The 278,743-nt window shown below is 46.3% G+C and overlaps 1 protein-coding gene across 4 annotated transcripts; it reads right to left on the reverse strand.

Moving 5' to 3' along the window:
- Positions 1 to 6,116: 6,116 nt before the first annotated feature.
- On the reverse strand, positions 6,117 to 207,380 carry CRHR2 (corticotropin releasing hormone receptor 2). 4 transcript variants are annotated; one of them, XM_082192528.1, is made up of 13 exons: positions 207,162 to 207,380; positions 172,530 to 172,623; positions 144,913 to 145,032; positions 74,793 to 74,878; positions 70,280 to 70,386; positions 48,965 to 49,082; positions 42,941 to 43,094; positions 40,997 to 41,057; positions 39,451 to 39,523; positions 27,034 to 27,119; positions 22,790 to 22,925; positions 18,775 to 18,816; positions 6,117 to 6,410 (listed from the first exon to the last, which is right to left on the reverse strand). In XM_082192528.1, the coding sequence occupies exons 1-13, from the start codon at positions 207,228 to 207,230 to the stop codon at positions 6,270 to 6,272; spliced, it is 1,287 nt and encodes a 428-aa protein (XP_082048654.1). In that variant the 5' UTR covers positions 207,231 to 207,380; the 3' UTR covers positions 6,117 to 6,269. The 4 variants fall into 4 exon arrangements, with proteins under 4 accessions (XP_082048654.1, XP_082048656.1, XP_082048655.1 ...); XM_082192530.1 differs by lacking the exon at positions 207,162 to 207,380 and adding an exon at positions 145,165 to 145,264; XM_082192529.1 differs by lacking the exons at positions 172,530 to 172,623; positions 207,162 to 207,380 and adding an exon at positions 145,165 to 145,756.
- Positions 207,381 to 278,743: the final 71,363 nt, after the last annotated feature.

Consider the following 278,743-nt stretch of genomic DNA (forward strand, 5'->3'; position numbering starts at 1 on the left):
AACGGGGGCAATTGGCAGGCCCCCAGCAGGCTCCATCCCACTGGCCGGTGTGCCGGCTGAACTCTGGTCCTTGTTGCAGCATAAATCTGCGGCTCAGGCTTCAGTAGACTGAGCACGCTAATCAGCAGAGAAACGCTGTGCGAACAGAAGTGGCACGAGAGGCTGTGTGAACATATTTACAAGCAGGTTTATTCAGCATAGATCAGGACAAAAGGAAACATGTCTGATCTCCTTCATGTCCAAAGCAAAACAGAAAGCTATACACAAACGGAAGTTCCTAGCAAGCTGTGCTGGACTGTAAACAGACATGTGACATGCAACAATTCCAAGCGGCTAACATTCTCCTTTCCCTTCCTCCCCCACAACAAACACTCTGTGAGGTGAGTAGGGCTGAGAGACTTCAGAGAAGTGTGACTGGCCCAAGGTCACCCAGCAGCTGCATGTGAAGGAGCGGAGATGCGAACCCGGTTCACCAGATTACGAGTCTACCGCTTTTAACCACTACACCACACTGGAGCTGTAGTCCAATGATTTGTGGAGGGCACCAGGGTGAGGGAGACGGGCCTGGTAAGTCTATGTGTTGATGTTCCAAGAGCTGTTTTGGATCCTGTCTGCTATGGGCATCTTGTAGCTTTCTCTCTGAACATTTCTGGAGTGTTTATGATCGGCCAAGCACTCCCAGAACGCTCGTATGCAACTCCCACTCAGCATACACCGGTATAATGCCACCATCCAAGTGTCTCTTTATAACTCTTCAGGGGACTGACTTGATACTTTGCTTTTCAGGATGCAGCTGGCAGCAATTTGGTGACTTGTATGAATGTACCTTATGCAATCTTATGCACCCTGGTAGGTGTGAGGATGATTACAGGCGTCAGAAGAAGTCTTTCATGGTAAATGACAGCTCCTGATCATGCTCATTATCACCCTCTCAAAATGAAAACGCAAATACGTATTGGGAAGACACGTTCAGTGGGGTGGCAGCAAGTAACTTGGAGAAGGCCACACACACTTCTGTGCTTCCGTCGGGCAACTTTTCCACTCACAGCTAGAGATAGGGGACAAATTCAATTCGTTCTACCTTTAACCTGCCCAGTTCACGATTGGTTACTTCAGTACAAGAACTGGAACACAGCCCTGCATTGAGATTTACACCCGTCCAAAGACTGCAAAGCAGCCAAGCAATTAATGGTGGAAACTGCAAGGAGGAAACTTCTAATTCAAGTTGCAAGGGATCTTTGCTGAATCTGAGCAAATGTTCTGGAAAGATGACACTTAAACGATGGGCCTTGCCACATTATACAGTGCCAAATTAGGCATGATATGGAACTGTTTTAAAATTCCTGTTGCGACTGCTCCTGCCAACCTAGCAGTTCGAAAGCACATCAAAGTGCAAGTAGATAAATAGGTACCGCTCCGGCGGGAAGGTAAACGGCATTTCTGTGCGCTGCTCTGGTTCGCCAGAAGCGGCTTAGTCATGCTGGCCACATGACCCGGAAGCTGTACGCCAGCTCCCTCGGCCAATAAAGCGAGATGAGCGCTGCAACCCCAGAGTCTTCCGCGACTGGACCTAATGGTCAGGGGTCCCTTTACCTTTACCTATTACCTCTGCAGTGTTAAAAGAGCCCAGGTATGGAATCAGTCCTCTTTGTTTTTTTAAAAAAAGATATTTATTGAAATTTTCAAAATATTACAAAATTAAAAAAGAAAAAAGAAAAATACAAAATAAAAATAGTTAAAAAGAATTTGCTCTTTCAATGACTTTTCTTTCATTTGCTTATTTCCCGGACCTCCTCGCGCCGCCCTTTTCTGTATTCCTGTTCAGATAGTTAGTTCAGCAAATCCCTCCCCTCTTTGTTTATCCTGGTCTTCAATCTTAAAATATTGTAACATTGGATTTTTACCTATTAATCGTCCATTTTCTCGTTCCCTTATAACATTACAGCTATAGACCACTTAGTTTCTATCCAACATCATTCTAACATTCATTAATTTTACAATATTTCTGTAAATAGTCTTTAAACTTTTTTCCAATCTTCTTCAACCAACTCTTCTCCCTGGTCTCGGATTCTGCCAGTTCCATATAGTCCATCACCTTCATCTGCCATTCTTCCAGGGTGGGTAGATCTTGTGTCTTCCAATACTTTGCGATAAGTATTCTTGCTGCTCTTGTGGCATACATAAAGAAAGTTCTATCCTTCTTTGGCACCAATGGAATCAGTCCTCTTTGGACATGCTTCCAACATGGCCACTTCTGCCTTAAGGAGGAGGTGTGTTGCGGGCTCTCACGACCCCTCCACGTGCGCAGGGGGTGGGTGGCCAGCCCTGCGTAACTGAAGAAGAGAAGAAGAGTTTGGATTTGATATCCCGCCTTTCACTCCCCTTCAGGAGTCTCAAAGCGGCTAACAATCTCCTTTTCCCTTCCTCCCCCACAACAAACACTCTGTGAGGTAAGTGGGGCTGAGAGACTTCAGAGAAGTGTGACTGGCCCAAGGTCACCCAACAGTTGCAGGTGGAGGAGCGGAGATGCGAACCTGGTTCCCCAGATTACGTGACTACCGCTCTTAACCACTACACCACACTGGCTCTCACTGGGGGATTCCCAGCTGCGTCACTGGCCAGGCCGACCAATCTGGTTGGTCTGGGGGTGTGGCCTGCCCGATAAAGTCAGGATGCAGCCAGGAGATCTCTCTCTTTCCGGCTCCCTGCATTTCCGGTTTTCCCACCCTCCTGCCCTTTAAGGTTTTCATGACTTTTGACCTTGCTATGGACTTCGGTTGGTCGCCTTGGATCAATTCTATGCTTCCAGGTGCCATAAGAAAGCTGCAGAGATAGTGCAGGATAGTGCGCACCCCGGAAATGATCTCTTTCAGCTTCTGCCTTCTGGAAGAAGGTACAGGGTTATAAAGACTAGGACTAGCCGCCTGAGAAACAGTTTCTATCCAACTGCAATTTTGGTTTTAAACGCAGTGTATGGTAGTCTCTATGGGAGTATATTGTATTTAATTATGGGGTATCAGAGTTTTTAGGGGGCTAACCAGACTGGGATGGCTGGGATAGCAGGCTTGTTGGTTTCTGAATGTCTGATGCAGATTTTCAATTTTGTTGTTCTGTATGGGACAATGACAATAAAGATTATCGTATCGATGAGGGGCCTGGTAGGAATTTTTCCACTTGGCAAATTGGCACCAGCCACTTGGTTTTCGCCTACCTCGTAGCAAATTGTCACAACTTTTTAAGGTTTGGCGGTTAAGCATTGGAATGTTTCTGGAGAAGAGAAGAGTGGAGGTCGTGCCATCACCTCCCCGCATATGGAAGGGTGTTCTGTTAAAGGATTCTGGGGGGCATGGTCCTGTCCGAAGCCTGGGGAGGTGAGGGCCTAAGGCACGCCCCCTATCAGTGACCCCCAGGGGAGTTCCTAGTTGATGTGCATCAGCAGGATTCTCCCTACTGGTGGTTAACCCTTTCCGGACTCCCTGCAGATGTGCTGGAGTCAGATATAGTCGGTTAGATTCAATGCCTAAGCCAATACTGCTCATCACCTGTAACCAATAAAGTTGTGGCCTTTTTTAGCCCATTAACCTTAAATATTTAAGGCCATGTGTCTTTATTCAACCAAGTGTGTGTGTGTGTGTGTGTGTGTGTGTGTGTGTGTTTCGGATCTTGCCACGCAACCCAAATCGTGTTCCAGCCAATAAACCAATGCTATTCCCGTCTTCTTTCCGGTTAAACAACGGCAAGAACAAAACTCTCCAAATCCATAGAAACCCAAAACAGAAGAAGTGTTTATTATTGAAAATATTTACACCATATCATCAGTGTGACATAAAAAGCCCCCGAGGATTGTCTACTGCATTCCCCAATGCAGACAAGACACTCTTGATGCAATGCAAGCCTCACAGCTGCAGTGTCACCATCATCTTTGTATCGTGTTTCCCTTTAGAAAAAAAAACCAGCTCATTTCTGAGCCTCCATCAAAAGAAGTTGAGAAATCTTTCGGTTGTCCTCTTTCCAGGGAAAAGCAAAGGCCGCTGAAGAAGCTGGTCAGCACTCTTTCAAAGCTCAGTGGTGAAGGAGAGGTGAACAAAAAGACAATCTGAGAGAGAAATACTACAGAGATGGTCCATTTAAAAGCTTCGTCTGCCAGCACCACCAGTATTTAGCACAGAAGGCAAATTCTGCTCCCAACACCTTGAAAACAGCGGAGAAGGTCCGTGTGCAGTTTCTAACCCTCCATTCCTCACATTTCCACCTTTTTTGGGTAGGTGGTGGTGGTGGGGGAGTGTTGTCTTGGAAATTGAAACAGGCTTGTAAATCGCCAAGCTAAGTGAGCTTCACCTCCAGGCCTCTAGGAGAGTAAGATCACAAGGCGGCTAGATATTTTGTTGCTGTTGCATTCAGGTTACCGGTGCTCCACAAATGACGAAAACAGGGACATGAAAGGCCAATGGAGAAACATGAAATTCTTGAGGGCTAGAACCTTCTGCGGGCTGTGATTGGCAACCCACACAGGTGGCAAGGGGATGGGGGAGTAAGGCTACTGAGAAGGATGAGACATTTCCAGACGGGTTATTTCTGCAGGACAATTGCACAGATGCTGGTAATAGGGTGTGTGTGTGTTCTGGCTCCCTGCCTTTTAGGTGGGGCTTCTTTTGGGTGGGTGATGCAATATCCCAGCCCTCCATCCGCAGTATTGTGTAGCTCTGGTAATGTGACTTTCCTTCTGGTAGCTTGGCCCCAGATGGGTGGAATGATGGGTGGAATGTGGCCTTGTCAAAGCTGCAGTCGTTTAGAGGTGGACCCAAGGTGCCATTACTGACCAGTAGCACAGATCCTACAACTTGAAACCACCCAGAATTGTGAGGTCGTGTTTGTGTGCGTCATTTTAAACAACGTTAGAGGTTGAGGGCTGTTCCTAAAACGCAGCATTCTTAAAATAAAATAAAATTGGCACAGAGCTTCAAGACTAGGGTTTCAAGACTGTTCAATAGTAGGGAAAGGACCACCTGGCAGGGATTCCTTATCTGTGATTCCGGCACGGCAGGTGGTTGGTTTAGATGACCGTTGGGGTCTCTTCCAACTTTAGATTTCTTTGGCTCTAGGCCCAGAGCTCGCTGGGAGCAGATAGGCTTGCATCAACCTTTAGGAGGTCCTTGCATCAAGGCAGGGCTAGGAGAGGCCCCAATCCAAAACCCTGGACAGCCGTGGCCGGTCAGTGTACACAATACCGCCCTAGATCGACCATTGGTCTGCACTGATGCCAGGCAGCTTCCCATGTTCCTAACCACGATTCCTGCAGTCAATTTTGGTTTATAAATAAAATAAATAAGGCGGCAGACCTGTGCACACTCACTTGGGATTTAAAGCTGAGTAAACTTGCATAGGATTGGCTTGTTAGTTTTCGAAAGGCAATGGTCTCTCGCATATGATCCCTTCATTTAGCAGGATCCCCAGGAAACAGAAGTTCAGGGTCTCCCTGAAATGAGGGTAGGTTCCCTGTTACAGTGGGGTTGTATGGGCCCGTCCAGAGATTCCCCATGACGGCCTTGGCCCAGTATACCTGAAGGAGTGTCTCCACCCCCATCGTTCTGCCCGGACACTGAGGTCCAGCTCTGAGGACCTTCTGGCGGTTCCCTCCCTGCGAGAAGCCAGGGAACCAGGCAGAGGGCCTTCTTGGTGGTGGCACCTGCCCTGTGGAACGCCTTCCCACCAGATGTCAAAGAGAAAAGCAACTACCAGACTTTTAGAAGACATCTGAAGGCAGCCCTGTTTAGGGAAGCTTTTAATGTTTGATGGACTATTGTATTTTAATATTTTGTTGGAAGCCGCACAGAGTGGCTGGGGAAACCCAGCCAGATGGACGGGGTATAAATAATAAATTATTATTATGGTTGCAGTTCTCCTATTTGGGTTTTCAAAGCATAGGGTATTTCTGGAGGGGAGAGTGTGGGAAAGCAATAAATGGAGAAGACAGTAAGGGCTGTGGCACTCCCTCCGAAGGTTGTGGACTCTCCTTCCTTTTTAAGCAGAGGTTGGGTGGCCATCTGTCATGGATGCTTTAGCTGCGATTCCTGCATTGCAGGGGGGTTGGACTAGATGACCCTCAGGGGTCTACCACATGGACGAGGAGGAATTGTGACAACCAAGGGGTTAAAAAGAGAAAAAAGAACACAGGGAGAAAGAGTATTTTTCTGGTGTAGGAATGAGTATGAGGAGAAGGAGGAAAGAGAACAAAACTCCATAGTCAGCTGGTGGTTGGCTGGGGCTTGTCACACGGCTGCCGTCTGTTTTATACTGTGAAAACTAATCCTTGTCGGAGAGGTTGGGATGGACATGGCTCGGGCCACGCGGACGCGAAGGGAGTGGTGGTCTTGCCAGCGGTGCCATCTCTTCCGGGCTGCAGAACGTACCTAGTGGGAAGGAGAGAGAGAGAAAGAAAGAGGGTGAAAATCAGCAGTGAGTCAACGGTGTGATGCAGCAGCAAGAAAAGCTAATGCAATTCTAGGCTGCATCAACAGTCAAGGGAAGTGGCAATTCCAATCAGTTCTGCCTTTGTCGGACCCCACCGGGAGCCCTGTGTCCCGTTCTGGGCAGCCAAGCTGGAACATGTGCAGAGGAGGGCAACCAAGGTGATCAAAGGTCTGGAAACCAAGCCTGATGAGGAATGGTTGAAAGAGCTGGGTATGTTTAGCCCAAGGAAGAGGAGTCTGAGAGCAGATACGATAAGCACCTTCAAATATCTCGGCAGAAGAAGACTGGAAAAAATTTAAGGACTATTTACAAAAATATTGTAAAATTAAGGAATGTTGAATGATGTTGGACTGAAATTAAGTGTTTTCAAGCTGTAATTATGATAAAATGGTTTTCTATTTGTAAGTAAGAATTTAAAGTTATAATAATCTAAGATGTTGGAGAGAAAATAAGGTGTTTCTTTTTTCTTTCTTTTCTTTTTAAGCTGTAATGCTTTGAGATAAGGATTTGCTGTATAAATAATTTGAATTGGATATACAAGAAGGGGAGGTACGAGGAGGTCCGGGAAATAAGTTATGAGAAAATAAGTTGTGAAATTTATGTGTTTTTAATGTTTTTATGTTTGCTTTTTTCTTTTTGTTTGTAAAAAAATGGAAACTCTAATAAATATTTTTTTAAAAACAACAACAACAAATATCTCAAGGGCTGTCACATGGAAGAGGGAACAAGCTTGTATTTTCCTGCTCCGGAGGGTAGTACTAAATATCAGGAAGAACTTTCTGACAGTAAGAGCTGTTGGACAGTTGAATGGGCTTCCTCAGGAGACAGGGGTGTTGCGTGCAGAGGGACAGGGTGGCCGTAGCCCCAGGCACATGGCCGCGATGGCTGGCTGGGCTCCCTCAAGCAGGCCGTGCAGTGTGGCCCTGTGAACTCTCCATGCCCCAAGCCTGCCTGGTGGTGAGACAGAGGCCCCAAGCCTCCACACCCAGCCCCTGGTCCTGCCTGATCCTGCCCCCCAACACCAATAAAGGACGCAGTGCCACAGTCAGGAGGCAATAGATTCTCCTTCCTTGGAGGTTTTTAAGCAGACATTGGGTGTCCATCTGTCATGAATGCTTTAGTTGAGATTCCCGCATTGCAGGGGGCTGGACCAGGTGAATCTGGGGGTCCCTACCAACTGTGCGGTGGGACGCGGGTGGCGCTGTGGGTTAAACCACAGAGCCTAGGACTTGCCGATCAGAAGATTGGCGGTTCGAATCCCCGCGACGGGGTGAGCTCCCGTTGCTCGGTCCCTGCTGCTGCCAACCTAGCAGTTCGAAAGCATGTCAAAATGCAAGTAGATAAATAGGTACCACTCCAGCGGGAAGGTAAACAGCGTTTCTGTGCACTGCTCTGGTTCGCCAGAAGCGGCTTAGTCATGCTGGCCACATGACCCGGAAGCTGTACACCGGCTTCCTCGACCAATAAAGCGAGATGAGCCCATAACCCCAGTGTCGGCCACAAATGGACCTGATGGTCAGGGGTCCCTTTACCTTTACCATCTGTGCAATTGTACGAGACTGTGTGTTAGAGGTAATTTCTTTGCTTTGGGGAGGAGCTAACCTGGAGGCCAACTGAGCAGAGGGACATCCTCTCATAGCCCCGTGAATCTTGGTTGTGAGACTAGGATTTGGTCAGGAGAGGGGAGAGCTGTGGCTCAGTGGGACAGTGTTTGCCTTGCATGCAGGAGGTTCCTAGGTTTCATCCCCAATACCGCCTCTAGGTAGGGCTAGGAAAGACCATGGGGAGTGCTCTGTCCATGTGGACCAAAGGCAGACTTGCTGATCCACCTTTTTTTTTTTTGCCTCCGGCATGTCACCTCCAGAAGACTGCATGTGAGCAAACATGGGCCTCGGAACTAAAAAGGTTCCCTGCCCCTTAGCAAACGCCTTGCTGAGTAGCGATGCCCTCCTGGTCCTACAAATCTGGTGGTTCTGATTTCTGGCGGATGCTTTCGTAACCGCATGTCTCCTTCCTGAGCGAGGCCTGAAAAGCTTCTCTCAACAGCGCTGTGCGGGCAGGTGGGTAGCTCATCAGTTAAATCGTGATTCATAACGGGCTATTATGACAAGCAAGCTCCCAGGCTGCTGAATTCGTAATAAAAGTCATGCGTACAATGAGGCAGATTGTTGCTTGGTGCTCCTAGGACATTCTTGCTATTGCAAAACCTGCTGCTTAGAGAGAGATTTTCCAGGCTATCAATGCTGCACATTCACTCACTCACAGCCCTTTATGGCTGACTCCTCACACAGTGTCTTTCTACAGTTGAATGAATAGCTGATTGCAAGTTCAGGTTTCTCAGAGCTGGCATATTGGGACTACAAATGAAATCAGCCACCTTGGGTGATTCCTTCTCTGCGGAATCGATATTTCCCAAAGATGAGAACCGCATTCCACACTGCCTTATTTACAGTGTCTATTGTCTAGTCCCAAACTTGGGTCTCTAGCTGTTTTTGGACTACAACTCCCATGATCCCTAGCTAGCAGCACCAGCGGTCAGGGATGGTGGGAGTTAGACTGGTTAGTTGCTTGTTGCCCAAATGTCTCCAGGCGACTCGGAACACATTTAGAAACATAAACACATTGCTGTTTAACAGATTCATTCAAAACACCTGCAATTTGCACACACAGCATACACAAAACAGCAGCACCCCACCCTCAAATGGCAACAGAAAACTTTGGCAGCACATAAGAACAGGGTTGAGGGACATTGGTGGCGCTGTGGGTTAAACCACAGAGCCTAGGTCTTGCCGATCAGAAGGTCGGCGGTTTGAATCCCTGCGACCTCGCTGCTCAAGCCTTAGCTGTGCAACTCTGATTAACATGTTAACATCTGGTCCTCTAGCAGCACAGAAATACTGTATTTTTCGCCCCATAGGACGCACCGGCCCATAGGACGCATCAAGTTTTTTTGGGGGGAAATAAAGGGGAAAAAAATATTTCCCCCCAGGCACTTGTGGGGCCGGCAGCGGGGAGAAGCGCTCTTCTCCCCGCAGCCCGCCTTCAGATCAGGTCCGGGGACAGCGGGGAGACGCGCTGCGCCTCCCAGCTGTCCCCGGAGCTTGCGGGGCAGGCAGCGGGGTCTCCCCGCCGTCAGCCTCCAAACCACTTTGGGAGACAGCGGGATGGCGGCGTTCCGCCTCCCTCTGTCCCCCGACCTTGTGGGGCTGGCGCTGGGGCTCTCCTGAAGCCTGGAGAGCGAGAGGGGTTGGTGCGTACCGACCCCTCTCGCTCTCCAGGCTTCAGTGAAAGCCTGCATTCGCCGCATAGGACGCACACACATTTCCCCTTCATTTTTGGAGGGGGAAAAGTGCATCCTATAGGGTGAAAAATATGGTAAGCATAAAATCCAGCTTCTAAAAATCCCTACACACACACACACACACACACGATTGGATTGCTGTATTTCTATTTGAATGCAAGTGGCTTTGGATACTTTTAGCTGAGAAGAAGCTGGCATAGTCATTTGCCAACCAAAATAAACGACCATTATTATTTTATCTTTTGCAACGGACTGGAAGCTGTGATGACACCTCTGAGGCGAGAGTTCCAAGCTTCAAACCTCTTGGATTTGATCAGATATAGAGCCTGACTCTTCCGTGACCTGAAATGTGAGCTGCAGGCCATGTTTAGCACCTGCTAAAAAGAGCCTGCGGTTTGCTTTTCAGAGCTCCTTCCTAACAGAGAGGAGAGAGGGAGGCAAAGCGGGTGTGAAGTCACAATGGAGAGAAGAAGAAACTGCTTCTTCTTCCTGATATTCCTCTCCATTATCTCTCTCATCTAGTCTAATCTTCCCTGGCAGCTTGAAGGCAGAGGGGCAAGGATGGTTAGCAGCCAAGGCAGAGAGATAACCTTAAACAACAGAAAAGGACAGAAAGCCCATTTTTGTGTGGTTTCCAGCTGGTAGGGGAGATTAGTTAGAGGACAAGGAATGAATGGATGTGCTTTCTGCCCTGCAGAGCTGTTGGTTACAACTAAGGCTCAATAATGATGGAATGGCAGGTATTGCTGAACAATTCCCCCCTTCTAGTGTTTTGAATCACCAAGGGATTTGCCCCCCTGCTTCCTCAAGAGAAAATACATCAATTATGGGCACCACATAGATGCTTATCTATAAACACCGCTGTTATAAATAAAAAAGCCAGCTTGCTTCAAATGGATCGGAGGAGAAATGGCAGGACTCCTCTTTCTCCACGGCTGGAAAGTGGCTGTCGCTCTTAATTCACGCTAGGAGGAAACAATTGAATCTGCTGGCGAAACGTCAGAAGTAGTTGATCTGCAAGATTGTTTTTCCAGTCAGATGAATACGATGTATTCCCTTGGCATGGAAAATAACTGCCCCGTTTCCCAGATGTGATGGGAGCAGATAAATCTACCCTCCAGCTGTCTGTCTAGGTTAGCCTTCAACAGGTGAGTGCCCTGCAGATGTTTCCGTTGCCAAATCCCATCAGTTCAGTTTTGCTGGTTCGTGCTGGTGGGATTTGCAGCACAAAACTTCTGGAAGGCACTGCCTTTGCAAAGGCAATTGTATAATCTCTCCTTTCTAATTTGTAAAGAAAAGGCTTTTGTTTATTTTAAAGTTTAGTCTGCCTTTCGATTAGACGCTTACAAGGCAGCTTACAAAAAAACAAAGTTAGAAGCAGCGGACACTAAAGGCAGCTTACGTAACAAAACAAAAATGAACCCTCTTCCCACAAGCACATAAAATGTTAATCAGCCCAAAACCTGGTTATAGAGAAACGTTTTCGCCTGGCGAAAGGGGAGGGAAATTTTAAAAAGTATACCCGCGGTGCTTAAAATGGCACAGGAGTATAGGAAGCCACCTTATACTTGCTGGAGTTTGGCAAATATATTGGAGTGGTGTGCCAAAATAAACAGTCTGGCAAAAGCACATCAAAGTGCAAGTAGATAAATAGGTACCACTCCAGTGGGAAGGTAAACGGCGTTTCCGTGCGCTGCTCTGGTTCGCCAGAAGCGGCTTAGTCATGATGGCCACATGACCCGGAAGCTGTATGCCGGCTCCCTCGGCCAATAAAGCGAGATGAGCGCCGCAACCCCAGAGTCGGCCACGACTGGACCTGATGATCAGGGGTCCCTTTACCTTTTTAAGGCTGCCTGGTGGGGACTGGTGAGAGAAAGCAAGAGGACGCCCAATGCCTTGTGATGAGAGACTTCACTTAGAATGCGTTTTGAGCCTCTTGGTCAGAGGCGGCCAATATGGAGCCTGGATTTAAACTCCTATCAGACGCCGACAGCATGGCCGGTGAACAGGGATGAGGGGTGTTGTGGTCCAGGAACATTTGTAGGGCACCATGTTGGTTTGCCCCTGCATTAAATTGATATGGGAAAAAGGAAGTTAAAACTGGCGACAACAGGACCGCCTCCTGTTCCAGGCTGAAGTCTGCAGGGTTTGTTTTAGAGCAGTGTTTCCCAACCTTTTTTGGGCAAAGGCACACTTGTTTCATGAAAAAAATATCGAGGCACACCACGTTACAGCCCCATGACGTCAGCGCGCAGCGTCACGCCGGGAGGGACGCACGAAGGAGGGGGGGAGGGCGAGCGGAGGCAGCGGCGAGCCCCGTTCTTCCCCATCCGCCCCTTTCCGTGCAAGGAGCGCGAACAGGTGTGAGAAGGGGGTCAAACCTGCGGGCCGGCGCCGGGGAACCTCCAAGCTTGGGGGGGGGGAGGAGGCAGCAAAGCGAGGCAGGAAGGAGAGCGCGGCTTGGCTGGGTGAGCTTTGGCAGGGGCAGGGAATGAGACGTGCGAGGCGGGCGCTGCGGATGGAGGCGCTGCCCGCCGAGCTCGCAGGCAGGCAGCCAGGCAGGCAGACGGCGAGAGCCCCGCGCTGGGCGGCCTCTCCTCGCCGCCACCGCCCCGCCTCTCGCCGCCCGACTCGCCCGCCTCCCTCCGGGGACGGCGCCCCAATCGAAAATTTGACTTAAAAAAAAATATTTCGAATTTTTTAATTTTTCCCACGGCACACCAGGCAACATCTCGCGGCACACTAGTGTGCCGCGGAACAGTGGTTGAAAAACACTGTTTTAGAGAGTCCAAGCTATGGGACCTGAGTGTTCAGGACCACGGCCAGCTCATTCTGGGCCTGGGAGCTCCATGCAAGCAAGCCTAAGTACAGTGGTGCCTCGGGTTAAGTACTTAATTCGTTCCTGAGGTCCGTTCTTAACCTGAAACTGTTCTTAACCTGAAGCACCACTTTAGCTAATGGGGCCTTCCGCTGCTGCCATGCGATTTCTGTTCTCATCCTGAAGCAAAGTTCTTAACCCGAGGTACTATTTCTGGGTTAGCGGAGTCTGTAACCTGAAGCGTATGTAACCTGAAGCGTCTATAACCAGAGGTACCACTGTACTGATGGAAGGGTGTTCGAAGCTCTGTTTCCTCAGAGGGTAGCTCTTTTGGCTTAGAAAGCCCTTTCCAAAATAGTAAAACATCTTGGCGGTCCCGGGCCACAGGGAGGTTAGGCTGGCCTCGACCAGAGCCAGGGCTTTTTTGGCTGTGGCCCCGATCTGGTGGAACGCTCTGTCACAAGAGACCAGGGCCCTGCGGGACTTGACATCTTTCTGCAGGGCCTGCAAGACAGAGCTGTTCCACCAGGCTTTTGGCCAATGGTTGCCATTAATTTGACTCTGAATTGATTTTAGAATGAATTGATTATAGAATGTATTTCAATTAACTGATTGTGATTTTATGTAAACTGTGTTATTTTTACTGTTGTTAGCCGCTCTGAGCCTGGCTTCGGCTGGGGAGGGAGGGATATAAGTAAATTATTATTATTATTATTATTATTATTATTATTATTATTATTATTATTAAAGTTAAAGGTCATCCGGCTGACTCCAAACAGGAGTCCACAAACCTTACGACTATTTCTGCTGTACAAGGCCAGACACACTCCTCCGAACAACTCTGTGCAGTATGCCAATAATAATGGTAAGGATAATATTCTGAATATCCTCATCAGCGTACATCGTTGTTGTTTTTTACCTCAAGGGCACAGAAGAAAGATCCCCGTCCTAAGGAAATTAAACCTAAAGTTTGCAAGGCAAAGGGTGAAAACCAGCACATGTCCCCATTTCACAGATAGGGAGCTGAGGCCCAGAGCTATATGGGCCACAGAACCAAGGGACTGTCTGCATCACTGCATGGGGAAATTGAACTCAGGTCTCCTTGCCTCCAGCCCACTGCTTCAAACTACATCTCATCTTGACTATATCTCATCTTGCATTTAGCATGGTGGTTTCTTATTTTTCACTGGAAAAAACTTACATGAGGGATTCCAGCTCCGATACCTGAAAATAATAATAATAATAATTTATACCCCGCCCTCCCCAGCCAAGACCAGGCTCAGGGTGGCTAACACCAGGTATAAAAACAAATTATTAAAATACAACTTAAAAACAAGATTAAAATACAACATTAAAATGCAGCCTCATTTCCGTAGAAACTCTAATCAAAAACTTTTTGGGGATGCAAACGTCAAATCTTCACCAAGGCCAACTATCCAGACTGGTCCTATATGTGGGCCAGAAAAAAGCCAGGGAAGTGCCCAAATAAGAGTTCCATCACAGAAGGAGAAAGGAAAATGGAAAAGAAAGATGCAAGCAATTTTCTCCTTCAGCCTGTTCTCTCTCTCTCTCTCTCTCCTCAGCCTCTGGCAAACTTTTTGAAGTGCACCCGGGGAATGGAAAAGAAGTGCAATTTGCCTGTGATGGCACTGACACTGAAAGTGCAGCAGAGATTCTGGGAATGGCATAAAACTATATTGAGAGAAGGCAGGTGGTGTTGCAAAGCACCCTGGAGAGCCCTGCAGAAGGCAGAGCGATGGATCACAGATGCTGAGGAGGAGGGCGACTTCACAAAGCAAAGGTCCTTTGGATGCAAAGGCTAAACCTCTGTCCCACGAGGCTTTCACATCCACCGCTGGCCTCTCCCCATTCCCTATCCCCAGGTAACCGTGCCCTGGCAGCCCCTTCTCCTTGCCATTGCCATGGAGAAGGGGTGGTTTGCATCAGGAAAGGACGGAAGGGGAAGGGAAGGCTTAAACCAAACACTCACCTCTTTTCCTCGAACACCCTCCCAACTGCTGCAATTTCATTATATTTCAAAAATTCATCCTACTGCTCTTCAGCACAACAGCATTTTGTTGTAAAAACCACTTCCGACATCAGGAGGAGGTGGTGTTGCAGGCTTCATGCCCCCAACACGTGCGCGGAGGCTGGCTCCCAGGCCCTGCGCGATCAGGGGAATCCTGGGGCCATGTCATCCCCTGAGCCAGCCAATCGGTGTGTGGCTTGCCTCATTTAAGGCAAGCGCAGCCTGGGATCTCCGTCTTTGGCTGCTCAGCTACGTTGGTTTTCCCACGCGCCCGCCCTTCAAGGTTCCCCTTCTGACCTTGCTATGGACCTTGGTTGGTCGCCGTTGAGGGGCCTGGTAGGAATTTTTTCCACTTGGCAAATTGGCACCGGCCATTTGGGTTTTTTTTGCCTACCTCGTAGCAAATCGTCACAACTTCTTGGTTTGGCGGTTAGGCATTGGTCGGGGTATTGCTATGTAGATGTGTTGGGGGAGCACCATCACCTCCCCCAAATGTTGAAGGGTAGTCCGGTAAAGGATTCTGGGGGGCTTGGCCTCGTCCAAAGCCTATGGAGGTCAGGGCCTAAAGTGCGCCCCTGAACAGTGACCCCGGGGGAGTCCCTAGTTGATGTGCATCAGCAGGACTCCTCCTACTGGTGTTAACCCTTCCTGGTCTTCAAGCAAACAGGCTGAAGCCAGATAGTCAGATAGGACCAATGCCTAAGCCAATACTGCTCTTTTCCTGTAACCAATAAAGTTGTGGCCAATTTTAGCCCATTAACCTAAAATAATGGTGTCATGTGTCTTTATTCCTACCGGGGAGAGGCGGGAACTCGCCAGGCAAATTATAAAACAGGGTAGAGGAACCTTTTCAAATTCCAGGACTACATCCCACGGCCAGCTCAGGAGGACAGGGTATAAATAAATTATTTATTGTTGTTGTTGTTGTTGTTGTTGTTGTTGTTGTTGTTATCCAGGCAAGCAAGAAGCATTATCACAGTCCAAGAGCACATACTAGCTAGACAAAAGCACTCAAAGAGACCCTGGAGCATGGATGATGAGAGGTGGCCCTCATGAGTGTGTGTTTGTGTGTGTGTGCATGAGAACAGGCCCCCTGGTGGGACATGGGTCTTTGGCATCTGGACAAGCATTCCAACCCTTGGTGCGGAACCCCGACAAAATAACATTATCTTGTTTTATCCCATCTTCTTTCTCTCTCTCCTGTGTCTGGAGTGACTCACATAAGTGTGCCATTGATGGACTGAACAATGCAAAGAGGCAGCGGCAGCCTGGTAAGCTGGAGAAAGCCGCCAAATGTGGTGGGTTGACATAGGAAGGACTTGCCTCCCTATTTGTATGTTTCAAGAAGCCTTAGAATAATTGCAAGTGCCAAGCAAGAGGCACATGGAAAAGGCCTTTCTACTTTGCACAGGGCGGCAGGTGGAGAGCAGGGAATCATGCGGGCAGAAAGGGAAGCAAATGAGTCCCGAAATTATCGCAATCAAATGCTGTTATACCTGGCTAATGGGATGGAATGGGTCAACTCAGAAAAGGCAGAATGGAAAGAGAAAAACGGTGCTGTTGCTGATGGCTCTGAAAAGTCCTCCGCACAGGGAGAGGGGAGAAAACTATTAGGGTGTTGCTCTGCTTGAGTGGAGGGGATGAGCGCACAATTCATGGCTCCGTGAAGGAAGATGGGAAACTTCTCCCCAGAGTGCAAAGGGATTAAACGGCCTGCAGTGAGGAAATGGGAGCAAGATGTGTGTGCATGTCTGTATAGAAGCCAGCTTTAAAACTCTTGTTAAAGCAAATGGTTCTTGCAAAGTTCTTGCTCGGCAAATGTACAAACAGTGGAAGATGTTGTTGCACTGTCAGCCAGAGAGTCGGGGAGCTGTTTTCCCAGAGAGTGCACCACCACCAGAAGATCATGTAGGAAGTTGCCTTTGTTGTTGTTTAGTCCTTTAGTCGTGTCCGACTCTTCGTGGCCCCATGGACCCGAGCACGCCAGGCACTCCTGTCTTCCACTGCCTCTCGCAGTTTGGTCAAACTCATGCTGGTAGCTTCAAGAACACTGCCCAACCATCTCGTCCTCTGTCGTCCCCTTCTCCTCGTGCCCTCCATCTTTCCCAACATCAGGGTCTTTTCCAGGGAGTCTTCTCTTTTCATGAGGTCGCCAAAGTATTGGAGCCTCAGCTTCACGATCTGTCCTTCCAGTGAGCACTCAGGGCTGATTTCCTTAAGAATGGATCGGTTTCATCTTCTTGCAGTCCATGGGACTCTCAAGAGTCCCCTCCAGCACCAGAATTCAAAAGCATCAATTCTTTGGCGATCAGCCTTCTTTATGGTCCAGCTCTCGCTTCCATACATCACTACTGGGAAAACCATGGCTTTTACTATACAGACCTTTGTTGGCAAGGTGATGTCTCTGCTTTTTAAGATGCTGTCTAGGTTTGTCATTGCTTTTCTCCCAAGAAGGAGGCGTCTTTTAATTTCGTGGCTGCTGTCACCATCTGCAGTGATCATGGAGCCCAAGAAAGTAAAATCTCTCATTGCCTCCATTTCTTCCCCTTCTATTTGCCAGGAGGTGATGGGACCAGTGGCCATGATCTTCGTTTTCTTGATGTTGAGCTTCAGACCATATTTTGCGCTCTCCTCTTTCACCCCCATTAAAAGGTTCTTTAATTCCTCCTCACTTTCTGCCACCAAGGTTGTGTCATCTGCATATCTGAGGTTGTCGATATGGAAGTTGCCTTATTCTGAGTCAAATACCTGGTGTAGCTCAGTATTGTCTACACTGGCTGGCACAGGCTCTCCAGTGTTTGGGGCAGAGGGTATTCCCAGTCCTACCTGGAGATGCCAAGGGGAGGGGATTGAACCATGATCCCTCCCTGTAATTTTGCATTTGCTATATCCATTTACTCCAGTTTCCTGGTGTGCACGCTTGTTTGCTGCATCTGAACTCTACTTTTTGAGATGTACCATATTTTTCCATGTATAAGATGCCCCCATGTATAAGACGACCCCTATTTTTTTAACTCCAAATTAAGAAATTAAGTTGTTTAGCTTTTTTGGGGGGTGGGGGAGGTAACTTCCGCCAATCGCTCACCCGCCTGCCCCGCCACTGCCGATCACTTGCCACAACGACTGCCGATCTCACACCTCTCCACAGCCACCAATTGTCTGCCCGCTCACCGCTGCCAACATCCCACCCACCCACTTGCCGCAGCCGCCAATCGCCTGCCCAATTGCCGCAGCCACAGCCAAGCGCCAGCAGGCCTTGCCGCAGCCACCAATCACCCGCTCAATTGCTGCTTCCAGTCTCCTGCTTGCTGCTGCCATTAATTGCACATCCCTCCTCTGCATTCACTATCTAAGACAACACCCAATTTTTGCCTATTATTTTTAGCAAAAAGCATTGTCTTATACACTGAAAAATATGGTATACAGTGGATGCTCGGGATGCGAACGTGATCTGTGCGGGATGCACATTTGCAACCCGCAGCTTCTCAACCCGCGTCTGCGCGCACACAGGTTGCGATTCGGCACTTCTGTGCATACGCAAAGTGTGATTTAGCGCTTCTGCGCATGCATGACTGCAGAAACTCAGAAATAACCCGTTCCGGTACTTCTGGGTTTCAGTGGTCTGCACCTCGAAAAAACGCAACCTAAATCGGCTGTAACCCGAGGTATGACTGTATTTCAAAGCAAAGGTTTGGAGTGTAGATATGGATTCAGAATGTTTTGCCAGATTTTTTTTTTTGGGGGGGGTTAAGATTGTGCATATCAAGGGGCTGTGAGGATAACATCCATAATCGGATGTATGTTGCAGATCCTCCAAGCATGCTGAAAATCCTGAATTGACCCAGTCCAGCAAGCTATGAAGCAACTGACTTGCCTGGTGTCTCAATCTCTCCTTTGTAGATTGGAAATAATTTCATAGAATTGCAATGTAGGAATCTTTTGCTCAACCTGGGGCTCAAACCCACAACCCTGAGATGAAGAGCCTCACGGGTTACCGACAGAGGCTTCCCTCATAGAGTGGCTGGGAAGACAAACATAACCAAGACCAGATGTTCCTTTTTCTATTAGGAAGCATAACTTCTCCATTTTGCTAAAAAAAAAACCCCACCAACTTTTTACTAATGGATGGTGCAGACAGAGAATAATGAAACTTACCTCTCCATTTAAGAAGCAGTAAAACACAGACACAAAAAAGCCCTAGAAGAAACAGAAAGACATTGGTATGAGGTTATTTTTCTCACGTTGCAAAAGACGATAGAAAGATGCATGAAAAAAGGCTGGAATGTCTGGGGTTGAACATCACAAAGCCCTCGCTTTTTTCACTTCTGATGTCGCTCAGCCAATATTCCTCTGCCAACAAGTTGATTCTTGAGTCGTCGCTTTATTGAGATACATCTCAAAGTAATGCTGTGTTATCTAGCAATCCTTAATATTGTCCAGATTAGGGGTGCCTAACTTGGAGACCCCCAGATGCTGTTGGACTAGAACTCCATTCGTATGTTCAATTAAAAAAATAAAGTATCCCATCTCCAGCTAGTCTCCAGGTGGCTATGAGAGAGCAATAATAACAGAGTAAAACAGAATAAAACAAACACTTCTGATCATGGGCCTTGTTGCTTTGAGGGCCACAGGTCAGCCATGCCTGGTCTAGATCTATGGCTGGCTGTTCATAAATTGGTTTGGGGCACAAATCTCTTTCAACGGACATTACATCTTGGAAATCATGTATATATCACAGATGGTTGAAGATAAAGCTCAACTCCACTTCTATAAGTGCTATGTGAGGTTGCCTTAAGGCGACACCATTGTCTGATCTACCTTGGCATGGTCTACCCTGACCATAGCTGTCAACTGTTCCCTTTTTTAAAGGGAAATTCCCTTATTCCGAATAGGATTCCTCACAAGAAAAGGGGGAAGTTGACAGCTATGACCCTGACTGGTAGCGATTCTCCAGGATAAAGTGCAGGGATCTTTCTTATAATCTCTTACGGGATTATACATAACTGGAGATGCTAGGATCTGAAGCTGTGGCCTGCTGTGTGCAGATCAGGTGCCCTGAATTATGTTTTTTCCTAACTTTGTGGCCATTTCCTTGCAACTGGAAAGATGCAAAACCTCTCAGGGAATGTTTGTTCGTCGTATCTAAATGGTTTTGGATTGCCTTGACATTCCCCAGGAGCTTCTGCTGCAGTGGGTATCCCAAATGTGCTTACATTTTCCATTCTGGGCAAAATACAATTCACTTTAATTCCCCCCCCCCATTTTTTCATTCTTAAGTTCAGTTCCCCACATTTGTTGTTGTTGTTGTTATCACCACCACTATTATTATTATTTATTATTATTATTTATTATTATTATAATATTATTATTATTATTATTATTATTATTATTATTATTATTATTATTATTATTATCATCATATTATTATTATTATTATTATTATTATTATTATTATTATTATTTCCACTTACTTGCCAAGTAAGTGGTTTACATGTATAAAACCAATTCTTAAAAAACCCACACAATTAAAATACACAATATAACAGTTTCATCAATAAATTAAAATAAACATTCACAACTAAAGGAGATGCTATCAGCATTTTAGAAGTAGAAGAAGATTTTGGATTTGATATCCCGCCTTTCACTCCCTTTAAGGCGTCTCAAAGCGGCTAACATTCTCCTTTCCCTTCCTCCCCCACAACAAACACTCTGTGAGGCGAGTGGGGCTGAGAGACTTCAGAGAAGCGTGATTGGCCAAGGTAACCCAGCAGCTGCATGTGGAGGAGCGGAGACGTGAACCCGGTTCCCCAGATTATGAGTCTACCACTCTTAACCACTACACCACACTGGCTAATTTCTCCCAATGGACACTCATTTGTAAGCAATTTTGCCTAATATACACAAGATTGCAAAGCCATTTTCCCAAGTGTGATGCATTTTGTATGAATTTCTGGTTTCCACAACTAAGAAAAGCTTCCACATCTCAGGTTGTAGGGGAAGGTAGATGAAGGACTCCATAGTGGAATGGTGTTTCCAAGCTGGTTCAATTCTGACTGCTGGGTGCCCAGAGCTTTACAAACTCTTTGAATGCCAGCGCCTTGAAACAAACTGGTCACCAGTGCAACTGGTACGAGATCAGTGCGCCATGTTCTGATCTGGCTCTTGACAGAATCCTAGTATCTGCATTCTTGGCCAACTAAAGTTTTATTAAAACTAACTTTAAGGGCAGTCCTACACAGACTATAGGGAAGTGGGTGGCGCTGTGGGTTAAGCCACAGAGCCTAGGACTTGCTGATCAGAAGGTTGGAGGTTCAAATCCCATGATGGGGTGAGCTCCCACTGCTCAGTCCTTGCTCCTGCCAACCTAGCAGTTTGAAAGCACATCAAACTGCAAGTAAATAAATAGGTACTGCTCCAGCGGGAAGGTAAACAGTGTTTCCGTGTGCTGCTCTGGTTCGCCAGAAACGGCTTAGTCATGTTGGCCACATGACCTGGAAGCTGTACGCCGGCTCCCTCAGCCAATAAAGCGAGATGAGCGCCGCAACCCCAGAGTCGGCCACGACTGGACCTAATGGTCAGGGGTCCCTTTACATTTTACACAGACTGTATTACAGCAGTCCAGCCTAGAAGTGATTAGGGTGCAAATGATTGAGGCAAGTTCTATTTCCCAGAGCTGGTGAAAGGCAATAGAGACTGTCAGGGAACTGACATCAGAGGAAAGGGAGGTGGTAGGGCTCCCAGAGACTGGGAGAGAGTCAGCAGCTAAAGCAGGGACAAGGAGGGGGAGCGAGGGGTCTCTGGAGGAGGATCTCAGTAATGCTGAGAGAGACGCAGCAGCCCAGGCAGGAAACAGCAGGGGAGAGAAAGGGGTGAGAGACACTTCCAGCGAAAATAGCGGGGAGGTGTCAGAAGCAACTGCAGGGAGACCCATGCTGCGCCGGAAGCTGCCACGTCGTGAGTCCAGGAGACGCGTTTCCGTTAAGGAACTTCTTTGCTGGAAGCGCTTCCGCAGGCAGCCACTGTCAGACTCTACTAGTGACTAGAGCAGACATGTCTGAGGAGCTCTGTCACACACAGAGGTTTGTGGGGCCGCACAAACTCTGAAGGGGCACAATTTTAAGCACAAGCAGCTAATCATCCCCTGACAGAGACCACCACTTCCAGCTGATCAGCCAGAAGAACCTCTGGATTGAGAAAAATGCTCAAGCTGTGAGCCAGGTCTCGGTTCCCTTTTTCATGTGAACGTGTTACTCGGGAACAATCAGGGCAGAGAAATCTTAGCTAATCTTGAAATGGCCCTAACCAAAAAGTAAAACCCATTTGATTCTTGTCTGTATTTTGACAACTTAATAGCAGATGCTTTGGAGAACATTCACTCAATAATAAAATAATAAAAAAATAATATAAATTTTTATTTATACCCCGCCCTCCCTGGCCAGAGCCGGGCTCAGGGTGGCTAACACCAAGAAAATTACAATAAAACATAATAATCAAACAAACAAACAAACAAACAAACAAACAAACCAGTTTATTAAAATATGGGTTAAAATACAATTTAAAATGCAGCCTCATTTTAATAGTAGCCCAAAACCATAAGGGGAGGGAAACATAAGGGTCAGACTGAGTCTAAACCAAAGGCCAGGCAGAACAGCTCCATCTTGCAGGCCCTGCGGAAAGATGTCAAGTCCCGCATGGCCCTGGTATCTTGTGACAGAGTGTTCCACCACGTCGGGGCCAGTACTGAAAAGGCCCTGGCCCTAGTTGAGACCAATCTAACCTCCCTGTGGCCCGGGACCTGCAAGATGTTTTTGTTTGAAGACCGTAGGGTCCTCCGTGGGGCATACCAGGAGAGGCGGTCCCGTAGGTACGGGGGTCCTAGGCTGCATAGGGCTTTAAAGGTTAAAACCAGCACCTTAAACCTGACCCTGTACTCCACCGGGAGCCAGGGCAGCTGGTAAAGCACTGGATGAATGTGATCCCGCGGCAAGGACCCCGTAAGTTATAACCCATCCACAGTCCGTGAGGTATTTCTCTTGGCTATCATTCCTTGTCAGTCACACTGACTGCGAGCTTTAGCGGTCAACAAAGTGACACACTTGTCAAAGCTGAGCAAGTTTAGGCAATTACCATGACTGTGCCCATTTTGTGTTTTTCTTTTAACACCCCTTACCTGAAAAGACTGCAAGAAGGAATTGAAGTAGATGAAAAATATCTGGGAGATATCATCTTCCCCGGGGTTGACGAAGAAAAGCATGTAGGTAATACCCAGAAGAGGCAGAAGAACTAATGTTGCTTTGACGGCCTTCCTGTTAAGGGGAGATCAAAGGGGGAAAGTTCACAAAAATGGCAGAAAATGAGAACATTGATGGAGGGCAACATCTCACCAATGAAACACTGAAATTGCATGTTTAGTGAATGAGACTGGATTTGCCTGACTTGTGGTAGTTTCTAAGCTATGTGTGGGATGAAAAGCCACCCAAATTCCAGAATTTCAGACAATGAGACTCAGGAGATTCCCAAATAGCTTGTGCCATCATTTGTTCACCCACTTTTTACAGAGAATCTGCACAACGTTATAGCCAAACGTTCAGCCTGCTTTATCGCTTCATGTTCAGGGTGGCTGGGAGTTTAGGGCTGAAGCCAGGGAGTTGAAACCTATGAACCCAACAATGTTGACTCTGATCTTGCCCAAGTCAGTATCGACACAGCCAGGGATAAATGAGTCGGAGAATTTCAGTTTCTTGTCTGGTTCACATTTTTCCAATCTTAAACCTATTTCCCCACATTTCCACATCAGTTTGAGATTTATAAGAAAGTAACTGGGAAAACTAACCAGAGTTTTAGTTCTGATTTATCCCAATAGAAACATTTTTTTTGCCTAATATACACATTTTTGCAACACAGTTTTCACCGTTATATGCATTTTTGTGCACATTACTTGGCCAGAGAACTACACTGCAAAATTCAGAGAAGGGTGAATTTTGAATGGTGGCTGTGTTTTGGTTCACATATTTGTTCATGGAGTGCAAATTAGGTAGGTTTACCTCTAAATGTGAACTGAATTGAATCTCCCCCCATATCCCTAACTCTGTCCAAAGAATAAATGGAAAATAATAGATTTAAAGGTCTGGGTATTTTATTTTTTTAGGTCTCTGCTAGTGCTAAAAAAAGGAGACTCAGTGGTGCCAGGCATACCACTCCCAAAGCACAGTTCTCCAATTCAGGTGCTACCACTAAAAAGGCCCTGTTTGCACTTGTGAAACTGGGCATTCCTCTGCAAGGTCCTAATTCACTTCCCTCGGTTACACGTGTGGTAAAATCAAACTCCCAAAGAGCTGATCTATACATTTCACAATGTAGTGGTATAATCCTGGGACTGTACCACTTAAGGATATGGGTGGTGCAAATCATCAGCTTAAATACTCTACCAACTCTTTCCCTGTGAAAAATTAGGAGGTTGCAAGCCAGGCTTTCCTCTAAACCCTAGTTTTCTATTTGCGAGGAGTTCTTAACCTCAGACATGCAACCCCAACCCCTGCTTTCTGAAATGTTACAGCCCTCGGAGAGCTGTGCCATGTGTCTCCTCTGTTCCCCATAATTTGACTCTGAGATGCTTCATGTTGCTATAGCCCAGATTTCTACAGTTGGGTCTATAGAGCTAGGTATCGCTTGCTTAGTTTGCTAACACAACCTTGAGCGGAGCTCTTCAGCAGTTCAGGTTCAGCAAAGTTTATCTTAACTTTGCAAAAAAAAAAAGGGGGGGAGGTGGGAGAATAGAGGACTTGTAAAGAGCAGATCGGCTTATTTTAATTTGCTTGCCTTAGAGCTGCTTTGCAAAGCATTAGCTGGGATCTAGCAAGTCAGCTTTCGGAACATTTAGCTTAATTGCCAATAAATTTGATTCCAAAACTCGAAGGAAGGTGGAGCTGAACAGGGGGAGAGAGGGCAATTTAGATTGCAAAGCGAGAGTGAGGGAAATGGGTCTTAAAGGCAAGGTTTTTCTTGCATAGAGAGGGAAAGTCAGCAGAACTAAATATAAAATATGAGATAGAATGAGACTGACAGTCATCTGATCTCTTGTAGCAAGGAGGGGCAGCCTGCGGTCTTCCAAAAGACTACAACTCCCATCATCCATGACCATTGATGATTATGGCTGGGGCTAATGGAAGTTGAAGGGACATGGGTGGTGCTGTGGGTCAAACCACAGAGCCTAGGATTTGCCAATCAGAAGGTCGGCGGTTCGAATCCCCGTGACGGGGTGAGCGCCCCTTGTTCGGTCCCTGCTCCTGCCAACCTAGCAGTTCAAAAGCACGTCAAAGTGCAAGTAGATAAATAGGTACCGCTCCAGCAGGAAGGTAAACAGCATTTCCGTGCATTGCTCTGGTTCGCCAGAAGCGGTTTAGTCATGCTGGCCACATGATCCAGAAGTTGTACGCTGGCTCCCTTGGCCAATAAAGCGAGATGAGCGCCACAGCCGCAGAGTCGGCCATGACTGGACCTAATGGTCAGGGGTCCATTTACCCCTTTATCTTTAGTGGGGGTTCAGAGTCCAAGAACAGGTGGATGACCCCTTGTTTCCCCCCTAAGCAAATGCACATTTTGCTATTACGAAATATTCTTAACCTGAGCCATTCTACGACACACAAACCGTCTATAATTGAAGGAGGTAATGTTAAATGAAGAGGTAGCAATTGGCAGTGATGTTTTTCAGCCTGATTCCAATCACAACTCTCTATTGAATTTTCTTTATAATAACTGGTGTCTTTCGCAGTGAAATGAAACCTCGACACCCAGTTGACTTCATAGTGATTAAGGTGAAGGAGTGTTGAAATGACATGTTTAAGCAAATGAGCTTTGAGTTTGCCAGACTGATTGGCAATTTCTAAGGTGCGCGGGGGATGAAAGGCCACAGGATTTCAGAGGCTCGAGGGATTTCCAACTGGTTTCTCTCAGATTTCAGAACACAACCCAGCGGCATGGCTTCACTTATGTGTAAGAAATATGTTAGTCATGATTTTATTTATTTATTATTTAATCCTGTATAGACAGACTTGGGTTGTAAAGCCATCTATACATTTGTAAAGTAAACAAATAACTTGTTTTCTCCTGCTCTGGAGGGTAGGACTCAAACCAATGGCTTCCAGTTACAAGAAGGGAGATTCTGACTAAATATCAGGAAGAACTTTCTGATGGTAATAGTGGAACAGACTTCCTAGGGAGGCTGTGGACTCTCCTTCCTTGGAGATTTTTAAGCAGAGGTTGGGTGGCCATCGGTCATAGATGCTTTAGTTGAGCTTCCTGCATTGAAGGGGGCTGCACTAGATGACCCTCAGGGTCCCTTCCAACTCTACAACCCCACAATTCTGCAATTATATTACTCTATGAGGCAGTCTCCTGCAAAAACATGGGAACCACCTTACATCAAGCTGCCTTATATCAAGTCAAACCATTGGTCCATCTAGTTCTGACATGTCTCCAATTTCTTTTCAAACCTTTTATTGGCATCACCTACAAACATCCAAGGGACGTGGGTGGCGCTGTGGGTTAAACCACAGAGCCTAGGACTTGCCAATCAGAAGGTCAGCGGTTCGAAATCCCGTGATGGGGTGAGCTCCTGTTGCTCTGTCCCTGCTCCTGCAAACCTAGCAGTTCGAAAGCACATCAAAGTGCAAGTAGATAAATAGGTACCACTCTGTCGGGAAGGTAAACAGCATTTCCTTGCGATGCTCTGGTTCGCCAGCAGCAGCTTAGTCATGCTGGTCACATGACCCGGAAGCTGTATGCCGGCTCCCTCGGCCAATAAAGCGAGATGAGCGCTGCAACCCCAGAGTCGGCCGCGATTGGACTTAATCGTCAGGGGTCCCTTTACCTTTACAAACATCCAAACCAAATCAATACAGAATTATCACTTCCCCAGTGGCACAAAACATTTGCTAAATGAAAGGAGGCAGAGCAGTCTATCATCACATCTTTAGGTCTCCAGGCAGAACGGGTGTCTGCAGTGTATTTCGATGACAAAAAACCAAATAGAGATATTTAGCCACTAACTTGGTGAGCTCCTGATCATTCCCCAGTAATAGAAAATGTATGACCTCCGACTCTGGTTTCCATTTGGGGATACAGAGTTGATCTAGAAATTGCTGATGGAGATCAGCATATAGTTTACAACTGAGAACCATATGTGTAAGGGTTTCCACCAGGTGGTCTTCACATGGGGAAGTTCTTTCTCCTTCCACCCTGCCTGAGAACGTTCTCCAATGGAGGTTTGATGGATTTGAATTATGGCTGGCAGCAGTTCTCCAGTTCTCTCCCAGCGCTCCCTGGAGATTGCTGGGAGCTGATCCTGGGACCAGTGATTGGTTGGGGATATAAGGGGAAAGGTGATTTTTTTCAGCAGCGCAGCACTCAGCTTACCTGTACTGTATTGTTTCTGAAGTCGTCGACGCTCTCAGCTTTGTCATTAGAATTCTAACTATGTTAAACAGGAAAACAAAATTTATCTGCAAGAAAAATGGGGGAGGGGGAGAGAGAGGAAACAAGATCAGTGCCGATAAACACGTACGAGGCGCAACGAAATGATCGATGTGTTTTCTGCGGTGCAGGAAGAGCTTCTCCTCTTGCAAGTTGTGATACAATAAAGGGAGTGAAAATTAAATTGGCCTTCTTCCTGGAGAGCCGTTGCTGGAGTCTCCCTCTTTTCTACCTGTCTGAGATGAGTTCCAATAAAGGAGCAATATGTTCAGGTGGAATGAAGGCACGCTCATTCCAATCCTGAGCCGCAAAGGGCATTGAAGAGGCAGTTTGGGGAGGGGCCAGAGAAATGGTTATCTGAAATCCGAGCTGGCAACTGGCAACTCCCCAAAGTAATTTTATTTAGCCCTGGTGACTCTCCTGAGAATGTCTCCTAGCTGTAAGAATCAGAGACTCTGCAGTTCTGCCACTTGCTTTCAGATCTGTGCCTGCAACAATAGCACTGTGCTGAAATATGTCTTCCAGTTTCTGCCGAATTTTCTTCCCCTGTGAAAGAGGCTCCTGTTTTTCTGCTTGTATGCCTTTAGAACAGGCATAGGCAAACTCCGGCCCTCCAGATGTTTGGTACTACAATTCCCATCATCCCTAGCTATCAGGACCAGTGGTCATGGATGATGGGAATTGTAGTCCCAAACATCTGGAGGGCCGGAGTTTGCCTATGCCTGGTTTAGAATTTCAGTAGGTCTGGGGATCTGAGCTCACTGTTGTGAAGTGGCCATGAATAGTGGGAAGAACTACCTTTACACTGTTAATCAGGATTCTGCACCCACTGAGCATGCTCAGTCACCAATGAGCTGGGTTCTGGAGGTTTTAACACACATTCACACACCTCTAGATCATCCCCCCCCCCATATCTTTTGTATTTCTGCAAAACCTTGAGCCTGCTGATCTCTCCCTCTTTTTGTGACTGGATGGTGGCATGCGGACTATTACAGGAACGGCACTCACACCCTGAACATCAGAAACAGCAAGACCGCAGATAGGAGGGACAAACTGCAAAGGATGGCATTTGTACTCTGCTTGTGAAATCTCAGCAGGCATCAGTCTGGATGCAGAAGGCTTGACCAGGTGGGCAGGCCAGCTGGACCCTGGTCTGCTCCCGCAAGCTACTGCTTTTGAAGGTATGTCCCCTTGAACTGGGACATGAGAGCCAAACGCCCCCCCAGGCCCTTTCTCTCCAAAGCCTTTTGTGAGATGACACCCAGTAGAGATATGAGAGACGTTTGGAATAACAGATTTGTCTGAGTATAGTGATCTTTACGATCTGAAAGTTCCTCTTCAGAAGGTTTGCCTCAAAGGCAGGAACTGATAAATGGAAATGACAGCTCCAAACTGATCGTATTTATGCCAGAGTACCATTGCTGTATGCCTCGGGGATGTCGTTCTACTTAAGCCAAGAACTATTTGTTTTGCTGGGGCTCGGAGGTGGAAGTAATTACCAGAACCTGTTTCAATCTAGTACAGCCAAACCAATTCAGGACCCTGGTCAGCTCCCAGTGGATCCTGCGTGCTGAGCTGTGGTGGACGTTGTTTCAGCAAAGGACCAGAATAATTTGAAGGCTTGAGAAGACGACGACTGCAAGGACTACCATTCCAGCCCCTCCCAGTGCCTCTCTTCCAGGTCATAGAATAATAGAGTTGGAAGGGACCATGAGGGTCATCTAGTCCAACCCGCTGTGACGCAGGAATCATCTGCCCAATGTGGAGCTCTAACCTCTGACCCTGAGATTAAGAGTCTCGTGCTCTACCAATCTCCCTGCAATCTTTAAAGGACTCATAGTGGAATCAGATTACATGTTGGTGGAACAGGGGAGTCACCCTCAGAGTCTAAGGGTGATGGAAGAACCATGTCCTCCGTCCTCAGTATAAAAGCAGGTACCAAGGGCTCTTAGCCCTGAGTAGGGTGGCTTGGGATTCATCTACCGTAAGTCCTCCTCAGGGCAACCTTGGGGCTCGGATGTAGGGGATACGACACCGACTGCTGCTTCTCCCTAGGAGACCTGTGTGTTGCATGGTTGAGGGGTGAGTTCTGCCTGGTGCATTCTTCTTCTTCTTCTTCTTCTTCTTCTTCTTCTTCTTCTTCTTCTTCACACAATGGGGAAGCATTGAGCCCCTGAGCTATAAAAAAAATCAGGACAAGGTTCCAGCAAGAGCTTATTTTCTAGTTATCAAAAATGGTCCCCTCTTGCAACACACGAGGAGGTTTCATGTGCATGCATGAGTCGTTCTGCATCCTACTGCAGACAAAAATGTTCCAGGCGCATTGGTTTGGGAGGTGGGGAAGGAAGAATGATGCAAATCAACAATGGCGGTAACTCGGCAGGTTTTGCTGGAGGAGGAGAACTTGCTGAGGCGAGGAAAATGAGGCTGGAGCAATAATGAAGTCCTTTCGGTCCTTGGAGGGGAATAAAATGCAGGATTCCCCTCTTCATTACAGCAAGGTCTCTTTGCTGATTCACCATAACTGAGAGACTGAAAGGCTCTTGGAAATGGAGTGGAGAGCAAGGGGAAAGGGAAATTCGCCACTCTCTTGATCCTTCTGTTCTCTGGCTGTGCCTCCCCAGAGCCGTCTTTCCCATTGGTGTTAGTGGTTCTGTGCTGGTCCTGTGGGTTACCCGAGAGGTGAGGTCCAAGTCCAGTCCATGGTCAAAGGTGAAACATGGAGGCAGTCCATAATAGCTGAAGCTGGGTGCAGGGCAGGGAGTCGGGTGAAGTCAGGGACAGGCATGCAAGAAGGAAGCCAGGGTGGGTCAGGAGCTCAGGCAGGAAAGCAGGACAGGGCTCAGGCAGGAACCAACAATGTTGCTCCCGCAACTTGGGACTGGGGCTGGCCAAATTTTATGTTACTTTTTGTTTATGCAGAATCAGTAGTGCTACAGTTCCTGAAATCAGACACCGAAGTGAGCTCAATTTATGTGTTCTGACTTAAATACATTTTAGAGGCAAAATGCTGAGATTTCATTAATGCCGGAATATCAGAAAGAGGCAAATCTACAGCAGTGCCCCCTCTCATAACCTGAAATCAGCAAAAGGAGAAGTTCGTGGAGAAGAAGAACAAGATCAAGAAGAAGAAGAGGAGGAGTTTGGATTTGATATCCTGCCTTTCACTCCCCTTCAGGAGTCTCAAAGCGGCTAACATTCTCCTTTCCCTTCCTCCCCCACAACCAACACTCTGTGAGGTGAGTAGGGCTGAGAGACTTCAAAGAAGTGTGATTGGCCCAAGGTCACCCAGCAGCTGCATGTGGAGGAGCGGGGAAGCAAACCCGGTTCACCAGATTACGAGTCCACCGCTCTGAACCACTACACCACACTGGCTCTCTAAGGAAGTCTAAGGAAGGCAAGGAGAGGCTGAAGAGATCTCCTTCTTCTCTTCCTCCTATCAGAGGCAACAAGAGCCAGGATTCAGAGAGCTCTAATCCTTTACGCCAACAGGCTGGTGCTAGAGCACCATAGTTCACAACAATGTAGAGCAGCCTTGATGCTTCCGAAGGGTAGCACCCAAGAGGGGCAATATATATTTTCATGCCACCATATTATCTCTATCTGTCTTCTTGATTTATTTTCCGATCACCCTGCTCAGTACTTTTGCTTTCAATGTTCTGCTCAATTTCTTTAAAATGGATTTTTAATTGTATTTTTATAGCACATGTTTACCTCTTGCTTGCCGGTTAATGATTGTCATTTCCTGAGAGTTGCTTAGAGAATTTGTTAAATTAGGGGGCTCTAAGATGAGTAAGCAAATAAATAAATAAATTGAGATTCAAAGAGCTAACTAATGCTTTAGGCCAGATACCAGCAATTTAGTAACGATAATAATTCATTATTTATACCCCGCCCATCTGGCTGGGTTTCCCCAGCCACCATCACACTATTCAATGCTGTTTTTTTCTTTGACAACCTGGTCCAGAATGTCCTCCATTCAGGTTTTGGAGTTGGGGGCGGGGGCGATGCTTTACAGCTGACTATCTGTGCTTTTAAAATTGCTGTTATGAATCAGTTACAAGACCACGAGCCATTTCCTAATTGCTCTCTTAGCAGGAGACGCTTTCTTAGTAAGCAAAGCTATTATCCTGAATAATCATCCTTTGCCGATGTATGAAAAGTAATGCCAAGCCCAAATCCTGTGATTTGATAACCCGAGCTCTTCAGCGTTTTGTCAGCCTGACCTCGCTCAACTAATGGTCTCCTGACCTCCAGATTCCTTCTTCATTTGCCTTTTCAGATTGCCTTGCTGTTCTTGAGTAAGTCTCATTTCCTTTGAAGAATGATACGCATCCCAGAAAGAATCCCTTTTAGGATTCGCGGAACCATTTTGAGACATGAGCCAACAGCAGGCAACTCCTTCTAGCATTGTTCCTTCTCCTCCCTGCTGTGTCCGACAAGGGCAAACATCAGGAGCAGGTTGGCAATAAAACACCCGGTATCGGTGAAGTCAACTCTTTGTTCAAAGAAACCAAAACAGGCCTAGTGATCACAGCAACCCAGTAGGTTCTGCCCCAATGAGGCAGTTGTGAGGGCTGAAGGTCCCTAACTTCCCACCGCTAAGGCTCCTTCCCCAGTTTCTTCCCCAGCAGCCTAAGGCTCCTTCATCTAGTCTCTCTTTGCTGCACCATCTTCATTTCTCTGCATGTTCTGTGAGACCAGCGAGGAGGAGAGCTGGTCACAGCAGGAGGGAAAGACCTCCCTGGCTTTTTCAGCAGCCTGCCTCCACTCTGCCTCTTGGTCCTCTTCCTCACCAGCCTCTGCTTCTGGACTGCTCTCTGCCACAGCCTCTTCCTGCTCATGAAACCCTGTTGCCTCATCACCACCACCACCATTTATATATACCCCACCCATCTGGCTGGGTTTCCACAACCACTCTGGGCAGCTCCCAACGGAATATTAAACACACAATAAAACATCAAACATTAAAAACTTCCCTAAACAGTGCTGCCTTCAGATGTCTTCTAAAAGTCAGTTAGTTGTTTATTTCCTTGACATCTGCTGGGAGCGCGTTCCACAGGGTGGGCACCACTACCGAGAAGGCCCTCTGCCTGGTTCTCTGCAACCTCACTTCTCGCAGTGAGGAAACCACCAGAAGGCCCACAGAGCTGGACCATAGTGTCCGGGCAGAACGATGGGGGTGAAGATGCTCCTTCAGGGATACTGGGCCGAGGCCGATTAGGGCTTTAAAGGTCAGCACCAGCACTTTGAATTGTGCTCGGAAACGTACTGGGAGCTAATGTAGGTCTTTCAGGACTGGTGTTATATGGTCTTGGAGACCACTCCCAGTCACCAGTCTAGCTGCCGCATTCTGGATTAGTTGTAGTTCCCGGGTCACCTTCAAAGGTAGCCCCACGTAGAGTGCATTGCAGTAGTCCAAGCAGGAGATAACTAGAGCATGCACCACTCTGGCGAGACAGTCTTCAGCCTTTGACACTTCCTGCTCCCAGTCTTCTTCCACTAACCACTCCAGTTGTCCCACCACCAAGCCCCTGGCTCGTAGCCTTCATGGGTTCCCCAGCTCGTGTCTCCCACCATCCCTCTGTATCTAGCCAGTCAATGACAGCAACCCTGAGCCTAAGGAGGAGGTAATGGACAGGCAGTGCCACTCCTAGACTAGTTTTATAAGCTAGAAGGTGGGGAGCCACAAATGGACTGGCAGAGGGCAGATTGATGCTGGCGGGGCAATGCCCAGTTCACTCTAATGGAGCAACCTCAGATGTTTCTCAGCATCTATTCCTTGCTCTTTGGGGCAGTGGTGCAGGCTGGGCTCAAGAGGGAGCCAGCTAGATCCCTGCTTTGCAGGGGGGTTGGACTAGATGGCCTGGGACTCAGGCTTGGACTCAGAACCAGAGGAGTCTCAGTCTGCACCAGATCCTTTGCCTCAGGCATCATCTGAACCAAGTCTGGGGCCTGATTCTGAAGAGCCCCAGTCTGCACAGGTTCCCCTGCAGCAAACACTAGCTGGGCCGAGTCAGGGGCTTGAGCCTGCCCTGGCTCCAGATGCGGGGATGACCTCGTTGCCTCCAGCTGGAACATCACTTACAGCTGCTCCACTACCAGTTGGGTCAGGGGAGGCTGGGGCGGCCTTTGGGTCTAGTAACCCACCGATATCTCCTGAGCTGCAGAGACTAAGGTCTGAGAGAAGGAGAGACCTGACTACTCGCAGGAGGGGTGCTCGCCTTCGGGCGAGACAGGGAGGTGAGTCACCGGGGGATCAGGACCGGCCGCTACCCCGACAAAGATAAAAGGCTGTCGGGCCCTGCCCCAGGTTGCAGGAGCAACACTGCTGTATGCTAGATCCTGCCTGAGATCCTGTACCTGTCCTTGCCTGGTTTCCTGCCTCGTATCCTGCCTTGGCCCTGTCGGACTGACCTCGTATTCTGGGCCGGTCCTGGACTGCGTTTCAGTGGTTATCCCTGGGCCCAGCGCACCTTTCCAGCTTTACTATCCTACAATTCGAAGAGAGCAGGCAGCAGCAGCAGGGAGTAGCTTATGCAGTCAAATCATGCCTGTGAGCCTCCCCAAACCTGATGCTGGCACCAAAGTATATTGCCTTGCAGGTGTGATATTATGCAATATCACCGAAGCAGGTGCAAAGGAACATCTCGGTCAGTCTGTGCAGGCCAGAGATGAAGGGAAATGAAAGCATCTGTGGGCTAGAGGCTAGACCCGTGGATCGCGTGCATTATGAGTCAATTAGGCCAAGTCCTCTGGGAAGGGGGGTGAGGAGGGTGGGGTCTGAGTAACTGGAAATACAGAGCACTAACAAGCTCTTCCTGCTGCCCGCAAATGCCACGGAGTGATTCAGAACCTGCGGCGGCTGCCGTTTGTTGCAATTAGTCAGGTGGCGTTGGGAGTACAAGGGACAGCGCTCTTTCCCCTAAGGCCTGGTGCAACGGCTCCGCACATCATCTAAATCCCCATAACCTTTAGTCTGCTTGCCAGGGGTTCTGGAGATGGAGACCGTCAGACAGAATTGTGCAGTCCAGGCCGCTCTGCCAAGCTCCAAGCCAAAAATATATATTAAAAATCCACGCTACAGCTGGTCAAAGGCCACTGGTTTTCTGGGCAACACTGTAGTGCCACCAAGAAATTAAGAAATTAAGAGGAGCACAGTTTTCCTGTTCTACTGGCCATGAAAGCTGTGTAGCTGTCTTCGCTGTCAGAGGCAGCATGCTTCCATGCCCTCCAACATTTCTCAGATGAAAATAGGGACATCCCCTTCTGCATCAGGAAGCTTCTCCCATGTCTGATGTCTATCACAAACATAGATGCCATACGCACATTGACATTGGCCACCTCAAGCCAATTACAACCTCCCTGCCAATCCTGCCTCGCAGGATCGTTGTAAAAGAAATGATCGAGGGAAGGATAATATGCAACACCTTCCACAGATACGTGGAATGAAAAAAGCTGCCTTGAGTCCCTGTCAGGGGAAAAAGTGAATAATAATAATAATAATAATAATAATAATAATAATAATGGCAACACTGAGAATGATCAGGAACATACCAGAGAGTAAATCCTATTGAACTCAGTGGGATTTAAAAAGGTGAAGGGACCCCTGACCATTAGGTCCAGTCGTCGCCGACTCTGGGGTTGCGGCGCTCATCTCGCTTTATTGGCCGAGGGAGCCGGTGTACAGCTTCCGGGTCATGTGGCCAGCATGACTAAGCCGCTTCTGGCGAACCAGAGCAGCACATGGAAACGTCGTTTACCTTCCCACCGGAGCGGTACCTATATCTACTTGCACTTTGATGTGCTTTCAAACTGCTAGGCTGGCAGGAGCAAGGACCGAGCAATGGGAGCTTACCCCGTCACGGGGATTCAAACCCTTGACCTTCTGGTCAGCAAGTCCTAGGCTCTGTGGTTTAACCTACAGTGCCACCCGTGTCCCCAGTGGGATTTAGTTCTGAAAAAAATGCTCCATATTGCAGTCTAAGGCTTCCCTGTCTTTACCCAGTTACCTGGGAGTAAGCTCCATTGAATGGAACTTACTTGTGAGTAGACAGTGTAAGGCTCAGTACAATCAAGGTATAAACATTATTCCACCCATTTCCTAAGACATGGCTGGCTGCGGAAGAAATGCAATGAAATAATTTAAAGCGGACCTTTTCCTTCAAAATTATAGGCAGGGCTTCGTATACACCAGACTTACACCCTCACCTTCGGCCTGGTCTAAAAGTCCACTTATTATATTTGTGATGCTCAAAGAAGACTGAACGGAGGAGCGAATGGCAAAACCACATGCCTCCCCGCTGGCTCGTTTTGAATATTCATCTTGAAACGTGAGCAACTTGCTTCCGGAAGAGTGGCAAGGGATGAGGAAACGAGGGATCTTTGCAATCAAGGAGCTATTTTGCGAAATGTTTGGAAATATATCCGAGGAAGAAAGTGGGGCGGGCCGGAGAACTCCACACAGCCTCCCCAGACAGATGCACCTGGGAAGAGTTCTGTTGGCGGGCATTGTAAGGATACCATGATTCCTTGCTCTCTTTTCAGAGGCAGAGTGGTGTAATGGTTAGAGCAAGGGGGCAGAGGCAACATGGTGACCTTCAGATGGACCCCAGCATCAATCAGCCTCAGCCAGCATTGCCAATGGTGTGATGAGAACCGTGGTCCAACAGCATCCGAGGTGGGACACTTTGGTTATGGTCCTCCGCCTATGTGAATTATAGGGAAGCCAAGTTACAGGGAACCAGGCAGAGGGTCTTCTCGGTAGTGGCGCCCGCCTTGTGGAATGCCCTCCCACCAGATGTCAAAGAGAACAACAACTACCAGACTTTTAGAAGACATCTGAAGGTAGCCCTGGTTTTTGTTGTTGTTTAGTCGTTTACTCATGTCCAACTCTTGGTGACCCCATGGACCAGAGCATGCCAGGCACTCCTGTCTTCCACTGCCTTCCGCAGTTTGGTCAAACTCATGCTGGTAGCTTCGAGAACACTGTCCAACCATCTCGTCCTCTTTCGTCCCCTTCTCCTTGTGCCCTCCATCTTTCCCAACATCAGGGTCTTTTCCAGGGAGTCTTCTCTTCTCATGAGGTGGCCAATGTATTGGAGCCTCAGCTTCAGGATCTGTCCTTCCGGTGAGCACTCAGGGCTGATTTCCTTCAGAATGAAGAGGTTTGATCTTCTGGCAGTCCATGGGACTCTCAAGAGTCTCCTCCAGCACCAGAATTCAAAAGCATCAATTCTTCGGCGCTCAGCCTTCTTTATGGTCTAGCTCTCACTTCCATACATCACTACTGGGAAAACCATAGCTTCAACTATACGGACCTTTATCGCCAAGGTGATGTCGACAGCTTTTTAAGATGCTGTCTAGGTTTTAATGTTTGATGCAGTATTGTATTTTAATATTTTGTTGGAAGCCACCCAGAGTGGCTGGGAAAGCCCAGCCAGATAGGCGGGGTATAAACAAATTATTATTATTATTATTATTCTTATTCTTATTCTTATTCTTATTATTATTATTATTATTATTATTATTATTAGTGGTGGTGATAGGGGCCTCATGGGTCACCTAGTTCAACCCCTTGCAATGCAGGGGTCGGAGCTAAAGAATCGCTGACAGGTGGCTGCCCAACTTCTGTTTAAAAACCTCCAAGAAAGGAGATTCTGTGACAGTAACCCTGAAGAACCGCTGCCAACCAGTGTTGACTGACCCAGATGGACAAATGGTTCCGACTCGACACCAGGCAGTTTCCTGTGTTTCTAAATATACAGGCTTACCGCTCCTGAAACATGGAGATCCCATTTGTCTGCCAGGACCAACAGCAATTCATAGACATGTTTAGAGCTGATTGGCACTATCGAGCAGAAAATTGACGGGCTGCGTTAAATTTGCTAAAGTGAATAATTCCCAAGCCGTTCTAAGCCATTCCGCCTTCCGAGGCTTCCTGGTGGTCTGTCTTGCAGCGGTTAAACACATACAACGAAGGTTCCTGTAAACCGTCGTGTAGCGCTGTCTTAACACAATTAAGGGGAATCTGGTGCCAAGCGTGTTTCAAGGAACTCATTAAGTGCATTTATCATCGTTTCCCACAAATCAGCGGCTCTTTTACGAGTCTGTTGCCTATCGTAAAAAAACCCAACCTTTTATTCACTCAGCAGTATCAACCCCTACCATTATGATTTCCATAAATAGAGTGACAGAGGCCACATGTCACAGTTTTTAAAGCTCTCTCTCTCTCTCTCTCTCTCTCTCTCTCTCCCCCCCCCCCAACTTCTAACATTTGGTGCTATAGCACAGAAAATGTTCCGGGACCTACTGATAGCTTAAAGTAGACCCACAAAGCATTCTGATCCCCATTTTCCAAAGCCACTTCTGAGCTGGGGGGGGGGGAGGTTGCGGTCTTCATCTGCTCCCAGCCCCAGACCTAGGGGAATCCTCGGCCGCGTCATCCACCCAGCCAGCCAATCGGGTGGCTGGGAGGTGTGTGTGGCCTGCCCTATTTAGGGCCGGCACGGCCGAGGCTCGCCCTCTTTTCGCAGTGCCAGTTGACTCCTGTTTCCCACCCTCCCTCCCTTTAGGCAGGCTCCTTGACATTGCTATGGACTTCGGTTGGTCGCCGCAAGGGGCCTGGTAGGAATTTTTCCCAATTGGCAAATTTTTAGCCATTTGGTTTTTCGCCTACCTCGTAGCAACTCATCACAACTCCGTGGTTTTGGCAGTTAGGCATTAGTTTGGGAGGGTTAAGTGTATTGGGGGGGAGGAAGTGCCATCGCCTCTCCCCACAGCAAAGGGTAGTCTGATAAAGGACTCTGGGGGGCGTGGCCCTGTCCGAAGCCTATGGAGGTGTGGGCCTAAGGCACGCCCCCGAGTGGTGACCCCGGGGGAGCTCCTTGTTGATGTGCCTCAGCAGGACTCCCCCTACTGATGGTTAACCCTCGCTGGTCTTCACGCAATTGGCTGAAGCCGGCTAGTCGATAGGACCAATGCCTAAGCCAATACCGCTCATTCCTGTAATCAATAAAGTTGTGGCCTATTTCGCCCATTAACCTAATACTCGGTGTAGCGTGCCTTTATTTCTTCCAGGGGGAGGCGGGAACTCGCCACGCAAATGGACAACTGTGTTAGCAGAGAAGACTGGTCTTTTTTTGGCAAATGGAGCGCTTGCTCCACCAAAACAGACAGGTGTGAGCTGGCTGATGGCTGACTGAGGTCTGTAACAGACCATTTCCCCTCTCTGGATGTAAACTGGTGGGAACCAACAACCAAGCGGCTCCGTTTCCCCTTGCCCCGCGATAAGCAAGCAGCAGACAGTGGAGAGAAGGTGTTTATTATGAGAGAGGGCAGGGAGCCCAGTCTGCAGGCGGCTCACTCCAATCTCTTTCTCTGCAGTTTGAACTGCTAAGGATGCTTTTATGCAAGGAAGAGAGAGGCTCTGCCTGGAATGTCATTAAGAGCTTATTGGCCTCCGCTGGTTTCTGCTTCCTTCCTGGCCTCGCTTCTCACCTGGGCTGACAATATTGTGTCTGCGGAGCCTTGGAGATGGCAAACCGGCCAATTAAGTCGTCTCGTTCCCGGCTGAGGAATGATCAGCCACCAAATCCCAAGGCAACAAGAGAAGGGCTGCTTTTGAGGTAAAGCAAAATGAAAAAGGTTGGCGGTGTGGGGGGGGAGCAGCAGAGAGGACTCTTTCCTGCAGCTGCTGATGGGCCTGAAAGACATCTTTGTGCCGTTAGGTGGTGGTACCAGGATCATAGCGTGCAGCCTTGCTGGGATCTCCTGTGGAATTGGTTCAAAAAACTGCATATGCATGCCAAGCCTTCTGCTGGAAGCTGCCCAGAATGGCTACAAAAACCTACCCAGATGGGTGGGGTATAAATAATAAAATTATTGTTGTTGCTGTTGTTATTATTCTGTGGTCTAAACCACAGAGCCTAGGGCTTGCCGATCCGAAGGTCAGCTGTTTGAACCCCCGCGATGGGGTGAGCTCCCGTTGCTCAGTCCCTGCTCCTGTCAACCTAGCAGTTTGAAAGCACATCAAAGTGCAAGTAGATAAATAGGTACCGCTCCAGCGGGAAGGTAAACGGCGTTTCCGTGCGCTGCTCTGGTTTGCCAGAAATGGCTTAGTCATGCTGGCCACATGACCCGAAAGTTGTCTGTGGACAAACGTTGGCTCCCTCGGCCTATAGAGCGAGATGAGCGCGCAACCGCAGAGTCGTCCGTGACTGGACTTAATGGTCAGGGGTCCCTTTACCTTTACCACTCTGTAAACACGGTCAGGTCACATGAAAACCTTAAATCCAGGTAGAAATTGAGACAGGTGGAGACAAGCCTGAGGAGGCTTCCAGTGCCGTTTTTTCCCCTTACCAGCAAGACAAGAATCACTGGTCCTTGGTAGATGTAGTCTATATACTTCCCCGATTCCTTTCCAAACCAGCACCTGCAAACAGAACATCATTTCTTAAGCTTGTGCAAATCTCACTGTGGCGTTTGCCTCCTAGGAGGGTCATAAGGGAAGGATTAAATGAGTGTGATGTGATTGGCCAGAGAGAAACTGAGGGGAGGAGTTAGAGGTGGAGAGGTGGAGTTGTGTGAAAGTCAGTTGAGAGTGGGGAGTTGGTGAAGGAAGAGGGAGGATATAAGTCTTTGGGTTGGTCGTGTTGTGTGGTGAGAGAGTGAGAGGAACTGTTAGGTGGAGTCAGATAGTTGGGATAATCAGTTTGAAGATAGATAGATAGATGATAGATAGATAGATAGATAGATAGATAGATAGAACTTTATTCGGCTATAAGCCCACAAGGTAAAAACCAATCAATAAATAAAATAGCATTTTACATTCTAAAATATCAACTAAAATATTTCAACGCATACTCTCCTTCACATTACATACAATCTCTAGATGTACCATATTGTGGCCTTGATTATAAAGGTGGTGGATAGAGTTTACTAGATTTTAATAGTCATGCAGCATTTCATGAAGTCTTTTATATGAAAGAACTGAATTCAGGAATCTGGCAACCTGTAATGTTGTATAAGAATCAATGTCCTGGAGTAGGCAGTTCGAAGTTGTTAGGAACGTATAGGACAGTAAAAGAAACTAAGATTAAGAAACTGCCAAGAAAAATTAACTGAAACCATAAGCTTGTTCATCCCTATAAAATAAACTTGATCATTTATTAATGTTAACAACTGTCTGGACTCCGTGTGTACCCATGAGAAACGGGTTGGTGGCAGCGAAGAGGCAATCACAGTGGTGGCACAGGGATCAATAGACCGTCAAACGTCCGGGGACCCTGTGTGATCGCCACACTCAACTATTAACTAAACTAGACTAAGGCTGGCTTTGATCTTGAAGGATTGCACACAACTAAATCTTCTGAGATGCCACTTCATTTTTCAGCACAATTGCGCATGGGAAAGGAAACGGGTGAATCTGGTGTGTGTCCCCATTGTATGCGCTCCCTTTCAACAGAGATGGTAATGGCAGATTGCAAGTTTCCAACAGCCCTTGCAATGTGCATACATAGTCACATGTCTGAGGTGCACTCCTCACTTTCAAGTCTGCTGTGGAGATGAGGAGATATTTTCCTCCTTCAGAGTTTACACATGCTCTCACATGTCATCCAATTAACAAGCGTTTGGCTGGTTCCTAGCAAAAGGATGAGGTGAGGAATCGGGAAGAAATGGCCATCAAACAGCTGTTGGGTACTTGAAAATATGTGGCGACTCCCTTCCTTCAAAGCACCCAGCTCTGAAAACTGACAGATAGAATCCTGTCCATCCTACCGTTGTGACAATTTGCACTTTCCATTGTCCCTGGTTAGAGCGCATGCACACAGATGCTGGCGCCTGCTCAGGAGCCTTTTGACTCAGCTGCTCAGTCATGAGAAATGGATGAAAAGGTTTTACTCACTGCTCGTTTTCATAATGCAGCTTGCAGACAGCCCAGGCGATAATAATTGGACAAGGAATACCTGCAAAAGCAGTGGGGAAGGGGGGAAAGAGAGATGGTCCAGGGAGCTTTGACAAATTAGTGTGCCTTCTCTGTGCTGTTGTGCAGCCCCCTTTGCACACACACACACACACACACACACACACACACACACACAAACCCCATGGACACCTTCACCCCCTTTCGTACCTACCATAGCTGTCAACTTACAGATTTGAAAATAAGGGACCAGAAGCCTTGAAAATAAGGGATCGGCAGCCAAAATAAGGGATTTTGCTTAGCTTATACCAGGGGTCTGCAACCTTTAAGACAAAAAGAGCCACTTGGACCCGTTTCCGAAGGAAAAAAACCTGGGAGCCGCATTATAAAAATAACTTTTTTATCACTTTTTAATTATTTCTTTGTTTGACCCCTCAGAATTACTCCTCCTCATAGAAATAAACGTTAAATTAACAAGTTACCTTTTTTTGTGTGTGTGTGTTCTTCACTCCCCTTCAAAACAGTGACCAGCGTACATGCCCCCTTTCAATGCAGTGACCAGCGTACATGGCCCTTACAATGTAGCGGGCCGGTGGGCGGGAAGGTGACGTCGGGACAGTGTGTGACTAACGCACGCACCGCCCCCATGCGACGTCACAGCTAGTACAGCGCCCGCCACAGTGGGGAGTGTCAGGGCGCACAATGCGCCTCCTCCCCCTCGCTAGTATCCGCCCTAGAGCCGCGGCAAAGGTGTAAAAGTGCCACATGCGGCTCCGGAGCTGCAGGTTGCAGACCCCTGGCTTATACATAAATCCGCCACTGATGGAGCCATGCTGCTTTTGCTGCCACTGACTGTGTTTTGCAGGGGGGTTGGACTAGATGATCCTAAGGGTCTACAACTCTGACCAAAGAAGATTGGCAGACAAAACTGATGAACGATGTCGAGATGGCAAAACTTACAGGCAGAATTAGAAACCAGGAAGAGGACCTCTTTAATAAAGAATGGGGAAAGTTTATAATTTAGTTGAAAAGCTATTATAAAGAGTTACATGCATTGGTAGGATTGACAGAAAACTTGTAGTAAAAATTTGAACTATGGACGGACAAATGATTAAAAAAAATAGAGTTATGAAAGGGATGCAGAGGGGGAAATCACTATATGAAGATGCTGCACTGGGTGGAGGGGATGCTAAGCAGCACATCGGGGCTGCTGTCGTCCTGGTGCAAGGAGTTCCATCAGCCCTTCCCCGCCCGAGGGGGGGGGAGGGAGAGAGACTCTCGCCCATGCCGCCCGCAAGCCTGGCATGAGATGGTTGCGGCGCCACAGCGGCCGCTGAAGCGGCGCCCTTCTCCTCTTCCTCCTCCCTCAGGCCGCCTCCTCAGCGGCCGCTGCCGCCTCCGGCTTCCCCTGGCAGCGCAGCGGAAGTCTCACAAGAGAGGGGCTGCCTGCCCGCCCGCCGCCACCCGTCTCCTCACGACACGCCCCTGAGGGGGGAAAGGGAGAGATGGAGACGTGGCAGCTCGTGTGCACACGCTCCCTAGCGGCGGAAGACCCCGAGCCACTGCTTCGCTCCTGAGCCGGGCGAACATGAAACTCGGGAGATTTAAGGGACATCATCAATAAGGGACATGGAGCTGGGATAAGGGAGTTTCCCGCCAAATAAGGGACGGTTGACAGCTATGGTACCTACTCCTTCTCCCAGCCACAAACGCCCACTTGACCACTTCAATTGGCAGATTTGGCACTGCTACTGCTGCCCCATAATATCTGTTCTGCATTTGTAAGGACTTGGGGTTTTTTTTAGCGTGGCAGCACCAACACTTTGGACCTCCCTGCCTATTGATATCAGGCAGCTGGCTCTTCTCTGCGAGACCTAAAAACATTTTGTTGTTGTTGTCTAGACAAGCCTACAGTGTGTTACTTACACCATCCGATGAAGAGGAAAACCCACTTCCTCAGCTTGTCTGTCGAGTAGGTCATGACGATGGCCGTGTGCAGGTAGCAGCCTTCCACAAACATCCAAAAGAAATTGGTCACCACAAAGTAGTTGAAGATGGCTGTGATGCACCGGCACCACAGCTAGAAAGGGAAGCAGAAGGGAAGCACACGTGAGGCCTACAGGGCAGGTGAACACTTCCTCGTTAAGTTTAATTGGTTTAATTGACACTGAAGTGGGAATGGCTATGTGTATTCATGAAGGCTTTAACACGGGGTTTTTCCATGGGGCTACACTGATGGCAAGAATAGGACTCTGAACTCTAATGGAGTCGATAATGAACTATGGTTGTTTTCTGCTAGCTAGCACAGGAGTGTTTAACCTTAGATCACATGAGAGGTATTGAATTGCAAACCTGCCCTCTTGGAAGGGTGGCATCTGCCAATTTTTTTTGTTCCCAGACTCTGTGAGATATAAATGAAGCTCTCCAGGTAAACAGCCTAAAACAGGATGCCGGATGGAATACAGGCTGTGGGGAGAATCAGACCTCTGCTTCTAGGTCTGTTGGAATTATTTCTGTTGGAATTATTTCATATTTTGTCAGGTACTTGGAGCGTATGCCTTGGACTGGCGTATGTCTTATAGAACTGTTTGGATGTATCATTTGATGTTTCTGTTATGGTATGAAGAAAGTTCTGCAAGTAAAGTTCTTAATTAAACTAACGGGCCTTGGCAATGTTTTTATTTCAAAAGGAGTTCGTTTTTATGCATCCAGTTGCTTCAAACTGTGCAATATTAATATCTGTAATATTCCTGACCTGCTGGGATAATTCAGCCTAAACAAGACTTTTTATTGTGCGCCCGCAATATACAAGTGAAAATAATTGCAGAAATCTATTTTGCATTTTTCACATTGACATGTCCTTCAATGATCACAGCAGCCTTCTAAGGTGAGCTAGGCTGAGAGATCCATGATAGACTTAGGGTAGGGTTTGTTTGGTTTTTTGGGGTGAGCAGAGTCTGCCAGGTCTTATCCATATATACCAGGCATAGGCAAACTCGGCCCTCCAGATGCTTTGGGACTACAATTCCCATCATCCCTGACCACTGGTCCTGTTAGCTAGGGATCATGGGAGTTGTAGTCCCCAAAATCTGGAGGGCCTCATATATACCTTCAGGTAAGCACCATTGAAAGCAATGGAACTTTCTTATGAGTAGACATATATAGGATTGCCCTATTTCTCATGGTGTGGGGCACTAGGTTTTTGAGAATGCACTGATTCCCTGCTCCCTAACGAATGGAAATAATATCCACCCAACCCTTTGTCTGTTGAGAATCAGCAGGTGTTGCCCACAATATTGGAGCAGATTTTTCCATCCGAAGGGACTAAAAATGCCACACTGTGTTAGATGGACCAAGGGTCTGAAATGTTATAGGGCAACAGCCTAGGCTCCTAGATCTGAATGACTCTATTTGAAAAAGAATTAATTAAAAATTCATTATTATTATTATTTTAAAATAGTTTCCGCTTCAGAAAATGAAGAAAATGGCTTAATTCCCTCCAGACTCGCAAGCTCACAGCTCACGAAGCATGTGATTAGACATACCATTCCTTAAACAGGTACTAATCAATTCTCCTTTTCGGAGAGACATAAAATTATACAGCCAGCTGATTAAGCTGAGCTAAAAGAGAGGCCTTGTCTTGTCTCCCCGAGGAACCCGAACTCTGGGCTTCATTTGCACAAAACACGAAAGATTTTCATGCGGGGGGAAATAAGTGAGGGCTGCCTACCCTCCCTCTCTCGCCCATGCAATTAAAAGGCAAATAATGAGCTTCTCGTGATCAGTAGATAAGTTCATTTCCATTCTCAATTTACCTGGAACTCATTTAAGAGGCAAATAAATCGCTTGGGGGAATCAGGTCAATGACCCATCTTGGTCCAGCATCCTAGCTATATTCAGATGGGCTTTGACACCATCTGCACTATGTACTGGATAGTTCAGCTGGTTAGAGCGTGGTGCTGATAACGGCAAGGTTGCAGGTTCGATCCCCTTAAGGGACAGCTGTATATTCTTGGGTTGGACTAGATGATCCTCAGGGTCCCCTCCAGCTCTACAGTTCTTTGATTCAAAGAACTAGGATGCCACTTTATGCAGTCATGGCTTACACCAAAGAGAATCCTGGGAGCTGTGGTTTGTTAATAATAATAATAAAAAAAATTATTTATACCTCGCCCTCCCCAGCCAGAGCCGGGCTCAGGGCAGCTAACACCAGTAAAATTACAATAAAAACATACCGTATTTTTTGCACTATAACACTCACTTTTTTCCTCCTAGAAAGTAAGGGAAAATGTCTGTGCGTGTTATGGAGGGAATGCCTACAGGTGGCATGTCTACGGATTTTCCTCCTCTAAAAACTATGTGCGTGTTATGGTCGGGTGCGTGTTATAGAGCGAAAAATACGGTAATAGGAAAAAAACAACCCAATTTAAAATACAGGTTAAAATGTAATTTAAAAGGCAGTCTCATTTTAAAAGTAGCCCATAAATCAAAACCATAAGGGGAGGGAAGCATAAGGGTCAGACTGAGTCCAAGCCAAAGGACAGGCGGAACAGCTCTGTCTTGCAGGCCTTGCGGAAAAATGTCAAGTCCCCCAGGGCCCTAGTCTCTTGTGACAGAGCGTTCTACCACATCGGGGCCAGTACTGAAAAGGCCCTGGCCCTAGTTGAGACCAATCTAACCACCTTGAGACCTGGGACCTCCAAGGTGTTGTCATTTGTGGACCTTAAGGTCCTCCGTGGGGCATACCAGGAGAGGCGGTCCCATAGATACATGGGTCCTAGGGTGCTTACAGCTGGTAGGTGACCCCCCCCCAGTCCCCTCACAGAGCTACAATTCCCAGAGTCCCCTGGGAAGAGGGATTTGTTGTTAAACAACTCTGGGAACTGTAGTTCCGTGAGGGGGATGAAGGTGGTGGTTTCTCTTAGCAACTCTCAGTCCCTCTAAGAAACCACATCTCCCAGGAGTCTTTGTGAGTTGGGGGGGGGGGAGCCAGGACTGGCCCAGAATATTTGCCAGAGGGACATTGTCCAGGATAACAAAAGAAAAGGAGAGATGAGTGAAGGCAGAATGAGGTGAAAACCATAATTCTGAGGCGTTGACAAGGAGGGGCTATAATTCAGTCTGGCACAATCCTATTATTTAGGACTGGGCCCTGTCTAAGAGGCAGGGGTTATTTATAGAAATGATCTTTTCTGGGGGAGAAAAGATTAATGGATTGAATTTGTTTCCCCTTCCTTCTTCTCAAGGTACCATCAAAACCTGGGTGAGGTGTAGCGTCATAAATTACTTTAAAGTTCTTGTAAGGATCAGACTACTGGGGGGGGGGGAGAGAAAAAATGAATGCATATAGCAGGGTCTAAAACTTTGGGAATAAGATGCATGTGTGTGTGTGTGTGTGTGTGTGTTCAGTACATATAAAACAAGCGAGGTCTGCAACAAAATGTTGCAGTGCAGAGTACTTCTGCTTAGAGTGCCAGCCAGCCAGCCAGTCTCTCCCAGGGCGGTCCATTCCATTCCTGTTATGTTTCTGAGTCCCTCCATAGCTCAGTGGCCATAGCCTGGCAGCAGAGGACGTATCCTGCATGCAGACGTTCCAGCTTCAGTCCCCTGCATCTCTGGGTAGGGATGGGAGAGACCCCTTCTGAATCTACGGAGAGCTGCTGTCAGTGTAAACAATACTGAGCTCAATAGACCAAAGGTCTGTCTCAGTGTAAGGCAGGCATAGGCAAACTCGGCCCTCCACTGATAGCTAGGGATGATGGGAGTTGTAGTCCCAAAACATCTGGAGGGCCGAGTTTGCCTATGCCTGGTATAAGGTTGCTTCCTAGGTAAGCCGCAGTGTCTGGACTCAGCCTTAAGGGTAGCCCCATGTGGAACGCATTACGGCAAACCAATCTTGATGTTGACAATGCACAGATCACTGTGGTCAGGTCATCCCTGTACAACAACGGCCTCTGGGGCACCAGCCCAAGCTGGAAGATGGTACGCATAGCTACTGTGACCACTTAAGCTGAGACCCTCCCTGCCTGCAGACTGTCTCGCCAGAGTGGTGCATGCTCTGGTTATCGCCCGCTTGGACTACAGCAATGTGCTGTACATGGGGCTGCCTTTGAAGGTGACCTGGAAACTGCAGTTAATCCAGAATGCAGCAGCTAGACTGGTGACTGGGAGTGGCCACCGAGAACACGTAATACTAGTCTTGAAAGACCTACTGTACATTGGCTCCCAGTACGTTTCCGAGCACAATTCAAAGTGTTGGTGCTGACCTTTAAAGCCCTAAACGGCCTCGGCCCAGTATACCTGAAAGAGCGTCTCCACCTCCATCGTTCTGCCCGGACACTGAGGTCCACTGCTGAGGGCCTTCTGGCAGTTCCCTCACTGCAAGAAGCCAAGTTACAGGGAACCGGGCAGAGGGCCTTCTCAGTAGTGGCACCCGCCCTGTGGAATGCCCTCCCATCAGATGTCAAGGAAATAAACCACTATTTGACTTTTAGAAGACATCTGAAAGCAGCCCTGTTTAGGGAAGTTTTAAATGTTTGATGTTTTATCATGTTTTTGATATTCTGTTGCGAGCTGCCCAGAGTGGCTGAGGAAACCCAGCCATACAGGTGGAATATAAATATATTATTATTATTACTACTACTACTACTACGCAGGTGTACGCCCAGATGTCACACCAGCTCTGTAAAGGTGAGCACTACCCTGTCTCAAGCAGCCACCCTACTAGGCTGGGGAAGGCTTCATGGAACCATAATACTGTAGAGTTGGAAGGGGTCGTGATGCCCATCTAGTCCAACCCCCTGCAATACAGGAGTCTTTTGCCCCAATGTGGGACTCGAACCCACCACCCTGAGGTTAATAGTCTCACGCTCTACCAACCAAGCTATCCCATCTGAAGTCCTCGGAACCACCTGCCCGCAAGGCCTCTGTCTTGCCAGCATTCAACTACCGGGTCCCTATCCAGCCTCCCACTTTGAATTCGCTGTGCCTGAACGCATGAGTTTCCCCGCTTCTTTTCAGCACGGATTGTTTCAAAATGAGTTTTCAGCATCCTTGCATCATGAGCGCTCCAGCCCGTCCGGCTTACAAGCATTCCTCTGGGCCAATCAGGTGGCAGGGCTGTGCAGGAGACCGCGTGGCATGTGTGGTACCCAGCTCCCACCCTGTTGCAGACTAGAGCATCACCCGGCCCCCCAAAAGTCAGCCTGGAACACTGTAACCCAGGATGGATTGCATAGCAAACACAGCCTCTAACGCAGGCAGGCAGGCAGGCAGGCAGGCAGGCAGGCAGGCAGGCAGGCAGGAAGGAATAAATTTTTATTTATACCCCGCCCTTCCCAGTTTAGAAAACCGGGCTCAGGGCGGCTAACAACCAATTTAAAACACTTAACTGATGCAACAAAAAACCAGCATAAAATACAGTATAAAACGTGGATAACAATAAACTCAAAATTCAGAAATCAATTTAGGAGGGAAAATCCATCCAATAAACATTAGATAGTCACCAGGGCTAGCTGGCTAAATTAGTCCTATTTAGGCCAGCGAGGAGACCAGGGGAGAATTAGCTGTGGGATCCCAGAGTGGGTAATCTTCATAAAAAGGGGAGGGAGAGGGAAGGAAGGGGAATAAAAGATCAGGCTAAGAAAGCCAGGTGGAATAGCTCTGTCTTACAGGCCCTGCAGAAGGAAGTTAAATCCTGCAGGGCCTGGTCTCATGGGACAGAGCATTCCACCAGGTCAGAGCCACCACTGAAAAGGCCCTGGCCCTGGTGGAGGATAATCTGACTTCCTTAGGGCCCGGGACCTCTAAACTATGATTATTCATGGACCTTAAGGTCCTCTGCGGTGCAGACCAGGAGATGCTTTTCAATTCCTACTGCTTTGGTTGGTCTGCAATCCCTGCATTGCCAACTGCAACATGCTTAATTCTATGATGATGATGATTTAGTACCTCATTGTTTTCGTGGATGTCGTGATCTATCATCTGCAGCAAGAACCACATCACATTCCTCAGGATGAAGGTGGTGATCAGATTCCAGTGGATAATATTCCGAAGGCATCGAATGCTCCTAAAGAGGCAGAGGCAAGAAGAAATTTAAAGAATATTTAGCTAAATATTGTGATATAAGATAATTAGAAAATTCTTGGAAGTAACAAATAGGCTTAGGGACAGAAAAAGAAGAGGTGGTAGTAAATATTAAGGATTAGAATATTAATAAGACTGCAGAATCTTCACACTCGCCCCTGCATTCCTATGTCAAGATTTTTTTTTGGGGGGGGGGAATTAGACCAGGATCCGCTGGATCAGAGTGATTTGCAGCAGCTCAGCAAGGATTCCGACTCTTTCCTTCTTCTAAATTCTGCTGGCAGAGTGGCATTCTCAACAGACACTGGAACTGAGGCTTCATGTCCAATGTTCATGGGTTTCTGCGAATCATTTTGACTGGGGGCCAAATTCCATCTCTCTGGTGGAAATGGTCAACAGAGCACCCATTCCTGGTAGGAGATCAGAGCTGATTTGGGTTTGATGAGGCCCTGCTCCTGCCAACCTAGTACGTTAAAGTGCAAGTAGATAAATAGGTACTGCTCTGGTGGGAAGGTAAACGGCGTTTCCGTGCGCTGCTCTGGTTCGCCAGAAGCGGCTTAGTCATGCTGGCCACATGACCTGGAAGCTGTACGCCGGCTCCCTCGGCCAATAAAGCGAGATGAGTGCCACAACCCCAGAGTTGACCATGACTGGACCTAATGGTCAGGGGTCCCTTTACCTTTACCTTTACACATGTCCACCACATATGATAGTATGACCCCTCCTCTTTTTTGCATCTCCAAGGTCACCCAGGGAGCTTCATGACTGAGTGGGAATTTGAACCCTGGGTTTCTCTGGCACTCTAACCACTACACCCCACTGCCTTCCTAGAGTACTTCTGCTGTGGAGCAGCTTTATAAATCAGGGAGGTAAATAATATGGGGAAAGCAAAATGTCGCTTAGAGAAGGATCTGAAATATTTTCCTTGAAGCTTGAATCTTTATTATTATTCTGGATTGTTTAATGTGGTGTTTTCATGAGTTGTGAACCACTCTGAGATTTCCCCCCTTTAAAATATGAAGCGGCGTGGAAATGAAATTAATTATAACAATAAAATTAAGTATAATAAACAAACAAACGAATCAGGCTTAATATAAGGAGGTCAGAACATCCCTTTCTGAGTGGGAGTTTTCAGCCTCGCAGGAGAATTTTGATTTGTTCATTTCTTATGGCATGCTAGCAGATCTCTCGCAGTACACAAACGAAGAATTGCTGGGATAGGCTGCAATCTGCAAACCGTTGGCTCCGGAATAATTGTCTGCACTTTAAGAAGACTACTGTGAAACCGCTTCAGAATTAATGGCTTGTGCAAGGCAGCTTCATTCCTCATTTTCCAGTTACTAAACATTTTGCATAAAGAGCACAGCATCAGTGTCTTAATGAGGTGGAGAATGGCTCCGAGATATTATTTCCCCAAACTTTCACACTCCACAATATCGAAGGTCTTTTCAACACCCACCGCGTATTGGAGCTCAAAAATTATATTCCAAGGGCGGCTGCAGCTCTATCTCTCTCTGACTGTGTGCATGCGCACACACATTTGTGTGTGTCTCTCTGTGTGTGTTTGCAACAGCACAGCCTGGGGGCATTAGAAGTTTCATTCCAATTAGGTTTTGCAAAATTATCCAACAGGAGAGAAGGTGGTTTTCTTAAAAAGCTCCTTGCAGCTTCAGATGCACTGGATTTTTTAAATTATTAAAAAAAACCCCACAAATTGAAAACATGATTTGCACCGAAAGCTGCAGCAAAGGTGAAAACTGCCATGTTCACTGCCCTTGGCTAAAAAATAATGATACGTCTGGGTGCCAAATCGAAATCAAGCAACGCACGACACAGAAATATACACACATACACAGAAATATTGCAACAAGGTGAAAAGAAAAAGTGGAATGATAAGACAAGCCATAGGTAAAAAAAAGGTAAAAGGTAAAGGACCCCTGGATGGTTAAGTCCAGTCAAAGGTGACTATGGGGTTGCAGCGCTCATCTCGCTTTCAGGCCGAGGGAGCCGGCGTTTGTCCACAAACAGCTTTCCAGGTCATGTGGCCAGCATGACTAAACCACTACTGGTGCACGGAGGACCATGACGAATGCCAGAGCACATGGAAGCACTGTTTACATTCCTGCCGCAATGGTACCTATTTATCTGCTTGCACTGGCGTGTTTTCGAACTGCTAGGTTGGCAGGAGCTGGGACAGAGCAACGGGAGCTCGCTCCGTCACAGGGATTTGAACCGCCGACCTTCCAATCAGCAAGCCCAAGAGGCTCATTGCCCCTCTAGTTCAAACAATTCTAAAATATGGATGCGCTTTTACTCTTGCAAGATTGACTGTATTGCCCTCGGCTGTACTCGAGGGACGATTCCAACAGATTCCACATGAAAAAAGCTTATGTCCCTGTGGAGATGGCAGGACCGAATCGGTGGCGCATGCCCTTCTGGCTTGCACGTTTCATAAAGACTTGAGGAATGAGATTGTCACCCCTCTTTTATTGTCCATTCTGGGTCGCCCAGCCACTTCCGCAGTGTCCTTTCTCTTGGCAGATCAAGATGAGCAGGTGACAGCAAAGATTGCAAGGTTTTTAGCTGGGGCAATTAGAATAAGATCCACTATTTGACTATTGATTCAAAACCCAAAAATGTATTTTATATAATTGACTTTTTATTTTTATTCTCTGTATATCGTATTGTTGTTTTATTGCTATGGCCGATGATTGACGCAAATAAAGATTCACTCACTCACTCACATTGCCAGTCCTATCCTGTGTAACAGTTTTTCAGCAGATTTGCAACAGGCTCCTTTGCTTCCGACTTTCAGGCATCTTTTGAAGACTTGTTAAAGCTGACAGAACTTGCAGCTGTTTAGATTTTATTTATTTATTAGCCAGTCATCATGTATATATTGTAGCACACTGCTGTGCTGTATTGCATGAACTGGCAAGCTATAAATACTTTTATAAAAAGAAGATTGGACGTTTTGCAGGAAGGAAAGTGACCAGGAAATACAGGGGGAAATGGTGTGTTTCCTTTGATGCAACGTCACAGATTAGAATGCATGCTCACCAAATAGCCCACATTGTGTAATCGCCCTGCAAACCAATCAGGATGTATGCTCAAAATAATAATAATAATAATAATAATAATAATAATAATAATAATAATAAATATTGCTGTTCCTATTATATTTTATTGATACCCTACTTACTCTGGGTGGCTTCCAGCACAGATAAAACACAATAAAATGTCAAATATTAAAAACTTCATTTGGAAGTTCCCTGGGTTTCTTTTTTTTTTTTTAAAGATATTTATTAAAGTTTCCAATTTTTTTGCAAACAAAAGAAAAAACAAACATAAAAATATTAAAAAACACTTAAATTTCACACCTTATTTTCTTGTGACTTATTTCCCCGACCTCCTCATACCTGCCCTTCTTGTATACCCAGTTTGAATTGTTTGTACAGCAAATCCTTATCTCAACATCTTAGATTATTATAGCTTTAAATTCCTGCTTACAAAAAGAAAGTCATTTTATCATAGTTACAGCTTGAAACCACTTAATTTCAATCCAGCATCATTCAACATTCCTTAATTTTACAATATTTTTGTAAATAGTCCTTAAATTTTTTCCAATCTTCTTCTGCCGACTCTTCTCCCTGGTCCCGGATTCTGCCAGTCATTTCTGCAAGTCCCATACAGTCAATCAGCTTCATCTGCTATTCTTGGAAGTGCCCTGGGTTTCTCTGGCCAACATTTTCAGCCTCTCCCTAGGAACAGAGCTGTAAGGGTTTTTCTCTTTTCTTGTTTTCTTCCTCCCTTCTTCCCCATCCTTCTTTCCCCTATCATCAGATTTGGGCAGCAGCCGAAACTTTTTTCTCTTTTTCATTTCCCCAGATCTTTTAAAAACTTTGACTGAATTATTTAGGCTGGCTCCGGAGCAAAGTTGTTGTGCTTTGTTCTGCTGCTGTTGGTTTTATTGGTTCATTTTCTTTGTTAGATTGTTTTTAATATGTTCTGCTCTGGTCCTCCCAGAGCGCATTTAAAAAGATTTTCTTTTATGGAAGGTGTGCGGCTCAAAGAGATTAAATTGTTAATTAGTTAAATATCGCCACTACATAGGTGTTTCCTTCCAATAGTTTCTAATTCCTTCTCTGTTTCTTTTCTTGTGATATAAAACTGGAGAAATACTTCACTATTATATCTCAGAAGATTTACCTTGCATTTGTAAGAGTAATTCTGCAACTTTTTTGTGGGTTTTTTTTTTTGGCATTTGTACCCATGCGAAAGGCTGGGCTGGATGAATCCCAAGGCGGAATTAAGATTGCTGGAAGAAACAACAACCTCAGATATGCAGATGACACAACATTGATGGCAGAAAGTGAGGAGGAATTAAAGAACCTTTTAATGAAGGTGAAAGAGGAGAACGCAAAATATGGTTTGAAGCTCAACATCAAAAAACAACAACCCTAAAATCATGGTCACTGGTCCCATCACTTCCTGGCAAATAGAAGGGGAAGAAATGGAGGCAGTGAGAGATTTTACTTTCTTGGGCTCCATGATCACTTCAGATGGTGACAGCAGCCATGAAATTAAAAGACGCCTGCTTCTTTGGAGAAAAGCAATGACAAACCTAGACAGCATCTTAAAAAGCAGAGACATCACCTTGCCAACAAAGGTCCGTATAGTTAAAGCTATAGTTTTCCCAGTAGTGATGTATGGAAGTGAGAGCTGGACCATAAAGAAGGCTGATCGCCGAAGAATGGATGCTTTGGAATTCTGGTGCTGGAGGAGACGCTTGAGAGTCCCATGGACTGCAAGAAGATCAAACCTCTCCATTCTTAAGGAAATCAGCCATGAGTGCTCACTGGAAGGACAGATCCTGAAGCTGAGGCTCCAATACTTTGGCCACCTCGTGAGAAGAGAAGACTCCCTGGAAAAGACCCTGATGCTGGGAAAGATGGAGGGCACAAGGAGAAGGGGACGACAGAGGACGAGGTGGTTGGGCAGTGTTCTCGAAGCTACCAGCATGAGTTTGACCAAACTGCGGGAGGCAGTGAAAGACAGGAGTGCCTGGCGTGCTCTGGTCCAGGGGGTCACAAAGAGTCGGGCATGACTAAACAACTAAACAACAACAAAAACAACCCTGAGGAGCTCAGGCTAATTTTAATTGTCCATTCTTCCTTTTCTCCCACTACTGGTGCGGTGGAGAGAAAGTGACTGGCCCAATATCACCAAATAGTTTTGTGGGTTGATTTATCGCCAACATCTTTGTTAATATATACCTCCTTTCCTCCGAGAAGTTCGAGGGGACCTGCAGATCTCGTCTCCCATTTAATCCTCAGACCCTCATAACAACCATGTGAAGTAGCTTAAGCTGAGCGACAGAAACTGGTCTGAGGAGAAATGTTAGAGGGAATAGAGTCATGTGACTCCTGAGACAAGGAGATAAGTAACTAGACGAGCTTTAGAAGAGATCTGAAGACAGCCCTGTATAGGGAAAGTTTTTATGTAAGTTGGAAAAAAGGGACGTTGGTGGTTCTGTGGTTTAAACCACAGAGTCTAGGACTTGCCGATCAGAAGGGCACCGTGCGTGTGCGCAGAAGCGCTCTATCATGCTGCACATGTGTGCAGAAGCGGCACCTCTAGATGCGGACTTTTTTGGGGTATGTACGGACCCCTGGGGGACGCGGGTGGTGCTGTGGGTTAAACCACAGAGCCTAGGACTTGTCGATCAGAAGATCGGTGGTTCGAATCCCCACGATGGGGTGAGCTCCTGTTGCTCGGTCCCTGCTCATGCCAACCTAGCAATTTGAAAGCACACCAGTGCAAGTAGATAAATAGGTACCACTCCGGCGGGAAGGTAAACAGTGTTTCCATATGCTGCTCTGGTTCACCAGAAGCGGCTTAGTCATGCTGGCCACATGACCCGGAAGCTGTACGCCGGCTCCCTCAGCCAATAAAGCGAGATGAGTGCCGCAACCCCAGAGTCAGTCACGACTGGACCTAATGGTCAGGGGTCCCTTTACCTTTTTTATGTAAGTTGGAAGCCGCCCAGAGTGACTGGGGCAACCCAGTAAGATGGGCAGAGTATAAATAATAAAATTATTATGAGGATGGAATAGGGTGTCCCTATTTTCATCGGAGAAATGTTGGAGGGTATTTGGATGCAGACCTACAGAGATCCAGGCATATCACCTGCCCACAGCCGATCGTGTGATGGAAAGGAGCTCAGGCCAGCGGACTGGATTATGAAGAGACTCGGCCCTTTTTTTAAAAAAGCAAACTGAGCTATTTTGCACCTGCTGAACTACGGCATCAACTGCATCTTTCTGATTTTGCACCTCTCTTCACCTAGCAAAACACTTCCAGACTCAAATAATGTATCAGAACGTAGTCATATTTCAGGGTAAAATACATTTAGAAATACGTGTTTTATGATCAATTTCAGAGTGGAACTTCTTTTTGAGCCCCACATATTATCTGCACAAAAGCGACAGAGAATATATATGAATGAATGTACACAAAATTGACTCGGACCCCAAATAGACTGATTTGTACTTTATAGAGGAGATACAGAAGGTTCCACCCACCGAAACATCTAGAGATGATTCATTGGGCATAGTAAATATTGTGCATCCTTTATAATCATTTTTGCAAAAGGGATAGATGGCTATAGGAATCTCCATTTCAGTCTAACCCACACAGACTTTTTCCCCTCCCTGATTCCTGTCTCACTCCTTCACCTTGGCCTGACTTGAGCTTTACACCCGGTTATGTAAAAACATGCTTCAAAAACAATTACAATGTCATACTCATGCGTTATAGGGATACAATGTGTGCATAGTGCAATGTACACATTGCATACATTGTGCAACAAATGCATTCTGACTTTTAGAAGACATCTGAAGGCTGCTCTGTTTAGGGAAGTTTTTAATGTTTCATGTTTTATCTTGTTATTATTCTGTTGGGAGCCGCCCAGAGTGGCTAGGGAAACCCAGCCAGATGGGCGGGGTATTATTATTATTATTATTATTATTATTATTATTATTATTATTAAGTAGTTCCCCTGGTCACAAGGACCCTTCCTGTCTCCTCCAACCCACCAAAGTATCACTCCCATTCCTCCACTCACTGCATTAAGCATTCTAAGGTTTGGCTATGGATCTTAGGGAGAGTGGGTGAGTTTTAATTCCAAAATAATATCTTTATTGATTTATGTTTGTGAGTAATCATGTTTTGAGCAAGGAAACCTTAACCTAGCAGCAAACTGGATTTCCATTCTCCCTCTTGCACATATTCTAGGCATATTGGCCAATAGATCACGTTGCCTTTGACGATGCACATATTTTATACACCTACAGGGACAAAGGACATGGCTGGGCTAATCACAGTGAAGGAACAAGCTTAAGCGCCGCATAAACAACAGAATCCAATGCATTGCCCAGTGTGGTGTAGTGGTTAGAGTGTCAGACTAGGACCTGGGAGACCAGGGTTCAAATTCCCACTTGGCCATGATGATCACTGGTGACCTTGGGACAGTCACTGCCTCTCAACCTAACCTACCTAATTGTGGGAATTAAATAAGGAGGGACAGAACCATGCATGCTACCCTGAGCTCCTTGAAGAAAAAGGTGGGATATAAATCCAATCATAATTAATTAACCCACGGCCGATTATGTATAGCTTATGGAAGAACCTCACAACCTCAGATATGCAGATGACACAACCTTGATGGCAGAAAGTGAGGAGGAATTAAAGAACCTCTTAATGAAGGTGAAAGAGGAGAGCGCAAAAGATGGTCTGAAGCTCAACATCAAAAAAACTAAGATCATGGACACTGGGCCCATCACCTCCTGGCAAATAGAAGGGGAAGAAATGGAGGCAGTGAGAGATTTTACTTTCTTGGGCTCCATGATCACTGCAGATGGTGAAAGCAGTCACGAAATTAAAAGACGCCTGCTTCTTGGGAGAAAAGCAATGACAAACCTAGACAGCATCTTAAAAAGCAGAGACATCACCTTGCGAAAAAAGGTCCGTATAGTTAAAGCCATGGTTTTCCCAGTAGTGATGTATGGAAGTGAGAGCTGGACCATAGAGAAGGCTGATCGCCGAAGAATGGATGCTTTTGAATTCTGGTGCTGGAGGAGACTCTTGAGAGTCCCATGGACTGCAAGAAGATCAAACCTATCCATTCTGAAAGAAATCAGCCCTGAGTGCTCACTAGAAGGACAGATTGTGAAGCTGAGGCTCCAATACTTTGGCCACCTCATGAGAAGAGAAGACTCCCTGGAAAAGACCCTGATGTTGGGAAAGATGGCGGGCACAAGGAGAAGTGGAGGACACAGGACGAGATGGTTGGATAGTGTTCTCGAAGCTACCAGCATGAGTTTGACCAAACTACGGGAGGCTTGGAAGACAGGAATGCCTGGCGTGCTCTGGTCCATGGGGTCACGAAGAGTCGGACACGACTAAACGACTAAACAACATGGAAGAACCTGAGTGCAAACTGAGCAAGTGTGCATTTTTTTGGTCTCATTTACGTATTTTTGGTGTGCATACTTCCCAGCCTTAAAAAAATAAAACAAATCTTGATCATGGAATCATAGAATCATAGAATCATAGAGTTGGAAGAGACCACAAGGGCCATCGAGTCCAACCCCCTGCCAAGCAGGAAACACCATCAGAGCACTCCTGACATATGGTTGTGATGCTTAAATAAGCAACTGAGACGGAAGTGGGTCCTTGAAACAAGAAGCAATTCCACATGAGACAGAGCTCAAGTGCCCTGGAATTCACAAATCCATTATCAAAACCCATTTGAGTTGCATTCCTCAAGCATCTCTCATTAAAAAGCAGGGAGTGCAAATCGGGAGAAGCCTAGCACTTCTACATGCTGCTGAATTTCCACTGGGAAGCGAGTCAAGAAGATACACCTCTCCCTCCTCTCTTTGAAATTAACAGGAATGGAACGTGCTCAAAGGGGCCGATCAAGCTCACCGATATCTCCACCCAAGTCCGAAATCCATTGCTCCCGGATTTCTGTGGCAGCCTGCCCAAATGACTCTGTTCTGGCAATGACACAGATCATTAAAACACACGATTGCGGTGGGGTGTGGGGAGGAGGCCGGGTGCCGTGGGGAGTGCCGTGCACCAGAGCGCCCCACACATGGGGGCAGTGCTGGATTTGCGTATAAGCTAAACATGCTATAGCTTAGGGGCCCCACTCTCTTGGGGGCCCCCAAAAAAATTAAAGGGGAAAAAACTGGATGTACATTTCCAAAATATAAGATAAAAAAGAAATAAAATAAAACCTACATATAGCAACAGTGTTTTGTGTTGTGTAGGCTCCTATGATGTAAGTAATGAGCCCCACCTGCTAGCCTGCTCCCTAAAATATCACCCAAGATTCCCTTGTGACTGCACACTGCCAGGCATGCTCTGATCCTAGGTAGACCTACACACAGAAACCCCCCCCCCCACTATAAATAAGCCAGAAATTAAATTGTTATAACAAAAGGAGGAAAAAACTGGTATGGAAAATCGCTTAGAGTTTTGTTTTGCTCTCTGGCGCCATCTGATGTTGCATGCTTATAACACCTTCAGAACACTGTTTCTTCACTAATGTAGCTGAGTCCCCCGTGTAATATGTCCACCTTTGCTAATCTTCGCAGCAAGGTGTTGAATGGTTTCTTTAAATGTAAAGGTTCATCATTGTTCCACTCCATGTGTATGTCTTTAAGGGGCCGGAGCAAGGGCCAGAGCAAGATAACGAGACCCAGCTTTACAGCTGTGAAACATAGCAGGTGCTGCTGAGTTGTATTTGATTAAGGCGTGTCAGCATTTGGGTAGAGTATATAAGGAGCAGCACCTAGCTCTCCCATTACCCTGGGGGATGGGTTGGTGGTTGGGTCTGGTTTGGTTTGGTTTGTTGACGTATTTAGTGTAAATGGAGTTTTTGTTTTTCTTATTAAAACCTTTAAGTACTTTTTGAGTCCTTTCTTTTTAATGCATGATCTCCCCAGCAAGCTCTCTGCAGCGTTACTATACTGCAAAAAGCCAACATCTTTGGTTATGGGCCCAGCTGCTGAGTGGATGACTGCATATTTTTGGACTCTGAGAAAGGTTTGAAAACTCCTTCTCCTGTTAGCGTAGTTTTTGTGGGTCTGGAAGATATCCAGAATGGTTGACCGGGTTCCTGAAGCTGAGAAGGTTCTGGTCTTCCCACAGCTAACAGATGAGAACTATAGTTTATGGTCTTTTCGGGTGGAGGCGCTTTTGACCTCTAGAGAAGTATGGACCTATGTAACTGATGACCCTCCTGACCCTGTAACTAATGCTTGGTCGAAAGGAGATGCAAAAGCCAGGGCGATAATTAATTTGGCAGTCAGCGACCAGCAAGTAGTCTATATAAGAAATAAGAAAACTGCCAAAGAAATGTGGGACAGTCTTGCAGCAGTGCATGTAAGAAAAGAGTCAGCGTCTGCATTGACGTTTTTCAAGCAGTTGTACCAGACGAAGTTGCAGCCTGGTGGTGATTTGGCAGCACACTTGAGACGTCTGGAGGCAATACGCGGCAAATTAATTCGAAGGGACATGGAGGTACCTGATATTCAGTATGTTTTTATCATCCTTTGTTCCCTTAATGAGGACTTTGATGGTATAGCTAGCCAGATATCTGCCGTTCCACCAGCACAATTAACTGTGGAAGGGGTAACGGCAAGATTAATGGGCGAGTTGGATAGACGGGAGGCTTGTGCCATAAGCACTCCTGTTTCCAGAAAGAATGAGGAACGCCATATGCAAACCTGTGGTGATACAACTGCATTTAAAGCTGCAAAGCGTTGTTGGTTCTGCAATAAGCAAGGACATTTTGCAAGGGACTGCAGATCCAAAAGAAAGCAAAGTACTCCCAAGCCTGTTTCTGTTCGTCAAAACGAGCCGCGAGCTTTTCATGCTCGGACTACAGATCGTAAAAGAATTAAAGGTGCCAAGTGTAATTCTTTTATTGTCGACTCAGGTGCATCCCAGCACGTCTGCAACAATCGAAGCTTGTTTATTTCTTTCGAAGAGGAAATTGGTAATGTACATTTAGCCAATTCACAAGTCCTGCAGTCGCTTGGCAGGGGTACTGTTAAACTTGACTCTTTAAACATTACAATAGCGAACTGCATTTACTGCCCCTCAATGGACAATTTATTATCAGTAAGGTGTTTTGCTCGTCAAGGCATAACTGTGCGTTTCTTAAAGTCAATGTGTGAGTTTTTCGAGGGGAACAAACGTCTATTGTATGCCCGGGAATCTAATGGTTTATATAGACTGTATTTTCGAACCTACTCCCAATCGCCTATAAATTGCAGAGCAGCACAGTCAAGCCAGGGGTTGAGGAATGTAAGACCACATTCTGGGTGTGTCCACGTGGCGCACAGAACTCTGGGACACCTGAATTTTGCTGATGTAATTAAGACAAAGAATATTGTCAATGGCCTCAACTTAAAACCATGCAAATTCTTTATGCAATGTCTATCCTGTTGCAAGAATAAGATTAAGGTTGCACGCAAGGGTAGGTGCTCAGATAGGAAAGTAACTGAGCCATTTAAGCGTGTACATTGTGATTTAGTTGGGCCACTCCCACCATCATTAGGAGGTTCTAAGTACTGGCTTACCCTCATAGACCAGTATAGTAGATATTGTTGGACTTATGCAATAACTGAGAAGTCCCAAGCATTTGAGAAGTACAAGGTTTTTTGCAACTGGGTAAAAACACACTTTAACAAACCTATTAAGAACCTGTTTTCTGACCGGGGCGGGGAATTTGTTTCTGAGGATTTTGAGAAATTCCTGGAAGCGCAGGGGACTACTCATGAGTTATCTTGCCCCCGAAGTCCCTGGCAAAATGGGCTTGTTGAAGTTGTGCAGCGTGACCTGCAGGCAGGGGTTAAAACTTATCTACATGATGCTAATCTGCCCAAAACGTTTTGGGCTGAAGCACTCAATGCCTTTTGTTATGTTAGAAATCGCAGTTATCATTCTGGTTTAGATGTCACCCCCTATGAGAAGTTGTTTAAAAAACGCCCTAATCTGAAATACCTACGCATTTGGGGTTCAGATGTAATTATGCATTATCCCGCTAAGCAGAAATTGGGTGAACATAGTGTGCAGGGGAAATTAATGGGCTACCAGCAGGGGGCGTACAGAATTTACATACCAGCAACTGGCAAATTTCATATTACCAGAAGCATGATACAAACTGTAAATTGGAATGGTGTTGCAGTTTTCCAGGATACTGATGGTATGAATGATACTGAGGAAGAGGAGGAAGAAGCAGCAGCAGGAGAAAATGGTGCTTCTGAATTAATGGGGAAAGACAAAAAGCCTGTTGAATCTGATAATTTGTTTAATTTAAAGTCACAGGCACCTGAGGGGAGGTTAGATTCTCTTGAGTTTTCTGACCGTGAGCTTAGCCTACAGGCACCTCTTCAGTCTGACAATGATGATTTACAACCTGAAACTAGTGGTTCACTTAGTCCCATTAAGTCTGAGGAGTCTGACTCTCCTTCCGGACTGAGACGTTCAGATAGAAAGAGGCAGAAGCCACAACGATTTGCAGATGAACACTTTAATATTGTGTATGCCAATAAGGCAGTTTTTGAGCCAAAAAGCTACAATGATGTTCAGAATTTACCTAAGCACCAAGCTGTAAATTGGTATAAAGCTATGAACTCTGAGATAGCTTCTTTAAAAGAGCATAACACTTGGTCTCTTGTACCACAAACCCCAGATATGAGACTTATTGATTCAAAATGGGTTTATAGAGTTAAAATGAATGACAAAAATGAAGTTGTAAGGTACAAGGCAAGACTAGTTGCTAGGGGCTTTCAACAAATTCCAGGCGAAGATTATGATTTGTGCTATTCACCAAGTGTAAAATATGAAACAGTTAAGCTTTTGTTAAAAGATGCATCACAACGTGGACATTCTGTTTATCACCTAGACATAAAAACTGCATATTTGTTTGCAGATTTAAAAGAACAAATTTTTATGCGTGTCCCTGAAGGCATAGACGCTGCTGAAGGTTTGGTATGCAAATTAAATAAATCCCTTTATGGTCTGCACCAAAGTGGAAGGAATTGGCACCAAACTTTAGCAAAAGAATTGCTAGATATTGGTTTTTCACAAGGAAAGGCAGACAATTGTGTGTTTATAAAGGAAAGGGCAAACTCTGTAACAAAAATATGTGTGTATGTAGATGACGTGTTAATTTCTACAAAAACTAAACAGGAATATGAACAGGTAGTTTCACAGTTACAGAAGAAATTTGATGTGGTGGAATTAGGCATAGCTAAAAATTACTTATCCATGCAAATTGAGAAAGGCAAAAATGGATCTTTTCTGGTTCATCAAACTGCAAAAATTGATGATCTAGTTGAAATGCTATGTTTAGAAAATGCAAATGGGAAGGAAACGCCTATGGTGTGTGGTTTCACCTTTACAGGTGAAGATAAGCCATTTCCTAACAAAACTTTGTATCGTTCTGCTATAGGCAAGCTAAATTTCATTCAAAGAATCTCAAGACCAGATATAACTTATGCTTTTCACTTTCTGGCAAAATTTGTGGAAAAGCCCACTACGCAATGTTTCTCTGCTCTTAAGAGAGTGGTAATGTACCTTAAACATACCAAACATTATAGGTTGCAATTTACATCAAGTATTGACAAAGGTTTTGAAATTTTCTGCGATGCATCTCATGCAGTAGAACAAAATAATTGCAGGGGTGTGTCTGGTATGGTGTTTTGTTATAACGGTTGTCCATTTGAATGGAAGTCCCAGACACAAACCATTATTTGTCTCTCCACAACAGAGAGTGAATTATGTGCATGCGTTCAGGCCACTCGTGACGTAGAATGGTATCTGCAAATATTTGCAGACCTACAGATGCAAGTAACACTACCAGTAAGAGTTTACCTTGATTCCCAGAGTGGACTTGCTATCCTGTGTTCAGAGACCAATACTCAGCGCACTAGAGTCTTAAGATTACGTTTAGAATTTGTAAAGAAACTAATTGCTGATGAAATGGTTATATTTAAATATGTTCCAGGTGACAATCAAATTGCAGATATTTTTACTAAAGCACTTCCAAAGGTTACACATGAAAAACATGTACAAAGTATGCTTTATGTTTTTGTTCCACAATGATGAACTGCAGGGGATATGTTGAATGGTTTCTTTAAATGTAAAGGTTCATCATTGTTCCACTCCATGTGTATGTCTTTAAGGGGCCGGAGCAAGGGCCAGAGCAAGATAACGAGACCCAGCTTTACAGCTGTGAAACATAGCAGGTGCTGCTGAGTTGTATTTGATTAAGGCGTGTCAGCATTTGGGTAGAGTATATAAGGAGCAGCACCTGGCTCTCCCATTACCCTGGGGGATGGGTTGGTGGTTGGGTCTGGTTTGGTTTGGTTTGTTGACGTATTTAGTGTAAATGGAGTTTTTGTTTTTCTTATTAAAACCTTTAAGTACTTTTTGAGTCCTTTCTTTTTAATGCATGATCTCCCCAGCAAGCTCTCTGCAGCGTTACTATACTGCAAAAAGCCAACACAAGGAACTCCTGATAACCTTTCAAGAAACTGGTGGATTCCTTATTGTACAGTTTTCTCTGCTTTACAGGGGAAAGACATGATACTGAAACAGATTAGATTGTAGATTTCCTTATACGGTACAAAGCTCAAATGGATTTTGTTAAAAGACAGACCCCAAAAGGCAGAAAAGTTTTTGGCACACACAAGGCTGGCGAAAGGTTGTGCGGATTCCGCAGAGCCAGAATCAATATTAGGAGCTCTGTATGGAACACTGAATTTGAGAGAGACAGAATGAAGTCTCAAGGATTTTTTTCTGAGCTTCAAGATATGAATCCACCCTGGTAAAGGTAAAGGTAAAGGAACCCCTGACCAATAGGTCCAGTCGTGACCGACTCTGGGGTTGCGGCGCTCATCTCGCTTTATTGGCCGAGGGAGCCGGCGTACAGCTTCCGGGTCATGTGGCCAGCATGACTAAGCCGCTTCTGGTGAACCAGAGCAGCACATGGAAACGCTGTTTACCTTCCCACTGGAGCGGTACCTATTTATCTACTTGCACTTTAGGCCCAACCCAATCCCAATACTGGCTAGAGAATTGTGGTGCTTAGCTGCAAGGTATACAGTGGGACTTCAAAACATCTTTTCCCCCCAACCCCAACCCTCCACAAATTGTGCTTTTATATTTAGTAAAGCAGCAACATAAACAGATTCTGAAGAAACGACTGTAGAGTTAAAACATTGTAATTTCTTTCCCCTTCCTTCCTTCCTTCCTTCCTTCCTTCCTTCCTTCCTTCCTTCCTTCCTGACATTTCTATAGAACTCAATTTAATTGCATTTCTAAACAGTGCCCATAAAAAAAACAATCCACAGAAAATGGGACAATTTCTTAATCTTAATCTCCAGGTTCCCAGGATGAACCTTTGACCCTCCTGTGCAAAAACTCCTGTGCAAAACGTGTCCCGTGTACTTTTAACCTTCCAGAGAACAAGTTTGGCCTTGCTGTGCAAGCTGTAATATACAGGGATTTTATTTTTTAAAAAACATTAAGCTACACAGAGCAGATATTCATCCGCAGCCTGCAACAGCTGTTGTAAATCTGAATTCTCCATCCAACAAGCAGAAATTCCTCCAGCAAGGGTGGGGAAGTTTGGCTTCCTATGAACATATAAATCTGCCTTATACTAGACAACACTGTCACCCTACTTTGACCGGTTGCAACTTGCCCCAATCTTTCAGGGATCTTTGCCCACAGTGACTGCTATTTTTTTGAGAAACCCCTGCATCTCCCAGAACAAGTTCAAAATGGCTGTGCAAAGCATTAGCTTTCTGACATCCATCCATACCCAACAGCGATTTTAGCATTGCTCCTTCTAATCGCAAAACACAGGTGGTGTGTGCCAACGGAAACAGAGCCAAAAGGGACAAACAGACAAACAAACCTAAAGAGAGGATGGTGGCGAAACCCCAAAGAGCCCAATGAGGACTGAGGATATTCCGCAGCCACAGAATTTCGAGTCTGCCGGAAAACAAAAAAATAGGAGCAGAATGGCTTAAGCTCCTCACAGCATTCTTGAAGGAGGGAGAAATCCCGAGTGGCAACACTCCTGCTGCAGATTTCGTTGCACATCTCACTTGCTGTCATTATGCCACCAGTGTAAATCAGTTGTATTAGCAGTCACTTCATGGTCCACCCCCGCCACTTAATGGATCCAAATGGTTTCCAGAAAGTGGTAAGGTAAAGGTAAAGGGACCCCTGACCATTAGGTCCAGTCGTGACCGACTCTGGGGTTGCGGCGCTCATCTCACTTTATTGGCCAAGGGAGCCGGCGTACAGCTTCCGGGTCATGTGGCCAGCATGACTAAGCCGCTTCTGGTGAACCAGAGCAGCACACGGAAACGCCGTTTACCTTCCCGCCGGAGTGGCACCTATTGATCTACTTGCACTTTGACGTGCTTTTGAACTGCTAGGTTGGCAGGAGCAGGGACCAAGCAATGGGCACTCACCCCGTCACGGGGATTCGAACCGCTGATCTTCTGATCGGCAAGTCCTAGGCTCTGTGGTTTAACCCACAGCACCACCCGCGTCCCTTCCAGAGAGTGGTAGGGGATGCTTTATCCCATGTTGATGGCCTTTCAGCTGATTCCCTGGTGGCCCGCCGGAATGCGGAGTTAATCAGGGCTACTGACTGTCTGGCTCCGAAGCGCCCTCTTTGATTGCATGGAGACCGGACAGCACTATGATTTTCCCCAGAGCTGAGGGAAATGAAACAATTGCTGAAACGGCTAGAGCGCTGGTGGTGGAAAACTCATTCTGAATCTAACCGGACACAGGTTAAAGCTCAACATTGAGCCTGCCAAGTGGCGATGGCAACGGCGAAGACGACCTTCTTCACCACCTCTGTTGCATCTGCAGAAAACAGCAGCAGGGACTCTTTCAGGTGGTTCGCAATTTAACAGAACCACCTGCACCACCAGGGCCCGGTAAGGGCCCCAAGATCTCCTGCAATGATTTTGCAAAGTTTCTTTTTTCTTTTTTGCAGATAAAGTCGCTCAGATTCAGAAAGAGGTAGATTCCACTGTGGGAGCAGGGCCAGGGCCGGAGAGTGCTAGAGTCCTGTCTGGTCAAGTTGTGTGGGATCAGTTCTAAGCTGTTACCTCTGAGGATGTGGACAGGCTGCTTGGATGAATGAAACCGACCACCTGTCTCCTTGATCCTTGCAGTAGCCATAATTATATTTGTGGTGTATGGCAAAAAAGAGAGAGAAAGGAATCCATGACCAGAGGGGGTAGGGAAAGAGTGGGGCAACATCAATGGGGCTCAATTGTCCACTATGCTAATCTACTGCTGCAATGAACTCCTTGTCATCTGAACATGGTTATTTGGAGGTGAAGAAGACATTACAATCAAGGAGACCAAGGGCTACCACTATTCCTGCCTCAAAGGAAGAGCATCATGGCAAGGGAGAGAACAACTCCATCTATTGTCCAGGAAAAGAAGCAGCGGGAGGGAGTTTGCTTTGCCTCTCTGTGCCAGAAAGGCCGCTTGCAAGAACTGTGCAACTAAGAAACGATGCCTGGGTTTGCTTTTTTCTTCCTCCCTCCTCCATCCCTCCTCCTCTCGTGCCATGTCTTTCAGAATGTATAAAGGTAAAAAAAGGTAAAGGTAAAGGACCCATGGACAGTTAAGTCCAGTCAAAGGTGACGATGAGGTGTGACACTCATCTCGCTTTCAGGCCGAGGGAGCCGGTGTTTGTCTGCAAACAGCTTTCCGGGTCATGTGGCCAGCAGGACTAAACCGCTTCTGGCATAACAGGATGCCAGGACAAGTGCCAGAGTGCATGGAAATACCGTTTACCTTCCTGCTGTAATGGTACCTATTTATCTACTCACACTGGTGTCCTTTCAAACTGCTAGGTTGGCAGGAGCTGGGATAGAGGAACGGAAGCTCACCCCGTTGTGTGGATTTGAACCGCTGACCTTCTGATCAGCAAGCCCAAGAGGCTTGGTGGTTTAGACCACAGCTCCATCTGCTCCCAAAAGGTATACCAAACAGTGTGGAGCCTTGCTTTCCTTAAAACAATAGTGTCCCCAAGCCCCTCAGAAGCGCCTCTCAATGTGTAATCGGTGTGTGCCATACCCTGGCAGCCTTCATGCTGGAATGTTGATGTGCCATCTTGCAAAGTAGCCTTTTATTGACATGGTGGGGAAACTTTTTCAGTCCTTAGGGGGAATCCTTTGGGGAGGCCACCTGTGAATGTTGGCAGCCCGGTGGACATTAAGCAGCTACAGTGGTACCTCTGGTTGTGAACGGGATCTGTTCCAGAGGCCCGTTCACAACATGAGCAGAATGCAACCCTTGTCTGCGCATGTGCGTGTCATTATTTGCTGCTTCTGCACATGCGAGTGACGTCATTTTGTGTGTCTGTGCATGCTTGAGTGGTGAAACCCGGAAGTAACCCTTTCTGGTACTTCCAGGTCACCATGGGATGCAACCTGAAAACGCTCAACCTGAAGCAAATGTAACATGAGGTATGACTGTACTGAGAAGTCAGGGGCAAAAGCCCAACTATCTCCATCCTTCCAAACAAAAGAGTTTGCCACATTTCAAGGACACAATCTGCCCAAGCCAAAGCACATCCAAGGCAGCTGTGGAGCAGTGCTGGTGAAGGGTGTGGCCTCAGAAGAAGGGGTGTGGCCTGAGCAGGGGGTGTGGCCTAGGGAGAGCTTTGGGAGGGGGCAGACAGAGGGGGTGGGGTTTGCATTGGGCTGCTGTGTCCAGTTCTGCGCAACACAGTTCAAGAAGGACACTGACAAACTGGAACGTGTCCACAGGAGGGCAACCAAAATGGTCAAAGGCCTGGAAACGATGCCTTATGAGGAATGGCTAAGGGAGCTGGGCATGTTTAGCCTGGAAAAGAGGTTAAGGGGTGATATGATAGCCATGTTCAAATATATAAAAGGATGTCATATAGAGGAGGGAGAAAGGTTGTTTTCTGCTGCTCCAGAGAAGCGGACACGGAGCAATGGATCCAAACTACAAGAAAAAAGATTCCACCTAAACATTAGGAAGAACTTCCTGACAGTAAGAGCTGTTTGACAGTGGAATTTGCTGCCAAGGAGTGTGGTGGAGTCTCCTACTTTGGAGGTCTTTAAGCAGAGGCTTGACATCCATATGTCAGGAGTGCTCTGATGGTGTTTCCTGCTTGGCAGGGGGTTGGACTCGATGGCCCTTGTGGTCTATTCCAACTCTATGATTCTATGATTCTATGAGCCTGAGGTTCCCCACATCTGTCAGATGATTTTATCTTTCTGCCAGAAAGAAACACACAGCCATTGCATGCCCTGCTTAGCCTGAAACCTTTGCTGCTGAATGGGCTGGTTCTTCCTGCTTGGATTTGGCAGGATGATGAATGAAAGGGCATCTGTCGGCCACCTGGGCAGAACGAGGTCCTAACCTGGCTGCTGCCCCTGTGTGTGTAAAAGAGTCATGTTTTCTGCAAGGACAGCAGCACCCCGGCGGTTCATAACCCGCCCCAGGCATATTACGCCACATGAAGGATCACTGAGAAACAGCTTCTCTGCAGGAGCCGCCCTCCCACTTTTCAGCCTGCTTGTATTTTTTTGCAATGGCATTTACTCGTCTCTTTCCACTTCATCAGCAGTTGGCAGAGCAGCTGCTATTGTTGCCCCGCAGATCAGCAGACAAAGCGACTCAGGAGAGAAAGAGGAATGAAGTTGTTCAGCACTAATCCTCTTCCCCCACTCCAGTTCTTCTCGCAGGAAGCCAGAGGACAGAGTTGAGTGAAACTGAGTTCTCTTGGTTTCTCATTTTTCTAGCCTTTAGTTCATTGCTTCACATTTCCACATGAGTTTGCGGTATATATATTTTTTAGGTTCCTCATGAAAATGAACCAGCATTTTGGTGCAAATTTCTCTGAACGTGCACATTTTGGTTAGCGAGATTGCCTGATGTGCCCATTTTGCAAAGGGATTTTCCCTAATAAAATGCATTTGCAAAGAGATTTTATTAATTCCTATTAATGCACATTCTGCCCCCTTAAATGCATTTTGTGCACATTACTTGACTGGAGTATTTATTATTATTATTATTTTATTACATTTGAATACCAGCCTTTATCTGCAGATCTCAGGGTGGTTCACAACATAAAATACAATATAAAAACACAAAATGTGCAATGAAAACAAGAACAAAACCCACAAATCAATAGACCTCCCCCTCTCGCAAACACATTTAAAAGGGCTAGAAGAAGTCAACAAGCCAAAGTCCTGGCTGAAGAGGTACTGCATTGCAAAATTCAGAAAAGTGCAAATTTTTGGAGAATGGCTGTGCATTGTTGCAGAAAGTGAGAATTCAATAGGTTCAGGAACAGAATAACACCCCACGCCCCCAACCTTAACTCCTGTCATTCACCAGACCTGGAAGTCCTTCAAGGCAACTGAGGGGAAGGCAACAACTGGGAATAGCAAGCTGTAATGATCTTACTTGAGGAGGGTTTTGCATGGTCTTCTGTTAGCTAAAGGGGATACTTTTTGAAGGATTTTTTCTACTTCATACTAATGTCTAGGCTTGTGCAGTGGGGTTGCGGAGTTGCAAAATATACAGCCGCTTTTCTTTCTGTCTTCCCCATAGTAGCTGCAGAGACTGTCTGCAGTTGAAAAAAGTTTGCTAAGCGAGTTTGTAAGGGATGCGGGTAGCGTTGTGGGTTAAACCACAGAACCTAGGACTTGCCGATCAGAAGGTCGGCGGTTTGAATCCCGGCGACGGGGTGAGCACCCGTTGCTCAGTCCCTGCTCCTGCCAACCTAGCAGTTCGAAAGCACATCAAAGTGCACATAGATAAATAGGTACCACTCCGGCGGGAAGGTAAACGGTGTTTCCGTGCGCTGCTCTGGTTCGCCAGAAGCGGCTTCGTCATGCTGGCCACATGACCTGGAAGTTGTATGCTGGCTCCCTTGGCCAATAAAGCGAGATGAGCGCCGCAACCCCAGAGTCGGCCATGACTGGACCTAATGGTCAGCGGTCCCTTTTCCTTTACCTTTAAGGGAGTTTGCTAACATGTCTGCAAGCTGCACAGCCAGGGCTGATTACTCACCTCAAGCACAGGAAGAGCAGGAAGGCGATGATGAGCGCCCCTACAGAAATGCAGTGCCCCAGGTAGTTTATGATCATGGCAACCTGGTAATAGAGAGCAGGCTTCGTCTGGGGGTGAGAAAACAGAAAGAGAGGTCTCATGAGCAAAGCAGTCTGAATCTATGGACCTGAATCAAGGCAGGATGGCCCATCCTATGGCCCTTAAAAGATTGCTGGACTCACTTGGGAAGACAGGCGAACTAATAGCAGTGGAAAAAGCAAAGATCACCAGTGTCGAAGCAATGATTCTTCAACACCAACTTCGTTGGACTGGTCATGTTGTGTGGATACCTGGTTACCGTCTTCCAAAGCAACTACTCTATTCTGAACTTAAAAATGGAAAGCGTAGTGCTGGTGGTCAACAAAAAAGGTTTTAAGACTTTCTCAAGGCAAATCTTTAAAAATGTAGTAAAAACACCAACAACTGGGAATCACTGGCCTGCGAGTGCTCCAGTTGGAGAACAGCCTTTACCAAAGGTGTCATGGGCTTTGAAGACACTCAAACTCAGGACGAAAGGAAGAAACATGCTAAGAGGAAGGTACGTTTGGCAAACTCATAGAATCATAGAATCACAGAATCATAGAGTTGGAAGAGACCACAAGGGCCATCGAGTCCAACCCCCTGCCAAGCAGGAAACACCATCAGAGCACTCCTGACATATGGTTGTCAAGCCTCTGCTTAAAGACCTCCAAAGAAGGAGACTCCACCATGATCAGCTCCCACCTGGTAACCTATATCTCCACTGTGGAAGGACGTGTGGATCCAGAACTGGCCTCCACAGTCACTTACGGACTCATTGTTAAAACTATGTTTATGGAAGACAATCTTACTCAGCTATGAGTGATAGCCAAAGAAAGAAGTCCCAGCCAGTATGATCAATGGCCTGAGATGATGCAAGTTGCTGTTTACTGCTGAAGGTCTCGAAGGTCAGAGGTCCTTCACCTTCGCATTAAGATATGGCGAATCAGTTGAGAAAGTGGTAACCCACCTATATCACCCTATGCAGCTTGGCCAACTGAAAGATTGCATTGCCTTATACCAGTGTTTCTTAAACTCGGGTCTCCAGCTGTTTCTGGACTCCAGCCTCCATCATCCTTGACCACTGCTCTCCCCAAAGTGTCCTGGGAGCTGTAGTTTGAGAGCCAGTGTGGTGTAGTGGTTAAGAGCAGTGGACTTGCAATCTGGTGAACTGGGTTCGATTCCCTGCTCTCCTCCACATGCAGCTGCTGGGTGACCTTGGGCTAGTCACACTTCTCTGAAGTCTCTCAGCCCCACTCACCTCACAGAGTGTTTGTTGTGGGTGAGGATGGGAAAGGAGAATGTTAGCCGATTTGAGACTCCTTCAAGTAGTGATAAAGCGGGATATCAAATCCAAAAACCAAAATCCAAAATCCAAGGGTTGCTGAGAGTTGTCAATCCCTCTTCACAGGGAGCTTGGGAAACTATAGCTCTGTGAGGGGAATGGGGATCTCCAAACAACTCTCCACACCCTTCCTTAGCAAATTACAGTTCCCAGGATCCTTTGGGGGGGAGGGAAGCCATGATGGTTTAAAGTAGTATTATAGTGTATGGTGTGAATGTGGCCCTATGTGATTGCCTGGGATTCGGATTCGGAGGCTGAACCTGAGGAATGTCCCCCCCTCCAGAACCAGCTGATCCGGGGCTGGGGCATGAGCCTGAAGGGTCCTCACCTGTGCTGGATCCTCAGGTGCAGGCATCAGCTGAGTCTGCTCTGGCTCCTGAGGTGATGGAGGACCCATTGCCTGCAGGTGCTCCACTCTCAGCCCCGTCAGGGGAAGCTGGGGTTGCCTCTGGGTCCGGTAACCCTCCAGCCTCTCCTGAGCTGCAGAGGCTCAGGGCAGAGAGGCGGAGGGAAGTAAGTTCCCACAGGAGGAGTGCTCGCCTCCAGGCCAGAAGAGGTGAGTCACCTGTGGACTGGGGCCGCCCTATGCCTCGGAGGAGATAAAAGCCAGCCAGTCCCAGGTTGCGGGAGCAACATTGTTGGTGGCCTGTTCCTGCCGGCACCCTGTCCTGCTCTTCTGCCAGAGTTCCTGACCTCACCCGAATCCCTGCCTTGGACCCAGCTTCAGCTTTGACGGACAGTCTCCATACCGCACCCTCGACCTTGGACTGGACTTGGACCTCGCCGCATGGTTAGCCCTCGGGACCAGTACACCCTAGTTTGGCTCACCAGAGACTTCAACGGTTAATATTCATCCAGGGGTGCCAACTTGAATAAAATATTTTTTTTGGGGGGCGGCAGGTGAGCCATGCCCCACAACAAAATGAGGCATGCACACAACATTTGAATAGCAATGCCCATTAACTTTGGAGGAGGCCATCAAATATTTTATTGGGGGGAACTGAAGGGACCTTGGCCCCTAGGAGTCGGCTCCTATGTATTCAGCCCAGTTTGGAGAGGAAAGTGGGGGAACCCCCCCCCCGCTCTTTTATCATTTGGAAATGGGCTGGTTGCATCTGGTCAGCCTAGAAAATAATATATTCCATCCATAGAGATTAAAAAATGAATAATAACAAACGGCAGGAAAAAGGTCATTGGAAGCGAGCTAAATCGGAGCTTTAATCAAAACTGGAATGACGGGGAAGTATTTGGTCATAAACCCAGCCCCCCTCCCTGCTTCTCTTTCTCATTTGAGATCTGAGCAGGCATTTGGGAATATTCCTCTGCTTTGATATTTATAAAGCACTTTGGCAAACCAATGAGGAACTACCAGACAAATATCTTCATGCCTTTCAAACACCAAGCTGGACTTCTGGGAATGTTTCTGCTCCTGACTGCAGAAGAGAGAGAGTCTTCAGTGCTCCCATGACAGAAAGTATTGAACATAAACTGATCAGATGTGACTAGCCCTGTGACAGGAAGCTGTTTGGGCATAGCTCCCCCATGTTTGTTTTTCCGATGCAAAAAGCGGCAGAAAGTTGTGCGAGGGGTGTTAAGTATAACAGTTTAATTGTACACTGAAATGGAAACAACTCTGTATATGCTCTCTATGCGTCTTGCTAAGGGTTTGACACTGGAAATTTCCATTGAGCTAAATTAGAGAGCTCTCTGAGCATCTAAAGGGGTGCTAATCAGCTTAGGGTTTACCTCTGCCCTGCTCTCTTATGTGTTGTTTAACTTTAGCTCATGTGAGTGGTTATTCAGTCACAAATCTCCATCTTGAAGGGAGCTGTCTTTCTCTGAAAGCCACAGAGAACAAAGGATGTGATAATGGTCTCTCTTCAGGAGAATATAGTCTTAGGCTGGTATGCAGGCTAGGAGAGAGACAGAGATTTGTTTTTAGCCCTGATCATAGCTATGTTATGTTTTTAAGAAGCTGAACTGATGCTTTGACAAGTGTATGATCTATACAACTATCTGGATGTATCATTGATTGCTTTGTGTTGGTGCTGACCTTTAAAGCCCTAAACGGCCTCGGTCCAGTATACCTGAAGGAGCGTCTCCACCTCCGTCATTCTGCCCAGACACTGAGGTCCAGTGCCGAGGGCCTTCTGGCGGTTCCCTCACTACGAGAAGCCAAATTACAGGGAACCAAGCAGAGGGCCTTCTTGGTAGTGGCACCCGCCCTGTGGAACGCCCTCCCATCAGATGTCAAAGAGAAAAATAACTACCAAACTTTTAGAAGACATCTGAAGGCAGCCCTGTTTAGGGAAGCTTTTAATGTTTAACAGGTTATTGTATTTTAGTGTTTTGTTGGAAGCCGCCCAGAGTGGCTGGGGAAACCTAGCCAGATGGGCGGGGTATAAATAATAAATTATTATTATTATTATTATTATTATTATTATTATTATTAATAATTATTATTAGTGTCTGTTTTTGGAACAAGTTTTGTGAGTAAAGCTTTTGAATCAATAATAATAATAATATCAGTAGTAGTAGTTCTTATTTATTAGTTTTATTACATATTACATTTATTACATATTTTTATATGTGATAAGGGGTGGGGAGAAAATCTGTGTTAGAAAATCAGGGTAACCCCTGAAGGAAGCTGGCTGAAATTGTGCTCTTGCTACTGTCCACTAGACCAGAACATTTGGAGGGTTCCAGGTAGGGGAAGCCACCATAAACATCACCCATGGAGGGTGGTCCATTAGGGCAAATAAAAAGGATACCTTCCCAGCCCTACCTGGGGATTGAACCTGGAACTTTCTGGGTACAGAACACATGCTCTACCACTGAGCTATGGCCACAAAGAGGGAGAGCTGCAAGTGTATTCCATACTGTGAGCAGGAGTGGTCATTGTACTTGCAAGTATGGGAAGCATAGCGATGCCTTCAGATGGCTTCAGAGTGGAGACCACCAACGTTCTTAAGGTGTGAAATTGCCCCTGAGGCATTGCGAAGGAGGAACCCAAGTCTTTGGGTTGGAGAGGACAGGGAGCTTGCCGGGTTTTTTCCGAAAACTGACAAACTTCATGCAACAAGAATGCGGAAAGCCCAGAGAGATACAGACCTCTTCAACCAGAATCGGCTCACACTGGGAGTAGTTGGCCTTGGAGGCCCAGGTCCCGTTCCCCATGCATTCTCGGTAAACATTTCCTGACAGGAAAAACCAGAAACAAAATCAGATTAATCACCATCATAATAAATTTTATTTATACCCCGCCCTCCCCAGCCATGACCGGGCTCAGGTAAAAAAATCAATTGATTAAAATACAACTTAAAAACAAGACTAAAATACAACATTAAAATGCAGCCTCATTTCAGTAGAAACTCAAATCAAAAAGTTTTTAGGGGATGAAAACGTCAAGTCTTCACCAAGGCCAAATATCCAAACTGGTCCTACGTGGGCCAGAAGAAAGCCAGGGAAGTCCCCAAAAAGGAGTTCCATCACAGAAGGAGAAAGGAAAAAGGAAAGAGGGGGAGGGGATCAAGTTGATTCCTAGCCAAAGGCTTGGCATTGGTTTTCAACAACAAACAATGACATTATTATTATTATTAGTAGTAGTAAAAGGTAAAGGACCCCTGGATGGTTAAGTCCAGTCAAAGGCGACAATGGGGTTGCGGCGCTCATCTCGCTTTCAGGCCAAGGGAGCCGGTGTTTGTCCGCAGACAGCTCATGTGGCCAGCAGGACTAAACCACTTCTGGTGCACGGGACACCTTAACAGAAACCAGAGCGCATGTAAGCGCCTTTTACCTTCCCGCCACAGCGGTACCTATTTATCTACTTGCACTGGCATGCTTTCGAAGTGCTAGGTTGGCAGGAGCAGGGACAGAGCAACGGGAACTCACTCTGTTGCGGGGATTCGAACCACTGACCTTCTGATCAGCAAGCCCAAGAGGCTCAGTGGTTTAGACCACAGCGCCACCCACTCCCCATCCATTATTATTATTAGTAGTAGTAGTATTACATGGGGGAAATCTCCCCCACCTGTTCAGGCAGGTAAGGCAGCAAATGAATTTATTAAGTTATGTAAAATATCCATACGCTACTGTAATAATAATAAGGGTTGCTCGTGCGTAAGTTGCCGCCTCTCCTGGCTATGTTGCCTGGTTAAACCTTTTCTGTCTGGACAGCCCTACACTTCGTGGCTGTTCAGTCGCTGGCAGAATCCGCCAGTGGGCGTTTCTTAAACCTTTTCCAGCATAAAAGCTGTTTGATGCCAAGTCTCCTCCTACTCTCCCTGCGCGGAAGTCTTCTGCGCAGGGTGGGCGTGGGTAGCGGAGGACCCGTGCTCTCCCCGCTGGTGTCCAGCGAAGAGTCCTGGAGCCCCCTCGCCGATTCCCCCATCTGCCCCCCTTTATCCCTGGTGTTACGCTGATTTCCTTCCCCAGCTGATAGCTGCCTCTCTCCCTGCTGGACCCCTCTCCAGCATCACTTGGGAGCCTTGCCTCCGCCTCTGGCTCCAATGTCAGTTCCCTGACAGCTACTTTTCAGGGCAAAGGCCTCCCCAAATAATTCGCCTCAGGGGTGGGAAACTGGCAGCCTGCAGAGCCGATATGGCCCACAGTCTCTTCCTCTCTGCCCCTCACCAGCTCAGCAGTTAGGCTTGACAAAAGTCTTCTGTTCCAGCCAATAGGTAGGCTTTTCCAAATCTTTTTGTTTTTTGCAGGCTGCAGCTGGGGGAAGGAAGGATTAACCCTCTCCCCCTGTTCACGTATATCTACCAGGGCCAGGGCCTTCTCAGTGATGGCTCCGACCTGGTGGAATGCTCTGTGCCAAGAGATCAGGGCCCTGCAGAATTTAACTTCCTTCCACAGGGCCTGTAAGACAGAGCTATTCTGCCTGGCTTTCAATTTGAACTTAGCCTGATCTTTTATTCCCCTTCCTTCCCTCCCCCTCCCCTTTTTATGAAGATTACCCGCTCTGGGATCCCACAGCTAATTCTCCCCTCGTCTCCTTGCTGGCCCAAATAGGACTAATTTAGCCAGCTAGCCCTGGTGTTCACTAATGTTTATTGGATGGATTTCCCCCCTAAATTGATTTTTGAATTCTGAATTTATTGTTATTCATGTTTTATACTGTATTTTATGCTGTTTTTTGTTGCATCAATTAAGTGTTTTAATTTTGTTGTTAGCTGCCTTGAGCCTGGTTTTCTGAACTGGGAAGGGTGGGGTATAAATAAATTATTATTATTATTATTATTATTGTTGTTGTTGTTGTTGTTGTTGTTGTTGTTGTTGTTGTCCTTGGATGCATTTAAGTAGAGGTTTGCCACCAGCCATGTAAGATTCCTGCACACTTCTATGATTCTATAAACAAACAAAAAAGAACGCCTTAAACGAGCGATTGAAACACCATTCCATAGCTCAGCATAACACTTGTGTGATATCAATCTGGGTGCTAAGAAGATATGCCTTGAAACGGGTGATAATGTAAAACCATTAAAACTGAAAGTGGAGAATAATATCTGGGCTTTTTGTTTCTAAGCTAATGTAGATGAGTCTGACGATACGATACGATACGATACGATACGATACGATACGATACAATACAATACAATACTCTTTATTGTCATTGTCCCATACAGAACAACAAAATTGAAAAAATCTACATCAGACATTCAAAAACCAACAAGCCTGCTATCCCAGCTAACCCCCTAGAAACTCTGATACCCCATAGTTAAATGCAATATATGCCCATAGAGACTACCTAACACTGTGTTTAAAACCAAAATCGCATTTGGATAGAAACTGTTTCTCAGGTGGCTAGTCCTAGTCTTTATAATCCTGTACCTTCTTCCAGAAGGCAGAAGCTGAAAGAGATCATTTCCGGGGTGCGCACTATCCTGCACTATCTCTGCAGCTTTCTTATGGCACCTGGAAGCATAGATTTGATCCAAGGTGGGAAGAGTGTACCCAATTATTCTCTCCGCAGTCTTTACAACCCTGAACAGCATTGTTTTTTCCCTGGCCATGCAGCTCCCAAACCACACACACAGACCATAAGTTAATACACTCTCAACAGTACAATGGTGAAATGCCATCAACGGGTCCTTTGAGAGATTGTTTTTCCGGAGGATTCTCAGAAAATATAACCTCTGCTGTGCTCTCTTCATCAGGTATTTACTGTTTTCTCCCCAGGTTAGGTCAATGCTATTGAAGGAGATGTTCTTGTTGCAATAAATAAAAGGATTCTAAGGAAAACAGGAAAAAACCTAGATAGATAAATAGGTACTGCTCTGGCGGGAAGTTAAACGGCGTTTCCGTGCGCTGCTCTGGTTTGCAAGAAGCGGCTTAGTCATGTTTGCCACATGACCCGGAAGCGGTACGCCGGCACCCTCAGCCAATAAAGCAAGATAAGTGCTGCAACCCCAAAGTCGGTCACGACTGGACCTAATGGTCAGGGGTCCCTTTACCTTTACGGACCCCAGGAAAGAATTAAGTTCATGTCCGGAGGGTCCACTCTACTTCCAAATTATTGAAGGTTCAGAGTGAATCTGTGGGAGGGAAATGTCTATCAGTGGGGTGGGAGTTCCACATATACGGACCAGCGCCAAGGAGCTGAGCTTTTTGCTCTGATTGGCTAGTGGCTGCCCCTTCTTTTCCCCAGAATTCCTCTCAGAACAAGGTCCTCTCAACCCCAGAATAGCCACAATGCCTCTTTTAAACTAAGTGGTCTGTAAACGTCACGGTGAAACTGAAGCAGAGAGGAGAGGTCTAGAATGGAAAGAAGAAGATGTTCCAACAAAAGAGTAGTAGGTTTTAAATATATTGGACTATTTGGAGATGGACAAATAAGGGACGCGGGTGGTGCTGTGGGTTAAACCACAGAGCCTAGGACTTGTCGATCAGAAGATCAATGGTTCGAATCCCCGCGACGGGGTGAGTTCCTGTTGCTCAGTCCCTGCTCCTGCCAACCTAGCAGTTTGAAAGCCCGTCAAAGTGCAAGTAGATAAATAGGTACCACTCCGGCGGGAAGGTAAACAGCATTTCCGTGCTCTGCTCTGGTTCGCCAGAAGCGGCTTAGTCATGCTGGCCACATGACCCGGAAGTTGTACGCCAGCTCCCTCGGCCAATAAAGTGAAATGAGCGCTGCAACCCCAGAGTTGGCCACAACTGGACCTAATGGTCAGGGGTCCCTTTACCTTTAAAAAAGAGGCAAATATAAGAGACCCAAAAGATGAAATGTTTGTGGAAGACTGGATACCCTTTTTTGGATTATTTGAGAAAATTCTATATTCATATGAAATTTCTGGCAGGACTGGAAGCATAGGCAAAGGGATTGAGATGATAAAGGAATGTAATGTGGGGCCTATGTTACAGAAATAAGTATAGTGAATGCTCGGGTTGCAAACGTGATCTGTGCGGGAGGCACGTTCGCAACCCGCAGCGTTCGCAACCCACAGTGCCGTGTCTGCACATGCGCAGGCTGCGATTTGGCGCTTCTGCGCATGTGCAAAGCGCGATTTGGCGCTTCTGCGCATGTGCGACTGCCGAAACCCAGAAGTAACCCGTTCTGACACTACCGAGTTTTGGCGGGTCCGTAACCCGAAAAAACGCAACCTGAAGCATCTGTAACCCGAGGTATGACTGTACTGCATTTTAGGCAGTAGATTAAAGGATTTGAAGAGAAACATCATGGAAATAAGGCTGGGAAGTCAAATGCTAAGGGGATATTGTATGGAAACTGAACTGAATTTGTTAAATTGTGTGAAAATGAATAAAAAATTATCATAAAAAATAGAACAGACCATTTAAGATCTTTTTACAGGAGAAAGAAAGAGAAACTTAAAGTTCTGTTTAGCGCACTCACCATAAATCAGAACACACTCTCCTGCTCCCATAAGAGTTGTGCCATCATTATTCTTTTCAAAAATAAAACTTTCAAACATTGATCTGCTTTGCCTTTGAACAAGCTGTACTGAATAATTGCGGTCATTTGGATAATGAAGGCAAGGGGGTGGGAGGTTATTGTTTTCTTCTGCTCACTGATATATTGAAGTTTCCCCCTGACTGATTTCTCTGAAAGCAAACTAATAGCATCAAGAGCCTTTCTGCTAAATTGATTGCCAATTCCCTTGCCGGCCTCCTCCCGTTGGGAGTATCAGATCACCCACAGGAATGGGAATTCAGGCTTGAACATTAGGAAGAACTTCCTGACAGTAAGAGCTGTTCGACAGTAGAATTTGCTGCCAAGGAGTGTGGTGGAGTCTCCTTCTTTGGAGGTCTTTAAGCAGAGGCTTGACAACCATATGTCAGGAGTGCTCTGATGGTGTTTCCTGCTTGGCAGGGGGTTGGACTCGATGGCCCTTGTGGTCTCTTCCAACTCTATGATTCTATGATTCTATGATTGCTTAACGGCACAGAAGTTGCTAACGCAGGAGTGGTCACAGTTGCAAACATGATGCAACTTGTCAAGAATCATAGAACCATAGAATTGTAGAGTTGGAAGGGACCCCCAGGTCCAGGGTCTTGCAGTCTCGGGGAGGGAAGAATTTCAGCTCGTGAACAGCTGAGTAGGGGCCAAACAGATATTGCTACTGAGCTTATTAAAAGACCTTTATTTTTGCCCTTCCTCCCAGCTCCAACTGAGGGGTAGCGAGGGAGTTGACAAGCGCCATTTTCCCTGTAGTGTTGTATGGAAGTGAGAGCTGGACCATAAAGAAGGTTGATCGCCGAAGAATGGATGCTTCTGAATTCTGGTGCTGGAGGAGACTCTTGAGAGTCCCATGGACTGCAAGAAGATCAAACCTCTCCATTCTGAAAGAAATCAGCCCTGAGTGCTCACAGGAAGGACAGATTGTGAAGCTGAGGCTCCAGTACTTTGGCCACCTCATGAGAAGAGAAGACTCCCTGGAAAAGACCCTGATGTTGGGAAAGATGGAGAGCACAAGGAGAAGGGGACGACAGAGGACGAGATGGTTGGATAGTGTTCTGCATGAGTTTGACCAAACTGCGGGAGGCAGTGGAAGACAGGAGTGTCTGGCGTGCTCTGGTCCATGGGGTCACAAATAGTCGGACACGACTAAACGACTAAACAACAACAACAATTTCCAAAGTGAAGTCGCCTAAGGCAGCTTAGGTCCAAGCTATTTGAAAGACGGCATCCCCTCATACAAAGGTGCCTGGGTTTGGAGATCGTAGTGGGAGGACCTTCTCTTGGTTCCGCCACCCTCACAGGCATTCTTTTTAATATAATAATAATAATAATAATAATAATAATAATAATAATAATAATAATAAGTTTAATTTATATCCCACCCTCCCAGCCAATTTATATCCCACCCTCCCAGCCAAAGCCGGGCTCAGAGCGACTAACAACAGTAAAAGTAACACAGTTTCCATAAAATCACAATCAGCTAATTGAAATACATTCCAAAATCAATTCATTCTAAAATCAATTAAGAATAAAAAAAATAATAGAATTTTATAGGAACATGGGAGAGGGTCTTCTTGGTGGTGGCTCCCAGACTTTGGAACTCCCTCCCTAGAGAAGCTAGGCTGTCTTCCCCCTTGTTGTTCCAACAGGCTTTTGGGAAGATGATGTTTTTAAGGGAAGGGCTGGTGCCATGAGGTTTTTATAGTATTTATTGGTATGGTATATAGACTCAAAGAAACATAGAGTTGGAAGGGACCCTGAGGGTTATCTACGAATCTCAGCTAGATAGATAAGCAGGCAGGCAGACAGACAGATAAATAAATAGATAGATCTAATCACTGGGGGGGACACACAGGGGGACGCAGACCCCGAAACATTTTGTAAATCTTTGTACTTTTGCCCATTTACTGTATTTATTTTCCCCGATTTGAACTGTGATTTTCTTGAGTCAAAATATGAGTACCCCTAAACATTTATTATTTTTAAAGAAAAAAAAGAACTGGTTTTAATTCTATCATTGTTTTTAATTCCCCCCCTATGTTTTTGGCAGTTCTTATCTGTAGACTTTGAGTCCCTGTTACTGAGTCCCTGTCAGGGAAAAAGGCGGAGTAGTAGTAGTAGTAGTAATAATAATAATAATAATAATAATAATAATAATAATAATAATAATGTGCTTTTTATGTGGGTACATTTCATAAGCACATAAGAAAGGTCTGCAAGTTCAGGCCAAAGACTCATCTGGTTTCAGCATTGTGTGCTGACTATGCTCTGCTTTCATAGTCCAACCCACTGCAATCATACCATCCAACATTTCTCCAATGAAAATAGGGGTGTCATATTTAATAATAATAATAATAATAATAATAATAATAATAATAATAAGTAATATTTATACTCCGTCCATCTGATTGGGTTGCCCCAGCCACTCTGGGTGGCTTCCAACATATATAAAAACATAATACAGTGGTGCCTCGCAAGACGAAAAGAATCCGTTCTGTGATTCTCTTCGTCTAGCGGTTTTTTCGCCTTGCGAAGCAAGCCCATTGACGGATTAGCGGATTAGCGCTATTAGCGGCTTTTAGCGGCTTATCTGCTGATCGGATCAGATGATAAGCGGCTTAGCGGCTTAGAAAAAGGGAGGAAAAGGGAAAAAAAACCAGCAGGAACTCGCAAGACATTGTTGTCTTGCGAAGCAAGCCCATAGGAAATTCGTTTTGCGAAGCACCTCCAAAATGGAAAACTCTTTCGTCTAGCGAGTTTTCCGTCTTGCGAGGCATTCATCTTGCGGGGCACCACTGTAAAACATTAAACATTAAGAAACTTCCCTATACAGGGCTGCTTTCAGATGTCTTCTAAAGGCTGCAACAATAAAATTATTATTATTATGGAATAGGACGTCCTTATTTTCATCAGAGAAATGCTGGAGGGTATGCTTTCTTCTATTATCAATCAAGGGACAATATATATTGCGACAATATAAAAACAAAATTCACACAGCATTGCCGGCGAAAACAGTAGATGGTTTTCAGACGCTTTTGGACCGAATTGATTTTTTTTCCGGGTGTGTGTGTGTGTCTATAATTCTGGGTGCCTTTCTTTGCCTTGTGATTCTGTACACACCTTTCCTGCACTTAATATTTGAATGACGCCTGGCATTTTCCAGCCTCCATCTCTGCTCCCAAGCGATTAAACGGAGGATTTTGTCGAGATAGGATTTAGCCGAAAATTCATTTTCTTCAGCTGAACGCAGTCAGAAGCACTGCGTTAAAATTGCTTTCTGGAATATTAGATTTGTTTGCTGACAGTTGTAAAAGATAGTTTTGACAGGAGTTCATTCTGAATCATATTCTGGCACCAGGAATAGATTGGGAACCTCAAAATATGTATACACACACACACACACACACACACACACGATAATTGCAAGGAGAAAAAAATTGAATCAACTCAGTTGCCACAATTATTTAAAACACCTCCTAGTGATAGGTTCCATTTTGTAATCTATTTTTTTAAAAATTCTTACAATCCAACTCGCTCAAATTATTTTCCACGCAGGGGGGGAAATCAAGGATCCATTTTCTAGCTGATGAATATATTCATGGCGAAGCCTCTGCAATCTCATTTTTATGGTGATTAGCTTAAATTCAGAGGAGAGGAAGTTTCTTGAGCTAGAGGCAGATAGCACTTTCTTTTTTCTCAGAGTGATGAAGGCGGTTCAAGACAGAGATCAGCGTTTGCGATTACCCACTTCTGCCTCTGGCCAAGCGGGTCAGGCAAGCTTTCGTATTGTTTCAAAAACCTGCCAACTTTGCGTGACCAGAGAGAGAACAATGGGGCAACAGCCCATTTAGCTGCGCCCCCTGTTTTCACAGTGGCTGACCAGATACTTGTAGAAAGCTTGTAAGCAGGACTCAAGCTCCGCAGTATCCTCATGCAGGTGAGTGGCAAATGCTGTCTCTGCTGAATTCTTGCCATCTATCCTTATCCCATAGAGGGACGCGGGTGGCGCTGTGTGTTAAACCACAGAGCCTAGGACTTGCTGATCAGAAGTTCGGCGGTTCGAATCCCCGCAACAGGGTGAGCTCCCGTTGCTCAGTCCCTGCTCCTGCCAACCTAGCAGTTCGAAAGCACGTAAAAGTGCAAGTAGATAAATAGGTACCACTCCGGCGGGAAGGTAAACGGCATTTCTGTGCACTGCTCTGGTTCGCCAGAAGTGGCTTAGTCCTGCTGGCCACATGACCTGGAAGCTGTACGCCAACGCCCTCGGCCAATAAAGCAAGATGAGCGCCGCAACCCCAGAGTCGGTCATGACTGGACCTAATGGTCAGGGGTCCCTTTACCTTTAAGCTACTGAAGGTAATGGGGTCCTTTACATGTCAAGCTGTCCTTTGTCAACAACAAATTCTCACTGTTTTTTGTGTTGCATATATGCTATATGGTAATTTATGGACCTAATAGGTATCTAAAGCCATTTGCACTTGTAGAATGTAGGCACCCTATATAGAGAAAGGAGCAAAGCAGTGATATTTTAGAGAGCAGGCTAGCAGGCCCATTACTTCCATCACAGGAGCCTACACGACACAAAACACTGTTGCTGTAGGTAGGTTTTATTTTAGTTCTTTTTTATCTTATATTTTGGAAATGTACATCCAGTTTTTTTTCCCTTTAATTTTTTTGGGGGCCCCCAAGTGAGTGGGGGGCCTAAGCTATAGCTTGTTTAGCTTATACATAAATACGGCACTGTTTGTGCTTGCAGATTCCCTACAGGCATCAGATTGGCCAATGTGACCATGTGTCAGGGGGCTGTCAGGCTAGCCCAGGGGTCTGCAACCCACGGCTCCGGAGCCGCATGTGGCTCTTTTACACCTTTGCCACGGCTCCGGGGCGGATACTAGCGAGGGGAGGAGCCGCATTGTGCGCCCCGACACTTCCCACTGTAGCAGGCGCTGTACTGGCTGTGACGTCGCATGGGGGCGGTGCATGCGTTAGTCACGCACTGTCCCGACGTCACCTTCCCGCCCGCTGTCAGATCGCGGCTCCGGAGATATATTTGTTTTAAATGTCGCAATGGTTTTGCGGCTCGCAGGTTTTTTTCCCTTCAGAAACGGGTCCAAGTGGCTCTTTTTGTCTTAAAGGTTGCAGACCCCTGGGCTAGCCCAAGTCATCCCCAGGGCAGGGGAGCACAGGAGGCACAGAATGCGGCTAGCCTTTTATTAACAGAAAAGGACAACACAGCAGAGTCTTCTGGTTTGTCTTAATTCAGCAGAGATGTTGCTGAAACTGACCACTGGCCCTGCCGTTCCCCCTCTAGCCTCTCGCTCTGGAAGAAGGCGAAGAGGATGGACTCCGCCTCTGAACCTGCCTGGCCTATTGCTCAGCAGTGTGCAGGACTCTCCTTGATCAAGGTATCAGAGGGGAAGGAGCGCCAGCAGGACTGGGACTGTCCTGCTGCTGGGTAGCGGGGTCAACCTCTGAATGCTCTCGACCTGAGTTTGTGCTCACACTGCGACTCTCAGCCTCTAACCCTGTCCTGGAAGGTCCTCCTCCTTCTGACCCTCCTTAATCACTCAACTCCCCTGCTTCTAGCACCGCCCAGGTCATCCCTTCCTCAGACTGCTCCCCAGTGTCCCACCACCGTGATCCAGGGTCCAAATCATCTTCTGTGTCATCCCTGGGCAGGCAGCTCCCACCACTCTGTTAGAATTCCTGCTCTATGATTGCAGTCATGGGATTGTTGTCTTTCACAAGACGGTATATGTTTTGACTCCACAGAGTGGGAAGTGATGGAAACAGGATGTTTGTGTTACTGTGTTCCGTGAAGTGGGACTATTGACCTTTGTTCTTTTTCTCTTTGCTGTCTGATGCTAGAGAGAGAGGGAGCCATGTTGCAGTGCTCCCTGTGTGTTTATATGTAAATAAAGTAGATTAGCCAAAATGCTGAGTTGCTGAGGTCTGTCACGCAAGTTGCACAAACTCTGCAGATCCCTATGTGTGCTGGTGTCGGTTGGCATCAGTCGCTGTGATGTTTGGGCAGAAGAAAGCTTATGAAGCTCCCGAACGCGAACGATCATAAAACTTAGGGAAGTGCTGGGTGAGATCCCATGGACAACAATACTAAAAGGAAAGGGAGTTCATGATGGCTGGGAGTTTGTTAAGAGGGAGATACTAAAAGCACAACGTCAGGCAATACCAATGAGACGGAAACATGGAAGGTGCCTAAAGAAGCCAGGGTGGCTATCTAAAGAACTTTTAACTGAATTAAGATTAAAAAAGGATGTGTACAAAAAATGGAAAAGGGGGAAAACCACCAAAGAGGAATTCAAACAAATAGCCAGCACATGTAGACACAAAGTCAGAAAAGCTAAAGCACAGAATGAACTCAGGCTTGCTAGAGAGGTTAAAAGCAACAAAAAAGGCTTTTATGGGTATGTTCGTAGCAAAAGGAAGAACAAAGAAACTGTGGGGTCACTCAGAGGAGAAGATGGTGAAATGCAAACAGGGGACACAGAAAGGGCTGAACTACTCAATGCCTTCTTTGCCTCAGTCTTCTCTGATAAAGAAAACAATGCCCGACCTGAAGAATTTGGAGCAAATGATTCAGCAAAGGAAACACAGCCCAGAATAACTAAGGAGATAGTACAAGAATATTTGGCTAGTTTAGATGTATTCAAGTCTCCAGGGCCAGATGAACTGCATCCAAGAGTATTAAAAGAACTGGCAGATGTGATCTCAGAACCACTGGCAGTCATCTTTGAGAATTCCTGGAGAACAGGCGAAGTCCCGGCAGACTGGAGGAGGGCAAATGTTGTCCCTATTTTCAAAAAGGGGAAAAGAGAGGACCCAAATAATTACCGCCCAGTCAGTCTGACATCAATAGCAGGGAAGATTCTGGAGCAGATCATTAAGCAAACAGTCTGTGAGCACCTAGAAAGGAATGCTGTGATCACCAATAGTCAGCATGGATTTCTGAAAAATAAGTCATGTCAGACTAACCTGATCTCGTTTTTTGACAGAATTACAAGCCTGGTAGATGAAGGGAACGCAGTGGATGTAGCCTACCTTGATTTCAGCAAGGCATTTGACAAGGTGCCCCATGATATTCTTGTAAAGAAGCTGGTAAAATGCGGTCTTGACTATGCTACCACTCAGTGGATTTGTAACTGGCTGACTGACCGAACCCAAAGGGTGCTCATCAATGGTTCCTCTTCATCCTGGAGAAGAGTGACTAGTGGGGTGCCACAGGGTTCTGTCTTGGGCCCGGTCTTATTCAACATCTTTATCAACGACTTGGATGATGGACTCAAGGGCATCCTGATCAAATTTGCAGATGACACCAAACTGGGAGGGGTGGCTAACACCCCAGAGGACAGGATCACACTTCAAAACGACCTTGACAGATTAGAGAACTGGGCAAAAATAAACAAGATGAATTTTAACAGGGAGAAATGTAAAGTACTGCACTTGGGCAAAAAAAATGAGAGGCACAAATACAAGATGGTTGACACCTGGCTTGAGAGCAGTACATGTGAAAAGGATCTAGGAGTCTTGGTTGACCACAAACTTGACATGAGCCAACAGTGTGACGCGGCAGCTAAAAAAGCCAATGCAATTCTGGGCTGCATCAATAGGAGTATAGCATCTAGATCAAGGGAAGTAATAGTGCCACTGTATTCTGCTCTGGTCAGACCACACCTGGAGTACTGTGTCCAGTTCTGGGCACCACAATTCAAGAAGGACACTGACAAACTGGAACGTGTCCAGAGGAGGGCAACCAAAATGGTCAAAGGCCTGGAAACGATGCCTTATGAGGAACGGCTAAGGGAGCTGGGCATGTTTAGCCTGGAGAAGAGGAGGTTAAGGGGTGATATGATAGCCATGTTCAAATATATAAAAGGATGTCACATAGAGGAGGGAGAAAGGTTGTTTTCTGCTGCTCCGGAGAAGCGGACACGGAGCAATGGATCCAAACTACAAGAAAGAAGATTCCACCTAAACATTAGGAAGAACTTCCTGACAGTAAGAGCTGTTCGACAGTGGAATTTGCTGCCAAGGAGTGTGGTGGAGTCTCCTACTTTGGAGGTCTTTAAGCAGAGGCTTGACAACCATATGTCAGGAGTGCTCTGATGGTGTTTCCTGCTTGGCAGGGGGTTGGACTCGATGGCCCTTGTGGTCTCTTCCAACTCTATGATTCTATGATTCTATGATCGGCCAGGAGGGAGGGAACACGCCAGTCAGGCATGTGTCTCTGCCAGGGTCCTACTCGAGTGTACGCTGAACTACTGACACACTCTTCCACATCCAGCCATGGGAAGCTGGACTAGATGGGCCATTGGCCTGATCCAGCCAGGGCTCTATATGTTTGTTGTTGGCGGAGCCCAGTGGAAAACCCTGCCATGGGGTGTTTTGAGAGCAGGGCAGGGCAGGGCAAGACCTGGCACAATGGTCAGACTCGAGTTTCCTCCTTCCCCACTCTCCATCACAGCCGCCACGAGTGTTTGGGCTGCAGATGCGCTGGTGGTCCTAGCGCTGTCTGTGGATTTCACCATTAAGTTCTGATTCACCCATTACGTCAACGAGTTCCTACTGGAGTTCCCAAAGTCTGAATTCGCCCGTCACTCAAATGTTTCCGGACAGTGGGGCAGATCTACTAAGAAACGAATGAAGCTTAAGCTTCAGGGCTCCTAATCCCAGAGGATCCCCAGAAGTGACTTCAGTCCACATTGCTTGAACAATTTAGGTCTAGGAGACCCAATTTGAGTTGCAGGACTCACATTGATCAGTTTTTTTGTTGTATATACAGTGGTACCTTGGCTTTTGAACAGCTTCGTATTCGAACAACTTGGAACCCGAACACTGCAAACATGGAAGTAAGTGTTTGGGCTTGCGAACTTTCTTTGGAAGTCAAATGTGCTCTGTTTTGAGTGCCACACTTCTGTTGTGGGTGCTACAATGAGGTCTGTCTGTTTTTGCTATTTGTTTTGCGGTTTTGTGTGTGGCTTTTTGTTTTGTTTTTGTGACTGTGTGGAACCCAGTTCAGCTACTGATTGATTGATTGTGTGACTGCGGAAACAGATAAAAGATGCAAAGCCAAGAGAACCATTGACAGAACAACAATGGAGGTAAAGAAGCAAATTATTTCTAAGCATGAAAGTGGTGTCCATGTAAGTAATCTGGCAAGTGATCTGTTTTAGGGGTTGTTTTTAAAAAGTCTGGAATGAATTCATCCATTTTGCATTACTTTCTATGGAAAAGCACACCTTCATTTTGGAACGCTTTGGTTTTGGAACGTACTTCTGGAATGGATTAAGTTTGAGAGCCAAGGTACCACTGTATTTCAACAAAGTTTGAGAGTCCGTAGCACAGATGTCAAGGTGTGGTGATCTGTTGTGGAACAAGCCCATTGAAGAAGATTAACAGTGGTTATCCAAAACTCATTGCTGGTTGTGAACGGGCTCCCATAACGCTTCAAGCTTCAGGGCCTCCAAAATGTAGGTCCGCTGCTGCTTCCAGTCAAGCACTTCCAAGCAAAGAGGTACCCCAGGTTTGGAATGGCTGCGAGTGATTTTATCTGCCTAGCATTGAAGACATTGCATGGGGGGGGGGGCTCTGGGATGGTGTATTGACCCTGTTGTCGGAGATGAATTCTTGCCACCCACCTTCCATCCTCACTAGCAAAATTCCCCCGAGAGACAGAAAGTCAACAAATGGAGCAACTCTGGCCAAATTATCTGTGGCCGCTGCTAGATGGTCAGTGCTGATTTCAACACTGTCTCAGTGATACATTCAGAGAGCGATGCAAATGCAGAAATGTGTACTTTAAAATGACTTCAGCGTACCTTGCATTCCAGCTACTTAGGAATAATCTAATTATGATCGGGCGAGGCGAGGGTGCAGGGTACGTGCCAATTATTTTTATTTTTTGACAAGGGTTACATATCTAGCCGCCTCAATTAAGATGAAAAATGTAATCTACCTTCAACCATGCATGACAGCGAGCCTGTGTAAAGACAGCAGTGATAGATTGGCAGAACTGATAACATTTGCCTCGGGAACAAATGCCGGCAATTAAAAGTGTGCTTTGCCAGCTTAAGGGCAGGTGGTTAGTTGACCCCAAGGCAACTACTTGTAGAAAGATGTTGTTGTGATTGCAAATTGCCTGGACTTGAGACAGATTGGCTTCCTAACCTCCCGGAAAACTACGAGTACTTTTCTCACAGCACATATTTATGCCAGAGCTAGGTTGCTCTGTGGGGCAGACTCCTGTCAACAAGGAAAACCTTTGTTGAAAGAACTGTACCGGCAGCTGAGTTCAATGTCTTCAGAGATTCAGTTACAGATAGGTAGCCGTGTTGGTCTGCCATAGTCAAAATAAAAAAATTCCTTCCAGTGGCACCTTAAAGACCAACTAAGTAAGTTCTTGGTATGAGCTTTCGTGTGCATGCACACTTCTTCAGATACACTGAAACAGAAGTTGCCAGATCCTTCTATATAGTGAGAAGGTGGGGAGGGGTATTACTCAGAAGGGTGGTGGGAATGGGAGATAGGCAGATAGCTGAGATGAGCCTGTTGACGACTCTTAACGACTGCAATGGGTCTTACAGGAAAAGGCAAGGGGTGAGAAGGTGAAAAATGGCTTAGTCATGTATAATGAGATAAGAATCCAATGACATTTTTCACCTTCTCACCCCTTGCCTGGCAACTTCTGTTTCAGTGTATCTGAAGAAGTGTGCATGCACACGAAAGCTCATACCAAGAACTAACTTAGTTGGTCTTTAAGGTGCCACTGGAAGGATTTTTTTTATTTCAGAGATTCAGGACAGACAAGAGAAAGTACTTCACCAGCACACAGATAAAATATGGGATTCACTTTCGGAAGACACAGTGTCGGCCGCCAACTTAGATGGCTCCAGCAGAGGATTGGACAAACCCGATTGTTGGTATGTTGGACCAGAACCTGGGAGACCAGGGTTCAAATCTCTACTTGGCTGTGAAGAACACCTGGTGGCCTGGGGCCAGTCACTGTCCCTCAGCCTAACTTACCTCACAAGGTTGTTGTGGGGCTAAAATGGGGAGGGGGGCAGAATCTTGTACACTCACCTTGGAGCTGAGGTGGGATTATAAATGCATAGCCTCCTAAGAAAAAGTCCTAAGAAAAAGTGAGGGACGCGGGTGGTGCTGTGGGTTAAACCACAGAGCCTAGGACTTGCCTAGGTCAGCGGTTTGAATCCCCATGACGGGGTGAGCTCCCATTGCTCGGTCCCTGCCCCTTCCAACCTAGCAGTTCAAAAGCACGTCAAAGTGCAAGTAGATAAATAGGTACCGCTCCAGCGGGAAGGTAAACGGCGTTTCCGTGCGCTGCTCTGGTTCGCTAGAAGTGGCTTAGTCACGCTGGCCACATGACCAGCTGGCTCCCTCGGCCAGTAAAGCAAGATGAGTGCTGCAACCCCAGAGTTGGTCACGACTGGACCTAATGGTCAGGGGTCCCTTTACCTTTATTCTGTTACCACTGTTGGAAGCAGAATTGTTGCCTCTAACACTTGCTAGGAATTACAAGTGCGGAGAGTGCTGTTGCATTCAGGTTCTAACTTGTGGAGTTCCCATGCGTTGGCCAATGTGAGGACAGGCTGCCAGTTATGCCCCCCCTGGTTCCTGTGTTCAGTTGAGGAGGCCTTGCTGCTGCTCCCAGACCAGTCAGTGCTTCCTGACAACAAGGCCTTGACAACATGGCTGCGCCAGCATCATGGAAATCCGTCCCCTTGGCAATGAGACAGGCAGCTGTAATTCTGTGCTGTAGATACCTGCTGAGAACCTTCTTTTTTACACAGGTCCTCTCTAGCTGATTTGTTGGTTTAAGATAGTTTGCAGCCGATAAAACAAGACTGGAGGACTGTGTGTGTGTGTGTGTATTTGATAATGTACTTCAATAAATAAATATTGTGGGTGTTTTTTTTACCAACTAGAGGGCTTCTAGAAACCTATAGCTGGCCCCAAGTGTGGTTCTTAAATACCTATGAATGCATCACCTGTGAAGACCAGATCAATGCCCCCCAGAGGGCTTGCCATATTTTATTTTTTATTATTTTATTTATTAGATTTATATACTTCCCGTCATCACAGTTTGCAAGATATACTCTGTGGAGTGTGAAACGCAATGCATACCTGCAGCCATTTGTTCATTTTGGGTTGGATCCAGACTACGGTAAGTTAGTTGAATTTAGTCCCCACTGAAATCAGTGGGAAAGGCTGGTTATGACATAAGATAAGGCCCATTGATTTCAGTAGGAATTACATACAACCAACTCATGGTCTGGATCAAAACCATGGCATTTGATGCAAAAGTAAGTGATCATCTCCTGCCTTGGTTGGGCTGCCTCAGCGTGACTCAGGCGTTGGAAGGGGGGAAACTAAAAACTGTCAGAAAAAGCATTAGAAGATGTTGATATAAACACCATCTCCAACTCCTCGAAGGATTCTATCAACAGTGTCTCTGAAATTTTTTACACATCGTTTGGGAAGACAGGTGAACTAATGCCAGTGTACTGGAAGAAGCAAAGATCACCAGTGTTGAAGCAATGATTCTTCAACATCAACTTATTTGGACTGGTCATGTTGTTTGGATGCCTGAAGATCGTCTCCCAAAGCAACTACTCTATTCCAAACTTAAAAATGGAAAGTGTAATGCTGGTGGTCAACAAAAGAGGTTTTAAGACTCTCTCAAGGCAAATCTAAAGAAATATAGTATAAACACTGACAACTGGGAAACACTGGCCTGCGAGTACTCCAGTTGGAGAACAGCCTTTACCAAAGGTGTCCTGGGCTTTGAAGACGCTCAAACTCAGGATGAAAGGGAGAAACGTGCTAAGAGGAAGGTGCATTTGGTAAACCCTCACCGTGATCAACTCCCACCTGGAAACCTATATGCCTACTGTGAAAGGATGTGTGGATCCAGAATTGGCCTCTACAGTCACTTATGTACTCAATGTTAAGACCGTGTTCATGGAAGACAAACTTACTTGGCTACGAGTGATCGCCAAAGAAGAAGAAGCTATGGGTTCCAAGCAGAGATGAAGTAGCTCAGTGGCAGAGCACGAGATTCTTAATCTCAGGGTCGTGGGTGATCACCAAAGAAGAAGAAGGTGGATTTTTCTCTTGATCAAACAAGGTCTGCGTAATAGATGTACACCCTGATCTGGGAGAGAATATTTGCTAAGGAGCGATTATTGTTGGGAATACACCAAATAGCTTTTCCGAGGTTGGGTTCTGAGCAAACATTTAAGGATAGGCCACATGTTTCTATAAAGCAGGGCTGGGGAAGCTTTCCTTTCAGCGTGAGGGCCATATTCCATCATCTGAAACCTTCTGGGGTCCACAGCTAGTGGTGGCAAGATGCAAAGGTGGACACAACAACCTATTTAACTCTTATTTTTGTTTTGTAGGCGGTATTCCAGCCACACAGAGGTTCCTAGATGCCCACACCTCTCCATCCAGGCCATCATAATATTCAAGGACACATTCTGGCCAGCTTAAGACACTCAAGGAGGGTGCAGAGCCACAACAAAGCCTAGGAAGACAAAACATCTCTTGCAGGGAAAGGGAAATTAATCATCAAGCAAGGAAAAAAAGAAGAAGGAATCTGCTTTGAAGACAAATGAAATCCTTTATGGAACACCTCCCTGAAACAACATTTCCATCTGCAGTGTTCATGCCTAATTTTCTTTCTAAAGATGAAAGTTATATTATAGATTCTGCATCCCTGGCCTCCTTTGAAAAATCAAATTGCTTTGCCTGTGTAGGACTGTGAGACTGCCTCTAATTGAAGAATGTTCACTTAGCGTAACTGGAAAGCAGAGGAAGGAAGGGGAAGAAACAATGGGCTGCTGGAATTCAGATTGTTCAGTTGAATAGTAATCCACACCATGTGTGTGGTTCAGTGGGAGGCATTAATGAATAATAAAGTGCAGAACTGCAAGGCTTTTGCATCAGGGAAAGGTCCCCAGGTCCCATCTCTCTGATGCTGTGTACACACAATAGATTCTTCTCCTCAAAGAACTCTGGCCCCACAGAGTTACAGTTCTCAGCAAGTTTTAATAAACTCTAGAAGCCTAGGGATGCTCACATGAGATGCCACAGGAACTCGGATGGTACCATGATTGTGGGATGTGACACATAAGTAGCAGTCAAGTACAACATTCCTTGTTTTCCTAGAGTGGACATGTGAGGGAATGCTTGGTCCAGCCAGCTGAAAACTTCCTGTTTCCTCCTGGCTGGGACATACTTCCTTTGCATGTGCCTAGAGGTGGGTGTGACCTTACCTGTCCAGGTAACAAAAGGACAAAGTACACAGCACTCTCTCTCTCTTTGACTTTCTCCATCACTGGAGCAGCTTCCAGCCAACAGAGGACATTAGGATTATCCCTATATGGGACAGATCCACATGTAACAAAGTCTGCCTTCAGGGATCCAACTGTGAACTGAATGTGAGTAAACTTCTTTTATATACTTTACACAAGATTGTGGTGTATGTTTTTCCTTTAAGAGAGATATAAGGGAACTTAGGTAAAGGGACCCCTGACCATTAGGTCCAGTCGTGACTGACTCTGGGGTTGCGGTGCTCATCTCACTTTATTGGCCAAGAGAGCCGGCGTTTGTCCACAGACAGCTTCCAGGTCATGTGGCCAACATACCTAAGCCGCTTCTGGCAACCAGGAAATGCCGTTTACCTTCCCGCCGGAGTGGTACCTATTTATCTACTTGCACTTTGATGTACGCGGATGATGCGGCCCTTATTTCCTTCTCTTGTGTGGGTCTAAGAAAACTTTTACGAGCTCTTACAGAGTATTGCGAAGCTGAACACCTAATAATAAACTACACCAAATCAAAAATTATGGTGTTCTCCAAGAGAAAACTCCGACATAAATGGAAAATTAATAACCAACCTATTGAGCAAGTAACATCTTTTAGATATCTTGGAATAATTTTTGATGAGAAGGGATCTTGGTGCCATCAGATTAAGAATTCCATTGTAAATGCGCAAAGATCTTCCAGAGCTATCATAAGATTCTTTTATAGAAAAGGAGGTCAATATGTTCCCGCTGCCTCCCAGGTCTTTGTTGCAAAAATACTTCCGCAATTGACCTATGGCACCCAGATATTTAATTGTCAAAAACTCAAGTCCCTGGAATCTGTACAAACTAAATTTTATCGTTCCCTACTAGGGTTACCTACCTGTGTCTCTAACACTGCCGTTAGGCTGGAGGTTGGCCAACTCCCTATTAATGCCAGGATATGGATCCTGAAGATTCATTTCTGGCTAAAACTCATATTTTTCCCAGTGGGAGTGGCTCCATTGACTCTACTAGACCCGTTCCAGTCTAAATGGAGATTGTCGCTCTATGAAAAACTGAGGGGCCTGGGGCTTTCCTCACAAGAACTTATAGCCTCAGGCTTTGAAAAGGCTAAAATGATGGTGAGCCAGCGAATAGGAGATGTAGAGCTTCAGGACCATATGAGCAAGATAGATAAATATCCAGCTATCCAAGATTATGGAAAAGGGTTTAACCTAACCCCATATTTGATGGACCTACAAATCGCAAAATATAGGCGGGCGTTTACCCTTACTAGATTTGATGTATTGCCATCTGCCTTACTAAAGGGCAGATACGAGGGCACACCCTATGCTGAACGAGTTTGCCCATGTGGTCTGAAGGAGGTGGAAACGGCTTCACATGTGCTGTTACACTGCGACCTTTACGGGGATATCAGGTTACTGTTTATTTCCCCTATCGTTCAGAAATTTCCAGGTCGATCTGAATCTCAGCGGCTGAAAATCCTACTAGGAGACAAAAACCCAGAAGTAACATTGAAAGTGGCCAAGTTTTCTGCGGCCGCGATCAAGCGGAGGGCATTAGCTGTAAAAAAGTAAAAGATCTGACCCCTGGATAAGCCCCCCCTTTTTTAAGCCCATACATATACTGTAGTGCATATATGAGTATGTATATGTGTGTGTGTGTGGGTGTGTGTGTATATGTGCATTGTTTTTATGTATAATTTTACAATTTTTAACTGACACCACCATTCCCTTGTAAATTATTGCTGCCTTTTATGTTTTGTTTTGTTTTTTCCTTTCTTCTGGTCTATGACCGTAATAAATTCATTCATTCATTCATTCATTCATCTACTTGCACTTTGATGTGCTTTCGAACTGCTAGGTTGGCAGAAGCAGGGGCCGAGCAATGGGAGCTCACCCCATCACGGGGATTCGAACCGCCCACCTTCTGATTGGCAAGTCCTAGGCTCTGTGGTTTAACCCACAGTGCTACCCGCACCCCCCATAAGGGAACTTACCAGGAACCTAATAGTGAGAGGCTTACACAAGCCTGCAACCAGTTATCCGCTGTGCATTTAAAACGGGAATGTGAAGCTCTGCTAAGTAAAGGACTTTGCTGGTGCAAGTTAGGAAGGATATTAATAAACAATATATCCTCTCCTGCCTCCCTGAACATTCCCACAATGATAGCATCCCAGAACTGGCACACTGAGCAGGACTTACCTCACTGGGGTAAGTCAGAGAGCACAAAAACTCTTTCTACTCTGGGAAACCCTTTAAGCTCTCCTCTCTGCCTTGCTTGCATTTAACACACACAATTACAAACATCTGGCCTTCAACCGCACAAGGTTGAAATAGCACAAGTTAAATGAACGCAATGTGGTCGTACTGTATCTATCTGGAAAGTTCACTCCCTGCCAGAGCCTCACATCTTCTTCCCAAAGCACATGTCTTGTTTACCCAGCACTGCAAGGGCTGTGGGGAGGGTAGCAAATGTTCGCCTCGCACACGACAGCATATTACCAAGGTCCGTTCCTGCCGAGAGCATGAAATTAATGCACCAATCCACCAGCCTCTCTCTTTGATTATTTTCTTGGTTGGGATCCATTTTGGTTAACGAAAGCAGATATCATTAGTAAAGCAAGAAAGTGTGAATGACTACATGGCTCTTCAATATATAAGTTACTGCAGAAACAAAGCCAAACTTTTGTCCAAACTTCAGAAAGAAAGAAAAAAGCAAGGGGAAAAAAGCAAAGAAGAATTGAATCAAAAACACTTTTTATTTTCTTGAGCTTTTCCAATCAAAAGGAGAAACTCACTGTTAGCAAGATGCCAAAATATAAAACAAAAGCAACTGAACGTCTACTTTGCTAATATCAAAACTTTCTACAGAATAATGAAATTTATGTTTTTGTGGTTTGTTTTTTTCAAGAGAGCTGCCAATTATACTCCCAGCACAGGTTGCAATAATAATAATAAACGATTTGTGGTCTGGGAAGTACAATCACAACAGAGAATTCTAAAGAACAAAGAAATTGAAAGCAAAGCAAAGCAAAGACTACACTTATAAATATATAGCCACAAAGGAATCAAGAGAAGATTTACATATCTGAAAGAGGAAGAAACAGTATTGCAGATCATAATGCAATGCCCTTTTCTTCCAAGATTAGAAGTCATCTGTTCTTTTACACCAGTATAAAACTGAAACTACTCTGTTATTTGAAACCCTTCACAGCTGCAGAATCAAAATCTAGGTGAGCTTGTGACCTAAACCACAATTTTTTGTGGATTGTTTACATTCTGGGTACTCTGTTCACAACAAGGAGAAAACATGTTACAGGTGATCCTTCAACCTCAAACACTTCTTTGTGAGTGAAGGCAAAGTTTTGTAGCCGAACAAACTTCAATCAACGCTCCAGTACTCAAGTTGAAAAATATGTTTGGAAGGATAAATTTAAAAAGATACTGGAAGCAACTGTTTATGAAATAATGAGGCTGCAAACTTCATTGGGAGGAAAAGCCAATGAACTCAGTAAGACTTGTTTCTGAGTAAACATGCTTACCTGATGCAAACTGTAGAACCTGGCATTGGCGATCAGAATGGCAGCAACTGAATTCAAGGCACTATTAGAAGAGTTGACTATATATTTGCTTTGGTTATGATCAACTGGCATCTGATGGAGCTGAGAAGGTAAAGCTTTGATGGTTCAGGAAAGCAAGAATAGTGACCTGAGATGAAAGAAGCCATAGTGTGTGTGTGATTGGATTACAGGGTTGTACCAAAGACTTCCTTCCTTTACCTCCCCTGGAAGAAACTCCTTCTGAGGAACTGTTGGTTGCTACCTATGAGGAGGGGCCCTAGCTCACTGGTCAAGCACATCTTTGCTCAACAAAGGTCCCAGCATCTTTGGTTTCAGGATCACAGGTAACTGGAGGAAGACATAGAGAACTTGGAGAGTCAGGGTCCTGTGGAACATGACCTCTGGAGGATGACTGGTCTGGAAACCAAGCCATATGAGGAACAGTTGAAGGAGCTGGATATGCTTAGCCTGGACAAGATTATGGGGAAGACATAAAAGTAGACTTCAATAATCTGAAGGGCTGTCCTGCAGAAGATGGAGGAGACATGTTCTCTGATGCTCCAGGTGGCAATACAGTGGTACCTCGGTTCTCAAACTTAATCCATTCCGGAAGTCCGTTCCAAAACCAAAGCATTCCAAAACCAAGGCACGCTTTACCATAGAAAGTAATGCAAAATGGATTAATCCATTCCAGACTTTTAAAAACAACCCCTAAAACAGCAATTTAACATGAATTCTACTATCGAACAAGACCATTGCTCCATAAAATAAAAGCAATAAACAGTGCACTGCAGTCACACAACCAATCAATCAGTAGCTGAACTGGGTTCCACACAGTCACAAAAACAAAACAAAAAAAGCCGCAAAAACACAAAATAAGTAGCAAAAACAGACCTCAGCACAGCACTCAAAATGGAAGTGTGGCACTCAAATCGGAAGCATAACACTCAAAACGGAGCATGTTTGGCTTCTGAAAAAAGGTAGCAAAGTGGAACTCTTACTTCCGGGTTTGCAGTGTTTGGGTTCCAGGCTGCAGCTGACAGAGAAAATTACAATTTCACAAAACTGTATCCTTTTGATGATCCCATTTTCTTTTGAGTTTATGTCCTAGCTAAACTGAAAAGGCCTTTGCCTTCCTTCCTTTATACAGTACAGAACTAGTACTGTATGCAGTGAATACAGTGGTGCCTCGCAAGACGAAAAGAATCCGTTCTGTGATTCTCTTCGTCTAGCGGTTTTTTTGTCTTGCGAAGCAAGCCCATTGACAGATTAGAGGATTAGCACTATTAGAGGCTTTTAGCGGCTTTTAGCGGCTTATCAGCTTATCGGATCAGCTGATAAGCGGCTTAGCGGCTTAGAAAAAGGGGGGGAAGGAAAAAAAACCCGCAGGAACTTGCAAGACATTTTCGCCTTGCGAAGCAAGCCCATAGGAGATTCATTTTGCGAAGCACCTCCAAAACGGAAAACTCTTTCGTCTAGCGAGTTTTCCGTCTTGCGAGGCATTCGTCTTGCGGGGCACCACTGTATCCGTTTCAGAAAACACAAACACACACACACAAAATAAACTTTTAGAATCTATGGTGGCCATTGTATGCACAAAATGAGAACCGGCTCAGCATGGCAATTGTGATTAATCTTCCATTGTTTTCTAGATAGATGAAAGAGGCTATTGGAAGGCGTTTAATGAATAGGAAAATTAGTCAAAGTCTTAATAAAGAAAGACACTGAAAAATGATTGTATGTAATCACATAATATTATGATGAGGGCTGATCTGAAGAGCCAACTGATTGTGATCGGTTCAGGATGATGACATTGGGTTGCAATTATTAAGATTGCTGTGATCCTTTGACTGGTGAATAGAGATCATGTGTGTATGAAAACATTGCTTTGGATGTGATTCTTTGCAGCCTCCTCCTTAGTTTTAAGGCTGTCCCTATGCACATTTGCTTCTCAATAAAGGCCTATCTTTTCGCTTAGAGTCTGCATCTTTTACTTTGGGGTTTTTTTTGGGGGGGGGGGAGGGAGGAATACCTCCAGTCTAGGAACCCCTTATAAATTTCTCCAACACACTCACACTGTGGCATCTAAGGAGTACGAATATAGGAAGAACCCATCTAGTATCAGAGAATCACAGGATTGTTGAATTGGACGTGACCCCAAGGGTTTTCTAGTCCAACCCCCTGAAATTCAGGAATTTCAACTAGATCATCCATGCCAGATCGCCATTCAACATCTGCTTAAAAACCTCCAAGGAAGGAGAGTTCATACCTCCTGAGGGAGACCGTTCCACTGCCCAACAGCTCTCACTGTCAGAAAGTTCTTCCTAATGTTTAGTTGGAATCTCTTTTCTTGTAACTTGAAGCCATTGTCTTGTCCTACCCCTCCAGAGCAGGAGAAAACAAGCTTTCTCCATCTTCCATGAGACAGCCCTTGAGATACTCGAAGATGGGTATTATATTTCCTCTCCTTGAGATATTTGAAGATCTACTCCAGCATCCTGTTCTCACACTGGCCAACCAAAATCATCATCATCATCATCATCATCATCATCATCATCATCTATGTCCCACCCATTCGCCTGGGTTTCCCCAGCCACTCTGGGCGGCTCCCAAAAGAATATTAAAACACAATAAAACATCAAACATTAAAAACTTCCCTATACAGGGCTGCCTCTGCCTTCAGATGTCTTCTAAAAGTCAGATAGCAACTGCCGTGCCGGCCTCAAGCTCCCATGCAGCACAGAAGCCTACCCCCTGGCACCAGCAGCCACTGTGCCACCCTACAGGCCCCTGTGCCACCCGACAGACCCCAGTGTCTTCTAAAAGACAGGTAGTTGTTTATTTCCTTGACAACTGATGGGAAGGTGCCACTACAGAGAAGTGCCTCTGCCTGGTTCCCTGTAACCTCAATTGTCACGGGGGGAGGGGACCGCCAGAAGGCCCTTGGAGCTGGACCTCAGTGTTTGGGCAGAACAATGGGGGTGGAGACGCTCCTTCAGGTACACTGGGCTGAGGCCCTTTGGGGCTTTAAAGGTCAGCACCAATGTAGGTCTTTCAGGACCGGTGTTATATGGTCCCGGTGGCCACTCCCAGTTACTAGGCTGGCTGCTGCATTCTGGATTAGTTGTAGTTTCTGGGTCACCTTCAAAGGTAGCCCCACGTACAGTACATTGCTGTAGTCCAAGCAGGAGATAACCAGAGCATGCACCACTCTGCTGAGGCAGTCAGCAGGCAGGTAGGGTCTCAGCCTGTGTACCAGATGGAGCAGTTAAGACAGCTGCCCTGGACACAGAATTGACCTGCACCTCCATGGACAGCTGTGAGTCCAAAATGACTCCCAGGCTGCGCACCTGGTCCTTCAGGAGCACAGTTACCCCATTCAGGACCAGGGAGTCCTCCACACGTACCTGCCCCTGTCCCCCAAGAAAAGTACTTCTGTTTTGTCATGATTCAACCTCAATCCGTTAGCCACCACCCATCCTCCAACTGCCTCCAGACACTCACACAGGATCATCTAGTCCGTCCACCCACCTACTTCTGTTCTTGTCAGGATTCAACGTCAATCCGTTAGCCACCATCCCTCCTCCAACCGCCTCCAGGCGCTCACACAGATGTTCATGGGAAGCCCACAAGCAATACCCAATTACAACAGCACACCAGTGTTCAGAGGCATCAATAGCCACCAACAGCCTCACCCTCCATGAATTCATAAAACCCTCTTTCAAAGCCAACAGACTTGGTGGCCATAATTATAGCTTGTGGGAGGGAATTCTGTAGTTTAATGACATCAAGTTGTTAACAGTAGTCACCTACATCTGGCATGGCAGTGAACAATATCATCTCCCCACACTACGCATTCTCATGTCACCACCCAGTGACGGTGACTCTGTCCACAGTACCACATCCATGCACACTTTTTCAGTGCGACGGTTTTTCCAAAATAAAATAATAACTGCAGAGTCCGACAAAGGTGGGAAGATGGAGTGGTAGAAGACAGTGTTCAAGCATAAATGTTCTTCCTAGGAATTCAAAGGAGGGAGAGGTTTTGATCTCCTCCCGAAATTCTATATATCCCTAATTATTTGCTCTATGCAGCACAGAGTGTTCTGTCAGCACATTCGGCGACAATATAAGAAAGAGAAGAATTAAATCAGCTCCCTTTGTGAGCTGCGCTTTATGATGTACATTTTATTCAACAGCAAGAGCAAATTCCGGGACTTAATGTCTCTCTGACAGCCCGAGTTGTCTATAAATCAGGCCCTAGTCTTCAGTGTCGTGGCAATAAAACCAGTTTAAATGACTCACCTCTTTTGTAATAGGCTTTGGAATGAGGGGCAATGCCGTGTCAAGCCCCATAATCTGAGCTCGGGCAGTTATGCCAGGATTCCCACTGGTTTGGGGGATTCTGTGCCCCACATACTGCCTTAGCACTCCCCACTGACTAGCTGATGCAGCCTTAATGATTCAATGTATGCAAATGGGCATCCTTTGCATAATCTCTGCACATCCGGCAATATACAATTCCGATGGGGGCGATTGGAAGGGCAAAGAGAATCCACAGTTTTGTCCTTGTTTTCTCAGTATGCTACCAACTGGCTATAAAGGTGTGTACTGAATTTGCATTTGATAACTCAATACAATGCTTGGCATGATTAAATCTGGTGTTTAATTTTAGTCGCCTTCAAGCCTGCTAAAGGTAAAGGTAAAGGGACCCCTGACCATTAGGTCCAGTCGTGGCCGACTCTGGGGTTGCGGCGCTCATCTTGCTTTATTGGCCGAGGGAGCCGGCATACAGCTTCCGGGTCATGTGGCCAGCATGACTAAGCCGCTTCTGGCGAACCAGAGCAGTGCATAGAAACACCATTTACCTTCCTGCCACAGTGGTACCTATTTATCTACTTGCACTTTGACGTGCTTTCAAACTGCTAGGTTGGCAGGAGCAGGGACTGAGCAACGGGACCTCACCCTGTTGCGGAGAATCAAACCACTGACCTTTTGGTCAGCAAGCCCTAGGCTCTGTGGTTTAACCCACAGCGCCACCTGTGTCCCTGCTACATGTGGGTTTAAAGTGCGAAGGGACATGGATCAAACCCTATCCTGGAAGTCCTCACGGATCCCAGCTCCTCTCTCAATATTTGGGCACCGAGGAGAATTCTATTCTCCCCCCCCCATTCATTCATTCATTCATTCATTCTTTTCAAGTTTATACATTTCACTATTTTATACATTTCACTAATTTTACATTTTACATTCATTTTGACATTTCAAAACTTGACTTCCACCCCCTCTTCCTGCAGCTCCTTAAATCTGTTTTTAATATCTTCTGCATATCCAAATTAACTTATTTTGCTCATTTATTCATCTTCTTTAAACATATACTCTTATAAAACTGTAGGTTGTTACAGCCAATGTTTTAATCTGTTCATAATTTATCTGTAAATATTCAATAAACCATTTCCATTCTTTTATTTAAAAAATTATTTATGGAATTATAGGTACAGAAGTACCTAAAATGTATAGAAACTTATTCATGTATGCTACTACAGCGGCAATAATGTTACTTGCCCCAAAATGTAAAGAAGCAGAAGTCCCAGTAAAGGAAGAATGGATACAAAAACTTATGGAATATGCATAAATGGCAAAACTTACCAGAAGAATAAGAAATCAAGGTAACTGAGTGGAATTCTAAATACATTAATTTAACACAGAATACTCATTGCAAGCAGGAGCAATCAAGGTTCTCAACTGCAGGGAGAATTCTGACCGCATTCACTGGAAAACAGTAGGAATATATTGGCAAACTTTCTGGTCTGCCCCAGGTGGTGGTGCCGGCCAGGGGGATAAGGTTTTAGCCTCTATGTGTGTGTATTTGGCCGGGTGGGATGGGGGGATGTTGTTGTTGTTGTTTAATTGTTTAGTCGTGTCCAACTCTTTGTGACCCCTTGGACCAGAGCACGCCAGGCATTCCTGTCTCCCACTGCCTCCCGCAGTTTGGTCAAACTCATGTTGGTAGCTTTGAGAACACTGTCCAACCATTCCTGTCCTCTGTCGTCCCCTTCTCCTTGTGTCCTCCATCTTTCCCAACATCAGGGTCTCTTCCAGGGAGTCTTCTCTTCTCATGAGGTGGCCAAAGTATTGGAGCCTCAGCTTCAGGATCTGTCCTTCCAGTGAGCACTCAGGGCTGATTTCCTTCAGAATGGATCGGTTTGATCTTCTTGCAGTCCATGGGACTCCCAAGAGTCTCCTCCAGCACCATAAGCACAGATTCCAGGGCATAAAATCAGGGGTCGGCAACCTAAGGTTCCTGGGCTGGAAGCGGCCCACGAGCCACCCCCGAACCAAGCCGCCCACTTGGCGAATCCCTGTGCACTGTGCTAAACTGGTGCAGCGCTGCGCAGGGACTCTCTTCCGCGGCTCCAGAAATCGGTTCTGCACATGCCCATACACTGGAAATTGTGTCTGCGCATGACCGTGGCACCGGAAATCGCCTCTGCGTATGCCCAGACACCGGGAATTGCTTCTGTGCAGGCACGATTTTCGGCGTCTGGGCATGTGCAGAAGCGATTTCTGGTGCTGCGGACATGCACAGACGCAATTTCCGGCCTCGCACTGTGCCAGCCGGCCCACGGAGGATCTCCGCGGGAGTGATCTGGCCCATGCTCAGTAAGCCTTGCTGACCCCTGCCCAAGACCATGCACTGCAAGTCCCAGGTCAGAATCCAGGAGTAAACGATGTCAAGTCTAGCAGAGATCAGGTTAGAGCTGAACGTGTTTAGAGGAAGCAGAGGTTTGTAAGCCAAATGAGCAGGATGGGTAGTAGGTCCCTGGAGAGCTCCAAGCGAAGCCTAGCTGGTAGCCACACAGAGCAGTTTACAGTGGTGCCTCGCAAGACGAAATTAATTCGTTCCGCGAGTTTTTTCGTCTAGCGAATTTTTCATCTTGCAAAGCACGGTGTCGGAAAAGTTTTGGAAAAGCTTCAAAAATCACCAAAAACCTCAAAAAAGGCTACCACACCGCGTTCTATGAGTTGCTCCTCGAAGTCAAGTCGCAACTGTATTAACGGTGTTAAGAAAAAGGAAACAGACTTGCAAAAAACGCACGACGTTTTCGTCTTGCGAAGCAAGCCCATAGGGAAATTCGTCTTGCGAAGCAGCTCAAAAACCGCAAAACCCTTTCGTCTAGCGAGTTTTTCGTCTTGCGAGGCATTCGTCTTGCGGGGCACCACTGTACTGTTGCTCCAGAAAAAGTTATAACAGTGTGCAACAGGCACTTTTATAGGTGCCACTTAATATCCTTCCCACATCTATAATACAGTGGTCCCTTGGTTCTCAAACTTAATCCGTTCTGGAAGTCCACTCCAAAACCAAAGCGTTCCAAAACCAAGCTGTGCTTTCCCATAGAAAGTGATGCAAAATGGATTAGTCCGTTCCAGACCTTTAAAAACAACTCCTAAAACAGCAATTTAACATGAATTTTACTATCTAATGAGACCACTGATCCGTAAGATAAAAGCAATAATCAATCGACTGTACTATAAAATAAATAAGACAGTATTGTAGATTATCAAAATTAAAATTACTTTTTTTCCTTACCTGCACTGATGATAGTCTTTTATCCATTTCCGCAGTCACACAATCAATCAATCAATCAATCAATAGCGGCTGAACTGTGTTCCACACAATCACAAAAACAAATTAACCGAAAAAGCCTCAAAAACAAAAATGCAAAATAAATAGCAAAAACAAAAGCACCAAACTTAATCCATTCTGGAAATCCATTTGACTTCTGAAATGTTTGAAATATTTAAAAATCAAGGCGCAGCTTCTGATTGGTTAAGGTACCCCAGAAACAATAGCTGACAGAAAGCTACTGATTCATAGTACAGTTTTAAGTCCGGCAGGGCAAATCCCCCCCTTTCCTTTACATCAGTTAAAATCTTGAATTTTATTCTGGGTTTTTTGCCCTGCCAGACAAACTTCGAAATATCTTTCTGCCACCTCTTGAAACAATCCATCTTATCCACAATTTGCAATGTTTGGAATAAAAACAACATTCTAGGCAAAACATTCATCTTAATAACAGCAATTCGGCCTAACAAGGAAAGCTTCAAATTTAACCATATTTCTAGATCTTTTTTTACTTCTGTCCAGCATTTCTCATAATTATCTTTAAATAGATTCACATTCTTAGATGTCATATTAATCCCCAAGTATTTCACCTTCTTTGCCACAGTTAATCCTGTTTCATTCTGGTACCGCTCCCTTTCAGTAACTGTTAAGTTTTTCTCCAATACCTTAGTTTTTTGTTTGTTCAGCTTAAATCCTGCAACTTGACCAAATGCTTGAATTAGTTCTTAAAACCCTTTTCGTACTAGTGTCTGGCTCTTGTAAAGTAAGTACCAAGTCAACTGCAAAGGCTCCAAAAAACATTTTAAAACCAGAACACTTACTTCCAGGTTTTTGGCATTTGAGAACCGAGGTACCACTGTGAGACCTGCAGGTATAGGGCGGTATACTACTACTAATAATAATAATAATATCAGTCTTTTAGTGTAGCAGCACCTATGCACTGGAATTCCCTTCCTCTGGACATCAGGCAAGCATCTTCGCTATGCTCTTTTCATAGCCTGCTAAAAAAGTTTTTTTGTTAGGCAAGGCTACCCAGACATGTAGAATGTCGATGTATGTTGTAATCTGTTTTCAGTTTAATGCTGATTTTAACTTTTGAACGTTTTAAAGAGTTGTTTTTACCAATAATTTTATTGCTTTATTCTCTTTCTAAACCACCTTGAGGGCTCTCTCTCCCTCTCTTACAATCAAGTGTTGGATAGGTAAAGGTAAAGGGACCCCTGACCATTAGATCCAGTCGTGGCCAATTCTGGGGTTGCGGCGCTCATCTCGCTTTACTGGCCGAGGGAGCCGGCGTACAGCTTCCGGGTCATGTGGCCAGCAAGACTAAGCTGCTTCTGGCGAACCAGAGCAGCACATGGAAACGCTGTCTACCTTCCCGCTGGAGTGGTACCTATTTATCTACTTGCACTTTGTGCTTTTGAACTGCTAGGTTGGCAGGAGCAGGGACCGAGCAACGGGAGCTCACCCCGTTGCGGGGATTCGAACCGCCAACCTTCTGATCGACAGGTCCTAGACTCTGTGGTTTAACCCACAGCGCCACCCGTGTCCCCTCAAGTGGTGGATAAATTTCAATCAATCAATCAATCAATCAATCAATCTTCCAATCAGAAGCAGCACCCCCTCTTTTTTCTAGAAAAACAGGTATGACCTCTGCACACCCCTCATTTCCATTCATTTTTCAATCTGTATCTATCTATATACATTGGCAGCCTTTCTTCTCCAAGGAGTTCTGGTCTGTTGGACAAATCTGTGCTAGAACAAATTGCAAAAAAATAAAATCAATGGGTGGGGGCATATCATTAGATGCAGAATCTACATCAGTGGCGAGCTTGTTTGAAATACAGAAATAATGAAATTCTCCTGGGAAGCTAGCCGGCTTAGACTGAGCAATTTTTAAGAAGACGTGATCTTTCTAGACAGCGCATCTTTGAAGTCAAGAGGTGGATGTATTTGGTAAGAAGCGTACCTTCCAAATGGAGCCTCAAAGAGCAAAATGGATGGATTTACAGTTAGGCATCTTTCCTGGACATGTGTAACTGATCAGAATGCTTTCAGCACCTGCAATGACTTAGCCATTAACGCTCAAAGCATATGGCTTCTTCTTAGGATGGATGGAACACATGGGCAAGGACTCAGCCAGACAGTCCATTAGTAAGCAAGGCAGACATCAATGCCTAGAAACTGACCTCTATGGCGGTAATTGCTAAAGTAATAAATGGGGACTGGGAAAGTCCCCCTTCTGCCCTCTCTTTTTTGGAATTACAGTTCCAAACTGGGTACCAGTGGAACACCAATGTCTACAGAACCAACCTTTATCCCATCAACTGTCTATGTTCTCAAGAGGAGCCGATAGTTAAGGACGAGCTTCTATTTGAAAAGGAATGACCGCTCCCCACATTAAATGGGGGGTGCCCTTTGCGTGGTCGCACACAGCCCCCTGGACCCTATGCGGCACCATTAGCACAGGCTTGGCTTCGCCTCCCCCCAGGTGGGATACCTGGAGGTCTCCGCCTACCTCAGTCAGTTGCCCAATCCCGCCTGGGGAGGCACTGCCAAGGTGATGAGGCCAGGTAGGGGGAGGGACCACCTGCCCACACAATAGGGCGGAGATCTTACCTGGGAATCGTCAGTTGGTTCCAGAGCTTCTCCCACCCTACCCACCCTCAGTTAAGACTTCTTTTGCAGGTTACCCTTTTCTCCACAGGTACGCGGGCGCTGCTACATTAAGGTCGCTGTGGAAGGGCTGGAAAGGAATTCTCCTGCATTGGTAGCTTTGCCTTTCCCGTAGCAAAACGTCACAACTTTGGCGGTATCAGGCCTTGGGCGGAATCCTTCCGTCTATCTTCCCTAAATGGGAGAGGGCGTGCAGCGGTGACCCATGCCCCCCCCTTTGCGGCGGCGATACCAGGGTTCCCCGGTAAAGGGGTTCTTTGAGGGGAGGCTTTGGCCGTAACTCCTAGAGGTTGTCATTGCTCTCCCTGTGATGGTGGTGTAACGGGGGTGGGCTCTCTCTACTTGAACATATATTCTCCAGAGCCAGCCCAATCCCCCACATACACTCTGGATAGCCCTGATGTTCCCTAGATCCCCGTCGGGGGACTGGGAGGGATAAATGCCCAATGCCTGAGCCAAGGTCTACCCACATCTGAAACATAATAAAGTTGTGGCCAATTTTAATCCCATAGCACGTTGTTTTGAGTCGTTATTCCACATGAGGGCCACCCAGGGTTTGGTGGACTCCGCCTGTCCATGCAAATCAAAGGTTGCTTGAATGATGCAGGTTGCAGAGAATACCCCCAAACTCTTGAACCTTGAGAATCTCTGGCCAATTTTACGAACGTCCCAAACCCCAGGAATGCAAAAGTTATTATTTTAGATACCTGCATTCCACCTGCCCATTGAAAGTTCCCAAGCCCATCTATTACAATATATCAGAATAGAAGGGAAACAACGAAATTGTTACCCATAAACACCAGTAAGTGAAGTAGGCTAGATCAGCCAAATGCACATCTACCTGAGCATCTTTACTGTGGCCAACCAGATGACAGTGGGAAGCAGGACATGAGCAATAAAACTGCTAGCACATTTGCAAAGCTAAGCAGGGTCCAGAATGGTTTCAAATTGGATGGGAGACCCATGTATTGAGATGCCTGCATTGCAGGGGGTTGAACTAGATGACCCCTGAAGTCCCTTCAGACTCTCCCGTCCTATGATTCTATGAAGGCCACAGCGTGATTGCGATTGCCAGAAACTGGAATGTGCATTTATTTTACACAGTCCTTGGCTGGAGACTTGCTTTGCAAAACTCAGGGATGTACAAATTATGAAGGACGCCTGGGCTGGGTTTTGTGCCTATCAGGAAATGCCTATCTGGTAGGTTCACCTTTCAACGCAAATTGAATCAAAATTCTCCCTGTCCCTAATTCTAAGCCTTTTCCTTGGAAGTGTGCCAAGGTAGTACCCCATATTCCCCATTAATGGAATAGAATGTGAAAGGTTTCTTTCCCTCTCAGTGCTTCACGTTTGGCACTTGTTTCCATAGTAATTTTGTTGATTCCATTTCTGCTGTGCAATTATTGCCGCGTTCTCCACATTTTTTTTTAAAAAAGCAACATCTGGAAACGAAGAGAAACAAAACCGAGAGGTGGCGGGGAGTCTAACGAAGTAAAGCGATAACAATGTCTCTAATGAGGATGCAGATATCTCTCTCAAAGATCATTAACTGCAAGGCCTCCTTTTATTCCTTTGATAGTGCTGTATATTGTACATTTTGATTTAACTTTTACTGTACTGTGGATTGCTCAGAGTGCCTGATTGTAGCTGGAAATTGGAGTCATAAGCTGTATGAATGCATGAGCAATAAATTGGTTTCCACTGTGGAAGGAAAGGAAATGAGACGGCAAAACTTACTGTGAACTAGGGATGGAGGAGACATTTGATTCAGTCCATGTTTAAAGGTGAACCTACTGAATTTGCACTTCTGAAAATGCATGAACCTCAAAATTTGCATTGAATTTGGCATTGCAGTTCTCCAGCCAAACAATGTGTAAAAAAATCTGCACATAACAAGCGGTAAAGGTAAAGGTAAAGGGACCCCTGACCATTAGGTCCAGTCGTGGCCAACTCTGGGGTTGTGGCGCTCATCTCGATTTATTGGCCGAGGGAGCCGGCGTACAGCTTCCGGGTCATGTGGCCAGCATGACTAAGCCGCTTCTGGCGAACCAGAGCAGCGCATGGAAACGCCGTTTACCTTCCCACCGGAGTGGTACCTATTTATCTACTTGCACTTCATGCTTTCGAACTGCTAGGTTGGCAGGAGCAGGGACCGAACAATGGGAGCTCACCCCATGTGTACAAATCTGCACATACTAGGTGTTAAGTGTGCAACAGTGTAGATGTTGGCAAAATTTTCCATACGAAAATGCCTTTTAGAAGAACAATTGCTTTGCAAAAATGTCATATTAGGCAAGAAGAGCATAGAAACATTTGCATATTATGTGATTGCAACTCGTTTGAACTGCTTTTAATTTTTGCATTTTGAATTGTTATGACCTGCCCTAGGATCTTTATGCTGAAGGACAGATAATAAATCAAAACAACGCTGATGAATTTTCATGAGGACTTTAGATAAGAAATAAACTGCAAACTGATGTGTAAATATGGAGAAATGAAAAGACTGGGGAAAAATGAAAAACTGAAACTTAAATTGGCAGATCCTCTCATTCCTATTCCCAAACAATGGCCAAAATCCTAAATCCATTGGATTTTTGCTGCTATCTGAAACTATGTCAGTAAAAAAAAAGCAAGGGAAAGAAGAGTGTGACTTTGCAATACTATATGCACTTAAGGCCCCTCCCAGCTGATCTGCGTAGACCATTCCACTGCAAACATTCCATGATGTCACAGCAACTCAGCCCATCACTGCCCTTTCTACTAAATGCACTATGCAGTATCCATTGGTTCTATTGGGTGGGTGTTTTAAGGAGCTTTCAGAAGCCAGAAGGATAGAAATAGGGGAGGCGGAAGAGATTCTGACTTGCAGTCAATGCTAGACATACTCAGAGTAGACCCATTGAAAGGAATACCTATGGCTAACCTGGGTCTACTTTGAGTGGAACTGAGTGTGCTGCAACCCTGTAACCAGCAGCTCAAGCAAGGAAATGTGAGGAACGCAGGTGGAATTTTGATATTTACAGTCCTGCTCATGTGCCATGTTTATTCTACAACTCTTGTCGGCTTTTTGAACTTTGAAATTCCCCCAGAATGATACAAAAGGAATTGCTTTCCAGCCATAAATGGAGAGGAGAAGTTACAATAGACACAGACTCCATCAACAAAACAAGATATGCCCTTGGAACAGCTTAAATACTTCGGAAATGAAAGCGCAGAACGCTAATGCTCACTGCAGCAAACACGGGAAACAGGTGGTTAGCATTCTTAACATCCCAATAACCCTGAAAAATTATTTCCAGCAGTCATTTATATAGGATAATGCTAGAGACAAAATGAAACAGAACAAACCCAAGGCCATACCTGCAGTCAGGGTGCAGGGTTTCTAGTATCTATTAATCCAGATGTCTCAACATTTTCCATCCGTTTTGTAGAAAACAAGCTCATGGCCAGGTGGCTCCTAATCTGAGAAAATACCCTAACTGAAAATAATCGCATCAGTTGAAGCCTGATGGCTCAGTGTGAAGGTTACGTTTGTTCGTTGCAAGTTGGTTTATGTGACTTACCGTATTTTTCGCTCCATAAGACACACTTTTTTCCTCCTATAAAGTAAGGGGAAATGTGAGTGCGTCGTATGGAGTGAATGGCGCTGCGCAGAGAGGTAGAGCTGCGCAGCGCCCCTTCAGCGAAGCAGGAGGAGGAACGGAGCCCCTTCTGTTCCTCCTCCCACTTTGCTGAAGGAGCACTGCGCAGCTCTCCCTATCTGCACAGTGCCTCTCCTTCGCTGCGCTGCGCAGAGAGGGAGAACTGTGCAGCGCCCCTTGAGCGACGTGCCTGCCTGGAAGCCGGAGGAGGAACAGACGGGTCTCCGCAGGAGAGGCGCTGCGCAGTTCTCCCTCTCTGCGCAGCGCCCCTTCAGCAACGTGCCTTTCCTGGCTTCTGCCTTAGCCATGCGCAGCCTCTTCGGGCAGAGGGAGCCTTCAACCCGCTGCCCTGACGAGGCTTGGTGCAGTTATCCCAGAAGCCAGAACAGCCACACGGTATCCCAGAAGCCAGATCCCTCTTGCTGTTCTGGCTTCTGAGATTCAAAATATTTTTTTCTTGTTTTCCTCCCCCCCCCCAAACTAGGTGTGTCTTATCATCTGGTGCGTCCTATAGAGCGAAAAATACGGTATGTATCACTTTACCCAACCAGAATGAGTCCTGATGCAGTTTACAAAGACAAGACAACGCCAGTCCTCATGGGGCTCCACTTTCTACATCCTTGCCTTTGGAGAATTGTCCATTTATTTATTTGTGCTTCCTGTATCTTGATCCACAAGAAGACCGCTCCTCTTATTCCTCGACTGCCAAGCTCTACTTGGGAGTCTTTGGTGAGGTATTTCTCCAAAAGCTTTTACAAAGTCTCATTGCGCAATATATGGAACAACTGATTGGTTCAAAATTGAGAAAAGAGTACGACAAGGCTGTATATTGTTTCCTTGCTTATTTAACTTATATACATAATTCATCATGCGAAAGGCTGGGCTGGATGAATCCCTAGCCGGAATTAAGATTGCCGGAAGAAATATCAACAACCTCAGATATGCAGATGACACAACCTTGATGGCAGAAAGTGAGGAGGAATTAAAGAACCTTTTAATGAAGGTGAAAGAGGAGAAGCTCAACATCAAAAAAACGAAGATGATGGCCACTGGTCCCATCACCTCCTTGCAAATAGAAGGGGAAGAAATGGAGGCAGTGAGAGATTTTACTTTCTTGGGCTCCATGATCACTGCAGATGGTGACAGCAGCCACGAAATTAAAAGATGCCTGCTTCTTGGGAGAAAAGCAATGACAAACCTAGACAGCATCTTAAAAAGCAGAGACATCACCTTGCTGAGAAAGGTCTGCATAGTAAAAGCTATGGTTTTCCCAGTAGTGATGTATGGAAGTGAGAGCTGGACCATAAAGAAGGCTGATCGCCGAAGAATTGATGCTTTTGAATTCTGGTGCTGGAGGAGACTCTTGAGAGTCCCATGGACTGCAAGAAGATCAAACCTATCCATTCTGAAAGAAATCAGCCCTGAGTGCTCACTGGAAGGACAGATCCTGAAGCTGAGGCTCCACTTCTTTGGCCACCTCATGAGAAGAGAAGACTCCCTGGAAAAGACCCTGATATTGGGAAAGATGGCGGGCACAAGGAGAAGGGGACGACAGAGGACAAGATGGTTGGACAGTGTTCTCGAAGCTACCAGCATGAGTTTGACCAAACTGCGGGAGGCAGTGGAAGACAGGAGTGCCTGGCATGCTCTGGTCCATGGGGTCACGAAGAGTTGGACATGACTAAACGACTAAACAACAACAACAATTGCGCAATGCCAACTGCTTGCTTGTTGACACTAGAAAAAAGGTTAGCGAGGCAGGATTTGATCTTGCCGAAGCCATGCTGCTTCTGATTCAGCAAGGCTTGTTCTTCTCTATGCTTAATCATTCTCTCTTTAGCAATACTTTCCACCAGTTAAGATAACCTGCCTGCAATGACCAGGATCCCCTTAGAACCCTTTTCAAAATCTGGTGTTGCCCTGGGCACTTTCCAGTCCTCAGGTACAAAGCCTGATAGTAGCGGGAAAGTTAAGATATTTTTGTTAGCAGATCCGCAGTTTTACATCTGAGTTCCTTAAGACCCAGAAAAATGGAGTGAGAATAATAATAATAATAATAATAATAATAATAATAATAATATATTTCTACCCCACCCATCTGGCTGGGTTTCCCCAGCCACTCTGGGCGGCTTCCAGAAAAACACTAAAATACAATAACCTGTTAAACATTAAAAGCTTCCCTAAGCAGGGCTGCCTTCAGATGTCTTCTAAAAGTCTGGTAGTTATTTTTCTCTTTGACATCTGGTGGGAGGGCGTTCCACAGAGTGGGTGCCACTACCGAGAAGGCCCTCTGCCTGGTTCCCTGTAACTTGGCTTCTCACAGTGAGGGAACCACCAGAAGGCCTACAGAGCTGGATCTCAGTGTCAGGGCTGAACGATGGGGGTGGAGACGCTCCTTCAGGTATACTGGGCCGAGGCCATTTAGGGCTTTAAAGGTCAGCACCAACACTTTGAATTGTGCTCAGAAACACACAAGAGCCAAGTCTCAGCTTCCTCTGCCTGAGTCTGCATCTTAGCAGACAAATACAGACTGATAGGCACAATCTCTGGATGATTGCAGGGAGAAAAAAATAACCTTGTAGGGCAATTTCCTCAGAATGCACTCTTACACTTTTTGTGCAGTCGTGTCATTCATGCTCATAATATTACTTGAAATCTTTCACTGAAGAAAAAGGAAAAGAATAAATAAGCAAAACCGTTTTTTGCTGAATGGAATCACTCTTGCCTGTTGCAAGGAAGCTTCTAGATTGGGGAATGAAGGGGAAAACATTTATACTTGAATGCAGGGCCGGATTTAGGTTTGATGCAGTCCTCAGCTGCTGAAGGCAATGGGGCCCTGTATATGTCCAGCTGTCCTTTGTCAACAACAAATTGTCACTGCTTTTTTAGTTGAATATACGCTATATGGTAATTGAAGGACCTAATAGGTATCTAAAGCCATTTGCACATAACAAAATATGTATTTTATCAAAGTGATTGCTGAACTGAAATGCAGTTAAGAAGAAGTACGGTATATTAGTAGTGAAAAACAATTAAGAAGAATTATATTAATAGTGAAATAATTATTAAGCTCCAACTTAACATGGTTTTTTTATTCATAACAAACTTAATACAGTGGTAGCTTGGGTTACAGATGCTTCAGGTTACAGTCGCTGCTAACCCAGAAATAGTACCTTGGGTTAAGAACTTTGCTTCAGGATGAGAACAGAAATCATGTTCAAGTGGTGCAGCAGCAGTGGGAGGCCCCATTAGCTAAAGTGGTACCTCAGGTTAAGAACAGTTTCAGGTCAAGAACGGACCTCCAGAACAAATTAAGTACCGTACTTAACCCAAGGTACCACTGTAATGCAAATACATTGGCATTTGGAAATAACAAAAGTTCCTTTAGAAACACAGTTTACAAAGACTGATACAGTGGTGCCCCGCAAGACGAATGCCTCGCAAGACGGAAAACTCACTAGACGAAAGAGTTTTCCGTTTTGGAGGTGCTTCGCAAAACGAATTTCCTATGGGCTTGCTTCGCAAGACGACAATGTCTTGCGAGTTCCTGCTGGTTTTTTTCCCTTTCCCCCCTTTTTCTAAGCCGCTAAGCCGCTTATCAGCTGATCCGATCAGCAGATAAGCCGCTAAAAGCCGCTAAAAGCCGCTAAAAGCTGCTAAAAGCCGCTAATAGCGCTAATCCGCTAATCTGTCAATGGGCTTGCTTCGCAAGACGAAAAAACCGCTAGATGAAGAGAATCACAGAACGGATTATTTTCGTCTTGCGAGGCACCACTGTAATCTAGTCTCTAGAAACTTGCTAGAACATGTAATAATAGGCATAAATATATGAGTCAAACTACTAATGATTATAAATAGCAGAATGTAGGCACCCTATATATAGAAATGAGCAAACCAGTGATATTTTAGGGAGCAGGCTAGCAGGCGGGGCCCATGACTTACATCATGGGAGCCTACACAACACAAAACACTGTTGCTGTGTGTCGGTTTTATTTTATTTCTTTTTTATCTTCTAATTTGGAAATGTACATCCAGGTGTTTTCCCCCTTTATTTTTTTTGGGAGCCCCTAAGAGAGTGGGGCCCTAAGCTATAGCTTGTTTAGCTAATATGTAAATCTTGCACTGTCCGTGAGAGGCAGGAATCAGTTTGATTGGGGAACTGATTTCAGAACTTCACAAGAAACTTGATTTCTAATCAATTAGCGGCAGGGGGGTGGGGGGCGGATCAGGAGAGGCAGTGATTGTCAAAGTATCCCTAATCATTATAAGAGAAGAGGCAATTATAGTCTTTTCTTTTCTTTAAAAAAAAATGCTCACAGAAGCTGAACATTTTAAAGTGACATGAGGGGAGAATAAAGAGAATTAGTGTTTGCTTTTGAAAGACCTGAACTTTGCTTTCAATCTATTACTCTGCTGCGAAACCGCTCAGCTACCTAATGATAAAAGGTGCCTCATAACAAGAAATGCTCCAGAAAGGAGAAAAGGTCATGCACACAAATTCTCCTGTGGATGCTAAGTAGGAAAATCACGTCTCTGATAGGCGGCCAGGGACGGATTTAGGTTTGATGAGGCCCTAAGCTACTGAAGGTAATGGGGCCCTTTATATTTGTCAACCACAAATTGCCACTGTTTTTTTGTGTTGAATATATGCTATGTGGTCATTTATGAACCTAATAGGTATCTAAAGCCATTTGCACATGTTGCCATGCAGTCAGTCCATGAGGCACCCTATTTATAAAAATGAGCAAACCAGTGATATTTTAGGGAGCAGGCTAGCAGGAGGAGCCCTTTACTTACAACACAGGAGCCTACATAACACAAAACACTGTTGCTGTATGAAGGTTTTATTTTATTTCTTTTTTATCTTATGTTTTGGAAATGTACATCCAGGTGTTTTTCCCCCCTTTAATTTTTTTGGGGCCCCCAAGAGAGTGGGATCACTAAAGGGACGTGGGTGGCGCTGTGGGTTAAAGCCTCAGCGCCTAGGGCTTGCCGATCGAAAGGTCGGCAGTTCGAATCCCCGCGGCGGGGTGCGCTCCCGCTGCTCGGTCCCAGCGCCTGCCAACCTAGCAGTTCGAAAGCACCCCCGGGTGCAAGTAGATAAATAGGTACCGCTTACCAGCGGGAAGGTAAACGGCGTTCCGTGTGCTGCGCTGGCTCGCCAGATGCAGCTTTGTCACGCTGGCCACGTGACCCGGAAGTGTCTCCGGACAGCGCTGGCCCCCGGCCTATAGATGTGAGATGGGCGCACAAACCCCAGAGTCTGTCAAGACTGGCCCGTTCGGGCAGGGGTACCTTTACCTTTAAGAGAGTGGGACCCTAAGCTATAAATGTCACGTCACAGATCCAGGAAATCAATAACACAAGAGCGACTGAGGCAGGGGAATCAACTCTGCGCCCCTCAGTGTGCAGCAAGTGACACGTTGGCTTCAGTGAGTCGGCTCATAACCGTTTCCAAGTCATCATTATTATCCAACTGCGGAAGACAATCAAAGCAGAATTGTGCAATTTCCCATTGATTCGCAAGCCGCATTTATGATCTCTACCCAACATGGATTGATAGGCATGGAGCCTCAAATGAGAGGCACAAAATCTGCTTTTTGATGCTGATGCCTGCCGTTTGTTCCTTAAACTGCTTCATTCAGGGCAGTTAAAGGACTTTTTGTTGCAGTGTATAGTTAAACTGCAGAACTCACTCCCATGGGAGACAGTGATGTGTTGGCTACCAGGCAAATGGAGAATATTACCATGTGTGGTGGACGTGTGATAAAGTAAAGACATTTAGGGAGTCAATTTACAATGAACTTAAGAAGATATTAAAATATACCTTCCCCAAAAAGCCAGAGGCTTTTCTACTTGGCTTGATGGGAAAGGAGATTAAGATAAAAGATCAAAGATTATTCATGTATGCCACAGCCACTGAAAGGACTTTGTTATCCCCAAAATGGAAATCATAAGAAGTTCCCACCATTGCGGCGTGGCAGACGAAAATGACGGACTAGGGGGAGCTAGCCAAACTGACCGGAAGGATTCGGGATCAGGATGATCAGAGATTCCAGGAAAATTGGAGTAAATTTATTGTATATTTTACTAGCAGGACTGAAGTAACTGTGAAAAGATAAAATGCGCAATTCGATTTGGTGAGGGATCCTGACTGAAGGCAGGAAGGGAAGTCATAAGCTCGGCAGAGCAAAAAAAAATTATATGTTGATTAATGTATTGTAAGAAAGAATGTGTTAAGAAAATAATAAAAAATTATTGGCAAAAATAAAAATAAAAAAAAGATTGCCAAGGCTTTGCTCTGCCTCTACAGTCAGAGCAGTGACATAGCGTGGGTTGCCAGTGCCCGGGGCTGCGTGGAGAGTGTGGGTTGGAGGGAAACGGATGGAGTATGCATGAGAATTCAACTGCCTAATGGCGTTCACGTCACCCAGGAGATCGCAGCCACAGAGATAAGAAGAGTTGTTCTGTTGCCTGGAGAAGCCACTTCCTGGTTCATGTGGGGAAATTTTGCACCCTCTAACAATTTTGCGCCTGGGGCAACTGGCCCCCCAAGGCTACACCACTGAGTCGGAAATAGCGATGCTCCCGAATACAAGTTGCTTGCAGGCGTCCCGGAGGCAGTTGATTGGCCAGGATGCTATATTAGATCTTCTGGTATCCCTGTCAATCGGCCTCAATTCAGTATACAGAACCTGCTTTTGAGCTCCATGTCACTCAAGCTGTGTCAGTATCCCTAATTTTATTTTGTTGTTTGCACTCACAGTCGGATAAAGGAGTTTGCAGATACACTCCCCCTGAGCAGGTTAGCGTGGAGGCATTCCTGTTACTTAATATTTTTATTCTTATTATGGGTGCAATATTCCTTTCCAATTATAATTAGAGCGTCCCTAAAGAGGCTCTCTGGTGCCTGTGTTGCAATCTTCTCGGCACCAGGCTCCCAGCTCTCCCCACCTTGCTTTTCCAAGGCACCTTATTTATTAAATTTATACCCTGCTCTTCTTCCCAAAGGAGCCCAGGCAAGGGGTATTGCAAAGTCCTCCCAAAGTGCATTGCAAGGAAGAAATGATCGACGGGAGCTCACCACCTCCTCCAAGTCTTTTATTTTTGTGAAACCATGCCATTTCCAAACAGAGAAATCTCAATACAAAGCAGCTGTGCTGAATCCATTATAATAACAACAACAAAAAAGTCTATGGTGGGAGGAAACAGCTGTCAGCTCGCTTTAATATTTCTCCCAGATGGCATTGATAGCTTTTGCTTGTGGATTAGGAAAACTGGCTTTGGCCATTTGGAATGCCAGATTGCCCATCCCAACGGGTCACCCAACACACCCAGCTCCTCAAATCAGAGGTCATTTAATTTCAAAAAATGGGAGAGATATAGGTCCCAAGCCTTATCTCATGCAAAGGTAGCAAATGCATGCATATCTCCTTAAAAAAATAAATAAATCTTTATTAATTTAAAATCAATACATTTATGAAAAACGGACGCACATACAAGTAAACAAGCAAACAAATAACAGAAAAATCAAACAAACCACCACACTATAAGATATAAGAAGAGTAATATAATTATCATCCTATATACTTCTGGTATTGAACACAATTATAAAATTTATAGAAAAGAAATTTAAAACTGACTTCCAATTAATCTCACTGTACAGTGGTACCTTGGGGTAAGTACTTAATTCGTTCTGGAGGTCCGTTCTTAACTGAAACTGTTCTTAACCTGAAGCACCACTTTAGCTAATGGGGCCTCCCGCTGCCGTCACGCAATTTCTGTTCTCATCCTGAAGCAAAGTTCTTAACCCAAGGTACTATTTATGGGTTAGCGGAGTCTGTAACCTGAAGCGTCTGTAACCTGAAGCGCATGTAACCCGAGGTACCACTGTACTTTGTCTATCCATTACTTTATACCGCACCGTTACATATTTCTTATATAATTTCTTTTCACCTCCCTACAAACTTATATTTATCCAATACAGGGATCAGTCTAATTCTGCCAAGATGTTTCCTTTTATTCCATAGTTGTCTAAATATTCTTTAAAGATTCTCCAATCCTGATAGACTTTTTGTTTTGGTTGGCCTCTTACTCTCCCTGTTGCTTTCGCATGTCTCCTTTTACCAACGCTCAGAAGGTCATGTGTGCTGCTGGGCAGAGTAGTGGTGGGAGAAAGCCACTCGGGGGCTTGGGGCGGCACGCCCAGGGCCAGGACGAGCCGCCCATAGGGGAGGGATGAGGGTTAGACGAGCCGCCCATGGGGGTGGGCACACCATGGGGCCTCCGGAGTCTGCCCATCTTTTTTATTTTAAAGATATTTATTAAAAGTTTTTAAGGTATAACAAGAAAAAAGAAAAATAAACATACAAAATAAAAAACAGTTAAAAACACACATTAATTTTCAATAACATAACTTCCATACACTTATTTCCTCGGACCTCCTCATACCTCCCTTCTTTGTATTCCAGTTCGATTTGTTAGTTCAGCAAATCCTTACCATTAAACTTTTACCCATTTGTAAAACCTCTTTTTTTCATATCTCTTAAAGCATTACAGCTGGAAACCGCTTAGTTTCTATCCAACATCCTTCTAACATTCATTAATTTTACAATGTTTCTGTAAATAGTCTTTAAATTTCTTCCAGTCTTCTTTCACCGACTCTTCTCCCTGGTCTCGGGTTCTGCCAGTCATTTCTGCCAATTCCATGTAGTCAGTCACCTTCATCTGCCATTCTTCCAAGGTGGGTAGATCTTGTGTCTTCCAATACTTTGCAATAAGTATTCTTGCTGCTGTTGTGGCGTACATAAAGAGAGTTCTGTCCTTCTTTGGCACCAATTGGCCGACAATGCCCAGGAGAAAGGCCTCTGGTCTATCTCCTCCCACTCAGCCGCCCTACAGCTGGGGGTGTGGAGGCAGCGGATGGATCATATGGGCAGCATGGAGCCTATGTGTGCCCAAGCCACTGCGTCTCTCCCAGGAGAGACACATGGCTCGGGCACACTGCAGGCCCCGTGGTGCTGCCTGGCATTTTGTCACCCCACCCCCTCAGTGGTGATGCCCAGGGCAGATCACACCTACCGCACCCCCCTTCCTCCACCCCTGGGGCAGAGGAACCAGGCAGAGGGCCTTCTAAGCAGTGGCACCTTCCCTGTGGAAAGCCTTCCCACCAGATGTCAAGGAAATAAAGAACTAACACAGCTTTTAGAAGGCATCTGCAGGCAGCGCTGTATCGGGAAGTTTTTAGTGTTTGACATTTTTTAATGTTTTTCTATGAATGGGAAGCCACCCAGATGGGCGGGGTATAACAGCAGCAGCAGCAATACTTGCCCATTATGGTGCTGGAGGAGACTCTTGAGAGTCCCATGGACTGCAAGGAGATCAAACCTCTCCATTCTGAAGGAAATCAGCCCTGAGCGCTCACTGGAAGGACAGATCCTGAAGCTGAGGCTCCAATACTTTGGCCACCTCATGAGAAGAGAAGACTCCCTGGAAAAGACCCTGATGTTGGGAAAGATGGAGGGCACAAGGAGAAGGGGACGACAGAGGACGAGATGGTTGTACAGTGTTCTCGAAGCTACCAGCATGAGTTTGACCAAACTGCAGGAGGCAGTGGAAGACAGGAGTGCCTGGTGTGCTCTGGTTTCCACGCTGGTCATGGGACCGAGACGGCTCTGGTCGCCCTAACAGATTATCTCCACAGGCAGCTGGATCGAGGCGGGTCGGGGCTGCTGATTCTTCTAGATCTGTCAGCAGCCTTTGACATGGTCGATCACGAACTCCTGGACCACCGCCTTGCCGACGTGGGGATCCAGGGCACAGTCCTTCAATGGCTGTGCTCGTTTCTCTCTGGTCAGGGACAGAGGGTGGCGCTTGGGGGGGAATTGTCATCGCGCCACTCCTTGGTGTGTGGAGTGCCTCAGGGTGCGATTCTCTCCCCGATGCTTTTTAACATCTTTATGTGCCCCCTCGCCCAGCTTGTCCGGAGTTTTGGGCTGGGTTGCCATCAGTATGCTGATGACACCCAACTCTATCTGTTGATGGATGGCCATCCTGACTCGGCCCCAGACACACTGACCAGATGTCTGGAAGCTGTGGCTGGATGGTTACGTGGGAGCCGGTTGAAGTTAAATCCTTCGAAGACAGAGGTCCTCTGGCTGGGGCGGGAAGATATGGGATCAGGGGGGCAACTCCCATCTCTTGCGGGGGTGCAATTAGTGCCAGCACCGTCCGTTAAGAGTTTGGGTGTAATCTTCGATACCTCCCTCTCTATGGAGGTGCAGATTACAGCTATAACAAAGGCGGCATTTTTTCAACTCCACCAAGCTAAGCAGTTGGCCCCTTATCTCTCTCGCCCTGACCTAGCCACTGTGATCCATGCGACGGTCACCTCCAGACTGGATTATTGTAACTTGCTCTATGTGGGGCTGCCCTTGAGACTGACCCAGAAACTCCAGCGGGTGCAGAATGCCACGACGAGACTCCTTATGGGGTCTTCGCTGCGAGATCACATTCATCCGGTACTATACCATCTGCACTGGCTCCCGGTGGAGTACAGGATCAGGTTTAAGGTGCTGGTTTTAACCTTTAAAGCCCTATACGGCCTAGGACCCTCGTACCTACGGGACCGCCTCTCCTGGTATGCCCCACAGAGAAACCTACGGTCTGCAAATAATAACATCCTCAAGGTCCCAGGCCTCAGAGAGGTTAGGCTGGCCTCAACTAGAGCCAGGGCCTTCTCGGCTGCGGCTCCAATCTGGTGGAATGCTCTGTCACAAGAGACTAGGGCCCTGCAGGACCTGACATCTTTCCGCAGGGCCTGCAAGACAGAGTTGTTCCGCCAGGCCTTTGGTCAGGGCGCAGCCTCACTCCCTCCTCTGGCAACCTGCACAGAATTTTGCTTAATTGGTTGCCATCAATTTGATTTAATTAATTTTTATAATGAAATATTTTTAGATTGTGTGACTATTTGACTGTTTGATTATTTGATTGTTGTTAGCCGCCCTGAGCCCGGCTTCGGCTGGGGAGGGCGGGATATAAATAAAATTTATTATTATTATTTATTATTATTATTAGAGGACGAGATGGTTGGACAGTGTTCTCAAAGCTACCAGCATGAGTTTGGCCAAACTGCGGGAGGCAGTGGAAGACAGGAGTGCCTGGCGTGCTCTGGTCCATGGGGTCAGGAAGAGTCAGACATGACTAAACAACTAAACAACAACAAATTTGCAGAATGGGTATAGTAATATGACAATAACCTTGCTGGCTCAAGCCAATGGCCCATCAAGTCAAAACCAAACTGTAGTTGAGAGTCCTGCCATCCACAGAGGTCATGAATGAAGTGTTGACTTCACTGACACCGGGCGTTTTAATCCCGACCTGCCCCTGACTCCAGCTCCTGACGTTAGGACATTGGATTGTGCAGGTGTCTTGCTGGAGCATGGAGCCACTTCTCATGAGCTCTCTTCCTCTCTTCCTCCCAATCATCCATGCTCAAGGTGCAGATGTCAAGGAGATGGGTCAGAAACAGGGTCCCACTGCTTCTTCAGTGCAGGGGTGTCCTACACATGTGTAAAGCAAGAATAGGACCTACGGTGCATCTTCTGGCCAAGCCTGAACCTGATAATCTGATAATGGACCTTCACTTACAAGTATCATTAATCTCCCGTCATTAGAATGTACTTTTCCTCCAAGCACGAAACCTGTTTGGTCATGATGTGTGAGTCTACATTTCCTGTGTAAATGTGCAAAAGTCTGATTCAGTTGGGAAATGCATGGGCATGATCCAGGCGAAGATGAACCTTTCACTTTATTGCTTCTCAGAATAATCTGAGCTGTTCTACAAGATTGCAGAGATATTGCCATTGCTGCGAGAGCTCATTTATTTTATTAATAAAAGGAATTAATAATGTAACACAAAATTTCTAAGACGATTCTGCCAGAAGTCTGTCTAAGACTGGTGCCTTATCATTTTTTTCATCCTCTTATAACAAGGAGATAAGTCCTGATGAAATTGCTTAAGATATTACTACCTTGGTTTGAAATGAAGTGCACGACCATCTGAGAATTAGGATTGCTTGGCGGGGAGGGACTTTGAAAGAGTGATCTGAAACTTACAGCATGTTATTCCTTGAAGGAGAACTACCTGAAAATGATATACAGATGGTATTTAACTCCGAGTAGGCTTTCTAAGATGTATAAGACTGAATCAGATAAGTGCTGGAGATGCAAAGAGGTTGAGGGCACATTCTTTCATATGTGGTGGACCTGCAAAAGGGTAAAAGTGTATTGGGAAATAATTCATAATGAATTGAAAAAAATGTTTAAAAGCACTTCCCCCCCAAAACCAGAGTCCTTTTTGTTGGGGATAATTCAGATGGAAACTCCCAGGTGTCAAAAAAAGGTTATTAATATATGGTATTATTGCGGCCTGTGTTTCATTAGCTCCAAGATGGAAAATGAGCGAAGTCCAAACTAAAGAAGAATGGCAACATAAACGGATGGAATATGCGTCGCTTGAGGACCTAACGTATAGAATAAGAGAACAAGAAGAACATACGTTTAAAGAAGATTGGAAAATGTTTATTGAATATATGGGAGGAAATTATGTACACTTGGAAACATTGGCAGTATTAAGATAAAACAGTGTAAATAAGTTTTGATGGATGCAATAATGGAATACTGAATGGTTTAATTTATGTAAAATGTGCAGGGATTTATGATATGAAAAATGAACCATTGAAAGAGAAGAAGGGAAGTTTTTGATATGTTAAAGGTAAGGTAAATGGACCTCTGACTATTAGGTCCAGTCGTGACCGACTCTGGGGTTGCAGTGCTCATCTCGTTTTATTGGCCAAGGGAGCCGGCATATAGCTTCTGGGTCATGTGGCCAGCATGACTAAGCCGCTTCTGGCGAACCAGAGCAGCGCACGGAAACGCCGTTTACCTTCCCGCTGGAGCAGTACTTATTTATCTACTTGCACTTTTGATGTGCTTTTGAACTGCTAGGTTGGCAGGAGCAGGGACCGAGCAACGGGAGCTCACCCCGTCGTGGGGATTCGAACTGCTGACCTTCTGATTGGCAAGTCCTAGGCTCTGTGGTTTAACCCACAGCGCCACCCGCGTCCCAGTTTTTTGATATGTTAAGTTTGGTTAAATGAATATTCTAAATTGTTACACACACACACACACACACACACACATGAATTAGGATTGCTTCATTGAATTGATCAGGGCAAGAAACAAAGGCATTGATTATACTTTTCAATGCATATTAAATTCTCATGTGACCATCTTTCAAAGCACAGGTGTGCAGTCAGTGTACTAGGGGGACAAGGCTAGTTCCCTAAATGTTCCCCTGGCATCTTGTTCCCAAAGCCTGGGAAGTTTCAGCCTGGCTTAGAGAAGAGGGTGAGATGCTCACCTGTGTTACGCTTCCCCCCCCCCAATTGCCCCTGCAATCTGGCGCCTCTGGCCCTGTTCCCTGCACAAAATTTCACCATTGCTTCAAAGATGTCATGGGAATCCACCAGGTAGGGAAACAGCGCGAGAAAGCTAAAACAAAATATGTCGCAATTTGGTTTCCAAAATAGAAAGGGGCAGCCAATGTAGGGCCCTCCAGATGTGAACTGCAGCTCCCATCAATGGCAGTAAGCATGCCTGATAGTCAGGGATGAGGGACCTAACATCTGGAAGGTACCACACTGATTATCCATGTAGCGGAAAACACCAGAGATGTGATAGAAAGGGGGATAAGGTTGAAAAGTACAAATTGAGGAAGGTTTGGGATAGGAGGGATTTGAAAGGTAAGGCCGAAAGGAGGAAAGGATGAGGCCTTGTCTACAGACACAGCATAATGAAGTAGAAGAATCCTACCTTGTGCCTGGTCTATTTCCCTTTCCGACTATTTTCCTTAAACTGCTCTGAACCAGGTTATCTGAAAGAGAGTCTTCTCAGACTGGAGGATGAAATTGATGGACTATGCAGAATTAGATAAACTAACAGGAAGGAGTCGAAACCCGCGGGACCAGAGATTCTCAGAAGACTAGAGTAAATTTATGGACTATTTGAAAAGTAATTGTGATGAACAGATTACGCTAGTAGGTTTGCAAGAAGTTTTGTAAGGTGAACTATTCGAAATATTGCAAAAAAGACAATATGGAGAATTATTAGTTAAAGATATTAAAGGCAATATGAACTTTAAAAATGCATAATAGGTGATAAACAATGGGAAATCATCGGAGGCATTGACGGAAGTCCAAAAATATTGTATAGGGTGAGAAGTTATGTTGTATGAATGTTGGAATTAATATGTTAAAAAAATAATAAAAATGTATAAAAAAAGAAAAAGAGTGTCTTCCCCTCCACTATCAGGTAGGGCCATTACAATCAACAAGCTTGATCTGTGAGTCACAACAGAGGTCCTCTACCCATCTACCTTCTCCTCATTCTGATGTTTTCTCTCTCATCCCCATCCTGGCATTATTATGTACGGTATATGGTAATCTTAGGGACGCTTGCTTTTAGCAAACACTTGTCTGTAGCATTTCTTTCCACATCTAGATTGCCGGGGTGCCGTCAATGTTCATAGAGGCAGGAGAGGATCTATTGTTTATTAATATCCTTCCTAACTTGTGCTGGCAAGTTCCTTTACTTAGCAGAGTTTACATTCCCCTTTTACATGCAGAGAAGGTAGCTGGTTGCAGGCTCGTGTAAGCCTCTCACTATCATACAATTCCGTATTGAATTGTATGTTCCTGGTAAGTTCCCTTTTATCCCTCCTAAAAGAATAAAGACACAGCAATCTTATTTAAAGTCAGTAAAAGAAGTTTACTCACATTCAGTTCACAGTTGGATCCCTGAAGGCAGACTTAGTTACAGATGTGTTCATGTGGATCTACCCCATATGGAGTTATAATCCCATTGCTTCTGCTATCTGAGAGCTAGCAGAGCATTTCTAGCTAAAAAGCTGGTCCAACAAGGAAGGAAGTGAAAAAGAGAGGGTGTGTCAGCATGCCTTGTCCTTTTGTTACCTGAACAGGTAAGTTCACGCCCACCTCTAGTCCCATGCAAAAGGAAGGATGTTCCAGCTTAGGAGGAAACAGGAAGTTTCGATTGGCTGGACCAAACATCCCCTTGCATGTCCGCTCTAGGAAAACAAGGAATGTTGTATTCGACTGCTCCCAGTGGATTACATCCCACAGCCACACAGTGCTTCAGGGGTTTCTGGTTTGCATTGTGTCACCTTGTATGGATCTCTCTTTGACTCTGCTATGCCTCAAACCCCTCAAAAGCCACCTCACTTCCGCTCAGGATTGGGGATTTGCTGGAAACTGATGAGCAGCCCCATTCAACGCATTTTCTACAAGTTTGCTCTATAGAGTCGAGCAGCTCCTTGTTACACAACAACAGCATGTGTTCCTTCTGTTGCCAGCTGCCAGACATATTGATATCAAGGGAGCCTTCTATCAAAATATGAGCATCATCAGCATAAACTAAAGCAATAAAATCAAACTATTTAGAAAAATGTATTGCAGGCGCTGGAGAACATCATGTAATCTCCATCTGGTGGACATTATAAAAATGGTCACTTAGTAAAGGCATTTTAAAAGGAATTTCAATGACTAGAACAATTCAAAAGCCCATTTCAAACACTTAAAATACCCAAAGAACACAATCCTCTATATTATCTATTCCTCTTTAAGCAAGCCTATTAAAAAAAGACATTCTGATTTTGGTCAATGCGACCTACAGTCGTCAGCTTATAATGTATTTTGACTTCTAAAAAAAATACCTTCCATTAAAAAAAAAAACAGTTACGCCATTTCCACAGTGGTGTGTAAGCTATCCTTGATTAGTATAGTGATTGCATTGCTTTTCTGGGCTGACGTGTATATGGAGAGCCAGTGTGGTGTAGTGGTTAAGAGCGGTAGTCTCATAATCTGAGAAACTGGGTTTGATTCCCCGCTCCTCCACATGCAGCTGCTGGCTGACCTTGGGCTAGTCACACTTCTCTGAAGTCTCTCAGCCCCACTCACCCCACAGAGTGTTTGTTGTGGGGGAGGAAGGGAAAGGAGAATGTTAGCCGCTTTGAGACTCCTTAAAGGGAGTGAAAGGTGGGGTATCAAATCCAAACTCCTCCTCCTCCTCCTCTTCTTCTTCTTCTTCTTCTTCTTCTTCTTCTTATATGAGCAGTTGTTGCTTTTTAAAATGCCAGATTCCAACCAGTGACATATTTGCTTATTTGTTAGACTTCATCTGAATGGCACGCTCCCAGAGCCTGTGATTAATGCTTAATGTGCCATGCTTCATGACATCACTGCAGCTCGCTCCTGTGATGTCCCCAGGGACTACCCTTAGGTCACAGGCTTGAGCCATGAACTCTCAGGCTGCAGACCTGCTAAGTGTCTCTATTTTCCAGGGGCGGTGCCAGATTTACAGAAGCCATGTTGAGTTTGAGGGGTCAGTCTAGATGATGCCCTGAGTCCCCTTCCAATTCTTGGGATCTTGTATCTGCCAGGGGTATTTTGCCAAACTATTCCCTTTGTTTTAGCAACTGCTTTGGCTGACTGGTTAAGCATCACAATTAGCTCTATGCCATAGAAAAAAACAGTCAGTGGCGTAGCGTGGGGGGTGCAGGGGGGCCCGGCCACACCGGGCGCAACATCTGGGGGTTAGGGTTAGGGTACGCAAATCCATGGGTTAGGGGGCGCAAATCCACGGGTTAGGGGGCGCAAATTACTTGCCTTGCCCCGGGTGCTGACAACCCATGCTACGCCACTGCTCCAAGTGTCCCTATTTTCCAAGGACGGTCCTGGTTTCTGATTTGAATCTGAAATGTCTGGATTTTCCTTAGGACATCCCTATTTTGGAGATATGTTGGAGGGTATGGAGTTATGTAACCGCCCCCCCCAACCAAGGAGATAAGTAACTATACAACCTTCAGAAGTCATCTGAAGGCAGCCCAATACAGCGATACCTTGGTTCTCAAATTTGCCTTGGTACTCGAACAACTTGGAACACAAATGCTGCAAACCCGGAAGTGTGTGTTCTGGTTTACAAACTTTTTTCAGAAGCAGAATGTGCTCCGTTTTGAGTGTTACGTTTCTGTTTTGTGTCACATTTCCGTTTTGAGTGTTACACCTCAGTCTGTCTGTTATTTTGAGGTTTTGTGGCTTATTGTTTTGTTTTTGTGACTGTGCGGAACCCAGTTCAGCTACTGATTGATTGATTGATTGATTGTGTGATTGCAGCACCTTGTTTATTGCTTTCATTTTATGGATCACTGGTCTTGTTAGATAGTAAAATTCATGTTAAATTGCTGTTTTAGGGGTTGTTTTTAAAAGTCGGGAACAGATGAATCCGTTTTGCATTCCTTTCTATGGGAAAGCATAGGCCTCGGTCCTGTACACCTGAAGGAGCGTCTCCACCCCCAACATTCTGCCCAGACACTGAGGTCCAGCGCTGAGGGCCTTCTGGCGGTTCCCTTGCTGTGAGAAGCCAAATTACAGGAAATCAGGCAGAGGGCCTTCTCAGTAGTGGCACCCGCCCTGTGGAATGCCCTCCCATCAGATGTCAAAGAGATAAACAACATGTTGTTGTTTAGTCGATTAGTCGTGTCCGACTCTTCGTGACCCCATGGACCAGAGCACGCCAGGCCCTCCTGTTTTCCACTGCCTCCTGCAGTTTGGTCAGACTCATGCTGGTAGCTTCGAGAACACTGTCCCACCATCTCATCCTCTGTTGTCCCCTTCTCCTTGTGCCCTCAATCTTTCCCAACATCAGGATCTTTTCCTGGGAGTCTTCTCTTCTCATAAGGTGGCCAAAGTACTGGAGCCTCAGCTTCATGATCTGTCCTTCCAGTGAGCACTCAGGGCTGATTTCCTTCAGAATGGATAGGTTTGATCTTCTTGCAGTCCATGGGACTCTCAAGAGTCTCCTCCAGCACCATAACTCAAAAGCATCAATTCTTCGGCGATCAGCCTTCTTTATGGTCCAGCTCTCACTTCCATACATCACTACTGGGAAAACCATAGCTTTAACTATATGGACCTTTGTATAGTTTGTATAGAAGGCACCCCTGTTCAAGGAAGTTTTTAATGTGTGACATTTTAATGTATTTTTAATCTTTGTTGGAAGCCGCCCAGAGTGGCTGGGGAAACCCAGCCATATGGGCCAGGTATAAATAAATTATTATTATTATTATTATTATTATTATTATTATTACTACTACTACTACCACTACTACTACTGTTGCAACCACTGACAGAGGGAGGGACCTGTTCTCTTTCGCTCTGGTGTCTACCCCATAGCTTTCAATGGGGCAGAACTGACAGCCCCCCCAATCCCTTCACACCATTTTCAAATGCCCAATGCATTCAGAGGAAGGTCCTGTCTTAAAAATTCAGGAGAAGCCATTAGGAAATTAGAGCATGCAGGACTGAGAGATTACAGAAAGGCCCTCAGGGGCTGCGCTGAAGTCAAAAGGTGTGGAACACTCTCAGAACAGCCTTCAGGCAGGCCGCTTGTAAAACAGACAGGCTCTTTAATTATCAGAACATGTTCTGTAACCGCTTTATCTGAAAATGGCTTCAGGAAAATGCCCGCCCCCCCCCCCATCGGTTCCTAGAAAAGTGCTTGGTTTTTCCATCAGCTAATTGTAACTTGCACCACCAAAGCAGGGCGGGGGGGGGGGTGAGAATATCAAATGTTCTTTATCAAAGAACAACGATGAACCGAATTCTACTTACATTGGCATAAAATGTATTCCTAGAATGACACACGCCTCTTGCTTTGATGATGAGGGCTCCAGTTTCGGCTTTTCTGACATATTTTCCTTTTTGTCTTTTCCCTCTTGCTCTCCACGTATAATAAAGGGGATACATTTCCCATCAAGGTGAAAAGCTAGCGGGAGAACACATCAACCAATGGTGGTTGCCGGTTATATTTATAGCTAAATTCTCAGAATGAGGCAACGTTTTGGGTGTCTCTGCAAACCTCTCTCTCTTTCATAACGCCTGGGAAAATGGGTTAGGGATTTTAAGAGTAGTTCAGTCAAATGGAGAGGGTAATGAACCAGGTTATGGAAGGCACCAATTGGCTTATATCTGGGATGTCAGCAACATACCTCAACCCTGCCAAAGCATAAATTTTAGTGAATTTTCTGGCTGTGGCAGGAGGATAAACATATATGTGCCACAATTTTTTTTAAAAAAGATGGACAGGTAACCTGATGCACATGGGAGAGCAAAATCAAGCGCTGATCCGATGTTTAGCCTTAATAAACTACACCTCCCAGAATTCTTTGGGGGAAGTCAATGATGGTTTGAAGTGGTATCATAGTGCTTTAAATGTATGGTGTGGCTGTGGCTGATGCCACATTGTAAGGTAAAGGTAAAGGGACCCCTGACCATTAGGTCCAGTCGTGGCCGACTCTGGGGTTGCGGTGCTCATCTCGCTTTATTGGCCAAGGGAGCCGGCGTACAGCTTCCGGGTCACGTGGCCAGCATGACTAAGCCACTTCTGGTGAACCAGAGCAGCGCATGGAAACACCGTTCACCTTCCCGTCGGAGTGGTACCTATTTATCTACTTGCACTTTGACATGCTTTCAAACTGCTAGGTTGGCAGGAGCAGGGACCGAGCAATGGGAGCTCACCCCGTCGTGGGGATTCAAACCGCCAACCTTCTGATCGGCAAGTCCTAGGCTCTGTGGTTTAACCCACAGCGCCACCCACATCCCTATACCACATTGTACCTGTTTGCAGATATCTCTTCCTCTCACACAGCCCAAACTTGTTTCTCACCTTTGAGCCAGAACCATGTGGTTCCATTGAAAGGCTCCTCTATTAGGACACAGCAGAGCAATTTTGCAAGTTCCCATCCCATCTGCTTCCCCCACTTTCGATAGCTCTCTCTGCCCCCACCCCTCGCCACCGCCACTCCCCTGAGATGGTTTGCTTTGAGAGTTTATTAAATTACCAAGAGGCGTTTCAATGCCAGCTCCAATCTGTCGCGGCCGGAGCAGATTGTGTACATAACGCAAAATGCTAAAATAAGCACAGAAAACCGAAAAGTAAACAGAATCTTGACCTTGCGGGTGACGGAGGCAAATAGCAGATCACAAAGCATGGGGGGAGGGGGGAGATGTTTGGAAAGGTTGCTCAGGCAGGAATGGGTGAGATCTGGCGTTTGTCCACAGACAGCTTTCCCGGTCATGTGGCCAGCATGACTAAATCGCATCTGGTGTAATGGGACACCGTGACGGAAACCAGAGCGCATGGAAACGCCGTTTACCTTCCCGCTGCAGTGGTACCTATTTATCTACTTGCACTGGTGTGCTTTGGAACTGCTAGGTTGGCAGGAGCTGGAACAGAGCAATGGCAGCTCACCACCGTCACGGGGATTTGAATTGCCAACCTTCCAGTCAGCAAACCCAAGAGGCTCAGTGGTTTAGACCACAGCGCCACCTGCGTCCCCAAAGTAGGGAAATGGCCCGTGCCATTTCCACTCACACAGCCCTCTCTGTCCTCCACCATGGCCAGGGCCTTGCAGAGCCAGGCAGAGGCCTGGGCAAGGTAGATAATGGGTGCCCCCTTTTGTGAACCACCACCACCCCTTTTATGGAAAAAGGCCTAGAAGAAAATCTGGCAAAAAAAAATAGTTATCAGTCCAAGAAACACTGGGGATCATTAGCATGCAGTAAAAACAAAACCTATCTAAAAATTCATATTGAATTCCTTTAGATCAGAAAGCGCGGCAGAGCCTGGATTCCTTTCTCACATTTTCTTGCTCGTTCAACTATATTACGCAAGCACTTTCCCACAGAGAGGTCATCAGATGCAGCTTGAATGGGGGAGAGTTTCAGAGCAGACAGAAGGAAGCTCTTCGTCATCCAGGACAGATCTAAACTGTGGCATTGGCTCCCACAAGATGTAGAGGCAGGCTCAGTTTAAGAGAGGTTTAGGCAAATTCACGGAGGACACAAGTGCCGAGGGCTGTTAGTCACCAGGGCCATGTACCCATGCCTTGGAAGACCAGTTGGTGGGGGAACAAGCTCAGGAGAGAGCTGTAGCCCTTCACACCCTGCTTGTGGGCTCCCCGTCTGGTTGGTTGCTGTGGGAACAGGACGTTCGGTGGGCCTTGGGCCTGCTCCAGGAGGGCTATTCTTGCCTTCTCAATGTTTCAAAGCATTGGAACATTTCCCTACACGTGGGACTGAAAACAGCTTACTGGAGACTGAGGTTGGCATGCAAATGTAGCCGGCCCCACTGTCAGGTAGAGCGAGGCAGTTGCCTCAGGCGGCAAAAGCAGAGGGCGGGGGGGGGGCTATTAAGTTGTGGGTTGACATAGCAGCCGGCACAGCGATTTCTTCAAGTAGCTCTTTTATTCTGGTAAGCTGGAAATAAATTCACTACACTACATAACAGGGGCAACAAAGTGAGGAAGGACAGAATAAGGTGCTTAGTAAGATGCTGTCCCATCACCATGGTTGGAGTGAGAATGATGTGTCAAGCTGGTCCGGTATGTATGCTCTATCATCTATCTATCTGTCTGTCTGTCTAGCTATCTATCATCTATCTATCTATCTATCTATCTATCTATCTATCTATCTATCTATCATCTATCGAGAGCCAGTGTGATGTAGTGGTTAGAGTCTCAGACTAGCACCTGGGAGATCAGGGTTCAAACCTCTACCCAGACATGAAGCTCACTGCTCAGTGACCTTGGACCAGTTACTGCATCTTGTGGGGTGTGAAACACAAAAAGGGGAACGTTACTCTGCTAAATCATAGCACAATTTGGAAAGGATATTATTAAACAACACACCTGTAGTGGTTGGGAGTTACTCGTGCGTAATCCTGCTCCGTTTGAGCATCGGATTGCCTGGTTAAACCCTCCGGACTGCACAGCCCATCTCAGCATGGCTGCCCTTAGTCACTCGTAGAATCTGTCTGTGCGCGTTTCTTAAAGCGCTGCCAACATAAGAGTTGTTTGACGCCCAATTGTCTCCGCCTCTCACTGCGCGGGAGTCTCCTGTGCAGCGTGGGCGTGGGCAGCGGGGTGCTTGGGCTCTCCTCACTAACTTCCAGCGAAGAGTCCTGGAGCCCCTGCACCTCCTGGTCCCGTTGCTCTCCTGGATCCCTGGTGTTACACTTATTCCCTTCCCCTTCTTCCCAGCTGAGTCTCCCCCTAGCGCTGGGACCTTCTCCTGCAGAATCAGAGACCCTCTCCTTCTCCTGTGCCTCTGATGTCAGTTCCCTGACATCCACCTCCCTCCCAGGGCCCCCTTCACCCCCACCTTCGACCTGTGGGCTCTATTGTGGCCTCTTCTCTGGTCGGCGAGCCAAGGAAACCCCGGAATGAGCTGTCCTCCTCATCTGTGGGTGCGAAAACCTCTTCCCACCTGCTAAGGTTCCCACCCAAGGAATGACTCTCCCAATCCGATTCTTCTTCGGATTCTGGAAACCCTTCAAAACTCTCTTCCTCCTCTGTGGTACCGAATTGTTCCTCCAGAATCGCTCTAAGGGCTGGGGCTTATCTGGGAACCGTCGGTGGAACACTTCCACCATATGCTCATCGCCAACTGCCTCTGCGGGCACCCACGTGTTTTCCGACCAGGGCTCTCCTTCCCACGCCACCAAGTACTCCACTTGCCGACCTCGCCACCTTGAATCAACTATCTCTGCGGCCGAACTTTGGTGTTCCCTTTCTTCTACCTGTGGTGGTGGCGTGACTTCTACCTCCTGCCCCTCGAATTCCCGCCCCTCTCTGTGTGGTGAGAGTTAGGACCTGTGGAACACGGGATGTATTTTCATGTTGTCGGGCAACCTGAGCTTGAACGCCACGGGGTTTATCTGTTGTATAACTTCAAATGGCCCCAGTCGTCTGGGCTGCAACTTCTTGCACCCTCCTTTAAAGGGTAACCCTTGAGTGGACAGCCACACGCGATCCCCCACCCTTATGGTTTCCCCTTCCCTTCTCTTCCCCTTCTTCCCAGCTGAGTCTCCCCCTAGCGCTGGGACCTTCTCCTGCAAAATCAGAGACCCTCTCCTTCTCCCGTGCCTCTGATGTCAGTTCCCTGACAACACCCTTTCCTGCCTCCCTGAACATTCCCACACATCTCACTCTAGCCTACCTGTTGTGGGGACTGAATGAGGAAGGGTTGAATCATGTGACAACCTTGGGGGAAAAGGTGGCATATAAATGCTATAAACAAATAAATAACCACCACATTTATAGCCTGCCTTTCCTACAAGGAGATGAAGCTGGCTTACATCGTTCTCCCCTCTTTTTATCACAACAACCCTTGAGGAAGGTTAGGCTTCAAGACAGGCCTAAGGCCAGTCAGTGAGCTTCATGGCTGAAAGAGAACCTCAGCCTCATTTCAACCTGAAGCAGTTGGCAAATGCCTTGTTTGCCTCAGGCAGTGAAATGTCTTGGGCCAGCCTTGGACTTCAAAACAAAACAAAAACCATCATTTTCCTTTTTTTAAATAATATTTTTTTATTAATTTTAATATATAAATTATAAAACGTACCACAAAACTTATCACTTATACAATCTTTTTAGACTTCCATCAGCACCTCTGATGATCCACCGTTTTAACCACTTCTTATGCATTTCTTAACTTTATATTGCCTTTACATCTCTTAACAAACCACCCCCCCTTTTTACAATACTTCTAATAATACTCCTCACAGAACTTATTGCAACCCTTCAAATGTCGTCTGTTCTTCACAATTACTTTTCAAATAGTCTGTAAATTTACTCCAGTATTCCGTGAATTTCTGGTCTCGCCAGTTTCGAATCCTTCCTGTTAGTTTATCTAATTCTGCATAGTCAAACCATCATTTTCCTAACGAAGCATGGCTGATTTCACTTCTGCATTCAACCCCATGCCAATGAGAACTTTGTGTTTGTAACCGCATGCAAGAGAGATCTCAGGGATACATTCTTCACATGCATATCTGGATTTTTGTCTCGACATGCTAAAAAACAGGACGGGGGGAGCGGATGCAAGCCCTGTACCTCCGTGCAGTGGGGGGGGGGGAGCTCAGCCTGGGAAGCGATCTGCCGCAGCTCCCATTCAGCAGAGACAGATGGCAAGAGCTGACCTTGTGGCTCTGCACCTACAGCTCCTGGGGAAAAACACCTAGCAACAACCATTCATGCTTTTGTCAGCTCAAGGCTAAGGTACTTGTCACACGCTGCCCTTGAAATCATCTCTCGCGCTTCCATTCACTGGTGGAGAATGTGGCAATCTGCTTCCTGGTGGGCTTATGCCAGTGGATGTGTGTTATAGGGGTTCCTTCAGCAGCTATGATGCCATATTGCTGTAGGTTGTGGTTTTTTAATAACAAAATTGTTTACTACGGTGTGGTTAGCACAACTCAGATTTTAACAGCTCGGTTGGTTAGAGCTTGGTGATGATGACACCATGTTTGCAGATTTGATCCCCGTATGGGGCAGCTGAATATTCAGATTGGACAAGATGATCCTCAAAGTCCCTTACAACTCTGTGATTCTCTATGAAGTGTCAGGAGTCCAGTTCCTGGCTTGATGACACAGTAAAGGTAAAGGGACCCCTGACCATTAGGTCCAGTCGTGACTGACTCTGGGGTTGCGGCGCTCATCTCGTTTTATTGGCTGAGGGAGCCGGCATACAGCTTCCAGGTCATGTGTCCAGCATGACTAAGCCGCTTCTGGCGAACCAGAGCAGCACACGGAAATGCCGTTTACCTTCCCGCCGGAGTGGTACCTATTTATCTACTTGCACTTTGATGTGCTTTCGGGTTGGCTGGAGCAGGGACCGAACAACGGAAATTCACCCCATTGTGGGGATTCAAACCGCCGACCTTCTGATCGGCAAGTCCTAGGCTCTGTGGTTTAACCCACAGCACCACCTGCATCCCAGATGACACAGTAAGCGTAGTTAATTAAAAAGGATGATTTGTCAAAATAGCTTTGGATGGCTCCAACACAGCCTCCTGGCATCATCAATCACGATGACCCTTCTGAAGACCCCTTCCGGTTACAGAAGATATAACTTTCTCACTTTCGCCTCTTGCTTTATTTCCGGTCTAACAGCCCTCCCCTTAGCCGACTCTTAGGAGGGATTAGATCAGCTCCAACCTCTTCCCATCCTGACAAACTGCTTCCTCCTCTGTTTGAGCCAGTTTGCACTTCTGGAGAGCGTTGGCTGGCTTCCGGCCCGCTCTCAGCCATTCCCTTATCAACAGGCATTCCAAGGGGCAGGGGAGTTGGCACTAGCCAATGCTCTTCTGGCATGGCAGTTAACCCTCTCTGTTCCTGGCTGCTTTCTTCAATTGTCTGCAAACCTTCACTGGGAGCTGGCTCATTCATGACATGAAGTTTATGAGCGCAGGCAAGAGTCAGGGAGCAGATGTCTGTGGTTGGTACTACAGGCCTGTGTCACTGAACTGGGGGTGAGGATCAGCTTTGCCACTCCCAAGATCTTCTGATACAGCCCTTCTCTCAGTTCCCCTTTCACTCCCTCCCCAATATCTGAGGAATCACAAAATTGTAGAGTTGGAAGAAACCCAAAGGATCGTCTAGTCCAACCCCCTGCAATGCAGAAATCAGAGCTAAAAAACCCCTAGCTGGTGGCCCTCTAACCTCTGTTTAGAAACCTCTGGTGAAGGAGGGTCCACTACTTTCCAAGGGAGTCTGTTCCACCTACCAGCAGAAAGTTCAGTAGCTGAAACTGCCTTTCTTAACATTCGAATCTGTTGGTTCAGGTCCTACCCATGGAGCAGCAGGAAACCGGTTTGCTCCATCTTCCATGGGACAGCCTTTTAGTCATGAAGGTATCTTGGTACCTTCAGATGCCCCTCTTCTGGGCTAAGCACACCCACCTCCCTCAATTGTTTCTCTATTGGGCATTTGGCTAGGACATAGGGCGGCGTCTTCTTGGTGTCTGCAGCCAGAATTTGGAAGTCAGCTCTTCCTAGGACCTTCCCTAGTAGGCAGTTATGTATCTCCAAAGGAGAGTACCAAGAGAGAGAAAGAGAGAGAGAGAGAGAGAGAGAGAGAGAGAGAGAGCACTCACCATTTGTATAAAATTTATGTGTGATTGTTTCTGGGAATGGGGTATCCTGGAATAGGGCAGAGCTGCCTGGCTGGCTGGAACTCTGAACAATTCTGAACACCAACACACTGCTATATAATTATAATAATACTTTATTATTTGTACCCCGCCCATCTGGCTGGGTTTCCCCAGCCACTCTGGGCGGCTTCCATAGAAACCAAAAAACCCTAAAATATCATACATTAAAAACTTCCCTGAACAGGGCTGCCTTAAGATGTCTTCTGAATGTCAGGTAGTTGTTTATCGTTTTGACATCTGATGGGAGGGCATTCCACAGGGCGGGCGCCACTACCGAAAAAGCCCTCTGCCTGGTTCCCTGTAGCTTTGCTTCTCGCAAAGAGGGAACCGCCAGAAGGCCCTCGGCGCTGGACCTCAGTGTCCGGGCAGAACGATGGGGGTGGAGATGCTCCTTCAGGTATACTGGGCCGAGGCCGTTTAGGGCTTTAAAGGTCAACACCAGCACTTTGAATTGTGCTCGGAAACGTACTGGGAGCCAATGTAGGTCTTTCAAGGCCGGTGTTATGTGGTCTTGGCGGCCGCCCCCAGTCACCAGTCTAGCTGCCGCATTCTGGATTAGCTGTAGTTTCCGAGTCACCTTCAAAGGTAGCCCCACGTAGAGCGCATTGCAGTAGTACAAGTGGGAGATAACTAGAGCATGTACCACTCTGGCCAGACAGTCCACGGGCAGGTAGGGTCTCAGCCTGCATACCAGGTGGAGTTGGTAGACAGCTGCCCTGGATACAGAATTGACCTGTGCCTCCATGGACAGCTGTGAGTCCAAAATGACTCCCAGGCTACGCACCTGGTCCTTCAGGGGCACAGTTACCCTATTCAGGACCAGGGAGTCCTCCACACCAGCCCGCCCCCTGTCCCCCAAAAACAGTACTTCTGTCTTGTCAGGATTCAACTTCAATCCATTAGCCGTCATCCATTAGCTGCTATTTCTTATATAAACAACAACTACACTTCTACTAGTATTACTACTGCCCATAATAATTCCCAAACTGTTTCTTCTCATTACGATGCTCCATGTTTTTTTTTTTTAAAAAAACCTATGTTTCCTTGGCAAGCTCTGGGAATCTAGGCTAGGAGAAAGAGAGGGGAGGGAGAGAGACAGACAGGGAAGTTTCCAATGTTTCTCAAATATTACATTTACCTACCTGGCATATAATAAGCCAGGTTAAAAGGTTCATTTGGAACCACAAATTTCTCCGTAATCACAGCACAGCCATATAATGGCTGTCCCATCGCCTTCCTCCTGGCTCCTCAGTCACATATATCTGAAATTATTTCTGATGCGAGACAATTATATCTTTCAGTAACCGGGGCGGGTTTTTGTTTCACCTCCCTCCTCGTTTGTTCCACTCATTAACAGAGAGGGAGACTCTATAAAATCACAGCTCCCATTTTCCTTTATGAATCACCATTTACTTAAGAGCGCTGAACCCCATGCTGCATGCTTAAGGATGTCGTACGGTAAAGAGTAATTGAGAGAATCACCCAAAAGCAATTTGTCTCCATCTCTTGCAGTTAAGAGTTCAGCCAAAGCGATGTGTCAAGATCTGAAAGTTCAGCAAGGGAGAACATTTAAGAACAGAAGGAGAGCCTGGCTGCTGGGTGAGACCAATGGCCTCTCTAATCCTCCATGCCCATTCTCACAGGGGTCAGCCATATGCCTCTATTGGGAAACCCGCAAGCAGAATTCGAACACAGGAGCCACTCTCCCCTCTTGTGGTTTCCGGCATTGTGGAGGCAGAAAAGAGGCTGGTAGCCATTGCTCTTCTGAACAGAACTGGGGTGGCCAACAATTAAGGTAAGAGCTGACTGCACCCAGCTAAATTTCATCAGTTAAGCCCACTGAACATTTTCCTGCTTTGCGCTATATGGAATGGAATTATGATGATGATGATTATTAATTTATTTTATTTGTATACTTCCATCGTACATCTCAGGATGGTTCACAGCACAAAGGGCGGTTCGCAACGTAATTCACAACATTGGAAAGTCTATACGTCGTACCTTATAGAGAGTTATTACAGTTGTACCTCGGGTTACAGATGCTTCAGGTTACAGACGCTTCAGGTTACAGACTCCGCTAACCCAGAAATAGTACCTCGGGTTAAGAACTTTGCTTCAGGATGAGAACAGAAATTGTGTGGCAGCGGCGCGGCGGCAGTGGGAGGCTCCATTAGCTAAAGTGGTACCTCAGGTTAAGAACAGTTTCAGGTTAAGAATGGACCTCCGGAACGAATTAAGTTCTTAACCCGAGGGACCACTGTACTATGCAGAATTGAATTTTCTTCTGACCATGTACAAGAGACAACTTCAGAATTGGCTCTTCTGGGTAGAATCCAGAAGGGCTTTGCATTTAATTAGGAATCCTAGCTTCTCGCCACGGTTCCCATTTCTGAAAACAGCATCACAGAGCATGCTACTTGACCATACCGGTGCCTGGTCCATTAAGAAATGGAGCTCACTTTCCATGCAATGCCCAAAGCAGTTTTGGGTGCCCACTGCAATAGTGCCCTATATGATGACAGGCTCTGCCATAGCTCAGGTGTAAGACGTAATACGCTACTCACTGATCTGCCCTTTATATTGGGATCCAAGAGATCGCAATATCAAAGGCCTGGAAACGATGCCTTATGAGGAATGGCTAAGGGAGCTGGGCATGTTTAGCCTGGAGAAGAGGAGGTTAAGGGGTGATATGATAGCCATGTTCAAATATATAAAAGGATGTCACATAGAGGAGGGAGAAAGGTTGTTTTCTGCTGCTCCCGAGAAGCGGACACGGAGCAATGGATCCAAACTACAAGAAAGAAGATTCCACCTAAACATTAGGAAGAACTTCCTGACAGTAAGAGCTGTTCGACAGTGGAATTTGCTGCCAAGGAGTGTGGTGGAGGGCACAAGGAGAAGGGGACGACAGAGAATGAGATGGTTGGATGGTGTTCTTGAAGCTACTAGCATGAGTTTGATCAAACTGCGGGAGGCAGTGGAGGACAGAAGTGCCTGGCGTGCTCTGGTCCATGGGGTCACGAAGAGTCGGACACGACTAAACGACTAAACAACAACAACAAGCAGAGGCTTGACAGCCATATGTCAGGAGTGCTCTGATGGTGTTTCCTGCTTGGCAGGGGGTTGGACTCGATGGCCCTTGTGGTCTCTTCCAACTCTATGATTCTATGATGGCTGATACCTTTGCTGACTCTAGGAAGCAGGCTTAGTATGGCAGAAATTGTTCATTTGTGTGTGTGTGTGTGAGAGAGAGAGAGAGAGAGAGAGAGAGCGAGAGCGCGCAGGGCCGGATTTAGGATTGATGAGGCCCTAAGCTACTGAAGGCAATGGGGCCCTTTATATGTCCAGCTGTCCTTTGTCAACAACAAATTGTCACTGTTTTTTGTGTTTAATATATGCTATGCGGTAATTTATGGACCTAATAGGTATCTAAAGCCATTTGCAAGTAACAAAATATGTATTTTATCGAAGTAATTGTTGAACTTATCTTATGTTTTGGAAATGTACATCCAGTTTTTTTCCTTTCAATATTTTGAGGGCCCCCAAGAGAGTGGGGCCCTAAGCTATAGCTTGTTTAGCTTATACGTAAATCTGGCACTCTGTGTGTGTGAGAGGGAGAAAGAGAAAGAGAAAGAGAAAGAGAAAGAGAAAGAAGCTAATAGTTTTGTGATAAATAGAGAGGCACATTATTCTCTGGCTGCAAGAAAGATTAGAAAGTGGCAAGAATGTTGCTTGCCCCAAAATGGAAAGAAGTAGAAGTCCTGGCAAAGGAAGAATGGATACAAAAACTTATGGAATACGCAGGAATGGCAAAACCTACTGGAAGAATAAGAAATCAAGATAAACTTTTTATAAAAGAATGGAAATGGTTTATTGAATATTTACAGATAAATTGCCAACAGATGAGGACATTGGCAGGATTATTGTAATAACCTGCTGTTTCATAAGACTATATATATTTAAAGTAGATGAATAAATGAGCAAATTGAGTTCATTTGGATATGCCGAAGACATTAAAAATAAATTTAAGGAACTGCAGAAAGAGGGGGAAGGATGTCAAGTTCTGAAATGTTAAAATGATTGTAAAATCAGTGAAATGTATAAACCTGAAAAGTGTGTGTGTGTGTGTGTATGAAAGATCAGAAAGCGAGAGCTAGATGGTATTGCAATAAGTTGTGCAGGAGATTCGGAGCTTCAACGTGGGTTAAGCTAGGTATGAGCTAGCAGGTAATATTTATGAATTCTGACTCTTTCTTCACATTGTTGGTGCCTTGTTTTATGTAATTACTGTATGGTATGACCTGCAGCCTGGCAAATTGCAGTGGCTGAAATGGCTACGGCCTTTGGTGGATGCCATAAACTCTTTGGTTTGGTAGTAGTTACTGAAAGACCTCTCCTCCTCTTATGAATTTGTCCGGTCCTCTTTTAAAACCGCCCAAGTTGGTGTCCATAATTGCCTCCTTGAGGAGTGAGCCTTAGATCACGTTTGTAATGGATGAGTCAAGGAGGAGGCGTATCAACAGCAATCACCAGTGACAGCTAAGTGCAAGCAACATGTTCAGAGGTGTGTGCTACTGAATACCAGACAATGAACATGACAAAACAGGGGGGATCTGCTACTATAAGCTTCCTGAAGACATCTGTCCTAAACTATTCCTGAAAACTATTCCTGAATGGATGCTTTTGAATTATGGTGCTGGAGGAGACTCTTGAGAGTCCCATGGACTGCAAGAAGATCAAACCTCTCCATTCTGAAGGAAATCAGCCCTGAGTGCTCACTGGAAGGACAGATCCTGAAGCTGAGGCTCCACTACTTTGGCCACCTCATGAGAAGAGAAGACTCTCAGGGATGCCGCACTTCAAGTTTTGGGGAACTTTGGCCCTCCAGGTTTTGCTGAACTACAACTCCCACAACCCCTGGCTGTTGGTTATGCTTGCTGGGACTGATGGGAACTGTAGTTCAGCCACATCGGGAAGGTCAAAGGGTGCCTCACACCTTCCATAGTTGCATCTTCCACTGCAGAACCTGTGATGAGCAGGTGGGGTTAGAGTGGTTGACCTCCAAGGTCCCAGTTCCACCACTTGAAAGGTAAGTAAAGGACCCCTGGACGATTAAGTCCAGTCAAAGGCGACTATGGGGTTGCAGTGCTCATCTCGCTTTTAGGCCGAGGGAGCTGGCGTTTCTGTATAGACAGCTTTCCGGGTCATGTGGCCAGCATGACTAAACTGCTTCTAGCGCAACGGGACGCCGTGATGGAAACCAGAGCACACGGAAACACCGTTTACCTTCCCGCTACAGCGGTACCTATTTATCTACTTGCACTGGTGTGCTTTCAAACTGCTAGGTTGGCAGGAGCAGGGGCTGAGCAACGGGAGCTCACCCTGTCACGGGGATTCAAACCGCCAACCTTCTGATCAGCAAGCCCAAGAGGCTCAGTGGTTTAGACCACAGCACCACCCGCGTCCCTTCCATAACTCCAGGCAACATTCTGCAATCAGGTCATCTTTTCGAAGTGGCCAATACAGTGAGATAAACTTGTCCTGTAATACGTGTCCAGGTGTCTGGCACATTGGTTCAGAGGTCTGGGTTCCTGCTGTCTACTCACAACGCATATAAGCATCTCTTGGGGAAATCACAGGTTTGGCACAGGTAGCTCCTACTTCACGAGATAACCACAGATTCCCCGCACTTGCCATTGCTAGCAGCTCTTAATTTGAACCCCATGGACACACCTGAGCCGAGCCCCATCATTCGTTGCCAGATCTGGGGTTTACTCCTCACAATGCAAAGTAATCCAGAACGGGAGGTGGTCCAGAATTAGCAGAAAAGACTTTTTGGTCTCTGGACAGGGCTAAGATGCCTGGACACGTTTTGATTCAGTTAAGTACTGATTGGGTTCTAGGGTGCTCAGGTAAAAGCATGGGAAATTCCCTGATGATCCTGTCCCCCAGATATTTTGCAAAGCAATCAGTCGGTTGAACATAATGATTAAAGATCTTACAGATTTCCACTCAAAGATGATTTTGGGTCCTGGTAAACAACACTTTCCCCTCTGAAACCCAAACCCTGCCCAATTTCTTGCCCAATTTCACCACTAGATCAAGATATATCTCCAAATGCTGACATTGAGAAGTGGCTATTGCTGGTCCTGGAAGAATTCTGTCAAATTCAAAAACCTATTTCCCTGCCATTCAAGCACAACCACACAATCAAATACAGTCACATTCAGGTGACTGTATCAACAGCCTGTGTCAAAATTTTCACATTTGTCTGTGATGATCAACACTCACATGATATACACTCTTATATAAAGTGCTTGGGGCTGATTGTCGCTGGTTGACCGACTTCTAGTAGCTGAAATCTGGGTTATGCGATTTCCAGGCAGATCTGAAGCACCGAACGGTCAAAACTCAGGAGCAGAGAGGGCTCTACTCTTGCCCAGAGCAAGCAAAGCCGCATGCATATTGAATCGCATCGTTCACCATCTGCACGCTTGATTTGCTTCGGATCGGGGAAGGCGTTTTATCCCCAGTAGCAACCCGGAATTCGCACCTACTTGCAGACACCAAGACATTTGCCCAAGTTGACCACTAGATCAAGATACACCTGGCGAAAGGGAGTGTGCAAAACACACTTGAATATTCCCAAGTGACTACAGCCGACCTTAGATACTTCCTAAAATAGATATAATGCATACACCCCGAGAAAGAAAGGATTCCACATGACAACACACCCAGTGGCTCTTCTTACTTCTTAATTATTTTACTGCGCCGTTTGAAAGCACCCAGCTTCCGCTTCTCCCCACGGGGGAAAACTGAAATAAGTCAATGAACTCTTAGCAAGCCAAACTTAACATGGGAACGTAATTTTGCATCTGTCCTCTTCTGGAACGAAACTCCTCGTTTTCCAGGAAAACACTAAAGGCGGAAACAGTGGGGGGGGGGGGTTACACACGCCTGAGACGTTCATTTCGCCTTGTTTTAAAACTTGTCTTCAGTACTGCTCTTAAAACTATTTTACCTGTTATTGTGGTTTGCCTACCTTGAGACACGCGTAACAGGCAAGAGATAAATAAGCCAGCAGTATTGACTATAATATCTATCATCTATCTATCATCTATCTATCTATCTATATCATCTATCATCTATCTCTCTATCTATCATCTATCTATCTATATCACTATCATCTATCTATCTATCTATCTATCTATCTATCTTTCATTCTGCCACTGAGTTTCCACCAGGACCCATTCCCACCTGCACCCCAAAAGCCCGGAATTCATCCTCCAAGAAAAGCGAAGGCGCACAAACAGAGAGTTGGCTTGGCACTTACTCGTGGTGTTGTACTTGACTCCGTTGAGGAACTCGGGGCAAGGTCTCTCCACCAGCTCCCCGGCGCTGGTCTTGGGCCAGCAGGTCCCGATCTGATCGGTGGTGGCGTTGCAGTAGGGACCTTCAAGTTAAAAGAGAGAAAAGGGAGTGACTGAAACCATCCGCGCTCCGTGCGCCCGGGCGAAGCCGCGCCGGGACCCTCACACCGAGAACCCCTCGAGAGACTCTCCCGGCCCTCTTCGCCCTCCCCTACCATCAAATCCATCCTGCAACAAATCGAGGAGACTGCAGTTCGCATCCAGCTCCTCGATGAAGTACTGGAGGACGATCGTCTCGTTCATGGTGGTCCCGTTCTGGAAGAGGAGGAGGAGGACGAACAAGCTGGGCTGGTGTTCCAGGTTCCTTTCTCCCGTGGTTTTCTTTTGCCTCTTCCCCCTTTGCCAGAGAAGCAAAGCCTACTGGCTACATTCTCTCTCCCTTCCTCCCTGCTTCTGTCTTTTGGAGGGTGGGTGGACCCGACACAGAGAGATCTTCCCAAGCGCTCCTGCTTTAAACAGCAGCTCAGGAGCCAATCAAATCACAGCCGGTTTCTCAGTGAGGGTCTTTCTGCTCTCTCCTGCGCCTCCCTCCTGCTGACATTTGGCTGCTGTCTAATCCTGCTCTGTCCTGGCTATTGAGAGTAAGAGGAGAGGGGAGTCTCTCTCTCTCTCTCTCTCTCTCTCTCTCTCTCTCTCTCTCTCTCTCTCTCTCTCTCTGCGCCTCTCTGTATTGGCTTGATTATCCCTTAAGCGACAAACATTTCCTGCGAAATCGGTGAGAAGCGGTTTCAAGGCGTAGCGCAAGACGAGACCAACCTCCCCTCGTGTCTCTGAAACCGAACTGACTCTTCCCTGCCAGGGAACCATGAGCATCGGTTCCTCCCCGCCCCCGTCAAACTGCTGCAGATCAGGAACCTTGGTGGGCAGCATCTCTCAGTGGCAAAGGATAAAGCACTCTGCACATGCCCCGGGACGCTCGTCTCCCCAGGCAGATTGCAAGCACGGGGAGGGAAAAACAGCCCCGCAGCTTATGGCAGAATTCGAGCTGATCTGAGGGAAATCCGTTTTTAGGGTTTGCTGGGTGTTGCAAGGCTCGGGAGATCTCTTCTCCCGAAGCTGTAGAAGGGAAAGGCAACAGCCAGAGGGGAAGCGATGTAGCTTAGTGGGGGTGGGGCATTTGCTTCGAATGCAGAAGCCATCGGGTTCAATGCCGATGCGGCAGTGTGGTGTAGTGGTTAGGGCATCAGACTAGGGTCTGGGAGACCAGGGTCAAATCCTCACTTGGCCACGAAGCTGGCTGCCTCTCAGTCCCTGCCTCTCAGCCTGTTGTGGGGATTAAATGAGTTGGGGCAGAACCATGCATGCTAGCCTGAGCTCCTTAGAGAAAAAGTCAGGATATAAATGCAATCATAATAATTAATTATAGCTTATGGAACAACCTGAACGGAGCAATTTGTGCATCTGTATTGTTTCTGCATTATTTACGCGTTTTTGGTGTGCACAATTCCCAGCCTTTAAAAATAAACAAACCTTGATGCTAAATAAACAACTGGGATGGAAGTGGGTTCTGGGTGCAAGAAGCAATTCCACATGGGAAGAAGCTCAATTGCCCTGGGACCCACCTCTCAGGATTGTTGTGGGGATTAATTGAGGATGGGGAGAACCATGTGTGACACTTTGAGATCCTAGAATATGAATGCAGTAAATAAAGACAGTGGTACCTCGGGTTAAGAACTTAATTAGTTCCGGAGGTCCGTTCTTAACCTGAAACTGTTCTTAACCTGAAGCACCACTTTAGCTAATGGGCCTCCCGCTGCTGCCGTGCCACCGCCGTGCAATTTCTGTTCTCATCCTGAAACAAAGTTAGTAACCCAAGGTACTATTTCTGGGTTAACAGAGTCTGTAACCTGAAGCGTCTGTAACCTGAAGCGTCTGTAACCAGAGGTACCACTGTACTAGGGAATCCTGAGCTAGAGAAATCAAGGGTCTGACTTTGTAGAAAGCAGCTTCCTGTATTCCAATGTTCTAAGGGGCTCATTGCCTTCCCCCAGCACTGAGTGTGCCGGCTTCCCTCTGGCAAACATCTGATCATGCTGAAATCCAGGAGAGCTGTGATTAATGTAGGCCACACACCCACATTTCAGGGCCTCCACACTCTGTGTTTTCTCTATAATTCAGGAGGGACATGGAAGACAGGGAGGGAGTGCTAAGCCTGAAGTGGGGGGTGGGGTCTTCTAACTCCAAGGGCCACACTGCTTTCTGGGCAACTTTCCAGGGGCCGCATGCAAGTGGGCTCTGAGGCAAAGCAACCAATGTAAATGTTAAATGTAAAGGGACCCCTGAACATTAGGTCCAGTCGTGGCCAACTCTGGGGTTGCGGCACTCATCTTGCTTTACTGGCTGAGGGAGCCGGTGTACAGCTTCCGAGTCATGTGGCCAGCATGAGTAAGCCGCTTCTGGCGAACCAGAGCAGCGCACGGAAACGCCATTTACCTTCCTGTCGGAGCTGTACCTATTAATCTAATTGCACTTTGACGTGCTTTTGAACTGCTAGGTTGACAGGAGCAGGGACCGAGCAACGGGAGCTCACCCCGTTGCAGGGATTTGAACCACCGACCTTCTGATCGGCAAGTCCTAGGCTCTGTGGTTTAACCCACAGCGCCACCCGTAAATGTCACTTCTGTACAATAGGCTCATCTCAATACGCTGGTCTCTCCATCCAGGCAAACAGAAAAGCACGGTGAGAGCTGCAAGTGTGCCCATTTCATTTGCACAAAAGCATTCTGTGAGGGTGCAAAGCAGGGCAAGGGAGGGGTGTGGCCTGGGGGAGGAGGGGTGTGGCTTGAGAGAGGGCGCATGGCCTCTCGTCTTCCCACCCTTCCTGGCGACAGGAGGGAGCCGGAAGTAAATCACAGAAAGAAAGCTGGAGTTAACTCCTCATTAGCAAAACAGGATCCGCACAGGAGTGTCAGGTCTAATGAGCACAGCAACTCAGGTCTTGCCCCAATGAAGCAGTTGCTGGGACTAAAAACTCCTGCCTCCCCACAGCCAGATATCTCTCCTCCTCTCCAGGGTTTTTCCCCCAAGCAATCAGAGACTCTGTCTGTGTATCTGTTTTTGCTCCTCGTGCTTCGTGCCTCTCCTGGTCCCAGGAAACCAGGGGGAGGGGAGCTTGTCACAGCAGGAGGGAGAGACCCCCTTGCTTCTTCACCAGCCTGACTCATCTCTGCCTCTTTGCCTCCTTCTCCCCTGCTTCAGCTTCTGCCTCTGATTCTGGACTGCTCTCTGCCACAGCCTCTTCCTGCTCACTAAAACCTGTGAACTCTTCAGGTTCTGACACCTCCTCTTTCCAGTCTCTTCCTCTGACCCCTCATCATCATCATCCCACCACCACTTCCTTGGCTCTTAGCCTTCTTCTCTTGAGGGTTTCCCAGCTGGTCCCTGTGGGAATGTTCAGGGATGCAGGAGAGGATATATTGTTTGATTATAGCCTTTCCAACTTGTGTTAACAAGTTCACAATTTAGCAGAGTAACATTCCCCCTTTTAAACTCACAGAGGATGCATTTGCTCAGGCTCGCTAAAGCCTCTATAATAACTGTTCTGGTATTTCCCCCTTATTCCCTCCTAAAAGATAAGACAAGACACAGTCTTCTATAAAAGTATAAAAAGAGTTTACTCACTCACATTCTGTTCACAATTGGATCCCAGAAGGCAGACTTATCTTAGAAAAGTAACATACACCTGGAAACTATCTCATAAGGAGACAGTCCCTTTGTCATCCCTTGGCTGGAGCACATGTTGCTTCTTCGATGCATGTAGTCACAGAGAGAGAGATGGCTGCCCTGCCCTGTGCTTTGGTCGTTACCTGCACAGGTGAGGTCATGCCCACCTCTAGTCACATGCAGAGGAAGTCTGTCCCAGCCCAGAAGGAAACAGGAAGTTTACCTGCTGGCTGGACAAACATTCCTCCCCCTGTGTAAACATGTTCACTCTAGGAATGTTGTACTTGACTGCTCTTGTGTTTCACATCCCACAGTTCCTCCCACCATTCCTCTACATCCAACCAGCCCATGACAGGCAACGGCAGAGGAAGCCGCTCGGGTGCCTGGGGCGGTGTGCCCAGGGGCAGGGGGAGCCACCCATAGGAGCCACCCACTCGGCAGCCCTACGGCTGGGGGGGGAGGAAGTGGGTGGGCCGTTTGGGTAGCATGGAGCCTGCGCGTGCCCAAGCCAGGAGAGACGTGTGGCTTGGGCTCGCTGCAGGCCCTGAAGTCAGTGCCACCCGGCATTTTGTCACCCCCTCAGTGGTGACACCCGGAGTGGCCCGCACCCACCGCACCCCCCTTCCTCCGCCCATGATGATGTTAGGATATTTCCATTCCACCTTAAAAGGGAGCAGGCTTTGTGAGTCAGAGGGTCTGCATATTTCCTGTTTCACAGGATGTTTCTGTTGTGTCTTTTGTTTTCACTCTCTCTGTGTCAGAGACACTGAAGCAGGCAGTCATGTTTTTCTTTGTTCTGATCAACGCAGAATAAAACTTATAAATAATGCTCTCCTGAGTGCGACTTCTGCTGTGCATTATCTGCTGATAGAGAGTGTGCATCGGCTCTAGAATGTGGCAGGCTATTTCTGGAGCTCATGTCACTAATTGCTGATACTGCGTCCCTACGGGAGATCGATGGATCGTCCGGCAGCCGGCTTGGGGGCCATGATGGAGTTTATCTCCCTGGCAGTATCCCAACAGATGACAGGTAGAAAAGACTTGAGAAGCACCTTGAACACAGCATGGCTGCTCGCCTCCCTGCCCTGGGGTGGAGAAGACAAGCAGCAACGTTTTGAGGAGTGTCCTGGCTCTTCCGGAGTTAAGTGAGGGCGGGGGGCATTCTAGCAATGGTGAAAGTTGGGGGGCAGGGAGTGGAACATTCCTGCTTCACCTCAGATGGCGAAATGGCACGGGCCTCCCCCTATCTCTGAAGCAAGGAATTCGAAGATATTGACAGCACTGTTCCCTTGCGTGGCAATGCCCTGCACTACTAGAGTCTGATCACGGGCCTCACTTCCCCTTGTTATCAACAGAGAAGGAGCACACAAGGGCTGCTTGGTTAGGGTTACCAGACGTCCCTGGTTCCCATGGACAGTCCCCAAATCTGCAAATCTGTCCCCGGACAAATTCCATCCCTGGAATGTGGCCAGATTTGCAAATCTGAATCCGAGACCAGGGAGAAGAGTCGGTGGAAGAAGACTGGAGGAAATTTAAAATTTATTTGCAGAAACACTGTAAAATTTTTGAATGCTGATGACATTGAAATGAATTGAAGGGGCTCTAGCAACAAGGCAAAAAGTATGAGGGGATTAATAATAGATAAACTAATAGATTATGAATTTGCTGAACCAAATTTAAAAAGGGATACAAAAATGGGAGACGTGAGGAAGTCAGGAAAATAAGTTAACTAAAGTGGAGAGATTAAGAAAGAGGGAAATTTTGTTTTTCTTGTATATGTGTTTTTTTCTTTTTTTGTGTTTAATGTTTGTATTTTTGTACTCTGTATTTTTGTATTTTGTATCTGTTTTGCTTTTGTTTTTTCTAAACTTTTCTATCGATAAAACCTAATAAAATATTATAAAAAAAACACAACAGATTTGCAAATCTGTCCCCGGGAAACGTGGCAGCGGCAGCCTCGGCAGCCCAGAGCCAGCCTGGTAGCACAGTTGTCTCTGGCTGGTTCCGGACTGCTGACTGCCGCTGCCACTGCCAAAGGGGAACCGGGGACACCGAGCGGTACAGATCTCCTGCCCCCTTCTCCCTTTGTTTTGACTGATGGGGGAGGCTCGGGAGTTGCGGGTGGGCGGTTGTTGCCCAGGAGGGGCGCAAGGCATGTGGTTTCTCTGCCAGGCAAAGTGCAAAGCCCTTCTTTCGCACCCTGTGAAACATAAATGCGCAGAAATTTTTAAAAACTGGGCAAGGGCGCACCACCTGCCCATGACTCCTGAGCCGCCCCCAATCTCCTGTTTCCTTCCCCATTTGTTTTGACAGATTGGGGGAGGCTCAGGAACCATTGCCCAGGTTTTTTTTAAAAAAAACTCTGTGCATTTATGTTTCACAGGGTGTGAAGGAAGGGCGTTGCACCTTTATGCAATATGCATGTGTGCTTGGACCCAGGGTCTTTTGCCTCACCACCCCTCACTACTGACACCCTGTTGCTACTCAGCTTCCAAAAAAAAAAAAAAAGAGTGTCCCCAGATTCATTGGAAAAATAACAACTGGTAACCATATGTTTGGTTGCATTACACAATTATGCCATGGGACAGAGACTCGCCTGAGAGTTTACAAGGTGCCTGCTGGTTGCTAAGTGATAGTGTCCTGCCCTCCCAATTACTAAGCCTTGCACCTTTCATCGCACACTGAAATCCCACAATGTTACCCGCTATGCATGTGCATGGATACATATTGCAACGAGTTCAATTAGCTAAACGGCTTGAATAATGAGAGTGTTTTGATGGGATTAGATCCCTGATGTGGGGCTGCTGGCAGTGGCATCACCTCTGGGTCATGTTAACACGAGGGAGACCCCACTGAAAGGTGTGGGGCATTGTAAGAAGGGGAATGCCTTGGGTAGCTAAGCCGGTGTTCATCTTTGTAATTTTGGCTCAGCATTACCCAGCGTTGGGAATTGAAATGTCAGCCGGGGTTCCGTGAGGAATGTTCTGAACTTAAGTCCTGCTAGATCATGGGTAGGCAAACTAAGGCCTGGGGGCCGGATCCAGCCCAATTGCCTTCTAAATTCAGTCCGTGGGTGGTCCGGGAATCAGTGTGTTTTTACATGAGTAGAATGTGTCTTATTTAAAATGCATCTCTGGGTTATTTGTGGGGCATAGGAATCCATTCATCCCCACCCCCCAAAAAATATAGTCCAGCCCCCCACAAGGTCTGAGGGACAGTGGACCATCCCCCTGCTCAAAAAGTCTGCTGACCCCTGTGCTAGATCATATCAAACCACCTGGTCCAACATTCTTTCTTCCTATTGGCTGAAAGGATGCTTCAGAGAAGTTCACAAGCAGGGCATGAAGCCAATAGCCCTATTCTTCCATTCCCACCAAAGCAAGTGGTGCTAAGAACATAGGAGGAGTCTGCTAGATGTAGCCAATGGCCCATCTAGACTTGCGTTCTATTCTCACAGTTGCCAGCCAGTTGCTTGAGGGAAAGCTATACGCAGGAGCCAAACACAGGAGCCCTCTCTCCTCCTGTGGTCTCCAGAAACTGGTACTCAAAAACATTACTGTCTCCGACTGTGGAGGCAGAGCATGGACATCATGGCTGGTACCCATCAGTAGCCTTCCCCTCCATGAATTGGTTCAATCTTCTTTTAAAGCCATCCAAGTTGGTGGCCATCAGTGCCTCCTATGGGAGTGTTCCACTTTCTCAATGCCATACATTGTTTCATGAACTTCAATAATGCCATTTTTCTACACTAACATGTCCCAGATGCTGCAACCTTTCCTCATAATGGATCTACTCCAGCTCCTTGATGATGATGATGACGACAACAACAACAACAACAACAACAAGTACAACAACAACAACAACAACAACAACAACAACAAGTACAGTCATACCTCAGGTTAAATATGCTTCAGGCTGCATTTTGCGGTGACCCAGAAGTAACGGAACGGGTTACTTCCAGGTTTCACCGCTCGCGCATGCGCAGATGCTCAAAATGATGTCACGCGCATGCGCAGAAGCAGCAAATCATGACCCGCGCACGCGCAGACTTGGGTTGTGTTCTGCTCAGTATGCGAACGGGGCTCCGGAACGGATCCTGTTCGCATCCAGAGGTACCACTGTATTCAATTATGGGGTGTCAGAGTTTTTAGGGGGCTAACCAGGCTGGGATAGTTGGGATAGCAGGCTTGTTGGTTTTTGAATGTCTGGCGTAGATTTTTTTCAATTTCGTTGTTCTATATGGGACAATGACAATAAAGATTATCGTCTCGTAACAACAATAACAACTTATTTATATGCCACCCATCTGAGTGGGTTTCCCCAGCCACTCTGAGCGGCTCCCAACAAATTAAAACACATTAAGACATCAAACATTAAACACTTCCCGATACAGGGCTGCCTTCACACGTCTTCTAAAGGTTGCATAGTTCCTTATCTCCTTGACATCTGATGGGAGGGCGTTCCACAGGGCGGGTGCCACTACCGAGAAGGCCCTCTGCCTGCTTCCCTGTAACCTCACTTCCTGCAATGAAGGAACCACCAGAAGGCCCTCGGAGCTGGACTTCAGTGTCCAGGCAGAACGATGGGGGTGGAGATGCTTCTTCAGGTATACTGGGCCAAAGCCATTTAGGGCTTTAAGACATAACTCCGTGCCATCCAATATCCTTCCTTCCTTTGATTTTGATGAGGTTGTATCTCATAATTTGCATACAGAATGTCAGGTACTGGAATGAGGGGGACTGGACTGAGGAGGAATGGTGGAGACCGTGCCCCCTCCTCTTGAACCTTCCAGATAAGGGGAAGATATTGATTTGCGGCAGTGCTTTGAGGAAGGTCACAGCTCAGAGACAGGTGAACAGAAGAGTTGGGAGGAGTTGGGAGAAGAGAGGGGAGAGACAGAGCAGCCAGCTGACACGTTATCACTGGACAGCATTCCTGACTTCCCTTCTCCCAGAACCCGGCGTGCATTGAAAGTGAAAGAGCAAAAGACTCAGAGACAATTAACCCCTGGTGGCCACCGTAAAGGGAAATGCTGTTGCTAAGAAGGGAGTGTGGAGGAGCCCAGTTGGAGCAACGCCATTGTCCGAGTGGTTGCCCCTCTGTATATCTCTGTGAATTGTGAATAAATACATTGGTAAGAAGAACGTTGAAGACTCCCTGGAAAAGACCCTGATGTTGGGAAAGATTGAGGGCACAAGGAGAAGGGGATGACAGAGGACAAGATGGTTGGACAGTGTTCTCGAAGCTACCAGCATGAGTTTGACCAAATTGCGGGAGGCAGTGGAAGACAGGAGTGCCTGGCATGCTCTGGTCCATGGGGTCACGAAGAGTCAGACACGACTAAACGACTAAACAACAACAAGAACAACGTTTTGTTTTTCCATTTCCGGCATCCAGTCGGGAAGGAGGATGATTGGAGTCCTTTTGAAGTCTGACACAGAAGATCCCAGGTGCAATCCTAGTTTCCAAACAAGACTGGGAGAGTCCTTTCTCTGAAACCACAGAGAGCTCCTGAGAATCAGTGTGGACATCATAGCTGCTAGTCAGGATGGTTATATTCTGTCTCCATAGTTGCAATGCTTCTGAATGCCTGTTGCTGGAAACTGCAGGAGGGGAGAGGAACTTGAATTCTGCTAATGCATTTCCTACTGGCAATTGTTCAGTCCCTGTGAGAGCAGGGACCTGGAATAGACAGGTCATTGGCCTGATCCACCAACATCTTCTTATGTTCTTAATGAACCGGATAGACCAAAAGTCTGAGGCACCTTCCTGCACTACTTGCTGTGCTGGGCCCGGGGTTAACCCATGAAACGCAGTCCAGGACGGGTCCAGAATCCGAAGGCTCCGCTAGGAGTCAGACCGACAGGGTCAAGGCAGGACACGAGGCAGGAAACCAGGCAAGGACAGGTACAGGATCTCAGGCAGGATCTGGTATACACCAATGTTGCTCCCGCAACCTGGGGCAAGGTCCGACAGCCTTTTATCTTTGTTGGGGTAGTGGCCGGTCCTGATCTCCCGGCAACTCACCTCCCTGTTTTGCCCAAAGGCGAGCACTCCTCCTGTGAGTACTCAGGTCTCTCCTTCTCTCAGACCTCAGTCTCTGCAGCTCGGGAGATGTCAGTGGGTTACTAGACCCAGGGGCTGCCTCAGCCTCCCCTGACCCAACTGGTAGTGAAGCAGCTATAAGTGATGGCCCAGCTGAAGGCAATGAGGTAATCCCTGCATCTGGAGCCAGGGCAGGCTCCGGCCCCTGACTCGGCCCAGCTGGTGTTTGTTGCAGGGGAACCTGTGCAGACTGGGACTCTTCAGGATCAGGCCCCAGACTTGGTTCAGATGATGCCTGAGGCAAAGGATCTGGTGCAGACTGAGTCTCCTCTGGTTCCGAGTCTGAGCCCGAGTCCCAGGCCATCACACTCGCTGGTGAAAGCTGCAAGGTCCCAGAATCAGGGACCACCAGCCAGATCTTAGGCAAATAGAATAGCAACTTTTTGACTCCCAACACTACTGATGAAGAGCAGTTTGGCCATCACTGAAAATACAGGTGGGAGCTCAGAGGGACCCTTCATCTCTGAAACAGTCAGGTATTGCTTATGTTCTTGGTTGTCACAGCCTTATCTAACTCCCTTCCTTGACGAGCGCTTGTCTTTTTCTTAGCTGACAAGCTGGCATCTGCAGCGCAAGCAGATTCCTATTACGGAATGAAAAATGACAACCTGGGAGGGTTTGTCAAGGAAAAAATAAAAACAAATAAAGTGTCAATATGCAGATTCCTCGCAGTAATTCTTCACGCTGCAACAAAAACGGGAAAGAAATATTTACTGCTTTCAGAAGAAGAGACTGCAATAGGGCAAATATTTTATTTTGTTTTAAAGAGAATGATTCACAACAACACCCTGGCTATATTTTATCCGGGGGTGAGCACATTTTGCCATTCCCCAGTCCTATAAAAACTGTGCGAGTGAATCCTATTACATGAGAAGAATTATGTTAGTCGTGCTGGGAAACTATAAAGAAACTGCGCCAAAATGATATCTGGGCACAACATTGTCAATTTTTGAAGCTAACCCATTAAAAGGTGCTAAGAATGAATGCGTGAAAAACCACTATATTGAACCTTGCATTATTCCACCCTCATTTTTCTATTAGCTTCTTTGCATTTTAAGTAGCACTGCAGTTTTTGTGATGGTGTTTTGGCCTAGGATGCAGTGAATACACAGTGTGAAGGGCAGACACATTTCCCCAACCTGGGGGCTGCCAATATTGCGTACTCCAGGTGTGGATGGACTTTGAGTCCCATCATCCCTGACCATTGGCCATGCTGGCTGGGGCTGATGGAAGGTGGAGTCCCACATCTGGACCCTCTTTGCTACGCCTGGCCCTCTCCATCGTCGCACACGCAATTGGGTCAGAGAAAACGTGTTCTCCCTAGCAGAGAGCGCGTGGCGTGTTGTGGTGGGGGATACAAGCCACCCCATTGTTGCTGGGTGGATTTGTGGAGCGACCCAGGCAGTGAATTGGTTAATCGGGTCGCTGGGGAGAACTGCTTGTTGCCAATTTTGAAGGAGGGGTCAGAGGTTTTAAATACTGGTGGCCCAACTTTGAGCATTCTCTTGGCTGCTTTCACCGGATCACCTGCCCACCCTCCCTGTATTGGGGGGGGGGGTGTTCGCTTGACCTTGCTATGCCTGTCATGGGGTCGTCCGCTTTGAGGCAGGGGCCTGGTAGGAATTTGTCCATTTGGCTGATTGGCTGGTGCCATTTGGTTTTGCCTACTGGTTAGCAAATCGTCACAACTTGTAAGGTTGGCGGTTAGGCATTGGTTCAAATTGGTTGGTGGAGGGGTAAGTGCCTACCCCTCCAATGGTGGTGTGGAAAGGGAATTCTGTTAAAGGAATCCAGGGGCTTGCCATTCTTTTCATCCTTGTCCCTGGCATCGGACTTGGGTCGTGCAAGCCACCAGGAGCATGAGGGTGAGAAGTGAGGGACTGAGGCCCAGCTTCATTTTCTCCCCAAAATTTGTTTCCCGCACTGGCTTTTGCTGGAATCCGGAAGTCAGTTCTGTCCCCTGGGCAAGGACAGATAGTCGGAACCAATGCCTAAGCAAACACTCACTTGGATGTATTTAAAGAAAGTTGTGGCCAAAATCATGCCAAAAACCCAAACCAAAATTGATGTGTGATGTGTGAGTTATTGGGGGGGGGGTGGCTTGGGGACCTCGATACGCAAGTGCATTGCAAAACTAGGGAGAATATGATTTGCAGAAGTGCGCCTGCAATACAATTTGTGCATTGTTTCAGGATGTGCCAAGGATTCGGATCCACAACAAAGTGGCAATCAAACCAAAGTGCTGCCCTAACTCTCCCCCCCCCCTCCGGGGTCCAGTAATTCTTTTCTTTTCTTTTTAAAATCAAAGTTGTCAGCTATCCTGTGGAGTTATGTCGGCTGAAGCACCGGCAAGGCGTTATTATGGAATTAGTGATTCTGCATGATGAATTCCACATAATTAAGCATTGGAAAATCGATCTCTGCAGATAAGAGTCAGATCCATTTCCTTGCCATTAAGAAGCTGTTATTAGAACAGCTCCGACGTGACTTACCAGGCGACGCAGGAACTTTGGGATAAAGAGAAAGGGCAACCCAGGGGCCATATTTGGGGAAACACATTTGTTGCAGCAGGCAGAAAGATAACAAGCATCTTGGCAATGGGAGCTTCTGAAATGAGTGGAAATTGCAGAGGTGCTAATCTGGTGTTGGCCCTGTTTCAAAACTGCCAGTTCCATGCAGTGCTCTCTCCATGGCCACCACAAAATAGAAGTCCCCAGCATGTTTGGAAGCCAAGCCTTATGAGAAACAGTTGATACAGCGGTACCTCGGGTTACAGACGCTTCAGGTAACAGACGCTTCAGGTTACAGACTCTGCTAACCCAGAAATAGTACCTCGGGTTAAGAACTTTGCTTCAGGATGAGAACAGAAATTGTGCAGCAGTGGCGCAGCGGCAGTGGGGGGCCCCATTAGCTAAAGTGGTGCTCCCGGTTAAGAACAGTTTCAGGTTAAGAACAGACCTCCAGAATGAATTAAGTTCTTAACCCGAGGTTCCACTGTATTGTTATTGTTGTTGTTGTTTAGTGGTTTCCGACTCTTTGTGACCCCAAGGACCAGAGCACGCCAGGCACTCTTGTCTTCCACTGCCTCCTGCAGTTTGGTCAAACTCATTCTGGTAGCTTCGAGAACACTGTCCAACCATCTCGTCCTCTGTCGTCCCCTTCTCCTTGTGCCCTCCATCTTTCCCAACAGCAGGGTCTTTTCCAGGGAGTCTTCTCTTCTCATGAGGTGGCCAAAGTATTGGAGCCTCAGCTTCAGGATCCATTCTTCCAGTGAGCACTCAGGGCTGATTTCCTTCAGAATGGATAGGTTTAATCTTCTTGCAGTCCATGGGACTCTCAAGAGTCTCCTCCAGCACCAGAATTCAAAAGCATCCATTCTTCGGCGATCAGCCTTCTTTATGGTCCAGCTTTCACTTCCATACATCACTACTGGGAAAACCATAGCTTTAACTATACGGACCTTTGTTGGCTAGGTGATGTCTCTGCTTTTTAAGATGCTGTCTAGGTTTGTCATTGCTTTTCTCCCAAGAAGCAGGCGTCTTTTAATTTCGGGACAGCTGCCACCATCTGCAGTGATCATGGAGCCCAAGAAAGTAAAATCTCTCACTGCCTCCATTTCTTCCCCTTCTGTATACCTTTCCCAAAGAGCCAGAGGCATTTTTGCTCGGCTTGATGGGAAATGAGATTACGAAGATAGACCAAAGACTATTTATGTATGCCACAGTTGCAGTGAGGACTTTGTTAGCCCCAAAGTGGGAATTACAAGAAATTCCTACTATTGCGGAGTGGCAGGAGAAGAGGATGGGTTTTGCTGAGTTGGCCAAACTGACTTGCAGGATCCAAGACCAGGACGATCAGAAATTCCAGAGAGACTGGAGTAAATTTACTGTATATTTAAATGAAAAGTGTAAAAATTTGAAGACACTAGCAGCGTTGAAGTAAATCCTACAATGTAGAGATACTGTAAAGAGTTAGAATGTGCAATTGGATTTGATATGGGATACTGGTTGAAGGGAAGTCACAAGCTCAGTGGAGAAGGGGGGGAAGTATATATGTGAATTAATGTATTGTTTGAAAAAGTTTGTAAGGAAAAATAATAAAAAGATTATATGTAAAAGAAAAGAAAAGAGAGAAACAGTTGAAGGATCTGAGTATGTTTAGCCTGAAAAAGAGGAGATATGATGGCCAACTTCCAAGATCTTAAGGGCCATCACATGGAAGATGGAGCAAGCTTGTCTTCTCCTGCTCTGGGGGGTAGGACTCAGACCAGTGGCTTCAAGTTACAAAAAAGGAGATACCAATTAAACATCAGGAAGAAGTTTCTGACAGGAAGAGCTGTTTGGCAGGAGAATGGTCTCCCTCAGGAGGTATGAACTCTCCTTCCTTGGAGGTTTTTAAGCAGATGTTGGGTGGCGATCTGGCATGGATGATCTAGTTGAGATTCCTCCATTTCTAGGGGTTGGACTAGAAGACCCTCAGGTTCCTTCCAAAGCTACAATTCTATGATATGTGTAAATAAAACCATATATCCCAAAGGCACCACCGTCTCCCGTGACCTTCATCCTGAGGAAACCGAACCCCTGAAAAATGCAAGCACCCCTGGAGTTTCCTGTCACTTGGAGATTGAGGCGCACGCCACAATATTTTGAGAACCATCTTTGATGGAGAGAGAGAGAGAGATTAATAGTGGAATAACTTCTGAGACTTCAAACATTTGCTCTCAGAATCACTTGCGTCTCAAGCCAGATGGTCTGATCTTCAAACTCATCTTGCTGATGGCTTTTTCACAGTGCTCATGTCCATCTCTTGAAGATAACCTCCCTTTCTGGGAAAAGCCAGAGAGTATCTGGCTAGGGGTCCCTCTGAGAAGAAAATTGTTGCTCCCAGCACCCTAGTGAGGGCTTTTATCTCATTAGAAACTGGGGAGGTGTCTCCATCTGAACGATGAGCAGTATTCTCTTCTCCCCCACCGACCCACAATCCATGGAAATTTAGATTTTTCATGCCAGCCACTGGAGGTTTCCCAGCGGGTTTTGCAAATACAAAGGAGCACATCACAGATTGTTGCAGGGAGGGGAGAGTGTGGGGGCTGTGGGTGGATGAGGAGGAAAGCAGGCTGTGCGGAAGCAGCATAATTCACGCTTATAAAGTTTCAATCCTTCAGCTCGTGTCAAGGTCTGCAAACACGCAAATCATAAGCAGTTTTTGTTTTGCTGCAGAGTGTTGCTGTCTTAGTGAGAGCGAAGGGCGCCTCCTTTTGCAAATAAGGGATTGCACAGAGGTTGGTCTTAAGGTGGCCACTTTCTTTTCTTTTAAAAGATATTTATTTGGTTTTTAAAATTAAAATAGTTCTCTTAAAGAAAGCTTTGTTTTGTCTCGCCTGAGCATCAGGGAGAGGTTATACTTTTGCGATTACTAATAATACTCGAAGGTATCGTAATAACATGAACTATATTACAATTTCGGAGGCTTATGCAGAACTTGGGTGGAGAGATGCTTATTTGTGGGGCTTCTGATTTCGGCATGGCAGGGGACATGAGAAGACGGTGGACTTGGAAATTCACCTTGTAGCCATTTACTTAGAAGGAAGCCAAACCTGACATCACTAGGAAAGTCAAGGGATTCCAGAAGAAAATGGAATTCAGACCAGGTTTCGGTTCAGGCAGACTAACCAAAATATGCTGTGGTTTCTCTCTAACTTTTGCCTGGCTGGAATATATCCTTTGTAGATGCTCTCCAGCATGGAGGATAGTTAGGAGTTTGTGAGTGAGTGTAAAAACCAGCCAACTGTACAAATACTTATTATTATTATTATTGTACATTCATGAAGATTTGTACTCATGATGGTGTCGGGGCAGTTAGACGCGATCCAGCTTTCAATACTGTTTTTGCACATCCAAAAGTTTCAGGGCAGGTCTTACAGGTGCTGTCGGGAGAGGTCCAAAAACAGTAGAAGGACCACCATTTCCCCATTCCTCTTCTAAGCGAAGAATGTTCTTCAGCCAGTGTTCTTCAGCCTGGGGTCCCCAGATGTGGGTAGACTACAATGCCCATCATCCTTGGTCATTGGTCTAAGGAGGCTGTGTATGGTGGGCCTTGCAGCCCACCCACATCTGGGAACCCCAGGTTGAAGAATGCTGTATGGTGCAAAATCACGTGAGGCCACCAGTTTGCTGGAACTAACCAGATCTGGGTTTGGTCAGCTTGGATGAGTGACCAGGGCCATCTTACCCATAGGCAGTAGGGGTGCAGGGCACCCGGGCGCCGGGCTCTCAGGGGTGCCAGGCTGAGAGTCTGGAGCCCTAGAGTTGAGTCCGGGGAAGAGCCCGTCTGTTGGTGGAGTGCCGCGGCGGGCTCTTCTGCTGCGGGAGGCTCTGTGCTACAAGTTTGGGGGCGACCACAAGCCAGTGAGACAATGAGGCAGCTGGCTGACTCCCCCTCCTGAACTCCTGGGACTGGGACTGGGGCAGGGTGGGGCCGGGCTGATCTTTGCACCCCAGCGCCGCATATGCTTAAGACAGCCCTGTGGGTGACTATCCAGAAACCATTTGCTTTGGGTTCTATGATGGAGGAAATCTGGAATATAAACATAATGTGGTCCTGCAGGTGTTGGTGCACTTCCAGCGTGTCAGGGAGCAGACAAGGAGAACAGGTCATTGGCAGATCAAAGAAAGAAACAAAAGTGCTGGCTAATTTACAGTTCATTTGATTATTAAGGAAGCTGAACAGAGAACACATGGAGACTTCTAAGGATTGCTCCTGCCTAGATGAAGCAGTTGCCCGGACTGGCTTATAGCTCCCCCTTCATTCCTACCCCTGTGTCAGGTCCCTCCCTCTGTCTATGGCGAGCCCCAAGGGACCTATGTCTGCCTGGCTCTCTGCTTGGCAACTGTCAGGATGCTGTCAGCGGCTCCCGGCTGGTTGCCCAGGAAAGTATAAGACAAGGAAAAGTTTCTTACTGTCCTTTTTTATTTCAGTCTTTACAGAGAGAGGCTATAGAACCCAGCTTCTTGGATAATGGCGTTGTCCTGAGTGAATCTCCATGCCCCTGTCTCTCCCACTTCCTCATTTGTCACTTCTACAGGTGCTGCTATGTCCCCTCTGTCTTTGAGCTCTTTGCTCTCCTACTTTCAAGGCTCGCCGGCTTCTGGGAGATGCTGGAATGCTTTCTAATGACAACGTGTCAGCCGGGTGCTGTTCCGGGTCTCCCAATATTTCCCAGCTTTTGAATGGATATAACATTCAAATTGAGGCATGGGGAAGATTATGGAAGGAGGACTTGAGGTTTACTGTATGCTATACATTGAAAGAAAACTTTATGAAGATGCTTTATCGTTGGTATATAACACCATCAAAGTTAGCAAAAATGTATAGAAATATCTCAAGCAATTGCTGGAGATATGGAGAGGCAGAAGGCACAATGTGACATGTGGTGGAATTGTAGGGAAGTTTGGGGAAACGGTATATAATAAGCTCAAAAAAGTATTTAAGTTCTCCTTTGCAAAAAAAAAAAAAAAAAAAAAACCACCCCAAAAACCAAAACCTGAAGCATTCCTTTTGGGTATAATGGGCGCAGATATTCCAAAAAGGGTGAGAAAGATGTTATTTCTGTATGCTACATTCGCAGCAAGAACTCTAATAGCCAGAAATTGGAAGGGAGATTTAACTCTGACTAAACTGGAATGGCAATAGAAACTGTCAGCATATGCAGAATTAGCAAGGATGACAGAAAAATTAAGGGACCACACAGTTCAAACGTTTATGAGAGAATGGGACATGCACAGAAAATATCTCAGGGAGCATTGTAGAAACCTGAATTCGTTGGCAGGTCTGGAGTGACTTCTGTAGGAAAGCAGAAAACCTTAAGAATTTAAGAGAATTGGGATTTACTTTGACCGATAAAGATAAGTGCGGTATGCTAAAACTACTTAGGACCCATGATGGGGTGATTGGAAGTCGTTATAGAACCTATGTATGAAGAAAGTATTTTATCATTTGGTAATGTGCATTATTCTTATGTTGGCGGTTTGTTTTCTTTTTGGATTCAATAAAGCATTAAAGAAGAAGAAGAAGAAGAAGATTCCTGTCCGTTCCTTGTTCTGGGGCACCTGCCTGTTTCCTCTTCTTCATCATCCTTCAAGCTACCAGACTCCAGGACTTCCCTTCTCTAGGGTTTGGCTAGTTTCCCACCACCAGGTTCCAGGATCTAAATCCTCTCCCTCTGTGCTTTCCCTGAGGGGCTCTTGGTTTGGCAGCTACACCTCCTCATCCAGCCATCACCTGACACAACATCTATCAGCCGTAGCAATCATGGTTGGTGGTCAGGGATGATGGCAGCTGTAACCCGGCAACTTCTTGTGGCATGCAATCCACTGGGAGCAGTCAAATACAACATTCCTTGTTTTCCTAGAGTAGACATGCAAGGGGATGTTTGGTCCAGCCTGTCGAAACTTCCTGTTTCCTCCTGGGCTGGAGCATCCTTCCTTTTGCATGTGACTAGAGGTGGGTGTGACCTTACCTGTCCAGGTAACAAAAAGGGCAAGTCACGCAGCAATCTCTCTGTCTCTGACTTCCTTCTTCATCAGCCCAGCTTTTAGCTAGGGACTGCTATGATAGCTCCCAGGTAGCATAAGCACTGGATTATTCCCCCATATGGGGTAGATCCACATGTACGTATTTGTAACTAAGTCTGCCTTCAGGGATCCAACTGTGAACTGATGTGAGTAAACTTCTTTTATTGACTTTAAATAAGATTGTTGTGTCTTTATTCTTTTAGGGGGGATTAAAGGGAATTTATCAGGAACTATACAATTTAATCTGAGGCAGACTGAATTGTATAATAGCGAGAGGCTTATGGAAGCCTGCAACCAGCTATCTGCTGTGCATGTCAAAGGGGAATGTAAACTCTGCTAAGTAAAGGAACTTGCTAGCGCAAGTTAGGAAGGATATTAATAAACAATAGATCCTCTCCTGCCACCCTGAACATTCCCACACATTTGAGGGCCAGAGGTTCCCTGGTTATGCCTTGGCAAATGGGCCACCACTATTCTACAAGGGAAGAAAGGACTATAATCTAACCACCAAAGAGAAAATTATTTTCTTCTGCTATGCAGGTTTTTTAAGGGGTTTTCATAAGAATAACTAATCTGGACTAAGCTGTATTTAAAAGATCTGAGCAGTCCATCTCTTTTGAGAGAAGCGGGGGAAAGGAATCTCATGGGTCCGCCATTTCCTAACACCTTTTTTAAAAAATTTACTCTGCATCTGTTGTGTTGCATATATCACCTCAGAAACATTTTTGCACATTCTAGAATTCCCCAAAAGCCTTTTAGGACTTGACAGATGAGGCAGAAAAGAAAATTAGGGTGGGTGGGGGAAAGGGAGAGAAGAGTGGGTCCTTAAAGCTAACTTTTATTTTCTCATCTTTCAGCATGCTTGGACAATCTAGTAATTCACTGGAAGTGTCACATTTTTGGGGGGTGAGATTAAAAAAAATAAAAATCACTGTGGGTTTCTCACCCCGTTTCCCTAAGTGTTTCTGACAGCTCGTTTCATAGCATTGTGAAATTCAGAGGACAATAGGAACTGGTGGCTCTGTACGCCACAATATAAAGGCAGCCAAGAAGAGAAACAGGGTGAAACAATTGGGGAATGTCGGGACACAGGATGGAAGTCCCATGGAAAAAACTGACCAAGAAAAACTGACAGAACTAACAGCATGTTCCTAACCGTGACTGTTTCTCTCCCTCTCTCATAATAGCATTCAATGGACATTCAATGAAGCTGAATGCAGGGAGATTTCGGGCAGACAAAAGAAAGCATTTCTTGACACAGTACATAGCTAAACGGCGGAACTCCCTGCTTTAAGATGGCCACTACATCAGATGGCTTTAAAGCAGGATTATAGACAAATTCATGGAAGATACGTCTATAGATGGCTACCAGCCTTGATTGCTGTTTTCTGCCTCCGCTGTTGGAGGCAGTGATCACAGAACTGCAGAACTGCAGAATTGTAGAGTTCGGAGGCTTAGAGTGTCGGACTAGGACCTGGGAGGCCTGGGTTCAAATCCCTGATCAGCCATGATGCTAGCTCAATTACACTGAGCCAGTGATAGTCTCTCAACCTAACCTACCTCACAGGGTTGTTGTGAGGACAGAATGCAGGAGAAGACAACCACAAATGCCAGCTTGAGCTCTTTGGAGAATAATAATAATAATAATAATAATAATAATAATAATAATTTGAGAGTCCCATGGACTGCAAGAAGATCAAACCTCTCCATTCTGAAGGAAATCAGCCCTGAGCGCTCACTGGAAGGACAGATCGTGAAGCTGAGGCTCCAATATTTTGGCCACCTCATGAGAAGAGAAGACTCCCTGGAAAAGACCCTGATGTTGGGAAAGATGGAGGGCACAAGGAGAAGGGGACGACAGAGAATGAGATGGTTGGATGGTGTTCTTGAAGCTACCAGCATGAGTTTGATCAAACTGCAGGAGGCAGTGGAGGACAGAAGTGCCTGGCGTGCTCTGGTCCATGGGGTCACGAAGAGTCAGACACGACTAAACGACTAAACAACAACAACAACAACAACAACAACAATAATAATTTATTTATACCCAGCCCATCTGGCTGGGTTTCCCCAGTCACTCTGGGCAGCTTCCAACAAAGTATTAAAGTAGGTAAAGGTAAAGGGACCCCTGACCATTAGGTCCAGTCGTGGTCGACTCTGGGGTTGTGGCGCTCATCTCGCTTTATTGACAGAGGTAGCCGGCATACAGCTTCCGGGTCATGTGGCCAGCATGACAAAGCTGCTTCTGGCAAACCAGAGCAGAGCACGGAAACACCGTTTTCCTTCCCGCCCGAGTGGTACCTATTTATCTACTTGCACTTTGACGTGCTTTCGAACTGCTAGGTTGGCAGGAGCAGGGACCGAGCAACGGGAGCTCACCCCATCGCGGGGATTCGAACCGCCAACCTTCTGATCAGCAAGTCCTAGGCTCTGTGGTTTAACCCACAGCACCACCCACGTCCCTCTAAGTATTAAAATACAGATACTAAAATATAGGGATAGAAATGGAATTAATGATGATGATGATGATGATGATATAGAACACACAAATGCAGATTAAAGGTTAAAACATATTATGCATGCAAGATATGAGGAACATAAAAAGAAGAACTTGAGAAAATTAAGGCTTTTCAGCCTGACCTTGGATATCATAAAAGAAAGCCCGGGTGTGTGTGTGTGTCAAAATGCTTCTGCAATGTGGGATCAAAAGCAGCGAATATAAATATTAGGAAGAGGAGTGAGGGGAAGGGGGCTCCAACCTGCTGATCTGTAAGTGGGAGAACCTCCCAGGACCTGGCAGCACTCTGAGCAGATCCAAATAGGGCCGAGAGAAAGCACTGGAGAGAGGTGTAGGAGTTAGAAGAAAACAATCAAATTGAACCAGAGAGCAGGGATATCATGGCTCTGCTGAAGAATGAAGCAGGATGCCTCCAGCGAGGGAATGTGAAAATTTCCCAGAGCTACTCTAATTGCAGAGGGAAAAGGGGGTGAAGTTCAAGAGAGCAACACTCAACTGGTTCGCCAGAAGCGGCTTAGTCATGCTGGACACATGACCCGGAAAAACTGTCTGTGGACAAACACTGGCTCCCTCGACCAGTAAAGCGAGATGAGCGTCGCAACCCCAGAGTCGTCTGCGACTGGACCTAACGGTCAGAGGTACCTTTACCTTTACTCATAAAGGAAATCAGCAACCAAACAGATGCGGGGCAGAGGGGAACTGAAGGAAGAGACAGAAATCTGTTCCATGCTATGCTGCAAGGTAACCTTTCAAAAGTGCTTTGCGCAGATTGTTGCTAAAATTCAGGATCGATAGTGCTCCAAAAGCATCAAGACACTTTATCCCTCCCATTTGCAAACACGTTAGATTGTAAAGTTAGCGAATGGAGTGCGTGTCAAGTTCCAGTCTTCCATGAGCGAACGATGTTGCCAAGTTTTGAAAATCAACACCTAGGCGCCCGAGAAAGTGAGGGAGCTTTACGGAGCGAGGAAGAGTTGCACGTACAAAAAGAGAAAAAGGAAATCAATGGACTGGTTCCGTTCACCCACACAATACAAATGCACTTGAAAACCCCCTTTGTCATTTTTATTTTGGGAAGCGAAAAAGGCTGCGTGGCTGAAAGGGGAACATTCTTCAGTTGAAACAAAGGTCAGTCTTGTTCGTGAGAAGCCAGGCAGATTGAGGGCAGAGCAGAGCAGCGTTAAAAGGCATAGATCCTAAGACCAAGTAGTTCTTCAGCACTACTGATGCGCTCTTCCCCTCTCCATCTCACAACGACCCTGTGCGGTAGGTGAGGGTCACCGAATGAGCTTCATGGCTGAGTGGGGTTCTGAACCCTGGTCTTCCAAGTTATTGCATTGTTTTATGAACTGTGGCTTGCCATTGTTTTCTTGATTATAGTTTAGATATTATTGTAACTGTTGAGTGGATTTCTGTTTAACTTTTATATGTTGATATTATTATTTTATACTATTCTAATGATTGTTGAATGTTACTTTTTTGATGTTGTTGTTTAGTTGTTTAGTCGTGTCTGACTCTTCATGACCCCATGGACCAGAGCACGCCAGGCACTCCTGTCTTCCACTGCCTCCCGCAGTTTGGTCAGACTCATGTTTGTAGCTTCGAGAACACTGTCCAACCATCTCGTCCTCTGTCGTCCCCTTCTCCTTGTGCCCTCCATCTATCCCAGCATCAGGGTCTTTTCCAGGGAGTCTTCTCTTCTCATGAGGTGGCCAAAGTATTGGAGCCTCAGCTTCACGATCTGTCCTTCCAGTGAGCACTCAGGGCTGATTTCCTTCAGAATGGATACATTTGATCTTCTTGCAGTCCATGGGACTCTCAAGAGTCTCCTCCAACACCAGAATTCAAAAGCATCAATTCTTTGGCGATCAGCCTTCTTTATGGTCCAGCTCTCACTTCCATACATCACTACTGGACTTTTTTTTGATGGAGATTGCCTATTTTAAAGTTATGTTTTATTATCACATTTTTGTATTGCATTAGATTGTTATAAGATGTACATTTTTTGTTTCTTCAGCTTGTAAACCACCTTGAGTATTGTAAGATAGAAAGACGGTATACAAATTAAAAATGATGATGATGATTTCATAAAGTGGTTCTTGTGTGTCTTGAATGCAGCTGGCTCACAAACACACACACAATCCTGGTTTTCTTTTAAAATCATAATGGCAAATGTCTGCCCTCTTGCCGAGAGAGGTTGGAGAATTCTGATAAACACTAAGACAGGAGCAGAAATTGTCCGTCTTTGCTTAGCCATCTGGCGTCCGGAACGGAAACCAGTCTGACAAATACAACTGGTACTCACTGCTGGTGTTGCTTGCAGTCCGTAAACGGTACAACATTGATTCCACCCCCCCCCCAAATTGTATCATGTTCCCTTTGCATTGCAATGAATGTGGTGGAATAAGTTAATGACAATGCAATATATGCAATTAATTGCTTGTGTTCTGCACCTAATGTAATTTTTTTGCAGCACACAGAGAGGCAAAAAATGTAGCTTTTGGCAGAAGTGGAACTGCAGTGGAATGGAAACAGTATTGCGTGCAGCGGGTACAGGTTGGGGGGTGGAAATTGATGCCTGCTTACATCCCTACTCTTATGCACAAACACATATACTTGCTGCAGTCATTCTACAAGCTGACCATATGGGTTACACTATTTTTCATGCAGATGTTTTGCACAGGGTTGTACAGCGGTACCTCGGTTTAAGAACAGCCCTGTTTACGAACTATTTGGTATATGAATGCCGCAAAACTGGAAGTAGCATTCCGGTTAGTGAACTTTACCTCTGTCTACGAACAGAAGCCGAATGGTGGAAGGGCACTGGTGGCGGGAGGCCTCATCCGATGTCAAAGAGATAAACAACCAACTGACATTTAGAAGACATCAGAAGGCAGCCCTGTTTAGGGAAGTTTTTAATGTTTGACATTTTAATGCATTTTTAATCTTTGTTGGAAGCCGCCCAGAGTGGCTGGGGAAACCCAGCCAGATGGGCAGGGTACAAATAATAAATTATTATTATTATTATTATTATTATTATTATTATTATTATTATCATTATCATCATTAGGGAAAGTGTGCCTCCGTTTAAGAATGGCTTTGGTTTAAGAACAGACTTCCAGAATGGATTAAGTTCATAAGACGAGGTACCACTGTACAGGCATCTGGTTTAACCTCCTCCTCAATGCAAAAATCCAGAGTTAGTACAGTGGTACCTCGGGTTACATACGCTTCAAGTTACATACGCTTCAGGTTACAGAATCTGCTAACCCAGAAATAGTACCTCCGGTTAAGAACTTTGCTTCAGGATGAGAACAGAAATCGTGCTCCGGCGGCGCGGTGGCAGCAGGAGGCCCCATTAGCTAAAGTGGCACTTCGGGTTAAGAACAGTTTCAGGTTAAGAACGGACCTCTGGAATGAATTAAGTACTTAACCCGAGGTACCACTGTATATCCTCAATGGATCACTGCTCAGCCTCTGCCTAAAGACCTCTACCACCTCTCCAAGCAGCTAGTTGCATTGTCAAACTACCCTTCTCCATAAGAATTTCCCCCTAATGTTCAACTGAAATCTCCCCTCTTGTAACTAGGGTTGGATGAATCTGTCCTTTTTTGGTTCTCTCCGTTTCTCATTTTTCCGCTCTTAAAATACATTACTGAGGCAATCTGCAATTTCCCTTAAAAGCAAACAAACAAGCCACAAAATCTCCACAGTACAGTCATACCTCGGGATAAATTTGCTTCAAGTTAAGTATTTTCGGGTTGCACTCCATGGTCAAAATGACATCACGCACATGCGCGGAAGCGGCGAAACACGATCCGCGCACACGCAGACGCATGGATGTGGGTTGTGTTTGCTTCAGGATGCGAACGGGGCTCCGGAATGGATCCTCTTCACATCCCGAAGTACCACTGTAATGTCTCAGTGGCCTGCTGTGAATTTCTCCTAATAAACACTTCGTATTCAATTTCGAGAAATAGAAACATTTTTTGCCAACCATTTCCCCTAATACAGTGCATCTTTGAAAGTTATGCTCACCATTACATGAATTTTACACACACACGTTGCGCACGATACATGCATTTTTGTGCACACTGCTTGGCTCGAGAACTGCATTGCCAAATTCAGAAAAAGCATGAATTTTGAAGGCTGGCTGCATTTGAGTCCAAATATTGCAGTGGTGGCCAAACTCGGCCCTCCAGCTGTTTTGGGACTACAACTCCCATCATCCCTAGCTAACAGGACCAGTGGTCAGGGATGATGGGAACTGTAGTTCAAAAACAGTTGGAGGGCCGAGTTTGGCCACCACTGACATATTGCTTTGGAAAGTGTGAATTTGCCAAGTTTGCCTTTGAATGCGAACTAATTTAGTTATTTGCCTTCCACCATCATACAGCAGCAAGAGGAATTTAAAAAATAAAATAAAATCCATCAGTTGAGAACTAAACCATTTGCCAGGATTGAATGCCAACGCACTTGGGAAGTTCCAATTTCATGGGCAGGGAAGCATAACAGATTTGTTTGTTGCAAACTACATTGCAGTTTTATTGTGGTGTTCAAAATCTTATTTAAGAAGACCACAAATCTGAAGCCAGGGTGGAGAGAATGAAGAAAGAAGAGCGCTTAATTTGGAAGAGAAAGCCAAACGACAACAACAAACCACTCCGCGATGAATAGTCTTTTCATCTGGCTTGTCTGGAAGGAAAATGGTGTTGCATTTAATGAAATTAACCGATAAGAAATAAGCTGTAAGCTTTCCAGCAGTTACCCAACGGAATGAATAACTGTAAAGGAAGAACTCAGGAAATCAGCAAACTATTGCAGTGTTGGCGGGTGCAGACAGGGACCAGCCCGCAGAAATGGCACTTCCATTCAGACCCAGAAGTCGGGTGGATCGGCAGCTGAGTTTTATTTGGACACTGGTGATCAAAGGACAGTGTGCTCCTGGGGGCAGAAGGCCAACTTAGGGGGCATGGGCAGGCTGTCTTTAATGCCTTGCATTTGGATAAAAAAGGTAAAGGGACCCCTGACCATTAGGTCCAGTGGTGGCCAACTCTGGGGTTGCGGCGCTCATCTCACTTTATTGGCCAAGGCAGCCAGCGTACAGCTTCCAGGTCATGTGGTCAGCATGACTAAGCTGTTTCTGGTGAACTAGAGCAGCGCACGGAAACACCGGTTACCTTCCCGCTAGAGTGGTACCTATTTATCTACTATTTATCTATTTATCTAATACCATGACAACAGAAAAAGTATAACAAGAAAGATTGGAAGTTTTTTTTGCAATATATATATATATTATTTGATAGATATAATGTTGTATAAATCTTTGGTCTTTTTTCTTCTTTTTTCTTTTCATCATTGTTTCAAAAATTTTCTTTTCCCCCTTTCTTTTTTCTTTTTGTATTTAAATCTGAAATACTTTCCTTCGTTGTATGATTGTATCTTTGTATTTTAAACCAATAAAGATTTAATAAAAAAAGAAAAGAAAAAAGAAATGTAGGGAATTTAAGATTGGAAAATGAGAGAGAAACCAAGATTGACAGATTTGCCCATCCCTAAAAGTGACATTTTGACGGGACATGCATAATATAGGTCCCCTTCTTCCAAGAGAAATATTCCCCTTTAGGGTCATGAAAGGTGGCTTCTGAAGGTATTCCCAGACTATTTTCAAGCACCACCAAATTCAGAGTTTGTGCAATTAGAGCTGATTTGCAGCTTCTGTGCCACAAACCCTGGGTGGATCGAGCCGGGGGGGACGACCCTATAAATAAGTCAGAAATTAGATCGTTATAACAAAAGAAAAAATCTCTATTGAAAATCGTGTTTTAAAATTTCTTGCTCTCTGGCACCCCCTGGTGTTGCATGATTATAATGCATTCAAATCACTGTTTCTTTACTAATGTAGCTGAGTCCTCTGTCCTTGCCCACAAACCGGTCTTTCCGAGATAAGGAAACTGACATAAAAGCCACTGGGAATGGGATGACGCTTGCTGGATGCAACATGGAATAACCTCCCCAGAAACAAATCAGAATGATTTCTCAGCAACTAGCCGACATACTTTAACCTCCCTGCAAACTTTGTACAAACGTATAGGGATCAAATATTCCATAAAACAGGTCATCTGGAAGTAGGGGAAGGAGAAGAAATTTTATTCAGTGCACATTTAAATCCAAATCTATCAAATTTGCCTTTTTCAAAAGAATGTGAGAACTAGCAGGGGAAAGCGAAAACAGCATATAAAAATGCATTATATTGGGAAAGATTGATTGCAAAAATGCTTACATTAGTCAAGGCTCCATATAAAATTTGTTTACTGGGAGAAATTTAACCCTACGATGCTTATAAATTTGCATGAGATGTTTAAAAGAGAAAGGAAAGCAGATTGCTGCAAAAGGTGGACAGCTGGATTTATGATTGGTTAAATGAGAAACTGAGAGAATCGAAATGGAGTCCATAGACAAGGGCAAGAAGGGAACAGCTCTAACCCATTGCATGTCTCTAATACTTGATATTTAGAGGTAATATGGCTCTGAATATTCAGGTTCCATTTCACTATCATTGCCAAAAAATCCCACAACCGACTGAAATACCTCTCTGCCGCAAATTTCCCTAAGCCAGTGGGCATCCCCTACTAATTAGACACTATCTCAAGGTCATTATTACCTGTCAAATTGTGATGGGAGGACCATTCTTCACAGTATCTCTCCAGCAGAGCGGAGAAGGGCAGGCTTGCGGAAGAATCACAGTGCAGAACCAGCTGAGAGAAAGGAAGGAGACAAGAAGATTTGTTAGTAGGGAAACTGAAGGGAGGAAGAAGAGAAAACACAAGATTTGTTAGGGGAAGAAGTGTTGTAGAATCAGAGATTAGAGCTGGGGCAGACAGGATATACTCTAAATCAAACCAAGGGGTGTCTGGTGATTGGGCAGTGGGCCCCCAAAATAATAATAATAATCCCCAGATCCCCAGCTTTCATTTTTAAAAGAGAGTGAGTTTCTAGCCTTTCTAGAACCTGAAATATGACACAAAATGTACAGGTACTATTACATTTACCCAATAAATTAGCCTTTCAGTGTCTTACTCTGGGGAGAAAGTTACGTGGACACTCATTGCCCAACCTTTCTTCCAAGGAGCTCAAGGTCATAACTCTCCTCCTCCCCATTTCATCCTGACAACAACCCTGTGAGGTAGGTTAGGTTGAGAGTGAGTGAGCAACCCAAGGTCACCCAGGGAACTTTGTGGCTGAGTACAGGTAGGTGTACCTAGGTAGATTTTACTTTCTTGGGCTCCATGATCACTGCAGATGGTGACAGCAGCTACAAAATTAAAAGACGCCTGCTTCTTGAGAGAAAAGCAATGACAAACCTAGACAGCATCTTAAAAAGCAGAGACATCACCTTGCCAACAAAGGTCCGTATAGTTAAAGCTTTGGCTTTCCCAGTAGTGATGTATGGAAGTGAGAGCTGGACCATAAAGAAGGCTGATCACTGAAGAATTGATGCTTTTGAATTCTAGTGCTGGAGGAGACTCTTGAGAGTCCCATGGACTGCAAGAAGACCAAACCTATCCATTCTGAAGGAAATCAGCCCTGAGTGCTCACTGGAAGGACAGATCCTGAAGCTGAGACTCCAAGACTTTGGCCACCTCATGAGAAGAGAAAACTTCCTGGAAAAGACCCTGATGCTGGGAAAGACTGAGGGCACAAGGAGAAGGGGACAACAGAGGACTAGGTGGTGGGACAGTGTTCTCGAAGCTACCAGCATGAGTTTGACCAAACTGCGGGAGGCAGTGGAAGACAGGAGCGCCTGGTGTGCTCTGGTCCATGGGGTCACGAAGAGTCGGACATGACTAAATGACTAAACAACAACAACAGGTAGGTGGCACTCATCCTTCTTCTGATAGGAAATGTTCTGTAGGAGGGAGGGGGCCAAAAATAGGGGGTCAAGGAGGGTCAATTTGGGGGTTTGAGAAATGTCCCTAATTTCACCTGAGGAATGTTAGAGGGTATGTTATATGTCTTTACACACTATCCAACCCATTCCCCCATCACTTTCCTAACTAGCATTGCCATATTTCGAGGAACAAGAAAGAGGACACATTTGGACTTCATACTTCTTCTTTGGCGATCACTTGTAGCCAAGTAAGATTGTCTTCCATAAACACAGTTTTAACAATAAGTCTGTAAGTCACTGTGGAGGCCAATTCTGGATCCACATGTCCTTCCACAGTGGGGATATAGGTTTCCGGGCGGGAGCTGATCATGGTGTGGATTTACCAAGCGTGCCTTCCTCTTAGCACGTTTCTCCCTTGCGTCCTGAGTTTGAGTGCCTTCAAAGTCCATGACACCTTTGGTAAAGGCTGTTCTCCAACTGGAGAGGTCTCAGGCAAGTGTTTCCCAATTGTTGGTGTTTATACTACATTTTTTTAAGATTTGCCTTAAGAGAGTCTTTGAACCTCTTTTGTTGACTGCAGGCATTACACTTTCCATTTTTAAGTTCGAAATACAGTTGTTGCTTTATCCCTCCCCCCATTTTTTATTCATTTTATAAAACAAATAAACAATACAAACAGAAATACAAACAATACAAACAAATTCTTGTCTTATTCTTATTTTTTCTAAACATTGTTAGGTGAGCTTCCCCAAGTCCCCCCTATCTGATTTTCATTTTACCTCATCTTCAGCAGTTTCATATATCATAATTTTTAACCATTTTTTTAAATCACACTTAGTTTTACCATAAAAATATTCACATTTTATCACTTACAAATAATACTATTTTAAAATACACTATCATCTACTTCTAACCCTACAGCCTATATCCACTTCCAGAGCTATTCTAAGATTTAAATATTAACATATTTTTTCAAATGTTCCTTAAACTTCTTCCAATCTTCTTCCACCGTCTCTTCTCTCTGGTATCCCAGTCAGTTCAGCAAGTTCCACATAGTCCATCATCTTCATCCGCCATTCTTCTATAGTTGGTAAATCTTGTTTCTTCCAATTCTTCACCAATAATATTCTCGCAGCTGTTGTGGCATGCAGAAAAAAAGTAACATCCTTTTTGGGGATTTCTCCCCCTGCTATACCAAGTAAAAAGGCTTCTTCTGGTTTCTTAATAAATGTGTTTTTCAACACTTTTTTCAGTTCATTATAGATCCTTTCCCAGAAGTCTTTTACCTTGGGGCACGTCCACCACATGTGGTAAAAGGTTCCTTCTTTTTCCTTACATTTCCAGCATTTATTATCATGAGTATGATACATTATTGCTAGCTTTACTGGCGGAATACAGTTGTTGCTTTGGAAGACGATAATCAGGCATCCACACAACATGGCCAGTACACACACACACCCTGCTGCCAGCTAAGCCCGAGAAAAAGGCACAGGGGTTTGGCTCCAGGCTGTGGAGCTACCACAGCCCAGAGCCAGTTAAAGGATCCCCCAGCCCGGCGCTGGTTCGAGAGTGAGCTGGGGGACCAATGGTGCCGGCTCAGCTGGGGAGTGTCCCAGGCACATGCCTGCCCAAGCAAAAAACAAAACAACCCCCCCCCCATTCATTTCTTGAAAATTGTAAACGTCCGCCCAGGTGGAGATGTTCAACCTTAAGGCAAGAGATGTTAGATATAATATAATGTTTGAAGATTGGGGAAGGTTGTGGAAGAAAGGGGTTACGTTTACTGCATGTACGATGTTAATAATAATAATAATAATAATAATAATAATAATAATTTATTATTTATACCCCGCCCATCTGGCTGGGCCTCCCCAGCCACTCTGGGCGGCTTCCATAGAAACCAAAAATACAGTAAAATATCACACGTTAAAAACTTCCCTGAACAGGGCCGCCTTAAGATGTCTTCTGAATGTCAGGTAGTTGTTGTTCTCTTTGACATCTGGTGGGAGGGCATTCCACAGGGAGGGCGCCACCACCGAGAAGGCTCTCTGCCTGGTTCCCTGTAACTTGGCTTCTCGCAATGAGGGAACCGCCAGAAGGCCCTCGGCGCTGGACCTCAGTGTCGGGGCTGAACGATGGGGGTGGAGACGCTCCTTCAGGTATACAGGACCGAGGCCGTTTAGGGCTTTAAATGTCAACACCAACACTTTGAATTGTGCTCGGAAACATACTGGGAGCCAATGCAGGTCTTTCAAGACCGGTGTTATATGGTCTCGGCGGCTGCCCCCAGTCACCCAGTTAAAGGAAAATGTTATGAACATGATGTAGAGATGGTACTTAACCCCTGTAAAACTAGCAAAGATCTACCACAAGAGTGATAATTTATGTTGGAAATGTAAAGAAAAAGAAGTTACTTTTTACCATATGTGGTGGACGTGTCCCAAGGTGAAAGACTTCTGGGAAAAGATTTATAATGAATTGGAAAAAATGTTGAAATATACATTTATTAAGAAACCAGAAGCCTTTCTACTTGGAATAATAGGTCTGGAATTGCCCAGGAAAGATGTCAGATTGTTTTTGTATGCCACAACTGCAGCTAGAATTTTACTGGCCAAAAATTGGAAATTACAAGAAGTACCAACAGTGGAGGAATGGCAGATGAAGATGGTGGACTTTTTGGAGCTAGCTGACCTGACCGGAATAATCCACGACCAGAAGGAGGAGGAGTATCAAAAGAAGTAGAAGAAATTTAAAGACTATTTAGTTAAATATGTTAAGATAACTTAAATAGAAAGACTTGTGAGTAACAGATTGGTTTAAGATTTAATTATGTGAAATTGTATAATATCATGGACAGAAGTCAAAATGAAAAGAAAGAAAGATGTTAATTGAACAAGTAAATTTTATATGAAAATGGTGTTTGAAAACTGCTACAAAGAGCTATATGGAAACTCAGCCAGAGGGATTTGAGGAAGTCATTTAACAATGACAACAAAAGAGGATTATAACAGTTAAGATCAATGTTTTTCTGTTTGTTTGTTTGTTTTTTCTTGGTATTGTAATGTTTCTTTTTGTTGCTGTTATGCTTGTTATAATATTGGAAAATTAATTTAAAAATTGGGGGAAAAAGAGATGTTGGACCTTGAAAGGAGGACAGGCCTGAGAAAACCCAGATATATGGCAATCCTAAAGTAAAGGTAAAGGGACCCCTGACCATTAGGTGCAGTCTTGGCCGACTCTGGGGTTGCGGCGCTCATCTCGCTTTATTGGCCGAGGGAGCTGGCGTACAGCTTCCAGGTCATGTGGCCAGCATGACTAAGCCACTTCTGGAGAACCAGAGCAGCGCATGGAAACGCCGTTTACCTTCCCGCCGGAGCAGTACCTATTTATCTACTTGCACTTTGACGTGCTTTCAAACTGCTAGATGGGCAGGAGCAGGGACCGAGCAATGGGAGCTCACCCCATCGCGGGGATTCAAACTGCCGACCTTCTGATCGCCAAGTCCTAGGCTCTGTGGTTTAACCCACAGCGCCACCCGCGTCCCTAAATGGCAATCCTACCTAACCACAAAGTGGCCTTTAAGAAAACAAGGTGGATTTGTGGCACTTGGGTGGCAGAATGCTTTTGTAGACCTACATTCCCAGTATGAATCTGAATCCCTCCTGCAAATCACCAACAGTCTGGAGACGAGAAGTCATAGAGGTCAATGTTCCTCATTGCAGAATGCATAGCTGGCTGTCATTCACCAGAGGCTAGACACTGTGAATGCCAACGCTGCTGCTCTTCTGCAATTTCATATTTAGTTTTTCATCAGCGACATCTGACACATGCTTGAAACATTCTGGGCTTAGTCTCCAAACAATGAAGGATTCCTTCATGCGTGAGTCAGTGGGCAATTTAAGGCGTCCACCCGATGCACAAGGTGGAGGAACGACGACTAATTTTGCTTCTCGCGAAGTGCTCTGAATTATGGTCCACCGAAAGCTCTCGGCGGAGCTAGCCTTGGGAACAATTCAAGGCGCCGTCCAGCTCTGCCTATAAAATTATACATCTGAGATAAAAAGAGATCAATTGCTATCTTGCAGGGCAATTACGGGACGATCAGATGCTGCCTTATATGAAATTACACGATGCTGCCAACAGAAATTTGGGGCAGACAAAAAAGAAGCAGCACTTATTCACATAATGCCAGATGAAAGGATGGAATTTGATGCCGCCAGAAATGGCCGCTGGCTTAGGACCAAAGCAGACAAGATGATGGACAACTGAGGTCCCTCTTTCTCTTATTAAGTATTTGTGCATGCTATATCCAATTTGCATGTTTAATTGGGGTTTTAAGCCCTAATGAAATATATTGTTGTGGCAGAGGAGTGGGAGGGAGGAGAAAGAGATGCACACAGAGAACCTAGAATCATAGAATCATAGAGTTGGAAGAGACCACAAGGGCCATCGAGTCCAACCCCCTGCCAAGCAGGAAACACCATCAGAGCACTCCTGACATATGGTTGTCAAGCCTCTGCTTAAAGACCTCCAAAGTAGGAGACTCCACCACACTCCTTGGCAGCAAATTCCACTGTCGAACAGCTCTTACTGTCAGGAAGTTCTTCCTAATGTTTAGGTGGAATCTTCTTTCTTGTAGTTTGGATCCATTGCTCCATGTCCGCTTCTCTGGAGCAGCAGAAAACAACCTTTCTCCCTCCTCTATGTGACATCCTTTTATATATTTGAACATCGCTATCATATCACCCCTTAACCTCCTCTTCTCCAGGCTAAACATGCCCAGCTCCCTTAGCCGTTCCTCATAAGGCATCGTTTCCAGGCCTTTGACCATTTTGGTTTCCCTCCTCTGGACACGTTCCAGTTTGTCAGTGTCCTTCTTGAATTGTGGTGCCCAGAACTGGACACAGTACTCCAGGTGAGGTCTGACCAGAGCAGAATACAGTGGCACTATTACTTCCCTTGATCTAGATGCTATACTCCTATCGATGCAGCCCAGAATTGCATTGGCTTTTTTAGCTGCCACGTCACACTGTTCGCTCATGTCAAGTTTGTCTGTCTCCATCTATGCATTTAAATCACTATGATACCATTTTAACAGCCTTGGTCTCCCCCAAAGGATTCTGGGAATTGTGGTTTGTTAAGGGTGCTGACAGACCTCAATTCCCTTCCCTGAACTATACTTCCCAGAGTCCCTTGGGAAATGTGTGGGGAGTGTTGTTTTGTTTTGGTGTTATTGTGTCATGCATTTAGTTTTTTTAATATACTGTAAACGGCTCTGTGATGAAGGGGAGTATCTAAATTTAATAAATGATAATAACAATAATAATTGCTGTGGTTTCCCTCAAAGAATTCTGGAAGCGGCAGTTTGCCATGGATGCTGAGCGTTGTTTTAAGCGGCCCCCATTCCCCTCAGAGACAGGGCAAAATCTAGTGGGTGGGGCAGGGGGCAGGGCCGGACTTGGGTGGGGGGCATTGTGCGTGTGACTTCATGCACACACGATGGGGGCCCCTCATGTTGGGCGCAACTTGGCGCTGCTGCTCAGAGCACTGCTATTCCCAGAATTCCCTGGGAAGAAGGCTTGGTTGTTAAGCCACTCTGGGAATTGTAGCTCTGTGAGGGAAAACAGGGTGGTGTGCATGTCTGCAAACAGCTCTCAGCACCCTAAACAGACTACAGCTCCCAGAATCCTTTGAGGGAAGCCATGGCTGCTAGCAAGGCTGCTCTTACTCCTTAGTAACTGTTGATATATATTATCGCTGTGCTGTGTATTTTGGGTCTATGGAGCACAATAAAGCTGTGTGTGTGTGTGTTTAAAGTGGCATAACAGTGCTCTAAATGTGGGGGGTGGACATGGCCCTTGTCAACTACCTCGGGTGCCATGACAGCAAATGGGTGTGGGAATGTTGAGGGTGGCAGGAGAGGATATATTGTTTATTAACATCCTTCCTAACCTGCGCTAGCAAGTTCCTTTACTCAGTAGTTATATTCCCATTCGCCGCAGCAGCTTCATCACGCTGGCCACGTGACCCGGAAGTGTCTGCGGACAGCGCTGGCTCCCGGCCTCTAGAGTGAGATGAGCACACAACCCTAGAGTCTGTCAAGACTGGCCCGTACGGGCAGGGGTACCTTTACCTTTTATATTCCCCTTCTAACATGCACAGCAGATAGCTGGTTGCAGGCTCGTGTGAGCCTCTCACTATTATACAATTCAGTCTGTCTCAGATTGAATTGTACGTTCCTGGTAAATTCCCTTGAATCCCTCTTAAAAGAATAAAGATGCCACAATTATTCAAAGTCAATAAAATACATTTACTCACATCAGTTTGCAGTTACACATTTGTAACTAAGTTACAGATAGGTAGCCGTGTTGGTCTGCCATAGTCAAAATAAAAAAATTCTTTCCAGTGGCACCTTAAAGACCAACTAAGTTAGTTCTTGGTATGAGCTTTCGTGTGCATGCACATGTGTATCTGAAGAAGTGTGCATGCACACGAAAGCTCATACCAAGAACTAACTTAGTTGGTCTTTAAGGTGCCACTGGAAAGAATTTTTTTATTTGTAACTAAGGCAGGCTTAGTTACAAATATATACAGTACATGTGGATCTACCCCTTATGGGGGAATAATCCCAGTGCTTCTGCTGGCTGAGAGCTAGCAGAGCAGTCCTAGCTAAAAGCTGGTCAAACAAAGAAGGAAGTGAAAAAGAGAGGGTGTGGCAGCATGCCTTGTCCTTGCGTTACCTGGATAGGTAAGTTCACGCCCACCTCTAGTCACATGCAAAAGGAAGGATGCTCCAGCCAGGAGGAAAACAGGAAGTTTTCAACTGGCTGGACCAAACATTCCCCTGCATGTCCACTCTAGGAAAACAAGGAATGTTGTACTTGACTGCTCTCAGTGGATTACATTCCACATTTGTGTGTGGATTCATATGTTTTGTACCAGCAAAAGATAGTGCAAGAAATTAAGTTGTCACTAAGAATGCATGCGGGACGTGGGTGGCACTGTGGGTTAAACCACAGAGCCTAGGACTTGCCGATCAGAAGGTTGGCGGTTCGAATCCCCGCAATGGGGTGAGCTCCCATTGCTCGGTCCCTGCTCCTGCCAACCTAGCAGTTCGAAAGCACATCAAAGTGCAAGTAGATAAATAGGTACTGCTCAGGCGGGAAGGTAAACGATGTTTCCGTGCGCTGCTCTGGTTCGCCAGAAGCGGCTTTGTCATGCTGGCCACATGACCCGGAAGCTGTACACCAGCTCCCTCGGCCAATAAAGCGAGATGAGTGCCGCAACCCCAGAGTCGGTCACGACTGGACCTAATGATCAGGGGTCCCTTTACCGTTACCTTTAAGAATGCATGCAATTTGGGGTGTAAAGGATGGAATGTTACAAACAACATGATTGACAATACTTAATGTTTGCTCAGGCAAGCATGGCTCGTAAGTAGATTTTGTTGAAAGTTTGGTGGATTTTGGAATGGCTGCCAGAATGATTTGGACCAGAGCAGTCCTAGCTAAAAACTGGACAAACAAAGAAGGAAGTGAAAAAGAGAGGGTGTGGCAACATGCCTTGTCATTTTGTTACCTAGACAGGTAAGGTCACGCCTTCTACCACATGCAAAAGGAAGGATGCTCCAGCCAGGAGGAACAGGATGTTTTGATTGGCTGGACCAAACATTCACCAGCATGTCTTCTCTAGCATTACAAGGAATGTTGTACTTGACTGCCTCTCATGGGTCACATCCCAGAGTGGGTGCATAAATATAATAAATAGGGGAATGCAGCCCTCAAAGTGAAAAGGGTTATCTACCCCCGACTTGACTCGAATCGTAAACAACTTTTTAAAGTTCCAGGCAAAGCGTCCATTCCCACCCCCTGCCTCGTAAATGGAGATTTCAGAGTCTGAATCTCAGTTCCTTAATCTTTCACTTCTCAATGAGCTGTTAAAAAAATGAAGTATCTTGCCAGCGGGGTGAGGGGAGTATGAACTCTATCCAACACTTCTATTTGTGATATCAAAAGCCGCTTTGGATAATCCTTTGAGGTATTTACGGTGGTAGAGAGGCAAATGAGATGTCAGATTAAAGCACAGGTTTGCAGAAAGCGGTGCTTTTTGCCACTTTGCCCTCAAAACAAGACAAGAGGCAGGGAAATGGGGACACAAATATAGGCTGAGTTTTTAAAATAATCCATAGCTAGTTGCTATCATCGGCTGCGAGAGGTTTGCCTTCGCAATATTAGAAATTAGACTTCAGTGGTGTTACGGAATATTCACAAGCATCTCAACTGCTCTGTAGCTTGAAAGATGAACCATGCTGCTACCCAAGGACCAGTGCAAGTGAGTACAATTGGTGGAAAGGGGTGAAGCAGGGAAGGGAACAGGCAGGACTGTCGAAGCATCACTAAACTGTCAGCAGTGAATACTATGGCAGCAGAAAAAGAAGGAAAGTTGAGGCCTCCTTTATTGGTTCTACCAGGACAAAAATGCCCTTTGGATCCTCCTCTCTCACTGTATGTTGACAAACGTAGAAATACAAAATCCCATAACTTCCTCCACTGGGGTCTGTTAAACATGGCTGCACCAGAGAGCTTGGCGAGACCAGCAAGTCCCTCTCCATCAAACTGGCCACTTGGATGCACCACAACCTTCTGCTATAGCCACCCAACCTGGGCGTTATGAAACCTTGCGGAAAAGTTGGGACCTGAAGTTGCTTGTTTTCCTCCTCCCTCCCCATTCCTTTTTCCTTTTGTATCAGAAGGCTGGATACTTCTTTCCTTATCTTTGAGGGGGTTCTACTTCTCTGTAACATCTGAGTCCAGGACAGGCCGTAAATGATCTTGAGGACCAGGAAGCTGAGCTTGACACCTGGGAAGACAGAGACACTGGGAGTTGGTAGCCCCCATTCCAGCGTGTTTCAGGTTCTGGATGGGGCTGTACTCCCTTCAAAAGAACAGATTTGAAGGTTCTGTCTTTGTTGCTGGAGGCTCAAGTGACTAGGAATGACATTTAGCAGCTTCGGTTGGTATGCCAGCTTCAGCTGTTCTTAGACAGGGGTAGCCTGGGCACAGCGATTAATGAAGTGGCAAACTCAAGACTCAATGATTGCAATGCGCACTATGTGAGGCGACCATTGGTTCTGTCCCAGAAGCTCCAGATGGTGCAAAATGTGGCAGCTAGCGATGGGGACAGACAGTTCCCAGCACATAACTCCAGTGATCAAAAGGCTGCACTAGCTGCCTATATGCTGCCAGATCAGGTTCAAACTTTTTGTATGAATTTACAAGGTGCTAACAATTCCATAGAATCAGAGTTGCAAGGGACCCAAGGGTCATCTAGTCCAACCCCCTGCAATGCAGGAAAACTCAGCTAAAGTCTCCATGACGGATGGCCACCCAACCTCTGCTTAAAAACCTCTAAGGAAGGAAAGTCCACCACATTCCGAGGGAGTCCGTTCCACAGCTGAGCAGCTCTTACTGTCTGAAAGTTTTTTCCAACTGTTAAGTTGGTATATCCTTTCTTGCAACTTGAAGCCATTGGTTTGAGTCCTACCCTCCAGAGCAAGAGGAAACGAGTTTGCTCCATCTTCCATGCAACAGTGTCACAGTCCAGTCTACGGGTGATCGAAGTCCCAGCTGAGGGCGTCGGGACTGGGGGAAAGATGGCGGGGTGGGAGCAGGAATGAGAGTCCAGGAGCCAAGAAGCCAAGAGTCCGAGGGCCAGCGAGCTGGGAGTCAAGAAGTCAAGGGTCCGAGGATCAAGAAGAAGAAGAAGAAGAAGAAGAGTTTGGATTTGATATCCCACCTTTCACTCCCCTTCAGGAGTCTCAAAGCGGCTAACATTCTCCTTTCCCTTCCTCCCCCACAACAAATGCTCTGTGAGGCGAGTGGGGCTGAGAGACTTCAAAGAAGTGTGACTGGCCCAAGGTCACCCAGCAGCTGCATGTGGAGGAGCAGAGACGCGAACTCAGCTCCCCAGATTATGAGACTACCGCTCTTAACCACTACACCACACTGGCTCTCAAGAAGCAGGAAAGTCAAGAAGCCAAGGTCCAAGGATCAGGACGCAAGAAGCCAAACACAGCAAGGCAGGAAGCGTGTTGCTGTGGCAAAGAGCCAAAGGGAAATGCTGCCCTTATATCCCTTCCCAGCTCTTGCCACCAGGCGCTGTGAGTTACCAATCGGCCTCACCTGTGCCTTGCCTCTTCAGAACAAACTTAGGAAGGCCCCAGTCCTGTGAAGCCTTAACTGGTCACAGGGCCTGGCTCCTGCACACACTCCTGACAAACAGCCCTTAAGATATTTGAAGATGGCTATCATGTCTCCTCTCAGTCTCCTCTTTTCCAGGCTCAACATACCAAGCTCCTTCAACCGTTCCTCATCAGGCTTGGTTTCCAGACCCTTGATCATCTTGGTTGCCCTCCTCTGCTCACATTCCAGCTTGTCAACGTCCCTCTTAAATTGTGGTGCCCAGAAATGGACACAGTATTCCAAGTGTGGTCTGACCAAGGCAGAATAGAGTGGTACTATGACTGTCCTTGATCTGGACACTCTGTTGAATTTGGGTCCATGATACCTCAAGGACCATCTGAGCCCTTATATCCCTGCTTGATCACTCAGCTCTTCAAAGGGGACAGTGTCTGAGGTCCTCACTGGCTCGGATGCATGACACAAATGCACCAGAAGAAGAAGAAGAGTTTGGATTTGATATCCCGCCTTTCACTCCCTTTAAGGAGTCTCAAAGTGGCTCACATTCTCCTTTCCCTTCCTCTCCCCCCACAACAAACACTCTGTGAGGTGAGTGGGGCTGAGAGACCTCAAAGAAGTGTGACTGGCCCAAGGTCACCCAGCAGCTGCATGTGGAGGAGCGGAGACGCAAACCCGGTTCCCCAGATTACGAGACTACTGCTCTTAACCACTACACCACACTGGCTCTGTATGTTCACTAATGTGGGTCGTTTCGTGGAACTTGTTTTCCAGTTGAGGTCAGACGAGGTCGGACAGGTCCACCTCCCTGTAGAACTTTCAAGACCTACTGAAGACTTTTAAAAATGTTCCCGTAGACCTTTAAATGGAATCCCTACAGTTTTGACTCATTTTTAGCCTTACTGTACTGAGTCTCTCATACACGGCTTCGGAACAACTGTGATTAATCTGTGTACAAAATGTTGAAATAAATAATAAAGAAATGTGATTTTTTTAATAAAAAAATTCAAGAATAATCTTTAGATCAGTGGTGTGTGGTCCGTGGACTAGGGGGACTAAGCTAGGCCCCTAAATGTTCCCGGTAAATTAGAGTATTCAAGTATTAAAAACCTGGTGCCTCTTTTCCAAAGCTGGGAACTGTCTGCCTGGCTTACGGAGGGAGGTGCAAAGCTCATGTGCACAAAATTGCCCTCACCCAATTGCCCCCGCAAGCTGGCACCTCTGGCCTGGACTCTTCCCTTATGAAAAATTTCACTGCTGTAGATGTATATTTTAATACCATTTAAAAGCGAGTTTTCCCTGAAAACAGTGCTTAAATGCATTTCAGACTACAGTGGTACCTTGGTTTACAACCATAATCCATTCTGGAGGTCCGTTCGTGAACCAAAACAGGTTGTAACCCAAGGCACACTTTCACCAATGGGGCCTCCAAATTTTTTTTTGTTCGTAATAATAATAATAAAAGGGTTAAAATAATAAAAAAAAATTCCTTCCAATAGCACCTTAAAGACCAACCAAGTTAGTTCTTGGTATGAGCTTTCGTGTGCATGCACACTTCTTCAGATACAGATTATTTTGACTATGGCAGACCAACACGGCTACCTATCTACTAATAAAAGGGTTGTAATCCAAAAAAAGGGACATGCACTTCCGGGTTTGACATGTTTGAAACCCAAAATGTATGCAAACCAGATTGTCTGCAAACCAAGGTACTACTGTACAGTGGTACCTCGGGTTAAGTACTTAATTCATTCCGGAGGTCCGTTCTTAACCTGAAACTGTTCTTAACCTAAAGCACCACTTTAGCTAATGGGGCCTCCAGCTGCCGCTGCGCCACCGGAGCACAATTTCTGTTCTCATCCTGAAGCAAAGTTCTTAACCTGAAGCACTATTTCTGGGTTAACGGAGTCTGTAACCTGAAGCGTATGTAACCCAAGGTACCACTGTATGCCTAAAACTTCCAAGAATTGCATTGCAAATCTGTGCCAGATGGTTCACTTGTGACCTGTGCAATAATCTGTTCGCAACGTTTCAAAATGGAATTGGCAGCAATCGATATCTCCAAGCAGCCCCACCCTCTGCCTGTTGGATTTATTCCCAAAAGTCTTTTTACACTAGGAAGGGAGGAAAAAAGCAAAGAGTCCTTCTGCCATTGCTGGCTTCTGAAGCAACTCTGGCCACCGCTCGTCGCTGAACTGTCGAGCTGCATTTAAAAATTGCTGCAAACCAGCCGCGGCACACCCTGTTTTACACGATCAATGAAATGAGGAGAGAGAGAGAGATGCTGTACTTCAAAACGCCCGGTTTAAATTACATCCCGCTCATGCAGCTGTTCACTTCACGAGGCTGCTCTGGAGAGCACAGAGACTGCTCAGCTTTCACAGCGAGAAGAGGAAGGGAAAGGTTGAATGTCAGGCTTGCTCAAGGGCTCGGCTCCGGCTCCTGCAGAGCGCGAGAGGGCCTTTTCCTTACGCACGCAGAAAGCACTACCGTTCTCTCGCTAGGAGACAAGCTACACCAACAAACAGGGGCTTCCATGTTTCACTGTTCTTCCAAAATCTGTCGTGAGAGAGGCAGAAGGTCGCTTCGCACCAGGAGCTGAAGATGGAGACAGCCGTGGGATGCAAACCATTCTCCACTCTCTCCTAGGAGTCTTTTGCCCTTGGCCCAGAGACTGGCGGGGTCTTCTCCCATTTCATGTAAGGTCAAAGTTCAGGCATCGGAAGCTACCGTATTTTTCGCCCCATAGGGCACACCGGCCCATAAGACGCACCTAGTTTTTTGGGGGGAAAATAAAGAAAAAAAAATATTCCCCCCCAAGGCGCTAGGCTGGGGCGGGAGAAGCCTGAGCTTCCCCCGACCCCAGCCCCCAGAACAGGCTGCTCTCCGCAAGCCATGGGAGCCCTCCCGCGGCTTGCACAGAGCTACCCGAAGCCCCGGCGTGACTGCTCAGCGTGCTGGGTAGCTTCCGGATAAGAGGCAGTGCTGCGCAAGCCGGGGGAGGGCTCCTGCGGCTTGTGCAGAGCTACCCGAAGCCCCGGCACGACTGCTCAGCGCGGCGGGGCTTCGGGGTGCAGGCAGCGCTGCGCAAGCCCGGGGAGCCTGGGGGGAACTCCCGTGGGCTCCCACGGCTTGCTTGCGGATGGCTTCCTGAAGCCTAGAGAGCGAGAGGGGTTGGTGCGCACCGACCCCTCTCACTCTCCAGGTTTCAGCGAAAGCCTGCATTCGCCCCATAGGACGCACACACATTTCCCCTTCGTTTCTGGAGGGGAAAAAGTGCGTCCTATAGGGCAAAAAATACGGTACTCTCTTACTACTGCTTCTGCCTTTTGCAAATCCCAGATTTGAAGTACCGTATTTTTCGCACCATAGGACGCACCGGACAATAGGACGCACTTTGTTTTAGAGGGGGGAGAACAAGAAAAAAAATTCTCCCCCTCTCTGCCCAGCGCCTCCTGCCGCTTCACTGACGGGGCGCTGGGCAGAGAGGGGGAGAACTTCCCCCCTTGTTTTCCCGCTTTAAAACAAGGTGCCATTGAAGGTGCGTTCAGGCAGCTACCTTGGAAGCCTGGAGAGTGAGAGGGGTCGGTGTGCACTGACCCCTCTCACTCTCCAGGCTTCAGGTTCCTTTCGACCTGCTCTTTGGGGCTGGCGGGGGGAAGCCCACCACCAGCCCCAAAGAGCAGGTCAGGGAGCAGCGGAAAGGCGCAGCGGAGAGGCTCCTGCCTTAGCCGCGTGTCACCTCTCCAGCCAGGAGAGGGTCGCGGGGCTATGGCGTCTTCGCTCCATAGGACGCACACACATTTCCCCTTCATTTTTGAAGGGGAAAAAGTGCGTCCTATAGAGCGAAAAATACGGTAATAGCTGATCCCCACTCTCTCTCTCTCTCAAGCTCTCTGGGCTTGCAAAATGATTCATTGCCTATTATTTACAATATTTATACCAGTGGGGTGTGATCCATTCTGGCAATCAGGGCACAACCCTTTTGAGTGGAATGTCAAGCAATTGTTTTCACCTCCCCTCAAAGTCCTACACATCCTCCACTTGAATTTCAAGAGGAACCAGGAGACATATCTGGCCAATCGGCTCTCTGGAAAACTCAACCAAATTTTGATTCAAAAGTATTACTGTGGCCAGGAGGTCCCACTCATCTGTCTTAAGGAAGAAAAAAGGCATGTGATAGTAAACTTGTATTTTGACGGAGCTACTGATTCTTAGCCCTGGTTGTGCAGTTTTTCTTTTGTCACCCTGGCAATCTAGCCATAGTATATAACGCTAATAGGTCTGCTGCTACAGTTAGACTCAGGAGCCAGTTTGTTCTGATGACCTGTTCTGAGCATGCTCAGAGCCAGTTTCCTTGAAGGCCACACCTACACAACAGCAAAGCTTAGGTCCCAGTTTTCCTGGCTGGCCTTGCTGCTTGTTTTTTTGTTTTTACTCCTCTCACTATGTGAGGGAGCACCACTGTTGTTGTTGTTGTTGTTGTTGTTGTTGTTGTTGTTGTTGTTGTTTTAAACTTATACTATTTTGCTGGAAGCCGCCCAGCTAGATGGCTGGGGTATAAATATGTTGTTGTTGTTGTTGTTCAATGCCTGTGAGAACTTAAAAAAATTCCTTCCAGTAGCACCTTAAAGACCAACTAAGTTAGTTCTTGGTATGAGCTTTCATGTGCATGCACACTTATTGACTTGGCATTCCACTGCAGGGACAGCTCTGCTGGGTCCTTTTACAACACTAGGTGTGCACTTGGAGAAGCTTCATCTGGTTTTAATTTATACTACAAGGACCCAAGAGTCCTGGCATTTGCTTCCTAGGGATACCTGAAAGGGACAGTTATGGATGTTTAAATAACTTGGAGCACCTGAGGCTGGGAAGCTGCTGCAGCTAACTAGGTCTTGACCTAATCAGAGCCTCCATCCACGTCACTCTGAGCTTACTAAAAGAAAAAGAGGAAATAATGAAAAAGGATAATAAATAAATGCTGTCCCGCTTGGCAGAAAGAGCAGAGAAGCATTTCCTTTCCCAAAGCAACAGCCACCATAAATGTGGAAGAGGACAGCTTGTTTTATGCGGAGAGGCCACCGTTTGGTGGTAGACCACATCCTTGGCAAGAAAAACCTCCCAAGTTCAGTCCCTGACATCTCTAGTTAGAAAGATCAGTTAACAGGTGATGGGAAAGTCTCCTCTGCCTGAGACCCTCAAGGAGCCACTCTGAGCAGATGATGCTAGGATAGAACAGCTTCTTGCAATTCCTGTTTTGTGTTTGAGAGTCTCCCAATTCTCCTGCTTGTTGCTCTTAGGAGAGAAGGCCCACAGCTTTCCCGCAGAAGGTCTCAGGCTTCATTTACAGGCAGCAGAATCGGGAAAGGCCCTCTCTGTCCGAGTCCTTGGAGAGAGCTGCTCTCCAGGCAGAAGAAGGTTAGACCAGAGTTTCCCAAACTTGGATCACCAGCTGTGTGAGGACTACAATTCCCATCACCCCTGACCATTGACCCTGCTAGCTAGGGATGATAGGAGCTGTAGTCCAACAACAGATGGAGACCCAAGTTTGGAAAACCCTGGTCTAGATCAGGCATAGGCAAACTCGGCCCTCCAGATGTTTTGGGACTACAGCTCCCATCACCACTGACCACTGGTCCTGTTAGCTAGGGATGATGGTAGTTGTAGTCCCAAAACATCTGGAGGGCCGAGTTTGCCTATGCCTGGTCTAGATGATGTCCTGAGTCCCCTCCAGTTCCTGGGATCCCATAGAATCGATAAGAGCAAGCAAACCAGTCCCTTTGTCTCGGCAACGGCTTTGGCTGACTAGTTAAGCACCATGATTAGCATAACCAAAGAAATTGTTCTGTGCCATAGAACAAAGGGATGGGCCTTTCACCTTGTTGCTAGGTAGGAGAACAATAGCCAGAGATGCATCAATGAGTTGAGCTAGGAGCAGATTGGAGACACAGAGACATGCATTATCTGTGCTGGATGGAGAAGCAAGATCTTCTGGGGTGTTAATCCTGGGAGTTCCTCCCGTCTTATGCTAAGGTTGTATATATGTATAAATAAAACCATGTATCCCAAAGACAGCCCAGTCTCTGTTGCCCTTCATTCCAACGTGGGATGTAACATCACTGTAGAAGTCAAGTACAACATTTCCTGTTTCCCAGAGTGGACACACAGGAGAGTGTTGCTCCAGCCAGGAGGACTTCCTGCCTCACCTGGTCTGGAGCATCCTGCCCCTGCATGTGACCAGGTAGATGGGCGTGACCCTGGCAGACCCTACAAAAGGGCCAGTCACACAGCCATCTTCCCTTCTCCCTTCTCTCTCTTGACTCTTCTTGATGTTCTTATGCTGTCTGCTGGCTCTCAGCCAGCAGCACATGGGCTCATTCCCCACATGAGATCAACCCACACTCTCTTCTGTAACTACAAGCTAAAGCCTACCTTTGGGAGCATACTGTGAACTGAATGTAAGTAAACTTCTTATTACTTTTCAGAGAAGACTGCTGTGTCTTTATTGTTTTTAAGAGGGAAATAAGGGGATTTTAAAAGGGACGTGGGTGGCGCTGTGGGTTAAACCACAGAGCCTAGGACTTGCCGATCAGAAGGTCAGCAGTTCGAATCCCCGTAATGGAGTGAGCTCCCGCTGCTCGGTCCCAGCTCCTGCCAACCTAGCAGTTCGAAAGCATGTCAAAGTGCAAGTAGATAAATAGGTACCGCTCCGGCGGGAAGGTAAACGACGTTTCCGTGCACTGCTCTGGTTCGCCAGAAGCGGCTTAGTCATGCTGGCCACGTGACCCAGAAGCTGTACGCTGGCTCCCTCGGCCAGTAAAGCGAGATGAGCGCCACAACCCCAGAGTTGGTCACGACTGGACCTAATGGTCAGGGGTCCCTTTACCTTTTAAAGGGGAATTTACCAGGAACAATCCAAGCCAGACTGGATTGCTTAACTCAAGAGATTCTAACGAATCTACCAACTAGCTTCCTGAGCTATACATGGAATGTGCTCTACTACTAGCTCACTAGCGTGAGTGAGAATCACATTTAATCAATATACCCTCTCCTACTATCCTCAACATTCCCACAATTCCAAGCAAAGTTAACCCTGAGTAAGCACTGGACCCCTCGCCAAATCTCTCACCACTTGGATATGGGGGGGACACACATGCCAATAAACTCCCCCCTCCAGTTATGCACACAAAACACCAGTGTGTCTCCAGTGATTCAAAGCAATGGCGATTAGTCCATGGCATTCCAGAACCATCGGCACGCCAAGGCAGAACCCGTTCCAGCTTTCCAAGCCCCTGATTGTCTCCTACTGGTGTGAAAGTTAAAAGGGGACACACAATTCATTGTTAATCTCCATCTCAACTACTCCGTATTTACTCGCCCTTCAAAACCGTTCAAAGAAGGCTTTCAGTAATTCAGCCAGGATTACTCTGAACTTTGTAGCGCTTTAATTAGTCTTATTTACTTAGGAAAAATAAGGCTACGGAGTTTGGTAGCTCCTGTTGTTTAGCGTCTATAAATACAGATGGGTTCCTAAGCAAGGGCACTGAGTGAAGTGCACTTAGCCTTCATTGCAGCAGAGATGAGAAACAGTGATTTTGTGCTGTTCGTTTTTACGGGGGAAATGCCACCGTAACGGATGACATTACCGTGCAATTAGTCCCTATTTGTTCACCCTCAAGGTTAAAACTGAGTTTGTGCAGCTCCATGTGAAGAAGAAGCAACTGTGAAATAATGCATTTCATTGCAGCGACTTTTCTCCGCAGAGTTTGGGGGACACATGGGGCAAAATGGCCGCCCATCCCTCCAGAATGAAACAGGATTAACTGTGGTTAAGAAGGTGAAATACTTGGGGATTAATATGACATCTAAGAATGCGAATCTATTTAAAGATAATTATGAGAAATGTTGGACAGAAGTAAAAAAAGATTTAGAAATATGGTCAAATTTGAAGCTTTCCTTGTTAGGCCGAATTGCTGTTATTAAGATGAATGTATTGCCTAGAATGTTATTTTTATTTCAAACATTGCAAGTTGTGGATAAGATGGATTGCTTCAAGAGGTGGCAGAAAGATATTTCGAAGTTTGTCTGGCAGGGCAAAAAACCCAGAATAAAATTTAAGATTTTAACTGATGCAAAGGAAAGAGGGGGATTTGCCCTGCCAGACCTTAAACTTTACTATGAATCAGCAGCCTTTTGCTGGTTGAAAGAATGGCTACTTCTTGAGAATACAGATATTTTGGATTTGGAAGGTTTTAACAATGTATTCGGATGGCATGCATATATATGGTATGATAAGGTCAAAGGTCATAAAGCTTTTAAAAACCATATCATCAGGAAAGCTTTATATAATGTTTGGATTAGATATAAAGATTTGTTGGAAAATAAAACCCCAAGGTGGTTGTCGCCGATGGAGGCGAAAGCTGTGAAGAAGCTTAATATGGAGGCCAAATGGCCAAAATATTGGGAAATTTTGGAACAAGAGGGTGATAAACTGAAATTACAGAGTTTTGAGAAATTGAAGTTTAAAGTACGAGATTGGCTCCATTATTATCAAATAATGGAGGTTTACAAACAGGACAGGAAAATTGGCTTCCAGGTGGAGAAATCAAAATTAGAAACAGAACTGTTAGAATCCAATACAAAGAATCTGTCAAGAATGTACAACTTGTTGCTGAAATGGAATACACAAGATGAAACTGTTAAATCAGCCATGATTAAGTGGGCACAAGGCATTGGTCATAACATTATGTTTGCTGACTGGGAACAGTTGTGGACTACCGGTATAAAATTTACGGCATGCAATGCCTTAAGAGAGAATATTATGAAAATGATTTATAGGTGGTACATGACCCCAGTCAAGCTTGCAAAAATCTATCATTTGTCTGATAATAAATGCTGGAAATGTAAAGAAACTGAAGGTACATTCTTTCACCTTTGGTGGACGTGCCCAAAGATTAAAGCCTTTTGGGAAATGATATATAATTAAATGAAAAAGGTACTTAAATGTACCTTCTCTAAGAAACCAGAGGCTTTTCTCTTGGGCATTGTCGGCCAATTGGTGTCAAAGAGGGACAGAACATTTTTTATGTATGCTACAACAGCAGCAAGAATACTTATAGCAAAGTATTGGAAGACACAAGATCTACCCACCTTGGAAGAGTGGCAGACTAAGGTGATTGACTACATGGGACTGGCTGAAATGACTGACAGAATCCAAGACCAGGGGAAAGAGACGGCGGAAGAAGATTGGAAGAAATTTAAAATTTATCTTAAGAAACACTGCAAAATTAATGAATGCTAAAATGTTGTGGTTATATAAAGTAAGGGATTACAGCTGTTAAAGATTAAGTAAAAGTAAAAAAGGGGATAAAATTGGATAAAATCAAGGGGAATAATTTGCTGAAACAATTTTGGGAATCGGAATGCAGAAAGGGGAGGTATGGGGAAGTCGATGAAGTAAGTCTAAGGGAAAAAAGGAGAGGAAATTATATGTGTTTGTTTGTTATTGTATGTATATTTTTGTCTTGTGTGTGTTGTATGTCTTTTTAAAATTTGTGATAACTTAATAAATATTTATTTAAAAAAAATGGCCGCCCATCCCTAAGGGAACCCACTGTCAACATGTTGTTGTTGTTGTTTAGTCGTTTAGTCGTGTCCAACTCTTCGTGACCCCATGGACCAGAGCACGCCAGGCACTCCTGTCTTCTACTGCCTCCCACAGTTTGGTCAAACTCATGCTGGTAGCTTCAAGAACACTGTCCAACCATCTCGTCCTCTGTCATCCCCTTCTTCTTGTGCCATCCATCTTTCCCAACATCAGGGTCTTTTCCAGAGAGTCTTCTCTTCTCATGAGGTGGCCAAAGTATTGGAGCCTCAGCTTCAGGATCTGTCCTTCCAGTGAGCACTCAGGGCTGATTTCCTTCAGAATGAATAGGTTTGATCTTCTTGCAGTTCATGGGACTCTCAAGAGTCTCCTCCAGCACCATCATTCAAAAGCATCAATTCTTTATGGTCCATCTCTCACTTCCATACATCACTACTTAGAAAACCATAGTTTTCACTATATGGACCTTTGTTGGCAAGGTGATGTCTCTGTTTTTTAAGATGCTGTCTAGGTTTGTCATTGCTTTTCTCCCAAGAAGAAGGCATCTTTTAATTTCGTGACTGCTGTCAACATGGCTTCCCCTAAAGAATTCTGGGAGCTGTAGTTTTTTTTAGGGTGCTGAGAGCCATCAGGGTCTTTTCCAGAGAGTCTTCTCTTCTCATGAGGTGGCCAAAGTATTGGAGCCTCAGCTTCAGGATCTGTCCTTCCAGTGAGCACTCAGGGCTGATTTCCTTCAGAATGAATAGGTTTGATCTTCTTGCAGTTCATGGGACTCTCAAGAGTCTCCTCCAGCACCATCATTCAAAAGCATCAATTCTTTATGGTCCATCTCTCACTTCCATACATCACTACTTAGAAAACCATAGTTTTCACTATATGGACCTTTGTTGGCAAGGTGATGTCTCTGTTTTTTAAGATGCTGTCTAGGTTTGTCATTGCTTTTCTCCCAAGAAGAAGGCATCTTTTAATTTCGTGACTGCTGTCAACATGGCTTCCCCTAAAGAATTCTGGGAGCTGTAGTTTTTTTTAGGGTGCTGAGAGCCATTATTAGGAGATCCCTATTCCCCTCACAGAACTACATTCCCCTGAGTTCCCTGGTAAGAAGGATTGATTGCTCAACCACTCTGGGAATTGCAGAATTGAGCACACTGCATTTTCAAAATAAAAAGAATAGGAACCTTCACCCACAGATTCTTTCATGACGTGTTTTGCCACAGTATACTATGATGTTTGCATTGTGTGTTTTGTGAGGGGAACAGGGGGGGGGTCTCCTATCAATACTTGGGCACCCTAAGCAAACTACAGTTCCCAGGATTCTTTGGTTCCCAGCATACCTGAAGGAGCGTCTCCACCCCCATCATCCAGCTGTCTGATGTTTTATCATGTTTTTAATATTCTGTTGGGAGCTGCCAAGAGTGGCTGGGGAAACCAATCTGGTATAAAGTCGTACCTCAGGTTTCCGTATAGGAAAATAAAAATGCTGTCCATCTTCTTGTATCTAACTAAATTAAGATCTTCCCTCACTACAGTGGTACCTCAGGTTACATACGCTTCAGGTTACAGACGCTTCAGGTTACAGACTCCGCTAACCCAGAAATAGTACCTCAGGTTAAGAACTTTACCTCAGGATGAGAAAAGAAATCGTGTGGCGGCAGCAGGAGGCCCCATTAGCTAAAGTGGTACCTCAGGTTAAGAACAGTTTCAGGTTAAGAACAGACCTCTGGAACAAATTAAGTTCTTAACCCAAGGTACCACTGTAAATTTATACCCGACAGTGGGAATGTGTTCTATAGTTAAAGTCAGTGTTTCTCAAACTTTGGTGTCCAGCTGTTTTTGGACTACAACTCCCATCATCCCTAGCTAGCAAGACCAGTGATCAGGGATGTTGGGAATTGTAGTCCAAAACACCTGGAGACCAAATTTTGAGAAATGCTAACTTAAGTTTGTGGCATATAAAGGAATACTTTATTTTTGTCTGTCCTGAATACTGCAGCATTCAGCTTTGTTGGATGTCCCTGAGATGTGGTGTTGTGAGAGAGGGAGAAATATTTTTTTTCTTTGTCCACCCTTCATACATCAATGTGCAATTTTGTACACTTCCATCAGGTCAACTCTTACTTGCGATTTCTCTGAACTAAACACCCCACTTTCCTCACAATAAACAGTTTTTCACTGGGATCTTTTCGTTGGGAGAACTGTCCATTTATTCTTGCTCTCGGCTTCCTGTTGTTTAACCAGTTCCTGATGTGCAAGAAAATTTCCTGGTTTTGCCAACACCTCATATTGATAGAGAACAACATACCACACAGTGGCTTTTACAAAACAAAATTCACATCTCAGAGGTCCCAGAGCTGTCTGGCAAATCCGTTTGGCACTTCTCAACCAGACAAGGAGGCCCTAGGCACTACTGCAGACCTTCATGAATATTTACTGTTTCCAAAGCACTACAAAATGCTGGCCTGGATAATCTCTATTTTTAATGGGTTTTCTCTTTCATTTAGCCTACATCTTAAAAAAAAAAAACACCACCCCAAAAACACTGAGAACAAAACCCATGTTTAAATTATTCAGGAGGCACTCTTGTACATCTCAGCAGATTCAAGAAGAATAGCGTTAATTTTTAAAAACTCGGGAAGGTCAACTGGCGGTTAGGATATCATCCACCCTCAGGTATATTTTGCTAAGCCTCCCCTAAGGTAAAGGTGAAGGGATCCCTGACCATTAGGTCTAGTTGTGGCCGACTCTGGGGTTGCAGCGCTCATCTCGCTTTATTGGCCAAGGGAGCCAGCATACAGCTTCCGGGTCATGTGGCCAGCATGACTAAGCTGCTTCTGGCAAACCAGAGCAGCGCACGGAAACGTCGTTTACCTTCCCGCCAAAGTGGTACCTATTTATATACTTGCACTCTGACGTACTTTTGAACTGCTAGGTTGGCAGGAGCAGGGACCGAGCAACAGGAGCTCACTCCATCACAGGGATTCGAACCACTGACCTTTTGATCGGCAAGTTCTAGGCTCCTTGGTTTAACCCACAATGCCACCCGCATCCCATAAGCCTCCCCTAGGTACCATCTTTTTAATATACTTTTTTATTTATACTTTTCAAGTTTATATTTTTCACTGATTTTACAGTCTTTTGACATTTCAAAATTGACTTCCTTCCCCCTCTTTTTGCGGTTTCTTAAATTTATTTTTAATATCTTCTGCATATCAAGATTCATTTAATTTGCTCATTTATTCATCTTCTTTAAATATATACTCTTATGAAACTGCAGGTTATTACAATAATCCTGCCAATGTTCTTATCTGTTTACAATTTGTCTGTAAATACGCAGTAAACCATTTCCATTCTTTTATTAAGAGTTCGTTATCTTGATTTCTTACTCTTCCAGTAAGTTTCACTATTTCTGCATATTCCATAAGTTTTTTATATCCATTCTTCCTTTGCTGGGACTTCTGCTTCTTTACATTTTGGGGCGAGTAATATTCTTGCTGCTGTAGTAGCATACATAAATAAATTTCTATACAGTTTGGGTAGTTCTGTCCTTATAATTCCCAAAAGAAAAGCTTCTGGGTTTCTTACAAACATTATTTTAAACATCCTTTTTGTGGGATGTAAACACAGGAGCAGTCAATTACAACATTCCTAGAGTGTACATGTTAGAACATAGGGAGGGATGTCTGTCCAGCAAGCAGGTAAACTTCCTGGGGACAGACTTCCTCCGCATGTGACCAGAGGTGGGTGTGGCCTCACCTGTGCAGGTGATGACAAAAGCACAGGGCAGGCAGCCACTCTCTCTCTCTGCCATCTTCCTTCGATGAGGAAACATCTAAGGATGCTCTCTTGGCTCCCAGCCAAGAGAGGAGATAAGGTCTATCTTGCTACAAGATAGATTCTGAATGTATGTAACCTTTTTAAGCTGTCTGCCTTCTGGGATCATATTGTGAACAGAACGTGAGTAAACTCTTTTATACTTTTATAAAGACTGTGTTGTGTCTTGTATTTCAAGAGGGAACAAAGGGGAAATTACCAGAGTAATTATTATAGAGGTTCTAGCGAACCTGTGCACACGTTACCGTTGCGAAATTAAAGGGGAATGTTTATAAACTCTGCTGATATTTTGGGAACTTGTTAGCACAAGTTGGATAAGGATATAATTAGTCAATATATCCTCTCCTGCACCCCTGAACATTCCCACACTTTTCATTTCATTATATATCATTTCCCAGTAAGCCTTAACCCCCACATATGGCAAAAAGAACCTTCTTTCTCTTTACATTTCCAACACTTATTTGATTTAGATTTATACATTTTTACCAATTTACTCAGTGTTGAATACCATCGATATATCATTTTCATATAATTTTCTCTTAGACTATAACATGCTGTAAATTTTATATCCATATTCCACAATGGTCCCCATGCTTCCATGTCCCCTAGGCACCATCCTTGATGGAAAGGAAAATAAGACAGGAATTAACTGGCCTGCCGCTCTATACATTTAAAACAACCTTACAGCACTTTCAAATGCCATAACAATAACAACAATTTATACCCCACCCGTGTGGCTGGGTTTTCCCGCCAATCTGAGTGGCTCTCAACAGAATTAAAAACACGATAAAACATCAAACATTAAAAACTTCCCTGAGCAGGGCTGACCTCTGATCTCTTCTAAAGGTCAGATAGTTGTTTATTTCCTTGACATCCATAGGGCAGGTGCCACCACCGAGAAGGCCCTCTGCCTGGTTCCCTGTAACCTCACTTCTCACAGGGAGGGAACTGCCAGAAGGCCCTCAGAGCTGGACCTCAGTATCTGGGCTGAATAACACGGGTGGAGACTTTAAAAGAGGCTCAGACTAATTCAATATTGCTAATCAATGTAAGTAAAGTATATAATCAATGGCGAATAACTCCAATGACTCTGTTCTACCTCCGTTTGTTGGAGGAAGTATGCTTCTGAATGCCACCGGAGTCGTGACCACACTAGGAAGATGCAACTGTTAAAGCTGAAATTAATCCAACATAAATTTACCCTCAGGTAACAGTTCTGAAGTGTTTAAAAACATTAAATGACTAGCAAGCAGACCTCCAGCACAGTCAAAATCTAGAAGCAAACCTTCCCCTTTTAACTCGGGTGAAGCTGTACATTTTTACTCCTTCGCTGGTCTTCTATTGGGCCAAAAGATCAAGCTGGCTACTGTGTTAAAACCCTCTTTTCTTTGAGCACATTCAAAGAGCTCTCCCAGAGCAGCAGAACAAACACACAGCCAAAACTCAAGAGGTCAAGTGTTTGCCAGAAATCCCATTAATAGACACTTATTCCTCCAGCCACTCATTCATACCAGGAGGGAAATTGGGGTGAAATTCCAGCTTAAACAAGCCTCATAACCAGATATTATAGCTCGAAAAAGCTTTACCTGCATTCCAGCTGTACGGGATGCCCTGCAATATGTATTTTTGACAGAGACCAAGGATTCATCTTTTCATTTTTTCATACTGTCCTATCAGATGCCTCCAGGAAGCCCAGAAATGATGTGAAGAACATGAGAACCTGCTGGATCCGGCCGATGGCCCGTGTTGTCCAGCATCCTGATCTCACAAGGACCAGCCAGTTGCCTGTGGGAAACCGGCAAACAGGATTCGAACACAAGACCCCTCTAACTCCGGTGAGAAATTTCCTAAGAGGCTTAGAGATGTCTCCTGCTGTGCAGGAGGAACTACTTCATGCAGGAGCTACTCACAAGTAAGCCTCTTTCCCCAAATATGTGTACCTATTCCCCTCCCAGGGCTATAATTCCCATAGTGGTTTAACAATCTTAGAATCATAGTATCATAGAGTTGGAAGAGACCACAAGGGCCATCGAGTCCAACTCCCTGCCAAGCAGGAAACACCATCAGAGGACTCCTGACATATGGTTGTCAAGCCTCTGCTTAAAGACCTCCAAAGTAGGAGACTCCACCACACTCCTTGGCAGCAAATTCCACTGTCGAACAGCTCTTACTGTCAGGAAGTTCTTCCTAATGTTTAGGTGGAATCTTCTTTCTTGTAGTTTGGATCCATTGCTCCATGTCCGCTTCTCTGGAGCAGCAGAAAACAATCTTTCTCCCTCCTCTATGTGACATCCTTTTATATATTTGAACATGGCTATCATATCACCCCTTAACCTCCTCTTCTCCAGGCTAAACATGCCCAGCTCCCTTAGCCGTTCCTCATAAGGCATCGTTTCCAGGCCTTTGACCATTTTGGTTGCCCTCCTCTGGACACGTTCCAGTTTGTCAGTGTTCTTCTTGAATTGTGGTGCCCAGAACTGGACACAGTACTCCAGGTGAGGTCTGACCAGAGCAGAATACAGTGGCACTATTACTTCCCTTGATCTAGATGCTATACTCCTATTGATGCAACCCAGAATTGCAATGGCTTTTTTAGCTGCCGCGTCACACTGTTGGCTCATGTCAAGTTTGTGGTCAACCAAGACTCCTAGATCCTTTTCACATGTACTGCTCTCAAGCCAGGTGTCACCCATCTTGTATTTGTGCCTCTCATTTTTTTTGCCCAAGTGCAATACTTTACATTTCTCCCTGTTAAAATTCATCTTGTTTGTTTTGGCCCAGTTCTCTAATCTGTCAAGGTCGTTTTGAAGTGTGATCCTGTCCTCTGGGGTATTAGCCACCCCTCCCAGTTTGGTGTCATCTGCAAATTTGATCAGGATGTCCTTGAGTCCATCATCCAAGTCGTTGATAAAGATGTTGAATAAGACCGGGCCCAAGACAGAACCCTGTGGCACCCCACCAGTCACTCTTCTCAGAGAACTGTCCCTCTTCACAGAGAACTCTGGGAAATGTGGCTCAGAAGGAGGAACAGAGAGGTCTCCTAACAACTCTCAGCACCCTGAACAAACTACACCTCCCAGAATTCTTTGGGGAAAACCATGACTGTTTAAAGTGGTACACTACCGCTTCAATGAGAGCTGGACCATAAAGAAGGCTGATTGCCGAAGAATTGATGCTTTTGAATGATGGTGCTGGAGGAGACTCTTGAGAGTCCCATGGACTGCAAGAAGATCACACTTATCAATTCTGAGGCAAATCAGCCCTGAGTGCTCACTGGAAGGACAGATCCTGAAGCTGAGGCTCCAATACTTTGGCTACATCATGAGAAGAGAAGACTCCCTGGAAAAGACCCTGATGATGGGAAAGATTGAGGGCACAAGGAGAAGGGGACGATAGAGGACAAGATGGTTGGACAGTGTTCTCGAAGCTACCAGCATGAGTTTGACCAAACTGCGGGAGGCAGTGGAAGACAGGAGTGCCTGGCGTGCTCTGGTCCATGGGGTCACGAAGAGTCAGACATGACTAAACGACTAAACACCAACAGCAATAGCTTCAACAACACATGTGGTATCCAGGGCACACTGTGTTCCTATTGCATACTCAGATACCAGGGATGCAGGTGGCTCTGTGGTCTAAACCACTGACCCTCTTGGGCTTGCCGATCAGAAGATCAGCAGTTCGAATCCCTGCAACAGGGTGAGCTCCCGTTGCTGTGTCCCAGCTCCTGCCGACCTACAGTTCGAAAGCACGCCACTGCAAGTAGATAAATAGGTACCGCTGCAGTGAGAAGGTAAATGGCATTTCCATGTGCTCTGGTTTCCATCACGATGTCCTGTTGTGCCAGAAGCGGTTTAGTCCTGCTGGCCACATGACCCGGAAAGCTGTCTGTGGAGAAATGCCGGCTCCTTCGGCTTGAAAGCGAGATGAGCGTGGCAACCCCATAGTCGCCTTTGACTGGACGTAACCATCCAGGGGTTACCTTTTTACCTACTCAGATACCTTGAGAAACTACATTTGCCAAGACACCTTGCTGATTGCACCCATTCACAAGCTTATTCTGCATTTTGTGTTGAAGAAATTCAAGAAAACCGTGCTCATCTCGTAATATAATTGAACATGACAAGATGGGGAATATTTGCATTATGAACTGTATAAATCACTACGTGGAATCTGACACTATTGAGTCATGGCCAATCCTGAACGGACCCATCAGGAAAGGAATAAGAGCCATTCCACGCATGACACAACCACCAAGTGTACATTCAATGAAGAACTGCAAACTTTCTGATTCATGTACCCTGATGATACATTTGTTTACATTTTGTTACATGTAAGTTACATTTTGTGCGCATCTGAAAACAGAAAGTCAATTCCTTAAGTCAAAGGCATGTGAACTGCTGCAAAGTGATGCCATTCCCCAAATATTTTTTTGTTTTTCCAGAGCTGCAGAATATCTTCGCCTCAAACTGTCAAACCATCGCCACAGATTAAGGTTTCATCAGAAATTCAAATTCAGCCTACATTGTTTCACACAGTGGTGGGGATTTATGCCTGGTTATAATTTGTGTGTTTTATTTTATTTTAAAAACACAACCAAATCCAGCTTTTGCACAGAACTGCAACTTGGTGGGGGACTGTGGCTCTCCAGATGTTGTCAAAATCCAACTCCCATCTGCCCCAACCAGCATGGCCAACGATTGGGAATGATGGGAGTTGTAGTCCGACTAGGTCAGAGGCTCCTCCACCCTTGCTTGCAGATATATCTTATCAGAAGGTCCATTCCATATGATATAGGAACAGGGTCTTCACTGTGGTAGCACCTACCTTTTGAAATCCCCTCCCATTAAATATTATTCAGGTGCCATCTCTACTGTCTTTCTGGAACCCACTCAAGTTCTTTCAACATGCCCCTTAAGCAGAGATATTTATCCCTGTCTACACCCACATTGGAAGTGTTTTTAATTGTTTTCATACATATGGATTTTGAGATATTTTTATTGTATTATTTAATCACTGATGTGTTTGACACCCTGGCCTCCTGTAGAATCACAGAATTGTAGGCTTATTTACACATATCACAGAATCATAGAATTGTAGCATTGGAAGGGACCCCAAAGCTCATCTCGTCCACCCCCTGAAATGCAGGAATCTCAACTAAAGCATCTGTCAGGGAACTGCCATCGGAGCCAAGAGTGGGGGTAAGGCTCCCCGACCATGCAGGAGAAGGGACCAGTAGAGGGAGAGAGAACACTCCCTTTGGGGAAGGTAATCAGCGTGACACCGGGGAGGAAGGGGATCAGGGAAGGACTTCAGAGAGAGGGCTCCAAGACTCTTCCACAGAGACCAGCAGGGAGAGTCCAGGACCTCCGCTGGCTACGCCTACTCTGCGCAGAAAGCTTCCACGCAGGGAAGCTAGGCGGAGACTGGGCGTCAAGGAATTTTTATGTTGGAAGAAGTTCAGGAAACGCCCACTGACGGATTCTGCCAGTGACTGACACAGCCATGGAGAAAGGGCTGTCCAGCCAGGGAAAGGTTTAGCCAGGCAACGTTGCCTAGAGCTTCAGCATCCTTTACGCACGAGCAACCCCAATTCCCATTACAGCATCCATGACAGATGGCCATACAACCTCTGCTTAAAAACCTCCAATGAATAAGAATCCACCACCTTCCGAGGGAGACCATTCCACTGTCAAATAGCTCTTACTTTCAGAGTTCTTTCTGGCGTTTAATCGGAATCTCCTTTCTCGTAACTTGAAGCCATTGGTTCAAATCCTACCCTCCTGAGCAGAAGAAAACAAGCTTGCTCCATCTTCCACGTGACAACTCTTGAGATACTTGAAGATGATTATCATATCTTCTCTTCGCCTCCTCTTTTCTGGGCTAAACAGACCCAGCTCCCTCAACCATTCCTTTGGGACCTCTTTCTAAAACTCTGGAGCATGGGTAGGCAACCTAAGGGCTGGTTCTGGCCCAATTGCCTTCTAAATCTGGCCTGCGGATGGTCCGGGAATTAGGGTGTTTTTGCATGAGTAGAATGCGTGCTTTTATTTAAAATGCACCTCTGGGTTATTTGAGGCGAAAGGAATTTGTTCATTTTTTTTCCTTCAAAATATAGTCCGGCCCCACAAGGTCTGAGGGACAGTGGACTGGCCCCCTGCTGAAAAAGTTTGCTGACCCCTGTTCTGGAGAGCCACTGCCAGTCTGTGTTGACAGCCAATGGGAGCCTCTGAACCCCCCCCCCAATTTTCCTGGACTCCAACTCCCATAAGCCCAAGCCAACAAGGCTAATGGTCAGGGATGATGGGAACTGTAGTTCAGAAACTTCTGAAGGTTCACATGCCTCACAGGTTCCACACTTGGAGACAGTACCAAGCTAAAGGGATGAATAATGTGAGTTTCTATAAGGCAGTTTCCTATGTTCCAAAACAGACATTAAGCTTTCCTAATTGCTAGATTAAAAACAAACCCCAGAATTTGCATTAAATATTAAAATTCCATTACTTCCAAAGTCTGGTCCAAATCATTTTGGCAGCCATACCAAAATCCACCGAACTTTCAACAAAATCTACTTACGAGCCATGCTTGCCTGAGCAAACATTATGTATTGTCGATCATGCTGTTTGTAACATTCCATCCTTTACACCCCAAACTGAATGCATTCTTAGTGACGGCTTAATTTCTTGCACTATCTTTTGCTGGTTCAAAACATATGTATCCACACACAAATGTGGGTTGCAATCCACTGAGAGCAGTCAAGTACAACATTCCTTGTTTTCCTAGAGTGGACATGCAGGGGAATGTTTGGTTCAGCCAGTTGAAAACTTCCTGTTTTCCTCCTGGCTAGAGCATCCTTCCTTTTGCATGTGACTAGAGGTGGGTGTGACCTTACCAGTCCAGGTAACAAAAGGACAAGGCATGCTGCCACACCCTCTCTTTTTCACTTCCTTCCTCGTTGGACCAGCTTTTTAGCTAGGAATGCTCTGCTAGCTCTCAGCCAGCAGAAGCACTGGATTATTCCCCCATATGGGATAGATCCACATGTACATATCTGTAACTAAGTCTGCCTTCAGGGATCCAACTGTGAACTGATGTGAGTAAACTTCTTTTATTGACTTTAAATAAGATTGTTGTGTCTTTATTCTTTTAAGAGGGATAAAGGGGAACTTACCAGGAACATACAATTCATTACTGAATTGTATGATAGTGAGAGGCTTACACAAGCCTGCAACCAGCTATCTGCTGTGCATATTAGAAGGGGAACGTAAACTCTGCTAAGTAAAGGAAATTGCTAGCACAAGTTAAAAGGTAAAGGGACCCCTGACCATTAGGTCCAGTCGTAATGACTCGGGTTGCGGCGCTCATCTCGCTTTACTGGCCGAGGGAGCCAGTGTACAGCTTCTGGGTCATGTGGCCAGCATGACTGAGCCGCTTCTGGCAAAACAGAGCAGCACACGGAAACTCTGTTTACCTTCCCGCCAGAGCAGTACCTATTTATCTACTTGCACTTTGACATGCTTACGAACTACTAGGTTGGCAGGAGCAGGGACCGAGCAACGGGAGCTTACCCCATCGTGGGAATTCAAACCGCCGACCTTCTGATCGGCAAGTCCTAGGCTCTGTGGTTTAACCCACAGCGCCACCTGCATCCCTATTCATAAGCGCAACTTAGGAAGGATATTAATAAACAATATATCCTCTCCTGCCACCCTGAACATTCTCACAACGAACACATTTGTATTGTTGACACTTTTCAGTCTCTTCCCTTTGTCCACCAAATCGCTATTCTCATGAGCAACACATACCTTCAGGGCATGGAATAATGGAGCTAACTTCTTAAATATCTAAGCAGATATATGGGCCTGATCCGCACCTGGGCAGGAGACATCCTAGCAGCTCTACGTTGTGGAAGAGGAATATATGTTTGTATACGTCATGCAGGAATGCAACCATCCATTTATTTAGTTATAGATTACAAAACCCATAGTGCAGTGCAACCAAGAGAAATGGAACATAGGGAAAGAAACCCAAAGAACTGAAATCGACACACAATCGGAACCAGCTGAAATTATCAGCCACACCACTGTGGGAGCACAACAACAAAAATGGACGGCTTCCAAAAGGTTTGGCTCATACATATTTCCTAAGCCAAGTCCCAGACTCTCTTCACAGCACACAGACAGCATCACTGGAGAGCCTCGAATCATGTGCCCAGAAAGGGCAGGTCTTCTAGCAATAGTGGATCATTCCACCCTGGAAAGCCATCTGAACCAAGCACAATGGAGCATGGTCCTTGTTAGCAATGTAATCTACTGACACAACCTATTATGTAATAATAATTGCCTCCTATGCCCATCTCAAGGCAATGCGCAGACTGCAATAAAAAACAGATCTGCAAGCACTGAGCAGTAGACAAATTTAATAAAGGATAATAATAATTTTTAAAAGATGCATCTTCAGTGTTCACCCAAAACCTGTGCAGTGAGGGTGCCTGATGTACCTCCACAGGGAGAGATTGCCACAATTTAGGGGCTGCTGCAGAGAAGGCCCTGTCTAAAGGATGGCAGTGGATCTACCACAAGAGACCCCTCTGCTGATTTTAACACCTGAGAGGGTCTGTAGGAGAGGAGGCTATCTCTCAGATATTTGGGGCCTAGGTTTGGGTCTTAGGGACCCCCAGTTCAAAGGAAGTCCCAGTGTGAAAAGGTGCAGTTGCTATCGCCGCTGGGAACAAACGAACAAACTTCATCACAGGCTGAAATCCGGATGTGATCATCTTTTTAGGGTGCAAGGTAGTTAATTATAATAACCCTAATAGTTATGAAGGGGGCTTAATTCAAAGCACACCAGAGCTGAATCCCAGGGCTTGGGGACTTGTCCCTCACCCCATGAGCAAGGTGATTATTAAACCTATCTAAAAAGAGGTCCTCTGTTCATGTGCAGAGTGTTTTCTGTTCTTCTTACTTCAGGGAAGGACCACCAACTTTGGGTGTGTTGTGGAGGCAATTGCACCTCAAAGCAAGTAGGGAAAGATTGCAGCGAGTTCCCTGATTGTTTTTTTTTTTAAAGAAACTGATTAAAAAGGGGGGGGAAAGGGATTTCTATGGAGACCCCTCTAGCCCAGAATCTTGTTCTCACAGCTGCTGGCCCTACCTCACAGGGTTGTTGTGAAGATAATGTGACGTGTGTGTGCATGCGTGCAGAAACCATGTGCACCACCTCAGGGCGAAAGCAAGGCATAAATATAGAAAGAAAGAAGGTGGCAGGTGCCCACAAGCAAGACAACAACCCTCTCCTCAGCTGCATTAAAAGCGGGTTAGACTGGATGACCTTTGGAACCCCTTCTAACTCTGCAATGATAGTATGAAATAAATAGCCCTAGCGTTCCTCTGTGCCCTGCAATTTGCTCCCCACTCCCCTTCCTTCGGGGGGGGGCAATACCCCCTTCCTGCTACCTATGGGCCTTCACCCCCCAGCCCCCAACTACTGGGGATGGGACAGCAAGCCAGGCGTCGCAGACACGTGTACCAGAGCATCCTCGTGGCGCGCGCAAGGTCCTCGGAAACATCTCCAGGTAAGGCTTTTTTTGGGGGGGGGGGACCCGGAGAGCCGCTGCCGGTCCGTGTCGACACCACGGAGCTGGCCGGACCAACCAACCAGCTTCGCAGGTCCCTAACTGCAGGTGTGAGCTAGGTGCGCGCGGGGGGGGGCGGGTTTCCCCGTAGAGGCGCCTCTTCCTCCCCTCCCCCCCAAAGAGACCTCTCTCCGGCCACTTACCGGCAGCAGGAAGAAGAAAGCGGCGGGGAGCGCTCGGGGGCTGCGCGGCTGGGCCGATCGCCTCCCCATGAGGACAGTCCCCGGTGCCGGCCGTCCTTTCCGCCTCACGCCCGGCCCGAGCGCGTCGGCTCCGGCAGAGGCAAGCGCATCGCAGGCGCCCGGAGCCGCCGCCGCCGCTAATAAAAGGCCAGTCCCAGGCAAACTAACTTCCTCTGCTGCCGCAGAGCCGCCGCCTTCTCCTGCGCTCGCTGCGCGCTCCGCCCGAGGCTGCCTCGCTCAGGTCCCCCCGCCCGTGAGCATCCAGGGGGAAGCAGGCGCGAGAAACTCCCGTTGCCTTCGGTTGCAGGGTCCTCCCTCTTTCTCTCTGTGTGTGCTAAGATCACAGATGAGGAAGACAAGGGGACCTCTGAGCAGGTGCAAAGGGCCTCCCCACCCCGCGCCTCCAGAAAGCTGCCCACTGACCCGGCGTCGTGGTGGCACTTCTCACGCGGGCGAGAGCGCAGGTTTTATGGAGAGCTCCTGGCTTCAGGAAGCAGGGCTGGGGTGGGGAAGGTATTCGGAGAGAGAGCGGGGTGTGGGGGCTCCTGGGCACGTGCAAAGCGATCTCCCCTCTCTCCACCGAAGCACTACAATCAGCCCATTCGCGGACTGGGGTGTATGAGTTGCCAGCAGGTCAGCCTCCGCGGGTATCTGGAGAACAAGAAGAGCCCTGCAGGATCTTGCCCATCTGGTCTACCAACCTGTTCTCTGCAGATGCCCATAAGAAGTCCACCAGTAGATTGTTTCCACAGCAAGCAGGGACCCCAGAAGCTCTTGGGGTCCAAGGAGGAAGACTTAGACCGGCGCAACGCAAGCCTAGGCAGGTCAATGCCCAAGCTGAATTCTGTGGGGTTTACTCTCAGATGAACTATGTTCGGGATTGCAGCTCTAGAGAAGCAAAGGGTTCATCTGAGCTTTGGGTCCCTAGAGCAGGGGTCAGCAAATTTTTTCAGCAGGGAGCCAGTCCACTGTCCCTCAGACCTTGTGGGGGGCTGGACAATATTTTTTTTTTTGGGGGGGGGGAAATGAATGAATTCCTACACCCCACAAAAAACCCAGAGATGCATTTTAAATAAAAGGATACTCATGGAAAAACACGCTGATTCCCGGACCATCCATAGGCTGGATTTAGAAGGCAATAGGGCCGGATCTGGCCCCCGGGCCTTAGTTTGCCTACCCATAGGTAAAGGTAAAGTGGCCCCTGAACATTAGGTCCAGTCGTGACCAACTCTGGGGTTGCGGCGCTCATCTCGCTTTGTTGGCCAAGGCAGCCAGCGTACAGCTTCCGGGTCATGTGGCCAGCATGACTAAGCCGCTTCTGGCGAACCAGAGCAGCACACGGAAACGCTGTTTACCTTCCCACTGGAAATACACCTATTTATGTACTTGCACTTTGACGTGCTTTCGAACTGCTAGGTTGGCAGGAGCAGGGACCGAGCAACGGGAGCTCACCCCGTCGCGGGGATTCGAACCACCAACCTTCTGATCAGCAAGTCCTAGGCTCTGTGGTTTAACCCACAGCGCTACCCATGTCCCTTGCCTACCTATGCCCTAGACCAAATAGCCTCTCAGCACATACAGAATGCCTATATTGTTTCCATCAATTAAACTGCCTCTCCTCTGGGGGAAGCCTGTTCTGTGTGTCTCCCCCCCTTTCATCCTGTCCTAAAGTCCTGCCCTGATGGTGCCACCACGACAGATTACTGCCCACCCAAAGGCAAGGGGAGCCCAGAAGGAACAGGTTCCATTGTCAAACTGTTCCACACACGTTCAAAGTGTTGGTGCTGACCTTTAAAGCCCTAAACGGCCTTGGTTCAGTATATTTGAAGGAGCGTCTCCACCCCCATTGTTCTGCCCGGACACTGAGGTCCAGTGCCGAGGGCCTTCTGGCGGTTCCCTCACTGCGAGAAGCCAAGTTACAGGGAACCAGGCAGAGGGCCTTCTTGGTAGTGGCACCCGCCCTGTGGAACCCTCTCCTACCAGATGTCAAAGAGAAGAACAACTACCAGACTTTTAGAAGACATCTGAAGGCAGCCCTGTTTAGGGAAGCTTTTAACGTTTGATGTATTACGGTATTTTAATATTCTGTTAGAAGCCGCCCAGAGTGACTGGGGAGGCCTGGCCAGATGGGTGGGGTATAAATAATAAATTATTACAGTGGTACCTCGGGTCAAGTACTTAATTCGTTCCAGAGGTCTGTTCTTAACCTGAAACTGTTCTTAACCTGAAGCACCACTTTAGCTAATGGGGCCTCCTGCTGCTGCCGCGCGCCGCTGCACAATTCTGTTCTGACCCTGAAGCAAAGTTCTTAACCCGAGGTAATATTTCTGGGTTAGCGGAGTATGTAACCTGAAGCATCTGTAACCTGAGGTACCACTGTATTATTATTATTATTATTATTATTATTATTATTATTATTATTATGACATCCTATTACTTAAGCCCACCAGACCTAGTCCTGCTCTCCGGGGCAGCAGAAAGCAAGGCTTTCCCCTCTTACGGATACCAGAAGAGCGGCCCATCTAGGCCACCATCCTGTTCTCACAGTGGCCAACTAGATGCCTGTAAGAAACTTGCAAGCGGGACCTGAGTGCAAGGTCCCGCTCCCTTCCTGTGGCTTTCTGCAGTTGGCATTCAGAAGCATTTCTGCCTCCAACCATAGAAGCAGAGAATAGCCATCATGGCTAGTAGCCTTCCTCCTCCCCAAATATGTCCTCCTGTTCACGGGCTTTTCCTATATTTTTGCAGGACCTTAAAAATGCCAACGTGAACAACAGGAATGCCAGCAGTAAGCCTGCCCCCAATTCAGCCATTTCGGAGACTGAAAGGAGGTCACCAGTACACCAGCCGCCCTCCAGTAATGGTGGTGGCGGTGGCAGCTACAGCAACAACAACCCCACCTCCGTGGAGACCAATGGGACTGGCGCATATCACAGAGATGCTTTGATCAACAAGACGGTAGATGACCTTCCAGAGGGAGTGGACCCCACCAAGAAAGAGGTAGGTGAACACACACACACCGAATATTGTTTACCTTGCCGATTGAGCGGCGCACTCCCTGGTCGTTTCTCACACTGTTTTCACCCAACCACTGTGGCTAACATCGCTGGCACAGGAAGCAGCTATGTGAAAAGGGCAGCTCACATGAACAACACAATGAGGCACTTAAATGACACATTTGAGTGCAGTCAGGAGAGGGTGTTGGGAATAAGTCGCACAGAATAAGGGAGGTTAATGTTTTATTAAAAGGAACAAGGTCTGTTCGGGAGCACCAGGCCTAAGGAGCACAGCAATCAGGTAGGTCTTGCGCCTATGAGAGCCAGTGTGGTGTAGTGGTTGAGAGCGGTGGACTCGTAATCTGGTGAACTGGGTTCGCTTCCCCACTCCTCCACATGCAGCTGCTGGGTGACCTTGGGCTTGTCACACTTCTCCGAAGTCTCTCAGCCTCACTCACCTCACGGAGTGTTTGTTGTGGGGGAGGAAGGGAAAGGAGAATGTTAGCCGCTTTGAGACTCCTTAGGGTAGTGATAAAGCGGGATATCAAATCCAAACTCTTCTTCTTCTTCCAATTCAAAACCCTTTGTTGTGTAAGGAACTGAGTCACTTTGGAACTTAGCATCCCCCCCCCAAATAAATAAATAAACTTCCCTTTTGTGACCTGGGACCCCTTTTAGAACTGAAGGAGGGTCTTCCCTAGTCATCTCTCCCTGACACCCTCTGCTGCAAAGTCCAGTATTGATACTTTTACAGAGGAGCCACTATCCCACTGCCCCTAGTGTTTACCCAGCTGCTATATAAATACTTCAGTTAGTCAGCCTCTGTTCCCGAGAAGAATTCCGTGTTGAAAGGAAGCCTGTCAAAATATAAATCCTCCTCTTGTTTTCTTAAAAAAGAAACAGGTTCTAAGCTCACTATTATTAGAAATGTTTCGTTATCTTTTATTTATTTATTGAAGGGAGGGTGGGATGCCGCTGCTGCTGCTGCTGCTGCTTTTAACTGATGGAAACAAGGTTTGGTTTGGATTTCAGGCTTCGGCGGAAGGAAAAACAGAGGCATGGGGCAACCTCAAGGTGAAAATGCCCTGTCTTGTTTTGGAATCTGAGGATGAAGCCTGAAGATATGGAAGAAGAAGAAGAGTTTGGATTTGATATCCCGCTTTATCACTACCCTAAGGAGTCTCAAAGTGGCTAACAATCTCCTTTCCCTTCTTCCCCCACAACAAACACTCTGTGAGGTGAGTGGGTCTGAGAGACTTCAGAGAAGTGTGACTAGCCCAAGGTCACCCAGCAGCTGCATGTGGAGGAGTGGGAAAGTGAACCCGGTTCACCAGATTACGAGTCTACTGCTCTTAACTACTACACCACACTGGCTCCAGAGAGCATCCTTTTCCTTGGAGAAGTATGGGCATAGACGTTTATCCCTTACTCCATCTGTCTCAGGAGACAATAGAAGGATGCACCTTGAGGAGTAAAGTCAAATTACCAGAGAGTTACAGCGTCTGCTGCGGCTGTAGAGACTGATACAGGAGAGACATGTTTTGTTGCAGCTGGAGCAGATGAAGGCGTCCAATTGCGCTGCTGCAAATGCACTATGGGGTTTCTTCCCTCTGAGCTCCTCCCCGCAGTTATTCCTCCTCTGATCACCGCTGTGGATACACAACCTGACTGTCTGCCTCCAGGCACTGCGGTCGGTTGTCTGCAAGGGGTTAACGTTGTCAGCCTTCACATTGCAGGCATCTTTGCAATGCAGAGTTGGTCTGCCAGCAGGCCTGGTGCTTGAAGCCAGCTCCCCACAGAGCACGTCCCTGGGGATCCAGTCTGTGTACGTGAGCAAGCCAGTACATGACCAAGTTGATCCCTCACAGAGTTAGAATTCCCAGCATCCCTTCACAAACTACAGTGCCCAGAATTCTTTGAATGGGGGCGGAGAGAATGTGCTTCAGAGGTGCTTTAATGGTACAGTGTGAATAATAATAATAATAATAATAATAATAATAATAATAATAATAATAATAATAATAATATATTTATACCCCACACATCTGGCTAGGTTTCCCCAGCCACTCTGGGCGGCTCCCAACAGCACATTAAAAACACAATAAAAGATCAAACATGAAAAACTTCCCTAAACAGGGCTGCCTTCAGATGTCTTCTAAAAGTCAGATAGTTGTTTATTTCCTTGACATCTGATGGGAGGGCGTTCCACAGGTCGGGTGTCACTACCTGAGAGCCAGTGTGGTATAGTGGTTAAGAGTGGTAGACTCCATGGGATTCTCAAGAGTCTCCTCCAGCACCATAATTCAAAAAGGACTCCCCCTACTGGTGGTTAACCCTTACCGGACTTCAAGCAGATGGGCTGAAGCTGGATATAGTCGGTTAGGACCAGTGCCTAAGCCAATACCGCTCTTCATCTTTAACCAATAAAGTTGTGGCCTTATTTAGCCCATTAACCTTAATAATTGTGTCATGTGTCTTTATTTCCACTGGGGAACTCGCCACGCAACAGGATGCTTGACTAGACGGGCCATTGACTTGATCCAGCAAGCTATTCCTATGTTCTTGTCCAGCTCTGAGGGCCGTCTGGCAGTTCCCTCACTGTGAGATGTAAGGTTACAGGGAACCAGGCAGAGGGCCTTCTCAGTGGTGGCACCCGCCCTGTAGAACGCCCTCCCATCAGATGTCAAGGAGATAAACAACTATCTGACTTTTAGAAGACATCTGAAGACAGCCCTGTTTAGGGAAATTTTTTAATGTTTGATCTTTTACCATGTTTTAATGTTCTGTTGGGAGCCGCCCTTTCTTTCAAAAAAAAAAAAAAAGAGAGAAAAGAACAATAGGACTTTCGCAGTTTGGAAAGTGACAAGAAAATGCACGGGAAAATGTTGGGCCAATGAATGCTTAGTGGGAAGACACGGAAGAACCTGAGAAGCAAATCAGTGCTCCTAGTCATACAACTGTCCGCATAAACAAATTGGAATGAATATTCAATGAAGACCAGACCAATGAAGATGATCGCTGAACAAACAGGTCACTGAGAGCAGCACTGAGTGTGGTGCATACACAGGAAGGACCCATTGCTCAGTGCTTTACAGATGAGCATATTCAGTTGGAGAATTGTCTCTCATTGCCCCAGCCTCACCCCTTTCTTCCATGTATTGCATTTCAAAATAATAGGGTATTTCAATTATGGGCATCAGGTCTTTGATGTCAACGACAAGTGTTTCCAGGCCACTCATGCATTCATTGTCCGGGCAGTTTCGGGGGGGGGGAATTTTCCTAAGACACACACACACACAGACCGTTATTTCAGGAAAGTGTTGCATTCATTATTAATAGAAGCCCTTGAGCTCACTTTCTTTACAAGCTGAAATTATTATGTTCCTGGTTTCAAATGTCATGGGCTGCGGGCTGTTCTCTGTGGCTGAATGGCTGTTTGCTAAGGACAGACCCACTCCAAATCTGCCAGGCTAAAGCCTTCCTATTAGGGAAAAGCACAAACCTTTATTTTGGTCCCCATTTAACCACGTATAGTAAAGCTATGGTTTTCCCAGTAGTGATGTATGGAAGTGAAAGCTGGACCATAAAGAAGGCTGATCACCAAAGAATTGATGCTTTTGAATTATGGTGCTGGAGGAGACTCTTGAGAGTCCCATGGACTGCAAGAAGATCAAACCTATCCATTCTGAAGGAAATCAGCCCTGAGTGCTCACTGGAAGGACAGATCCTGAAGCTGAGGCTCCAAGACTTTGGCCACCTCATGAGAAGAGACGACTCCCTGGAAAAGACCCTGATGCTGGGAAAGATGGAGGGCACAAGGAGAAGGGGACGACAGAGGATGAGATGGTTGGATAGTGTTCTTGAAGCTACCAGCATGAGTTTGACCAAACTGTGGGAGGCAGTGGGAAGACAGGAGTGCCTGGCGTGCTCTGGTCCATGGGGTCACAAAGAGTCAGACACAACTAAACAACAACAAGGGGGAGTCCTGCTGATGCACATCAACTAGGAGCTCCCCCGGGATCACCGACTGGGGGTGTCCCTTAGGCCCTCGCCTCCATAGGCTTCGGACAGGGCCACACCTCCCAGAATCTTTTACCAGACTACCCTTCAATATGCGGGGCAGGTGATGGCGCTATCTCCCTTCTTCCATCTACAGAACTAAACCAATGCCTAATCACCAATACCAAGAAAGTTGTGATGATTTGCTACGAGGCAGGTGAAAACGAAGTGGCTGGTGCCAATTTGCCAAGTGGAAAAATTCCTACCAGGCCCCTCAACAGCGACCAACTGAGGTCCATAGCAAGGTCAAGGAACGAAAGCCTTAAAGGGCAGGAGGATGGGAAACAAGAACAGCTGGTAGGCGGGAAAAGAGGGAGATCCCTGGCCGCACCTGCGTTAAATAGAGCAGGCCACGCCCCCAGAGCCAGCCGATTGGCTGGCCAGGGGGTGATGCGGCCAGGGATTCCCTCAATCGTGCAGAGGCATGAAGCCCACAACACCACCTCCTTTGCAGGGCGGAAGTGGCTTTCTCACAGTGGCCAACCTGGATGTTTATGATAAACCAGCAAGCAGGACCTGAACTCAAGACCAACTCTCCCTCCTGTGGCTTCCTGCAACTGATATTCAGAAGCTTTGCAACCTCTGCCTGTGAAGGCAGAGCAGGGACATCATGGCTAGTGACCACTGACCATCTCCTCCTCCTTCCGCCATTTTTCAAAACCATGGAAGCTGGTGGCTAACAGTGCTTTTCATGGGAGCAAGTTCCACAATTTGGCAATGCCTTGCTTGTTTCCCAGAAACATCTGGCAGCCAGAATTTGAAACAGGGTGAAGGACATGATGAGAAATGGGTAAGCTGTGCGGCTCCCCAGAATTTGCTGGACTCCCTCTCCCATCATCCCTGACCATGGGCCATGAAAGGTTGAGGCTGCTGGGATTTGGAGTCCATCTGGAGAGCTGCAGGTTCTCAATCCCTGGACTAGCAGAGAAACCAGTGACAACCCTTCAGCAAGGCCACTTTTCTTTATATTTATCACCTTGCGCTCTTATGCGCTCTTATGCCTCTGTTGATTAGTTACTGGATGTGCTTTTTTTTCAACCTCACCTTTTCCTGCGTCCGTCCTAATGCCAGCTTAATTAGATTTAAAAGGGAGCTTTGCAACAGCTCAGGAGAAGTGAATAGGTTTGTTTGGAACTGTTGATGGATGGAAAGAATGTGATTAATAAAAGGCCGTCGCTGGGCTTTCCAGGCTCACAATTACATGCAGGGAAAGGCAGATTGTGGATCACAGCAGCTGATACGGGCAGAAATGATTATGTTTGCCACAAAACAGAGGGAAAGCGAAGGTTTGACACAGGAACATGCATGTGTGCACATCATCCAACCACTTTTTGGGAAGCCAAAGGCAAGGACCCCTATAGCTACTTGGAAACTGCAGGATTCTTGTGAAAACATTAAAGTTTATTATGCCACAAGCCTTGGTGAGTTAGAACCCACTTCATCAGGATGGAATTTTCTGACAGTCTTGATGTAGAACTTATCCGCATGGATTTCTTCTTCTTCCCCTATTTCCTTCTCACTTTTTAATCTTGACAAATAGTGAGTCCTCGCACCAAGTTCTTCTGAAAATACAATCATTTTTTTTATTTTTTTATTAAGTTTCCATTTTATCATATTTAAACACATCCTTATTATGCTATTTACTTATTTGCTCAATCGAGCTTCAACTTCCTTCATGGTTTTCATAGTTCATTATTACTTCATAGCATTTATACATTTTCCAATTTACTGTACGATTCACTCCCCCCATTTATCACAAATTTTAAAATAAATATAGGTAAAGGTAAAGGGACCCCTGACCATTAGGTCAAGTCGTGACTGACTCTGGGGTTGCGGCACTCATCTTGCTTTATTGGCTGAGGGAGCCGGCGTACAGCTTCCAGGTCATGTGGCCAGCATGACTAAGCCGCTTCTGGCAAACCAGAGCAGCGCACGGAAACGCCCTTTACCTTCCCGCCGGAGCAGTACCTATTTATCTACTTGCACTTTGACGTGCTTTCAAACTGCTAGGTGGGCAGGAGCAGGGACCGAGCAACGGGAACTCACCCCATCGCGGGGATTTGAACCACCGACCTTCTGATCGGCAAGTCCTAGGCTCTGTGGTTTAACCCACAGCGCCACCCGTGTCCCTAAAATAAATATTAAAAGGTGCAAATCATTGTTGTAAGTTTTCTTACAACAACCCTGCTAGTGTTGTTAATTGTTTACAGTTGTCCTTCAAGTATTGTACACATTTGCTCCAGTCTTTTTGGAAAGCTGGATCACGCTGGTTTCGGATTTCTCCGGTCAGCTTTGCCAATTCTGCATCTTCCTCTGCCACTCTTCTAATTAGGGAATTTCCTGTTGCTTCCATTTGGGGGCTAAAAGAGTTCTTGCTGCTGTTGTCACATACATAAAGCTAAAGGCAAAGGGCCCCCTGAGCATTAGGTCCAGTCGTGACCGACTATGGGGTTGCGGCGCTCATCTCGCTTTACTGGCCGAGGGAGCCGGCGTACAGCTTCCGGGTCATGTGGCCAGCATGACTAAGCCACTTCTGGCGAACCAGAGCAGCGAACGGAAACGCCATTTACCTTCCCACCGGAGAGGTACCTATTTATCTACTTGCACTTTGATGTGCTTTCAAACTGCTAGGTTGGCAGGAGCAGGGAGCGAGCAACGGGAGCTCACCCCATCACGGGGATTCGAACCGCCGACCTTCTGATCGGCAAGTCCTCTGTGGTTTAAACCCACAGCGCCACCCGCGTCCCTACAGAAACAGTTTTATATCTCTCTTTGGGATCTCTTCCCCTACTATACCTAACAAAAATGCCAATTCTTGCATACGATATGCATGATTATACGTACGACTTAATATTATATTTGCACTTATCCATCATCGCACTGTCAGCCATGCGCACATCAGGAGTGCCAGCTTGGCTGCCCGGGGGCTGTGGATGCCATGAAGTGTGCATGGCCCTGGCAATGAAATTTGTGGGTACCCGGGCACCCAGGGCCCAGGGAGTTGGCTAACCTCCCATGATCCTCTATCATCATCACTGCTGCCACTGGTAGAAAGGAGAAGGCATATACGGTGGAACCTCGGGTTACAGACACTTCAAGTTACAGACGCTTCAGGTTACAGACTCCGCTAACCCAGAAATAGTGCTTCAGGTTAAGAACTTTGCTTCAGGATGAGAACAGAAATTGTGCTCCGGCGGCGTGGCAGCAGCAGGAGGCCCCATTAGCTAAAGTGGTGCTTCAGGTTAAGTACAGTTTCAGGTTAAGAATGGACCTCTGGAACGAATTAAGTTCTTAACCCAAGGTACCACTCTATCTATCATCCATCCATCTATCTATCTATCTATCATCTATCTATCTATCTATCATCTATCTATCTATCTATCTATCATCTATCTATCTATCATCTATCTATCATCTATCTATCTATCTATCATCTATCATCTATCTATCTATCTATCTATCTATCTATCTATCTATCATCTATCTATCTATATCTATCTATATCTATCTATCTATCTATCTATCTATCATCATCATCTATCGTGTTGTTGTTGCCATCTGTCTGTCTTGGGAAAGAATGGAAGAATGCACCTTTGCAGATGAACTCAAACTGTTGGAGAGTTACAGTATCTGCTGTGGCTGTAGAGACCAATATGGGAGAGACATGTTTGGTTGCAGCTGGGGCAGATGAAGGCGTCCAGCTGTGCTGCTGCAGATGCACTATGGCATCTGCAAGACATTCCCACATGGTGGGGTTAACGTTGACAGCGATCGAGCCAAGTTTGCATACATCTTTGTCATGCGTAATCTGGGTCTTAATCCATTTAAAATGGATGTTGTTGGTGTTTGTTTGTTTATTTATTTATTTATTTATACCCCGTCCATCTGGCTGGGCTTCCCCAGCCACTCTGGGCGACTTCCAACAAAATATTAAAATACAGTAATGCATCAAACATTAAAAGCTTCCCTAAACAGGGCTGCCTTCAGATGTCTTCTAAAGGTCTGGTAGTTGTTGTTCTCTTTGACATCTGGTGGGAGAGCGTTCCACAGGGTGAGCGCCACTACCGAGAAGGCCCTCTGCCTGGTTCCCTGTAACCTCACTTCCCGCAATGAGGGAACTGCCAGAAGGCCTTTGGCGCTGGACCTCAGGGTGGAGACGCTCCTTCACACTCTCCTTTCCTCCATCCCCACTCTCCTTTCCTCCATCCCCACCCTTAAACCTTCCCCCTTTCCTCTCACCACTCTGCCCTTCTGCTGATGGGGGGGGGGAATGCCATCCCAAGTCGATTCCCAGCGTACTTCGTTCCGAGGCCAAAGAGTTCTGCTCACAAAAGGAGACAATAGACCACAAGCTTAAAATAAACCCAGAAATGACAGGAGATAACAATGACTAAAACACATCCTGTCACTTATTTAAAAAAAAAAAAATAGAAATGAGAGGCGAATGGCAGAGCTAGTTAAAAAGAAGAAGAAGCCACATCTCCCTCCTCCCCACCCCCCCCAAAAAAAAACTTCCCTTGGATAGATTTTAAAATAGATGCAACTCAGAGAGCTGAATTTGCTTTGGTACCCTGTTGGGCACAAATGGAGGCACAGCAAAACTCAACATGCGCACACACCATTTGTTTGCTGCTAAGGGATGCTTCCAGATCTAGACTGGAGGGGAAGAAATTGGTGGGTGTGGGTGTGTGGGAGAGAGAGAGAGAGAGAGAGAGAGAGAGAGAGAGAGAGAGAGAGAGAGAGAGAGATCCTCAGATTTTATTACTGCATTCACACTAAGGTTACCAGATATTTTTCAATGAATCTGGGGACACTTTTCAACTTCAATGGATTTTGTATGGGGTGGGGACTGATGATTAAATCCGGGGACTGTCCCTGAGAAACGGGGACATCTGGTAACCTTAATTCACACCCCACCTTTCTCTCTTTCTCCCCCTCTCCCTACACGTAGGCTTAGAATCCAAAGTCGTAAATATGAAGAAACTAAGTAAGGGACCATTTCTTCTTCTTCTTCACCAGTGGGACCTCTTGTGTGTGTATGTGTGTGTTTAAACTCTGTTAAGCAGTCCTAGTGATGTGGGAATTCAACAGGACAGGTGGTGGCAGTGGGACTGGGTAGCTCTAGCTTCCAACTTTTGAACTCCACTATAAACCAATTAATTTTTTAAACCCCAAGAGCTTCGCGCCCTCCTTGAGTGCAGCTGCCTGCCTGGAACGGTTTCTTGAACTGTGATAATGTACCTTTCTTGCCTGAATGGAAGGATGTTCATGAGCATAAAAATCTGACTTTTGCATTGGTGGCTGAAGGCTACTACACAAAGCTATGCATCATAACCGCCAATTTTGCTTTTGGCTCCAGCCACCACTGGCTGACGGTCCCCACAGAAGGTTCCTTATGGCTGAAAGAGAGAGGATAGGTCTTCCTACTTGTTGGGTTTTGGTAATTTGGTGAAAGAATGAAAGAAAAATTCCACGGATGCCTAGATCCAGGTTTGGGGCAATTACTCTTTGGTGAGAGAACCCCAGGAGAGATTTTAAAACCAAAAAACATCCAGCGAAGTAAAGCATGGAAATATAGGCTGTTAGACCTTTAAAATATGTCCTCCTAAGTTGCTTCCAAAGTTTCTCACTCTTCGTGACCCCATGGACCAGAGCACGCCAGGCACTCCTGTCTTCCACTGCCTCCCGCAGTTTGGTCAAACTCATGCTGGTAGCTTCGAGAACACTGTCCAACCATCTCGTCCTCTGTCGTCCCCTTCTCCTTGTGCCCTCCATCTTTCCCAACATCAGGGTCTTTTCCAGGGAGTCTTCTCTTCTCATGAGGTGGCCAAAGTACTGGAGCCTCAGCTTCAGGATCTGTCCTTCCAGTGAGCACTCAGGGCTGATTTCCATCAGAATGGATAGGTTTGATCTTCTTGCAGTCCATGGGACTCTCAAGAGTCTCCTCCAGCACCATAATTCAAAAGCATAAATTCTTTGGCCATCAGACTATATGGACCTTTGTTGGCAAGGTGATGTCTCTGCTTTTTTATGATGTTGTCTAGGTTTGTCATATACTTTCTTAAGTTCATTATGCCTGTTGTCATGGACAAAGACAACCCGCATAATGAACTTAGGAAAGTATTTAAATACACGTTTCCCAGAAAACCAGAGGCCTTTCTGCTGGGTTTGATGGGGAGGGAGATTAAGAAAAAGTACCAAAGACTATTTATGTACACCACAGCGGTGGCAAGAAATATGCTGGCCCCAAACTGGAAATTAGAAGAAGTTCCTACCATTGTGGAGTGGCAGATGAAAATGATGAACTATGCGGAGTTAGCCAAACTGACCGGCAGGATTCGGGATCAGGATGATCAGAAATTCCAGGAAAGTTGGAGTAAATTTATTGTGTATTTAAAGGAAAATTGTAAGAATTTTAAAACACTGGCAGGGCTGAAGTAACTCCTACAATGTATAAGATAGATATGAGGTTAAAAATCAAAATACGCGATGGGAGAGAATAAGGGATACCCGCTGAAGGGAAGGAGGGAAGTCGCAAGCTCAGCAGAGCTAAAAGTGCATATGTGGTTTAATGTATTGTAAAACAACTGTGTTTTTGTCCATGGAGTTTTCTTGGCAGGGATACTGGAGTGGCTTGCCGGTTCCTGCTCCAGGTGGATCACGTTTGGTCAAAACTCTCCACAATGACCTGTTCATCTTGGGTGGCCCTGCATGGCATAGCTCATAGCTTCTCTGGGTTATTCAAGCCACTTCGCCATGGCAAGGCAGTGAAAAGCTATGGTTTTCCCAATAGTGATGTATGGAAGTGAGAGCTGGACCATAAAAATGGCTGATTGCCGAAGGATCGATGCTTTTGAATTATGGTGCTGGAGGAGACTCTTGAGAGTCACATGGACTGCAAGAAGATCAAACCTATCCATTCTGAAGGAAATCAGCCCTGAGTGCTCACTGGAAGGACAGATCCTGAAGCTGAGGCTCCAAGACTTTGGCCACCTCATGAGAAGAGAAGACACTGATGTTGGGAAAGATGGAGGGCACAAGGAGAAGGGGACGACAGAGGAAGAGATGGTTGGACAGTGTTCTCGAAGCTACAAGCATGAGTTTGACCAAACTGCGGGAGGCAGTGGAAGACAGGAGTGCCTGGCGTGCTCTGGTCCAGGGGGTCATGAAGAGTCGGACACAACTAAACGACTAAACAACAAACAACAACAAAAAACGACTGTGTACAGAAGACAATAAAAAATTATTGATTAAAAAAAAAGAAACAAGCATCACAACTTACAGGCAGGAGACCTCTGTGCATGTTCCCAAGTCGGGCTTAGGAGGCACACCCATGGAACATGGAAGAGCATCATGCACAGATCATCCCTCGCAAAGCCTGCACAGTGACTGGAGTTGGCTGTTGCCGTGCATCACTGTGAAGTCCAAGTCTTTCTGGCATCTTGACGGCAACAGCTAATAGCGGATTCTTGGAAAGCTTCTCCGCTTCTGCGGAAGAGAGGTTTAATTGACAAATGTGTAGTCACCAGAGCTGCCTCTGGGCGAGTAAGGCCCAAGCAGGGGGAACAAGCCCCTCTGTCCTGGGACTGAGATGGCAACCGGGCAGGAAGGCAGGCAGGCAGGCAGGCAGGGAGGGACTTGGAGGGATTAGGCAAAAATAGAAACAAAACCTGCATACTCTAAGGAAAGACAAAGAAGGTTAATGACAACCTGGAAGCGGCAATTCAGGAGGGGCCGACGGAGGAGGAAATTAAAGCCGGCTCGCTGGAAATTGAAATAAACATGTAGGGTTTATTTTCATCCAATAAGCATCTCTAGGAATAATTTAGCCATCCGCTTCTGTTTGCAAATTGGACGTAGGTAGATTATCATTTCCCCCATTTCCCTTTTATGCTTATTTATAGCAGCCACGTACTCAGGGATGGCACCAGGGCCTGGTGACCTTGGGCAGCTGCTGGGGTCTCTGGACTGCCCTGGACTTTGCTGGTGTCTTACCACCTTCTGAGTTGGAGTCACCGCTTGCCAGGGCCTGGTTGGATGAAGTGGTGGAGTGGTGGAAGGCACCAACCAGGGGACCCCCCCCCCCACCTGAAACCCCAGAGAAGGAAGGCTCAGTGGCAGGGCATTGGTGGTGGGACACCAAGGAAGAAGGTAAGGAGGAGGTGATGGATGCTGAAGGGGCAACAGGGCTTTGTGAGCAGGAAGAGAATGGAAAATCTTTAAAGAGTACAGTGGTACCTCAGGTTACATACGCTTCAGGTTACAGACTCAGCTAACCCAGAAATATTACTGGGTGTCAGGGAACTGCCACCGGAGCCAGAGGGAGAGGGAGGGCTCCAGAGGGATTCCGGAGAGCGTCCTGGGAGGGAGAGAAGCAGCACATCTTCTGGGGAAGGAAAGCAGCGTAGCACCAGTGGAAAAGGGGGGCAGATGGGGGAATCGGCGAGGAGGCTCCATGACTCCTCGCCGGGGACCAGCGGGGAGAGCACGGGTCCTCCGATGCCCACACCCTCCCTGCGCAGAAGGCTTCCGCGCAGGGAGACTAGGCGGAGACTAGGCGTCAAAGAGCTTCATTGCTGGAAGAAGTTCAGGAAACGCCCACTGACAGATTCTGCCAGCGATTGAGACAGCCACGGGCGAGTGGCTGTCCAAACAGAAAGGGTTCACTCAGGCAACCCAGCCAGTTGTGGCGCCGATTTACGCCCGAGCAACCCCTAGAACCATTACACCGGGTTAAGAACTTTGCTTCAGGATGAGAACAGAAATCGTGCTCCGGCGGCGCGGCAGCAGCAGGAGGCCCCGTTAGCTAAAGTGGTGCTTCAGGTTAAGAACAGTTTCAGGTTAAGAACGGACCTCCGGAACGAATTAAGTACTTAACCCGAGGTACCACTGTATTTGGAAAAGCATTACAATAACAAATATCTCCTGGCAGAAATAGAATGATCCTTGTAAAACAGCAAGTATAATGGTTTTATATATATATATATCTGACAAAAACAAAGAAAGAAATACAATAACTTGGAACTGTGTGTGAAAAAAATTGTAGAAATAATAATACAATAAGTCTAATCGGAAGCCAAATGTGTTTGTTTTGTTTTCCCTTTTCCCTTTTTTCGCTTCGCCTCACTCCCCCCCCCCTTCTTCTTCCTCTTTTCTTTTCTTTTTGTGTCTCCTTTCTTGTTCTTTCTCTTTTTGATATGTTAAGAAAGAGAGAAAGGGATAAAAGTGCAATATGAAAACTTCAGTTAAAGTGATGTTGTGTAAATTTTCGGTTACTATTTATATATTGTGAAAATTGGTTAAGTGCAATGAATTGATGTCGCAACTTCTGTGGTTTTTTTTCCTTTGTTGAATTCTAAATAAAGTATTATTTGGGGGTGGGGGGTGGGGAGGAAGAGCCGGTGACAGGGAGAAGTTCGGACTCCGAGGCTGTACACTGATCCTGGGACCTCTTGAATGCAAAGCAGGTGTGATGGCCTGGGATTTGGACTCGGAGGCTGAACCTGAGGAATCTCAGCCTGCACAGGAGTCCCCGCCTCCAGAACCAGCTGAGCTGGGGCTGGGGCATGAGCCTGAAGGGTCCTCACCTGCGCTGGATCCTCAGGTGCAGGCACCAGCTGAGTCTGCTCTGGCTTCTGAGGTGATGGAGGACCCATTGCCTGCAGGTGCTCCACTCTCAGCCCCGTCAGTGGAAGCTGAGGTTGCCTCTGGGTCCGGTAACCCTCCAGCCTCTCCTGAGCTGCAGAGGCTCAGGGCAGAGAGGCGGAGGGAACTAAGGTCTCGCAGGAGGAGTGCTCGCCTCCAGGCCAGGAGAGGCGAGTCACCTGTGGACCAGGGCTGCCCTGTGCCTCGGGGGAGATCAAAGCCGGCCAGCCCCAGCCCCAAGTTGCGGGAGCAATATTGTTGGTTTCTAGTTCCTGCCTGAACCCTGTCCTGCTTTCTTGCCTGAGCTCCTGACCCACCCTGGCTCCCTCCTTGCAAGCCTGTTCCTAAGTTCACCCGACTCCCTGCCCTGCACCCAGCTTCGGCTACTACGGACTGCCTCCACGTTGCACCTTTGACCATGGACCGGACTTGGACCTCGCCTCTCTGGTAAGCCACAGGACCAGCACAGCAGGTGTTCTATTGCTGAGCTCAGGGGGGTGCAGGGGGTGCGGTCCACCCTGGATGTCATCCCTAAGGGGCTGACAAAATGGCACACCGCGGGGGCGGCACTTACCGCAGGGCCTGGCCCACAGCGCGCCAGAGCCATGTGTCTCTTCTGGGAGTGACACTGTGGCTTGGGACTCGCACTGCCTGAAACGGCAGCATGGGTCTTGCATCTGGCAGGAGGACTCCGTGGGCCGCTTGCCATGGCGCCCCCCAGGTGGATCACCGCCCTGCCTCCATGAGTGAATTGTCCCGTCTCTGTCGGCGGATTGCCCTGGCCCCGCTGCTCCCGGTGCTGGAACAGCTAGCTACACTTCTGGCTGAGCTACGACTCTTCCCTCTAATCTCAGCAGAGACACATATTGAGTGAAGCAAATGCCACAGCCGCCATGATCTTCATTTCCTGGAGGGGGGGCCTATTGTGAGTGTGGGCTAGGACTACAGACCTAACACGGGCCCTGATCGCAAACAAATGCAAGGATAGCATTAGGCAGGTTGTTCCAGTAAATTTATCCAGACCCTGAGCAATTAACCCACAAAAAAGTGCCTTAGTTCGGTGACAGGCCTTGCTGAAAAGCCCAGACATGACAAAATGGAGAGAGATGTGCAGAAAGGCATGTTCTGTTTGAAAGCTCCCAGATAATACTCTTGACTAGGAGCCAGTTCCCCCTCTCAGTTACATGAGACAGATCCATCAACTCCCTTTACATCCCTGGCACCATTTTCTGATTTGGACGAGGGTGAGTGACAGCTCCTGGCTCTCTGCCGGGAACAATCAGCGCCTGTAAATATATTTTCACTTCCTTCCTTGCCCTTTGCTGCTCATCAATAAGTGATAACGTTTCTGATCGTTTTTAAAACAAACAAAAAACTGCAGATCAGGCAGGAGTCGCATTGAGTTTTCTCAAAGATTTTTCTTTTCCTGAAAAACTTCATGAGGAAAGTTTTCTCACCCACCCACCTGCTCGGAAATGGAAGGCCGCTTTGTAACATTACCTCTGAATAGTCCCCATCTTCTTCTTTTTCTTGGTGGCCCTATTTCCATGTACCGGAAGTGCAACAACAGAGATCATTCTGTTTGTAACCTAAGGGTTAATTCTGCTATTAGTAAATCAGCCAACCAAGAGGGTGTGTGGGCGGATGTGTTCCTTAGCAACCAGTCAGGGTCACATGACACTCCCTAAGGCAGCATGTGCTCTGATTGGCTATGTAGATCTGAGGGAGTTTCCCCCTGTGGGTTTGGTCAAACGTCAGCCTGCTATGTACAAGGCCTGACTTAAGAAAGGCAAAGCCTCCCTGTCTCTTTCTCAATAAATTATACTTCCCATTTCTCTTCCAAGAAATAGCTTAGAATTCCAATTTCTGCACAGAGCTGCGCAAACCAGATTTGCAGGTTCCAAATAAGAAACACTTGATAGCCTTTTTTTTACCGGTGTTTGAAAACTGGATATAATTGACACACAGAAACAGGATCAGCAGGAAATCAAGGAGAGAGGTTGTGCCTGATCACAACCACACACTGTGCCCCATGGAGGCTATGGGTGTATTATTATTGCCCTGGCAACTGCGGTGTCTCGGTAGGCAGAACTGAGCTTTCAGGCTTTTGTGGAAGCATCCGAACAATTTTGATATCCCTGCCAGTGAGGGAATCCGAGCCAGAAAGAGCTCATTGCCAGGAGCTGGACAGCACCCACTGTCTCCTCCTGTTTCCATCCCCTCATCCCAGTCAACATGGTCAATGGCCAAACATCCTTCCATGTGCTGCTCACAAGGCAGAAACAGTGGCAAGCTTCAAATATCTCCTAAAGACCCATATATTTAAGCAGGCATCCCCAAGCTCATAAGATTCACAGAATCACAGAACTGCAGAGCTGGAAGGGACCCTGACAATCATCTAGCTCAACCCCTGGCAATGCAGAAATTTGCAGTTGTCCCAGATGGGGATCAAACCTGTGATCATTGCATTGCCAGCACCATGGATCCACATGTGTTCTGTTTTGTTGTTTATTGCTATCTTGCTGAATGTTTTGTTGATGGCTTCTCTGTTTTGATGGGTGTATTTCTTTGTATCTTTGGCATGTACAGTTTCCTTTTTCTTTTAAAAAAGCATCTCTCTCTGTTTTATGTAAACTGCTTTGGGATTTTTGTACGTTAAGCAGCATATAACTATTATTGAGGATGGTGACGGCGATGTGCAAATGGTTGTGGATGCAGCCCACACAAAATGAATTTTGGTACGACTCTGCATCACCCTCCTACATTCTCTCAACTTCCATCTGTACATCACGAATTGAGAGGAGGCAAGCATAAATGTGCAGCCCTCTGTACATTTCTAACAATGTAAAGGTAAAGGTAAAGGGACCCCTGACCACTAGGTCCAGTCGTGGCCGACTCTGGGGTTGCGGTGCTCATCTTGCTTTATTGGCCGAGGGTGCCGGCGTACAGCTTCCGGGTCATGTGGCCAGCATGACTAAGCCGCTTCTGGTGAACCAGAGCAGCACACGGAAACGCCGTTTACCTTCCCGCCATAGCGGTACCTATTTATCAACTTGCACTTTGACATGCTTTCGAACTGCTAGGTTGGCAGGAGCAGGGACCGAGCAACGGGAGCTCACGCCATCGCGGGGATTTGAACCACCGACCTTCTGATCGGCAAGCCCAAGAGATTCTGTGATTTAATCCACAGTGCCACCCGCGTCCCTTGTAACAATGTACCAAACACAATTTGTGTTATACATCTTGAGAAAGCCACACACACACACACACACACAGTAGTACCACCAGGGTCTGGCCTGCCCAAGGAAAGGAAAAGTGGCTTTGGCTTCTGAGTTAAGGAGAGATTGATTGATTATTTAATTTCTATACTGCTTAAAATATTAAAATATCTCAAAGCAGATACAAAAAACTGAAGCAACAACAGGCAACTGGGTGAAGTGAAAGAAAAAAGTAATATTGAACATTCTTGTGCTATCATATCAGCTGATGCCAACTTTCTCTTAACATCAGTAGAAAAATAATAATGATGGATGGGGCCAAAGGTTGGGCATGGAAGCCTCCCATGAAAGAAAAGAAAAGCTTTGCAAAATCCCTGTCAACTGCTTCTATAAGTTAAAGCATATCAGACTGCAAACCGGGAAGATGACAGCTTGTCTGCTAAATCTGTAGTGTAACGAGGGAGTTTGCACAAAGGCATATTTGGTTCAAGGTTTGGTCTACCTGCAATCAAAGGAACTGAGGCACTGAAAAACTCTCCAGATGTAATTGATTCCTGTTTCACATATGGAAGCTTTCACAACCTCTCTTCCTGACCGTAAGAAAATAAGAACAGGCTTCCTTTTTTTGTAAGTCTTTTTGCAACGATTCGCAGCACCTTCTCATTTCCCATCAGGCGGAAAAATGGGAAGAGCCAACCCTGAGAACCACAGTTGAAATTTATTAGGGACATGCCCTGGTTTGGAAGATTTGGCTCCCCATTTGGGACCAAATAATTCTGATCATGATTCTTGCTTGCCAGGAGGGAGGGCAGTGGTGTGTGAGTGTGGGTCGCAGCCAGTTTTACTGCACAAAGGTAACAATTTCATGCCTTGCCCCATTGCAATGTTTGTAAGACGTTGTCTGTTCTGGGGCCGAACAGGGCCTTTAAGGTGATTTAGGAGAACAACAGACAGGCTGCTTCTTAATCCTGTAATCCACCATATAGAGAACCACTTCCAATGCATTATGGAAAGATTAAGAAAAAGCAACAACTTGATTTCCTCCTTTAGAGATACAGCACATTGTAACTCCAAAACAGCAGTATGATTGGCCTTCGATGGGGCGGCGATTAGAGCTTTGCTGCTGTTCACCCCCGACGGCTTATTCATGTTATTTTATTAACTATTTATCATTCAGCGATCTCCCACTTCCAATACAGATTTATGCAGAGCGTCAGCCGCGTTCAGGGAGCTCTCTATTGTGGCAGGACAAATTGTACCGAACATTGATGATCTTTATGTAATGTGCCTGGCATAATCTCCAAACTGGCTTTCTTCTGATCTCCAGCCTCCGGGCGCTCCGGCCTTCCCATTTATTGCTTGTCTGGAGCAAAAACTTGCTTCCTCTCGGCTATGGCCATCCCCTCTGTCAGGGACGAAATGATTCGCGCGCAAAAGCCCTGCATCAAATGACTATGGGACCTTTAGTTGGGAAAACAGAGGTGATCTTTCAATCATACGGAAATGGACTCTCTTGGAAAGGAGAAGCTTTTGTTTTCTGTCTGTTAGTTTAGGGCAGCGGTGGGCAACCTCAGGCACAGCGGCTAAATATGCTTTACCCCGCAGACCTCTTGTGGGAATGTTCTGGGGTGCAGGAGAGGATATATTGACTAATTATATCCTTATCCAACTTGTGCTAACAAGTTCCCAAAATATCAGCAGAGTTTACAAACATTCCCCTTTTAGTTCGCAACGGTAACGTGTGCACAGGTTCGCTAGAACCTCTATAATAATTGCTCTGGTAATTTCCCCTTTGTTCCCTCTTAAAATACAAGACACAACACAGTCTTTATAAAAGTATAAAGAGTTTACGCACGATCTGTTCACAATATGATCCCAGACGGCAGACAGGCTTAAAAAGGTAAAATACACTTAGAATCTATCTTATAGGAAGATAGCCCTCTCCTCTCTTGGCTGAGAGCCAAGAGGGCATCCTGCTTCTTCGAAAGGTGATGGCAGAGAGAGAGAGAGAGATGGCTGCCTGCCCTGTGCTTTTGTCATTACCTGCACAGGTGAGGCCACACCCACCTCTGGTCACATGCGGAGGAAGTCCGTCCCCAGGAAGTTTACCTGCTTGCTGGACAGACATCCCTCCCCATGTTTTAACATGTACACTCTAGGAATGTTGTCATTGACTGCTCCTGTGTTTACATCCCACACCTCTCTCTCTCTCTCTCCCTCCCTCCCTCCCTCCCTCCCTCCCTCCCTCTCTCCCCTACCTCCCTGGACTCTCCTCTGCCTACTCCACTGTTGGCATACCTCATTGGCTCTGTTTTCCACCCTCCTTGCCTATCTTGGCTTGCCTGGAGTATTTGATTTATCCAAGAAGCTCAAGATGACCTACACAGTTCTCCTTCCCATTCCATCCTCACAACAGCCCTGCGAGGTCCATGAAACTCACTGGGTGACCTTGGGCCATTAACTCACTCTCAGCCCAAACCTCACCTCACAGGGTCGTTGTGGAGGATAATATGGGGAGGAGAATTGCTAGGACACCTCAAGTAACTTGGAGGAAAGGCAGGGTGCAAATGTAATTAGGAAGTAAGGAAGTAAACTATTTAGGCAGGGGGGCACAGGTCAGTTCTGTGTCCAGGGCAGCTGTGTACCAGCTCCATCTGGTATGCAGGCTGAGACCCTACCTGCCCATGGACTGTCTCGCCAGAGTGGTGCATGCTCTGGTTATCTCCCGCTTGGACTACTGCAATGTGCTCTACATGGGGCTACCTTTGAAGGTGACCTGGAAACTACAACTAATCCAGAATGCAGCAGCTAGACTGGTGACTGGGAGCGGCCGCCAAGACCATATAACACTGGTCCTGAAAGACCTACATTGGCTCCCAGTACATTTCCAAGCACAATTCAAAGTGTTGGTGCTGACCTTTAAAGCCCTAAACGGCCCAGTATACTTGAAGGAGCATCTCCACCCACCCCCATCGTTCTACACGGACACTGAGGTCCAGCGCTGAGGGCCTTCTGGCGGTTTCCTCCCTGCAAGAAGGGAAGATACAGGGAACCAGGCAGAGGGCCTTCTCGGTGGTGGCACCCAGCCTGTGGAACGCCCTCCTGACAGACATCAAGGAAGTAAACAACTATATTAATTTCAAAAGACATCTGAAGGCAGCCTTGTGTAGGGAAGTTTACTGTGTTTAATATTTTAATTTGTTGGAAGCTGCCCAGAGTGTCTGGGGAAACCCAGTCAGATGGGTGGCATATAAGCATATTATAATTTAAATTATAATTATTATTGCCATACGTTCCTCAGGACAGAGTCCTGCATTTTTTCATAATATAAATGTAAAGGGACCCCTGACCATTAGGTCAAGTCGTGTTCGACTCTTTATTGGCTGAGGGAGCCAGCATACAGTCATGTGGCCAGCATGACTAAGCCACTTCTGGCAAACCAGAGCAGCGCACGGAAACGCCGTTTACCTTCCCGCTGGAGCAGTACCTATTTATCTACTTGCGCTGGTGTGCTTTTGAACTGCTAGGTTGGCAGGAGCAGGGACCGAGCAACGGGAGCTCACCCCATTGTGGGGATTCGAACCGCCGACCTTCTGATCAGCAAGTCTTAGGCTCTGTGGTTTAACCCACAGCGCCACCTGCGTCCCTATTTTCATAATATAGATCTGTATAATAAAGCACCATTTGCACCAACAGCAATGCTCTGTATTTTAAAGGGTCCTGGTGCTTTGGCAAAATGTAATCAAGCCTTTGTTTCAGTAAAATGACACAAGTTGCCCAGAAACCCTGCTGCAGGAAACTCTCGCTGACTCAGCAGCCAATAAAGTGTTTGCTCTGTCACATTTTTATGCATCCTTGTAAAACCAAAGGAGGGCATCAGAAGAGCCAATCTATTAATGTGGCCACAGGACGGCTCTAGCAGAGATGCCCGACGTGCAGTTAGCTTCCGTTAAGCTTGTCTGTTTTCAGAGTAAGGCTGCAAACATGCAGAACAAGATGCCGTATTTGTGCATTATATTTCCACCCCTTCGTTCCTTCTCAAAGGGAGCCCAGGAACAGCTTCCAGGCAAACCAATTCAACAACAATATTAAGCATTAAGACACCCACTTAAAAACTGCAATAGAACAGGAAGCAGAGGGAGAAACTCCAGCCCCATTCCCCTTTCAGGAAAGGTTTGGACAAAGGAGAGTTTTTAGCTGCTGGGGGAAAGATCCCAGGTTGGGGAGATGAATGCAGTTCCTGAGGCAGGACGTTCCATAGTTGGGATGGAAAAGGGCCTCGCAGGCCACATGCAGCCTGCAAACCACCCTGATCTCTAGGACGATGGACCATTTATAGAAATTAAAGCATCTCCCACTTCCCACACTGTTCTGTCATAGGATCAACAGAATCCAATTTCTGCCAACTTTAGAAAGTGGTTAAATACTGACTCAGCCAATTCCTCACATTAAAGTTAATTTGAATTGTTTGCTCTGAGGGATTTGTGAGTTAATTGGAAGTAAAGTGTTCTGAAACGATCGGTACCTTTCTCAACCTCAAACTGAATTTTCCGATGGCTCTGTTGCAAAATCCCAGGGGTGGGGTGGGATGTTCTATGCGAGAGCATTTTCACATTCATACTTTGGGGGGGGGTTCCTCCTACTTTGGACTGGCCAAGAGATCATTCAGACATGCGAGCATCCCGCTGTCAACAGGATCTGATGCAATGCTAGCTTCTCCTCTTCCTTGACACACACTCTCTCTCTATTTAGTTTTTCAGATTAAAATTTTACAATCACATATCCTACATACAGGGACGAGGGTGGCGTTGTGGGTTAAACCACAAAGCCTAGGATTGCCGATCAGAAGGTCAGCGGTTTGAATCCCCCCAGCGGGGTGAGCTCCTGTTGCTCGGTCCCTGCTCCTGCCAGCCTAGCAGTTCGAAAGCACGTCAAAGTGCAAGTAGATAAATAGATACCACTCCGGCAACATAAAAACAAGATTCCAAAGAATCTCTTGGACTTCCATTGTCCCCTTTGTGGGTCTTATTGTTAATCGTTTCCTCCTGCATCTTTTGTGGTAATCCAAATTTTTACAGTACATCTCCATTGTGTCCAAATGTAAAGACTGAAATAAAAAAGTACTGTAAGAAACTTCTCCTTGTCTTTATACTTTCCCAGGCAACCAGCCGGAAGCTGCTCATAGCATCCTGACAATGACAACCCTCCAGATATTTGAAGATGGCTATCGTATCTCCTCGTGGTTGGAGGATGGATGGTGGCTAACAGATTGAGGTTGAATCCTGACAAGATAGAAGAAGTGTTTCTGGGGGACAGAGGGCGGATGAGTGTAGAGGATTCCCTGGTCCTGGATGGGGTAACTGTGCCCCTGAAGGACCAGGTGCACAGCCTGGGAGTCATTTTGGACTCACAGCTGTCCATGGAGGTGCAGGTTAATTCTGTGTCCAGGGCAGCTGTCTACCAGCTCCATCTGGTATGCAGGCTGAGACCCTACCTGCCCACGAACTGTCTCTCCAGAATGGTGCATGCTCTAGTTATCTCCTGCTTGGACTACTGCAGTGCACTCTAAATGGGGCTATTTTTGAAGGTGACCCGGAAACTGCAATTAATCCAGAATGCGGCAGCTAGACTGGTAACTAGGAGCGGCCGCCGAGAGCATATAACACTGGTCTTGAAAGACCTACATTTGCTCCCAGTACATTTCCAACCACAATTCAAAGTGTTGGTGCTGACACTTAAAGCCCTAAATAGCCTCGGTCCAGTATACCTGAAGTTGTGTCTTCACCCCCATCATTCTACGCGGACACTGAGGTCCAGCGCTGAGGGCCTTCTGGCGGTTTCCTCCCTGCGAGAAGGGAAGATACAGGGAACCAGGCAGAGGGCCTTCTCGGTGGTGGCACCCAGCCTGTGGAACGCCCTCTTGTCAGACATCAAGGAACTAAACAACTATATTCATTTCAAAAGACCTCTGAAGGCAGCCCTGTGCAGGGAATTTTACTGTGTTTCATATTTTTATTTGTTGGAAGCTGCCCAGAGTGGCTGGGGAAACCTAGTCAGATGGGTGGCATATATGCATATTATAATTTAAATTATAATTATTATTGCCATATGTTCCTCAGGACAGAGTCCTGAAGCAGAGCGCCCCTCGCGCCGGGCAGACATGGGCCAGCCCCACAAGCTCGGGGGACAGCAGGGAGGCGCAGCGCCGCCATCCCGCTGTTCCTCGACCTGGTTCGGTTTCCCCGACCTGCTTTTGGGGGGGAAATAAAGGGATTTCCCCCCCCTTTATTTCCCCCCCAAAAAACTAGGTGCGTCCTATGGGACGGAGCGTCCTATGGGACGAAAAATACGGTAATTCACTCCCAGGCCATGCCACATTTAACACAAACAAGGCACCAGCAGAGGGCAACCTTTTTTAACCATTAACTGTTTTCTTGGAGTAGTTTCTTCCACCAGCCAATGGGAGCCAATGGGAGGCCACTGCCTGGGAGTTCTCTACTGTTGCCAAGGGTTAAGGATTTACATTCCATACCCGTTTTCAAGGCGTTCGGAGAGGTTTGGCTGTTCTGCGATCATTTCACACCCAGCCACGAAGAAGGCAGGCAGCCCTGCTTCTAAAGCATCACATCAGCAGAAGCGGCAGGACCCCGCTGGATGCTTGCATAAATAAGAGAAGTTCAAGATGGGAGCAGATGGGATGAGAGCACTTTGAAACTCGCCCGATAAGCAGTTCTCAGAGAATGGCAAACCACCTCATTTATTTGCCTTTGGAAAGCTTGGTGCCTGTTGCTGAGCAGGAGGAGGGAGCTGTGATTATCGATCACCCTGGCACTTTTGGCTGACCCTGCGATGCACTAAAGTCAGGGAGCATTAACTGGAAATCCTAAAACCTGATGATCTTCCTCAAAACCTCTGCCAAGACCAGTCCTAGGCATTCTGGCACTTGAGGCGACCCACAAAATAGTGCTCCCCATCCTGCAGGGATGAAGAGGCTGGATAAATATATACAGGAATTGGTGTGTGTGTGTGTCATATCAATTGTCCCTTTTTTCTGGAAGAAGGAACAGGGTTATAAAGACTAGGACTAGCCGCCTGAGAAACAGTTTCTACGCAAATGCAATTCTGGTTTTAAATGCAGTATAAGGAGTCTCTATGGGATGCGGGTGGCGCTGTGTGTTAAACTACTGAGCCTAGGGCTTGCCGATCAGAAGGTTGGCAGTTCGAATCCCCACGACAGGCAGAGCTCCCATTGCTCAGTCCCAGCTCCTGCCAACCTAGCAGTTCAAAAGCACGTCAAAGTGCAAGTAGATAAATAGGTACCACTACGGCGAGAAGGTAAACGGCGTTTCTGTGCGCTGCTCTGGTTCGCCAGAAGCGGCTTAGTCATGCCTTGGCCAATAAAGCGAGATTAGCGCCGCAACCCCAGAGTCGGTCATGACTGGACCTAATGGTCAGGGGTCCCTTTACCTTTACAAGGAGTCTCTATTGTATATTGTATTTTTAAATGGGTTTTCAGAGTTTTAGAGTTTTTAGGGGTTTTTGAATGTCTGATGCAGATTTTTCAATTTCATTGTTCTGTATGGGACAATGACAATAAAGATATCGTATCATATGGTATGGTGGATATGCAAAGAAATGTGTCCACAGGCAACCATCTTCTCCATTGAAGTGAACGGGGGAACTTGGGAGCTGTGGCTGCATATGGAGAACAGAACTGGGGGACGCAGAATCAATGAGAATTTCATCATGTATTTTCCGAGGTTGTCTGGTGTAGCTCCTTTCCTTTGCAGCCAGGAAGGGGGGGGGAGAGAGATGCTTTTAACCATTCCTATTAGTCTTGGGCTAATGAGTCATATTTCCTTTCCGTTTTAACTTTATATAATTCAAGGTGTAGGAAGGCAGAGGAGAGAGGCAGCAGAAGCCTCCCTTGCATGCTGATCAAAAGCGTTGAGCCCTCTGATTCATCCCAGCCCCGGAGCTCGTTCTCTTGCAGAAAATGAATCCAAAATTCCAATCTCGTCAAGGCAGTTCGTCGTGATGGAACGAAGCAAGGACAACACGGAATTTGCACAAAATCATCCTCCAGGCCATGTGAGTTAACTGAGCCCGGCAAACTCATGATAGGCATGTTTCCGGTTAGGGGAACATTCGGTCTCCAAAGCACCCGGCCCTACAAAGCCACTTCCGACGTAGAAGGAGGTGCGGTTGCAGGCTTCACCCTCCCACCATGCGTGCGGGGGCTGGCTCTCAGCCTCCGCGCGATTGAGGGAATCCCAATCGCATCATCCCCTGGCTACCCAATCGGCTGGCCTGGGGGGGGGAGTGGCCTGCTCCATTTTATGCAGGGGCGACCTGGGATCTCCCTCTCTGCCTCTTCCAGCTGCTCCAGTTTCCCACCCTCCCGCCCTTTAAGGCCCCCCCCCCCGTCTTTGACCTTGCTATGGACTCGGTTGGTCGCCGTTAAGGGGCCTGGTAGGAATTTCTTCCACTTGGCAAATTGGCACCAGCCACTTGGTTTTTCACCTACCTTGTAGCAAATCATCACAATTTCCTTGGCATTGGCAGTTAGGCAATGGTATTGGTATTGTTATGTAGATGGAAGAGGGAAGGTAGCGCCATCACCTGCCCCACATATTGAAGGGTAGTCCGATAAAGGATTCCAGGGGGCGTGGCCCTGTCCGAAGCCTATGGAGGTGAGGGCCTAAGGCACGCCCCCTAGCGGTGACCCCAGGGGAGTTCCTAGTTGATGTGCATCAGCAGGACTCCCCCTACTGGTGGTTAGCCCTTCCCGGACTTCAAGCAAACAGGCTGAAGATGGATAGTCGGTTAGGACCAATGCCTAAGCCAATACTGCTCATCACCTGTAAAGTTGTGGCCATATTTAGCCCATTAACCTTAATAATTGTGTCATGTGTCTTTATTTCCACTGCGGGGAGGTGGGAACTCGCCATGCAACTAGAAGCAATTTTGTTCCATTAGTAAAGTTATGAGGGGACTTTGGTGGTGAGAAACCAAGCAAAGTTTCCCCAAAGCTTCATTAACTTCGAGGTATATACGTGCTGTGCTTTGGAGAATGGCGTGTCCCAAATGGTCTCCTGAATGGATTCTGTAGTGCTTGTTTTTGTGATTAAAAGAATGATATGTTCGGAACTGCCACTACTCTTGTTTAACAAGTATTTTTTCTCCCTGGTTAATGAAAGCATATGCCCTGGATCTCCCTTTCTCTTGTTAAACTGGCTGCTTTTTTAAAAAAAATTGTCCTGTTCATTTCTTCTGAGCTTATGAGTGACTGGGGAGTGGCTGCCGAGACCATATAGCAACGGTCCTGAAAGAACTACATTGGCTCCCAGTATGTTTCCGGGCAAAATTCAAAGTGTTGGTGCTGACCTTGAAAGCCCTAAATGGCTTCAGCCCAGTATACCTGAAAGAGCATCTCCACCCCCATTGTTCACTGAGGTCCAGCTCCGAGGGCTTTCTGGCAGTTCCCTCACTGCGAGAAGTGAGGTTACAGGGAACCAAGCGGAGGGCCTTCTCGGTAGTGGCCCCCGCCCTGTGGAATGCCATCCCATCAGATGTCAAGGAGATAAACAACTACAGTGGTACCTCGGGTTACAGATGCTTCAGGTTACAGACGCTTCAGGTTACAGACTCCACTAACCCAGAAATAGTACCTCGGGTTAAGAACTTTGCTTCAGGATGAGAACAGAAATTGCGTGGTGGTTGCGCAGTGGCAGAGGGAGGCCCCATTAACTAAAGTAGTACCTCAGGTTAAGAACAGTTTCAGGTTAAGAATAGACCTCCAGAACGAATTAAGTTCTTAACTCGAGGTACCACTTTATCTGACTTTTAGGCCCTGTTTAGGGAAGGTTTTAATGTTTAATGTATTTATTGTGTTTTTAATATTCTATTGGGAGCTGCCCAGAGTGGCTGGGGAAACCCAGCCAGATGGGCCAGGTATAAATAAATTATTATTATTATTATTATTATTATTATTATTATTATTATTATTATTAATTCTTCCAAAGGTCAAGCAGCCTATAAGATGATGCTCACCCAGTAATGAACAATGTCAATTTCAGCCCTTGTCTCTGGCCCTTTCCACAATCCACGCTCCCCTCCCCAGCCACCATCCTCACCACCCTTACTTCACATTCTCCCTGAGTAGTTTTGCCTGGCTGGAATATGTCCTTGAACGCCGTTTCTGCTTCCCGCTTTCCTGATTGCAGGACGGAGACGGGTGTGCGAGTTGTGTGTAGAAGCTAGCTGACTGCACAAAGGAAAAACTCACAAGGTTTGCTCCTCCCACTTTTGCCCCAAGCCCCGCCCACCCTGGCATGTGGTCTTTAGAAGGTCGCTCAGAAAGAAAGGCAGGCCTGAATGGAGCGAGCCAGCAGCAAATCACACTGCGCACAATAGAGTTGAATATTCATTAGCAAGAAATGTGTAAGACAAAAATTAAGGAATGTTGGAAATGTAAAGAAAAGGAGGGAAACTTTTACCACATGTGGTTGACTTGTAGTATCGTAAAAGCTCACTGGAGAAATAATAATAATAATAATAATAATAATAATAATAATAATAATAATAATTTTATTTATATCCCGCCCTCCCCAGCCAAAGCCAGGCTCAGAGCAGCTAGCAACAGTAAAATAATACAGCATTCTAAAATCAATTCATTCTAAAATCAGTTCAAATCAAATTAATGACAACCATTGGGCTGGAGTTCTGTGAAGAATTACCAAAGGAGGGGGTCAGGCTGTGCCTTGGCCAAAGGCCTGGTGGAACAGCTCTGTCTTGCAGGCCCTGCGGAAAGATGTCAAGTCCCGCAGGGCCCTAGGCTCTTGTAACAGAGCGTTCCAGCAGATGTTGGAGGGGATGGAATAGGACGTCCCTATTTTCATCAAAGAAATGTTGGAGGGTATGCCATTATACTAGCTCCCAAGGCTCCTGAATTCACAGGTGCTTAGCATCTTTTATTCTGACTTTCATTCTCTTTCAATAAAATAAAATAAAAATGGAATAATGGAATCTCAAGGACATGCCTACTTTGCAAAGTCACCATCGGGCACAATTTTACATTTTCCTCTCCCTTTCTTCTCTCTCCCCGACTCCCCACAGCCTGAGATTCTTTTCTCTGTAAGATATTTATGGCAAGCAACTGCCGGAACAGAATATTGTGCGGAGAAGTGGTAAGAATCTTTAACTAACTGCGCTCGCAACACGGATGGAGGTAATAAATAAAGCACTAAGGATGAACTTGCTCTCTATTTCTTGACACCAGGAGATATATTACAGGGTGGGGATATTTCTGCCTCCCCCCGTGCTTAAGTGCTGGCAACTCACAATGAATTTCAAAAGGTAGAAACACAATGAAATCTCATGATCATTTTGGAAGGACTTGGGGGGGGCATTATTGGGGGAGTGAGTGATAGAGTTCATGTGCCGGTAAAGGATTCACAATTCCTACCCTTTATTGCAGAGTTTTCCTTTATAAAGGAGACTCCATTTTTTTTTATAACGGCTAGTTTACCTGAAATTTCAGAAACACTCTGTAAGCACAGAACTTCAGGGATGAAGGAATTACAGTGGTACCTCGGGTTACATACGCTTCAGGTTACAGACTCTGCTAACCCAGAAATATTACCTTGGGTTAAGAACTTTGCTTCAGGATGAGAACAGAAATCGTGCTCTGGTGGCACGGTGGCAGGAGGAGGCCCCATTAGCTAAAGTGGTGTCTCAGGTTAAGAACAGTTTCAGGTTAAGAACGGACTTCCAGATCGAATTAAGTACTTAACCCGAGGTACCACTCTATGTGGGTAAGACAGGGGGCTGGTTTTTCAGTGGTTATCCATAAATTATATGGGAGAAATGGAATTGGCTTCAATATGGGATGAAGAGAAGAAGAAGAAGAGTTTGGAATTGAGATCCCGCTTTATCACTACCCGAAGGAGTCTCAAAGCGGCTAACATTCTCCTTTCCCTTCCACCCCGACAACAAACACTCTGTGAGGTGAGTGGGGCTGAGAGACTTCAGAGAAGTGTGACTAGCCCAAGGTCACCCAGCAGCTGCATGTGGAGGAGCGGGGAATCGAACCCGGTTCGCCACATTATGAATCTACCGCTCTTAACCACTCCACCACACTGGCTCCCAATGGGATATCAATGAATCTGGGGAGAAGACTTGGGAAAATTGCATTTCCATGGGTACTTGTTTTCCCAGATTGGTGTTTTCATCAGGGGCATTGGTGGAAATGGAAATTGCAGCACCTTCTTGGGCTCCATGATCACTGCAGATGGTGACAGCAGTCACGAAATTAAAAGACACCTGCTTCTTGGGAGAAAAGCAATGACAAACCTAGACAGCATCTTAAAAAGCAGAGACATCACCTTGCCAACAAAGGTTCATATAGTTAAAGCTATGGATTTCCCAGTAGTGATGTATGGAAGTGAGAGCTGGACCATAAAGAAGGCTGATTGCCGGAGAATTGATGCTTTTGAATTATGGTGCTAGAGGAGACTCTTGAGAGTCCCATGGACTGCAAGAAGATCAAACCTATCTATTCTGAAGGAAATCAGCCCTGAGTGCTCACTGGAAGGACAGATCCTGAAGCTGAGGCTCCAAGACTTTGGCCGCCTCATGAGAATAGAAGACTCCCTGGAAAAGACCCTGATGCTGGGAAAGATGGAGGGCACAAGGAGAAGGGGACGACAGAGGACGAGATGGTTGGACAGTGTTCTTGAAGCTACCAGCATGAGTTTGACCAAACTGCGGGAGGCAGTGGAAGACAGGAGTGCCTGGTGTGCTCTGCTCCATGGGGTCACAAAGAGTCGGACACGACTAAACAACTAAACAACAACGAGTGTTCTTCCAGGGTGCTGGCACCACTAGCACCTTCCACGGTCATTGGGGCCCCTCAGAGGCCCTGCACCTACAAATTGCCCCCAGTTATGCATATTTGCCCCGTGTTTCTTTCTACCTCCTAGTTTCTCTTGAATCTGGTTTCCAGAAGCAGCGCTTGTAGATGCCACAAGCAGAAGAGGGTCACTGGGTTGGTGGAGCTGCTCCACCAGCTTCCTGGAAGGAGGGTCACTGATGCTTACTGAGAAGGAAGAAGAAGCAGTATGGAGGTGAGCCTGGAACAATGTCACCAGTAGGGGAGCCACGGTCTTGCCTCTCTCCCTCCCAGCAAACCACAATGGCCCACCTGGCAAAAATAATGAGAATCAACAGTAAGCTAAACAAAAATAGATTAAAGCACATGTCGATATTCTGGACAGCCTTTCACGGACAAAAATGTTTCCAGCAGGTGTTCAACAGAGTATAGCCAAGGCACCTGCTAGATGTCAATAGGTGGGGAGATCGAAGGTGTGGGTGCTGCCACATGAAAAGAATGATTTGTTAAAAATACAGTGGTACCTCAGGTTACATACACTTCAGGTTATAGACTCCGCTAACCCAGAAATAGTACCTCAGATTAAGAACTTTGCTTCAGGATGAGAACAGAAATCATGCTCTGGCGGCGCAGCAGCAGCGGGAGGCCCCATTAGCTAAAGTAGTGCTTCAGGTTAAGGACAGTTTCAGGTTAAGAACGGACCTCCAGAACAAATTAAGTTATTAACCCGAGGTACCACTGTAGTAGTAATAGTAATAGTAATTTATTATTTGTACCCCGCCCATCTGGCTGCGTTTCCCCAGCCACTCTGGGCGGCTTCCAACAAAGATTAAAAATACCTTAAAATGTCACACATCAAAAACTTCCCTGAACAGGGCTGCCTTCAGGTGTGTTCTAAATGTCAGGTAGTTGTTTATTTCCTTGACATCTGATGGGAGGGCATTCCACAGGGTGGGAGCCACTACCAAGAAGGCCCTCTGTCTGGTTCCCTGTAACCTCACTTCTCGCAGTGAGGGAACCGCCAGAAGGCCCCCAGAGCTGGACCTCAGTGTCCGGGCAGAACGATGGGGGTGGAGATGCTCCTTCAGGTATACTGGGCCTAGGCCGTTTAGGAGTATTATGCGGCAGGTCTAAGGGTTCCAGTTCTGAAGATCGAAGCAGTGATTTTTGCAAGGCAAACTGGCCACAGGATATAATATTGAGCTTCCTCCTAGCTCGGGCATTCGCAAGCTGCTCCTGCATAAACAACGTCTCTGCTGCAATCTATAGGCAGCGGTGAACATGCCTTTAATGGGGAGAACTCATGCTACCATTTACATGGGGGGTGGGGTGGGGGCTATTGCCCGAGCGCCGCTCCCGCACTTTCCCTCTTGCTGAACCAATATGCTGTGGTACAGTGTGACCTCAACAGAGAACATTTCCCTTCATGCGCATCCATACTCTTTAATAAACAAGCACCTGGTTTTTAACTCATTTGGCATTGACAGCGACGCGGCCAGAAGCTCTTTCTCTGCATTCGAAGCTCTTATACTAATTTCATAAGACCTAAGAGGAAAAATCTCCCATTGGTGCCATTAGCGTTGACACGGTGTTCGGATGTGTTTTCCGGGGAAATGAACCTTTCTTTTTGTGTGTACGCTTTTCAAAAATGGATTGCACTTTCTAGGACCAAACAAATGGGGAATGATTACTTATACTGAGAAACATTCGGTCCGTGGATTTGCAGAGGCACAGAGAGCAACAGAGAAGCGTGGAGTTAAGCATCTTTAAACCCATCATTTTTTTCTGGGAGTTGTTTTTGTTGTTGTTGTTTAGTCGTTTAGTCGTGTCCGACTCCAGGCACTCCAGTCTTCCAGTGCCTCCCGCAGTTTGGTCAGACTCATGTTTGTAGCTTCGAGAACACTGTCCAACCATCTCATCCTCTGTCGTCCTCTTCTCCTTGTGCCCTCCATCTTTCATAGGGAGGGGCGGAGATTCCAGGGGCAAGAGGGAGAAGTCACCACACACCCGCAGGTAGAAGAAAGGGAACACCATCACAGGGCCACGGAAATACTGGACTCAAGGTGGTGAGGGCGCCAGGTGGAGTATTTAGTAGCTTGGGAGGGGGAACCCGGGTCCGAAAACACGTGGGTTCCCACAGAAGCCTTCAATGACAGCTATCTGGTGGAGGTATTCCACTGCCGGTTCCCGGACAAACCCAAACCCCTAGAGAGGTTCTGGGAGGAGCAATTTGGACCCACAGACGATGAAGAGGGGTTTGAGGGATTTTCTGACTCCAATGAGGAGGGAGGAGAGGTTTTTTTACGAAGAAGGAAAATCAGACGGGGAAGACCACCCAGTTGGCAGGTATAAGAGCGGGTGGGAAGCGGGTTTCGAATCCACAGAAGATGGGTTCCCCGCCTCGTCGGCCGACGAAGCTCACGAAGTTGATTCCACAGGTCGGTCCAGGGGTGGAGGGGGTCCTGGGGGGGAGGTGGATGTCAGGGAACTGACATCGGAGGGAGAGGCGAAGGGGAGGCTCCCAGATGATGCTGGCGAAGGACCCAGCAGCAGGGGGAGAAACAGCTCAGTAGAGGGGGAAGCCAATCAGCGCAACACCAGGGATAAAGGGGGGCAGACAGGGGAATTGGAGAGAGGGCTCCAGGACTCTTCACTGGACATGAGTGAGGAGAGCCCAGGTCCTCCGCTACCCACGCCTTCCCTGCGCAGAAGACTCCCGCGCCGTGAGAGGAGGAGGAGACTGGGTGTCAAACAACTTTTATGTTGGAAGAGGTTCAAGAAACGCCCACTGACGGATTCTGCCAGTGACTGAGGCAGCCACGATGAGAAGGGGCTGTGCAGTCAGAAAGGTTTAACAAGGCAAATTAACCGAGAAAGGCACCAGTTTACGCACGAGTAACTCATACCTATTACACTGAGGTACCACTGTATTTTTAACAAATCATTCTTTTCATGTGGCAGCACCCACACTTTCGATCTTCCCACCTATTGACATCTAGCAGGTGCCTTTGCTATACTCTGTTGAACACCTGCTGGAAACATTTTTGTCCGTGAAAGGCTGTCCAGAATATCGACATGTGCTTTAATCTATTTTTGTTTAGCTTACTGTTGATTTTCATTATTTTTGCCAGGTGGGCCATTGTTGTTTGCTGGCAGCATTTTTTTTTGGGGGGGGGGGGTTTATGGACCGCCAAAACCTGGAAGTACCGGAACGGGTTACTTCCGGGTTTCGGCGGTAGCGCATGCGCAGAAGCGCCAAATCGCAACCCGGACGTGCACAGATGCGCCGCTGTGGGTAGCAAACGTGCATTCCGCACGGATCACGTTCACAACCCGAGCGTCCACTGTAAATGTTCCATGAACAGGAATGATAGGAGTGGTAAGTCACAGTCAAGGATCACTGAAATGGAGGCATAATGCCTTTCCACAGTCAATATCCTACACACCTGAGATGATGGGTGCTCCGAACGTTGCAATAGGGTGCTCCAAGCACAGTAGGAGACAGAACCGTTCTTCCAGGATAATGAAATGTTTCAACGATAATTCTTCCTCAGCAAATTAATTGTCCCCAAAGGTACATCAAATAGCCATGGATCAGTGATCAGTTAGAAGTGTAGTAAAAGGTAAAGGGACCCCTGACCATTAGGTCCAGTCGTGACTGACTCTTGGGTTGCGGCGCTCATCTCGCTTTATTGGCTGAAGGAGCCGGCGTTCAGTTTCCGGGTCATGTGGCCGGCATGAATAAGCCTCTTCTGACGAAGCAGAGCAGTGCATGGAAACGCCGTTTACCTTCCCGCTGGAGCGGTACCTATTTATCTACTTGTACTTTTGATGTGCTTTCGAACTGCTAGGTTGGCAGGAGCAGGGACTGAGCAATGGGAGCTCACCCCGTTACGGGGATTCGAACCGCCGACCTTCAGATCGGCAAGCCCTAGGCTCTGTGGCTTAACCCACAGCGCCACCCATGTCCCTTAGAAATGTGATGTAGTGGTTAAGAGCGGTGGACTCGTAATCTGGGGAACCGGGTTCGTGTCTCCGCTCCTCCACATGAAGCTGCTGGGTGACCTTAGGCGAGTCACACTTCTTTGAAGTCTCTCAGCCCCACTCACCTCACAGAGTGTTTGTTGTGGGGGAGGAAGGGAAAGGAGAATGTTAGCCACTTTGAGACTCTTTCGGGTAGTGATAAAGCAGGATATCAAATCCAAAACTCTCTAGTAACACAATCCTAAACACAATGAACTCCTTAAAGGATACAGCCTTGAAGGACAGGTAACAACTAAGGAGATATCTGTGGGTCAGGGCAGGTGTTTACCAAGTTGCAGCCCCAGATTTTGTAGTGGGACTATGCACAGCCCCACGTTACATCTCTATCATGTCTGGATTCAGTCACAGTTTGGCACAGCACGTTCCAGAACCACCATCTAGGGAAGGCAGATCCCATTCCAGGTTTCCAAGCACACTGATTTTCTCTTACTGGTGGGAAAGTCAAACCCTTTGCCGAAAGGGACGCATAATTCGACGTTAATCTCCATCTCGCTTGCTTTGTATTTACTTGCACTCCAAATCCACTCCAGAAAGGCTTTCAGTAATTGAGCCAGGATTACTCTGAACTCTGTAGCGCTTTAATTAGTTTTGTTTACTTTGAAAAAACCAAGGCCTATTAAGGAGGAACACGCTACTGTGTTCAGAGCTCTACGTTATTTAGCATCAATAAATAACAGACAAGCAAACACGGTGGGTTAAGTACGCCAAGCCTTCCCTGCAGCACATTGGGAGTGCGAATTTGTGCAATTTACTTTTTACAGGGAAATGTCACTAGGGCTTGGAGGCATTTTCATGTTATTCTGTTTAACTCGTTCTAACAAGGGGAAACTGATTGTGTACTCCATTATAAGAAAAACATAGGGGGGAAATATCACTTCTTGGTGATTTCCTTGTAAACCTGGATAATAGCCCATCACTTTTCAAGCCAATACATAAATGCATTTTACTCCCTCCATGATTAGGCCTGGCTTCCAGTTCTGCCTGGGATTCTATCCCATGGTGGTGGCTGCTATCCCTTGAGAATGATAGGAATGTAGGGAAGAAGACCAATACAAAGTCAATAATAATAATAATAATAATAATAATAATAATAATAATAATTACCATGGACTGAAAGATGATCAAACCTATCTATTCTGAAGGAAATCAGCCCTGAGTGCTCACTGGAAGGACAGATCCTGAAGCTGAGGCTCCAATACTTTGGCCACTTCATGAGAAGAGAAGACTCCCTGGAAAAAAGACCCTGATGTTGGGAAAGATGGAGGGCACAAGGAGAAGGGGACAACAGAGGACGAGATGGTTGGACAGTGTTCTCGAAGCTACCAGCATGAGTTTGACCAAACTGCAGGAGGCAGTGGAAGACAGGAGTGCCTGGCGTGCTCTGCTCCATAGGGTCACGAAGAGTTGGACACAACTAAACGACTAAACAACAACAACAAATTTCTTCAGAGAAATGTTGTGGGCTGTGGAGTTATCTGACTGCCGAGCCATCTGAAGGCAGCCCTGTACAGAAAGCTGTTTCTCACCTAGCAGGAGTCAAATGTGCTACAGGCAAGGAAGCAGGGAGAAGCAACAGCTCTTGACAAAACAGAAAGGAGCAGAGATGTCTCCAGGCAGTGTCAGGAAAGACAACACTTCATTCTCATTCAATTAGAGAAGGCAGATATTTTAAACTATGTGGGACAAAACCATTTGGCTCCCAGGAACATGCCAAGAAACCGTAGTCCTTTTCATCTGAATTTGCGCAAGAGAAAAGAAGGAGGCAGCCATGGGTCAGTGTCAGAGCCCATACTTTGCAAGCAATATCTCTCTGGTGGAATTCCTGGAATCTCCAATTAAAAAGGACCAGGCAGCAAGTATCCAGGATTTTATTTGGGGCCGTCCCAGGTGGCAGTAGGGAAGATGGAAGGAGATAAACCCCACAAGCTGGGATTCCAAAAGCCATGGGCCGTGTTCAGAAAGTGGTGTGGAGGGTGAGTGTTCAGACCCCTGGGCTCTCACTTGTGGGGTGCCTCAGGGTTCTGTCCTCTCCCCCATGCTTTTTAACATCTACATGCAGCCGCTGGGAGAGATCATCAGGGGGTTTGGGTTGGGTGTCCATCAACATGCGGATGATACCCAGCTCCACCTCTCTTTCAAATCAGAACCAGTGAAGGGGGTGAAGGTCCTGGGTGAATCTCTGGAGGTGGTTGGAGGATGGATGGCGGCTAACAGATTGAGGTTGAATCCTGACAAGACAGAAGTACTGTTTTGGGGGGACAGGAGGCAGGCAGGTGTGGAGGACTCCCTGGTTCTGAATGGGGTAACTATGCCCCTGAAGGACCAAGTGCGTAGCCTGGGAGTCATTTTGGACTCACAGCTGTCCATGGAGGTGCAGGACCATTCTGTGTCCAGGGCAGCTGTCTCCCAGCTCCATCTGGTACGCAGGCTGAGACCCTACCTGCCCGCGGACTGTCTCCGCAGAGTGGTGCATGCTCTAGTTATCTCCCGCTTGGACTACTGCAATGCACTCTACGTGAGGCTACCTTTGAAGGTGACTCGGAAACTACAACTAATCCAGAATGCGGCAGCTAGACTGGTGACTGGGAGCGGCCGCCGAGATCATATAACACTGGTCTTGAAAGACCTACACTGGCTCCCAGTACATTTCCAAGCACAATTCAAAGTGTTTGTGCTGACCTTTAAAGCCCTAAATGGCCTCAGCCCAGTATACCTGAAGGAGCATCTCCACCCCCATCATTCTGCCCGGACACTGAGGTCCAGCGCCGAGGGCCTTCTGGTGGTTCCCTCACTGGAGGAGCCAAGTTACAGGGAACCAAGCAGAGGGCCTTCTTGATAGTGGCCCTCGCCCTGTGGAACACCCTCCCACCAGTTGTCAAGGAGAACAACTACCAGACTTTTAGAAGACATTTGTAGGCAGCCCTGTTTAGGGAAGCTTTTAATGTTTAACAGAACACTGTTTTTTAATATTTTGTTGGAAGCCGCCCAGAGTGGCTGGGGGGACCCAGCCAGATGGGTGGGGTATAAATAATAAATTATTATTATTATTAAATGCACCTGATTCAACCAACCTTAACCAATGTGGGGAAAGGGGATTGGAGTTGCTCCAGAATCTATGCATTGCCCGATCTTTGCTTATAGGTTTCCATAGGAGGTAGTCTTGGTTCTTGTCTGCTTGTCTTCTTTAAGAGGGTATTTTTCGGGGGGAACATTGAAATCAACAGCAAATCCCACCAAGAGCAATGAGTTTCGATGATAGCACAAGAATCTCAGTGATAATTCTACTTTCCGTGTATGTATTTTACATTCAGTTCTCTTTTAGAGTCATAGGGAGAATTGTGCATACTTTATGTGAAGTAATATATATAATAATATATAATTTATATCCCCTCATTCCTCCCAGAGGAGCAATATTAATTAATATTAAATATTAATATTTAATACACCACTTGATTGCCAGAGTGCCTTCTAAGCGATTTACAAGTATATAACCAATTAGAAAAAATATATAAGCACACATCATTAAAATACTCGCTGAGACAGTTCCATCAAGACACTAAAATAAACACCCACAATTAAAATGTGCAACACGGTAAGCCCATTAAAAGAGGGCAGCAATTAAAACAGTTTAATGGTTTCAGGCAACTTAAATTACTTTCTTAAAAAAAAATATACGACCACAACAAAAGAAGAAAGCTCATAAACAAAACCCAGACCACTTTGTAACTTTTTTCCCCCTATTGGAAAATCGTGTGCAACTATTTGTCCTTAAAATAATGGATAGAGACAGGATGGGGTGGACTTTAGTTCTGTCCTGAGATGAATTAGACTAACAGAAAATTTGTCCTTGTTCCTACCTGGGGGGGAAAAACCTGCCACCATTCTCTGAGACCTTCCAGGGGACTTGTCCTATATCTTCATGGGCTCACTTGGCCAGTTCTCCAGGGAGGGGTAGCCTACAATACTCTAGGTCTTGTCAGTCTACATAAGGCTTCCATGGGCTCTAACACCTTGTTGAGACAATGTCTTCCTACAGCCACAGGAGAGAAGAGACCTTCAGCTGGCTGGATCCCCTTGGAGCTGTTAAATATGTGGGAATGTACAGGGATGCAGGAGAGGATATATTGTCTGATTATAGCCTTTCCAACTTGTGTTAACAAGTTCACAATTTAGCAGAGTAACATTCCCCTTTTCAAACTTGCAGCGGATGCATTTGCTCAGGCTCGCTAAAGCCTCTATAATAACTGTTCTGGTATTTTCCCCTTATTCCCTCATAAAAGATAAAACACGACACAGTCTTCTATAAAAGTATAAAAAGAGTTTACTCACACATCATTCTGTTCACAATTGGATCCCAGAAGGCAGACTTAGCTTAGAAAAGTTACATACACCTGGAAACAATCTCATAAGGAGACAGTCCCTTTGTCCTCTCTTGACTGGAGGCCAAGAGAGAATCTTTGGCTAAGCAGATGTTGCTTCTTCGATGCATGTAGTTAAAGAGAGAGATGGCTGCCCTGCCCTGTGCTTTTGTCGTTACCTGCACAGGTGAGGCCACACCCACCTCTAGTCACATGCAGAGGAAGTCTGTCCCAGCCCAGAAGGAAACAGGAAGTTTACCTGCTGGCTGGACAAACATTCCTCCCCCTGTGTAAACATGTTCACTCTAGGAATGTTGTACTTGACTGCTCTTGTGTTTCACATCCCACAAAATAAAGGAATGGAAATAGATCCTCTGCTCCTACCAAGAGCAGCTAAGAAGCTGCTGGGTGCCGTCAACCTCAGTCTCTACTGCTGGAGAGGGAGATTCACAGATCCTGCTCACAGAATCGTGGAATTCATAGAATCCCTTCCAACTCTACAGAGAATCGTAGAATTCTATGAATTGTAGAGTTGAAAGGGACCACTAGGGGTATCTAGTCCCCCCTGCAATGCAGGAATCTTTTGATGAGTGGGGAAGATGGGTCTCCATATTACCGTATTTTTTGCTCTATAAGACTCAGTTTTTCCCTCCTAAAAAGTAAGGGGAAATGTGTGTGCGTCTTTTGGAGCGAATGCAGGCTGCGCAGCTATCCCAGAAGCCAGAACAGCAAGAGGGATTGCTGCTTTCACAGCACAGCAATCCCTCTTGCTGTTCTGGCTTCTGAGATTCAGAATATTTTTTTTCTTGTTTTCCTTCTCCAAAAACTAGGTGCGTCTTGTGGTCTGGTGCGTCTTATAGAGTGAAAAATACGGTAATTGCTTTCTTTTAATTGGATTGGCTTACTGCACATTTTAATTATGGATCTTTCTACATGGACATTTTTATTCTTGTAAACCACTTTGTAGCTATTATTATTATTATTATTATTATTATTATTGAATTAGATAAAGGTAAAGGGACCCCTGACCCATAGGTCCTGTCGTGGCTGGCTCTGGGGTTGTGGCGCTCATCTCGCTTTATTGGCCAAGGGAGCCAGCATACAGCTTCCGGGTCATGTGGCCATCATGACTAAGTCGCTTCTGGCGAACCAGAGCAGCGCACGGAAATGCCGTTTACCTTACTGCGGGAGCAGTCCCTCTTTATCTACTTGCACTTTGATGTGCTTTCGAACTGCTAGGTTGGCAGGAGCAGGGACCGAGCAACGGGAGCTCACCCCTGTCGCGGGGATTTGAACCGCTGACCTTCTGATCGGCAAGTCCTAGGCTCTGTGGTTTAACCCACAGCGCCACCCGCATTCCTTAATAGTGCACTAAGCAGTATGCTAATAATAAACAGGGTAGAATGGGAAAATTACCTGCTCCGGTCCTGACAATCAGGACCTTGAAGGATAATGGGTGCAATTCTGTCTGCACAGTGGATCTCTCTTGCCCAGGATGGGAGTCTTGCTCTGATTTTGGAACGTCTTCCTTTGCTGAGTGGCACCGACTCCACTCCAGCTATTTGAAACATGGGCAGTGAAAACACAACCCATGAGTATAATTAGAGATATGTCCCAAGGGCCTTGTAGAAGGTGTGAAGTTAAGAGAGTGATGTGAACATCCCACTGAAAGCCCCTCCACTTTTTAACTGAGTCTTGGTGTTAACTTCACTGGGTTAGAAGATGAATATTCATGGCATATTGACTTCCCAAAATTACATCTGCCCATGGTTCATTTCAGCAGCCTGGAGCAAATTTTGAGGGAGGCGGATTATGAACTACCAAATGTCTTCTCCAATTTATGATGCCGGTCGGGAAAACAGTTGCCCTGTGGTGATTTCGGATTCCTGTTATTGCAGTTGGCTGGATCCTCAGACATCATGAACTGCTGAATTTACAGTCCCTCTAATCCCCTTGGGGGGTTACATTTCAGCTGTGCAACATGAATTTCTACTAATCAAATTATTTTCAATTCATATTCTGTCTTTCAGGCCCTGAAGGAGGCTCATATAATTTGGGGCAGGGTAGGGGGGGAATCATGGGACGTGAGTGGCGCTGTGGTCTAAACCACAGAGCCTAGGATTGCTGATCAGAAGGTCAGTGGTTCGAATCCCCGTGACGGGGTGAGCTCCTGTTGCTCGGTCCCTGCTCCTGCCAACCTAGCAGTTCGAAAGCACATCAAAGTACAAGTAGATAAATAGGTACTGCTCCAGCGGGAAGGTAAACGGGATTTCCGTGCACTGTTCTGGTTCTCCAGAAGTGGCCAAGTCATGCTAAGTACGCCGGCTCCCTCGGCCAGTAAAGTGAGATGAGCGCCGCAACCCTAGAGTCGTCCGTGACTGGACCTAACAGTCAGGGGTCCTTTTTCCTTTACCTTTAGGGGGGAATCACAAATAGTTGATTAAAATAATTGTTAAGGCTACTATCCTATACACACTTACCTCGCAATAAGCCTTATTGAACTCAGTGGGACTTACTTCTGAGTAGAGATTCACAGGGTTCCATGGCTAGACTGTGAAACTGGTCATGGCTGACACATTGTTTGTGCTCCAATGATACAGTGTTGGTGTTCCCCAGGGCTTTCAGTCGGATCCTGAACACCTTTACTTGAAAGTAAGTTCAGCTAAGCTGAATGCGATTTACCCTCCAGCTGTCCCGCTTTTCCAGGGACAGTCCTGGAATTACGAAAGCCATCCTGGATTCTGATTTGATCCCGGAATGTCCCTATTTTCCATACCAGTGCTGCTACTTTGCAGCTCATGGAAGAGGAGGAGAATAATAATCTATCAATGAATTAAATAAAATTGGGATTGAGGAGGTTTTCTCAGGATGATGGAGGATGTGTGTGCTGTGTCCTGTTGGAGATCATTGCAGACCCAGCATGGTGTTGTGGTTAAAGTGTCGGACTAGGACCTGGGAGACCAGGGTTCAAATCCCCACTAAGTCGTGAAGTTCATTGAGCAACCTTGGGACAGTCACTGCCTCTCAGCCTAACGTACTTCACAGGGTTGTTGTGGGGATTAAACGGGGAACTGGGCCCATGTTACACCCCCTTTAAGCTCCTTGGAGAAAAAGGTGGGATATAAATGCAACAGATAAATAATAATGATCTTCAGACTCTGAGGACTCGAACATGTAGAAAAAGCAGAGACATCACCTTGCCGACAAAGGTCCATATAGTTAAAGCTATGGTTTTCCCAGTAGTGATGCATGGAAGTGAGAGCTGGACCATCAAGAAGGCTGATCGCCAAAGAATTGATGCTTCTGAATTCTGGTGCTGGAGGAGACTCTTGAGAGTCCCATGGACTGCAAGAAGATCAAACCTATCCATTCTCAAGGAAATCAGCCCTGAGTGCTCACTGGAAGGACAGATCCTGAAGCTGAGGCTCCAATACTTTGGCCACCTCATGAGAAGAGAAGACTCCCTGGAAAAGACCCCGATGTTGGGAAAGATGGAGGGCACAAGGAGAAGGGGACGACAGAGGATGAGATGGTTGGACAGTGTTCTTGAAGCTACCAGCATGAGTTTGACCAAACTGCGGGAGGCAGTGGGAGACAGGAGTGCCTGGTGTGCTCTGGTCCATGGGGTCACAAAGAGTCGGGCACGACTAAACGACTAAACAAACAAAACAAAATTCTTCCAGATACTATGACTGTTAAAGCAGGCTGGATGAAGGGTAAAGGTTCCACTCTTCAGGGGTGCAGCTAGCTACCCAAAAGCCATTGCAGCCCATCGGGGGCTATGCTTGAGTTTGAAAGGTTTTGCATCAACCTTCAAACCTGCCTTGTCTGACTTTCAGCCCAAAGCTCCACTTGGAGCTCTCCAAGGTGCTGACCAATTTGCTTCTTGGATGCTGATCTCTGCTTTGCCTGATATTTCTCATCCGGACTCACCTTCTCCTTTGCCTGACCTTGCCTGACTGGAACCTGCCCTTTGCTTGGCCTGACCCGGCTTCTTGGATCTCTAACCAGTGCCGGCATTATGCGACCTAGTTTTCTCCCTGGACTCTATCCAGAACCCTATCCCTATCCAGAACCCTCCGCTTGGGCTACAAGCCCATCCTGGGACAGAATAATAATAATAATTTTATTTATATCCCGCCCTCCCCAGCCGAAGCCGGGGTCAGAGCAGCTAACAACAGTAAAGTAATACAGCATTTTAAAATCAATTCATTATAAAATCAGTTCAAATCAAATTAATGGCAACCATTGGGCTAGAGTTCTGTGAGGATTACCAAAGGAGGGGGTCAGACTGCCTTGGCCAAAGGCCTGGTGGAACAGCTCTGTCTTGCAGACCCTGTAGAAAGATGTCAAGTCCCGCAGGGCCCCAGTCTCTTGTGACAGAGCGTTCCATCAGATCGGGGCCACGCCCGAAAAAGCCCTGGCTCTGGTTGAGGCCAGCCTAACCTCCCTGTGGCCCGGGACCTCCAAGATGTTTTTGTTTGAAGACCGTAAGGTCCTCCGTGGGACATACCAGGAGAGGCGGTCCTGTAGGTATGAAGGTCCTGGGCCTTATAGGGCTTTAAAGGTTAAAACCAGCACCATAAACCTGATCCTGTACTCCACTGGGAGCTAGTGCAGATCCCCTCAGGTTTCCCCCTCATTAGGAAGAGCCCTGCAGGAATATGATCCAGCCTCACAGATGCTGAGGTCCAGCGCCGAGGGCCTTCCGGAGGTTCCCTTGCTGCGATAAGCCAAGTTACAGGGAACCAGGCAGAGGGCCTTCTCAGTGGTGGCGCCCGCCCTGTGGAATGCCCTCCCACCAGATGTCAAAGAGATAAACAAGTACCTGACATTTAGAAGACATCTAAAGGCAGCCCTGTTTAGGGAAGCTTTTAATGTTTAATAGGTTATTGTATTTTAGTGTTTTGTTGGAAGCCACCCAGAGTGGCTGGGGGGACCCAGCCAGATGGGCGGTGTATAAATGATAAATTATTATTATTATTATTATTATTATTATTATTATTATTATTATTATTATTATTATAAATGTGTGGCCATTGGAGGTGCTCCCAGCACACAAGTTGGTGCAGGGAGGGCGTGGCCCATCTCGCCCCCTCAAATCCAGGCAAGGTGTTGAGCAATCAAGAGAAGGGATATGCAAGGATGTGTGAATCAGCTTTTCTTTCTGGTTTCCTGGAGACAAAGCTGTTTCCACCACACAGCTGCCTGCCTCCACACCTCAGCGTGCAGCTTAGTTTACATGGCCCTCAACTCTTTAGCTCAAATCCACCTCCCTCTCCATTTTCATGCATTTGATTCCCCCGTGTGGCACCAATATGTGAAAACCAGGAATTAACACCGTTCTCTCTCCCCCACAGTGCTGATTTTCGTCTCAGTTCTCGCCATCCTATTCCATGCACATCACACATGCTGGTTTGGGGTTTAAAACATTATTAAAACCATAGCAGCCAGGTGTCTCATTTGACAGCAAGATGCTTTAGCCCAGAGGTGACCCCGAGGCCCCAGGAGCTGAAAACATGAGCTTGCCAAAGACAAAATCGGAGGACTTAATCCCTGAAGCCGGGGACTATAATTGGCTTTTAGCTTAGCACCTGCTTGTTGAAAGGCAGGTCCTTTTGAGGTGCCTCGGAAACTGAGCACCTGTTGTTGTTAAAGAGGAGAGCGGGAGAGATTCCTAAATGAAGGATGAATGCAGCGTAGGTCAGAGTGACACAGGATGAGGTTGGATGTGATGTGCAAATCACACACATAACGCGCAAACCATTCTCCTGGTTCACTGTGAAGTATGCAGGTCATAAATGCATAAGATGAGTGGCATCTTTTATTTCTTATATCGTGTTTTATCGTATTACAATTTGAATTCAATAGAATCCAAGTGGCAAATGTTCTTCACAGATATGCCCTGGACCTCCGGAACAAACTCACGGACTGCTAGTGGTCTCCAGCCCATCGTTTGGGAACCCCTGATTTGAGAACATTTGGAGGGCTTTAAAGGAAAAGGTAAAGGAACCCCTGACCATTAGGTCCAGTCACAGACGACTCTGGGGTTGCGGTGCTCATCTCTCTTTACTGACCGAGGGAGCCGACGTACAGCTTCCGGGTCATGTGGCCAGCATGACTAAGCCACTTCTGGTGAACCAGAGCAGCACATGGAAATGCTGTTTACCTTCCTGCTGGAGCGGTACCTATTTATCTACTTGCACTTTGATGTGCTTTCGAACTGCTAGGTTGGCAGGAGCAGGGACCGAGCAATCGGAGCTCACCCCATTGCAGGGATTCGAACCGCCAACCTTCTGATCAGCAAGTCCTAGGCTCTGTGGTTTAACCCACAGCGCCACCTGTCCCCCCTTGGAGGGCTTTAGAGGAGGACAATTCTCAGTTGGAAGCAAATTCTGCAGCTGTGAAGCCACCACCAAGGCGGCCCTGTCTCGAACCACTCAGAGGAATGGGGCTTGCCTGTTTTCATTTAGAAGCACATTCCGCGGGTGTTTATATGCTCAGATTCTGCTTGCATGTTTCCCATAGGCATCTGGTTCTTTACTATGATGACAGGTTGTGAACAAGATGAGCCTTGACCCAGCAAGCTCTTTCAACGTTCTTCCATAGGTGCTATAAACACAACAGAGATAGCCCCCTTCTGGTTTTCATCTTATCTAAGGTGAATCTGTGCTGTATGTATTGATTGCCTCACCAACCTAAGACAAGAGCTGATTGTGCAATTGTCGAAAGGGGGGGGGGAATTCAGTGAACCAAGAAGCAGCTTTGACTGTATTCCAAATGCAAAAATTCACCTGCGTTAATTTCGGGTTTAGATCTTTTTCTCTCTCCCACCAAACCCAATATGGCTTTCCTTTTTATACAAAACCTGAATCTCAAGAAAAATACAGCAGAAATGCACATAACCTGTGATTGCTCGCCTCCTTCTTTTTTTTACTTCTAAAACAGGAAATGAACACAGAGCCAAATTCAAGTTTTGCTCAGAAATTGCCTGACAGTTGCTAGGTTTTTTGAAGGAGGGGGAAGAGGGTGCAGGGAGGGGGGAGGTTATATAAAAAGTTTGCATACAAGCTGCCATTGCACTTTTATAAACACACACACAAATAAATGCTGCAGGGCAATAGCACTAGTAATGTTAAATGGACCAGGCACGAAAGATATTATTTCAGCTTTGATGACTGCAGCAAGCTGTTAAAGCTGCTCTTGCCCATGACAATGACTGCAGATGCCGTTCTGTAACAGGCTGGCGGTATCAATATCTGATCATACGGAAAAGCCGCATTAAAAAGGAAATATCCTTGGGGCATTGATCAGGTCTTCTTCCTGCATTTATCTCTTCCCATTTTAGTAAATCACAATTCACTTGGTCCACAGTCAAGGTTCTCAAAAAAGGGGTGGTGTCAGGGACTGGACTGAGGAAGAATGGTGGGGACTGTCCGCTCCTCTTCCTGAACCTTCCAGAGGGGGGGCGGATTTAGGTTTGATGCGGCCCTAAGCTACTGGAGGTAATGGGGCCCTTTATATGATCAGCTGTCCTTTGTCAACAACAAATTGTCACGGTTTTTTGTGTTGAATATATGCTATATGGTAATTGATGGACCTAATAGGTAGCTAAAGCCATTTGCACTTGTTACCATGCAGCCAGTCCATGCAGAATGTAGGCATCCTAAATAATAATAATAATAATAATAATAATAATAATAATAATAATAATAATAATAATAATTTTATTATTTATACCCTGCCCATCTGGCTGGGTTTCCCCAGCCACTCTGGGCGGCTTCCAACAGAACACCAAAATACAATAACCTATTAAACATTAAAAGCTTCCCTAAACAGAGCTGCCTTCAGATGTCTTCTATATAGAAATGAGCAAAGCAGTGATATTTTAGGGAGCAGCCTAGCAGGCGGGGCCCATGACTTGCATCGTAGGAGCCTACACAACACAAAACACTGTTGCCATATGTAGGTTTTATTTTATTTGCTTTTTATCTTATATTTTGGAAACGTGCATCCAGTTTTTCCCCCCTTTAATTTTTTGGGGGCTCCCAAGAGAGTGGGGCCCTAAGCTATAGCTTGTTTAGTTTATACATAAATCCGGCACTGACTCAGTGTCTTTAGAAAGCATTCCTGACCCCCTTCTCAGGACCAGGTGAGCGTTGAGAGTAGTGGAACAGAGAGCTCACAGGCAGAAAGCACAGATCAGCCGGCGCATTGATGATGTAGAATGGGGGGGGACTTTACTCGGAGCAACGCCATTATCTGAGAGTCGGTAACATCCGTCTCTCTCTTTTTTCCTTTTACAGTTACAGATAGGTAGCCGTGTTGGTCTGCCATAGTCAAAATAAAAAAAATCCTTCCAGTAGCACCTTAAAGACCAACTAAGTTAGTTCTTGGTATGAGCTTTCGTGTGCATGCACACTTCTTAGAATCATAGAATCATAGAATCATAGAGTTGGAAGAGACCACAAGGGCCATCGAGTCCAACCCCCTGCCAAGCAGGAAACACGATCAGAGCACTCCTGACATATGGTTGTCAAGCCTCTGCTTAAAGACCTCCAAAGTAGGAGACTCCACCACACTCCTTGGCAGCAAATTCCACTGTCGAACAGCTCTTACTGTCAGGAAGTTCTTCCTAATGTTTAGGTGGAATCTTCTTTCTTGTAGTTTGGAGCCATTGCTCCGTGTCCGCTTCTCTGGAGCAGCAGAAAACAACCTTTCTCCCTCCTCTATGTGACATCCTTTTATATATTTGAACATGGCTATCATATCACCCCTTAACCTCCTCTTCTCCAGGCTAAACATGCCCAGCTCCCTTAGCCGTTCCTCATAAGGCATTGTTTCCAGGCCTTTGACCATTTTGGTTGCCCTCCTCTGGACACGTTCCAGTTTGTCAGTGTCCTTCTTGAATTGTGGTGCCCAGAACTGGACACAGTACTCCAGGTGTGGTCTGACCAGAGCAGAATACAGTGGCACTATTACTTCCCTTGATCTAGATGCTATACTCCTATTGATGCAGCCCAGAATTGCATTGGCTTTTTTAGCTGCCGCGTCACACTGTTGGCTCATGTCAAGTTTGTGGTCAACCAAGACTCCTAGATCCTTTTCACATGTACCGCTCTCAAGCCAGGTGTCCCCCATCTTGTATTTGTGCCTCTCATTTTTTTTGCCCAAGTGCAATACTTTACATTTCTCCCTGTTAAAATTCATCTTGTTTGTTTTTGCCCAGTTCTCTAATCTGTCAAGGTCGTTTTGAAGTGTGATCCTGTCCTCTGGGGTGTTAGCCACCCCTCCCAGTTTGGTGTCATCTGCAAATTTGATCAGGATGCCCTTGAGTCCATCATCCAAGTCGTTGATAAAGATGTTGAATAAGACCGGGCCCAAGACAGAACCCTGTGGCACCCCACTAGTCACTCTTCTCCAGGATGAAGAGGAGCCATTGATGAGCACCCTTTGGGTTCGGTCAGTCAGCCAGTTACAAATCCACTGAGTGGTACCATAGTCAAGACCGCATTTTACCAGCTTCTTTACAAGAATATCATGGGGCACCTTGTCAAATGCCTTGCTGAAATCAAGGTAGGCTACATCCACTGCGTTCCCTTCATCTACCAGGCTTGTAATTCTGTCATAAAACGAGATCAGGTTAGTCTGACATGACCTATTTTTCAGAAATCCATGCTGACTATTGGTGATCACAGCATTCCTTTCTAGGTGCTCACAGACTGTTTGCTTAATGATCTGCTCCAGAATCTTCCCTGGTATTGATGTCAGACTGACTGGGCGGTAATTATTTGGGTCCTCTCTTTCCCCCTTTTTGAAAATAGGGACATTTGCCCTCCTCCAGTCTGCCGGGACTTCGCCTGTTCTCCAGGAATTCTCAAAGATGACTGCCAGTGGTTCTGAGATCACATCTGCCAGTTCTTTTAATACTCTTGGATGCAGTTCATCTGGCCCTGGAGACTTGAATACATCTAAACTAGCCAAGTATTCTTGTACTATCTCCTTAGTTATTCTGGGCTGTGTTTCCTCTGCTGAATCATTTGCTCCAAATTCTTCAGGTCGGGCATTGTTTTCTTTATCGGAGAAGACTGAGGCAAAGAAGGCATTGAGGAGTTCAGCCCTTTCTGTGTCCCCTGTTTGCATTTCACCATCTTCTCCTCTGAGTGACCCCACTGTTTCTTTGTTCTTCCTTTTGCTACGAACATACCCATAAAGGCCTTTTTTGTTGCTTTTAACCTCTCTAGCAAGCCTGAGTTCATTCTGTGCTTTAGCTTTTCTGACTTTGTGTCTACACGTGCTGGCTATTTGTTTGAATTCCTCTTTGGTGGTTTCCCCCCTTTTCCATTTTTTGTACACATCCTTTTTTAATCTTAATTCAGTTAAAAGTTCTTTAGATAGCCACCCTGGCTTCTTTAGGCACCTTCCATGTTTCCGTCTCATTGGTATTGCCTGACGTTGTGCTTTTACTATCTCCCTTTTAACAAACTCCCAGCCATCATGAACTCCCTTTCCTTTTAGTATTGTTGTCCATGGGATCTCACCCAGCACTTCCCTAAGTTTTATGAAGTCGGCTTTCTTAAAGTCAAGAAATTGAGTCCTAGTATGCTTGGCTGCTCCTTTCCGCTGTATAGTAAACTTCAGAAGAGCATGATCACTCGCGCCTAATGATCCTTCCACTTCTACCCCACTAACCAGGTCATCAACATTGGTTAGGACCAGATCTAAAATGGCTGTTCCTCTTGTTGCTTCTCCCACTTTCTGGACAATGAAGTTGTCTGCAAGGCCAGTGAGGAATCTGTTTGACCTTATGCTCTTGGCTGAGTTTGACGTCCAACAAATATCTGGGTAATTGAAGTCCCCCATTACTACTATCTCCCTTCCTTTTGCATGCTTGGCCATCTGTTCCAGGAAGGCATCATCTATGTCCTCCGTTTGGCTTGGGGATCTATAGTAAACTCCCACAATGAGGTCTCTGTTATTCTTCTCTCCCTTAATTTTGACCCAAATGCTCTCACTTTGGCTTTGAGGATCTAAATCTTGGATCTCTTCACAGGTATACACATCCTTGACATATAACGCCACTCCTCCTCCTTTCTTGTCTGGTCTGTTTCTCTGAAATAGATTGTATCCCCCCATTATTACATTCCAATCGTGGGACTTATCCCACCAGGTTTCAGTGATGCCTATTATGTCATATTTAGTTTGCTGTACTAAATATGAAACACTGAAACAGAAGTTGCCAGATCCTTCTATATAGTGAGAAGGTGGGGAGGGGTATTACTCAGAAGGGTGGTGAGAATGGGAGATTGGCAGATAGCTGAGATGAGCCTATTACATAAGACCTATTACAGTCGTTAAGAGTCGTCAACAGGCTCATCTCAGCTATCTGCCAATCTCCCATTCCCACCACCCTTCTGAGTAATACCCCTCCCCACCTTCTCACTATATAGAAGGGTCTGGCAACTTCTGTTTCAGTGTATCTGAAGAAGTGTGCATGCGCACGAAAGCTCATACCAAGAACTAACTTAGTTGGTCTTTAAGGTTCTACTGGAAGGAATTTTTTTATTTTTTCCTTCTGTAACACACTGCCAGATCCACAGCTATGATTCTCTTCCTTCTGCCTAAGGCATCCCCACTAAAACGGCGCATGGAAGATAAAGGAAGGCAACTGGTTACTCAGACAATGGAGATTTAATGCCAGGTCTCACGAAGACAACTTTATGGAGTTCCCTCCATAATTCCAACCACACATCTCTCAGGGGCAGCCTCCTGAGAGGTACAAATTAAACAGCTGGCTATAATCATCAGCTTTCGCAATATTTTGCCTACTGCCATAAGCGTTAAGTTCTTATGTTCGGCTGCATTTCTAACGAGCTCCACTTTCTTTTTAAATAAAAATGCAGTGCTTGGAATCCCTGCGGAGATTGGGTTTTATTGTTCCTCTACAGCAGTTGCTCGAAACCTTTTTCAAAAATAAGAGCCAAAAACCATGTACGTCTCTGTGTTTGCATGTTAAGGGATGCATCCTTTGAACTGAGAAAGGTTCCCCACCCCTGACCTCTATTTACACTTGTAGGGAGTGTTTGTCTGTTTGTTTGTTTTTAAATGGATAGCGTAATTTGTGAGTTTGGACCCATCATGCTGAAAACCTTGTGAAGCCACAGCAAAGCCAGCTTTTGGCCCTTCGTCTTGACTGAAAATGGCGTCTTGCATCCTAACAGAGAGGCAGTTCCCAGAATTCATTGTGAAAAGGGGCTGGCTGTTCGGTTCAGGGGTGGCTAGGGGGCTGTTTAAACAACCCCCGTGGGCCACGGGTTGCTGACCCCTGGTCTAGCTGCAACACTTTGTGCCTCCATACCAGGTCCAAGGATAGCCACACATAGAGCCCATTGCAGTAATCAAGTGTTGAAGTTCCCAGTGTATGTATCGCCTGTCCAAGCTTGGCTGCAGTTGGCGTCTCAGCCATAGCAGGAAAAAGAAACTGGTAGCCACTGAAGAAGAAGAAGAGGAGGAGGAGGAGGAGGAGGAGGAGGAGGAAGAGTCTGGATTTGATATCCCGCTTTATCACTATCTGGAGTATCAAAGCAGCTAACATTCTCCTTTCCCATCTTCCCCCACAACAAACTGTGAGGTGAGTGGGGCTGAGAGACTTCAAAGAAAAAAATTCCTTCCAGTAGCACCTTAAAGACCAACTAAGTTAGTTCTTGGTATGAGCTTTTGTGTGCATGCACACTTCTTCTTGGTATCTGAAGAAGTGTGCATGCACACAAAAGCTCATACCAAGAACTAACTTAGTTGGTCTTTAAGTTGCTACTGGAAGGAATTTTTTTATTTTGACTATGGCAGACCAACATGGCTACCTATCTGTAACTGAGACTTCAAAGAAGTGTGACTAGCCCAAGGACACCCAGCAGCTGCATGTGGAGGAGTGGAGATGCGAACCCGGTTCACCAGATTACAGTGGTACCTCGAGTTAAGAACTTAATTTGTTCTGGAGGTCCGTTCTTAACCTGAAACTGTTCTTAACCTGAGGCACCACTTTACCTAATGGGGCCTCCTGCTGCCGCCGAGCCGCCGGAGCACTGTTTCTGTTCTCATCCTGAAGCAAAGTCCTTTACCCGAGGTAATATTTCTGGGTTAGTGGAGTCTGTAACCTGAAGCGTCTGTAACCCAAGATACCACTGTACGAGTCTACTGCTCTTAACTACTACACCACACTGGCTCTCACTGAGTCTACCTGAGCCTCAAGCAACAAACTCCATACTTGTTCCAAGCATTCCCAGACTCCATACTGGGGGGGGGGGGCTTCTTTTAGGAGGGGTAAATTGCACACTGTTGCTTATATTTCCATCAAGGGAGCCTCTGGGTGCCTTGGAATGCTGTACAAGAGGCGCTGCTTTAAAAATCAAGGCAAACGATTCTGCAAAGCTATTTCAACAACCCAAGTCTGGGAACATAATGTTCATTCCTGGGCACAAACATTTTAAAAAGCCGTTTCTAGATTGTTCGAGTGAGAAGTGTTTTGTAGGGGGAAAGTCGCCCTTTGTAATGTTTTGGAACGAGAAAGCCCAGGATGATGCAAGACCTTTTGCCCTGTTCTCTGTGTTATAGGGAAAGAAGGAACATAATTGGTTTGCATGCGCATGCTTGCGTGTGTCTGTGAGAGCGCATTTAAAGCAGGAATTATCCACTAGCAATGTGAGAACAAGATTTCCAGGAGAGACACCAGTCTCACTTCGCCAGCTAGCAAAGGCAGGGTGGTATGTCTAGAACGCAAAGCTTCCCTGAATTTGCTGGGACATACGGAAGATATGCTGATAACAGCCATTTCCAGATATGAAAAATTATGCCCTTTGTTATGCTGGAAACACAGTCAAATTTGGCAATCAGCTGTAGTCAAAAGGTGCAGGGAGGGAGGAAAAGGGAGTGAGTGTCTTGCTAGAGGAACTCTGCTCTTCAAAATCCTCCCTGCTGATAGAGACATGTCCGCCGATATTTTTGCCTGCAGGAACGCGAGTCGCGCCATGTCTCCTTTCGACGGTGCTGAATTTTCAAACTTTTGCGAGCAACGTTTGGGGGCCTTGTTCCAGTTTTTGAACCTGGAGGCACATGAATGGACAGCAGCTGCAAACTCAAATCAAACCACACAAGGGCTTAGTAAAGGCAGCTCTAAAAGCAGCCGTAATGTCCATTTTCCTGCATAGGGTTTCAATAGGGTGCTCCTGTTAATATATACCATTAAAGGGCATAAAGTTCCAATCAGTGCTATCAGATTGAACTTTGCATATTTACAACCACAGGGAGTTGCTCTGCTTCCAAGTATGTATTTCATCTGCCCGAGGTATCAGCTAGATGGAAGATATATGCAATTTTATCTCTTGAATATTTTCTAAGTCCCTTTAAAGGTGTCTTATTATTAATGGTGCAGCCAAGCTTAGCAAGTCGGCGACTCAGAATGTGGACCTCAGTGACATGGAAGGGTAAGTTAAGATACAAGGCAATTACTATGACTTACAAAGTTATTCTCTGGCTCGGATTCTCAAACTGAGCCAGGGGAAAACTCAGCTCCTCTCGTCCATCTGCCTGCCTACATGCCAGCACCATTCCTGCACACCCCACCTCTTTCACCTTATTCCTACTCCATTCTATCTCCCTCCCCAGCAATTTTTGGGAAATGGACCCTTCTGGACAGCACCGCTATGCCCACTGCTCTGACCCACGTTAAGAACTGAGATCTCTTGGGCAAAACTTGCCTTGCGATTTTAGAGTTGCCAAACAGACGTCCAAACATAGCAGGATGAACTCTGAAGCACCAAAGAATACCACAGCCGTAAGGAGGGAGAGAGAGGCGCAGGTGGCATTGTGGGTTAAACCACAGAGCCTAGGACTGGCCGATCAGAAGGTCAACGGTTCGAATCCCCGTGACGAGGTGAGCTCCTGTTGCTTGGTCCCTGCTCCTGCCCACCTAGCAGTTCGAAAGCACGTCAAAGTGCAAGTAGATAAATAGGTACCACTCCGGCGGAAAGGTAAATGGCATTTCTGTGCACTGCTCTGGTTCACCAGAAGCGGCTTAGTCATGCTGGCCACATGACCCAGAAGCTGTATGCCGGCTCCCTCGGCCAATAAAGCGAGATGAGCGCCGCAACCCCAGAGTCGGCCACGACTGGACCTAATGGTCAGGGGTCCTTTTACCTTTACCTTTAAGGAGGGAGAGAGGAATCCATTTCAATTGCCTCCAGTTTCTCCTTTTTCCAATTTTACGTTCAGCTATCTGCCTTTCCACACCACTTTGGAAAACACACCAGCATTTTCACGCAGCTTAGCATAATATGGACATACAGTGGTGCCCTGCAAGACGAATGCCTCGCAAGACGGAAAACTCGCTAGACGAAAGAGTTTTCCATTTTGGAGATGCTTTGCAAAACGAATTTCCTATCGGCTTGCTTCGCAAGACGACAATGTCTTGCGAGTTCCTGCTCGTTTTTTTCCCTTCCCCCCCTTTTTCTAAGCCGCTAAGCCGCTTATCAGCTGATCCGATCAGCAGATAAGCCGCTAAAAGCCGCTAATAGCGCTAATCCGCTAATCCGTCAATGGGCTTGCTTCGCAAGACGAAAAAACCGCTAGACGAAGAGAATCACAGAACGGATTCTTTTCGTCTTGCGAGGCACCACTGTATCTGTATGCAGTTTTGACTAATTATTTTAATTGATCATTATATTGTGTTTTTTAAAATTTAAAAATGGTTTATTTGCCGCAGTATATATTTCAAACAATCTCATAATCTTGAAAACCGTAAAATAACACATCATGTGCTCCAATCTCATTAAAAGGAAAGAATACATTATATCTGCAACAATATGAAAGGTTAAAATGCAAGTATTACTATGTTACTCACCCCAAACACCCCCATGTTCCTCATTACCTGTGTATTCAATAAAATCGCCCCATACTGCATAGAATTTATCGTTTTTCTTTTGGCCCCTTGCTACCTGCTGTTTCTGTGTTAGCTTTTCCAACAAAGCTGTTAATAATTTTATTGTTTTATCTTCTTTAGAAACTGGTTGGAAGGGTCCCTCCTCAATCAAGTGGTGTATTTAATAATAATAATAATAATAATAATAATAATAATAATAAACATCTTCCTTAATAAAAATGCATGTTTGTACACATTATTTGGCTAGAGAACTGCGATACAACATTAGGAGAAGTGTCCACCTATTAAATAAATAAAGACACAAGGACACATGTACAGTGGTGCCTCGCAAGACGAAAAGAATCCGTTCTGTGATTCTCTCTGTCTAGCGGTTTTTTCGTCTTGTGAAGCAAGCCCATTGACGGATTAGCGGATTAGCGCTATTAGCGGCTTATCGGATCAGCTGATAAGCGGCTTAGCGGCTTAGAAAAAGGGGGGGAGGAAAAAACCCCCGCAGGAACTCGCAAGACATTTTCGTCTTGCGAAGCAAGCCCATAGGAGATTCGTTTTGCGAAGCACCTCCAAAACGGAAAACTCTTTTGTCTAGCGAGTTTTCCGTCTTGCGAGGCATTCATCTTGCGGGGCACCACTGTATTTTAGGTTGATGGACTAAATAAGGCCACAACTTTATTGGTTACAGCATGTGAGTGGTATTGGCTTAGGCATTGGATCAAGCAATCTAATATATGACTCCACCCCGCTCAGCGGGCAGACATCCGAAGGTTAACAACCAGTGGGAGGAGCTTGTTGATGCAAATACAACTGGAAGCTTCGCCTGATGTCACCGGGGGTCATGCCATGGCCCTAGCCACCAGCAAGGGTGTCGGACAGGATCCACAATCGCCGGATTCCTTCAATGGAATACCCAACAAGGGGAGGGGTAGCTGATGGCCACAACCTGCCCTCCAGCACACAACACATATTCCAATGCCTAACCGCTAATACCCGAAAAGTTGTGACGATTTGCTACAAGGTAGGCGAAAAATCAAGAGGCTGGTGCCAATTTGCCAAATGGATAACAATTCCTACCAGGCCCCCTGGTCAACCAGGGCAACCAAGCAAGGTCCATAGCAAGGTCAGAAGCATAAATATATCCTAAAGGGAGGCTGGGCGGGTGATCCGACATCTTCTGGCAGCAGAATAATAAATAATAATAATAAATTTTTATTTATACCCCGCCCTTCCCGGTTAAAAAACCGGGCTCAGGGCGGCTAACAACAAATTTAAAACACTGAATTATAAAAGCAGCATAAAATACAGTATAAAAACATGAATAACAATAAAATTCAAAAATCAATGTAGGGGAAATAAGCATTAGATAATCCCCAGGGCTAGCTGGCTGAATTGGTCCTACATGGGCCAGCGAGGAGACCAGGGGAGAATTAGCTGTGGGGTCTCAGGGTGGGTGATCTTCATAAAAGGGGAGGGAAGGGAAATAAAAGAATGAGGGCACGGTGCTGCCACAGCCTCTTGAAAGTGGCTAAATCCCATCCCCCAAGCCAGCCCTATTGGCTGGCTGATGGGAGTGGCGTGGCAGCCGGGTAACTGATGCAGGGGGCCGAATATGTCTCCCTGCCGACGCAGAAACTGGCTCTCACTCACAACTCCTCCCCTCTGGAAGGAGGAGAGGCTTTCTCAACTCAGCCGTGTTGTTGTTGTTGTTGTTGTTTAGTCGTGTCCGACTCTTCATGACCCCCTGGACCAGAGCACGCCAGGCACTCCTGTCTTCCACTGCCTCCCACAGTTTGGTCAAACTCATGCTGGTAGCTTCGAGAACACTGTCCCACCATCTCGTCCTCTGTCGTCCCCTTCTCCTTGTGCCCTCCATCTTTCCCAACATCAGGGTCTTTTCCTGGGAGTCTTCTCTTCTCATGAGGTGGCCAAAGTATTGGAGCCTCAGCTTCAGGATCTGTCCTTCCAGTGAGCACTCAGGGCTGATTTCCTTCAGAATGGAGAGGTTTGATCTTCTTGCAGTCCATGGGACTCTCAAGAGTCTCCTCCAGCACCATAATTCAAAAGCATCCATTCTTCAGCGATCAGCCTTCTTTATGGTCCAGCTCTCACTTCCATACATCATTACCATAGCTTTAACTACACGGACCTTTGTTGGCAAGGTGATGTCTCTGCGTTTTAAGATGCTGTCTAGGTTTGTCATTGCTTTTCTCCCAAGAAGCAGGCGTCTTTTAATTTCGTGACTGCTGTCACTCAGCTGTGTTACCTTTGCACAACTCTGGCTCTGTCTCACTGACAAGGATGCTTCCAGGCTAACACAAAGGCGGACATTTTTTGGAAACCCCATAACTCCTTTTTCATTTCCCCCTGGGGTTTTGAAAGAGGAGCTTTGATAGGGTGTGTTTGCCAAAGTGCCAATGTCCCGCCGGCAAATCAATAGTCAAAACAGGCAGCGTTGTTCAGTGGTTGGAGCTTTGGACGGGAACCTGGGGCGCTAGGGTTCAAATCCCCTCTCAGCCTAAAAGTGAACTGTGCTTGCTTTGTGGCCTTTGGGTGCTAGGTGAATTCCTCATTATTTTCTAGGTTTTTGGAAAACACAGACATGAGTGCTTCTTGAGTAATTTGTAGTTTAATCTGATTGCTGTTTTAAGTGATGTTTATTCTACCTTTAGATTTGATGCTTTTTAAAAAAAAGTGCACTGCCCAGAGAACTAACTGTTAGCGGGTGGTAAAAATAATGCTTGCAATAAATAAGAAAATATTTTCAGTAGTCAGCAGGGAAACACACACAAGCACACACTATTGGGACTGTTAAGTGCCTGCTTTGGAATGGATGCAAGCCCGCCGTGAGCTAAAATAAGGCTTTTCTCTAGAGGGGATTTGTGTTTCTTGCCAAATGGAACGACCTCATCCAGCGATCCAGCGATAAATTGCTTCTAGAAAAAGTCACAACAACCTCATAAAGAGCTTTGCGTGTGCATTCCCAGTTGTGTAGGAAGACGCTGATTGGCAGTTTTGAGAAAATACAGAACACGAAACCCTCCTCTGGGGAGCTCCTGTTCCAGGAGAGCCATGTTAACGACGAATTAAGAGATGGAGAAGTTCTAATGGATTCTAAGTTTGGGCTCTGTCCTGGCGATCTACTGGAGAAAAACTGTCTGTATGTGCAGAGAGGGCCATGGTTGACCTCTGCAGCAGGAAGCCAACAACTGGGTGCCTCAGTTAATAATAACAATAATAATAAAATTTATTTATACCCCGCCCTCCCCGGCTGAGACCGGGCTCAGGACAGCTAATACCAAATCCATAATACATTAAAAACACAAAATTAAATGGTTAGTTTAAAATACAATTCGAATCATATTTAAAATTACCATATTTTTCGCTCTATAAGACGCACCAGACCACAAGACGCACCTAGTTTTTAGAGGAAGAAAATAAGAAAAAAATATATTCTGAATATCAGAAGCCAGAACAGCAAGAGGGATTGCTGCGCAGTGAAAGCAGCAAACCCTCTTGCTGTTCTGGCTTCTGGGGTAGCTGCGCAGCCTGCATTCGCTCCATAAGACGCACACACATTTCCCTTTACTTTTTAGGAGAGAAAAAGTGAGTCTTATAGAGCAAAAAATACGGTAAGTGGGAACCCATGAATCATAACCGTAGGGGTAAGGAATTAGAAGTTCACCAGCCCGGCCCCCCGTGCTGGTCCCATATGGGCCAATGGAAAGAGCCAAGGAGGCCACTTACATACAGGGTCCCATAGAAAGAAGGGGGTCAGTCTAGGTCCACTCCAAAGGCCTGGTGGAACAGCTCCGTCTTGCAGGCCCTGCAGAAAGATGTCAAACCCCGCAGGGCCCTGGTCTCTTGTGAGAGAGCGTTCCACCAGGCTGGGGCCAGGGCTGAGAAGTTGTGCATTTTGTTGCCCCTCTCTCTGTCCCTCCCTCTCTTTAAGAGAACTCCATGGTGTTGTGTGTTTGCAAACCAACATTCCATCCTCTTCCTCCTCCTCCTTGTTCTTTCTCGGGGAAGTGCCATAGCTCAGTGGCAAAGGATCTGCTTATCAGGAGCTCGTCCTACTCTCGAGTAGGACCCTGGCAGAGACACATGCCCGACTGGCATGTTCTCTCTCTCCTGGTCGATTGTTCGGGAGCTTCGAAAGCTTTCTTCTGCCTGAACATCACAGCGACTGATGCCAACAGACATCGGCACACTTAGGGATCCGCAGAGTCTTCGCAGCTTGCGCAACAGACCTCAGCAACTCAGCATTTTGGCTAATCTACTTTATTTACATATAAACACACATGGAGCACTGCAACATGGCTCCCCCTCTCTCTCTAGCATCAGACAGCAAAGAAAGAAAGAACAAAGGACAATAGTCCCACTTCACAGAACACAGTAACACAAACATCCTGTCTCTGTCACTTCCCACTCTGTGGAGTCAAAACATACACCGTCATGTGATAGACAACAATCCCATGACTGCAATCATGGAGCTGGAATTCTAACACTGCTTTGCATACAGAAGGGCCCAGGTTCCATCCCTGGCACCTCTAGGTATGGCCGGAAGTGTCCCCTTGTCCGAAACTCTGGAGAACTGCTGCCAGTCAGTGTAGACAGTACAGACCTAGATGGACCAAGGATCTAACTCCGTAGAAAGCAACTTCCCATGTTTACACCTCTCCTACCCGGGGCTTCCTTCTGAACCCTTCAGGACCTGCAGCTACCGAGCTGTTTACTGAAAGAATTTGGCCCAATGTGTGCACTGCTGCTGAGTGTCACGGTCCAGTCTACAGGCGATGGAAGTCCCGGCTGAGTACGTCGGGACCGGGGGCAAGATGGTGGGGTGGGAGCAGGAATGAGAGTCCAGAAGCCGGGGGTCCGAGGGTCAGGAACCAAGGAGTCACGAAGTCAAGGGTCCGAGGGTTGAGAAGCAAGGAGTCAAGGAGCCGAGGTCCGAGGATCAGGAAGCAAGAAGCCAAGAAGCAGCAAGGCAGGAAACGTGTTGCTGTGGCAAAGAGCCAAATGGAAATGCTTCTTACTTTCTGTTTGCCACTGTGCAGCTGCTTAGAGTCACAAGACTCTGTTTACATTCCAAAGACATTCCAGGCTGTTGGAAGTCTCACGGAAGACAGGAGACGGATGTGATGTTTACTGGTTTCCTGTTCCTTTGTTTGTTTCAGTTGCTCTCTTTCACAGAGAGAGGATGTATTTTTCTTTGCTGTCTGCGTAGCTAGAAAATAAAGCATAGCATGTAGCTCATACTATCTCATCCTTCCGCATGCTGCTGGAAACTCTGCTGAATGGGGGGATGTGACTGGAGCCTTATCAGAGGCTCAGTCGTCAATCACATCGGAGGCGATTCTGGAGGACACAGCCAGAGGAGGATGAGCTTTATCAGCTTGGCCGAGCAAAGATCCTGACAATGCTGACCTTATATCCCTTCCCGGCTCTTGCCACCAGGTGCAGTAAGTTACCAAGTGGCCTCACCTGTGTGGCCGCGCCTTACCTCTCCAGAACAAACTTAGGAAGGCCCCAGTCCTGCGAAGCCCTACCGGTCACAGGGCTTGGCTCCTGCATGCACTCCTGACACTGAGCTAGATGGGCATGTTAGTGCTGGTTCCGTATTTGTTAGGAAATGCATTTTGCAAAGAACTGGAGGAAGAGAAAACCCATGTGATGTAATGTAACAGCTGCAAATTCTTGTGACTCCGATTAAGGTCACAGAAATGGATAGCTCCCTTTAAAAGTGATCATGGGTAGTAATAGGATGGGTGGGAAATTGGCTGGTTGTTTTGCCAAGTGTGAAAACTCCAAGCACATGTGGCCCAGAGGAGTTGGTGAGGACCGAGCTACAATTCATGGACGGCTTGAAGGGAGTTTTAGAAGCAAGAAGACCCTCTCTTGGGCTCAAGAGAGTGAAATGCATTGCATTGGACTTAATATACAGTGGTACCTCGGTTGTCAAACTTAATCCGTTCCGGAAGTCCGTTCCAATACCATAGCGTTCCAAAACCAAGGCACACTTTCCCATAGAAAGTAATGCAAAAGGGATTAATCCATTCCAGACTTTTAAAAACAACCCCTGAAACAGCCATTTAGCATGAATTTTACTACCTAACGAGACCATTGATCCATAAAATGAAAGCAATAAACAATGTACTGCAGTCACACCATCAATCAATCAGTAGCTGAACTGGGTTCCAAAGAGTCACAAGAACGAAACAAAAAAGAGCCACAAAAACGCAAAATACGTAAATAGCAAAAACAGACAGACCTTAGCATAACATGCAAAATAGAAGTGTGGCACTCAAATCGGAAGCGTAACACTCAAAATGGAGCATGTTTGGCTTTCAAGAAAAGTTCGCAAACCAAAACACTAACTACCAAGTTTGCAGTGTTTGGGTTCCAAGTTGTTTGAGTACCAAGGCGTTTGAGAACCAAGGTACCACTGTATATGTATGATTTTGCTTGTAATAGTTGCTGCCCTTCTTCAAAGTCTGGGGTGTGGAGTCTACTTCATCACTAGGGCTTCAGTTGCGAAATCTGCATGACTCAGAAAATAGCCAACAGGACTCAAGTGACTGATATGGCAGTTTTCTGTGTTCTTCTTCCTCCTTCTTGGTCCCTAAGCATTTTACAAGTATAAAACCAATTACAGATAAATATAAACGCACATAACTGAAGAACACACTCAAACCGTTCCACTGAAATGTTAACAATAAATATGCAATGAAAATGTGCTATGAAACAAGCTCATTTAAACAGCGCAACAATCAAAACGGCCATTAAAAAAAATTAATGCAGGAGGTTCAGGGAATGCTGATCAAGAAATATCTTGCCTGGTGCAGATAGAAATGAAAGGCTTAAGAGTTTCATTCAGCGTTAGTCCTGCGCAGAGCAGATCCAGTGAAATCAATGGGCACCTTAGATCAATTAATTTCAGCCCGTATGGATGTATGGAAGTGACAGCTGGACCATAAAGAAGGCTGATCACCAAAGAATGGATGCTTTTGAATTATAGTGTTGGGGGAGACTCTTGAGAGTCCCATGGACTGCAAGAAGATCAAACCTCTCCATTCTGAAGGAAATCAGCCCTGAGTGCTCACTGGAAGGACAGATCCTGAAGCTGAGACTCCAATATTTTGGCCACCTCATGAAAAGAGAAGACTCCCTGGAAAAGACCCTGATGTTGGGAAAGATGGAGGGCACAAGGAGAAGGGGACGACAGAGGACGAGATGGTTGGACAGTGTTGTCGAAGCTACCAGCATGAGTTTGACCAAACTGTGGGAGGCAGTGGAAGACAGGAGTGCCTGGTGTGGTCCATGGAGTTACGAAGAGTCGGACACGACTAAATGACTAAACAACAACAACAATCACAAGTTTTACGCTGTCCGGTGAGTCCAAGTCTTCAAGCAAGAGTGAAAAGTGCCTTGCTGGAACAGATTTCAGTCCATCTTAATTCAGCATCCTTTGCAAGAACCACAGCAACCAGCAGGAAGTTCACACACAGACAAATTGCCAGCCAATTGCATCCTTACCCAGGCATTGTGTACCAGTGGCCCTCCTGATAATGCTGGACTCCGACTCCAATCAGCCCCAGCCAAGCATGGCCAGTAGACAGGATTCATGGGAGTTGTAGTCCAATAAGATTGGGGGGCCCATAGCTTGTATAATTATGTTTTATTGAATTCATCCATTCAGCACCCTGCGGGATCCATCTTTCTCCCACAAAAGAATTATGAGGCTTTGGCACTCTAGAGTCCGTGGCACAAATGGGATTAATTTACTGCAGCAAGACTAACAATCTGAAATGAATAAATCTTGTTCTATTTTTATTTATTTATTTTGCACTATGGAAGTTGCGTTTTTGGAAATCAGGAGCACGAGGGACCTTAAACCGTATTGACAAAGCGTATTTCTCCGTGAAGTTTGCTTGGCTCACAGATTTCGCTCCCCTAAGTAGAGATGCTGTCAAACTTGATAGATGGCCGTGTGAAACAGCAGTGGCATTACAAAGCAAACTGGGTCAACATTGAGTCTTCCAAAAATTAGCCTTGGTACTATAATAAGGTCTCTAATGAAGTTGTTACGGGTTTATTATCAACCACGTGAAAGAAGAGTTTCCCCTTTGGTTGCTTAGAGTACCTTGACTGTTGACACAGGACAACAGCTGAGGGATTGCCTAGACACCCAGGAAGGAGACGTTGAAGGCATAATATCGGATATAAAGGTTGTATTTATAACAAAGAGAAGACCTGCAGCCTGTTCAACCAAATTTTGAAACCGAAGTCAGGTGGGATCTGGATAACTCAGGTAGGGACGGATCTTTCCGCCCCCCCCCCCCGAACATGTTCACACCAGCAACTATCAGTTCCAAAGTGGATTATGGGGTGCAGGATACGTCACATGAGCATAAAATGTGCATCCCAACCAGCTATGCAGGGTTCAGCAGGCCAAAAGAGCACTCATCCAAGCATAGCTGTCAACTTACAGATTGGAAAATAAGGGACCAGCAGCCAAAATAAGGGATTTTCTGAACACAGGTATGTTCAACTTCTGAGCCCCTCCGAGCCAAAGGCAGAAAACCCAGCCAGCAGCCAAACGAAGCCTCAAGCGGTGGTTCCCACAGCGCAGCAACCCGGCAAAGGGGATGCAGCAAGGAAAACCACCGTCACCTCTCCACTGGGAAGTGCTGAGCAAAGGGGAGTCCCCAAGCAACGTGGCCGATTTGATCGGCACAAGGCATGCAAGCTCCACCCCCCAGTCGTTCTTAGACTCCTTATTGGGTGAGCAACGCAGCCAAGCAACACAGTTGGAGCCTCCCTCCTCCCTGGCCGGCAGGGAGGGAGGGAGAGGAGATGCTTCCTTTGAAACCCGAGAAATTTAAGGGACATCAACAATAAGGGACAGCAGCGGGACACGGCGCTGGGATAAGGGACTTTCCCGCCAAATAAGGGACAGTTGACAGCTATGCATCCAAGCCAGGTGTAGAAAGTAGCTGGAGAATAGGGATAGGTAGATATGCTTGTTTCTCCCATTCACATTTTCCCAATTTTAAATTTACTTTCCCACATTTCCACAGCATCTGTAATTTACTTTTACTACTTTTAAAAAACTTGGTTGTGAGAATTTATGAGCATTTTAGTGCAAACTTCTCCCAATATGCACATTTGTGTGCAATTTCCCAAATATCCATTTTTGTATATTATTGTATACTATTCACTACTATATGCCTGTTGTCTTTCTCTATGGAGTTTTCTTGGCAGGGATACTGCAGTGGTTTGCCAGTTCCTGCTCCAGGTGGATCACGTTTAGTCAAAACTCTCCACTATGACCTGTCCGTCTTGGGTGGCCCTGCATGGCATAGCTCATAGCTTCTCTGAGTTATTCAAGCCCCTTCGCCACGACGAGGCAGTGAACCAGGAAGGGGAATTAAAAAATCTTTTGAGGAGGGTTTAAAGGGTTTAAAGAGGAGAGCGCAAAATATGGTCTGAAACTCAACATCAAAAAACTAAGATCATGGCCACTGGTCCCATCAACTCCTGGCAAATAGAAGGGGAAGAAATGGAGGCAGTGAGAGATTTTACTTTCTTGGGCTCCATGATCACTGCAGATGGTGACAGCAGTTATGAAATAAAAAGACACCTGCTTCTTGGGAGAAAAGCAATGAGAAACCTAGACAGCATCTTAAAAAGCAGAGACATCACCTTGCCAACAAAGGTCCATATAGTTCAAGCTATGGTTTTCCCAGTAGTGATGTATGGAAGTGAGAGCTGGACCATAAAGAAGGCTGATCACAGAAGAATTGATGCTTTTGAATTATGGTGCTGGAGGAGACTCTTGAGAGTCCCATGGACTGCCAGAAGATCAAACCTATCCATTCTGAAGGAAATCAGCCCTGAGTGCTCACTGGAAGGACAGATCCTGAAGCTGAGGCTCCAAGACTTTGGCCACCTCATGAGAAGAGAAGACTATCATTTGCTCAGGCTCCGCCTACAATTGCTCTCCCTGCTTCCTGCCCCACTGGTCCCAATAATTGCCAGGCATTGTTGCAAGTGTGAGAGCCAATTTGGTGCAGCAATTAGTGTGTTGGACTAGGACCCACGAAGCCAGGGTTCAAATCCCCGCTCACTGGGTAACCTTGGCTCATTCTCTCTCTCTCAGGCTAGCCTACCTCATAGGGTTGTTGGGGAATTAAATGAGGAGACGCAGAACCATGAATGCTAGCCTGAGGTCCCTGGAGAAAAGGATGGGATATAAACGCAGCAAACAAACAATAAAATAAAATAATAAGTGAGACGCTTAGGCAAATGGGAGCCCATTATTCAGGTGAGATGGCCAAAATTATCCCTACTGACTCATAACCCTTCCGCTTCTAGGGCTGGTAATGGGGTGGGATCCTGCTCCAATATCACCACAATTGCCCAGCTCTGTTTCACTGACTTGTTTGCATCCTGCAAAACCCAATTGTGTGTTAATGCTGTCACCTAGTGGTTGGCTAGTGAGATGAACCAAGACTGCAGAGGTGGAAAGCAGGGATACTGTTAACCTTCACTATAAGGCAGGGGTAGGGAACCCTTTGCAGTCCAAGGGCCACATTCTGTTCTGGGCATCCTCCCGGGGGCCACATGTAAGCGGTGGGTGGGGTCAGGGTCAAAAAAGTGTGCGGGGCAAGGAGTGCAGATCCCACCTTTGCAGAGCAGCTCGTCCCAATCTCAGAGTTGGAAGGACACATTCCAGATCACTCAAGGATGCTGCATAGCAGAGGTAAAGAGGGAAAGGACTCCTGGACAGTTAAGTCCAGTCAAAAGCAACTATGGGGTGCGGCGTTCATCTTGCTTTCAGGTCGAGGGAGCCGGCATTCATCCACCGACAGCTTTCCGGGTCATGTGGCTAGCATGACTAAACTGCTCCTGGCGCAACCGAACACCGTGACGAAAACCAGATCTCATGGAAACGCTGTTTACCTTCCCACCGCAGCGGTACCTGTTTATCTACTTGCACTGGTGTGCTTTTGAACTGCTAGGTTGGCAGGAGCTGGGACAGAGCAATGGTTTTCTCCTGATTGAAGTGCAGGGTGTTTGAGGACCAGGACATTTGCAGGGAAACCGAAATGCTTGTTTACAAAGCTATTGTACTACCAACCTTACTGTATGCTTGTGAAACGTGGACCACTTATAAAAGCCATCTCTAACTCCTCAAAAGATTCCATCAATGGTGTCTCTTAAAATTTTTACACATCACTTGGGAAGACAGGCAAACTAATGCCAGTGTACTGGAAGAGGCAAAGATCACCAGGGTTGAAGCAATGATTCTTGGACATCAGCTTCGTTGGACTGGTCATGTTGTGCGGATGCCTGATTTCGTCTTCCAAAGCAACTACTCTATTCCGAACTTAAAAATGGAAACCGTAATGCTGGTGGTCAACAAAAGAGGTTTAAAGACAGTCTCAAAGCAAATTTTAAAAAATGTAGTATAAACTCCAACAATTGGGAAACACTGGCCTCCCTGTGAGCGCTCCAGTTGGAGAACAGCCTTTACCAAAGGTGTCATGGGCTTTGAAAACCCTCCAACTCAGGATTTAAGGGAGAAATGTGCTAGGAGGAAGGCACACTTGGCAAATCCACACCATGATCAACTCCCGCCCGGAAACCAATGTCCCCCCTGTGGAAGGATGTGTGGATCCAGAATTGTCCTCCACAGTCACTTACGGACTCATTGTTAAAACGGTGTTTAGGGAAGACAATCTTACTCGGCTACGAGGGATCGCCAGAGAAGAAACCAGGTGAGGGTAGACGATGGGTGTCAAAGCCTCGTTGAGTGAGAGACTTGTCCTGCATACGAAGATGGCAAATGAGACCAACAGTGGGTTCAACAGTCAAGAAGGTGGTCTCCACATGTGCTGTAGAGGGAAGTGAGGGTCAGAAGGGCCTCACCCACTTGGAAAGGTAGCATGGGGGTTGTGGCGATCACACAGGGTCCCTGGACGTTTAACGGTCTATTGATGCCTGTGCCACCACTGTGATCGCTTCCCTGCCTCCACCAACCAGTTAGGTAAAGGTAAAGGGACCCCTGACCATTAGGTCCAGTCGTGGCTGACTTTGGGGTTGCGGCGCTCATCTCACTTTATTGGCCGAGGGAGCAGGTGTACAGCTTCTGGGTCATGTGGCCAGCATGACTAAGCCGCTTCTGGTGAACCGGAGTAGCGCACGGAAACGCTGTTTACCTTCCCGCTGGAGCGGTACCTATTTATCTACTTGCACTTTGACGTACTTTCAAACTGCTAGGTTGGCAGGAGCAGGGACCGAGCAACGGGAGCTCACCCCGTCACTGGGATTCGAACCACTGATCGGCAAATGCTAGGCTCTGTGGTTTAACCCATAGCGCCACCCGCATCCCTACCAACCAGTTACTCTCTGGTAAAACACTGAGTCCAGTCAGTTGTTAAAAGTGAACCAAAAAAACCAATTTATTTTACAAACATTAACAAGTTTATGGTTTCTCAGATGATATTCCTGTCAGTATCTTAACTTTAGTTTCTTTACCGGCCTATACCTCCCTAATACCTTCTGACTGATTATCTCAACTGTCTGACTGACTCCTTAACAAATTCTCTCACACCAGACTAGCCCAACCTACAGACTTATCTTCTCTCTTGTCTAACTCCAGACTGTCTTCTCTGCCACTCTAACTTCTCTTAACAATTTCTCTCTGTGCTTAAACCTTATACACAGTTAACTCTGCCCCCTGGGTTCCCATTGGTTAGTCATTTTACAATTAGTTTACCCGTTCCCTATGAACCCAGTATGATGTCACACACCTAGGAGGGCAAACGCCACAAGGGTAGCCAGGATTTTTCTTGGGGGGGGGGAAGGCTTTTGTGGTGGAGCAGAACCTCAGACTTTTTTTAAAATTTGTATTGTTTTTGATTGGTTTTAGAAATGTTACAAACGTTTGTAAAACAAATCAAAACAACCAGAAGCTTTTCTTTTGGGAATTATAGGAACAGAACTACCGAAACTGTATAGAAACTTACTCATGTATGCGACTACTGCGGCAAGAATGTTACTCGCCCCAAAACGGAAAGAAGCAGAGGTTGCAGTAAAGGAAAAATGGATACAAAAACTTATGGAATATGCTGAAATGGCGAAAATTACAGGAAGAAGAAGAAATCAAGATAACAGAACTTTTTTTTTAATAAAAGAATGGAAATGGTTTATTGAATATTTACAGATAGATTGTAAACAATTTTTAAAAATTGGCAGGATTATTGTAATAACCTGCAGTTTTATAAGAGTATATATTTGAAGTAGATGAATAAATGAGCAGATTAAGTTAATTTGGAATATGCAGAAGATATTAAAAACAAAGGAACCGCAGAAAGAGGGGGGAGGAAGTCAAGTTCTGAAATGTTAAAATGATTGTGAAATTAGTGAAACATATAAACCTGAAAAGCATAAAGAAAAAAAGAAAAATATTTTGATTTAGGGAGGCAACCGCCCCCTGCCCCCCCCCCCGGCTGCACCCATGGAAGGTAGTCCAACTAAGAGAATGAAGGAAAAGTCATCCTACTCCGCTGCCTTACGGTATATCTTCCTGAGAAGAATAGGAGTTTACAAAGCTTCTGATAGGCATTGCAGCTTCCATCTTTCTCCCCTCCGCCCTCAGCCTCCTTCCTAGCGTTTGGCTGGGTCCAGGGCTGGTGAAATATACTTGGAGTCAAGAGTGGATTTCATGCTCTTTATTCAGCTCATAGTAGCGAGGAATGGAAGTTTCCCCAGAATGTCTGCTTTATATACATTATTTACACAATGGGCCCCACGTGATTGGCTAGTTCCGGGATTCACCTGTAGGCCAGTCAGGTTGTGGATTCACTTCCACCTGGAGCTGGATTGGGTGGCTCCTGTGGACCAATCAGAGTGCTGCATTCTGGACCCTATTGTTCTAGGACCAATCAGACTGCTGCATTCTGAATCCTATTGTTCTAGGAGCAATCAGACTGCTGCCTTTTGGATCCTATTCAGCTCAGTACATAACAGCCAGATTTATGTTTGATGAGGCCTTAAGCTCAAATTGTTGCTGTTTGTTGTGTTGAATATATGCTATATGGTAATTTATGGACCTAATAGGTATCTAAAGCCACTTGCACATAACAAAATATGTATTTTATCAAAGTAATTGTTGAACTGAAATACAATTAACAAGAAGGATATGAATAGTGAATTATTAAGCTCTAACTTAAAATGATGTTTTTATTCATAACAAACTTAATAATGCAAACACTTTGGCAATAACAAAAGTTCCTTTAGAAACACAATTTACAAAGGCTCATAATCTAGTCTCTAGACACTTGGTAAAACATCAAATATTAATAATAGGTGTAAATATATGATGCAAACCACTAA

The sequence above is a fragment of the Podarcis vaucheri genome (genome assembly GCF_965113315.1).
Source record: "Podarcis vaucheri genome assembly, chromosome: 12".
NCBI classification, from domain to species: Eukaryota; Metazoa; Chordata; class Lepidosauria; order Squamata; family Lacertidae; genus Podarcis; species Podarcis vaucheri.

Bases quoted from the DNA above. Each gene is read 5' to 3' on its own strand.
- CRHR2 (XM_082192528.1), bottom strand. From the start codon at position 207,230: ATGGGGAGGCGATCGGCCCAGCCGCGCAGCCCCCGAGCGCTCCCCGCC. The intron at 43,095-48,964 runs GTACTAAATCAT...TTCCCTTTCTAG, and splicing joins ACATCCACGAAAACAATGAG to CTGTGGTGCCGGTGCATCAC. The intron at 18,817-22,789 runs GTAAGGGGTGTT...TGTTTCTTCTAG, and splicing joins CCTTCTTGCAGTCTTTTCAG to GGCTTTTTTGTGTCTGTGTT.